The sequence below is a fragment of the Ceratotherium simum genome, chromosome 36 (genome assembly GCF_057802395.1).
Source record: "Ceratotherium simum simum isolate JZ-2026a chromosome 36, ASM5780239v1, whole genome shotgun sequence".
NCBI classification, from domain to species: Eukaryota; Metazoa; Chordata; class Mammalia; order Perissodactyla; family Rhinocerotidae; genus Ceratotherium; species Ceratotherium simum.
This window is the reverse complement of record NC_141935.1, coordinates 25,013,328-25,301,685: the sequence shown is the minus strand read 5'-3', so window position 1 is coordinate 25,301,685 and position 288,358 is coordinate 25,013,328. Positions and strand designations below refer to the sequence as shown.

General features: G+C 39.6%; 3 protein-coding genes across 3 annotated transcripts; 1 reads left to right on the top strand and 2 right to left on the bottom strand.

Moving 5' to 3' along the window:
- The first annotated feature begins 10,399 nt into the window (after positions 1-10,399).
- On the top strand, positions 10,400-52,386 carry SCCPDH (saccharopine dehydrogenase (putative)). Its single transcript, XM_004439570.3, has 12 exons — positions 10,400-10,641; positions 12,742-12,854; positions 21,958-22,038; positions 24,245-24,374; positions 26,987-27,036; positions 38,068-38,198; positions 38,873-38,990; positions 39,813-39,932; positions 40,026-40,082; positions 48,398-48,509; positions 50,631-50,712; positions 51,747-52,386. The coding sequence occupies exons 1-12, from the start codon at positions 10,452-10,454 to the stop codon at positions 51,850-51,852; spliced, it is 1,290 nt and encodes a 429-aa protein (XP_004439627.1). The 5' UTR covers positions 10,400-10,451; the 3' UTR covers positions 51,853-52,386.
- Positions 52,387-54,859: 2,473 nt separating this feature from the next.
- On the bottom strand, positions 54,860-108,318 carry LOC101399598 (Kinesin-like protein KIF28P). Its single transcript, XM_087424236.1, is given in 24 exon segments — positions 54,860-55,012; positions 59,651-59,694; positions 59,697-59,840; positions 60,129-60,276; positions 60,525-60,631; positions 60,880-61,037; positions 61,770-61,809; positions 61,812-61,897; positions 63,187-63,391; positions 63,394-63,457; positions 66,503-66,626; positions 68,201-68,255; positions 68,440-68,500; positions 69,055-69,176; positions 70,730-70,836; positions 72,950-73,017; positions 74,741-74,855; positions 77,521-77,672; positions 79,560-79,714; positions 79,717-79,783; positions 84,798-84,833; positions 89,172-89,375; positions 99,950-100,144; positions 108,245-108,318. Coding segments are annotated over 24 exon segments (2,679 nt in total). The 5' UTR covers positions 108,314-108,318.
- A 984-nt stretch (positions 108,319-109,302) lies between these two features.
- Positions 109,303-202,016, bottom strand: AHCTF1 (AT-hook containing transcription factor 1). Its single transcript, XM_004439569.3, has 36 exons — positions 201,679-202,016; positions 185,974-186,101; positions 183,891-184,144; positions 180,068-180,248; positions 174,895-175,102; positions 171,349-171,465; positions 165,970-166,054; positions 164,486-164,636; positions 162,984-163,116; positions 162,715-162,896; positions 162,239-162,300; positions 161,082-161,210; positions 155,078-155,168; positions 153,648-153,737; positions 151,546-151,686; positions 150,769-150,873; positions 149,739-149,832; positions 147,890-148,013; positions 147,676-147,732; positions 146,700-146,846; positions 145,935-146,122; positions 137,198-137,342; positions 136,989-137,120; positions 136,145-136,295; positions 135,546-135,696; positions 135,108-135,215; positions 131,741-131,936; positions 129,957-130,160; positions 128,830-129,244; positions 126,815-126,938; positions 124,765-124,862; positions 121,341-121,549; positions 117,744-119,574; positions 112,050-112,183; positions 110,912-110,994; positions 109,303-109,765 (listed from the first exon to the last, which is right to left on the bottom strand). The coding sequence occupies exons 2-36, from the start codon at positions 186,092-186,094 to the stop codon at positions 109,576-109,578; spliced, it is 6,831 nt and encodes a 2,276-aa protein (XP_004439626.2). The 5' UTR covers positions 186,095-186,101; positions 201,679-202,016; the 3' UTR covers positions 109,303-109,575.
- Between the last annotated feature and the right edge of the window lie 86,342 nt (positions 202,017-288,358).

The window sequence follows — 288,358 nt, the reverse complement described above, 5'->3', positions numbered from 1 at the left end:
TTTGTCCCAACATTTTGTATGCACATACCCACATCCTTTTCATCTTAAAGTATTTGTGCTCTCATATTGTTAGGAAAGTTGTTCTTTTCACTTAGAATATATCTTACAATTTTCCATGTCACTATACATAGACTTACCTCATTCTTTTATTTTTTAATTTTTTTTATTTTATTGAGGTCATAACAGTTTATAGCATTGTAAAATTTCAGTTGTACATTATTATCTGTCAGTCACCATATATATGTGCCCCTTTACGCCTTATGCCCACCCCCAACCCCTTTCCCCACTGGTAACCACTAATCTGTTCTCCTTATCCATGTGTTTGTTTATCTTCCACATATGAGTGAAATCAGATAGTGTTTGGCTTTCTTCGTCTGGCTTATTTTGCTTAAATAATACCCTCTAGTTCCATCCATGTTGTTGCAAATGGGAAGATTTTGTCTTTTTTATGGCTGAGTAGTATTCCATTGTATGTATATACCACGTCTTCTTTATCCAAGCATCAGTCGATGGACCTTGTGTTGCTTCCACATCTTGGCTATTGTGAATAATGCTGCAATCAACATAGGGGTGCATAAGTCTCTTTGAATTGTAGATTTCAAGTTCTTTGAATAAACACCCAGTAGTGGAATAGCTGGGTCATATGGTATTTCTTTTTTTTTTTTTTTTTAATTTTTAAAATTTTAAAAATTTTCTTGTGGTCATGTTGGTTTATAATATTGTATAAACTTCAGGTGTGCATCATTATACTTCTATTTCTGCATAGATTGCATCATTCATGTTCACCATGCAAATACTAATTACAATCCATCACCACACACATGTGCCTAATCATCCCTTTCACCCTCCTCACTCCCCCCTTCCCCTCTGGTAACCACCAATCCAATCTCTGTCTCTATGTGTTTGTTTGTTGTTGTTTTTATCTTCTATTTATAAGTGAGATCATACGGTATTTCACCTTCTCCCTCTGAGTTATTTCACTTGGCATAATACCCTCAATGTCCATCCATGTTGTCACAAATGGCTGGATTTCATCATTTCTTATGGCTGAGTAGTATTCCATTGTGTATATATACCACGTCTTCTTTATCCATTCATCCCTTGATGGGCACTTAGGTTGCATCCAAGTCTTGGCTATTGTGAATAACGCTGCAAAGAACACAGGGGTGCATGTATCTTTACGCATTGGTGTTTTCACTTTCTTTGGATAAATACCCAGCAGTGGAATAGCTGGATCGTATGGTAGTTCTATACTTAATTTTTTGAGGAATCTCCATACTGTTTTCCATAGTGGCTGCACCAGTTTGCATTCCTGCCAGCAGTATATGAGGGTTCTCATTTTCTCCATATCCTCTCCAACATTAGTTGTTTTTTGTCTTGATAATTATAGCCATTCTAACAGGTGTAAGGTGATATTGTAGTTTTGATTTGCATTTCCCTGATGATTAGTGATGTAGAACATCTTTTCATGTGCCTGTTGGCCATCTGTATACCTTCTTTGGAAAAATATCCTCTGCCTATTTTTTGATTGGGTTTTTTCTTTTTTTGTTGTTGAGTTGTATGAGTTCTTTTCATATTTTGGAGATTAATCCCTTGTCAGATATATGATTTGCAAATATTTTCTTCCAGTTAGTGGGTTGTCTTTTCATTTTATTCATGGTTTCCTTTGCCTTGTAGAAGCTCTTTAGTCTTATGAAGTTCCATTTTTTAATTTTTTCTTTCGTTTCCCCTGCCTGAGTAGACATGGTATTTGAAAAGATCCTTCTAATACCAATGTCAAAGAGTGTACTGCCTATATTTTCTTCTAGGAGTTTTCTGGTTTCACATCTTACCTTCAAGTCTTTAATCCATTTTGAGTTAATTTTTGTGTATGGCAGAAGATAATGGTCTACTTTCATTGTTTTGCATGTGGCTGTCCAGTTTTCCCAACACCATTTATTAAAGAAACTTTCCTTTCTCCATTCTATGTTCTTAGCTCCTTTGTTGAAGATTAGCTGTCAATAGATGTGTGGTTTTTTCCCTGGGCTTTCAATCCTGTTCCATTGATCTGTGTGTCTGTTTTTGTACCAGTACCATTCTGTTTTGATTACTTTAGCTTTCAGGGATTATGATGCCACCAGCTTTGTTCTTTTTTCTCAGGATTGCTTTAGCTATTCGAGGTCTTTTTTTGCCCTATATGAATATTACGATTATTTATTCTATTTCCATGAAGAATGTCATTGGGATTCTGATTGGGATTGCATTGAATCTGTAGATTGCTTTAGGTAGTATGACATTTTAACTATGTTTATTCTTCCAATCCACGAGCGTGGAATATCTTTCCATTTCTTTATGTCATCATCTATTTCTTTCAATAATGTCTTATAGTTTTCATTGTATAGGCCCCTCACTTCCTTGGTTAAATTTATTCCTAGATGTTTTATTCTTTTTGTTGTGATTGTAAGTGGGATTATATTCTTGAGTTCTCTTTCTGTTAGTTCATTGTTAGAGTATAGAAATGGCACTGATTTTGTACGTTGATTTTGTACACTGCAACTTTGCTGTAGTTGTTGATTATTTCTAAAAGTTTTCTGACGGATTCTTTAGGGTTTTCTATATGTCAAATCATGTCATCTGTACACAGTGAGAGTTTCACTTCTCCCTTTTACTTCTTTTCTTTTACTTCCTTTTACTTCCTTTCACTTCTTCCTTTCCTTCTGCCAATTTAGATAACTTTTATTTCTTTTTCTTGCCTAATTGCTCTGGCGCAAACCTCTAGTACTATGTTGAATAAGAGTGGAGAGAGTGGGCACCCTTGTCTTGTTCCTGTTCTCAGAGGGATGGCTTTCAGTTTTTCTCCATTGAGTATGATGTTGGCTGTGGGTTTGTCATATATGGCCTTTATTATGTTGAGGTACTTTCCTTCTACACCCATTTAATTCAGAGTTGTTTTTATCACAAATGGATGTTGGGTCTCATCAAATGCTTTCTCAGCGTCTATCATATGGTTTTTATTCCTCATTTTGTTAATGTGGTGTATCACATTGATTGATTTGTGGGTGTTGAATCATCCCTGCCTCCCTGGTATAAATCCCACTTGATCATGGTGTGTGATCCTTTTAGTGTGTTGCTGTATTAGGCTTGTCAATATTTTGTTGAGGATTTTTGCATCTATTTTCATCAGTGATGTTTGTCTGTAATTTTCCTTCTTTGTGTTGTTCTTGTGTGGCTTTGGGATCAGGGTGATGCGGGCCTCGTAAAACGTGTTTGGATGTGTTCCATCTTCTTCAGTTTTTTGGAATAGTTTGAGAAGGATAGGTACTAGATCTTCTATCAGTGTTTGTTAGAATTCTCCAGAAAAGTCATCTGGTCCTGGACTTTTATGTTTTGGGAGGTTTTTGATTACTGTTTCAATCTCTTTACTTGTGATTGGTCTATTCAGATTCTCTATTTCTTCTTGATTCAGTTTTGGGAGATTGTATGAGTCTAAGAATTTATCCATTTCTTCTAGATTGTCCAATTTGTTGGCATATAGTTTTTCATAGTATTCTCTTGTAATCCTTTGTATTTCTGTGGTATCTGTTGTAATTTCTCATCTTTTCTTTCCAATTTTATTTATTTGAGTCTTCTCTTTTTTCTTAGTGAGTCTGGCTAAGGGTTTGCCAATTTTATTTATCTTCTCAAAGAACCAGCTCTTACTTTAATTGATCCTGTCTACTGTTTTGTTTTGCTTTGCTTTCAATTTCATTTATTTTTGCTCTAATTTTTATTATTTCCCTCCTTCTGCTGACTTTGGGCTTTGTTTGTTGTTCTTTTTTTAGTTCTGTTAAGTGTAGTTTAAGATTGTTTATTTGAGATTTTTATTGTTTGTGAAGGCGGGCCTGTATTGCTATGAATTTCCCTCTTAGGACCACTTTTGCTGCCTCCCATGTGAGTTGGTATGGTGTATTTTCATTTTCATTTGTCTCCAGATTTTTTTTGATACTCCTTAATTTCTTCAATGATCCATTGGTTGTTCAGTGGCATGTTGTTTAGTTTCCACATGTTTGTCACTTTACCGGGTTATCTCTTACAGCTGATTTCTAGTTTCATAGCATTATGGTCAGAAAAGATGCTTGATATGATATCAATTTTCTTAAATTTATTGAGGCTTGCCTTGTTTCCTAACACATGGTCTATCTTTCAGAATGTTCCATGTGTACTTGAGAAGAACGTGTATTCTGTTGATTTTGGATGGAATGATCTATATATATCAAGTCCATCTGGTCTAGTTTTTCATTTAGTTCCACTATTTCCTTGTTGACTTTCTCTCTGGTTGATCTATCCATTGATGAAAGTGGGATGTTAAGGTCCCCTACTATTATTGTGTTGCTGTTAATTTCTCCTTTTAGGTCAATTTATAGTTGTTTTAGGTACTTTGGTGCTCCTGTGTTAGGTGCATATATATTTACAAGTGTTATGTCCTATTGGTGGAGTGTCCCTTTTATCATTATATACTGCCCACTCGGGGCCGGCCCTGTGGCTTAGCGGTTAAGTGTGCATGCTCCACTGCTGGCGGCCCGGGTTCGGATCCTGGGCATGCACCGATGCACCACTTCTCCGGCCATGCTGAGGCCACGTCCCACATACAGCAACTAGAAGGCTGTGTAACTATGACATACAACTATCTACTGGGGCTTTGGGGGAAAAAAATTTATACTGCCCCCTCTTTGTCTCCCATTGTCTTTTTTATCTTGAAGTCTACTTTGTCTGATATAAGTATGGCAACACCTGCTTTCTTTTGTTTGCCATTAGCTTGGAGTATCATCTTCCATAGCTTCACTCTAGCCTGTGTTTGTCTTTAGAGCTGAGATGGTTTCCTGGAGACAGCATGTTGTTGGGTTTTATTTTTTAATCCATCCTGCCACTCTGTGTCTTTTGATTGGAGAATTCAATCCATTTATATTTAGAGTGATTATTGATAAATGAGGGCTTAATGCTGCCCTTTATCAGTTGTTTTCTGGTTGTTCTGTATTTCCCTTATTTCTCATTTCATGTATTTTGGACTGCCAATTCAGTTTGGTGGCTCTCTATGATGATTTCTTAGTTTTCTCTTTATTTATCATTTGTATCTCTATTCTGACTTTTCGTTTAGTGGTTACCGTGAGGTTTGTATAAAAGATCTTGTAGATGAGATAGTCCATTTTCTGATAGCCTCTTATTTCCTTAGTCTAAGCAGGTTCAATTCCTTTCCTCTTCCCCTTCTATTATTGTTGTTGTCACAACTTATTCTGTTTTGTGTTGTGAGTCCGCGGTTAAAATGAAGTGATTATATTTATTTTTGATATTTTCCTCCCCTTTATCTTTAAAGTTATAATTCAATGTTTCCTAATCTGTTGTGATAGAGAGTTGCAATTTTCTGATTTTGTCTGCCTATTTATCTCCTTGCTCAAGGCTTTGTAAACTCTTTTTTTGTTTTTCAGGTATAAGGGCCTTCTTGATCATATCTTGTAGGGAGGAGGGTCTTGTGGCGATGAATTCCCTCAACTTTTGTTTATCTGGGAAAGCTTTTATTTCTCCATCATATCTGAAGGATATTTTTTCTGGATGTAGTAGCCTTGGCTGAAATTTTTTGTCTTTCAGAATTTTGAATATATCATTCCACTCTCTCCTATCCTGTAAGGTTTCTACTGAGAAATCCGCTGAAAGCCTAATAAGTGTTCCTTTGTAGGTTATTTTCTTCTGCCTTGCTGCCCTTAATATTTTTTCTTTGTCATTGACTTTTCCCAGTTTTACCTTTTTACATTGATGTAATTAGGAGTTCTATTAGCTTCATTTACACGTAATTCCAGCTCCTTCCCCAGGCTTGGAAAGTTCTCAGCTATTATTTCTTTGAACAAGCTCTCTGCTCCTTTCTCCCTCTCTTCTTCCTCTAGAATACCTATAATCCTTATGTTGCATTTCCTGATTGAGTTGGATATTTCTTGGAGAATTTCTTCATTTCTTTTCAGTCTTAGTTCTCTCTCCTCCTCCATCTGAAGCATTTCTATATTCCTATCCTCTGGATGGCTAATTCTATCCTCCATAATATCAGCTCTGTTATTTAAGGACTCCAGATTTTTCTTTATCTTTCACTGTTTTTCATCTCCAACATGTCTGATTGTTTTTTCTTTATAGTTTCAGTCTCTTTTGTGAAGAATTCCCTCTGTTCATTAATTTTGTTCCTGATTTCATTGAACTGTCTTTCTGAGTTCTCTTGTAACTCACTGAGGTATTTTATGATAGCTATTTTGAATTCTCTGTCATTCCGATTGTAGACTTCTGTGCCTTCAGGATTGATTTCCGGGTTTTGTCTTTTTCCTTCTGGTCTGGAGTATTAATATATTTCTTCATACTATTTGATGGGGTTTATTTGTGCTTTTGCATAGTGATAGTAACTGGTCGCAGATTTCACCTGCCACCACTGGGGCAGGGGTGGGAGCTGTGTATTCTGAGCTTGCTGTGATCCCTGGCAGCTGTGCCTGTCTGAGCCTGGACCACTCCTCGGGACCACGGTGGCCTTGTGGGCTCTCCCACTAAGTGGGAAAGCGAACACATGGAGGCTTAAGGCTGCTGCAGCCTGCTCCCACAGTCCTGCCAAGATGCACTCTTCCCTTCAGGGCCCCAGCGGTACTATAGGTGTTCACGGCAGCTGGGAAGTCGTTCGCCTAGGCACACAGATCCGTTGCTGTCTCCTGTCACACTAGCCGTTGTGCTTGGTGGGTGGGGCCCCCCCACTGGGCCCGAGCCTGAGCCACTCTCTGGGACCACGGTGGCACTGTGGGCTTTCCCACCAGATGGGAAAGTGATCACGTGGGGGCTCAGGGCTGCCATCACCTGTTCCCACAGTCGCACCAAGGTGTGCTCCCACCCTTGGGGCTGCAGCAGCACTCCATCAAGGAGAGCAGTTATATGAGTGTACCAGGCTGCCGGGGGCCAGAAAGTGCTCACCTATCTCCACCGCCTCCCCGGGGGTAGTCCATCCACCTTCGGATGTATAGCTGCGCGGGTCTCTCAGGCATCCTGATGTGCTGTGTGGGTGTCCTCCACTGATCAATGAATGACCATTTAGTTGTAGTTCAAAGGAGAAGAGACAAAGGGAACAGCTTACTCCACCATGTTGCTGACATCCTTATCCCATTCTTTTTTTTTGTGTGAGGAACATTAGCCCTGAGCTAACATCCGTTGTCAATCCTCCTCTTTTTTGCTGAGGAAGATTGGCCCTGAGCTAACATCCATGCCCATCTTCCTCTACTTTATATGGGACACTGCCACAGCATGGCTTGACAAGCGGTGCATCGGTCCGCACCTGGGATCTGAACCTGCAAACCCTGGGCTGCAGGAGTGGAGCGCACACACTTAACTCCTGCGCCACTGGGCTGGCTCCCTTACCTCATTCGTTTTAATGGCAGTTTCTATTGAATGGATGTGATACCATACTTTATTTAACACGTCCTCTAATGAAGAACGTTTCAGTTGTTTCTAGTTTTTTGTTATTACAAACAATGCTGCAATGAACATTGCATAAATATTTTCTTGCATAAATATTTTTGAAAACTTGTGCATATCTGAAAGGTTATTTTTTATTGATTGCTGCACTAGAACGTAAATTTCATGAGGGCAGGGGCTTTGGTTTGTTTACTGCAATATCTCCAATATTTTATTCCTACTGCCTAGAATATAGTAGGTGCTCAAGTATTGTTACTTGAATACTTAAATACTTAAAGTATTAATTAATACTTGAGCACCTACAATTTTATATCCACCAGATGGACAAAAATTACAAGTCTCACAATACCAAGTGTGGGCAAGGATGTGAAGCAACAGAGAATTCTCATATCCTGCTGACGGTATAAATTAGTGCATTTGCTTTTAAGAGCAATTTGATAACCTCTCAAATATGCATATTCTAGGACTAACCATTTTAATTTGTAGATATATACTAAGATATACTCTTGCACATGTGCTCAAGGAGACACGTACAAGAATTTCATGATAGCATACCTTGTATGGTATGGTACAAAAATTGTCCAAAAGCACTATATCATTTCATGTATTACTATTTCCCTCTACACAAATATACCACACATTATTTTTTGTTTTGAACAATTTGAGAATAAGCTGAAGACATCATGACCAAGTAAAAAGGTCATGCAAAGGATTAGCATTTATTTAAAAAAAAGTCAAAATAGGCAAAACAATACTATAATGTTTAGAAATCCATATATAGCAGAAATAGAAAGATAAGAACAGGAATGATAAACACCAAATTTAGGCAAGTGGCCACCTTGGGAACAGGGAAGGGAATGTGTTCATGGATGGGTGCCCAGAAGCCTCATTATCTGGAATAATTTTCTTAAACTGTGTGTGTGGTGGGTATATATTTGTTATTGGCTTTACCTTTTTTGTATAACTAATATATTCCATAATTTAAAAAGCATCCATCTATTCCTATTTTAATGAGTTCAAAAAATCAGGAGTGGATGTTGCATTGTATCAAGTAACTTTTCAGCATTTAGTAGAATACCACTTTACTTCAAAATCTGGCCCTGGTTTATGTATGTGGTACAAATGACACACCTAATAAATGCTTATTGGATGAATAAATGAATACTGTCCCTCTCTCAATCCTTATATCTAAGCCCTACTAATTGAAGTCGAGGCCAAGTTCCTCTTGAAGACTCCCTTTTCAGCGAACTATACCCATTACTGCACACAGAGAGATCTCTAGCATAGATTTGGGCAACATGTAACCTAGGACAAGTATCTTCTGTTGTTTCTTCTGCCCCAGAGATAGTTCCTCTACTCCTCTGCCGCATGTACTGCAATTAAACTATTTATCCCCCAATTAGGGAATCACTGTATTCCCAGGACCTATTTTAGGGCTTGACACAGAGTAGGCTCTCTGTAAATGCTTCCTGAACAGCATTAAACCAGATGACATATTTACATGCATTTGATACAAATGCATGTAAACGGGTTTTTAAATACATTATTTATTTTAGAATAGTTTTAGATTTACAGAAATTTGAGAGCATTCCCTCATACCCTTCACCAGTTTTCCCTATTGTTAACATCTTACACTACTTCAGAACATTTGTCACAACTAAGAAACCAATATTGGTACATCGTTATTACTACACTCCACACTTGATTCAGATTTCACTAGCTTTTCTCTGACGTCCTTTTTGTGTTTAAGGCTACCACGTTACATTTAGTTATCCTAGGCTCCCCCAAGTCTGTGACAGTTTCTCAGACTGTCCTTGTTTTCCATAACCTTGCCAGTTCTGAGGAGTACTGGTTGATTATTTCCTAGAATATTCATCATGGTTAGACTGAGGTTATGGGCTTTTGGGAGCAACACCACAGAGATGAAGCGTCATTCTTATGACATTACATCAAGGATACATACTATCAATATGACCTATCAGTGATGATGATAACCTTGATCATCTGGCCCAGGTAATGTTTACCAGGTTTCTCCACTGTAAAGTGATTCCCTTCCCCTCTCTTTCCATATTCTACTCCTTGGAAGCGAGTCACTAACCAAAGCCTATATTCAAAGGGGAGGGAGTTAAGCTCCTCTCCTGGAGGAGGTAGTAACTACACAAATTACTTGGAATTCCTCTGTACTGGGAAAGTTGTCTCTTCTCCCCCATTTATTTATTTACTTATTCAATCATTTATTTATATTAAAATGTTTTTGACTATATGAATAACACTGCTCTTTTGATTTCTTTCGTATGTTGAGGATTTCCTGAATCACCCTTCACTACCTCGCCGCTCAAATGGCAGGACAGCTCTGGGGGTTACTTTCCCACGGAGCTTCAACATTAACGCCGCGTCGCCGACCAGGAAGAGGGGTCCCGGAGGCGACAGGCGCCCGGACGGTGGAGTCAGCGGCTGGCGGCACCAGGCGCTGCAAAGCTGGGCCCCGGGGAGGGCTGAGGCGGCCCGTGGAGACCCCAGAGCCCGCGTTCACGCTCCACCTCCACCCGGCCCCGCCGACATCACTGGGCCAACAAGTGCTTCGAAAACGAAAAGAGTTCCCGGCGTGCGCAGTCCCCTCCGGTCATCAGGAGGTTTTCGCGGAATTTATTTGTGGGTGGAACAGGAATAAAGGGCTGCACCCCCGCCTCCTCCAGCCTCCGGGTGGGCGAGAACATGCGACGCCTCATGCGCTCAGAGCTGCGCGGGCCCAACGCCAGCGGGACCTGCAGCCCGAGGCCCGGCCACGCGCAGCGGCGCCGCCGAGGCCTCAGGAGGGGGCGGCGCAGGGCGCGGGCGCGGGGGCCTGGCCTTGCGCGGCGGCGCGCGCGGGGCTGCGGGAGCGCGGCGCGCAGGCGGCGGCGGCGACGCCGGAGGCGGTTGCTGCGCCGGTACTCGGTGGCTGCCTGAGGCGCAGGCGCCGTGGACTCCGCCCGCCCCGGGCCTCGGCTGGCTGTGCGCTCGTCATGGCGACCGAGCAGAGGCCCTACCATCTGGTGGTGTTCGGCGCGTCTGGCTTCACCGGCCAGTTCGTGAGCGAGGAGGTGGCCCGGGAGCAGGTGGACCCGGCGCGCAGCTCCCGCCTGGCCTGGGCCGTGGCGGGCCGTTGCCGGGAGAAGCTGCAGCGAGTGCTGGAGAGGGCTGCCTTGAAGCTGGGTAAAGGGGCGCGCAGGGCCGGGCGGGTGGGCTCGCCTGTCTCCTCCGGGGCTGCGCCCTGGGGCTCCCCGAGCCCGGCTCAGGACGGGAGCAGGACAGCGATGCTTCGCAGAGGGTGGGGCTTGCTTCCACTCCCTCAATTAAAAGACATTTAAAAAAAATTTCTTTCCCCTCTTTTGAATTTCTCCTTTATTTTGGGGAGTCCCCGGATAGCGAATAGTCAAGACATTGAGCGAAATAGTCAAGACATTTAGTTTGTCTTTTCTGTGCTGTCCCATGGTGGACCAGGGGTACCTGGTGGGGCTGGAGGTTTGCTGATATTCGACAGAAAATAGGTAAGAGAGGTGTATAAAGTAGATCCATAGAAAAGGAGCGCGTTGGTTGCTGCAAGATGGTGCTCGCCCCTTCGCCTTGTGTTTTGGAGGTGGGAGGGAAAGCCTGAGTTTTACTGATAAGGTTGTGGTGGCTTTTATCTTTTTTCACTCTTTTGCTTGTAAGAATTGCCCAGCAGGCTTACTTTGTATCTCACCCCCACCAAGTTTGGATTTCTGGTTGGGGTGTTGACTTATGCTTTCGGCATTCGTTCAGCATATTTTTGTGGAGTGGGCTTTTCTATGCCAGGTCCTGTTCTAAGTGCTGGGGATACAAATGTGGGGGAGAAACACACACACACACACACACACACACACACACACACACACGATACAGATGTGGGGGAGAAACACACAGGATACAGATGTGAGGGAGACACACAGGATACAGATCTGGGGGAGACACGCACACACAGGATACAGATGTGGGGGAGACACACACACAGGATACAGATGTGGCACACACACACACACACACACACACACACACACCCTACCCTCGTGGTGGAGGGAGACGTCTAATTGAGGACTCAGGAGCCTTTAAATTTGGCTATGAATTTTCCACCCTAGTCTCCCCTCATACAGACAAATAGCACCTGTTAGAGTTCTGGGTATTCTGCAGTCCTCTGTTGAATCTTCATCTCACTTCCTTATAATTCCACACAGAGCCCTGCTTATGGTGGGAGTATAGAATCTATTTTGTTTGTGGTTGTGTGTAGAAGATACCATGTAGGCTGGACTCTCCTACAGCTCTTCCTGCTGCCTGCCCCCAAAATACAGAATCTTTTTTTTTGTGTGTGAGGAAGATCGGCCCTGAGCTAACATCTGCCAATCCTCCTCTTTTTGCTGGGGAAGACTGGCCCTGGGCTAACATCCGTGCCCATCTTCCTCCACTTTATATGGGACGTCGCCACAGCATGGCCGGAGAAGCTGTGCACCAGTGCATGCCCGGGAGATTCAGGTCGCCAGCAGCGGAGTGCGCACACTTAACCGCTACCCCGCGAGGCCGGCCCCCAAAATACAGAATCTTGACCAGAAAGCTTTTTGGTCTTTCTTTCCTTTTCCAAAAGAAATAATTTCACTATTAAAATGTATTCTTCCATTTCGTTTTCCTGCTCAACAAGACTGTGCAGGTACAGCCCGGTTTTTGTAACGCCCTACCATTTGTAACACCCAGATCAGGTTATTCTGAGGAATACGCCTTGAGCCATCAAAACCAGCATTATTCTGTTGATTCACTTAATTCCAGATATTTCCTTATGAAGAGCTCGACTGTGGTTTTCACCTCAGTCCTGTTTTGTGACCATTATGTTGGTGTTAACTCCCTTCTAACCTCATAATTTTATCCTATGTAATTGTTTAATAGTTGATGAGAAATTATTTTTATAGTATAATTCTTGGCAGAGAGGAAGTCAGGATAATCATCTACTCAGTATTTAAACAATTGTAAAATTGTCATTTTACACAAGGTTATCATTTACAGCTTGCTTGTGATAGATTTTTTTTTAAAGGTTAGTAATGTGTTTTAGTAACCCTTAATATTAACCCTATTTCCCTCATAGCCTTTTCCTTTTTTAATTACATGGTTAAAAACAGTTTTATCTTTTGTTCGAGTGGGCGAGTTAGCCTTCAGTATATTTAGTGCCATCACTGATTATTACTGAAAAAAGATCTGAAAGATCTAATACTGTATCAGGATTTGCTTAAAAGTGTTTATTTCTTATTTTAGGAAGACCGACGCTACCATCTGAAGTTGGAACAATAATTTGTGATATCACTAATCCAGCCTCACTTGATGAAATGGCTAAACAGGCAACAGTTGTCCTCAACTGTGTAGGACCAGTGAGTAATCAGCCCTTCTTTGTATCAGAACAAGCAATCTATTCATTTCTAGCAGAATCTGGTATTTTATATTCCAGAGGGACATAAGGGCAGGGGACACAAGAGTTGGTTCAGGGCCTTAACCCCACTTGAGGATTTTCACTTCTTGTGTTCACTTCTTGGACATGGATATGACCAAGGTCCCTAGAGAGAGAGAGTGACAGGCACACTGTGATGCCATACTCAAGGAGGGTGCGCTAGTTTATTGGTTACAGCTATAATTGCCAAGCTTTTTTTTTTTCACTGTATGCCCCTTAAGTAAAAAATATTTGAGCATGTACCCCAAATGTGCTTTTTTTATTTATAAATTGTATTTACGTGTGAATATGTATGTTAAAAACATGTACAAAAATAGAGATTAAAAAAGGATTTGTTCATTTATTCGATAAATATTTATCGAATGTTTGTTATGTGTAAACTACATTAGTCTGGGTACCTGGGACATGATGGTGAATGAAACAGAAAATCCCTCGGGGAGCTTACAGTCGAGTAGGGGAGACAGAAAAGTAAGGTTATGATAGTGGGTAGTGGTAAGTGCTTTGAAGAAGAATAAAAGCAGGGTAAGGAGATAAAGAGATTGGCACATTAATCTCTCTTGGGTGGATGGTCAGGGAAGGTCTGTGAGGAATTGACATTTGTGTAGAGACCTGCGTGAAGTGAGGGAGTAAACCACGTGAGTATTTGAGGAAAAGGGTCTTCCAGGGAGGAGCAAATACAAGGGTCCCGAGAGGAGCAAGTGCTTGACAAGATGGAGGAATGAGAGAGAGGCCACTGGGGCCGGGCCGTGAGCAGGGCAGACAGGTGGGAAGTTAGATTGGCAAGGTACCTAGGAGCTAGGTCAAGGTCAGGGTCTGGATTTTCTTCTAAATATGAGAGTCATTGAATGGTTGGGAGCGAGGGCGTGATCTGATTTACAGTGTTGAAATTCTTCCACTTCTGAGAGGAAAAATAGATGCTAGGGGACCAACAGAGGAATGATCCGAGCAAGGCGAGCCCAGCGTGGGAGTGGTGGAGGAGGTGGGAAGTGGCGGGGTCAGAGCATCTTTGGAGAGGAGAACCGCCACTTGTGCTATTGTACTGGACGTGAAAGAGATGCTTTTGGCCTGTGTAACAGGGTGGGTGTGGGTGACATTTACTGACCTGAGGAAGCCGTCACAATGGGCAAAACTTGAAAACAAAGCATCTAGAAAATCGTCGATAATTTTTTAAAATGAAAGCAGAAACGTTTTCTGATTATCAAGTAAAAATGTATTTAAATTGTTCCTTATTTAGATTTTATCTCATTCTTTTTTTTTTTAAATTTATTTATTTATTTTCCCCCCAAAGCCCCAGTAGATAGTTGTATGTCATAGCTGCACATCCTTCTAGTTGCTGTATGTGGGACGCGGCCTCAGCATGGCTGGAGAAGTGGTGTGTCAGTGCGCGCCTGGGATCTGAACCCCGGGCCGCCAGCAGCGGAGCGCGCGCACTTAACCGCTAAGCCACGGGGCCCGGCCCTTATCTCATTCTTAACTAGCTTAGATTCTCTGGTTCCTTGCTTGAATCACTCTCTCGTATGCATCCTCAGCCAACTCCCTTGCCCTTCCCTCCTCAGTACTTGGGATAAACCCCAACCTTGGTCACTCCAGCTCCCTGCTTACTCTTCACCTGAACGTGAGTAATTCAGCGTGGCTGGAGAGAAATGCAGCCCCACGCTGACTGGTCCCACTTTAAATCTGTGGTCACAACCCTCCTGTGGGCCTCAGCACCTCCAGCAAGTCTGCTCCGCTTCCCTAGGCTGTGCTCTCTCCTGCTCTCTGAAGCAGCAGTTTTACAACTTCTTTTTCCTCATACTTTTAGCCTTCCGTCTTTTTTTGTCGTTCTTATCTGGTGATTTTATTTCTTTTCTCTTTTGCTTGACTGTGAAAATAGAAGCTGTCAGAAGAGAATTTCTTCACGTTCACGCCACCACGCTCTACCTGCCTACCTACCTGTCTTAGCCTGACTCTGTCTTACCTCTCATTATAAGGAAGAACTGCCCTGCTCCTGCTGGGCGCAGTATTCAAGGACTTTATGTTCAGTTACACCCGTTGTTGTTATCATCCGATTTTCTCTCTTTACTGGATTATTTCTATCAACATACAAATTTGTGATTATTATTATAAGATCTCCCGTCTTAAAAAAAACTTCCCTTAATTCCACATACTCTTTCAACCACTTCATTTTTTTGTGCCCCTTTTTAGCAGAACTCCTGGAAAGAGTTCTCTTTACTTACCATCTCCACTTCCTCACCTCCTACTCTAGCTTAAACTACTCCTGTCGGCTTTTATCCTACTTCAGTGAAACTACCCTGCCGTGTTCCCATCCTGTTCAAATCCAGTCATCGACTCCCAGTCCTCATCTTAATAAAGCTCTCAGCATTTGTTCCAGTTGATCACTTCTTCCTTTCTTCACTTGGCTTCTGGGTTCTTACCCTCTCCTGGTGTTCCTCTTCTCTACCGGCTTTGTCTCAGTCTCTTCTGTTGGATCTTTTCATCCTCCTATAAATGTGGGAGGCCTCAGAGCTCAAGCCTTAGAAACTCTTCTCTGTTTACAGTCTCTGGGCTAGTTTATTGTTATCATTAATTATTATTATTGTGGTAAAGTACACATAACGTAAAATTTGCCATTTTAGGCATTTTTAAGTGTATACTTTACTGGCATTAAATACATTCACAATGTTGTGTAACCATCATCATCTTATTTCCAGGACTTTTTCATCATGCCAAACAGAAACTAACTGGGCCAGTTTTTTTTATTTTTTTCTTTTTGGTGAGGAAGACTGGCCCTGAGCTAACATCCATTGTCAATCTTCCTCTTTTTGCTTGAGGAAGATTAGCCCTGAGCTAACATCTGTCCAGTCTTCCTCTATTTTGTATGTGGGACGCCTCCACAGCATGGCTTCATGAGCAGTGTGTAGGTCCATGCCCGGGATTCGAACCAGTGAACTCCAGGCTGCCAAAGCGGAGCATGCAAACTTGAACTTAACCACTACGCCACCAGGCTGGCCCCAAGGGCTAGTATTTTTTAAGCAGTGTGAAAACTAATTTAGTGGGTTGAGACTCAGCATTAAAAAGAAAAAACCAGATAGACCAGAATAGAAAATAGGGTAAATTACACGTAATATGTGTAAGTACTGTTTGTGAAATTTTGTTTCAGTTAGACATATTCGTGTGTGGAGCTGCTATGCAAAATGAATTTCTTAGCATGGGTTGTGGTCAAAAAAGGTTTGAAAGCCATGGTTTTTTTTTTGTGAGGAAGATCAGCCCTGTGCTAACATCTGGCAATCCTCCTCTTTTTTGTTGAGGAAACTGGCCCTGGGCTAACCTCCGTGCCCATCTTCCTCCACTTTATATGGGATGCTGCCACAGCATGGCTTGCCAAGCGGTGTGTCGGTGCGTGCCCGGGATCCGAACCAGCGAGCCCCGGGCCGCCGCAGTGGAGCGCGCACACTTAACTGCTTGCGCCACTGGGCCGGCCTCTAAAGCCGTGGTTTTAAATACCATCTGTATGCTGGTGATTTCTACGTTAATTTATTTCCATTGAGGACCTCACCCTTAAACTCCAGACTGGTAGATCTAGCTACCTTCTTTTGCTATTTCCACTTGGATGGTTCATAGGCATCTCAGTCTCTAGGTTTTTGCCCCCAAAACCTGCTCCACCCTAAGCTCTACTTGGATTGTCATTTTTCACTTTGTCATTCAGGTAACAGAACTTATACTTCCAGGAGTGGAAGTGTCAACTTTGTCACTCTGGGGTTATAACTTGTTTCTTTGCAGGTATTTTTTTACCTACTTGTCTATTCTGTGAGGGTTTATTTAGTTAAACCAGATAGTATCTGTAAAATTACTCAGGTGTGTGTAAACAAGCATTAGGTGGAAATGTACTGAAAATGACTGAATCAATGAGGGTGGCCCCCTCTGTGTTGTGGAACTCTCCCACACTGCCCTCGGGATGCTTTTTGTATCCTGCAACACACGACCACTTGACATGGCCCAGGGAACATGCTATAGTCAATCCATATATTAACTATTAATGAAACTTCATTTTTTTCTTTGTGTTCCTGTGAAAATTAGCATGGATAAAAGTGTTAATGTTTACTTCCACACTCAGGATTGTTTTATGTACTCCCTGAGGTAAGAACACCAACTTGGAAAACCATTGTGTTAGAACATGGAACATTGAGAGCAAGATTGCAGTTTTGACCTATAAGCTAATTGGCTTCACTGGGGAGAAATGTCTCCTCTGAGGTCAGGGATTGCTACTCTGATTCTGTCTGTTAATCCCTGAGGTCAGGGATTGCTGCTCTGATTCTGTCATAAAAGCTCAAGGGTACTAAATAGAGAAAAATTAAAAACATAGTAATATAGGGATGTTAGTGCAGAAGTCTCAACCTCAGATTAACCAAAGGAGAAGTGGGCCTGGTGTGACAGAATACAACATAAGGAATGGGGGACTGTGGCAAATAAAAAAATGCATAGTCTTTCCAGAAGGAGCTGTTATTATTTTAAAAAGCTCCTTAATGCTTTACTGCAGCTTTCCAATGCTTATAGATAAACGGAATAGCTGAAAAGGTGTAGCTCACTAGCTGAGGCATGAGAAGTTAACCTGAGGTACGAGGCTGAGCCTGGAGGAGTTGGGAGTTAGCCAGGGAGTCATGGGATGGGGGGAGGATGTTCCAGGTAGTAGTAGCAAAAACACATGGGTGTGAAGAAACAGCATGTTTGGGAGATCATAGAGTGTGTAGAACTGCTGGAACACGGGGATTAAGGGATGGTGGTGTGACATGATTCTTGAGGACTTTTTGTGACATGCTAAGAAGTTTGGGCTTTATACTATACGTACTATATGATATAGGCACTGGAGAGCTAGTGAAGGATTTTAAGAGATACGTGTATACGTATATATATGACGGAAGCAAAGGGGACAGATTTTTCTTTTAGAATAATAATTTGGTATTTCTTTGGAGATAGGGCTAGATTGGCTGCAGTGAAACCAGTTACTGTTTGTAATAAATTAGATGAGAGGTGACAAGGGTGTGAACTAAGATTTGTACATGGAGAGGGGAGGGGACTGATTTGAGATATTTTTAGGGAACTAATTTGATAAAACTTGGTGACTTCCAGGATAGATAAGAGTCAAAAAGAACTTCCAGGTTTCTCATCTGAGAATTGTGTGGAGAGTGATGCCATTAATAACAAAAAAGAGTGAATCTAACATTTACCGAGTGCTGTGTGTCTGGCGCTATGCTGAACTTTTCGTTTTATCTTATTGCGTCCTCACTACAACCCAATGAAGTAGGTGCTGTTATTCTCCATTTTTTTGATGAAGAAATTGAAGTTTAGAGAGGTAAAGTAACTTGCCCGGGGTCACACAGCTAGTGAGTGCAGAGCCTGGACTTAAATCAGGCCTAACTATAAAAGCCCATGCTCTAGACACGCGTGCTGTTCAGCCACTTCCACAGTTTTGTCGCAGAGTCATCCCTAGTTGCAGTAAATCGTAGCAGGTATGAGGAGGGGGACCCAAGCAGTCTGAGCTAGAGCCTGCACTTTTGAGCATTATGCTCTGCTGTCTTCTGTGCTAGGAAGTGGAGAGGAGAAACTGGTTTTGAGACAAAGATGATGAATTTGATTTTGAACATGTTGAAACTGGGGTGTCTGCTAGATATTCTTCAATTAAGATGGGAAATACAATATAGTGGAATTATTTTTTTTTTAAGTAATTGAGGAAATCAGGGTGAAGAGAAAATAGAAGAGGGAAAATGAAATCCAAGTGAAATTAGTTTTATGCATGAATCATGCCTCATATCCTGTGCTCTTGCTGGTTCTGAACTTTCTTTTTTTTTTTTAATTTTTTGTTTATTGCAGTAACATTGGTTTATGACATTGTAAAAATTTCAGGTGTACATCATTATACTTCTATTTCTGCATAGATTACATCATGTTCACCACCAAAATACTAATTACAACCCATCACCACACTCATGTGCCTAATCATCCCTTTCACCCTCCTTCCTCCCCTCTTCCCCTCTGGTAACCACCAATCCAATCTCTGTCCCTATGTGTTTGTTTATTGTTGTTATTATCTACTACTTAATGAAGGAAATCATACGGTATTTGATCCTCTCCCTCTGACTTATTTCACTTTGCATTATACCCTCAATGTCCATCCATGTTGTCACAAATGGCTGGATTTCATCGTTTGTTATGGCTGAGTAGTATTCCATTGTGTATATATACCACAGCTTCTTTATCGATTCGTCCCTTGATGGGCACTTAGGTTGCTTCCAAGTCTTGGCTATTGTGAATAACGCTGCAATGAACACAGGGGTGCATGTACCTTTACGAATTGGTGTTTTCAAGTTCTTTGGATAAATACCCAGCAGTGGAATAGCTGGATCATATGGTAGTTCTATCCTTGATTTTTTGAGGAATCTCCATACTGTTTTCCATAGGGGCTGCACCAGTTTGCACTCCCACCAGCAGTGTATGAGAATTCCCTTCTCTCCACGTCCTCTCCAACACATGTTGTTTCCTGTCTTGTTAATTACAGCCATTCTGACGGGCGTGAGGTGATATCTCATTGTAGTTTTGATTTGCATTTCCCTGATAGTTAGTGATTTTGAACATCTTTTCATGTGTCTGTTGGCCATCTGTATATCTTCTTTGGAGAAATGTCTGTTCAGGTCTTTTGCCTATTTTTTAATTGGGTTGGTAGTTTTTTTGTTGTTGAGATGCATGAGTTCTTTATATATTTTGGAGATTAAGCCCTTATCAGATGTATGGTTTGCAAATATCTTCTCCCAATTGTTAGGTTGTCTTTTCGTTTTATTGATGGTTTCCTTTGCTGTGCAGAAGCTTTTTAGTTTGATGTAGTCCCATTTGTTTATTTTTTCTATTGTTTCTCTTGCCCGGTCAGACATGGTGTTTGAAAAGATGTTGCTAAGACCGATGTCGAAGAGCGTACTGCCTATGTTTTCTTCTAGAAGTTTCACAGTTTCAGGTATTACATTCAAATCTTTAATCCATTTGGAGTTAATTTTTGTGTATGGTGTAAGGTAAGGGTCTACTTTCATTTTTTTGCATGTGGCTATCCAGTTTTCCCAACACCATTTGTTGAAGAGACTTTCTTTTCTCCATTGTATGTTCTTGGTTCCTTTGTCAAAGATTAGCTGTCCATAGATGTGTGGTTCTGAACTTTCTAACAGAAATAGAAAACTTATCAGTGAGCAGCTCTGGAGATAGATGTTGGAAGTCATCAGCATTCGTGTTGTAGTTGAAGTTAGGAGAGCAGATGAGATTTTCCAGGGAGAGTCTCCACCTCTAATGTACCTAAGAATCACTGGTAAGGCATATTTAACATGCACATTACTGGAGTCTACCCCAGAAAACCTGATTCAGGAGGGATTTGGGGTGGGACTGTGTAACCAGTGTGTTTAACAAGTGACCCAGGTGATTCTAACGCAGGTGGACTACTGGCCAACTTGAGAAACTTTGGGGTAGAATAACCAAGAGAAAGACCAAGGAAGTCTCTAAATGAGTTTCAAAGGGGATGTGTGTAAGTCTTAAGGATTACCCAGGATGATCCATTGGGTGCAGAAAGAAAAAGAGCTTTGACTTCTGTTTATTTTAATCTCAACTTGATTTCTATTTTGTGTATGTTTAAAGTGTATGTTATATTAGTGTAGTAGTCCATGTAAGCGATTTGTAAATAAATTCATATAGCTCGTAGATAATGAATCAGGGCATGAACTTGGATCTTGCTGCCTTGATTTGTTCCATTATACTGCACTGCCTCAGAAGTTAAGTGCTTCAGTAATTTTATGTGGTTGGTTAATGGCAAAGGAGGAACCAGAATTTAAATACACTTTTTTCAGTCCTGTGCTTCCAATGTCATTTGCTCTTCTTGAGAAGGGGAGGGGGCTGTGGAGTTAGATAAAGAAGACAGCCTACCTGACCTACTTGAAAAGGTCAATCCTTGCATTGCCCTGTCTTTTCTTTCAAGTGTCCCTTTACCTGTTTCTTGAAGGCTAGAAGGAAAAGACGATCTCCTTCGTCCATCTCATGCTGCTAGGAATGAGAAAAGCAGAGGAGTTTGTGCTATTCTTTACACGACCCTCACAAAGGGAAAAATTTGTCGCGCTTCCTTTGAATTAGGACTGATCCTGATGTATTAGCTATTGTACATTAAATTTTATATTTTAATTCCTTGAGTTTGAGCAACAAATTTGGGAGATCAAAAATCATACAGGCTCAGAATATTTACTCTGTCCTGTGTTAAACTTATCCCCTCCACACCTTCTCTTCTTTCTGTTTTTCTTTATTTTGGCTAATAGACCTGTTAGCTGTTGTTCCCCATGTCCAGCTAATCAGGAAGTCCAATCATTTCTGCCTGTTTAGTATATCTCATCCTTAGTTTATCCTTCCCCCTTCCTTAGTTTTGTCCTTCATTGTTTCTTACCTGCCACGAGTTTTGTCTTCCAGAACTGCAGGTGGCGTGATGTATCTGTACTATAAATCTTATACCACTGTCATGTTTAAAATCCTCCAGGAGAGCCTAGTAATCCAGAAAAGATAAAGTTCAATCTCAATAGCATGTCACTAGTGGTCCTTCCTGAGCTGGCCCAGGTGTTTGTTTCCAGACTCATTTCTTACGGCTCCCCTCTCAACTACCCTGTGCTTCAGGTATCCTGAACAGCCCCCTTTCTTACACCTTTATATATGCTTTTTCCTTTATCTGGATTTTTCTTTTTCCTTGAAAATCCTTACTGTTCTTCAGAGTTTAACTCAAATGTATCACTGTTTCTATAAAACTTCCCATTTTTGTCCTCAGTTAGAGGTAAGCACACACTCTGTAATTCTATCATGCCTTTACACTGTGAGAGGTGTTATATTGTAATTACGTTATTGTCTCAATTTATCTTTAGGCAACTTTATTAATACTTGATTTCTTAAAAACCAAGACTGTACCTCCAAAACTTAATGGTATTTCATTCATTTAGGCTTGCTAAGTAAGTGTAAACTGTTGGCTTTCTTTATTCCCGCAGTATCGATTTTATGGAGAACCTGTAGTAAAAGCATGTATTGAAAATGGAACTAGCTGTATTGACGTCTGTGGAGAACCTCAGGTATGTGAAGTGAAAAAGAAGAGAATTAACAACACAACTGTCTGTTAAATTTTTATCAGTATTACTAAATATGTAAATATTTAGTGCAATTTTGCAGACATATTTTAGAAGCTGATCACTCCTTCCTGCTGTTTAGAGATGGTATTCCATTGATGGCTTGAGGGAGAGCACAATGGTAAGGTCTTAGCTTCAGTTTTCTTGAATTTTTTTCTTCCTTATAACCCCATTTATTTCAAGTCCTCTGTATGTAGGATGTGCTGATTTTTATAGCTACTGCATGCTGTAAACGGAATTAATTAAAATAGTGTGCTATGAGTAATTCTCGGAATCTCATTTTTGTAACTTTTCATTATGAATTCCCCTTTTAAAATCAGGCACTTTTACAGCAGTACTGAAAAATGATTATAAAATCCCCTCAACCTAAAAATTTTAAATGTTCACATTTATTGAATGCTTACCACATGCCCAACAGTGTGCTAAGGAAGCATTTTATGTAACTTTTTCAACATTCCTATAAAGTAGGTATCATCCTCCTATTTTATAGATGAGGAAATTGAAGCTTAGGAATGTTAAGTAACTTGCTCAGAGTCACGCAACTACTACGTAGAAAAACTGAGACTTGAACTGAGGTTTGCCTGACTGTAGGAAGTGGTGTGTTAATATGCACTAAGCTATACTACCTCCTTTAAAACTGGTAACCTCATATGTCCGTCTTGTCTCTGCTGATTACCATCATCGTGTGCCAATATAGTATGTACTTAGAGTTTATCAATTGGTAATATATGTTGGAAAATACTGGGGAAGTGTAAATTACCAGAATTGATTCAAGAAGCGGTAGGAAACATGAATGAAACAAAAACCAATTCCTGTGTTATTTAAAGTATTCCGGAGCAAAGAAGATGGTGAAAAACTTGTAAGTTATCTTATAAACTACTGTAAAAGTGATATCAAAACCTAATAAAGATCTAGACTGTATAAAGAGCTCTTATAAGCCAATAATACAAATTCCAATAACCCAATTAAAAAATGGGCAAAGGGATGAGAAGAGACAAATCTGTGCAGAAGAATTCCAAATAATTCATGTAGCTACTCTGCGCTCAAGGAGGGGAGACATAACTCACCACTCCTTATGTGTGGGCTGCACATAGTCACTTCCTTCCAAAGAGTACAGTGTGGAAAGGAGGGGAAATCAATGATAACCTTACGGTGGAGAAACCTGATAACCACTGCGTCAGCCAGGTATTCAAGGTCAACATCAACAGTGATGTTGGTGGTATGTATTCTTGATATGATGTCATGAAATGGCACTTTACCCCTGTGGTCTTCCTCCCAAAAACCTATAATCCCAGTCTAGTCATGAGAAAAACACGAGATAAATTCCATCAGAGGGGCATTCTACGAAATACCTCACCAGTACTTCTCAAAACTAACAACATCATCAAAAACAGGGCAAGTCTGAGAAACTGTCGCAGCCCAGAGGAGCCTAAGGAGACATAACAACTAAATATAATGTGGTCTCCTGGGTGAGATCTTGGAACAGAAAAAGGACATTAGGTAAAAACCAAGAAAATCTGAGTAAAGTATGGCCTCTCGTTAATGATAATGTATCAATATTGGTTCATTCATTTTAACTAATGTTAATGTAAAAGTTGTAATATAATAGGGGAAACTGGCTGAGCGGTACTTGGGAACTCTTTGCTACTCAATTTTTCTATAACTCTAAGGCTATTCGGAAAAAAAAAGTAATTTTTAAAAATAGGCAAAGGATTTGAATAGACGTTCTTCCCCTCTCATATCCCTTCCTTTCCTACCATTTTCTTCCTATTTATATATGTGCACAGATATACGTCTGTAATGTTGTTCATCTGGGTAATGTGATTTGGGGTAACATTTTTTGCTTTGCTTATATTTTTCTATATTAATATTTCATAATAAGTATTACTTTTGCATTTAAAAGTCATTCTGAAAAATTAATAGTGTTAAGTCAGATCAGCATATCTGCCGCACCACCTGGCACATAGTAGATATACAGTCAATGTTTGCTAAATCAGTTAAAAACATTTTAACAGTTAATATTTTGCTACAGAGCCATATTGGTTAGTATTTTCAAAGTTTAATTACTTTGTCTTTAAATGTAAATCCTTTAATATTGGTCTAGATGTTTCTGTATAGCACTGATTCAGATCTTTTGTCCTGAATTTTTTAGTTTCTGGAACTAATGTATTGGAAGTATCATGAGAAAGCTGCAGAAAAAGGAGTTTATATCATTGGAAGCTGTGGCTTTGACTCCATTCCAGCAGATCTGGGAATAATATATACCAGAAATAAAATGAATGGTAATTATTGATCAATAAGCAATAATTGAATTTAACAATAGAAAGGCTTCATGTTTATAATTGTGATGAAATAAGATCTGGTTGGGAAAAGAAACCTAACTATAAATGGCTAATGTTAAAACGTGCTTTGTTTTTAATATACCTATACTTGTTATAAAATGCTATTGACACTAGCATTTTTGAGACTAGCATGTTTTTTGAGAGGTAGATAATACTAGAAGTGTTCTAAAGTGAGGAATTGTCCATTTTCTTAATTCAGTTATGGTTACAACTGTAAAATTTCTGGAAGAAAATTTTTGGCAGCCATTATAAATTCAAATTTGCTTTGTTTAGGAATTAACACATTTTAAAGTATAATTTATATAGATATTATAATTAAAGATTTTAATTTTTTAACCAACACAGCTAGAAAGTATTGAACAAAATTTTTGACATCTTTTTTACCCCATTTATAAAATGTCTGAGACAATAATTTAAGAATGGAAAAAGTCATCAATATTATGGTGAAATAATGGAAGTTACTAATGTCATACATGTTTAAAAAGTGTCCATTTAGAAAATGGCCTGAGATAACTCCAGTGCTGTGTAAACTGTTCTAGAGCTTAAAAAGATGGAAAGTGTTCCATTTTATATTAAAAAGTTAACTCTGAAACCAAAGCCCAACAAAGATAGGACACACACAAAAAGAAAAGCTACAAATTAGTAATAAAAAGAAAGTGCTAAGTACAATTTTAATAAATACCCAATGGCATTTTTTTTTTTTTTTTGTGAGGAAGATCAGCCCTGAGCTAACATCCGTGCCAATCCTCCTCTTTTTGCTGAGGAAGACCGGCCCTGAGCTAACATCTATTGCCAATCCTCCTCTTTTTTTTTTTCCCCTTTTCTCCCCAAAGCCCCAGTAGATAGTTGTATGTCACAGTTGCACGTCCCTCTAGTTGCTGTATGTGGGACGCCGCCGGAGAAGCGGTGCGTCGGTGCGCGCCCGGGGATCTGAACCCCAGACCACCAGTAGCGGAGCACACGCACTTAACCGCTAAGCCACGGGGCCGGCCCCCACAATGGCATTTTAAAAGAATAATATATCAAGACCAAGATTTATTAGGAAATTATATAATCTTCACATCAGAATATCAAAGGTGAAAAGCTATATTGCCCATCTCAATAAATGATTTGAAAATTCATGCCATTTACTGATTTTAAATTTTTAGAAATTGAGGATTAGAATACTTTCTTAATGTAATAAATGTCAGAAAGCAATGGCCAGCATCATACTTTATGATGAAACACTGAAACCATTCCCAATAAAGAGAAGACCAGGAATAGAACATCTTGAAAATACTTAGTCTTCCAACCCATGGACTTGGTATGTCTCTGTTTATTAAAAAATTCTTTTAAGTCTGTAAAGTTTAGATATTTTCTTCATAATACCCCTACATATTTCTTTTTGAGATTGTTCCTAAATATTTAATAGTTTTTGTTACTTTGGATAGGTTGTTTTTTTTCTTTTTAAGGGAGAAATATTACTTTAAGGTTTGTTTAAAAACTTTTTTTTCAGATACTGAAACCTAGGAGTCTGCATTTTAACAAGTACCCTTGCTGATTTTTGATGCAAATGGTCCACATCTTATTATATACTGTTTTAGGTGTTCTGTGTTCTTTCTGTGGATAAGGTTAGATCATAGAGCCATGTATCCAGGCCACGTTCTCTTAACAACCCTTAGAATCATCTCCAGTGTGTTATACTTTAATGATGTATTCTTGGTTTTTGTCAGTGGTCAGACATTTTTGTGGCTACAGTTCTCTTCTCCTGTAACATCCTTGTTGATGACGTGGTTATTCGTTATCTTAGTGTCAGCTTTCTAAGGTCCCATGTTTTGATTTTCTCTTGGAATTAAAACTAGGAACACTCTCTTAAAAAGTTGATATATTTCATTTTATCAGATTTTGAGAATTAGCCAGCCCATTATGTTTTTCTTTTGTCTTACTGCTCTTGAGCAACTCAAAGATTAAATACTTAACCATTATTCTTACATATTAGACCTCATGGTAATTATAAGTGATTTCTCCCCACTTTCTGGCTTTGGTTTTCTATTTTTACTTTATTATATTTTTATTTTGTTTTAAAAGCCTTATTTTAAGTATTTAAGCCATTGCAAAGGCCATTTTGATAGGTTTTATGTACATTCATTGTTAAGTCACTACTAATAAGTCTTAGTGAAAGCTGTCATATTGGAAAAGAGAATAATTCCCATAGATGTAATTTTGAGAACTGTGTTCTGATGGCCTTCCGGAATAAGCAAGCTAAATTGTTGCCTTGTTGGAAGAGATTTTTAGCGTTGTTAGTTTGAATATTAGAAAAGATTTTGCCGGTACTAGCAGTTACAATTTATGCTAAACTGCTCCTTCTTTCGGGCAGTTTCCCTGGTCTCAGCTGCTTTATAAGTCTGGTTACAATAATATAATGAAACTGTTATCAGTACAGATTTTCTGACTGTATCAGCTGTAGGCTTAGTAAAAGCAGTCCCTAAATGAATAAAAATAGTTTATTCTTACTTGTCTTGGCTAAATAGATTCTATTTGATTTTACTTTTACCATTTTCCTACTCTTTTAGGTACTTTGACTGCTGTGGAAAGTTTCCTGACTATACATTCAGGACCTGAGGTTAGTTTCTCTGTTTGTCAAGCATTTTCTAAGTTAATATTAAAAACACTTTGGAAATGATAGATGGCTCTTAAAAATGATTTAGATTAATTAAATTTTATATGTATTTGTAATTTTTAGTGTATGAAAGTCAGTATGTTTAATTTTAAAAAGTAAAGATACTAGATTGCTGAGAATTACTTTGACTTAAAATAGAATTTCTTTTTAAAACAACTGCATAATTCATTATATAAGAATGAATTACCATGATCCCAACACTCAAGTATCTATCATTGTTGTTCAATAAATGTTGTCAGCCAAGAAAATTATCACATAAATGTGAGTCAGTGCATTTTGATTATGTGCCTAACTTGAAATTAGGTGGTGTTGTGGCCATATAAGAAATGTATGATGGAAATGTAATCTTATGGAATTTATAGTCTATTTGGGAACATAAGATATTTGCATTTCTGGGAAAGAACCATGTTTTATGATAGTACTTTTATTTGCCAATAGTGTCTGACCCAATTCTGTGTCTATACTTGAGGCTTCATAAGTATTTGTTCTCTGTAAAAAGTATTCATTCAACAAATAGTGTGTAGTAGTGAAAGTATATATAGTAGTGCAAGATAGTGTGACATATAAATGAATAAGATGCAAATCCTGCCCTTAAAAATATAATCATTTAGCTTGGCAGGAGATAGAAAGTGTTTATTAAAGAGATCAAAGGAAAAACTGTAGGATTCTGAGAATGGAGAATGGAGGCCAGAGATCAAGAACTTTTTGGAGAAGCTGGGATATGGACTGAATTTTAAAGGTTGGTGCTGTGGAGATGGGGATAAGGGAGAGGAAATAGTATAGTAAAGGTGGAACTGTGGGGTGGTGTGGAGCATATTTAAGTAAGAGGAATGGTTCTGTTCATGTGGATTGTGGGTTCAGATTAATAAACACAAAGAACTATATAAAACATGCTAAAATTTGTGGTTACAGAGAATATCCACTAGAGTATCAGAATAAAGGGAAGCGATAGTGGGCCTGAATAATTTGGGATGCCTCATAGAGGCCTTACTAAGTTTAGCCTTGACAAGTGGATAGCATTTGGAAGGTCAGAGGTGGCAACGTGAGCAAAGGCTCAGAAACAAGAATGAAAGACATGCTTGGAATCCTGGTTAGCGTTTCTAACTCTGAGTTAGAAACCCAACTCAACGTGATTTAAACCAACAAAACAAAAAGGATTTTATTGATTCATATAACCAAATGTCTGCAAAGAAGAGTACGGCTGCATCTAGGTGCTCAAATGGTATTATCAGAGCTGTTCTTTTTATTCTCTTGCCTTTTTCTGCCTCTTTCTTTTCTTGGACGTTCCTCTGTGTAGGCTCTTGACATGGCAGGGAAGGTGCTGGCAGCCCCAGCTATACATTGTCCTTAAGGTTCATGATTTCCCAGGAACAGCTACCACAATTTATATGTCAAATGATAGGGAAGATTAGTCAGGTATTGGCTCATTTGGCCATTCTTTTTTTTTTTTTTTGCAAGGAGGACTAGCCCTGAGCTAACATCCGATGCCAGTCCTCCCCTTTTTTCTTGAGGAAGACTGGCCCTGGGCTAACATCCGTGCCCGTCTTCCTCCACTTTTATATGGGACGCCGCCACAGCATGGCTTAGCAAGCGGTGTGTCGCTGCGCGCCCGGGATCCAAACCTGCAAACCCTGGGCCGCCGCAGTGGAGCGCACGCACTTAACCGCTGCGCCACCGGGCCGGCCCCTCATTTGGCCATTCTTGAGCCTACCAATGTACCTGCAGTAATGGAGTAATCAGATTACCGAGGCCTGAGTCGTGAGCCTCTGGAGGGCAGATTATAGGGTCAAACCCATCTGAACAACATGGAACAAGTTCCAAATAGGAAAAACGGTTTTATAAACAGAAAATGGGGTAGAGGGTTGCAGGGAATTAGTGCAGGCCTGACAAAAGACAGATGTCCACTACAGGGAGACAGTGAGAAAATTGGTAGAGCTAGAAAAGACGTTCTTTTGAAAGAGCAGCAGGAGACACAATTGGAAAGACCAGATAGATCTAATGACGGTCTCTTCCCTTTACTAGAAGCAATAAAACAGCTACTGAGTGGATGGTTATTATAGAGTCAAGTCAAGAATCTTTCCTAGAGTGGTTAAGAGTACAGATGTTGAAACTAGATTGCCTGGGCTTGAGTTCTGGCTTTGCCACTTTTCAGTGATGTGACCTTGGCCAAGTTTACTTATCCTCTGTGTGCCTCATTTCCTTCATTCATAGGAGATAATAATAGTATCTACTTCATATGGTTGCTATGTGGATTAAATTAGTCAGTGAATATAAATCAGAACAGTGGTTGGCAATTAGTAATTGCTCAGTAGATGTTATTAAATGTTATTGTGTTGACTGAGGCAAAATCCACTGCAATTTACATAGCAGATACTTATTTGGGCAATTAGAATTGCAATTTGGGAGATACAGATTCTGGTAGAAACCCAAAATGTGCTCTGAGTAAGACAAAGGAGGCAAGGGTTTATAAAGGCAAAAAGAGATCAGTTACAGAGGTTGTTTTGCAAGATTTGTGATTGGTGCTGGCAACAGCTGTTACTCCTTGGCTCTATGTGATTGGTTGCTAAGGCCATTTCTAAGGCAAAAAGTTCTTATCTATGAGAGTAGGCATGCTTCTTGCAAGAAGGTCAGGGTGACAGCAGTGAAGCACCGTTCCGTTCCCTCTGGGTGGAGACGTGCATAAGCCCCACTTGCGTAACGGCCTCCCAGCTTCATTTTAGAAACCTCGCATATGTTACTTCATTTTGTTATTACTGTCCGCAGTTGTTATAAGGTCTTAAAGTTGGGGCTTAACTCAGAACAAGGAAGTTGAAGCATCCACAGTGATGCAGCTTCCTCTCCTATTCCCCTTAAAGCAAAATATAGAGCCTTAATTTCACAAAGATGGGAGAAGTCCCTTAATTCTGTATATCCCTTGGCACTAGATTGTTCTCCTGCCACTCCTTATCCTATTTTCTCCTTAAACTTTTTTATTTTACATAAAAAATTGAATCATTGACTATATGCTGGGCCATAAAGCAAGACTCAAAGAATTTCAGAGGATTGAAATCATTTACTCTAGAACAGTGCCATAGATCTTCCCAGTGATGAAAATGTTTATATGCTCTATAGTGGCTTCCCTACTGGATAGTGTAGCTCTAGAGCAGGGGTCAGCTCTAGAGCTAAGCTAAGAATGATGTTTTCATTTTTAAAGGGCTATAATAAAAAACAAGATATTCAGCAGAGACTATGTATGGCCTGCAAAGCCTGAAATATTTAGTTTGACCCTTTACAGAAGTAGAATGCCAACCACTGTTCTAGAGTATGTTTAAAAAAATTTTTTTTTAATTTGTTTTCCCCCCAAAGCCCCAGTAGATAGTTGTACGTCATAGCTGCACATCCTTCTAGTTGCTCTGTGTGGGACGCGGCCTCAGCATGGCCGGAGAAGCACTGCGTCGGTGCGCACCCGGGATCCGAACCCAGGCCGCCAGTAGCAGAGCACGCGCACTTAACCGCTAAGCCACGGGGCCGGCCCTAGATTATGTTTTAGACTATAATGCAATTATACTAGAAATCAATGAAGAGATAACAAGAAAATCTCTGTATATTTGGGTATTAAGAAATATATTCCAAATTTATGTCATCAACCCAGACCTCTTTCCCAAACTCTGGACTTAAGATATCCAGTTGCCTAATTGACATCTCCACTTGAATATTTGATAGACATCTCAAACTGTATTTGTCCATAACTGCCTCCTGCTTTTCCTTCCCGAATGTTCTCTAACCACAGCTTATTTTATCAATTTCAGTTGATAGTGATGTGTCCTTCCAAATGTTCAGGCCAAACAGTGGGGTCATTGCTGTCTTCTCTCTCTGAAACCTGTATCCAGTCTCTCAGGAAATCCTATTGATTCTGCCTTCAAAATATATCAGAATCTGACCACTTTTCACCACTTGTCTTGCTGCTACTCTACTCTTGCCGCCACCTATTCCCCTACAGTCTGTGCTCAACACAACAGCCAGGATGATCCTTTTCAGACGTAACTCAGATCATGTCCCTCCTTAGCTCAGAATTCTTCAGTGGCTTCCTGTTGCATTCAGAATGGAAGCCACAGTCCTTACAGCAGCGTGCAAGGTTATGAATGATCTGGCCCCAGTTACCTCTCCAGCCTCCTTCCCCACCCTTTGCCCCTTGTTCATTCTTCAGTTACACTGACCTCTGTGCTACTCCTGAACACACCAGCACACTTCTGCCTTAGGGCTTTTGTACTGGCTATATCCTTTGCCTGAAAATAGTTCTCAAAGATATTTGCATGACTAACTCCCTCACCTCCTTCAAGTCGTTTCTCAAGTATCACTTTCCTGATGAAGCCTACCCTGACCACCCTATTCAGAATTGTAAACTAATTCCTTTGCCTAGCACTCCCAGTTCATCTTACCTACTCTCCTTTTTCTTTTTTCCTAGTAGTTCTCACCTTCTAAATTCTGTATGTTTTTTATTGACTTTATCACCCTCTCTGGAATGTAAGTACCACAAAAAGATGGATCTTTCTCTGTTTAATTCACCGAGCACCTAGAACAGTGCTACTGACATAATAGCAGCTCAGTAAGTGTTTGTTGAATGAATTGAGTGAACAAGGTTAACTTTACCATGATACCAAAACCTTACAATGACAATTCAAAATGGAAAAATACAGTCCAGTTTCATAGAAACATAGATATAAAAATCCTAAACAAAATATTAGCAAGTTAAAAGCAGGAGTATATAAAAAAGAATACCTTTTGACCAAGTTGGTTTTAGAGAAGGAATGCAAGGTTTAACATTGTGTAATTGCTGTAATTCACTTCATTAACAGGTTAAAGGAGGAAAATCATATCTCAGTAAATAGAGAAAAAACTTAAAAAAAATTTTTTATTGGTGTCATAATAGTTTATAACATTGTGAAAGAGAAAAACTTTTGATAAAAGGTAGTATCCATTCACTGTTAAAACTTATAGCAAACTAGGAGAGGAAAGGAAGATTATCTTTTTTAAAAAAAGCTATAACAAATATGATAGCCAGTGTTTAACATGGAAAACTTTTGCTCTGAGCTCAGGAATAAGACTTGGGTGCCCACTATCATTACTTCAAGATCCTAGCCAGAGCAGTAAGTCAGGAAAAAAGAAAGAAACTATATAGATTAGAAAAGAAGAAACAAAACTATTTTTGCAGATAATATAATGTGACTGTAGAAAATTCAAAAGAATCTACAGGCAATATTATTAGAATTAATAAAAGAGTTTCATAAATTGCCGGAGAAATTCTTTTTCTTACCTAGTTGAATTGGCTAGACCCTCCAGCACAATGGTGAACAGAAGTGGCAAGAGCTGACATCCTTGCCTTGTTCCTGATCTTAGAAATATTTCAGACTTTTAACATTAAGTATGATATTAGCTGAGGGTTTTCATAGATACTCTTAATCTTCTATTCCTAGTTTGAGTGTTTTTAATGTAACAAATATTATGTTGTATTAAATACTTTTACTGTATCTATTGAGGTGATCATGGTTTTTGTTTTTTATTCTATTCTGTTCTTACAGTATATTACATGAGATTGATTTTCATATGTTGAACCAACCTTGCATTCCTGGGATAAATCCCACTTAGTCATAGTATATCCCTTTTTATGTATTGCTGGGTTTAGTTTGCTAGTATTTTGTTGATGATTGTTTTTGCATCTATATTTATAAGGAATATTGGTCTATAGTTTTCTGGTGATGTCTTTGTCTGGTTTTGGTATCAGGTTAATTAATACTGGCCATTTTGGGAAGAGTTTGTAAAGAATTGGTGTTAATTCTTTAAACATTTGGTAGAATTCATCAGTGAAGTCACCTGGGCCTGGGTTTTTCATTGTGGGAAGTTTTTTGATTACTAATTCAACCTCTTTACTTATAGGTTTATTAGGATTTTCTATTTCCTCTTAAGTCAGTTTTGGTAGTTTGTATCTGCCTTAGTTTCCTAGGACTGCTTGTAACAAAGTACTACAAACTGGGTTGCTTAAACAACAGAAGTTTATTGTTCTCACAGTTCTGGAGGCTAGAAGTCCCACATTAAGATGTCAGCAGGGTTGGTTCCTTCTGAGAGCTGTGAGGGAGAATAAGTTCCATGCTTCTCTCCAGCTTCTGATGGTTTGCTGGCAATCTTTGATGTTCCTTAGCTTGTAAATGCATCAGTCCAATCTCTGCCTTCGTCTTTGCGTGGTGTACTCCCTGTGTACATGTCCATGTCCAAATTTCTTTTTATAAGGACAACAGTCGTTTTGGATTAGGGGCCCACCTACTCTAGTATGACTTCATCTTAACTAATTACATCTACAACAACCCTATTTCCGAATAAGTTCACGTTCTGAGGTACTGGGGGTTAGGCCTTGAACATATAAATTTTGGGGGGACACAGTTCAATCCATAACAGTATCTTTCTAGGAATTTGTCCATTTCATCTAGGTTATCTAACTTATTGGCATACCATTGATAGTATTCCCTTATACTCCTTTGTATTTCTGTAAAGTTGGTATTAATGTCCCTTCTTTCATTCCTGATTTTAGTAATTTGAGGTTTTTTTTCCTGTCTCTCTCTATTGCTTTTTGGTCAGTCTAGCTAAAGGCTTGTCAATTTGCTTGATTTCCTCAAAGAACCAATTTTTGGTTTCATTGATTTTCTCTATTTTTTTCTATTCTCTGTCCATTTATTTCCACTCTAGTCTTTATTGTTGCTGGATACAAAATTAATGTGATGGCCGGCCCCGTGGCTTAGCAGTTAAGTGCGCGCGCTCCGCTGCTGGTGGCCCGGGTTCGGATCCCAGGCGCGCACCGATGCACCCCTTCTCTGGCCATGGTGGGGCCGCATCCCACATACAGCAACTAGAAGGGTGTGCAGCTATGACATACAGCTATCTACTGGGGCTTTGGGGGAAAAAATAAATAAATAAATAAAATTATTAAAAAAAATTTAATGTGAAAGTCAGTTGCATTTCTGTATACCAGCTACAGTTATAAAGTGATTTTTTTAAAAAAAAGAGACCATTTATAATGGCACAAAAAAATCAAGTACCTACAAATAAGTAATAGAAAATGTGCAAGATTTCTGTAAAGGAAACTATAAAATGTTAGTGAGAGACCTTGAAGAAGGCAAATAAATGGAAGAATCCACCATATTCATGGGTTGGAACACTCAATTTCGTTAAGATGTCAGTTTTCCTCAAATTGATGTATCATCCCGTATAATTCCAATCAGAATCTCAAACAGGGTTGGTTGGTTGGTTTGTTTTGTTCTGGTGTGCAACTTGATAAGCTAATTCTAAAATGTATATTGAAATGCAAAGGGCCGAGAATAGCCAAGACATTTTGTGAAGGAGAATCAGGTAGAAAGGCGCTCTTGGATATCAAGACTTATTATTAAGTCAATGTTGCATCGGCAGAGGGATATCAGTAGGCCAGAGGAACAGAATAAAGAGCTCAGGGTAGTTCGTACGTATATAAACACTTGTTTATGGTAAAGGGCTTTTCAGGAGATAATGTTGGGACAGTTGGGTATCTATATGGAGAAAAAGTGAAATTGGACTCATACTTTGCACTGTGTGTAACAGTCAAGTTTAGGTGGACTGTAGACCCAAATGCGAAAGGCAGAATAGTAAAGCTGTTAGAAGATGACATATGTCATGGCGTCAAGGTCAGGAATGGCTGCTTTTTTTCTCCCCCCAGAAATATACTTTATTTATTTATTTAATTTATTATTATTATTTTATTGAGGTCATAATAGTTTATAACATTGTGAAATTCAGTTGTACATTATTATTTGTTACCATACATATGTGCCCCTTTGCCCCTTATGCCCACCCCCAACCCCCTTCCCCTCTGGTAACCACTAATCTGTTCTCTTTGTCCATGTGTTTGTTTATCTTCCACACATGAGGGAAATCATGTGCTGTTTGTCTTTCTCTGTGTGGCTTATTTCGCTTAACATCATACCCTGGGTCCATCCATGTTGTTGCAAATGGGACAATTTTGTCTTTTTTTCTGGCTGAGTAGTGTTCCGTTGTGTATATATACCACATCTTTATCCATTCATCAGTTGATGGGAACTTGGGTTGCTTCCATGTCTTGGCTGTTGTGAATAATGCTGCAATGAATATAGGGGTGCATAAGTCTTTAAATTGTTGATTTCAAGGTCTTTGGGTAAATACCCGGTAGTGGGATACACCAGCAGTGTATGAGAGTTCCCTTTTCTCCAAATCCTCTCCAACATTTGTTGTTTTTTGTCTTGATAATTATAGCCATTCTGCCGGATGTAAGGTGATACCTCATTGTAGTTTTGATTTGCATTTCTCTAATGATTAGTGATGTTGAACATCTTTTCATGTGCCTATTGGCCATCTATGTATCCTCTTTGGAAAAATGTCTGTTCAGATCCTCTGCTCATTTTTTGATCGGGTTGTTTGTTTTTTTGTTGTTGAGTTGTATGAGTTCTTTATATATTTTGGAGATTAACCCCTTGTCGGATATATGATTTACAAATATTTTCTCCCAGTTGGTGGGTTGTCTTTTTGTTTTGTTCTTGGTTTCCTTTGCCTTGCAGAAGCTCTTTGGTCTGATGAAGTCCCATTTATTTATTTTTTCTTTTGTTTTTCTTGTCCGAGTAGACATGGTATTCAAAAAGATCCTTCTAAGACCAACGTCGAAGAGTGTACTGCCTATATTTTCTTCTAGGATTTTTCTGGTTTCACGTCTTACCTTCAAGTCTTTAATCCATTTTGAGTTAACTTTTGTTTGTGGCGAAAGATAATGGTCTACTTTTGTTGTTTTGCATGTGGCTGTCCAGTTTTCCCAACACCATTTATTGAAGAAAATTTCCTTTCTCCATTGTATGTTCCTGGCTCCTTTGTGGAAGATTAGCTGTCCATAGATGTGAGGTTTTATTTCTGGGCTTTCAATTCTGTTCAATTGGTCTGTGTGTCTGCTGTTGTACCAGTACTATGCTGTTTTGATTACTGTAGCTTTCTAGTATATTTTGAAGTCAGAGATTGTGATGCCTCCAGGTTGATTCTTTTTTCTCAGGATTGCTTTAGCTATTCGGGGTCTTTTGTTGCCCTATATGGATGTTAGGATTCTTTGTTCTATTTCCATGAAGAACGTCATTGGGATTCTGATTGGAATTGCATTGAATCTGTAGATTCCTTTGGATAGTATGACATTTTAACTATGTTTATTCTTCCAATCCATGAGCATGGAATATCTTTCCATTTCTTTATGTCATCACTGATTTCTTTCAGTGTCTTACAGTTTTCATTGTATAGATCATTCACCTCCTTGGTTAAATTTATTCCTAAATATCTTATTCTTTTTTGTTGCAATTGTAAATGGGATTATCTTCTTTAGTTCTCCTTCTGTTAGTTCGTTATTAGAGTATAGAAATGCAACTGATTTTTGTAAGTTGATTTTGTACCCTGCAACTTTGCTGTAGTTGTTGATTATTTCTAATAGTTTTCTGATGGATTCTTTAGGGTTTTCTATGTATAGAATCATGTCATCTGCAAACAGCAAGAATTTCACTTCATTCTTGCCATTTGGATGCCTTTTATTTCTTTTTCTTGCCTAATTGCCCTGGCCAAAACCTCCAGTACTATATTGAATAAGAGTGGTGACAGTGGGCACCCTTGTCTTGTTCCTGTTCTTGGAGAGATGGCTTTCAGTTTTTCCCTGTTGAGTATGATATTGGCTGTGGATTTGTCATATATGGCCTTTATTGTGTTGAGGTACTTTCCTTCTATACCCATTTTGAGAGTTTTTATCATAAACGGGTGCTGGATCTTATCAAATGCTTTCTCTGCATCTATTGAGATGATCATGTGATTTTTATTCCTCATTTTGTTACTGTGGTGTATCATATTGATTGATTTGTGGATGTTGAACCATCCCTGTGTATAATCCCTGGTATAAATCCCACTTGATCACGGTGTATGATCCTTTTAATGTGTTGCTGTATTTGGTTTACCGGTATTTTGTTGAGGATTTTTGCATCCATTTTCATCAGTGATATTGGCCTGTAGTTTTCCTTCTTTGTGTTGTCGTCATCTGGCTTTGGGATCAGGGTGATGCTGGCCTTGTAGGATGAGTTAGGAAGTGTTCCATCTTCCTCTATTTTTTGGAATAGTTTGAGAATAATAGGTATTAAATCTTCTTTTAATGTTGGGTAGAATTTTCCAGAGAAACCATCTGGTCCTGGACTTTTATGTTTTGGGAGGTTTTTGATTACTGTTTCAATCTCTTTACTTGTGATTGGTCTATTCAGAGTCTCTATTTCTTCTTGATTCAGTTTTGGGAGGTTGTATGAGTCTAAGAATGTATCCATTTCTTCTAGATTGTCCTATTTGTTGGCACATAGTTATTCATAGTATTCTCTTATAATCCTTTGTATTTCGGCACATAGTTATTCATAGTATTCTCTTATAATCCTTTGTATTTCTGTGGTATCTGTTGTAATTTCTCCTCTTTCATTTCTAATTTTATTTATTTGAGCCTTCTCTCTCTTTTTTTAGTAAGTCAATTTTGTTTATCTTCTCAAAGAACCAGCTCTTAGTTTCATTGATCCTTTCTACTGTTTTTTTGGTTTCTATTCTATTTATTTCTGTTCTGGGTTTTATTATTTCTCTCCTTCTGCTGACTTGGGGCTTTCTTTGTTGTTCTTTTTCTTGTTCTGTTAGGTGTAGTTTAAGACTGCTTATTTGAGATTTTTCTTGTTTGTGAATGTGGGCTTGTATTGCTATGACTTTCCCTCTTAGGACCGCTTTTGCTGCATCCCATGTGAGTTGGTATGGTGTATTTTCATTTTCACTTGGATGATGCCTTGCCTAAGTAGAGGTGAAATATTCTTTCTGTCAATTATCCGTTACTTGGTTTTACATTTTAGAAATTATCTCAAAGACATGTTTCTTTAACTCTTTCTTGAATTATTTTATTAGGGGTTGTGCATTCATGATGGTACCTGGAAGTCAGCAGTTTATGGTTTTGGAGATCAGAGTAATTTGAAAAAACTACGAAATCAGGCAAATCTGAAACCTGTCCCAATTGTTGGTCCAAAATTGAAAAGAAGGTATGTTAACTCAAAATCTATTCTTTGGTATATCTAGTCTAAGTATATTGTTGTTGATAATGGCTGTTAATAAAGTAAGTATGCTACTAAGAAAAGCCTGGAGACTATTTTGTAGTAAGTTCAGGATTGTTTCCAAAGATAAATAAAATATAATTAATATGTTACCCTAAGCTTAAGTACTTCATATATTATAATACATTTAGACCCTGCGAAAAAATGAATTTTATGATTCTTCACTGTCAATATCAAAATTAAATGTCAATTACATTTTATGCAATAAAACCACCATCTTAAAGTGTGATGATTTATATAGATTAATCATTCAATCTATTACTAGCGTTTATATATGAGAACTTTAAATTCAAGAGTTTGGCTGTTGACATGTGTGTTCTTTTTATCATTGTCTAGTGAAATTGATGGGGCAAAACCTCGTTAAACTATGTGTTAAGTGCCCATGGTGTGAGAAATACCACACTGTTCCACTTGTCACTTTTTTGGGGTGTAGGTGTAGAGAACAAAGAACAAATACTGAAATGAATTTTAATTAAGAGCAGATCTGCCATCTTCATCGTTACTCCTTCCTCAAGAAAAGTTAAAATTTTTATTCAGAAATTCACAAGTTAAAGTTGTGGTCACTGTAAATGGAGAAAGTGCAACATGGGTCTGTCTTGCAGGTGGCCAATTTCTTACTGCAGAGAACTCAACAGCTATTCCATTCCTTTTTTGGGAGCAGATATGTCTGTTGTGAAGCGGACTCAGCGTTACTTGCATGAAAACTTAGAGCAATCACCTGTAAGTGTATATAATTTATTTTTTAATAAAGAGTATTCTGTGTTTGTTACAGTTACCCTATCTGTTTAATGTAGGATTTTTATGTTTATAAAGCAAAAAAAGAAAGCTCAATAAGGCATGTTTCAGTTTCTGGGAGTATACAGGATCAGTAGTGTAGAGCATTTTGCATTTTATGGGGTGGTAATAGCCTCCCCCTATAATTCAAATCTGGGCTGCTGAATGCCTGTTTAATGAACACAACAGCGGCAAGTTCAGTACCGGAAATCCTGGTGTCATAAACACCCGACAATCTTATTTAGAGTTTCAGCTGCTGGAATACTCTTTCTATTGCTTGTGGAGATGTCTGGATTCTTCTTTCTTCTCTCCTTGCTACCTCTGGAGTACCATCCTACTCCTTTTGGTGTGGGAAGTAATTGCTCCCACTGGCGAGGCTTGAAAAGGAAACTATCTCAAGTTAAAAGACAAGAGAGTATTTTCTCATAGAAGAGGTTGTAAGTGGAGTCTACATTCTGTGATCTGTAATTGCTAAACTCGAGTATATTATTGTGCACTTTTTATATATGGATTGTGTGGACTTTTTTGTTCAAGTAGGGAAAGTTAATTACCATTTGCAACACTTTCTTTAAAAAATATGCTCCCAATGTCTGGTTTCTGAACAAGCTTTCAGAAGCTTGAATATATGAATATAACATATTCATAAAGTGGAAACTGCTTTTGTTTGATATTTATAACTATAGAGTAAGTTATAAGTAGCTAACATTTTTGTATTACTTGGTCTAAAAAAGTAGAGAGTAACATTCTGACTTTATATTCTTTGTCTAGGTTCAATATGCTGCTTATATAACTGTGGGAGGCATCACCTCTGTTATTAAGCTGATGTTTGCAGGACTTTTCTTTTTATTCTTTGTGAAGTTTGGCATTGGAAGGCAGCTTCTCATAAAAGTAAGTAATATTTTTATGAAATTAGATCTTCAGAAGTATTTTCCATAAGTTTGAAAAAATATCACTGAGGATTTGTTTCCTTTTTTCCTTTAGTTCCCATGGCTCTTCTCCTTTGGTTATTTTTCCAAACAAGGTCCAACACAAAAACAGGTAACCCTTTCTTTTGTTCCAGGTCTCTAAAATAATATTTTTCTTTATTTTGTTTTTACTTTTCCTCAGTGCAGTGACAATAACGGCTAAGACTTGATGGGGGCACTTACGATGTTTCAAACACTCTTTTATGTTCTTTACGTAAATTAGATGACTTAGTCTTTTCAAACGCCCCTTGAGGTAGGTATTATCTCCATTTTACAGATGAGGAAACTGAGGCACAGAGAGCCTAAGAAACTTGCCCAAGGTCCTTTAGTGAGTAAGTGGCCAAGCTGGGATGAGAACCCAGCCCTGTGCCTCCAGAAATTATATTCTCTTTACTTCCTAGAGATTTCTCATACTTTTACTCTTCCATTTTTCTCCTCCGTTATTTCCTCCTTTTGACCCCTACTTCCCCCTCCCAAGCTTCCCTTCCCCTTCCTCTTCCACATGCCCTGGATCCCTATGGTAGATAAATTGAATTACTGTCTGTCCAACATCCTCAACAGTATGACTGCTTCATTTTCTACCATTTGGCTTGCAGATGCCAACCCTGAGTCAGTCCTTGGGTCATTTAGCCTTCATCCCTTTTACACTAGGTACTACTGGGGGTAAATTCCACCACTGAGGAGAGTAGCACCACAAATTCGTGCTTCCCCCTCAGTGGAGCTTTAAACATCACTTGCTGATCCTTTTACTTTTCATTAGTCATCTCTCCATCTCCTCTCAGTGGCTTTTTTCAAAAACCCAGCTCTCTTCCCTGTCTGCCGTTATCACAAGTCCTGCTTTACCGATGGAATTGAGAACATCTGCTGTGTATCCCCTCAGATTCCTGTTCCCCACCTATTGTCACTGCTCGCATCTTCACCTTCTTTCTTCCTCTCTCAAAGAGGTATTCTCCCGTACAAACAAGACCGATCCCGCCACCTGTGCTCTTTAAAACTCAGGCATTCCTTGTGTGGCAGGCACAGGGCTAAGTGCTTTATGTTTCATTTAGTCCTCCAACAACCATCTAGGTCAATGTATTTTTATTATCCACTTTTTAAAGTTGAGGAAATAATGAGAGAGGGTGTTACTCGCCTCAGTTCACATAGCTAGAATGTGGTGGATCCTGGAGTCAACAGCCTGAGTCTTTACCACTACTGCTGCTTTTGATTAGATTCCCTCCTGACTTCATCAGTTGGTTATTCCTTTTCTCTCCTCTGAACTCTCCTCCTCCTCTCGACAGGTTCTTTCTCCTCATCCTATAAACATGCCAATGTCCTTTCCAACCTGAAGAACAGTCCTTGACCCTTCCTTCACCCTTCCTTGGCCCCTCGCTAAAGTCACCATTAGCCTATTCCTGCTAAGCGCGTGCGTGCTTTGAGTCCTTATTTAGTCTGTTCTCTCTTATATTATTGTCCTTCTAGAAATGTTCATTTGCCTCAGCTTCTGAGATCATTGCTCTTCTGAGTTTCTGCTCTGTTCCTTCTCTGCCTTTGCTATGTCCTCTCTGCTTTCTACTCCTTAACTGTTGGTCATCCCCGGGGTTCCATCCTTGGCCCACTTCTCACTCTCTCTCCCTAAGTGATCTCAGCAGTGCTCTTAACCGGCACACTTAGATCTCCAGATTTACATATCCAGCTATTTTACTAGAAGTCTTGACCCGTATATCCCTCAAGTACTTCAAATTTAACATGTCAAAATCTGAACTTCTTTCCCCCAGTGCTCTTCTTCCTTCTATATTTCCCACCCCAGTTAGTGGCTCTGTTATCTGCCCAGTCACAACGTAGGCATCATTCTAGGTTTTTCTCCAACTCTATCACAACTGCCTTGGTTCAGGCTCTTATCTCTCTCTCTCTCTTTTTTTTTCTAATTGTGGTAAAACACACATAACATAAAATGTATCATCTTAACCATTTTTAAGTGTTCAGTGGTATCAAGTACATTCATTATTGTTATGTAGCCATCACCACCATCCATTTCCAGGATTGTTTTCATCTTGCAAAACTGGAACTCCATACCCATTAGACAATAACTCTCCTGTCCCGTCTTCCTCCAGGTCCTGGCTAGCACTGTTCTTCCTTCTGTCTCTATGATTTTGACTGCTCTAAGTTCCTCATACAAGTGGAGTGATACAGTATTTGTCTTTTTATGACTGGCTAATTTCACTTTGTATATTGTCCTCAAGTTTCATCCATGTTGTAACAGGTGTCAGAATTTCCTTTGTTTTTAAGGCTGAATAATATTATTCTCTTGTGTGTGTGTGTGTGTGTGTGTGTGTGTGTACCACATTTGGCTTATCCATTCATTTGTCCATGGACACTTGGGTTACTTCCACCTTTTGGCTATGGTGAATAGTGCTGCTATGAACATGGGTGTGCAAATACCTCAAGACCCTACTCTCAGTTCTTTTGGGTGTATACCCAGAAGTGCAATTAGTGGATCCTATGGTAATTCTATTTTTAATTTTTTGAGGAACCTCCAAACTGTTTTCCACTGCAGCTGCACCTTTTTACGTTCCTACCAACTGTGCACAAGAGTTCCAGTTTCTCTGCATCCTTGCCAACACTTATTTCGTTTTTTTTCATAGTAGCCACCCTAATAGGGGTGAGGTGGTATCTCATTATGGTTTTCATTTGCATTTCCCTAGTGATTAGTGACGTTGAACGTCTTTTCATGTGCTTATTGGCCATTTGTATATCTTCTTTAGAGAAATGTCTATTCATGTCCTTCGCCCATTTTTGAATCGGGTTGTTTGTGTTTTTGTTGTTGAGTTTTAGGAGTTCTCTATATATTCTGAATATTAATACCTTATCAGATATGTGATTTGAAAATGTTTTCTTCCATTCTGTAGGTTGTCTTTTCACTCTGTTGATAGCGCAGGCCCTTATCTCTGGACTGAACTGTCCATAGCCGCCCTATGATTTCTTTCCAATCCAGCTTCCCACTGCTGTCCAAGAGATCTGTGACACAAATCTGACTGTTATCACCTTCTTTAAAATGCTTCCCTGACTAACTGCTTTGGCAGTGATTTTTTACCTGGGACTTTATATGTCAGGGAGCTTTTTCCAAATACATGTCCTGAGCCTGGCGTCTGGACATTCTGATTCAGTAGGTGTGGAGCAGGGCCTGGAAGTATGGAGCAATGGTTCTCAGCTTTGGGAGAGAGCCCAAAACTGATGACCAGAGATTTGGGTTTCATTGGTCTGGAATGTGTCCTGGGCATCAGGCTTTTTAAAAGCTCCCCAGTGACGCTAATGTGCTTCCAAGGTTGTGAATCACTGATGAGGAGGTAGGAAGGTTCCAGGTCAGATTTGGGTGATTTTTGTTCACACCCCCAGAGCACCACTGGCTGGAAGTCTATCTCTGGGAGGTGTGAGGCCCTTCATGATCTACTCTGGAATGGCAGATAGGTTTCATTTTTCGTGCTGTGATTAATTGGTAGTAGCAGCCTAGAGACTGTGTTGAAAATTGTCTAAAGCGGATTGTGCGCCTAACCCGAGAGGGTTAAGGTCCGGTAGCACGTGTGCCTCAAGCTGGGGAGGGGACAAGTGCTGGCCTGTGTGTCTGACCTTGTCCACACCTCTGACACGTTAGTGCCACCCCATTCCTCTTCACTCGTATGTTCTAGCCGTGTTAGACTGTAATCCACCATGCTACTGCATCCCTTCTTACCTTTTTTTTTTTCCCCCCGGAGCAGTCCTTAAATTTAAAAAACTGGGAACCACTGGTGTAGGTGTAGCGTGAGTTTGAAAAGAAGGAAGTACTTGCACTGGTCCTGATTCTAGTCCTGAAACTTGCTAATTGCGATATAGGTTCTTATCACTGCCCCAGACTTATCATGGCCAGAAGAATTGGTTACTCAGTCTAGCTGATTCACAAGAGTCTGAGGTATATAAACCAGAATACAGTTAATTAACTTAATCAGAACTATATCTATTAGGTAGATAGGATAAGTTCAGGACGGCATTGTCCTGCTTGCTTATTCTCTCCATTTAAGCAAATTACAGAAGACAAATTATTAACTTTTTTTTGGCTAACTAAGGAATCAGTCTCCACAAGAGACACTGCTGTCAGATGGACTACAGTTCAGGTGGCCTGGAAGATATCCTCTCCCTTTGACCATGTGTGGACAGGCAGGGCCAACAACTTCTCCCCCCTTCCCCCTTTCCTTTTCTCTCTTCCTTTCTTCTCTGCTCTTACCCTTCTCTCTCTTCCCTACTTCGGAGGCTGGCCAACACTAATTCTGGGACATTTAGTGTAGAGTGTACAGTCAGGCCTTGAAAGGCCTGGATGCCATTCTATTATTTTAAGAAAATCTCTGCTCAGGTCTCATGAGCTGACTTACAGTTTATAATTTAATGCTCAGACATTTGCTCAGGCATTTATAAGGCTACACGTCGTGGGATAAAGGAGAGAAATGGGAACAAGAAGCAGCATGCCTGAGAAGGCTGCCAAATATCACGGCACCCAGGAAATCTGCTTGGTTTCTTTTGTGAAACTTATGCAACTTGGCTTCCTCCCATTTTTCTTTGAAATTCATCTTCTTTGGTATTGACCTTTGACAGCATATGGCCTTGGACATACATGAGTAGCTGATTCTATTGCTGCTTTTAAGGAATAGTCACTTAATTTTGGTAATGTACTGAAAAGCCCATATCTTTCTCTTTTTCTTTCTTTTTTTTTAATTCAATTTATTTAAACTAAAAAAGAAACCAAAAACAGTTCACTCATTTCTCTCACTGCCCCAACCCCCACCTTTGGTAGCCACCAATCTGTTCTCTGTGTCTGTGAGCTTAGTTTATGTATATATGTGTATGTTTTTTTTTAGATTTCACATGTAAGGGAGAGCAAATAATATTTGTCCTTCTCTGACTTATTTCACTTAGCATAATACCCTGAAGGTCCATCCATGTTGTTGCAAATGGCAAGATTTCATTCTTTCTTTTTTATGGCTTAATAATATTTCATTGTATATATGTATACCACAATTTCTTTATCCATTCATCCATCAATGGACACTTATGTTGTTTCCATATCTTGGCTATCGTAAATAATGCTGCAGTGAACATGGTGCAGATGTTTTCGAATTAGTGTTTTCATTTTCTTTGGATAAATACCCAGAAGTGGAATTGCTGGACCATGTGATAGTTCTGTTTTTAATTTTTTGAGGAACCTCCATACTGTTTTCCATAGTAGCTATACCAATGTATGTTCCCAGCAATACTGCGTGAGGGTTCCCTTTTCTCCACATCCTTGCCAACACTTGTTATTTCTCATTTTTTTTATAATAGCCATTGTAACAAGTGTGAGGTGATATCTCATTGTGGTTTTGATTTGCCTTTCCCTTATTACTAATGATGTAGAGCATCTTTTCATATACCTATTGGCAATTTGCATGTCTTTGGAAAAATGTCTATTCAGATCTTCTGCCCATTTTTTAATCAGATTGGTTTTTAGCTGTTGAGTTGTATGGGTTCATTTTGGATAATAGCCCCTTATCAGATATATGATATACAACTATTTTCTCCCATTCAGTAGGTTGCCATTTCATTTTGTTCATGGTTTCCTTTGCTGTGCAGAAACTTTTTAGTTTTATGTAGTCCCACTTGTTTATTTTTGCTTTTGTTGTTTTTGCTTTTGGTGTCAGATTAAAAAAATCACCACCAAGACCTATGTCAAGGAGCCTACTGCCTATGTTTTCTTCTAGGAGTTTTATGGTTTCAGGTCTGATGGTCAAGTCCATTTTGAGTTAATTTTTGTGTATGGTGTAAGATAGTGGTCCAGTTTCATTCTTTTGCATGTGGCTGTCCAATTTTCCCAACACAATTTATTGAAGAGACTGTCCTTTCCCCATTTTATATTCTTGGCTCCTTTGTCATAAATTAATTGACTATATATGCATGAGTTATTTCCAGGCTCTCTATTCTGTTCCATTGATGTTTGTGTGTGTTTTTATGCCAATACCTTACTGTTTTAATTACTACAGCTTTGTAATATAGTTTGAAATCTGGGAGTGTGATGCTTCCGGCTTTGTTCTTTCTCAAGATGGCTTTGGCTATTTAGGTTCTTTTATGGTTCCATACAAATTTTAGAATTGTTTGTTCGGGGCCGGCCCCGTGGCTTAGCAGTTAAGTGCTTGCGCTCCGGTGCTGGCGGCCCGGGTTTGGATCCAGGGCGCACACCGACGCACTGCTTCTCCAAGGCCATGCTGAGGCTGCGTCCCACATACAGCAACTAGAAGGATGTGCAGCTATGACATACAACTATCTACTGGGGCTTTGGGGGGGAAAAATAAGTAAATAAAATCTTTAAAAAAAAAAAAAAAAAAGAATTGTTTGTTCTATGTCTGTGAAGAATGCCTTTGGAATTTTGATAGGGATTGCATTGAATCTGTTGATTGCTTTGGGTAGTATGGACATTTTAACAGTATTAATTCTTCCAATCCATGAGCACAGAATATCTTTCCATTTATTTGTGTCGTCTTTAACTTCTTTCATTAGTGTTTTATAGTTTTCAATATATAGGTCTTTCACCTTCTTGGCTAAATTTGTTCCTAGGCATTTTATTCTTTTCGATGCAATTGTAAATGAGATTGTTTTCTTAATTTCTCTTTCTCATAATTCACTATTAGTGTATAGAAATGCAACAGATTTTTGTGTATTGATTTTGTATCATGCAACTTTACTGAATTTGTTTATTAGTTCTAACAGTTTTTTGATGTACTCTTTAGGGTTTTCTGTATATAATATGTCATCTGCAAATAGTGACAGTTTTACTTCTTCCTTTCCAATTTGGATGCCTTTTTTCTTTTTCTTGCCTAATTGCTCTGGCTAGGACTTCTAATAGTATGTTGGATAAAAGTGGCAAAAGTGGCCATCCTTGTCTTGTTCCTGATCTTAGAGGAAAATCTTTCAGCTTTTCACCACTGAATTTAATGTTGGCTGTGGGCTTGTCATATATGGCCTTTGTTATGTTGAGGTATGTTCCTGCTTTACACGCTTTGTTGAGAGTTTTTATCATAATTGGATGTTGAATTTTGTCAAATGCTTTTTCTGCATCTGTTGAGATGATCATATGATTTTTATCCTTCGTTTTGTTAATGTGTTGTATCACATAGACTGATTTGTGGATGTTGAACCATCCCTGCATCCCTGGAATAAATGCCATTTGATCGTAGTGTATGATTCTTTTTTAATGTATTGTTGAATTCAATTTACAAATATTTTGTTGACAGTTTTTGCATCTATGTTCATCAAAGATAGTGGGCTGTAATTTTCTCTTCTTGTGGCAGCCTTGTCTGGTTTTGCCTTTAAATAACAGTTTCTCCTTTCTGGTACCTACCCTACTTTTCTGTGTAATAAATTTCTATTGTGTGTGTGCGTGTGCACGCACATTTCAAAACCATGCCCTCCTCCCCAGTAGATTTAATAATGCCCTCCTCTGAACAATCCTGTGTCTGTTAATCCATGTCTGTATTGTTATTAGATCTGCTTATATATATCTCTCCCCCACTGAACTGTAAGCTCCAGGAAAGGCAGGGACCGTATTTTATTGATGCCTCAGTGCCTGACTTAATAAATAATTTGTTGACCACGACTAAATTCTTTGTTACCTTATTTCTAAATCAGCGATTGTGCGAGATGCTTGGATAAGTCTTCTAGAATTTAATTTTTTGACTTGAATTTTTACATCTCTGAGTGGAGCACGTATATCTGTGCCCCAGGCACATATTGCCATTACTGGCTGACTATTTTTGTCTTGTCACCTCAAATAGATATCTAAAACCAGATTACCATATTCTGCCACCCTAAAATAAAAACTACCTCCAGCTTTTTCTCTGAAACTGCCTATTTTAATGGTGCTATTCTTCTTTAAGCCCCAACCTAAGAATCATCTTTACCTCATCCCTATTCCTCACCACCTCCCTCCCCCCAACATCACACCAGTCATCAAAACTTGCGTCTTCACACACACTGCATGATTTCACTCATATGTGGAAGATAAACCAACACACGGACAGATAGAACTGTTTGGTGGTTACCAGGGGCAAGGGGCGTGGGGGGTGGGCATAAAGGGTGGAGGGATGCATTTGTATGGTGAGTGACAAGCAATAATGTACAACAAAAATTTCACAATTAAAAAAAATAAAAATTAAAAAAAAAAACAAACTTGCATCTTCAAAGAATTAACTTTTGCTCCATGCTTAAAGGATGACAGGATATTCTGGCAGATAGAATTTGATGTTTTTATGTATTGAAAATGTCTCCTATGAAGTAGAATAGTGGGTTTTATTGTGTTCAGGGAGGAAATGACATATTTATTAAATAAGCCCTTTGTTTTGTTTTTCTCAGATTGATGCCTCATCATTTACAATGACATTCTTTGGTCAAGGATACAGCCAAGGCTTTGGTTCTGATAAGAACAAACCAAATATCAGAATTTGTACTCAGGTGAAAGGACCAGGTATTTCACATATGACCTAAGAATGCTTGAGAGTTTTACGTTGTCTTAAGCTATAAAGTGGTATGCTATTACAATATATTCTTTTTAAAGTTTAATTGTTTCAGAAATAGATTTGCACAAATTATTTAAGTAATAATGATAAATGATTCTGTCAAAAGAAGGATTGAGGGGCCAGCCCGGTGGCGCAAGCGGTTAAGTGCGCACGTTCCACTGCGGCGGCCCGGGGTTCGCCGGTTCGGATCCCGGGTGCGCACCAACGCACCGCTTGTTAAGCCATGCTGTGGTGGCGTCCCATATAAAGTAGAGGAAGATGGGCATGGATGTTAGCCCAGGGCCAGTCTTCCTCAGCAAAAAAGGGGAGGATTGGCATTGGATGTTAGCTCAGGGCTGGTCCTCCTCACAAAAAAAAAAAAAAAGGATTGAAATTATTGTTATAATCCAGTTTTATTAGTGTATCCCTCCCTCTGGTTTTCTTTTTCAGTATGATTCAGTAATTCTGAATGGCAAAATTTAATATTAATAAAACAAGGGGCTAGTTTTATGATGTTTATCTGTTTCATACTCAAAGGTCACTTTAAAGCAGTATAATTATAACGTGATTCAAAGCTGTGACCCAAGGTTTCTTTGGCATCTGTGATTCCCCTGACATTGTTTGTAAGATGTGTTTGCACATGTGCATTTTTGGGGCGTGGGTAAAAGCTTTTGATAGGTTGTTAAAAGGAACTGTCACTCAAAAAATGTTCAAGAACTTTTGCTGTAAATTTTACAGAACTGTACAGAGACCGTCCCACTTGTGAATTATAGTATAATTATAAGTTTAATTACCATCATCCCTGATAGATCACAGGGGTCTGTTTTGCAGTTTTAATCAAACCAGATGGTAAAGATATTTTTGCATCTTGCCTTCTTTTCAAATTCTCACCTGGAATTTTCAGATAAGTTGACTGTGTTTTTATTATTTGACAGAAATGTAAACATTAATGTCCCACTTGCTTATAGACTTCTTTTTAAAGTTACTTCTTAAAGTTAGACTTCTTTTAAAGTTACTCAGTTGTTTTTCTTTAAGAAACTGAGTCCTTTTTTTTTTTTTTTTGGTGAGGAAGATTAGCCCTAAGCTAACATCTGTTGCCAATCCTCCTCCTTTTTGCTGAGGAAGATCGGCCCTGAGCTAACATCTGCACCCATCTTCCTCCACTTTATATGGGAAGCCACCACAGCATGGCTCAACAAGTGGTGCGTCAGTCCACACCTGGGATCCGAACCTGCAAACCCCGGGCTGCTGAAGTGGAGAGCACAAACTTAACCACTATGCCACTAGGCCTGCCCCGAGTCTTTTTTTTTTTTAAGTGAAGTTTAGTGTATTAATAGAGAAACAAGAATCCAGGATCATCGGCTTTGGTTATTGTCAAGAGGCAGTGCAGTGTAGTGGGTAAGAGCATGGACTTGAGCCAGCTGCCTGGGTATGATTCTGGCCCAGCCACTGCCTAACTTTGTGAGTTTGGACAAATCGCTTAATCTCTCCATGCCTCAGTTTCCTTATCTGTAAAAGGGGGATAAAAATAGTACTAACCTTGGGGGCCGGCTCTGTGGCCAAGTGGTTAAGTTTGGCCGCTCCGCTTCAGTGGCCCGGGTTTGGTTCAAGGGCATGGACCTACACCACTTGTTGGCGGCTGTGCTGTGGTGGCGACTCACGTACAAAATAGAGGAAGATTGGCACAGATGTTAGCTCGGGGCTAATCTTCTTCAAGCAAAAAGAGGAAGATTAGCAACAGATGTTAGCTCAGGGTGAATCTTCCTCAAGTAAAAAGAGGAAGATTAGCAACAGATGTTAGCTCAGGGCAAATCTTCCTCAGCGGAAAAAAAAAATAGTACTAACCTCATATAATTGTTAGGAGAATTAAATGAATTTAATAGATTTAAAGCACTTAATACAGTTCCTAACACTTAATAAGTACTGTATAAATGTTAATTGTTATTTTTGTTATTAAGTGAACAGCGTATCTATTGAGAAAATTCTTTATACCTAGAGTTAGGTGTAAAATCTGCCATTTGATTTTTGGGTGTTGTTGAATGCATACTTCATGAGTGCTTTCTTTTCCTTTGATCCCTTGTTTTCTGCAGAGGCAGGCTACGTGGCTACGCCCATAGCCATGGTCCAGGCAGCCATGACTCTTCTCAGTGATGCCTCTGATCTTCCTAAGGCGTAAGTCTGGTTTTCTTCTAATTTGAAGATCTCTTTTTCATCTTTGTTTATATGGCACTGGGTCTGCACATGAGCATTTACAGTTTCTTTGATCCAAAGATGGGCTAAATTAAAATGATGAGAAGGACAGTTCCTCATTGGCCTCTGGGAACAATGCAGAGGTAAATGAGAGGAGACAGAGAAGTTTGAGAGCCGTGTAAGTTGACTTCAATTTCTTGAAAAAATAGCTCAAGTCCAGAGTCAACTACTCAGAAAAGGTCCCTACTGTTAAATAGTATTAACAGGAGCCTCTGATGAGTGCTGAACCGTACAGCTGACGGTGGGACCCTGACACCAAGAGTGATCTTATTTGTGGCATCCTGGCAGGATGATTGTCAAGTGGACTATCGTACTGGAGCCTTTAGCTGTTACCCTAAAAGTAGGCCAGCTTTACAAATGAGCATAGGCCTGCAGGCTTAGAAATAAATGAATTTAGGTATGACCTGAAACAATATTAAGTAATAACATAAAAGTTGTATAGAGCAAAGCATAGTTAAATTTTTTCAAGTACTTATATACCCTTTGAAAATATTTAGCATTTTATAAATGTTAGCCGTTACATTTAAAGAAACTTCTTTTTCATCCAGTTTGTCTTATTTATGCTTTATTAATAATTGATTACTTAAGTTTCTTTCACTCAGTTCTTTATTTAATCCTCCTGGATCTGAGGGATGTCTGTATAAACAGCAGCAGTTACTGGGGTTGATCACCCTGAGTGTGCTTCTTGAACACATCAGTATCATGGAAATAGACTCATGAGTTGCTGAACCAATCTAGATGGGTTTGCTGGGCCACTAATTTCCTCCTGGGTAAGGCTACTTGCTCATTTAGTTGATTTTCGGAATGGAACCAAAACTAGTCCATGATAAAATCAAGAATCAGGTTTTCATGAGCTCTGCAGTGATTTGATAGCTAATCTTCAGCAGATCATGTGAGCAGAGGGAAGGACTGGAGATGGGCTTTGTGCACTGTTTTATATTATTATTGTCTTACAGGGGCGGAGTCTTCACACCTGGAGCAGCTTTCTCCAGAACAAATTTGATTGACAGACTCAACCAACGTGGCATTGAATTTAGCATCCTTAGCAGCTCTGAAGTCTAAACATTTGCAGAATTAACCAGTCATAAAATGCATGAATTAACAGCTTTTTTATTTGATATTTGAAATTCTTCTATAATCCTATCTGACTGTATGTGGAAAAGATTGTCAAATCTAAAATATGTACACATTAAAAGCAGGAAATTGTACTAGCTTACCCTAAATTTCAAATCTTAGCTGATTTTGTGATTTTATTGCTTGTGAGAGAGAACTGGTATTTGACTGAGTTTTTCGTTGAAGAATTCATGGTCAATGTTTATCGGTGAGCTGGCAGCTCAGAGGGTGGGGTGGGAATCTCTATCTGTGTGGCTCACTGATTCCTTGATGAGGCTCCCAGACATGTCATGTCAGGCAGTAACCGCTGCTTTCCTTGCCGTGCTACTGAATGGGATCTCACTTTCCAGTGAGTTTCTCTATGTATTGGGGGGGCCTTTGCCAAATGAAACTGTACTTTTTGCTATTTTAGCCTAGTTTTTCGCCCATCTACACTGATTTTGGACTGATACTAAGTTGAATAATAAAGGATTGTCAATTGAATGGTGGTTTTGTGTTTGGGCCTGCCGAGGTTCTTGAGTAGTGGTAAAAATGAGCTTCCTGGTTGGTCTGACCTGTGTGCCACGAATGATTGGGCTTGTTTGTTTCCCTGGTTCTGTTTTAGTTTTAAGGATACAGCTGGTTATTTTGTATTGATTTACACTGCCTAAGCAGAATTTTTTTCTAATTTACTTTTTGTTATTTTAACTAGGTTTTCCACCGATGCCCTAAAATAAGGCAAAGGGCTTTTCCTTTTGTGATAAACATATAATAAACACATACACAGCGTTCTGTGCTGTTCATTATGTAAAGAGGACAACCACTACCTTTATGGAATTTCTACTCTACAATGAGAAGCATGACATAGATAGGACTATTATTCATGTGGGGAGCCCCTTCTGTGCTGCCTACAGAAGAAAGAGGGTCTTTAACTTGAAGAGGGAGACTCTTGGTGGTAGTCCTGTTCATCCTCACTTTGCTCCCTCTGCCCAGGGCTGGTCGGGATCTGGTCTCAGCTGTGCCCTAATTTGTGGGACCTTAGAAAAGTTTTTATCATCTCTAAAAACAAAGATGTTCAGGAGCAACAGATCTCATGACATGTGTATCAGAATCACGAAACAACGATAGGTTCCCCAGTGGACCCCAGCAGTGTGCATTTAGGAAGGCTGGAGGTTGGGGCCTAGAATCTGTGGTTTAGATCTGCATTTGGGGCCACTGGGTGAAGCTACGTGTTGTGTAAGCTTTCTTTACAGCTTTGCAGTGAACGCTGTGTTCTTTTCTGGCATTGACACTGATGTATGACAACCCGGGTGATCCTATCCTCCGGCTTGAGATACAAGTCTGTCTCATCCTGATTTTCTTTTTAACCCTCCAAGGCTCCACCTGCTCTCGTTTGCAGAAAGTATATTCCTCACTTGAGGCGAGTAATACACGATCTGCAAATCGTCCAGGAAGCTTGAGGCTCAGTCCAAGAGGTAGAAGCCGTTCCTGCTTCCCGTGGCCTCACTGCTGTCCTGCCTCACTGACGGAGGCTTCCCGCGATCCTGTGATGCTTTGCTGGCGCCTGTCCCTGCCACCACCACAGGGAGCTCCACACGTGGCCTCCGAGGTTACGGCTTATCTTGCGGTTCATGTGTGTATACTCAGTCAGGACCTGAGCTGCAGGCAAAACCCAAGCCTCTGTCATAAGCTGTTGGGCCCTGATATTAAGCTGAAACTACCAGCCCAGATCCACCACCTTCCCTGGGAGACTCCTTTCTGGAGCCCTGGATAGCTTCTCCTGCCGGGAGAGTGTCGGTGTCATGCCATTTGATTAGTCTAACTTTATATTTCAGAGGGCGAGGATTGGGGTTGTCAGCTCTAGGTCCTCCTTCCTGGTTTCTTACGCCCATCAGTCTAGCTGCTCCCTGGGCCCGTCCTGTATGTTAAGGCAGCAGCGTAGGTCTGCAGTCTCTAGAGTCGGCCTGCTGCCTACTCACAGTGGCCTGGACAGACCTTACTTATTTAACCTTTAAAGCCTCAAAATGGGGGAAATAATAGTGCCAAACACGTAGCATTATAGTGAGAATTAAATGAGCTAACAGACGTCTAGCACTTGGATTAGTGCCTGGCACACGGTAAGCACTCATTAAATCGCAATATTATTGCTACTATTGTTATTAGGAATCTCAGGCTACAAAATATTTCTTTATAGCTTTTCCCCGGAGCGCTCAGTGCCTGTCAGTCCTTACCTAAGTCCCATCAGTCAATTCTTGGTGGACTCAAGATCCCTTAGAGATTGACTAACCCCTGGCAGACCTCACCAGCACTCTTAATCTCTGCCGCCCCCGGCGCCTGTGCTGAACACGTCCCACAGTACAGGCACTAATGCTGCGTAGTGAATTGGATGTATTTCAAGTAAACTTGTGAAGACAGACTATAAGTGGAGGCAGAATATCAGATTTATTCAGAGCAAGGATACAAAATGAGGGGCATGAAATAACCATTATCTCTAGGTCTGACATCAAGAAATTTATCAAAAGAGATTTATTTGAAGTTTCAAACTGTTTACTTGTTAAAATATTAATGGCAAATGCTTATTGATTGATTCTGGGTGCCAGGCATGTTCTAAGTGCTTTATGTTCCTTTATATTCATTAACCATCTGCACTGAGTACTGTTATTTCCATATAACAGATAAGGAACGAGACGCCTAGAGAGGGCAAGTCATTTGCCCTAAACCACACGATTGATAAGAGATGGGTTTTACCCCAGGCGGTCCAATCCCAGAGCTCAGAGCACTAACCATTCACCTCCAGTATCTCCCATGTCACCTTCACCCTGGATATGGATTCATTTTTTACATGGTTTTAAAAATCAGATTGAAGGAGAGGAGGTTTGCTTAAAAATGGTAGAAGAAATAGGTTAAGTGGGAACTATAGCTGCACAAATAATCTTTACAACTCAAAACTCAAATGTTTTCGGTTGGTGTATCCTCGTTATTCGATGTGAGATAAACATTCTCTCTTTCTTTTAATTATAAGAGCAACATCATTTTTCAGTTTCCACAAGCTGGATTCAAGTAGGTCGCCGAAGTCTTTTAACATTCGTGACTGTTGTTGTACAAATGGCCGAAGCATTTGATCATCTTCCTAAAAAATGAAAGAAAAAAATGGTAGTAGTAGACTCACATGATTAGAGTAAAAGTATTATGTATACATGAGTGGAGTGCCTGCTGAGTTCTCCCTTTGGCCTAGAAAACTGCATTTGAAAGTTGCTAGCATGGGCCGGCCCCGTGGCTTAGCGGTTAAGTGCACGCTCCGCTGCTGGCGGCCCGGGTTTGGATCCCGGGCACGCACCAACGCACCGCTTCTCCGGCGATGCTGAGGCTGCGTCCCACATACAGCAACTAGAAGGATGTGCAACTATGACATACAACTATCTACTGGGGCTTTGGGGGGAAATAAAACAAATAAATAAAATCTTTAAAAAAAAAAAGAAAGTTGCTAGCAGAGGCAATAAGCCCCCTAGGAGCACGTTCGGTTTCAGAAAGGCTGCCATTAGTTACTGCCACTAGGGGAGATTGATGAGATAATCCAAATATTTCAGATTGGAATGGTATATATTCTTTTAATACTGTACAAGTTCTGAGGTTTGCAAAGGACCGTGTGGGGTGGGGATTCTGCCATTGGTAGGGCTGGGTGATGTCTCCTCTGCCTCATGGGAGCAGGTGCCCCTGGGAGGGGATTTACAGGGACGTCTGTGGGCCAGAGTGCCAGCTACCAGCGGTGGGGAGGATGGTGACGGTGCTGACAGATGGTGCTACCGGACACCAACACAGGTTCGTTCACTCGCTGCACAAGAGGGGAGCTGTTAACTGGATGCCAGCCTTGTGGCAAGGAAAGAGGTTTAATTTGGGTGACGTCAGCCGGGAGATGGGAGTAAGCACACAGCTCTGTCTCCCCGGCAGACGAAAGACAGGCAAGTGGTTTGAAAGGTTGGGAGGCATGTGACTACGTGCAGGGAGAGGGGTGGCGAGATAAGGGAGTCTGCAGGTGAGTGTCCTTGGTTATCTTCTTCCGTGATGGGTGGTGGGTTCCAGAGCCAGGAGGCCAAGGAGTTGGGGTCAGGGAAACTTCAGTGTCTTGATATTCTCTGGACATGAGTTTTCCTGCAGTCAACTTCAAGGACGGTGATTAGCCATGACTTCAGTGTGAGGCCACCAGGGTTTAGCATTTTGTAACTTGTGTGTGAGGGGGAAGTCAGTGCTCTAATCTCAACACCACTTTCAGGCATTGGTGAAGCTCAGGGATACCAGGGTTAAAGATACTCTATTTACATATGAACGTAACTAGAGAAGCGGGGAGAGAGGGTGGGTGCTTTTGGTTTTAACCCCATGTGTGCTGGGGTTAATGTAGGGGAACCCGTAACAGGGCCAGTATCAATGGGAGTGGGCAGAGGGTGGGTGGTGTGTCATGGCATCTCATTTTAGTTTCCATTTCCCTGATGAGTAGCGAAATGCCTACTCAGGTCCTTTGCCCCGTTTTTTCCAATGTGTTTTCCAACATGTTGTCTTTTTCTTATCTTAAAAGTAGTTTATATATTTTGGATACTAACCTTGGATGATAAATAATACAATTGATTCTCCCAGGGTATGGCTTATTTTAAACTTTGTTTATAGTGTCTTTCATCTAACCAGTTTTTCTTTCTTTTTTGTTGTGAGATATACATACAAAAGAGTACCCAAAATGTGTGTGTAGGTACAGTTAAGGTGAACACACCTGCTCAAGAAAGAACTCTGCCTGTCAAACCTCTCCTGGTTACCTCCTCGCCCCTCTCTCCGGAAGCAGCCAGTAGCCTGACTTGTGTGATGATCATTTTCTTGCCACCTAGAATGCAGCCCTAAACAGTATATTTCTCCTGTCTTTTGACCGTTTATGGAATCATACTGGATGGCGTCTTTTGTGACTTGAAGGTTTCAATCACCACTGTTGGTGGTAAAATTCAGCCTGTTGCACGTGGCTGTCGTTCATTTTCACAGCAGTGTAGTGTTCCACAGTATAGAAGGTGCCATAATTTACCTATCTTCTGTGGATGATCATTAGGATGTTTCCAGTTTGGGGCTACTATGGAAGATGGTGTTAAGAACAGCCAGTGCACATATGCCCGGGTTTCTGCAGAGTTTTTCAGCTGGTCCCTCATCTGAACCACAGAACAGAAAATGATTTGAGTGACTGTTTTCTCAGTTCTCTCAAGAATGGTGTATAACTCGAGTACCATTCTAGATAGATAGGGGAGAAATTAATTCATTACATACATTGGAAACCTAGTGAGGTGGTTCTCAAACTTCAGTTTAAGGCAGAATCCTTTGGAGGGCTTGTTAAAGCACAGATTACTGGGCCCCGCACCCAGAGATTCTGATTCAGTAGGTCTGAGATGGGGCCCTGGAATTTGCATTCCTAACAAGATCTCAGATGATGCTGAAGCTGCTAGTGGGGGGACCACACTTTGAGAACCTTGGCCTCGGCTCAATTCTCCGCAGAACCGGGTTACTCTGTGGAGAAGAGGAGTTGAATCGCAGGCTTCTAGGGTGGATGCATCTTCAACTTTTATTAGGTAAATGACAAACAATTTTTTAAGTGCTCATACCAATTTATACTCCTTCCAGCAGGGCATGAAAGTTTCTGTTGCTTTGTATCTTCACCAAAACCTGATATTTTCAGACTTTTTAATTTTTGCCAGTATGGTTGGTTTGTATAGTATTTCTTTGTGGTTTCAATTAGTGTTTCCCAAACTATTAATGAGGTTAAGCTCTTTTTCATATATTTATTGGCCTATTTGGTTTCCTCTTTTGTGAAGTTCCTGTTCAGGTCTTTTGACCATTTTTTTCTATTGGGTTAACTATCTCTGTTTTTCTTTTTGGTTTGTAGTCATTCTTTGTTTTGGATATTAGTTCATTATATGTTAAATGTGTTGCAAATAACTTTTCTCATCCCTTTTGATTTTATTTTGGTATCTAGACCAAAGTTTACAATTTTAATGTGGGTGAAGCTATCAATCTTTTTCTTTAAAGCTAGGGGTTTTTTTGTGTGTCATATTTAAGAAAATCTTTTCCACTGTGAGGTCATGAAGACAGTCTCCTAAAGTCTCTTCTATAAGCGTTAGGGTTTTACCTTTTACATGTAGGTCTTTAATTCTCACCTAAAATTGATTTCTGGGTATAGTTTTGGATAAGACTCCAATTTCATTTTTCCTCGTACATATTCTTAATTCTCCTAGCACCATTTATTGACGAATCCATCCTTGCCACACTCATCTGTGTTTCCACCTCGGTCTTATATCAAGTCTCTAGTCCTGAGTGAATCTACTTCTGGGCCTTCTGTTCTTTTCCTTTGATATCTTAGCTTATCTATATTTGGGCCAATACCTTACTGCCTAATACAATAGCATTAAAATCAGCCTTGATATCAGGTAGGGCAGGTCTTCCTAACTTGGTATTGGGTCTTGGTCTTGGCTATTCTTTGCTCTCACAATTCCATCTAAATTAAAGAATCATCTTGTTAGATTCCATTCCATTTGATTGGGATTACACTGAATCTCAGGAAACTGGACAGATTTACAGTAGCAAACCTTCCAAACCATGGAGACATGGCATGCTTCTCCATTTATTTAGATCATCTTTAACATCTCTCAAGTGTTAAAATTTTCTCCATGGAAGTCCATAGTTTTTTAGCTATAGGCCTAAGTACTTCTCATATTTGATGCAATTATAATTGTATCTTCTATAAAAAAATTTTTGTCTCGTTGCTGTTATAGTCAAATATAGTTAATTTTTAAATATTGATTTTGTATCCAGCAACTTTGTAATTCTTCTGGATTTTCTATTTACATAAACATGTCGTGTGAGCATAATACTAGAGGCAGCACAGTGTAGTGGGAGAGTACAGACTGCAGAGCAAGCCTAGCTGGTTGGAGCGGGGCCCTGCTCCTTACTAGTTGTGTATCTTTACGTAAGTTCCCTAACTTCTCTTGTGCCTTAGATCCATCAGCTGAAAAATAAGGCTAATAATAGTACCTTCCACATCGGGTTCTTATGAGAATTGAGTCAGTAAATGTAAAGCACTTAGTATTATGTAAATGTGTGCTATTATTGCTGTTGCTTTTGTTTCCTTTCCAGTCTTTATATCTTGTATGTCTTGCCTTACTGCACTGGCTAGTACCTAAAGTACAGTGTCAAACAGGAGTGACATCCCTGACTGGCATCCTTGACTTCTTCCTGAGGTGAAAGGGAAAGGTTTCAGTGATTCACCATAAGCATTATGCTTGCTGCGTGTGTGTTTAAGATTGCCTTCATCAGATTAAGAAATGTCCATTTTATTCCTACTCTGCTGAGTTTTTATCATGGTAGGATGCTGAATTTCATCACTTGCCTTTTCTGCATCTATTGAAGTAATCATGATTTTTCTCCTATAATATCTTAATGTGAAGAATTATATCCATGTGGTTTTATAACGATAAACCAGACTTGCATTTCTGGGATATTCTGTATATCATAAGGTGAATGAATGTCACTCCTGCCGTGGCTGTGGCTGCCTGGAACCAGGCAGATGTACGCTGAATAAAAAAGCAAGAGCAAAGGTGGATGGCGGCCGACAGAGCATAGACTCACACTGTTACTCCGTGTGCTCTTCTGCTTAAACACACGCGTCCCCAAGCTCAGGAAACGCAGTTATATCAAATACCTCAATTTAATGGAAATTTAATGGAATCCCAGGATTCTGGTTACTTACACGAGGTTTATAGTGTCTCAGTCTGAGAAACTGCCCCTTGCCTTGTTCATGCTTTGGTAGAACACCTTAAGAGCTTTGGCAAATTCTCTGTCATAGCTGGCTGGCTGGGTCTACATTTGATTAATCTCTTGGGCTGCTGGCAGTTGTGCTGTCATCCCGGTTACCTTCAGGGTATTGGAAGGCTTATGTGCTAAGATAGAAAGAAAAGATAACATTTATTTATCCACCTAGTTATTTATCCAGGTATTTATGTATTTATTTATCGTGCTGGCATTCTACTACATCAGCATTTATCAGGGACCAATTTTGACCCCTCCAAAGAAACCTTACAAGGCAGAAGGAAAAAAAGTTCTGCTCTTTTTTTTATGAAACAAGATATAGATTAACTCATTAAAAAATTCATTTCTTAGAAAGACAAATACACATCACAAATAAAGGAGTTTAGAGATAAACAACCAAGACTCAAGTGGCCTCTCACCTTGTTGACTAGAACCAGTTTTCTCAAGTGACCCTTTGAGAAGCACGTTTTCCTCTCTAAGGGCTCTGTTAATGTTTCTGAGCAGTTCTGTCTCCTGTTGTAACTTGAGCAGCTTCAGGTCAAGTTCTGATATCGGATTTGATGTAGCCTACAAAAAACATGTCCGTTTAGCCGTTGGCTGGGTTATTTGCATTTCCTTTGAGACTGGCAATTTTTACTCCCATGTGAAAACTAGGCGGGGGGGTGGTGTGGTGAGCAGGGCTCAAGCCCCTCGGGGTACACAGGAGTAAATAAGAAAACATCTGTTAAAGAGAAGGAACATGGATGATCCCCAAGCGGCTCTGAGATTTTCTAGTCATCTGTGACGTCTATTTAATGTCACATGAATGTACACACCTTGCCTGTATCCATCACAGTGGCAATTTTCATGGTGTCCACCATGATGTGGCCTTTACTTGTGACCATGAGGTCCGGCTGAGAGCAGCTCAGTTCGGCACAGCCTTCTGCAGAGCGGGGGAGACACCATCAAGGAAAGAAAGGGCTCAGTTGTCTAGCCCCAGTGTTGTGTGAGGAGATGTTAAGCCATGTAATCGCCCGTGGACTAGAACCCAGGGACCCAGGGGAAGACGGCTCCTGGCCACTGCTGTTAAGACCCTGACCACGTCCCTCCACCTCCTCTGCAGCCCTGGGTATACTGACATGATAGCTGGTTGAAGAATGCACCATGCAGAAGGGGTAGTAAAGATGGTACCTTGAAGACCCCCTAAGTCAACAATGAGTTGTAAGTAATTCAGGAACTCCTGAGATGCATTTAAGGCTGCAAATTGCACAGTATCTTCAATTTGGGGATTCACAATTTTCCATACAGGCTTAGTATATAAAGTGTTTGGAAGATCATAAATTCGGTACCTGAGAAAAGAACATAAAACATAATTTAAAACCAAAAAGGACGTGTTTGTAAAGAAAAGGATCAGATGAGCCAAAGCAAGTAGAGCCTGCATGGGGTAGTTGATAAAAGATGACCTATAATTGATTCTCATGATTGCTGCCCCCAACATCTCAGCTATTCAGCATGAGTCTCATCACTGCATAGGTAACATTAAATGTCTGGCAAAAAAGGAAAAGGATTTTGATAAATACTTTCTACCTAGATAATCTAAAATTGTTAATTTTCCACGTGAGGTGGTTGGTTGGGTTTTGTCTTTCAAAGTCTCCCTTTCTTTATTGCTCTCTCTCTTTATATCCTTTTAGCCTGATTAGTTTAAGCATATCTGGCGCTTCTGCCACATTGTAGTACAGTCCTTTTGTTCCCAACTCGAAAAAACCAAAAAACAACCATTCTACTTAGATAATACAGTTTTATTGGATATTCTTTTGGATAATTAAAATTCCTGACTCTGCTGCTTCGAGCACTTTGAAGGTCAGAACACATTGAGCACAGTCCAGTGACTGCAGGGGCACGCGGCTTCTCTCTCTATTCAACAGACGGGGGAAATAGTCATTTTGGGGTTGAGCAAGCATCGACACTTAAGAAAACTTCATGATAAACTCATTTTTAAAACTTGAAAGAAAGGCTCCCTCCTCTCAGGGCCCACAAGGTGGCTTGTTTATGCATAGCCGCTCTGCGGGGTGGGCTGGTACCCCATCTGAACCCCCTGCTCTGCATCTTCCTTTAGCCACCAAGGCATCGCACAATGCGAATCTGGAAATCCATCCTCTTGCCCAGCAGCTCCAAAGGGTCAATGACCACATCCTCCCCACCACATGCTCTACAAACAGAAGAGGGGGAACGTTGATCGCAGGTTAGCCTGGGCCCAAGCAAGTTAGGATTGGGATGTCAAAGGGGGTTACATAGACTCCTTAAGAGGGGGCTGAGTTCACTGAAGGAAGAGTAGTAATATAATCAGCTGTAGAATTCATTCATTCAAGAGACGCTCAACGAGGGCTCACCCTCTGCTGGTACTTCAAGGTAAGACATGAACCTCCTCAGGGAGCTCACAGCCTTCTCAAGGAGGACACGGGAATATAACAGCTTCAGGAAGTAAATGCACTCAGATGTGGGTGCTGAACTAGCATTAAAGATGGAGGTAGGGTCCCAGTGGGACAGAGGGGCTGCCCCCCGGGAAAAGCCAATTGACTCCCCAGAGGCAGTCTCTCAAGGGATCATCTTTCCTGGTAAATTCGTCATAGTCCAGAGTCAACCTCAGGCCTACAAGCTCAGAAACTGATTCGGACAGCTTTCCAACAGGGGCCGTCACTCACATCGACCAAACTCATAAAGACTGAAACCTGTAAACTAGAATGCCGCTTTGTTAACTTGCAGTGGGAAAGATAACCGTCAGGACCCTAGACGCCCGAGGTAGCCGGATGACCAGAACGCTGCCTGGGGTCCCGGTAAAGACAGTGAACCAATGGTCAGCTTGGTCTCTCGGTCACAGGACCTTGTGGTTCTCCTGCTCCCTTCTTGAGCCTATTTCCTCTTCAGAAAAACAAAAAGATTGCAGTCGGTGCCTCTGAGGACCCTGGCACCCAGACCAGACCCTTCCAGCCTCTGCTTAGAATTGCTAAGCGACTTCAGCTTTTGTAAAAACTGCCTGACCTGCCTATGGCCTACAGAGAGAAAACAGACGAGATAGCCTGAGACGAGGGTAACAGGTAACGGAGTAGAGGTAAAACAAAGCCTGTGCCCACAGAAAGATCAGATAACAGCATAGAAAGAGGCCAGACAACAAAGACACTCAGTCCCTGCCTTGAGAAAAGGAACAAAGAAATGATCAGAGCTTGTACCAAGGAGGGAGAAGGGGTCAGCTTTCTGCTTCTGGGTGTTGGGCCTCATCAGAAGGAATTTTTTAAATACTTCAGGTCAGCGGTTTTGGCTGCCATGGCAAAAATCAGATTTGATGAGGTCAAATCATGAATGCGTGAGCTCATTCATTTGTCTCACGAATGACCTCTTCAGGGTACCGGGTTGACCACCCCCTCCGGGAGAACTCAGGCTTGCTGTGAGTTTTCTATGTTTGACAGACCCGGAACTAGGCAGGGGGGAGAAGATACCCACTGTCCTGTCGGGGCGCAGGGGCTCATGCAGATACGCAGCACCGCCGCCTCCAGCCTGTCGCAGCTCACAAGCTCCACCTGCTCCTCGCACTCCACGCAGTGGGCGAGAGACTGGAGCCAGACGTGAGCCGAGCCCAGGCGGACGGCCTCGACAGGATCCCAGAAGGGGTCGTCTTCCTGAGCTACGTGGCTGTCTTCTCCATCCAGCGCTGGTACAGTTCCTCCGTTAGGAATTTCCTATTGATAAACTTGGCTTTTCACCAAATCCACACCTGGAAATACAAAGGTAGGTCACCAATATTTGATTCCATCTGCTGCTCTAACAAGTCGTTTCTGTGATTTTTCCCAGCATGCTCCCTCTGATGGGGTGAGTTTTAGGTACCCAAGACCACATAACTCTCTCATCAAACTTAGCTTTGGTAAGGGCCTTCAAGAGCACCATGTTCCTTCCTGGACCGATCACTTCAGCACTGCTTGAGTTGATGGAGCCCAGAAATGACTTAGAGGAGATGATGAAGGAGTTAGAAAACAGACCCTCCCAGGAGAAATGAAGGTTTAGGGCTCGTGGTACACAGAAGAATGGCCCTCAAAGATGTCCATGTCCCAGTCTCCGGAACCTGTGAATATGTTACTTTATATGGCAAAGGGGAATTAAGGCTGCAGACAGAATTAAGTTTGCTTATCACCAGACCTTAAAACAGGGAGATTACCTTGGATTATCTAGGTGGGCCAAATGTATGGGCCTGAAGTGTGGAAGAGGAAGCAGAAGAGGGTCAGAGAGATGCTGTGTGGCTGACCTTGGATATGAAGGAAGGGGCCATGACCCAAGGAATGTTGGTGGCCTCTAGAAGCTTGAGAAAGCAAAGAAACAGACCCTCCTTTGAGCCTCCAGAAAGCAAGACAGCCCAGGTGACCCCTTGCTTGTAGCCCAGTGAGATGCGTGATGGACCCTAACCTGCAGAACTCTAAGTGATAAACTTGTGTGCTCACACCCAGTGAGCAGACAATCTAGGACAAGACCCTGCCACTGGCGAGGGACAAGGCCTCTGCGTCAACACTGGCTACCAAGAGAAAGGACATGAGCATAAGCTGCAGTATGAGGGATTCAAGTTAGATAATTTCTTGACCAATAATGTCACATCAGAATTGGCTACCAGGTAAAACTAGCAACTCCTTCTCTGAGCAACTTAGCAAAAATAAAAAACTATTAAGTCATTCTCGCTCTGAGTGTTATGCATCTTCATAAAAAGGACCTCCTCTAGACACTAAAAAGACTTCATTCTTTTTCTGTTTGCACAAGTAAAGTGAAGAACACAGTGCCCCTTTCCAGGGCGTCGTCAAGGCGAAATGAGACCCTGGCTATGGTGCATATCGTGGGCAGCAGAGTACAAGAAGAACTCTAGTGGGTTTAAGAGACCTTTAGGCTAGGGACCTAAGATAGTGGGAATCAAGCTAATGAAATCACTGGATGGCTGACCGCAGGCCCTGTGACAGGTAGAACCAATGTCATCTGTGGCAGGTCAGCGAGGCTCTGCGGGGCAGCCTGGGATAGCTGTGCCGACCCTCCCCCCAGGATGCGCCTGCAGGGCAGGTGCAGAGACTGGCTGCAAGTGCTTGTCACCCGAGCCGACAGTTGCGCGGGCACTGCTGAAAAGTAACCGCAAGCTGTCGGCGTTTCCAGTTTAGAAAACCCTCCCCAGCCCTCACAAGGCCCTGCAGGCTCCCAGACTTGTCCTTGATGGGTGACTCTGTCACACAAAACTGCCCATGGGCGCGCTCTCCTCTCAAGAGCCGCAGCAACATTCACGCTCCACAGGGTCCGAGGGTGAACGTTTACAAGATCAGCCACCAAGAGTGCCATTCTGGTCTGTACCTGGAGCCCACTGCTGCTCACCACCAGTCTTTTCAACATCACACACAAGCACAAAACGTTCCCAGAAACCACCAGAAGCTACTGCCAGCCTTTCAGAGGGCTCCTGAGGAATGTGGGGCTTCATTTGAGGAAAGGTCACTGGTACTTTTGAAAGGTAAAAATAGACAACCTTAAAGATGACAGATCAGTAAGACTACTCTCTGCATGAGAAAAAAGAAAAATAGAAAAAAAAAATCCCCATAAAATTAATTGGTGCACAGTCCCTTAAAAGAGAACCAGCGTGGTTTACACAGGAGCAGTCCTGTCACCCAGTTATCCGGGACCATGACAGGGACATCGGGTTGAAGGAAAAGGACAGAACGTATACAGGCCCTCAGCTCTCCACACCACACGCTTAACAGTAAAATGTAAAAACCGTTCCTGTGTTCTATTTCTGGTAATGGCAGGCTGTGTTATTCAGGTAACCCTTCTGCTAACGTTAAAAAAGGCTGAATAAAATATTTTTCAGATCACCTTAAACTGTGCTTCTGTGTACATGCTTTCCTTATTTCTTCCTTGATTCCCCACTGAGTGCTGACTCTCCATCACGCTCTGGGAATCAGTGGGGACTAAACAGACCCATTGCCTCCCCCCAGGACTTGATAGACTAATGTGCTCACTACCTGTGAGAGACGCTTGAAGGAAAGGGCGGTGCTCCTGCAGCGTCTACGAGGCGGCCTCATTGACACTGGGGATTAGAGAAGGCCTCCTGGGAGGCGTGCTGTTTAAGGTGGGACTTCCAGTGTGGTAAGTTTTGTGAGGCAGAGAAGGCTGCTTCGAACAGAGCCTGGGGTGTTTTGAGCAACCAAGAGAGGGTCACTGTGACCAGGGAAGCGCGTGGAGGAGGCGGGGGACGGGGCAGCTCACGCAGGTGTCCTAAAAGGGAGTCACCAAGGATTTCCAGAAGGAAGTGGCCTAATCCAGTTTGCTTGTCTAAAAGGCTCTGTGTGGCCACAGTGTGGAGAATGGATTGGAGAGAGGATTGGGCTGCAGGGGGCTGGTAGGAGCCCCTGGGGTGGTGGGGAGGAGATGGAGAGAGCCCGATGTTTGCAGGAGCTGTGCAAGCCCTCTCAATGGCAGATTTTTTAAAAAGCTAAATGTCATAAAATGTTAGAGCTGGAAGGGATCTTTGTGATCATCTAGTTCCCCCATCTCTGTCTTATCAGGGAGGTCCAGAGAAGCCAAGTGACTTCCCAAGAACGCAAAGCAAGTTCATAGCAGATCTCCCAACTCCACAGCTGTGACCATGTCATTATCTTCATTCCATAGCAGAGGGACGCGAGGCGGTTAGCGCCCAGCCCACCCAGCCCTCGCCACAGCTTCGACGCCTGGGCCTCCTCACAAGGACCTCTCCCAGCTCTTGGGTGGGACTCAGGATATTCTGTGGCCAGGCAGGAAAGTTTACCAAATGCTGTAGCTTTGTCTTGGTCGTGATGGGCACCCCGTTAACGACAACCTTGCATTTGCTGTGTGGAGTGACTGTCACTTTACCATCCAAATTTGTGAAGGAAGTGTGTTTATCTGAAATTCTAAACGGACAAGAGTTTGTCTAAGTGAGCAAATAAATGAAGACTTTAGCGAACAGTTTAGATGGTCTTTCTCACTTGCACACTTCAGTAAGACCACAGCTGCTGACGATGGCAGGAAGCATCTGTGGCTCCCGTGTGCCGTGGCCACAGTGGGTGGAGATCGAGTAGCGGGTGCAGAAGGACCCTGCACACAGACTCCGGAGACAAGGCAATTATCTTATTAATCGAAGCAACACCAGCTGAGTGCCGGTAACTGCAAGGAGACGGGAGACACGGGGCTCATAGCTGGAGTCCTCAAAAACTCACAGACTGGTGGGACTGATGGAGGGGAAATGAAAAGAAAACAAAGAAGTTTCAGGAGAGATGCTTGGGTAGGTGATCTACTAATGAGCCTTACGCATTACAGGGAAGTCTAGATCTGTTTCTGGGTCTTCATTATACAAATGCAGACTTTATATGTCACAGGATTTGGGACTAGATGTCAGAGATGTCAAACTGGCTGCCCGCTAGACATCATCTGTGTGCCCTAAGTGACTGGCTTCCTAACTGTTCTAGAATGTTCTTGGACTCCTTGGCTGTCATGGAATGTTCTGGATGTTGAAACACATGTCCATCCATGTCCCTTGTTTGCTTGGGGCCCAGGGATCCTGTGGGAAAGGTTTTAACCTCAGCTCATCTGGAATTCCGCCACTTACAGACCTGTGTGTTGGACTAGGGGTCCCCACAGGAAGTGGCCTGAAAAGGGAGATGAGGGGAATCCCCAGGAAGAATCAGGGGAAGGGGCCTAGAGGCTGGCAGTGCAAGGTGAGGTGGTGCCAGCCCCTCAGTCAGCACAGTCCCTTCCCCTCCCCCTCCCACAACCCCACACACTTTGGCTCAGGAGGGCTGAGGTATGTCAGGGGGACTGTCTGTAAGAGCTGATGAAGCCCATTGGCTGGAAATAGTGGGCAATCAGGAAACAGTGGTTCTGGAAGGAGGAGAGAGAACCCTAGAGCAGTGGCCTCCCAAGGAGAGAGGCCACAGAGGTGAGACACAGCTCTAGTTTATGAAACCCACCAGAGGGTTGCACAGGAGCTCCTGGAGGGGCTCCTGAGGGAGTCCTTGGGGAGGGGATCACCTCCAGGTCTGGGCTTTCCATCAGGCCAGTTGGTGCTCCCAGCACAGAGATCTGGGGAGGCTTTTGGTTTGGTGGGGAGACCATGAAAGGCATGGGCTACCCCAGTGGGCCTGTGCTTTTAACTCTCTTCATTTCACGGGCAGATCTACTTATGTCTGCTTGTGAAGAATTATCATACAGAGTCTAGCAACTGACTTTCCCTTTTCTGCCAAGATCAGAGCCAACGAAACAAAGTGAGGGCAGCAGGAGGGACTTCAGCAAGAGGATGAAAGCCCTTCCCAAAGCTTTATTCCTTACGCATTAGAGGGGGTCGCTGAGAAAAGCCTGGTAATTTCTTGGTTGTCCAGCAGGATTTGTGGCCTGGCCTATTGATGACCAGAGGGATTTTGGAAATCTCCTCTGGACTGAGTGGGCACAATTCTCCAATGCTGGACGAAGATAGTTCATGTAAACTTACCCCAAACCTTGAAGCATGATGGCATTTGAAGCAGCCTGACCAGCATCACATGAACCTGAAAAGAATTAGGATAACTTCCTTTCAAAATCTTGCAGGATTTGATCTTAACAAGTGAGCATGTCTGATGTTTGGGAAGTGCCATTTCCTCTCCAATAGGATCATGTGAAGGGATTGTCCCACGGGAGTTTCAATCATAATGGTACTTAGACATCCCCCTGCTTTAGGGATAACCATTTTACTTTCTTCCTTTTCTTGTGGGATTCCTAACCTTTGGAAAGTTCCATCTTCCTCATAGGAATTCTGGAGGAAGAAATTGTTGAGTCTGGGCCTTAGGAGACATGCTCCCACCACTCCCAAAGAGTTCCAGCTCTGGCCCGTGACTTTGGGGGGAGTAAGGTCATGGTGGGGGTGTGGCATTGACGGGCGGCAGAGGGGGTATCTCCCTGACCCACGTAGAAAATTCACATCACAGCCCACCGAGGATCTGGTATTGGCAGTGAATGCCAGGATAGGTACCATGGTTCAGAGTTACAACATACTGGCCCCAGAAGACAACTCATATTCCTCAAATTCCCCCCAAACTCTAATTATCAGTGGCCTTGCCTTCTATCCTCGGCCTCACTCGTCAATATGCACCAAGGCCTCTCTGCCTCCTTTTCTTTCGTGCCCTGCCATTCTCTCCCCTAACTCTGCCAATAGTATCATTGTAAGTCATATGTCACATTTCACATACTACACATTCACTGAAAAACACTCCCCCCTGTCATGTACCAGACAGCAATGTGTGTCTGGGTAAGGCTCAAGGCTTCCCATCCGGGGCGCCGGCCTCCGCAGGTGGGGTCAGGGATGCTCACCTGGGCGATGGCCATGTATTGCTGCCGCCACTCTTTGCGAGCCTGCTCCAGCTGGTGCGCCCAGCTCATCGGATTAGCATGAGGCCCGAGCCCGTGCTCTGCCAGCAGACAGACTGGCTGCCCTGGAAGGAGGGAGATGTTTTAAGCAACAGGCCTGCAGTGTTACAGGTGAGGCACAGGATAACAACAGTCAGTCTCGACTCCGTTCTCAGTCAGAACTCGGGACTCAGCAGGAGTGGGGAATTGAACTGCACTTCGTGTGAGAAGTCTCTGGGTAAGTTCTACCAAGAGTAGTATCACCTTTTACTCCGTAAGGAACTACAGCAAGGAGGTCCTGTATAGGAGGAGGCACAAAGCTCAGTATCCTATTTTTTGTTCGTGTAGGCATGCGAGAGTGTTTCTTTTTTACACCGTCATTACAGGGAATTCCTATAAGGCCAGGGGATTCTGGAAGAATCAAAGATTTATCTTACATTGTTTTTCACATATTCTGTGTCTATGCTTATGAATAACGGGAATTAGACGCTATGTTTAGGTCAACATCCAGGACGTCCAATTTTTTTTTGTTTTTTTGAGGGAGATTGGCCCTTCGCTAACATCTGTTGCCAATCTTCCTCTTTTTCCTTCTTTCTCCCCAAAGCCCTAGTACATAGTTGTGTGTCATAGTTGTAGCTCTGCTATGTGGGACGCCGCCTCAGCATGGCTTGATGAGCGGTGAGCAGGTCTGCGCCCAGGATCCAAACCGGCGAACCCCGGGCAGCCGAAGCAGAATGCACACACCCAATCTCTCCCCACCAGGCCGGCCCCAGCACGTCCGATTTTTGATGTTACAGAGATTTCTGTCCCAGCAGAGCCATGCCTGGACCAGGTGAGGCACTGACTCAATTTAGGAAGGGCTTGGCTGAGGCTGATGCCTTAGTGAGTCAGACATGGGAACCTGGAGCTAGGGCAGGTGGGGCCGGCCTGCCCGCTGAGCCCGACATCCATTGAGGCAGCCTGGGTGTGTGTGTGTGTACCTTCCAACACTGCTGTTTCCATACTGAACACTTTTACCAATTTTACCTCAACGGTTTTATATTTTGCCTATTTTATCCACTCCATTCTAAAGTATTAATGGGCATAAAATCATGTATACCTTCATGCTGCCAAACTGAAGTCTGAAGCCTTAACTCAAAGCAGTGGTTCTCAATAATTGCACGGTAGAGCCGCTGGGGCCCTTAGGAAGGCCGGCTGCCCCAGGGGTGGATTAACTGTCTGGGTGGGGCCTTGTCACCAGGTGACTCTAATGCAGCCAGGGCTGAGCAGGGTCTCAGGAGACAGTGCTGCTGCTAAGGCTTCTTCAGCTGCAAGCATCACTTAGCTGCATGAGGCTCTCAGCAGAATCAACGTCAAATGGCCAAATCTGCTAAGGAAAGAGTAGTCTCGGTAGGAACAATGGCCTCAAAATAAAAAAGGCAATAAAATACAGGACTAAAATGGCCACTTTTAAAGGGCACGGCCAATATTTCTTCCAACCGCATGTAAATCTACATTTACCTTAAAGTGGTTTTTTTCCAAGGTCAGGGCTCCCCCCGATTCTAACCACGTGCTTACTGAGCTGCTGGTCACTCCTCCCCCGGCCCCCAGCCTTCTTGCTGCTGGCTTGGACTCAGCATTGACTCCTGCCTCGGTTTACCTGCCATGCTGGAGTTTCCCCATCCGAGCAGCAGTTTGTTCTCTGTCCTCGACTCTCTCATTAGCGTTGAGGTGTTGACCACGGCTTTGTTCCGGATATTCTTAGCCCTTTCATGTGCGAAGACGACACACACTCAGGCCCTGGACCTTTCTGCAGTGCAAGCAGCACCACCAGAGCACTGGGCAGAAACCGGGCCTGCTCCCATCTCACCCGGGCAGAGAGAGAGCCCTTCACCCCCACGTGCTTCGAGATCCCACCATGTCAGGTTCCAGCAAAGCAGCAAGACCAAAAGGGACTGCAGTGACTTCCACGGTTCACATAAACATGAGCAGCTCCTCCAGGGCCCACAGCCCAGCCCCTGACACGTCCGGGGCCCTGAACACACTTGGCGAATGGAAAAATCTGTCCAATCCCTTCTGCTGCTGCTCCAATAACTCTAACCCTGGAGGCTGTGAGCGACCGCTCTGCCCTGTGCACCAGGCTGCGAGGGTCTCGGAGCCTGTCTGGTTCACTCCCTTCTGGTGTGGCCAGAGAAAACATGGGATGCCCCCAAATATCGCATGGGACATACTGATGCTAAAACACTCCTGCTCTTCATCTGAAGTTCGCGTTAACTGGGCATCCTGTATTTCTATTTGCCAAATCTGGCCACCTTCCTCCTTTCATTTTACGCAGATGACATTGAGGAACAGAGTTTACAAGGCTTGCCCCAAGTCACACGGTCGGTGGCAGATCTGGGATTAGAGCCCAGGACTTCTGGGAACCATTTTCTCTTTCCTCCACATCACACAGTCTTCATCACACAGTCTCTCATCACACATAAAAACTGTTAGCCACAGATTTGCATCTGATAACCAGAGCAAAAGGGAACATTCTAAATATTACTAAAAACAAAATTCGACCTAAAGATCTAGGCTTGTGGTGCAGATGCTGGAAGAAAAGTTCTGATGGTGTAAAATGATACTGAGGCTGCACAGCAAAGGATGAGAATGCAAGTATTTGTCACTTAAATGCAAGGGGCTCCCTCCCTGAGAAGAGGGCAGGGGAAAGAACAGAAGGAGAGGCGATTGCTTGGTGGCATAATAACATCTATCATTTTTGAGCATCGACTATGTGCCAGGCCAAACTCGGCCAGGAAGGGTCCATGCACGATCTCATACGGTCTTCACCCCAACTCTGTGACTAGGTGTCAGCCCCGGCTATGGTGAGGTCTCTGGGGGTTAGGAGGTTCAGGTCACATAGCTGGTGGGGCCAGACTCTGTCTGAAGCACAGGCCCCAGACCGGACAGGGGACACACTAGCGTAGGCAGATGCTTCCATCTCACACGGAGTTCCGGCTGCCTGGAACGCAGGCTTGAGAATTCCAGGTCCTGTCTGCCCCCGAGGGGAGCGCTGCAGAGGTGGATTCTCAGTGTCTGCCCCGCCAACGGAAGGAGGAGCAGTGTGGCCTGTGGGAGAGTTTCCACCCCTGGTTAGAAGCTTCCTCTCTGCATACCCTCCCCTTTCTCAGAAGGGTCAGGAAAAACAGGCTCAGCACGAGCTCCAGAGGCCTGACTTGAAAAGCAGGAACGCGGCTTGGCCACAGCCTCCTGCCAGGCTAACGGCGTGGGCTTGTTTCCTGGGCCGGTCGGACAGGAAGGAACCTGGCAATGAGAGCCCCTCCCCGGGAGGAGAGACCTGGACCTTCAGGCCTATTCCTATAGTCCAAAGAGTGTAACCTGTTGTGTAGGGCCTGGAGAGATGAGAACCGACACAGGGAGAGCTGCAGGGCTGGTGCCTGGGTGCCAACCTCGGGGTTGCCTCTTACACGCTCATCTTCATCTGTCATCAGCACAAAAATCCTGTCACTAAGTTCTACCCGTGTCCCAAGAGATAAAAGGAGAAATTGGTGAATATCCAGGCTACTGGGCAGGAAAATTCAGGGAGACGGGTGGGTAACCACATCAGGATTGGCATCAATGCTTCCTCCCATGGATGTGAGCCCACGGCTCCTCCCCCACCCAGGACTGGAGTGACAGAATGACAGGCTCAGGAGGGCCCTGAGGCCCAGTTCTTTCTCCTCTTGTTTCCTCTCACTCCTCTCTCGCAAGTCATTTTGATCCACCTTCTCCTGGACCCCTTCCCCAAACGCCAACCCATCAAGTATAAGGGTCCTAGAAGAATTTGCCAGATTTAGAACTTTTTAGACCCACCATGGATAATAAGTATTCATAAACGTACCTTTCAGCGTATCTTAATGTTGATAAAGTTTCCTCATAGCAGATGTCGGCTGGACTTACAGCTGCTATCTGTAAAAAATATCCCTTTCAGATTTTGTTATTTATGTCGGGGCTTATTGTATGACATGTATGTTGATATCATACAGCAAACATTCATGGATCATCTTGTAATTTACAGCATTGTTCGAACTTTACAACTCAGACAGAAAACTGAGGCTTAGGGAAAAATGATATGCCCCCAAGGTCACCCAGATAATACCTGGCAGAGCTGGGACTCGAACCAGCCCTGACTGACTGGAACACCTGTGCTGCTGACCTGGGTATGACACTGCCCTCCGCACTGAGTCCCCAGCAGATCTACTCAGGGACTTAAGTGACAGTTGAATGTTGGCACTGCAGAGACCAATCAATTTGCTCATTACTGAGTAGCCACGTGCATGGTTTCAAGTCTGGCTATGGACTTTGGGTTAATTGTTCTAGAATTCAAATGAGAAAAGCTTTTTGATGAACTGGAGGTGGGCAGGGTCACTGAGGGTGAACAGGAGGGAACATAACTGTCCACGTGGTGGCACGTAATTCAGGGACCTGGAGGCGGTGATCCGGCGCATAAGAGCCTGGTGAATAATCCTTTATCTTTTTTTAGCTTTGCGGCTTTTAAAGCTTGTTCATTTCTATCACCTAATTTAATTAGCACAGCAATATTTCCCAGAGGATATGTTATCACCTCCACGGTAGGAATGGAGGAAATGAGGTTTTAAGGGAAGTGTGCTGAAACTGGGGTTGGAGCCACAGAGAATCTAGAGCTGGGATGTTGGCTTTGCGGATTCTCTTTTTCATTTGCCTCCTGAGATGATCAACGACCACCCTGCCAGCCTCCTACCCACCGTGTATTTTTTTGTTGAACATTGTAACGCCCCAGTCAGGGCCTCGTTTTGCAGACCGGAAGTCATCCTCTCCCCGGTGACTGCACACATCTGCTCAGACCCATTAGGTGTGATTTTGTTGTCTAACGTTCAGAGGGCATCTTACGGCTTCCTTTTATCCCAGGTTCTTGGGGGATGGCTCCTTGAGGCCCACAGGTACTGACAACCAGAAAAACTTTAAAATGGAATATTTAAAACTAGTCAGGCAGGATTAAATGATGAAGAGTAGGGACGTGTTTTCCTGCGCATTTTGGAGAGAGGTGCATACAGCAGTTCCCAGCGGTGGGCGTGTCTCTCCTAACCAGGACTGCAGACTGGAGGCCAGCGCGAGGCTGAAGGCAGAGTCCACCTGGTCCTGTCCCTTCCTGCACCAGAAGCTGAAGGGCAGAGAGCCCTGATTCAACAGATAGCACATCGTACCCACTGGACAAACACTCAACAGTAAGAGTCTGGAGTCTTTGCTGAGACGACGCCATCCAGAGACTCTCCCGGGAAACCCCTGCCTCGTGTGTAACGCAGGCAAAATGATTTCCAGTCTTGCCGTGAAATAACTGATGGTATAGAATAATATGATATTGTAAGTGTTATTTTCAAAATTGTTTTAGTTTTTTCCTGATAACAAAAGTAATATATGTTCCTTGTAGAGAACCTGAAAACTACAGAAAAGAAAAAATAAAAAATGAGAATTAGCCACATGGAAACTTTATTTGAACACTGTAGTGGAAAGAGCCGCAGGAGTAATGAGATAATAGGTAAGAATGTGCTACATAAAGGCAAAGGGCTGCATGAGGGGTATACTGAGAATAGTAATAATAACAACAACAATAACAGCTAGATCAGTCTAAAATGTTGTAAGAAAGTCCTTTTACCAAAGTGGTTCTTCTGTTCCCGCCCAGAGCTGACTGCAGCAGTTTGGTCAGAACAGAATCTCTGTAAGGAATGTGCAAGACTCTCTTCCCCAATGACCAATGACAGAAAACAGAAGAAGAGCATCCTTAATGAACTGAAAGAAAATGCCCATCTAGAATTATATACCCAGCAAAATTATCTTTCAAGAAGGAGGTGAAAGAAAGATATTTCAACCAAACAAAAACTGAGAGTTTGCCTTTAGAAGATGATCACTAAAGGAAATTCTAAAGAATATAATTCAACCAGAAGGAAATTGATCTTAGATAGCAGCTCTAGGTTTAAGGAAGAGCAAATAATTTAAAAAAGGGATAAATGTGGATGCACACTGTGTAAAATAGTAATAATAATGTCTTTTCGAGTTAAAGAATAGAATTAAAATACATATCAGCAATTATAGATGTAGGATGGAGATCCTTATATTATCCAGGAAGAGGATAAAGTATTTACTATATTTAATGACTTTGGCCAACTAAACAGATTAAAGAGCCAAGAAACAGTTAAGTGTATATTGAATTTCGGTATGTGACAGAGGTAGCATAGAAAATCGCTGGGAAGTGTAGGGACTATTCAACAAATGCAACTCGAAGAATTGGTAATCTATAAGGAAAAAATAGTGAAAAGGATGCCTACCTTACATTATACACAGAAATCAACTCCAGATGGATAGGAACTTAAGTGTAATGTAGGCAGACATCTTTGTGACTGTAATTTTCTTAAACAAGACCCAAAAAAATGCAAAATGTAAACCATAACAATAACTTCTGCTCATGAACAGGCACCTTAAAGAAAGTGAAAATCCAAGCTACCAACTAGGAGGAGATATTTATAACACATATATCTGAGAAAAGAGAGCTAAAAAATATGTAAAAAATGCCTACAAATCAATAAAAAAGACAATAACTCAATAGAATAATTGAGGAAAACCTAAGAATAGGTATTTTGAGAGGCAACATATAGCTAATAAACATACCATGCGATGCTCAAACTTAGCACTAACCAGGAATATCTAGACCATAATAAGATATATTTACACCCATTTAATTGGTAAATATCAAGAAATCTGACAATATCAAGCTGTAGAAAAGATGTGGATTAGTGAGATATCTTATAGGTTGCTGCTGGGAATGTAAATTTGTCCAACCATTTTAGAAAACAATTTGTCACCATCTTGAAAAATTAGGTATTCACACACTTTACATGTAACCCAACAATTTCAGTTCTTTGTCTATACTCAAAAGAAACTTTATTTTTTTTAGAATTTTATTTATTTATTTATTTTTTCCCCCAAAGCCCCAGTAGATAGTTGTATGTCATAGCCCACATCCTTCTAGTTGCTGTATGTGGGACCCGGCCTCAGCATGGCCAGAGAAGCGCTATGTCGGTACGCGCCCGGGATCTGAACCCAGGCCGCCAGCAGCGGAGCGCGCGCACTTAACCCGCTAAGCCACGGGGCCGGCCCAGAAACTTTAATATATTGCTACCCAGTGATTTGTACAAGAATGTTCATAGTAGCACTGTTTGTAATAGCGAGAAACAAAAACCTGTGAACAACCAAAATGCCAAACGACAGGAGAATGAATGAATAAATTGTGGCATTTGCCCACAATGAAATACTACATAATAACGACAAAGAAGTAACAACTACTACTGCAACAACATGGAGAAATCTCATAGACACAACGTGTAGTGAAAGAACAGAAAGTAAATTAGCTGTAGCCACACAAAACATCAAAAGATATTGTTAATAATGCTAAATCTAAAAGCAAATCCCAGCAGTTCTACTCTTGGATATGTACTTAAGAAGAATGAATAATGATCTTCACCAAAGCACATGTACGGGATGTTCACAGCAACTTTATTCATAGTAGTCAAAACCTGGAAACAAACTAAATGTCCATCAATAGGAGAATGGATAAATAAATTGTGACATCTTCCTACAATGGAACACTACACACCAATGAAAAAGAACTAATAACTGCTACACAAAACATATGGATTAGTCTCATAGACACAATCCTTAGTGAATGAAGCTAGATGCTAAAGACAATGACCTCATATAAATGATCGCATTTATATGAAAGTCAACACAATTAGGCAAAACTAGTCTTTGGTGACCGAGGTTAATTTCTTTTGGTGAGAGTAAAAGCCTAGGAACCGGTATGAGGGAAATTTCTGGGTTTTGGAAGTGTTCTATATCTTGATCTGGGTGGTAGTTACATCGATATCTACACGTATAGAAATTCATTGAGGTGAACATTTAAGATTTGTGCACTTTATGCAATTTATATCTTAATAGCTTTAAAAAAAGGGCAAGGTCTGGAAGACAGTATAATATTTTACTCTTTTTATATAGTTCTAAAATAAGTGCCACTAAATAATAATATTCACATGGGATAAAACAAGAAAGGATGAAAGAAAGAAAGGAGGGAGGGAAGGAAGAAAGGAGGAAGGGAGGAATGGACAGAGAGAGAAAGGATAAACATAAAATTCAAGATGGTGGTTACCTCCAAGGGGACCATTGAAGAGGAATACCAGCTATTTCCTGGGTTGGGTGGTGGTTTTATTAGTGTCTGGTATTTTATTAAAAAGCAATTAATTAGTTTAAAATAAAATATATGAGAGGACGGGGCATGAATCAATGATGACAGGGGGTCATAAACCAGGGGTTATGACTAATCTAATTTTTATCTATGATCATTTCATGGCACACATAAATACCTATCTGCTGATTATTTACTTGACAACATTTCCTAAATTGGTTGAACTTAAGTTAACTCGTGATCCTTCCCTCAGTCTGTCTCCTTCGGATCGTGAAGATTTCTGCCTTTCACTTCCTACTAAATCCACCAGATTAATACTGGATTGTTTGGTGAGCTCTCCGTCGAGGAAAATCTGTAGGAAAGCACTAGTCATGATCTTAGAGTGGTAGCAGGCTACAAAGGAAGTCAATCTAGTTTACCTTTTTTTTTTTTTTTTGGTGAGGGAGATTAGCCCTGAGCTAACATCTGTGCCCATCTTCCTCTACTTTATATGTGGGACGCTGCCACAGCATGGCTTGATAAGTGGTGCGTAGGTCCATGCCAGGATCCGAACCTGCAAACCCCGGGCCACTGAAGTGGAGCACGTGAACCCAACCACTACACCGCCAGGACGACCCCTAGTTTACCTTTTAAAATATTTTTTAAATTGTATTTCACACTCAAAAATATATAAAATTTACAAATTAAAATTCCATCCTCTTTACAATCATATTTTACAGTAATACATTACCGGGCCCAAATGTCTCAGTTGCCCCTTCCCTAGTCTGCAAAGCTATTTCCAATGATACACTAGATACCAATTATTGCTCTAGTATTTACATGGTCAATAAATATTTTAAATATAAAATACTGTGAAATCTGCAAAATAAATAACTGTTCGGGATGCTGTGGTCATGTAGAGGAAAGAACACGGATTTTAGAATGTTATTGATTCCCTTGCTTGTTACATTACTGAGAAAATGACAACTTTCAGAGTTTCTTCTCAGTTGTATCTTCTCAGTTGTAATCTTCTCAGTTGTAAAACAGAGATAATAGATAATATTGGGATATTATGAGGGTAAAAGAGAATAGACGTATTGGTTCTAACCATACCTGGCACACAATAACAAGTGTGAGTACTGTTACTGACACCAATAAACGGGGTAGGATTAGATCTCTACACTCATTTTTTTCCAGCTGATTTCTTCTCTTGCCTCTAAAATATCAAGTTAAAACAAATAGCACGGCAAATCATATGTAAAGTTTATGAATTTTACTAACATTGTAAAATCAAGTGAATAGCACTTAAAAGTTGACAAAGTTCTTTAAAATGCAGTATCTTATTTGAGCCTCCCGACATCCCTGTGAGGATAGCTATTCATCTCATTTTACAGAACAGGAAACTCAGACTCAGGAAGAGTAAGTTATTTCTCAAAGTCTCAGAGCTGGTCAGCAAACAGCCAGACATGATCTGATGTTTTCCCGCTGTTCCTGGCTACAGCAGGACAATCTTCATTTATTACTATTTTGTCTATTACTAGTGCTGTGGCTCAGAGGTGATAAAATTATAGCTGTCACGTTTACCTAGGCTTTGTGAATAACCATTTCTGAATCAAACTGGTGATGTTGTAGACATCACTGGCTGATACCTACCAAGGAGGATGGAGGAGAAAAGAGTGCTCTAGTTTATCAGAGATTCTAGTTAGTGGATAGTTACATGGATTACCTGGTTTCAAAGACTTTATCTTGGTACTTGCAAATATTGGAAAGGTACTTCAGTATCTGGTGGTCCCCTAGGGTCATGGATCTGAAAGCTGGTCATCATTCTATTGTTGATGCACAGAAGGGCTACTGAAAGAATTCTCCATGATAAACCACGGAGTCATGCTCAGCTCTCCACAATTTGATCAACTTGGGGTCAAAATTCATTCCTTAGAGCCTGGAATTTACTTGAGGGAAAGCAGCCTTTAGTTCCTTGGGCACTTCTGGGATCTGGTAGACCTTACTACCGCCCACCATTGGTCATGGGCTCACTTAGGCCAGGGTGAGGCATGGACGTAGGGGGAGGGAGGAAAAGAGCAAGCGCCTCACTTTCTCCTGCTTCTGACCCTAGAGTCTATGGTGGGAAGTAGCCACCCTAATCCACAGGTCAAATCTGAAAGGATTCCATCATCTGCACCAGCCCATTATGCTACTGGGCACCCTTCCCATGGACGGCCCTTGGCGGGAGATCGGGACGGTGCAGTCACTAGCACCTCACCTGCTGGAACTGGATGGTGATGACCACATGAGACCGGCTACTGCTGGCGTTCATGTTGGTGGGAGCTGTGGTCCTTATTTTTGTTCCTTGTTCCATCAGCCTTTCAATTTGTGCGTAGTTCTCGCAAGACACTGACTTCAGACCATCCACATAAAGCCCAGCTGTTGGTCTTCCCTTCCCTTTAGCCCTCCAGGTTTCTTGGTTCCAGACAGCAAATCTCTTACCTGTGGAAAAAAGAACAAATAACGTAAACTTCAGGAAGGCAGGGATTTTTGTCTATTTCACTGTTATGTCTCTGCCTAGAATATATTAAGTGCTCAATGAACATTTATTGGATGAATGAATAAAGTTAAATTTTTGTAGGTACTAGACAACCTCATAATCTAGCTAAGAGAGAATCAGGGAAACAGCAGGCAAGAAAATATGAAAACCTATTGTAATGAGTGAAATCAGAAGCACAATTTTTTGTTAGAAATTCATTTTTATTATTTTAAGTACGTACCTAAGGCATTCAACCAGACCATGAACTCCTTTAGGGAGGACCATGTGTTTTTACTGGTAAATCCTAACAACTCCTGACACATAGTAGGCACCCAGTGAATGCTTGTTGAGAGAACAGTGTAACTGGAGAGGGTGACACATAATGTTGAAGACACTGTGTGTAGGGTACCGGGGGAGCTGCTTTTGTGGTGTGATAAAACATTTTAGTAGGTAGCTACAGTCGTCTGACTTTAAACAGGTGCTTCTAAAGCTTTTGTGCTTGAGAACATTGTTCTCTTATTAACGTAAATATTCTCCTAGCAATCTTGTTAACGCTTTTATTTGGTTAGCAACTCCTTTATGGATAATATAAAAATAAATCATCCTAGCCTCTTTACGAATTATCCCAAATTTTGTATTACAAAGTAATGAAGTCTCACTTTCCTAAGAACAGTGATAAATGAAAATAAAAATAATTAGAAGTTAGCAACATTCAAAGTACCTAATGTAAGCAGAGGACTTTTTCCACCCAGGTGAAATGCCACCATCCTGAATCTCCACTTCCAAGGGAAACTTATTCAATCCAAACAGCATTTGCTACAGCCAAACCCAACAAGAGAATATGGATAATTCTTTGGATCTTATTAGTATTGGAGATGTGTGTGATATGACACTTAGACAATGGGCTCAGGTGAAAGCCCGTGTCGCGTCTCTCCACAAAAAGCCACTTCTGACAAAGCAAAGTAGGGTGATGCTATGGGAGCCTGGTGGAGCCAGAGGCCGGACAGGGGGTGGTGGGTGTTACATGGTGTAGAGGGATCTGGGCTGGGAATCAGGAGACCTGCATTCTTAGTCCTGGTTCTGCCTCCAACCTGGGAGCTTTGGAAAGTCTCCTACATTCCCACTTTTCTCCTCGTAATAGGAGGGGGATGGATTCAATGATCTCTGAGATCTCCCCCAGCGCGAGTATTCTGTGGCTTTAAGTCCTAGAGTCAAGGCAAGATCCCAGATTGAAGTTTGGGCACAATTAAGACAGTGGACAGAAGGGCCAGAGATAAGAAGACGTCAAGCAGAGACAACTCTGCCTTATCTAGGAAGCCTTTTCTATAACTTTCACTGAATCATATAAATTGTAGGAGGTGGCATCTCAGGCTGGAGATGTGGCTGAATAAAGCTTATTAGAAAAAAGGTAAGTATGTTTATTCGGATGGGATGGAATTGTGGGGGCCCAGAGTCAAGGGCAGATCCTGGCACCAGGACCTTCCAGGTTGTATCTGGAGATTAAATTGATGGTTCTCACAAGACCTTCATCACTCACCTAGGCTATTTTGACAATCTCCCATCTCTGCCTCTATTTGGTGCTCCTTCAAATCCAACATTTTAGAAATCTTCTAAACTCCCAGTCCGATATCTTATTTCCCTATTTAAAATCCTTCCTTGATCCTCCATTGCCTATGAGACAATGGCCCTTTACTTTTTGGCAATCTACGTTTAGCTTCATCTCCTGATGCTTCCTCCGTATCACCTCCCACCGTGTACCCAACTCTGGCTGCACAGGGCACTCTCTGTTCCCTTAAATGCCACGTACTTTCATATATTCCTGGACTTGTTAAATCCTGCTGCCTGAATGGCCCCTATTTGCATGGGCCCCACCCCTCAACCCTCCTACAGTCTCACCCAACTCATAAACATCTTTCAAGGCCCATTCTAACACCTCTGTTGACAAACAACAGACATCCCAGGCAGCATTAGTTTCTCCCTCTTCTATGGCTTTCTGTTCACCACTCCTGCAGCACATATAATATTTTATTACTGTCTGGAGTGGGTGTTATATCTTCCACCAAACTTCTCCAGGGCAGGAATCGCATCTTAGGTTTATTCATCCTCAGAGTTTAGTATGATGCCTGAAACACTAAAGGTATCTAATACACTTCACTTTAATTGGCCGTTGAAGTACCTAATGGAAAAATACCAGAGACTCATAGAATACAAGACATGAGAAGGTTCTTAGGATGTCTCGTGCTCTTATTTTAGAGATGAGGAAACAGAATTCCAGAGAGATTATTCTCATAAATAGGTATCAGTAGGGGGACCACAATGAGATGCTATTCCTCCCATTCTTCCCCACAAGAACTTGGTAATAAAGGAAATAAAGTTGTTCTCCTAAAGTTATTGGTGTGAAATAAAGGAGCCATACTGTCTTCCAACCTCATCAACTTGAAAGAAACAGAAACTTAATCAGTGACCTTAACACAATAACCCATTTGAATTTATCATCAACCTTCAATGGTAATAAATGATTCAGGGAAACATAAGAAACAAAATGGATATTTTCTCTCTGTAATGTAAAGAGAAAATCATGGACAGATTTATTCCCTTAATAATAGATATTTAGATGTGATTAAGTGCAAGACTTTGGTTAGCACTTGGAGTTACACAAAAACTATTAGGATGTGGTCTCTGCCCACAAGAAACTTACAATTATGAAATCAACAAAGAGTTGGCCATTGATGATTAAGCAGCTAGTAACTACGGGGGATCAGAATTGGCCACCTCAAAATATGTCTCTGCCTGAAAGACACTTTGACCCCCACCCCCACTAACTGACCAAAAGAGTTTGGGATGGGAGGCCTGCCTCCAGAACAGGCCATCACCACAGATATCTCTGGGTATCTGGGAGGGTTCTTGCTAAGCCCACTCTTAGTTCTGGTTACCCTTTGTAAGAGACATTTACATTTGTAAACGAAATCTCCATTTGTAAAAGTATCTTCTTCCCTGTACCAGGAAGAAGGGGGAGATGGCCTTACCTAGAAACTTATCAGAATGGAAGGCAGAAGGTGAGGACTTAAATCTGCCTGATAAACTTACCTATTGTTAACTGTGCTGTTTAGGCAATATGCTATCTGACTCCCACTAAGTTCCTATAGAAAACATCTCCCTGGAACCTGGGTCACCATGATAATGGGTGTTTGAGCTATTTTTTTTCAGGAATTGGAAACCCCTTGTCCACTTCAGGCCAGTTGACACCACCAACCCATCAACTGGGCCCACACAGACACATGTCCAATACGCGACTTTTTGACGTCAAGAGGCTAAAAACTCCACCCTCAGGTCATGCTAATGCCGCCATTCTGTGAACATGTGTCCCACGAAGAGGCAGAAAGCCTGACTACGCTTGTGCAGATCATCAATTACCTCATCTCTCCTCACCTCCAATCATTTCAGATCACTTGCCCCCTACCCCATGAATATCCCTGAGTCCCTATTTTCTGGAAGCAGATTTGAGATTCACTCTCCAGTTTCCACACTTGGCTGCCTTGTGGTTAATAAACCCTCTCTTTCTGCAATCTCAAAGCCTTGGTGTTTGGCTTTCTGGGCGGCAGGCAAAAATGGACCTGGTGCCATAATGATTACAGACACCTTCGTCAGTTTATCCATTCAGCAAACATTAGGGAGCACTCATGCTAAACCAAATCCTGCACTAAGTGCAACAAATAGAAAGGTGCTCACAAGGAAATCATTATCTGTTTGGGGCCTATAAATATGTAAATAAAATTTTACAGTATAATAAATGCAAAAGGAAAGGGCAGAATGAAAAAACATTTGCTGAATATCTAGTATTTGCTAGGCATTACATTACAAATTCAAAATTTAGTACATCTTATTGTGTTTCATTCACATCTTATTTTAAATTCTCTACTTTATAAATGAACAGACTGAGCTCTCGGATGGAGTGATTTTCCAAAGTCTCACAGCCAGTAGGTGAGAGAGCTGAGATTTGAAACCAGGCTCTTTCTATTTCTAGGAGAAGGCCAACTATGGCCTTGGGCCCAGGTCAGCCCGCCACCTGTTTTTGTATGATCCTTGAGGTAAGGATGTTTTCCACTTTTTTATTCTTTTGCAGGGAAAGATTCACCCTGAGCTAACACCTGTTGCCAATCTTCCTCTTTTTTTTTTTTTTTCCCTCCCCAAAACCCCAGGGCATGGTTGTGCATCCTAGTTGTAGGTGATTCTAGTTCTTCTATGTGAGCCTCCACCACAGCATGGCTGCCACCACAGTGTGGTTCCGTGACCAGGAAATGAACTCGGGCTGCTGAAGCAGTGAGCACCGAACTTTAACCACTAGACCATCAGGGCTGGCTCTTACATTTTTGAGTGACTGAAAAAAATTAAAAGAAAACTATTTCATGACACGTGATAATCATGTGAAATTCAAGTATCAGCGTCTTTAGGTAAAGTTTTATTGGTCCACAGACCGTTCACCCTCTTATGATCTGTGGCTGCTTTTGTGCTCCAGCAGCAGAGTTGTGTAGCTGCAACAGAGACCGTATGGCCCTCAAGCCTAAAATATTTACTTTATGGCCCTTTGAAGAGAAACCCTTTTACAACACCATTCTGGCTGAAGCCACCTGCCTCAGGATGTACAGAGGGGCTGACATTTGAGCTGGATTTTGAAGGTTACTGGTTTCTTTAAGGGCAGAGAAAGCAAGAAGGGTATTCTAGGCAGAGAAAGATAGATACATGAAAGAATGACGTGCTGGAAAGGAAGATTAGTTCTTTGGCTGAAGCATAGAGTGTGTGGAGATAGAGGAACATAAAATGAAACTGGACCTAGAATGAGGTAGTTAGGGCTGGACAGTCAAAGCCAGGCTAAAGGGTTTAGATTCATCTGTAGGACAAGTGAGGGGGAGCCCCTCATGTTTACTAAGCTGCAGAGGGTCACTCAGATTTGTGTGTCAGAAACATGATCACTGTTACCTGTTCATTGTAAATTTCCAGCATACTGAATGTAACCTGTACAGAAAAGAGCATAAAGTACATTAGATTCTCTTGAAACAGTTATCTTTGGAAAAAAGTAATATGGAAACAACATAAATGTCTAGCAAAGGAAAAGCTAATATTAAATATGATAAAGTTCTATTTCACATGCAATGTGAGATTCTCAAATAATTTTAATGATGTGGAGGAAGTTCTTAATACAAATTAAAAACATACAAAACTGTGTGTATGTGTTTCAGTCTCAGTTGGGAACAGAAGAAGGTGATTCTTCGTTTGCTCACTCTCCCATCTGAACATACGTAGAGAAAAGTACTGGTCTTTACCTTCCCGTGCTTTTGGAATATTGTTGGCCAAGCTTCCACCTCTTAAAAAAGGAGACTGGAGGAATCTGAATGACTCCAGTTTAGAGAAAAGGCTCTAGGATACAGATATTTTCCGCCACCATCCCCCACCCGTGAAAGAGCTGGCTTGTCTGTTAGTCACTCCCTGTGTGTCTTGTCAGTCAAACCTCACATCCGCAAGCTTCCACCTAGCTTCAGAGTGTCTTGTGTTTTAAAAACGAACAAATGGCCAAGGAGTAGCAGACAAGGAAAGTCTCCAATACGAAAGAGAGATCAAAACAAACAAGAGAAAAAAGGAACTCAGAGAAAACAGACAATGCGGAGAGTACAAGACAACATTTTTTAAAAGTCCTGTAATTAATAGCTTCAGAGAGATAAAGAATTATATCCGTGAAAAAACGGGGTGCTGTTAAAAAGGAACAACCAGAGAATAAGAGTGTTTGTAAATTAAACATATAAAAGATATTGAAATAAAAATGTACTAGAAAGATCATAAAACATAGTTGATGAGATCTTCCAGAATGCAGAATAAAAAGACCAAGAAATAGAAAACAAGAAGTAAAAGATAATAAAATTAGAACATTAGTACAAGAGGTCCAAAATATAATGAATAGGAGTTCCAGAAAGGGAAAATATAAAAAACAGAGGGAAGAACATTATAAAAGAAATAGAAATACAAAAGTTTCCAGAATTGAAGGACAGGAATTTCCAGATTGAAAAGCGTCCACTGATGGGTCCAGTATGATGAATGAAAAAAGGCTTACACTCAGGCACATCAGAACATCAGGGATAAAGAGAAGATCATAAAAGCTGAGAGAGAAACTGACCATCAAAAAAGGTAACACGCAAAGAATTGGGAATCAGAATGGCACCAGACTTCTCAGCTGCAACCTTGGAAGTTAAAAGGTAATGGGATAATGTTCTCAATATTCTCAGAGATCTGAATTCTATTCCAGATAAACTTCAGTCAAGTGTAGAGGTTAGAAAAGATATTTTCAGCTGTGCAAGGATGCAAACAATGTACACTTGATGCACATTTTTCTGAGGAAGTTGCAGCAAAAGGAGAGAGTAAACCAAGAAAGGGAATATATTGGATCTAGTAGTCCAAGGAGCCAACAAAGAAGAATGTTGAAATAAGGTTCCGGAATGATGGTTTTGCAGTAGACTTGGAGAAACACTGCTCCAGATTGTGGCAGGAGAATAGACAACTCCTGCTGAAGGAGACCCCCCAAAAAATAATGGAACTGATAAGTTTGAGTCTGTGGAAAATATTATTAATAGGCAAGTGATGGTTATTCAGAGTACTTAGAAAAACATAGATTTGTAGAAAACTAGACACACACACAAGAGGCAATTCAAAACTCGAAGAAAAAGTGTAGAAAGGATGTATGTATTACTTGGTTCAGCAGTGAACAATATTTGCACAGCTAAAATGTTAAACACTACTGATTTAACCAAATTGTATAATAATGCAGGGGGTGTGTGGGAAAAAGTATCGCAATGGGGGGTGTTAGCATGACAGAGTTAAATTTTCTTTTGCTGTGGTGGGAAGAGAGTAGATAATGTGTAAAATTTTTTTTCTAAAAAAAAAGATATGAGACCAGCCTGGCATAGTGGTTAAGTTCAGCATGCTCCACCTCGGCAGCCTGGGTTTGTGGGTTTGGATCCCAGGCGTGGACCTACACCACTCATCAAGCCATGCTGTGGTGATGACCCACATGCAAAATAGAGGAGAACTGGCACAGATGTTAGCTCAGGGCGAATTTCCTTATCCAAAAAAAAAAAAGATAAACCAACATTATTTTAAAATATGGAGATAGAGACTAGGGCAAACAGCTAAAGAGTTGAAGAAGGTCACCTGTGGAGAGTTATGGGGAAGTGTAGGAGGGACAAGCAGGAGACCAGTGGTTTCCATTATAAGCCTTTCAGTACCTTTTTTTTTTTTGATGAGGAAGATTGGCCCTGAGCAAACACCCGATGCCAATCCTCCTCGTTTTGCTGAGGAAGATTGGCCCTGGGCTATCATCCATGCCTATCGTCCTCTACTTTATATGGGACGCCACCACAGCATGGCTTGACAAGCGGTGCATCAGCGTGTGCCCAGGATCTGAACCTGCGAACCCTGGGCTGCCAAAGCGGAGTGCGTGCACTTAACCCCTACGTCACTGGGCTGGCCCCACCACATTTTTTTTGGTGAGGAAGATTAGCCCTGAGCTAACATCCATTGCCAATCCTCCTCTTTTTGCTGAGGAAGATTGGCCCTGGGCTAACATCCATGCCCATCTTCCTCTACTTTATATGTGGGACGCCTGCCACAGCATGGCCTGATAAGCAGTGCATAGGTCCACACCCAGGATCTGAATCTGTGAACAGTGGGCCACTGAAGTGGAGTGTGCGAACTTAACCACTATGCCACTGGGCTGGCCCCTCATTACCACGTTTTAAATAACTCTATTGAGATATGATTCACATACCATACATTTCACCCATTTAAAGTGTACAATCCAACGGTCTTTAGTATATTCACAGAGCTGTGTGACCGTCACAATTAAATTTAGAACATATTGTCTCCCCAAAAAAGAAACCCATTAGCAGTCACTCCCCATTCTCTACCTTCTCCACTCCTCTACCACCCATCCCAGCCCTAGGCAATCACTAATCTACTTTCTGTCTCTATAGATTTCCTATTCTGGTCATTTCACATAAATGGAATAAAAAAATATGTGGTCTTTTGTGTCTGGCTTCTTTTACTTAGCATAATGTTTTTAAGGTCCATCCATGTTGTAGCAGGTATCAGATGCTATGTTCCTTTTTATTGCCTAGTAATATTCCATTGTATGGATATACCACATTGTATTCATCCATTTATCAGTTGATGGACATTCAAGTTGTTCCCACTTTTTGGCCACTGTGAATATGTTGCTGTAGAATATTCATGTACCAGGGTTTGTGTGGCTATAGCCTTTCCTTTCTCTTGCGTATTTGAGTGTTTAAACTATACTTGTATTACTTTGAAAAAATTTTAATTAAAAAATTAGAAATATACTGAAATGTTAATAGTATTTAGTCCGGTGATGAGATTTTGAGTAATTTCTATTTTCTAACTTGAACACATTACTTTTAAAACCAGGAAAAAATTAAGATAAAAAAGATGATGCATTGTTGAATTTTCATAATACAAATTTAATCTCCTCTGCCATTTAAAGGAAGCAGAAACATAGACTATGCTTACAGGTATTTGTTGACATTTTACTGTGTTTTTTTGTTTTTGTTTTTTTTTGCTTGAGGAAGATTAGCCCTGAGCTAACATCTGTGCTAATCTTCCTCTATTTTTTTGTATGTGGGTCACCTCCACAGTGTGGCTGGTGAGTGGAGTAGGTCCAGCACCCAGGATCTGAACCCACAAAGCAGGGCTGCAGAAGTGGAACGCGTGGAACTTTAACCCCTGGGCCACGGGGTCGGGCCCTATTGTCATGTTTTAAAGCTAATTACATTAACGGTTACTCTCCATCTTGAAAGTGTCACCAACCTTCAATGAATCTAAAATTCAGCCTTGGGCCTTCTATGCTAGGGCAAGCGAGAAACTATGCTGAGACAACTAAGAAGCCAAATAACATTCTCTATTTAGAAAAAAAATCAGTGAATTAAGATGAGAACACACCCACAACCTTGGTAGAAGAGGGAAGAAAAGAAAGCCATAGACTTGAGTCAGCTAATGTTCTGTGTTACAAGCCTCAATACTAATCCCTTGTTAGTGTTAGCATTTAAGATGTCTGCTCCCATGCTACTCAACACACATTTTAAAAGTATTTCCTTGGCTTTGCCTCCACAGAACCAGAGAAAATTCAACGTTTTATTTAGCTGCAACTTGATTTTGTAATCATGTAAAGATTTTGGTATGGAAAATTAACATTATCCTAAAATAGAGATGCCTATAACTTCCATTTGGGGTGGGAGATTTCCAAAATGAAAAAAAAATTCCTTAAAGAAGGGATTCTAGAATAATATGTACCTGGTATTCTTGGTTTCTCTCTCGGTTCTCAATTGCTTGAAAGAGCTCTTCACACACATTTGGGATCATACCCTTGTTGGCACCAAACCCAATCATGGAATAGCTTTTTCCAGAGCCAGTCTGGCCATAGGCCAGGAGGGTGGCATTATAGCCTTGCCAAGCACTGTCCAGAATTCCCCGGCCAAGATCATGGAAAACATCTCTCTGGAAAGGAGATGGCAGGGATCATGTTCAGCTCAGGCTTTTCACAATACTCTTAAATCTAAAGTTCGGGTTTAATGAATTCCACCTTCATTATATCATGCGACTGACTTGAAATATAACTCAGATGCTGCCTTAGAACAAATGGAATAAAGCTGGAAACCAAAAAAAGCATTTGTCAATTTGGAATACACTGATCACCGTGGATCTTCAACTAGCTAGTATCCATCAATAATGAATTTATGTAATTTACAAACTGGCCAAAACCTGGGCTAAGTTTTTGAAATTCATAAATTAGACAAAAATTTCAAGGCATCGAGGAACAGAGACAGGTCAAAGCGTTTTCTCCTTTCTCTTTATTCTTTAATCCAAACAGTAACATCACAAAATTCCCACAGTAATTTTAGCCCTGTGCTGGTGAACATGTTACCGCACAAAGGGCACGATCGGCTCACTGCGAGACAAAAGCCAATCCTCAAGAGGCAAGATGGTGGCAGAGAAAAGGCAGTTTGTTACAGCCTGCTAGCAAGAGAGAAGATGGCTGACCAATGTCCAAAAGATCCATCTTAGGGGGGGCACAACATCTTACAGCAGTTATACAGGCCGGTGGGTTACAGGGGAGGGGGTAGGAATGTTGACCCTCTGGTGTTACAGACTGGGAGTCGCCACGCCAGATCTTTCAGTTTTCATTGATGATGGCTGTCAGCATAGACTCTCTGTTCGGGGGTCTTCACATTCCTAAGGAACTCAAAAGAACAAAGTTACCATCTTATCGCAGCTGGGAGGTACATGCACAAGCAGGGGTCGTAAAATCCACAGAGCAGTTAGATCTCCTGGAGGGTGCACATCCAGCTGGGTTAGGTAGGCAGAGGTCATTCAAAGTTACAATAGGGTTTCTTTTCTACAATATGGCTTCCCTCCTGTCAACCTTGTCTTGAGCTGGTATCAAATTCTTTTCTTTTTTCACAAGACCCAGTGGTTCTGAAGCATTTCTCCAACACACATATACATGTGCATCCTTTTTTTTTTTTTTTTTAAGTGGGAGACACAGATGCTTGTGCCCACAATTGCTTGAAAGAGAGGATGTTGTTTGCCTCTCTTGTTGTCTGGGCCACGGCCATAGCCAGCAATAATTCTCTTATTTCAAAGAGTACATTCCTCTCTACCCTCTAATATCAATAAAACAGTAAGTAAGCATTACACACTCCATTTGTTGCAATATATACATTTGTGTAATTTGTATCATTTTTATTTCTGCGAAAGATGCACATACCAACTTAATGTGATTTACATAAGGACAGTAGACAACCAGTTTTCTTAAATTATTCATTTCTCATGAGAAAAGAATAAAAAATTATTATATTGCAAAGGTTAGGGGAGCTTCAGGTCTAAAATGTGGAATTTAACCGGTGGTCTCCCAGAACACTGTGACCATGCTTTTACCAGAAAAATGTATTTATAGAATGAATATCTACTCTACCTTAGGAGCTATTAGCTTAGTAGAGCAATGAGTTTTGCTGTCTTTTCTTCTCTGTGATAACTGGAAATTTGGGAAAATGATTTTATTGTTAATTTTTATGGATTGAAAACTTTAAACAAGTAATACAGAATTTTATTGAATAAATCCTAGAAAATAGAATCATTCTATAAATTTTGTTGACTGTACAGTTTTTCTGTACAGTTTTCTATTGAAATATCTTTTGGGATCAGTTATTTGTATACTAGATAAGCCAAGACATCATAGAACGACATTTTTAATTTCTTCCTACTCACCATCCTATAACCGACTATATGAAATGTTTTCCTACACTATAGTATGTAATACAATCATTCTGCAGTGTGTTAATAGGTGGTCAACAAAAAATAGGCGGTTATCATCCGCTGGGGATGAGAGGGAAAGCTGTTGACAAAGTTAATCAGGTTTCTTTCCAGCACAATTCTTGCATTCTTTTAAAACTATCTTTTTATAAATTGAGATATAATTGGCATATAACATTGTATTAGTTTTAGGTGTACAACATAATGATTTGATATATGTATATATTGCAAATGATTCCCACAATAAGTTTAGTTAATATCCATCACCTTATATAGTTATAAATTATTTTTTCTTGTGATGAGAACTTTAAAGATCTACTCTCCTAGCAACTTTCAAAATATACAATATAATATGTTTAACTGTAGTCACCATGCTGTACTTTACATCCCCAGGACTTATTTATTTTATAACCGGAAGTTTGTACCTTTTGACCCCCTTCGCCCATTTCACCCACTCTCCATTCCCCACCTCTGGCAACCACAGTCTGTGCTCTGTATCTATGATCTGCTTTTTTTTTTTAAAAAAAATTGAAGTATAGTTGACATACAATATTATATTAGTTTCAGGTGTACAATCTCCTTTTTTTGTTTTTAGATTCCATATATAAATGAGATCATACAGTATTAGTCCTTCTCTATTTGACTTATTTCGAGAGGAAGATTAGACCTGAGCTAACATCCATGCTAATCCTCCTCCTTTTGCTGAGGAAGACCGGCCCTGAGCTAACATCTATTGCTAATCCTCCTCCTTTTTTTTTCCCCTTTTTCTCCCCAAAGCCCCAGTAGATAGTTGTACGTCATAGTTGCACACCCTTCTAGTTGCTGTATGTGGGACGCCGCCTCAGCATGGCCAGACAAACAGTGCGTCAGTGCACACCTGGGATCTGAACCCAGGCCGCCAGTAGCAGTGTGGACTTAACTGCTAAGCCATGGGGCCAGCCCCCAGGATTTTCTTCTTTTTTACAGCTGAACAATATTTTGTTGTATGTGTATACCACAATTTCTTTCTTTCTTTCTTTCTTTTTTTTGCTGGGAAAGATTCACCCTGAGCTAACATCTGTTGCCAATTTTCCTCTCTTTTTTTTTTTCTTTTCTCCCCAAAGCCGCAGTACATTGTTGTATATTCTGGTTGTAAGTCCTTGTAGTTCTTCTATGTGAGCCACTGCCACAGCATGGCTACCAACAGTTGAGTGGTATAGGTCCACACCCAGGAACTGAACCGGGGCCGCCAAAGTGGAGTGCACCGAACTTTAACCACTAGGCCGTCAGGGCTGGCCCTACATACCACAATTTCTTTACTCGTTCAGTCCTCAATGGACACTTAGATTGTTTCCATGTCTTGGCTACTGTAAATAATGCTGCAGTGAACACGGAGGTGCAGATATCTTTTCAACATATCGATTTGGTTTTCTTCAGAAAAATACCCAGAGGTGGAATTGCTGGATCACATGGTAGTTCTATTTTTAATTTTTTGAGGAACATTTATACTGTTTTCCATAGCGGCTGCACCAATTTATGTTGCCACCAACAGTGCACAAGGGTTTCCTTTTCTCCACATCCTCGCCAACACTTATCTCGTCTTTTTGATAACAGCCATTCTGACAATTGTGAGGTGATATCGTATAGTGGTTTTGATTTGCATTTCCCTGATGATTAGTGATGTTGAGCACCTTTTCATGTGCCTGTTGGCTACTTGTATGCTTTTTTTGGAAAAATGTCTATTCAGTTCCTCTGCCCATTTTTTAATTGGATTGTTTGGTATTTTTGCTATTGAGTTGTATGAGTTCTTTATATATTTTGGATACTAACCCCTTATCAGATATGTGCCTTGCAAATATTTTCTACCATTTCATAAGTTGCCTTTTCATTTTGTTGATGGTTTCCTTTACGTACAGAAGTTTTTTGGTTTGATGTAGTCCCACTTGTTTATTTTTGCTTTTGGTGTCAAATCCAAAAAATCGTTGCCAAGACTGATGTCTAAGAGCTTATCACCTATGTTTTCTTCTAGGAGCTTTACGGTTTCAGGTCTTATGTTCAAGTCTTTCATCCATTTTGAGTTAATTTTTGTGCGTGGTCTAAAGTAGGGGTCCAGGTTCATTCTTCTGCATGTGGCTGTCCAGTTTTCCCAACACCATTTATTGAACAGACTATCTTTTCCCAGTTGTATGTTTTTGGTTCTTTTGTTGTAAATTAATTGACCATACCTACTTGGGTTTATTTCTCAGCTCTCCAGTCTGTTCCATTGATCTATGTGTCCATTTTTATGCCAATACATTCTATTTTGATTATTATAGCTTTTTAATATAGTTTGAAATCAGAAATCAGCTTTGTTCTTCTTTCTCAAGATTGCTTTGGCTATTTGGTATCTTTTGTGGTTCCATACAAATTTTAGGACTTTTTCTTCTATTTCTGTGAAAAAATGCCACTGGAATTTTTTTTTTTTTTTTAAAGATTTTATTTATTCATTTTTTCCCCCCAAAGCCCCAGTAGATAGTTGTATGTTGTAGGTTCACATCCTTCTAGTTGCCGTACGCGGGACCCGGCCCCGGGCTGGACGGAGAAGTGGTGCGGCGCGCCCGGGATCCGAACCCGGGCCGCCAGCATCAGAGCGCGCGCACTTAACCGCTAAGCCACGGAGCCGGCCCGACCATTGGAATTTTGATAGAGATTGCATTGAATCTGTTGATTGCTTTAGGTAGTATGGACATTTTAACAATATTAATTCTTGCAAGCCATGAGCATGGAATATCTTTCCATTTACTTGTGTCATCTTCAGTTTCCTTCATCAATGTCATAGTTTTCAGTGTACAGATCTTTCATCTCCTTGGTTAAATTTATTCCTTGGTATTTTATTCTTTTTGAAAAATACTATCTTTATTGAAGTAAAATTAATATTCATTAAATTCATCCATCTAAAGCATACAGTTTCATGAGTTTTGACATATGTATTTGGCCATGTGATGACCACCACAATTAAGATTTTTAAAAAATTTTCATCATTTTGAGAAGTTCCCTTGTGCCACTTTGCACTCAGGCCCCTCCTCCACCTTCAGCCCCTGGCCACTAGTGATTTACTTCCTGTAACTATAGTTTTGTTTTTTCTTGAATTGCCATTTAAGTGGAATTGTACAGTGTGTAGTCTTTTGTATATGGATCCTTTCACTTAGTTCAGTGCTTTGAGATTCATCTGCGTTGTTGCATGTAATCATTAGTTCCTTTTATTGATGAATTGTATTCTATTTTATAAATATATCAAAATTTTATTATTCATTCACAACTTGATGGACATTGGAGTTTCTGGTTTGGGACTATTACATATGAAGTTGCCATAGACATTAGCATACAGGTGTTTGTGAGGACAGATATTTTTATTTCCCTTGGAATTGCTAGATTGTATAGTTAAGTGTATGCTTAAATTTTAAAGAAACTGCCTGTTTTCCAAAATAACTGAAACTTTTTGCTTTGCCATAAGCCCTGTATTAGAGTTCCAGGCATTCCACATACATGCCAACATTTGGTATTGTCAGTTTTTAATTTACATTTCTCTAATGACTAATGAAGTTGGACACTTTTTCATTGGTTTTAGGTAATTTATATATCTTCTTTGGTAAAGCCTCTGATCAAATCTTTTGCCATTTAAAAAATGGACTTTTTTCCCTTCTTTTTTATTCTAAAAATTTGGTATATATTTTGGATACTTTGTCAGATATATGTTTTGCAAATACTTTCTTTTTTTGTGGCTTGCCTTTTCGTTTTCTTACTGGTATCTCTCAAAGAGCAAAAGGTATTTTTTTTTTCACGAGTCTCATTTATCAAATATTTTCTTTTATAGTTTGTGTCCTATCTAAGATATCTCTGCCAAATCTGAGATCATGACAATTTTCTCCTATCCTTTCTTTTAGAGGTTTTATAATTTTACCTCTAACAGTTAGGTCTATGATCCATTTTGAGTTCATTTTGTATATGGTGGAGGAAAGGATAAACGTTCATATTTTTCCATATAGATATCCAATATCTCCAGCACCATTTGTTGAAAGACTTTATTTTTGAAGAACTTTGTCACCTGTATTAGTTTGCTAGGGCTTCTGTAACAAATTACCACAAACTGGGGGACTAAAAACAGCAGAAATGTATTCTCTCACAGTTACAGAGGCTAGAAGTCTAAAATCAAGGTGTTGGAAAGGCCATGCTCTCTCTGAAGGCTCTGGAGAGGAATCCTTCCTTGCCTCTTCCTAGCTTCTGGTGGCTTCCAGCAGCCCGGGGCGTTCCTTGGCTTATAGCTGTATCACCCCAATCTGTCTCCATTGTCACATGGCGTCTCCTGTGTGTCTGTGTGTCCAAATTTCCCTCTTCTTACAAGAATTGGATTTTGGGCCCGCTCTAATCCAGTATGGTCTCATCTTTAACTAATGACATCTGCAAATAGCCTATTTCCAAATAAAGTCACATTCTGAGGTTCTGGGTGGACATAAATTTGGGGGGAACTCTAGTCAACCCATTACCACACCTTTGTAAAAAAACAGTTGACAATATATCAGGATCTATTTCTGAACACTTTATTGTTTTCCATTGATCTATATCTTTATCTTATAGCCAATACTACACTGTCTTGATTACTGTAGCTCTACAGTGGGTTTTAAGTTCTTCAACTTTATTCTCTTTCAAAATAATTTTGGCTATTCTAAGTCCTTTACAATTCCATGTAAATTATCAAAATAGTGTATATTTCTACAATTTCTACAAAAAATTACTGCTAGGATTTTGATTGGGATTGCTTTGAATCTATTGATCAATTTGACTTCTTAATAATATAGAGTCTTCTGGTTCATTTAATTTGTCTTCCTTTCAGTAATGTTATAAAACTATAAGTGTACAGCTTTTGCACATTTTGTTAAATTTACCCTAAAGTGTTTCATGTTTTTGATGTTGTAAATATTTATTTTTTGTGCGTGAGGAAGATTAACCCTGAGCTAACATCGGTGACCACCTTCCTCTACTTTATATGGGACGCCGCTACAGCATGGCTTGATAAGCAGTGCATCGGTCCGCGCCCAGGACCCGAACCTGAGAACCCTGGGCTGCTGAAGCAGAGCGCATGAACTTAGCCGCTGCACCACCAGGCTGGCTCCATGTTGCAAATTTTTTTAAATTTCAATTTCCAATTGTTCACTGCTAGCATAGAGAAATACTATTAATTTTTGTATATTGACCTTGCCAAACACACTTATTAACTATAGCAGCTTTTTTTGTTTGTTTGTTTAGAGTTTTTTTACATAGAGAATCATGTTATCTGCAAATAGTTTTACTTCTTCCTTTTCAATCTCCATATGATTTATTTCCTATTAATTGCCTTTTTGTCCTGGCCAGGACCTGAAGTAAATATTGTATAGAAATGATGAAATTGGACCTTCTTGCCTTGTTCCCAATCTTAAGGGGAACACATTCAGTGTTTCACCATGAAATGTGATGTTACCTATGTATTTTAGGGAAGTTCTATTTCTAGGAAGCTCCCCCCTATTGTAAGTTTTCTGAGAGTTTTTATCATGATTGGGTGTCGAATTTTGTCAAATACTTTCTCTGCATGTGATCATATATTTTCTCCCTCCTGTATTCTGTTCATATGACGAATTACATTGATATTCAAATGTTAAACCAATCTTACATTCCCAGGAAAAGTCCACTTGATAGTGATTTTTAAAAAAAATATATTATTGGATTATATTTGATAAAATTTTGTTAATAATTTTGTTAATAATTTTTGTGCCTATGTTTGTGAAGGATATTGGTCTGTAGTGTTTTTGTAATATCTTTGGCTGGTTTTGGTATAATACTGGCCTCAAAAAATGTGTGTTTCTTCTTTTATCATCTGCAAGATTTTTTTTTTTTTTTGAAGAATTCTCATTATTTCTTTCCTTGGTAGAATTCACAGCAAACACATCTGGGCCTAGAGTTTTCTTTGTGAGAAGGTTTTTAACTATAAATTCAATTTCTTTAATAGATATAGGATTAATTGAGTTATCTATTTCTTTTTATGTGAACTTCAGTAGCTTATGTCCATTTTATCTACATTGTCAAATTTATTGGCATTAAGTTGTTCATAATATTCCATTATTATATGTATGTATGTATGTATGTATGTATGTATATATATATATTTTTTTTTTTTTGGTGAGGAAAATTAACCCTGAGCTAACATTTGTTGCCAATCCTCCTCTTTTTGCTGAGGAAGATTGGCCCTGGGCTAACATTTGTGCCCATCTTCCTCTACTTTATATGGGACGCCACCACAGTATGGCTTGACAAGCGGTGTATCAGTGCACTCCCAGGATCCAAACCTGCGAACCCCTGGCCACTGCAGCAGAGTGTGCACACTTAACCGCTATGCCACCAGCCTGGCCCCTTCTTATTATTTTTTTTAAGTCTATAAGATCTACAGTAATGTCTCTCTTTCATTTCTCATCTTGGTACTTTGTATCTTTTTTTCCTTGATCAGTTTGGCTAGAGGTTTATCAAATTTATTGATCTTTTCAAAGAACTAGCTTTTGGTTTCATTGTTTTTTCTCTATTTTACTGTTTTACATTAATTACTGCACATCTTTCTTATTTCTTCCTCTGCTTGCTTTGTGTTTAATTTGCTCTTCATTTTGTAAATTCTTAGGTGGAAGCCTAGAAGGTTAATTTGAGATTGTTCTTCTCTAACAAAATCATTTAATGCTATAAAATTTCCTCTAAGCCCTGCTTTAGCTGCATCCCTAACTTTTTGATAGATGTTTTGATTTTCATTCAGTTCAAAATATTTACTAATTTCCCTTGTGGTTTATTTCTTGATCTATGTGTTATTTATAATTTTATTTATTTATTTATTTATTTTCCCCAAAGCCCCAGTAGATAGTTGTATGTCATAGTTGCACATCCTTCTAGTTGCTGTATGTGGGACGTGGCCTCAGCATGGCCAGAGAAGCGGTGCGTAGGTGCGCACCCGGGATCCGAACCCGGGCCGCCAGCAGCGGAGTGCGCACACTTAACCACCAAGCCACGGGGCCAGCCCTATGTGTTATTTAGAAGTCTGTTATTTTCTAAATGTTTGTGGATTTTCATAATATCTTTCCGTCCCTTTTCTAGTTTAATTCCATTGTGGTCAGAGAACATACTTTGTATGATTTCAGTTATCTTACACATTGCTTTAGACTAGTTTTACGATTTGGAATATGGTCTATTGTAATGAAAGTTCCATGTTCATTTGAAAAGAATGTGTACTGCTGTGGTTAGGGGGCAGCTGAAGTGTTCTATAATATAATTGGCAATTAGGTTGATAGCGTTGCTCTGGTTTTTTATATTATTACTGATTTTTGGTTATTTGTTCTATCCATTACTCAGAGAGGAGTGATGAAATCACCAATCACAACTGTAGATTTTTCTATTTCTCCTTCAATTTCTGCTTCATGTACTTTGAAGTTCTTGCTATTATATGCATACCCATTTAGGATGGTATGTCTTCTTAATGAATTGATTACTTTCTTATTATGAAATATTCCTTGTTCTGAAGTTTCCTTTGTGTGATGTAAACATAGCCTCTGTAGTTTTCTTTTTCTTAGTGTTTACATGGCAGGTATCTATTTATTTATATTTAAATTGGGTTTCTGTAGACAGATAAAAGTTGGATCCTGCTTTTCCAATCAAGTCTGATACTCTCTGATGTTTAATTGGAATGTTTATTTACATTTGATATAATAAGCAATATGGCGGCATAAAATCTACCATCTTGCTATTTGTATTCTACTTATCTCCTCTTTGTTTTTATCCCCCTCTTTTCCTGCCATATTTTGGATAGTTTCATAATCCCATTTCCTCACAATTGACTTAGTTATACTCTGTTTGATAATTTTTTTATTGATTGCTCTAGGGCAGAGGTTCTGAAAGTGCATTCTAAGGTCCAGGAGATCCTTTCAGTGAGTTTGTGAGTCAAAAATATTGAGGGAGGGTATTTTTCGGGGTGGTTTAATAAAGGCTATAATCCTTGGGCTGAGTTTTTAAAGACAAGTAGGCAGACAAGAAGAACAGAGAGAAAATGTTGGGGGGAAATGAATAGAGCCTCACTGACCTGTGGGATAATCTCAAGCATACATGTATTGGAGTCACAGAAGGAATAAGGGGGGGACAAAAAAATTCTTGAAGAAATGACAGTTGAAATTTTTCCAAATTTGATGGAAACAATAAACACACAGATCCCAGGAGCCTAATGGGCTCTGTCCAGATTGAAATGACCACTTCTCCTTTGTACCCCATTGTATCTCATACACATTCTTATCACAGAACATGTAACATTTGACGGCACTTATTTGCCTGTCTCCCCATACCAGATTGTGAGCAACTTTAAGGTGGAATAGTGGCTGGCACATGATAAATACCCAATAAAACAAAAGTTCTCAAAAGCTGAGTGCCTCACAAGTTTTGCTTATTTTGCTTATCTCAGCAAGACAAAATATAATTGACTTGACTGACACTCCTTTTTCAAAATATGTGAGTACATTGGGAAATCAACTGATTTGAGTGTCTCAAAAATTATTTAGGCAACAGCTGCACTTTTGGACCTCATGTTTAGCATGAAAAAGGAATAAATTTACAATCAGACTTTAATATGGAAGCATATATTGTAGCATGATTGCATAAAAAAATTACTGTACTGTTATACTGTTAACACTTCATAAAAAAGAAAAGGAAAAAAAATTGCTTTGAAGTTGTGTTTTAAAGCAATTTACCTGGCCTGCAAATTTACTGCTAGGATCAGCTGAAATAAACACACCATCTTTATCCTTTTGAAATCCATTGTGAGACCAATAGGCCAGGTCAAAAGTAAATGTCTTCATATGTTCTGGATTCTTAGGGTCTTGTATAGTGGTGGTGGTCCTGGAATGCATGGAAATCACACATTTGCTCCCAGAATTCTTCTCTCTCTATTGTCAAATCACAAATTCAGAGTCAATCATTATAGTTTTTCTTTGTCATCCAATGGTTTTTCAAGTCTTTAAACCTTGTAAGAAATTAAGCCAGGAACCTACCATTCATTTCGTTCTCTAATTATGTTATGCTTAGCAGCTGTTATGACAACAGTTGCTCTTATACCCCCTCAGAATTTTTGAAAGGCTTGTCTCTAGTTGTATTAACTTTCTGAGAATAGCATATCTCACACCCAACTATACTAATAGCAACAACTACAGCAGCAGAGGCAGAGACATCCACTTCCAGCATGACAACATAAGGAGCTCCACTGTCCCACTCCCTGGAGAAACAGGTGAGAATTATTAATGAAAAAATGAAAATGAAGAAACAACCATTTAAAGCCTCTGGAAATGGTCCTAAGGGGAAATAGCCAATGAAGAAACATCTATTCAAGAAAATCTATCAAAATTTGGTAAGGAAGGAGAGTCTGTGGTATTCAAAGTGTGGGGGATCAGAATGGCCACCCCAAAGTATGTCTCTTTGCCTTGCTTTGATTATTTTTCAAGAACAAGAGACTCTGCAAGAAACTTTGGCCTTCCCCCAAGTGCCTAAAAGAATTTAAGATAGAAGGCCCGTCCCCAGGACGGCCATCACCATAGATAACTCTAGGTATCGATAGACTGGGAGGGTCCTTGCTAAGCCTGATCTTATCAAAGTTCTGTTTACCAAACATTCGCTTTTCCACCTCCATGTGAATTGCCTTCCTCCCCTTTGAAGTCCCAACCACCACCCCCAACATCCTCCTTTGTCTTTAGCTGAAAATGCTATTTAAGATGACACCTCAGCCAAAATGCTGAGTTAGTTTTTCTGGGTCTCTTCATGTATACATGTTATAAAGCTTTCATTGATTTTCTCCTGTTATTCTGTCTCATGTCAATTTAATAATTCATAGCCCAGCCAGAAGGACCTAGACTGGGTAAAGGAAATCTCTTCCTCTCCTACAGAAGCAAGACCATTCCCTCCCTCTCTCCTGCTGGCTCAGCAAGGTGGAGACTACTCGAGCCAAGAACACAGGGCTCCCGGTCTTCCCAGACCCCAGTCCGAGGGCTTTCTTCCTGGGAGAAGCAAGGTATCAGCATTTCTCATCTTGCCCCCATCTACCTGTTATTGATGCTAAGTCCTGGGAGAGTGTGGGTGAGAGGTGGGGATTCCTTCTACCCAGTTCTGACTCATGGAACGGAGGCTCGCTTTGGTTGCAGTATGCTGAGAATACTGGGGTGTTGATCACCTCAGTACTGAGGTGGTGGTTCCATGCCAGGAGATTCAAGCTGAGAGGATCTCAGGCAGCTGTTCCACATTCACCAAATGCTGGCTTTTTAGAGCAGGGATGTCACTCAGAGAGCAGCTTGCCATTGTCCCCACCCCCAAATCCAGAGCCCTGGTTTAGAGATCTCGCCTGAAGAGATAGCACCTAATCTCTTCCCAAAGGAACCAACTTCCTTTGCCCCCTTAGAGAAGTTCAATCCTAAGGGCACTCTCAAGAACAGAACAGAAGAGGCTGTGACAAAAGGCAATCGGGAGATTCAAGATACAGGTTAAGTTATAGGCCCTCTAGTTTGCAAGGGGGTGAGTGGGGAATAAGATAGCCAGGAGGAACCCACTCGGGGTGAGAAAAAATATCAAACACTGACCTCAGAAACCATTCCATTCAAAGGAACCAGAATTTGATTGAATTAGTTTGTAGAGCAATTTATGCCCCAGGACATTGTTGAAAACAGCAGAGCAATCAGCCAGCAATCGGTGGAGTTTAACAGCTTGGTGTGGTCAAGAGAGGAAGGGAGCCCTACCCAAACCACTGTTATCCCAGGCTGTCCAGGGCATAGCCAAAGCTGCACGACAGCAAAGGTGGGGGTGGGGCAGGGGATAGACGTCACTAAAATAATCCAGCCAGTCACTAAACAAATAAATTAGCAAATAACAATAATAAACTACAGAGGCGTGGGAGGACCAGTACCCAGATTTGCTACATTATCTAAAATGTCCAATTTCCAATAAAAAATTATGAGGCATGCAAAGAAACAGGAAAGTAAGACCCACACACTGGAAAAAAAGCAGGCAACAGAAACTGTCCATGAGAGTGACCAGATGCTGCAAAAAGACTTTAAAGGAACCATTATAAACATATTCACAGAATTAAAGGAAACTATGGTTAAAGAAGGAAAGATTATAAAGGAATACTACCAACAACTGAGTACCACCAAATTAGATGATTTAAATGAAATGGAAAGATTCTTAGAAAGACACAAACGACTCTGATTCAAGAAGAAATAGACAATCTGAATAGACTGATAACAAGAGATTGAAGTAGTAATAATAAAACAAAAAAAAACTACTCACAAAGAAAAGCCTGGATGGCTTGATTGCTGAATTCTTCCAAACACCTATAGAATTAATACCAATTCTTCATAAATTCTTCCAAAAAATAGAAGTAACACTCCCCAACTTATATTCATGAAGCCAGTATTACCCTGATACCAAATCCACATGCAGAGAGCACACAAAATGGAAGAACTTATGCTAAGGACTCATGAAAGGTACAAGAAAAAGGAGTTATGAGTGTAACGACAATGCCTTAAAGGAACACCCACAGACACACCCAGAGATAACCAGACAGGACAACTGAGGACCTGGATAAGATGTGGAAGCAGCATATAAGGGAGAGAGGAAGAAACACTGATGCCAGTGATCCATCCCAGAGAGAGGAGGACACGCTGCTGGTCGCCTTGCTGATTCCTGTGCCTCTCGCTCGCTCCCTTTGCCTGGACTGATTTCCTGTTCCAGACTCGCTGGACCGTGCCAAGGACTTCGTGCACTTTGGTTCGTAACCCTTTACACATTGAATGCTGACTTTGGTGTTAACATGACTTTATGATACTCATGATTTAATGTGTGACATTTGACTGAGTCTCTGTAAAGGAACGCCAGGCTGTTACCGCTCTTCCCGGGACCTCAGCCGCTAGAGGCGAAATCCTTTGAATTTACTCTAATAAATTCGAGCATTGTGGAAAGACACAAAAGTGAGCGGACAATCCATCAGTAACCACTCATTACAAGAGACAAACATCACAAGAAAATAAAACTACAGACCAATATCTTTTATGACTATAGATGGAAGAATCCTCAACAAATTATTAGCAAACTGAACCCAGCAACATATATATATATATAAAAAGTTATGCACCATGACCAAATGGGATTTATCCTAGGGATGCAAGGTTGATTCAACATCCCAAAACGATTGTATTAATCACGTTTTTTTGTTTTCTATATTATATGATGCTTTGACATTTTGGGGCCAGGAGAGCCTGCCCCTCCCAAGGCTAATGAATTCCTAGAGATGGTAAACAACCTGCCTTTCATGCAAACCAACCAATCCAAAGTCCATTTCCCAAACACCTCCTTTATTTAACTCACACACCAAGCCAATATTTTCCCTGCCCTACATTACCCCAGGGCCAAGTACCTGACAATGAGAGACTACCCCTACAGCCTAGAGCCCACTGCAATTACTCAAACTATCCAATCCTAAGATTGCTCAAACTCGCCTCCCATGCCTTGCCCATCCCTTCCTGCAGAAACTACAATCCGGCCGTGGGATATGCATCCTTTGCTCCTTCTGCCTTCTGACCGACACTTATATTTCCCCATGTGGCTCCCTTCTCTTGGGAATTTTAAGGCAGTTGTCTCTGTATCTGTCACCTTACTATATCTGATGAAAACAAATCTTGGGTACACTTTAAAATAATGATTTAACGTAACACATCAGATCAATAGAATAAAAAAAGTCACACATCATCTTAATAGATGCAGAAAATGCATTTGACAAAATCCAACACCCTTTCATGATAAAAACACACAACAAATAGGAACAGAATGGAACTTCAATAAAGGGCATCTATGAAAAATCCATGAGTAATAGTCATACTTACTAGTCAAGACTGAATGCTACCCGCTAAGATCAGGAAAAAGACAAGAATTTTTACTCTCGACACTTCTATTCAATATTATATTGGAGGTTCTAGCCAGAGCAATTAGGCAGGAAAAAGAAATGAAGGTCATCCAGATAGGAAAAGAAGTAAAATGATCTCTATTTGCAGATGACATGATCTTGTATACAGAAAATCCTAAGAACTCCCCCCAAAAACCATTAAAACTAATAAATAAGTTCAGTAAGGTTGCAAGATACAAGATGAACACACAGAAATCAACTGTATTTCTATACACTTTAAATGAACAATCTGAAAATGAAATTTAGAAAACAATTCCATTTCTAATAGCACCAAAAAGAAAAAAATACTTTAGGAATAAACTTAAAAAAAAGAAGCGAAAAACATATACTCGGAATACTACGAAACATTGTTGAAAGAAACTAAAGATCTAAAAATTGGAAAAACATCCCATGTTCATAGATTAGAAGACTTAGCATTGTTAGGATGGTAATACTCCCCAAACTGATATACAGATTCAATGCGATCTCTATCAGAATCCCACCTGACTTCTTTGTAGAAACTGACAAGCTGATTATAAAATTCATAGGGAATTGAAAGTCACCCAGAATAGACAAAACAATCTTGAAAAAAAGAAAAAAGTAGAATTCATACTTCTCAATTTCACAACTTAGGACAAACCAACAGTGATTAAGGCAGTGTGGTACTGACACAATGATAGACATACAGATTAATGTAATGGAATTGAGAGTCCAGAAATAAACTAAACCTCTATGGTCAACTGATTTCAATACAGCTGCCAAAATGGGGAAATAACAGCCTGTGCGAAAAATGATGCTGGGAAAACTCGACAGCCACGTGCAAAAGAATGAACTTGGATCCTTACCTCATATCATATACAAAAATTAACTCAAAACAGACCAAAGGCCTAAATGTAAGAGCTAAAACTATGAAAGAAAACATAAGAGTAAATCTTCACGACCTTGGACTGGACAAAAGACTCTTAGATATGACACCAGAAGCACAATTTTAAAAAAATTGGACTTCATCAAAATTTAAAACTTTTGTGCTTCAAAGGACACACCATCAAGAAAGAGAAAAGACAACCCACAGAATGGGAGAAAACTTGCAAATCCTGTATCTAATAAGGAATTGTATCCAGAATCTATCAAGACCAGCTCAATATAAAAAGATAAATAATCTAATTTAAAAATGAGCAAAGGATCTAGGACAGTTTTCCAAGGAAGATATACTAATGGGCAATAAGCACATTTGAGAAGACGCTTGACATCATCAGCCACCACGGAAATGCAAATCAAAACCACAGCGAGATACCACCTCACACCAACCAGAGTGACTAAAATCAAGTCAGAAAACAAGCACTGGCCAGGACCGGAAAAACGGAAACCCTCGTACGCTGCTGGTGGGAAGATAAAATGTGCAGCTGCTTTGAAAGCCTGGCAGTGCCTCAGATGATTAGACACAGGTACTACACGACTCTGCAATTCCACGCCTAGATGTATCACCAAGAGAAATGAAAACCTGTCCACAAAAAAATGTGTACGTGAATGTTCATAGCAGCATTTTTCATAATAGTCAACAGGTAGAAATAACCTAAATATCCACTAACTGAGGAACGGATAAACAAAATGTGGTATACCCATGCAATGGAATATTATCCAGCCATAAAGAAATTTTGATATATGCCACAACATGGACAGACCTTGAAAACATCATGTTAAGTGAAAGAAGCCAGTCACAAGACTATATATAATTCAATTTATATGAAATGTACAGAATAGGGAATATGTAGAGACAGAGATTAGATTAATGGTTGCTTAGAGCTGGGGAAGTAAGGATAACTAAAGGGCACAGAGATTCTTTTTTGAGGTGATGATAAATGTTCTAAAACTGTAGTGATGGTCATATATATCTGTGAATATACTAAAAATCCTTGAATTGTACACTTTAAATGAGTGAATTGTATAGTATGTGAATTATATCTAAATAAAAGCATTTAAAAGAGATAATGGTGAAAAAACTAGCAGCTAATATTAAAAGTACCTATTTGTCAGGCACTATGCACTGATTTACAGATTATTTCATATAGTTTTTGTAACAGCAATCCTGTGAGGAATCAATATCTCCATTTTACACATAAGGGAACCAAGGTTCAGAAAGCTTTATACCTTGCTCAAGGCTACACAGTGGGTAAGTGATAAAAGTCAAGTATTGAACCCAAGTTCATCCGACTTCAAAGGCTCCTGAGAATGTACTGCCTCTTACAGCAAAGTAAGTCTCACAATGTTGGTTCTCTGATCCCATAATGCAGATAAAGACTGGTTACGAAGTTAAAACCTTCTGCAGGGTCCAGGTCACCCAGGAGATACTACAGTCGTCCATGTATGACCCACAACCACTTACCCTTGAATTCACCTCTTGAATTCATCCTCTGTCCTCCTTGCTACTATTCTAATCTAAGCTAATCAACTTTGGTGGTGGACTTGAATCAAATGCAATGTTTTTTTTTTAGGGAGCCTAAAGGCTGTGTAAATAGGTAACTGTTTTAATGGCTACTTCTATATCATTATTAACTGTTTAAAACTTGCAGTTAGTTACTCCACCAATATTAAAGGCCAGTGAATAATACTTCTAGAATAAGTCAGTGTGTTGACGGGTTAGGTTATAAAATGATTTTTTTTTTTTTTTTTGGACAAACATTTAACTTACTGATCACAAGTTAACTCTTTGACATTTTTTGATCAGTCGCCTGAGAACCCATGCCACCTTAGAAGACTTAAATAGTGGCTACACTTACCGATATCTAGTTATACACATACAGTTATCTAATTATGTATCTGCCTGATTGCTGAAATTTTTTCTTCCATATAGATGAATGTTAAGGGACAGGACAGAACTGACACCAACTGAAAATGTGCAAAGCAATGTTGAATACTGACGGACGAAAGAAAATCAGCAAGTTGCACAAGTGGGAAGAAGAGCTCATAAAAGGTCATCCTTGCACCGTATCCCATCAAGATCAGTTACTGTCAAATAAGCCTTTGTATGTTGTTCTGTCTAGCGTACCCTTATCCAAATCTTAATTAGGCTTTTATGGTCATCTCAAATACTTTCATCTCCAGGAAGTCTTCAAGATCTGTCCAGGTAGAATTAACTATACTTGATCTTTCCCTGGGTGCCAGATTATTTACGTTACTACTATGGTACATACTGTCATACAGTCATGTGTCACTTAATGACTGGGACACATTCTGAGAAATGCATCCTTAGGCGATTTCGTCATTATGCAAACATCACAGAGTGCACTTACACAAACCTAGATGGTGTAGTCTACTGCACACCCAGGCTATACGGTGCTAATCTTACAGAACCACCATCGTATATGTGGTCCACTGTTGACCGAAATGGCATTATAGAGCGCATGACTAAATTATTTACTTACACAAGACTATAAACTGCTGGAAAACAAAGGATTTCCCTTTGTGTCCTCAGTCTCTAGTACAGCGTTTGACTCACAGTCAAAAGTTGGTCAAATGAGTCAAATGTTCAGAATTATCTTAAAATTTAACGAATGCATTAATAATCAAAGATAAATGATTGCTACAAGGTCTTAGAAGAGTATAATTCATATTTTATCCTAAATTGTAGCAACACAGTTTAATGATCAGTGTTTTTATAAAAAGTTATATAAATACATTTATACATAATTGCATTTAAAACATATAGAGTTCATCCACAATTGGCAATTTGCTTATGATCTATTGTTATTGAGGGAAAAAAGTACATTTATTAAAAATAGCACATCTATATTCACCAAATTGCATTGGTTTAAAAAATTATTAACTTGACAGTACATTTCTCGTCAATTTTTTTATTGTGCTACTTGCGCAAAGGAATGAAATTAAGTGTTTACTGAATTATGTTTAGATCTTTAAATTACTCATTTAACAAGTTCATTTAAATAAGTTTAATATTCCATAAATGACAAGCAGCTTAAATACAAGTTTGATAACTATCATTAAAAAGTTAATAAAATGGAAGTCATAGTTAACTTTTCAACAAGGCCATGTAACATTGATTACTAACCTCACTAAAAGGCCGCACTCGCACTGCCACTTTCACACTGTCGACACTTGGCATAGGCATTTTCATCATTTTCCCATTATTCGTATTGTTATTTGGTAGAAAAATAATGTAGAAAGCACACTGCTTACGCTCCACACTAAAACATTAAAAGCTTAGCCAATAAAAGCAGTTTGTTTCTAGATGATCAATTATTAATGGTCCATTCATTACATACTATCAATTACCTATTATAAATTATTTAACAACACTTATTTATTGATCAATTTTATAGCCTACATCAAGTATCATCACTTAATTGCACACAGTCGTACTGCAGAGAACAGAGTGTTTTACTTTTTTTTTTCTTTTCCTTTTTCCATGTCTATTCACACACTCTTTCCCTATCCTCAATAGTCTGTGCCTGAGGTCCTATGAGAATCTGTCAAAGTTTTAAAACCTGAATATTAAGGGATTTCTGTTATTCAGTAGCAAACTCCTTCACAGCAAGAATATTATAAAATTTGTTCAGACTTCTCATTCCATCAACATTAGGCACACACAAGGTGCACTGAATAGCCATGGAATAGATGTTTTACATTTCCCTCCCTTCTCAAACCCTTTTAAAAGAAGTTGCTAGTGAGCAGTGAACCGGTCAATCTAACGTCTCTGAATAATTAAGAGATCTTAAAGGTAATAGCCTTTAAGCTTGCTGAATAAGAAATGCCAACATTATATTTTAACCAACGCATCACTTGGAAAATTACTCATTTGAGGTAGAATACACAAAATTTGTGAAACTACAAAGAAGTGGCAAAATTACATGCCCATAATTCAATTTCAACATAGTAACAGCCAAAAAAACACACATTTTATGATTAGAAATCTTAATCACAGAAGCAAAGTGCATAAATTATAAAACAGCAACTTTAAAAAAAAAAAATCAACAGTTCAATCATCCTCATTTTAAAATTGGTCTAATACTTTTAACTGTAGAGAAAGAAAATGGGACCAATACCTACTAGCATATAAAATCATTATTAAAACAGAAATCCCCTCTCAAAAATCTAACAGACACAAACTACTGTGAAGTATACACTTTATTTAACATTCCAGTAGTAAGCCATATTTACATATTATATAAACGTATGAAGTCTTAATATAAAATAGAAAAAACGGCCTGGACTAAAAGAATCACACTCCATATGGAGTTACTTTACTTATTGAAGACCTTCTGTTATAAAAATTTACAATAATTTATATAAATTATTTTCTTCCAAATTAGATCATTTTTAATAATCCACACAATTCTGATGACTTTACAAATAGGTGTACATCAAAAACTTGAAAAAAAATTACAGCATTTTTCTGCGTAAAACTTGCTTTGGAAAGGAAGACAGTTTCTTTCTGCTCCTTCCAAGAGCTTTTCCTGTTACTTCTGCAGTTTTTCTTGGCTTGCTCTTTACTTCATCAATTGGGCTTGCCAAGGGAGAAATCAGCTTAATTTCTACTGGAGGAGGTGACCAACTTTCTTTTTCTGTGTTTCTGAAAAAAAAGATACAACTCAAGTGAGAACACATACACTATAATATAAAATATAATTGGCTTCCCAATATATTGAAAGAAGCCTTAGGATTACCCTTCCCTAGTGCTTTCATTTTAAAAAAGAGAAGAGAATTGGGACACGCAAAAACAATTACTGCTGAATTTTCTTTTTTTTTGTGTGTGGAAAGATCAGCCCTGAGCTAACATCCGACGCCAGTCCTTCTCTTTTTGCCGAGGAAGACTGGCCCTGGGCTAACATCCGTGCCCATCTTCCTCTACTTTATATGGGATGCTGCCACCAGCACGGCTTGACAAGTGGTACATCTGTGCGCCCAGGATCCGAACCTGTGAACCCCAAGTGCCGAAGCGGAGCACGCGCCCTTAACCGCTACGCCACCAGGCCGGCCCCTGCATTTTCTTTTAAATGTTTCATGTGGGTTTTCATAATCCACAAATACTGCTGGGTTACAAGGATGGGCCAAGCACCAGCAGTGAGTCCATGGAATGAGAGCCCAGTACACCCACCAAGTGTATAAGAAACGGCAACTCTCAAACAGCAGAAACTAGCAATTACGCATATATTTTCATAATATGAAGTAGTTTTCCACATACATACATACAAAGCCAATTTATATGTAAACAGTGTTAAAAGTCTCATTAAATTAGTTTTTAAAGTAAGATAAAATGGATTACTTTGTACTTTCATGAAATTCAACCATCTCTATATACAAATAAATCTGAAAGGGAGTAATTTCCCCCATGGATGAAGTTTTATTGCTATTAGTGAAGTAATTACAGGATTTTTAAGTTTACAATTATTTTTACTAATAGTTATCTATTTTGACTAATGAAAAGGTGAAACATCCCACCCCACCCACTCCTGCCAAAACAGAAAGATTCACTGGGTACTGAAGTACCTCCACACTACCACCTTTCTGTAAAGAAGACGAATGGGCTCTCAGGCTGTATAGAGAAATCCACCTTCCACGGTGAAATCTAACGATCACAAGGCGCCAGCACTTACAAATGCCCCTAAGAATTTCCCTTTTCTGATGAGCTTAATTTCTCTTTTTAAGTCAAGAGTCTTCTCAAATCTAATTTTAAGAAACAAAATGGATAAAAAGTACAGCATAGAAAAAGTCATACTTGCTTGCTTGTTTTGTGTTTGCAGTCCTGGTTCTTTTCACTTTTTGCTTTCCCACAGCTTCTATTGACTGAGCATCATCTTCCTACGGTTAAAATTTTAAAAAGATAAATCTTAAGTAATTAAACATTTAAAATCTAAATTGAAAAAGTTCTATCCTAAGCAAGGAATATAGCCAAACAGTGCTAATGAATTCAAAGTCAACAAGTCCCAAATGGGCTTCCTCTTTATCCCTCACACATTTAGTTCATCTCCAAGTCTTGTCAGTTTCATTTTGGAATGTTTCTATTGTCCACTGCCCTTTTGCTCCCACTGCCTCTGTCCAAATCCAGGCTCTCATCATCTCATAAAAATTAAGTCACTAGTGACTATTTTTTCCTCTCTAGAATTCACTTTGCATAGAAACTACTTAAAACATGCACATGGCTATTTGCTAGTTTGTGAACAGTCCCCCACACCCACGCCCATGCACTGTCATGCTTCTGTGCCTCTGCATTTGCTGTTTTCTCTTCCAGGAATACCTATCTCCTTTACCTTCTGTCTACAGGGTCATTTAGGTATAAATGATTCTTATCATGCTGTGAAATAATTATGTGCATTTTTGTCTCTTCAATTAAACTGAGCTCCTGAAAGACAAGGAATTTGCCTGAATTATTTTTGTGCCTTTGCCCTTGCACAGTAACTAGCTCATAGCAGATAATTCAAGAAATATTTATTAATTAATGTTGGTAAATATAAGGGTCTCACACTCACACTCAATTCCTGAACTATTTTAGGGTTATGTGCAATTAGGTGATGGAATCAACTCTGAAACACTGTCTCGCCAAGTGTGGCCTGAGGATGACACTCCAGGGGTTCAGGGACTTACATTTTAAATAAACACATCCAGATAATTCTGATGGGACACTAAAATTTAAAAACCTTTCCCCTAATAGGTAATTTAAACTGCAGCTGCCAGTAATACACCATCAGTAACATACCATAGATCTGTCTTAAAGGTGGGGTCCCCAAAAGTATAGATAAGGCGATTTTGGGCTTTTGGTATAAACACTGCTCATTTAAAAAAAGTCTATACAGGCAATACTGCTTTAAAAAAAAGCGTGTTTAAACATTAAGCAAATAAAATCATGAGTCTCTTACCAGTTCGTCTACAAGTCTGGATGTATTAGATGTCTTTTTCCGCCTGGTCCTTAAAGTAGGAGGTGAGAAGACAAATTGAGAAGATAAATCTGAAACTAATTCTTTCAGCTGTTCAGGAGCCTCTATTTTTTTAGCTGAAGAAAGGTAGGGAAAAAAAACAAACAAACATTGTATCTATATCTATTTATATATTTGTGTGTGTAAATATATATATATTTTTAAAAAAGCTTGGAACAAATGATACACGTTAGAAAGATGTAAACATCCCCAAACCTGGAAAACGCTGGTATCATAACATGGTACCCAAGTTAGGAGAGAGAAATGACAGGAAAAATCCCAACATCATTTGGGTAAACCAAATTTTTAGAAATATTGAATGCTTCAAACTAAATAATGCTACAATATAAAACTAGAACTTAAAAAGTAGATCCAAAACTGCATTATTGCACTAGTTTTAATCTTTACTGCTTCTCAAACATTCTGGGGAGGGAAAACATCAATCTCATATATAACCTGAGCTAGTCTTTTGCTTCATAATTCTTACTATTCCAGAGACAAGGTTTTTCCATTTTTTCTTCTCCCCAAAGTCCCAGTAGATAGTTGTCTGTCATAGTTGTGCATCATTCTAGTTGCTCTATGTGGGACGCCGCCTCAGCATGGCTTGATGAGTGGTGCATAGGTCTACGCCCAGGATGCGAATTGGCGAACCCTGGGCCAGCGAAGCGGGGCGCGCGAACCTAACTGCTACGCCACTGGGCCGGCACCCAGAGACAAGGTTTTTATTTACAAAGGTAATTTTATTTACAAGAAGAGACTCAAACCCTCTTTCCTTCCAGCTCATTCTGAGCTAGTTGTTCCAGTCAAGGGGAACAACTGAAAAGTCTACGTCATAAAGGAAAAAATAAGAGAAAGTAATATTATAGAAAAACAGGCTGATAGGAAGATACTTCATAAACATGGCTTAATTAAGAATTGGTTTAAAATATGTAATTAAAAATATTTATTACAGACTTGATCTCAGGTTTTTTTAAGACTCAGTAAATTAATGGCAATTAGCAATGTAATTATAGAAGTAGCATGGTGCAGCTGAACCAGTCTGCCAGAGATTAAATCCCAGCTTCTGAACTGAATTTACTAAAGCTCTGGGACCAAAGCCAAGTTACTTAAACCTCTCTGTGCCTCTGTTTCTACAAAATGGGATTAGTAATAGTACCTATAAAGTTACTGTGAAGATGAAAGGATTAGAACAATGTGTGACATATGGTAAGTGCTTTACAGATGTTGGCATTTGTTAGGATGTTATAATTTCAAGAATATAATTTACAAATCTTTGAAATAAAATTCTCAAATTATAGTTCAATATATTTGATATAGTTTCAATATATTTGAACTATCAATATAGTTCAATATATTTCACCTACCAGGACAATCAAGAGTTCTACAAGATGTCAAATCTTTTATATGATTCTTAACAAAAGAAAAAAAAAGGGTGAGGTCAGAAATAAAAGTCATCTCTGCTCTCAGCTAATAAGGGGCAAAAATGGTAACGGCTGGGGTTACTGGTGCTAACTTCCCCCTTTTGGCGTTAAAAAACAAATATATCTATATTCTTTCTATGAAAATGATACATTCTATTTTTCTCTTTCTAGGTTACTTGGAGCAATGGCTTCTTGGCTTTTCAAAGAGTAGCTCATACTCTTCACTTACAGTTTCCCCCTCCACTTCAAATGAATAAATAAGGAAATACAAAAATACACTATCGTGCAAAACATGTTCAGCCCCCACCTTTCCATATGCTTCTATTAGCAGACAAGACTTTATTATACTACTTTGTATGTCAACTCCTCAGCCATCTCTGTAAGCTTCCTGATGTTTTGATGAAGTTTTGATGGCCAGTGCTACCTAAGGCTTAAGGAGTTCAAAAGTCCTAGGTTCAAACCAAGTAATATACTGGTAAACAACTTTCTGGAAAAAAAACAAGCCGCTCTGATTTAAAGCATTTGCCAATTTCTGTGGTATAAACCTTCCCAACATGGCTGGACTGCAAAATGTCTGAATATTTAACAACTGGCTCTCGCCAGCTCACCCACTCAGGAGTCGGCTCCAGGACACTGCTATTTACTTATCACCTGGGTGATGTGGGTGCTCAGTCTCACTGAATTTCAACTTCCTCAGTGTGGAAAGAAGGAAGTAAGAGTACTTAGACTTCACTGGGCTGGACTGAGAATCAAATGAACTGATGAATGTATACCCCAGTATAGCCTTAGGCATATAGCTACTGATGAGTAATGGAAATCGGAGAAAATCCATTGAAATGTCAAGCTTCACATTCTTTTACCTACTAAAACACATCTAAATAAAATTCTAAGACACTTGTTTCTTTGACAGGTTTCAATTAAATAGAGCACCATCTCCAGCTTTCTAATCATATAATATTTCTGTTTCTACTATTCTCTGTACCTCCCACCCCTCACTAAAGGAGCTTTAAAAATACAACTTAAGGGGCTGGCCGGGTGGCATAGTGGTTGAGTTAGCATGCTCCACTTCGGTGGCCTGGGGTTTACAGGTTTGGATCCTGAGCAAGGACCTGTGCACCGCTTATCAAGCCATGCTGTGGCGGGCATTCCACATATAAAGTGGAGGAAGATGGGCACGGATGTTAGCCCAGGGCCAGTCTTCCCCAGCAAAAAGAGGATTGGTAACAGATGTTAGCTCAGGGCTAATATTCCTCTCATACACACACAAAAAAATCAACTTAAATAGGCACAAGGGACAGAAGGTATTATAAAGAGTGTAGAAACTATAATCTGAGGGCAAAAGAAGAAAGGAAACGAAACCATGGTGGTAATTGCTTTGCTAAAGTAGTGAAGAACCCTGTGGAGCAGGCATTACTATCTTTATTGTAAAGATGAGAAAACAAGATTCAGAAAGAGTCAATGACTTTCTGCCCAGCTAGTAAATCCCAGTCCCAAATTTCCCACTGCCTATAATCTCATCTCATACTAGAAGGTGTTTATTTTTCATACCAGAAAATCTGAAAACAATTCAAATACCCAACGGGAGAATGTTAAAGCAATCTGTGGCACAGAAGTGAGATGAAATACCACATATGGACTCTATCAATATATAAAAAACAAAAAATACAAACCCATGAACACTGAGATTTTGAAGAATATTTAAGAGTATCTGAAAATGCTCATAAAATAAGTGGGGGGGGGCGGACGATGACAGAATATATACATATACAAAAACCACAGTTTATTGGGTGTTTTAAAAAACAAGCTATAATACTCCAGAGTGATTCAGGCTTTAGCTTTTGGCTCAGTCTGCTCATTCTCTCTGTTGTGTGATAATTTCAACAAAGACCTAAAATAATTTTCATTAATTGGTTGTCTAAGATGAGCCAGGCACCAAGCTAAGTACTTTACCCAGACTAGCTTCTTTTACGGGTAGGGTAAGTAAAAACAAAAACACATATACAACTGGAAGGATATACAAGAAAATATGAACAGTGACTGCTGGTCCTCTAGATGGCTAGATCATATACTTTTATGTCTAATTTTGTATGGCAGGCATGTATTATTACAGAAAGAAGTTATAGTTAGTAGGTATACAGGTGACGACTATGTAAAGAGAGCAAAGATCAGAATTATTGAAGTGTTTGCTCTGCTATACCAAAATAACCCACAATTTTTGTGTTTACTATATTTCTCTAAGTCATGAGGAAACTATAAAAGAATTATGTTAATGATGTTCTTCTGCCACTCACTGCTGTATTTTTTTCATTTTAACTTTTATCTAATACAGCGGCTTAAAGTTGGCTAAAATCTCACACATTTTGTTATTTCATCTTCTTCCATGCAAAATATAGTTTAGGCACAACCACACTTTCCTAACACCATGAAGAAACTGAATTATACAGTACTACCAAAATCAAAGATTTAAAAAAACCAAAAAACAAAAAGCGGTGGGTGTGACGCAGGGAGGACCTCCTACAACTACAAATCCCTTTTAAGACAAATGATCAATTCTATGGCAAAGAGCCCTTTCCTGGACTCAGGCTAGACACACATAACAAGTGACTGCATAAATACAATATATTTAAAGAGGTTTTTGCATGGTGAATGTTAAAGACAGAAAATTTCTGGTTGCAGCTTTTTAAATGGTTTATCTTTCTTCTCCTGGCCTTCTTCAAGTCAGGAGGCAACTGTATAGGATGTTCACTAATGCATTTAAAAATACATGCAACAGGGGCGGGCCTTGTGACCTAGTGGTTAAGTTTGGCGTGCTCTGCTTTGGTGGTCCAGGTTTGGCTCCCAGACGAGGATCTACACCACATGTCAGCCATGCCGCAGTGGTGACCTGTGTACAAAATAGAGGTAGACTGGCCACAGATGTTAGCTCAAAAAGAAGAAGGTTGGCGACAGATGTTAGCTCAGGGGCGAATCTTCCTCACCAAAAATAAAAAAAAATAACATGCAACAGTTTTAAAAAGTTTAAATAAATAAAACACCTAAGTCACCTAAAGTCCCTGAGCTGCTTTGCTGAAATTCAAATCTTAAACTATAACTTAAGTAAACAACTACATTTTGTTTACCTAACCATTTTTATCACTTTTGCAAAGAACTACCCTAATGGGATCTATTCAGCTACACCAGTGTCTCAACCTTTTCTTCATTATTGCCTTTTGAGATTTTTTTTTTGAAAGAGTCACCCTGAGTTAATATCTATTGCCAATCTTCCTCTTTTTTTTCCTCCCCAAAGCACCAGTACGTGGTTGTATATCCTAGTTGTACGTTGTTCCAGTTCTTCTACGTGAGTTGCTGCCACAACACAGCAACTGAGACAGGTGGTGTGGTTCTAACACTGGGAAGTGAACTCGGGCCACCGAAGCGGTGAAAGTGCCAAACTTGAACCATTAGGCCATCAGGGCTGGCTCATTGAGACTTTTCTTAATTGCCTCCCTCACTGAAATTTTTTCCCCCAAGAAATCTTAACAGCACAGATACACTGTATATCTCTTTATGTACTTTACGTATATCTGTGCTTTATACATAAAAAGAGTAAGATAGTTTCACTCTTTTGGGAGAGACATTACTCCTGTTGAGAAGGTATGAGCTATACCAACCAAACAGTACAATCATTAGCTTGTCACTGGCAATGAGGGAGCGTGGCCATGCAGCCATGTCAGTCTAGGGGCAACAGGGACTATGGATTTAAACAATTTTGGTATCCTAATCAATAGAATTCTATTGCTGTTTCCCTTCAAAACAATTTGAGATTGTGGCTATCACCTGGGACATGTGCCAAACACGGTAGTACTTATATTAGAAATACTGATTCTACTTGGGGAGAAACCAAATTTAAGTTACTTATGATCTAAGGGCAGAATAAAGAGAAATGATACTACTCTAAAAAATTAAACCTATGTCAAGTGAATTATAAGATTTAAAAGTCATACTGAACCAGAAAATTCTTGAATCTAAAAATGAACTTAGAAATATAAAATCTTTAGATTTTACTATTATTGGTGTGCTCTTTTTTTTTGGAGGGGAGAGGAATTCCCTGTAACTACAAATTATTTTTAGGAAAAATAATTACTGCCTTAAATCAAATCATGGTTAAAACAACAGAATTTTAAGCTGATGACTGTGAATGAGATGAAACTTGTGCTTTGAATAGAAATAAAAGTACCTTTCTCTTTCCTTGGAACCTTTGACACAGGAGGAGAAAATAAAAAAGACTCATTTTTTGGTTCAGAAAGGTCTGCCAACAAGATGGCCTTGCTAGATCTAGTCCTTGTGCTACGGGAAGATTTAGTCAAAGCAGCTGTGGCAAGCAATTTTTCTTCTCGGTCAGTCGGTTCTTTGTGTGTTATTTCTTCATCCATGTGTTTTTCTGATATTGAGTGCAATGGATGTTTTTGGCTTTGATTTTCAGTCCTTTTTGTAGGTTTCTTCTTAGAGCTCATCACCGTAGCATGTTCCTCATTTGGCACTAAAATTGATTTTTCTAAAGCTGGTTTTCCAACACTAGTATTTTCACTTTTAGCTGGGGTATTTCTTGTAGATCTCCTTTGGATGCTAAGAACTTCTCTCTTCTTGGGACTTTTCGCTTCCTTAACAGCCTCAGATCCTACATCTTCAGAGAGATTAATTTTTCTTGGTCTACCACGTTTCCTAGGTGTAGCAGGCAGATCCAATTCTGCTTGAAGAGTCAACTGAGATGAATCAAGTTTAGAGTCTTCTATGACATCTGATGCACTAGCTTCTCTCTTTTTAACCCTTCTGCTACGCTGAATAGGCAGCTGCTGTTCAATGGACTTCCCATCTTGCTCATATCCTATTTTTTCAGAAGTTTCTAAATTAGCACTTCTCAATTTTCTGGTACTTCTGCTAGGACTTGCTACTTTACTAACTTTTAGATCACTTACAATTTCAACACTTTCCTGATTTTCTACAGATTTTTTAGTTCTTTTAGGAGTCCTTTTGGTAACAGATGAAGGTTTTTCTTTTCTAAAAGTTTCTTCAGCTGATGGTTCCAATAGCTGAGATGATTTTAACCTTCTTAATTCTCTACCTGGAGTAATCTGTAATTCCTGTTCCATAGAATTAATACTTTCTAACATGTCTTGATTAATTTCTTTTTTCCTCCTCCCTCTCCTAGGAGTAATAGAACTTTGAGGTATTTGCTGGTTCTGAGATATTCCTTTGACATCAGAACAGGCACTTTCAGAAGCCCCAGAAATTCCTTCTCTTTTCCTGGTTTTCTTCATAACTGAGAGCCCCAGCAGCTCAGGAGCAGCAGCATCTGCTGACTCTTCCTGTTGTGCTGATGTGACACTCAGGTTTCGGACACGTTGTCCTCTTGTGCGAGTTCTGGAGGAAATCATGTCATTAACCTGGCTGACATTTATAGTCACTGTACTTGTTTCCTGAACAGTCTTAAATGTAGATTTGACTAACTTGGTGGAACACATTACCTTCTGGCTTATTAAAGGTATGTTTTCATGAATGGACTGTTCCATCGTATCTGAAGTAATTTCTTTACTTCTTGTGTCTTTAATTACATCTAATAAATTTTCTGCAATTGCTACTTTAATTGGTTCAGGCACATATGGTAATGTCTCCACCTTTTGGGACTCTTGATCACTGATTATGATAGATGGTAAATTTGCAACACGTCCATGGTTATCATTTTCCCCACTGTACACATGTTTTTCCTCAGTTGCGGTGTTAGCTGCTTTAGCTAACACATTAGATGCCGCAGAATCACCTGTCTCTACTTCTCCTTCTTCACCTTCCAATATCAAGGTAAAGTTGCTCTGAGCCACAAACAGTTCCCCATCTACTTCGGCAATGTCACACTCAGAAGAGTCTTTATCAGGCAAGTCACAAAACTGCTGCTCAATGGTATCAAAATTATATTGAAGCTTAAGAGTTCCTGAGGGATACAATTCATTAAATGAAAGATTTCTAGCCTCTTGTCCTGAATCTTGAACTTCTAGCTTTTCATGTTCAATCACCTAAAATGAATTAAAGATAAGAGATTGGTAAAAAAATTTTAATGTATATATTTATTTTAACCTAAAGCATAAAGTTTTTAAATGACCATCTCACTCTTGGTATATGAATTGTTAAACATTAGCTACATATGATATGGCATATACTTATGGGTTTACTTTATAAAATATCCATTTAAGCAGACATTCTCACTCAGGCAAAATAACTAGACAGAAAGGATTCTGAGACCCTGAATGGAATTAAAGCAGAAATTCCACATTTCCCTGGCTAAAAAAGACAATTAACAAAATCTTGAAAATTATTATGATGCTAACAGTTGTGAGAAGAATTAAGGACTTAGTCTATTCTCATCCAAGAAAAAAAATTAACTGGAGAAAAAGAAACAATCCCCAAACTGTGTTTTAATGATAATCCCCAAATCACCTAACTAATCACACTTTTTCTAAACAGCATGATCCCCATAAGGTTGAAGAAGAATTCACCTACATAAGCTCCCTTGGGCTAGACTCAATCCTCTTCCCTTTGCTGGGGCTGCATAAACCATGAAATTCCTAAGGCTTTCAAGTTCAGTACCTCTCCTGCAAGGGTTTGGTGGAAGAAGGAATGGTCCTTGCATTTACCTTTTGGTAAGGGAAGGGGAGAAAAAGGAGGAGGTAGAAAGTAACAGAGAGATCTCCTGACCAAGAAGGTAGAACATTACCACCCACCTAGACATGACATTTTCCATCCCCCAAACATTCAGTGAGATGAAAGACTGGAAATACCCAGAAATGTGGACTCCCGCTTATACCATGCCCACAATTTTTATTAGCTTCCCAGCTGAAGGAATAGGGATTTTATCCATCTATTTCACAATGAGAATACCCATGAAAATGAATATGGATAACCATGACATTTTTATGAGTTAAGAAACTTCCCAAATACTATACAATCAAATTTCCATAAATAATTAGAAAAGCTGGTTTTTCTTCAGCTTAAATTCATTTATCATATAAAAGTTGCCTGCTGATAATAAAAGAGATTTGGTGGAATTTGTAAGAACCATAACTTATACTAAGTTCCAAAAAAAAAAAAATTCCTTTCTGGAGTATGAAGAAGTTAAACCCCAGCCAGTTGAATATCATTCTCCCAAAAGTACAGTCATGCGTCCCTTAACGACAGAGATATTTTCTGAGAAATGTGTCATTAGGGAATTTTGTCATTGTGTGAATGTCACAGAGTGTACTTATACAAAGCTAGATGGTGTAGCCTACTACACATCTAGGCTCTATGGCACTAATCTTATGGGACCACTATCGGATACGCGGTCTGGTCCGTCACTGACTGAAACATCGTCATGTGGCACATGACTGCATGCATGGCGGTGGGCGGAATCCTATTTAACTGTATTCAATTATTTTCAAATGTAAGCTCTGAATAGTTTCAATGCCATACTTGTCTCTGGAGTAGCCAGTATCTGTTTTCCTATGGCTAAAAGAACTTTCATCTGAACCAGATATAAACAAAAATTAAACTGTTAAAATTGTGACTTCTTTTAACACAGCCTTTTGGTTTTCATGAAAAACAACTTCTTACTTAAAGGATGTGTTCTTTTATAAATCCCAAAAAATATTTATACACTTATGTTTTCTCAAAGATTTTTATAAAGAGGTTTTTATATAGCCTCTTTATAAAAGTAAGTAATACTTTAGGTTTGAACTATGGCTTGAAACCTAACTAAACCACAATTGAAAGACTGACAAAGAAGTAAAAAATTAATTTTTTTTACATGAATTTCTTGAGTATCAGGAGGATCGTCAGAAATTGGAGGCTTTTCTTCTGGTAAGTCAACACTTGCTTTTAGTACGTCAACTTCTGTTTCGTGAGCTTCTTGTAAGTTCAGTGCTATTTCCTGGTGCAGCCTGTGTTCAGAGATCATAGGACTTGCTGAGACAACGAGCCCAGGGCTTCCACCATCACCAAGGACACCGGCCACAGCTGAAAGAAAAGTGGGAGTTCACCTTCCATGTTTTAAACCAAAAAAAATGACATATACACTATTTGGGGAGCAAACAGAAGGGAAAAGGCTATATTGCACTTGAGAACATTTCCTTGAAAAACCCTGATACTTGCCAAAAAGTTTCTAACACTTAAAGGGGAAAAGCCTACGAGGATTTACATATTAATCCTGTTTCTTCAGTATCCAATCACTCAGTTTAAATAATACATATTTGCTTTCCACAAAGACAAAACACACAGAAGACAAATTTTACATTTAAAAATGACAACATTGTTTTTTCTCAACTGGAATATAATTCTTTTTTTTTTTAATAGCGATACATTTTATTTATTTATTTATTTATTTTTTTAAATAATTTTATTTATTTATTTTTTCCCCCCAATGCCCCAGTAGATAGTTGTATGTCATAGCTGCACATCCCTCTACTTGCTGCACGTGGGCCGCGGCCTCAGCATGGCTGGAGAAGCGGTGCGTCGGTGCGTGCCCGGGATCCGAACCCGGGCCGCCAGCAGCGGAGCGCGTGCACCCAACTGCCAAGCCACGGGGCCGGCCCCATTTTATTTATTTTTTAATTTTTTATTTTTTTGAGGAAGATTGGCCCTGCACTAACATCTGTTGCCAATCTTCCTCTTTTTCTTTTTTCTCCCCAAAGCCCCAGTACATAGTTGTGTATCACAGTTGTAGAGTTGTAGCTCTTCTATGTGGGACGCTGCCCCAGCATGGCTTGATGAGTGGTGCGTCGGTTTGCGTCCAGGATCCGAACCGGCAAACCCCAGGCCGCTGAAGCAGAACTCATGAACTTAACCGCTTTGCCACCGGCCGGCCCCCTGGAATATAATTCTTGCTCTTATTGTGCAACTTCGATATGATAACTGCTTTGAGGAGCTCAGATGTTTCTTCTTTATCAAATTAATCTGAAAATTATGTTCACCAGGTGACTAGTGAAGAACCAGCTACCCCTGTTGAGCCATTATAGAATTACACGAGGGACATGCCATCTGGGCTTTGATCTGGCCATGAAAACAACTAGGTATCTCTTTCGGCAGAAAGCATCCAAACGGCCACAAACATACTCCACTACTTTACAAAACTGGGGGAGATGGGGGGGCCTCTTATTAAAAAAAAAAATCCTGGGGCCGGCCCGGTGGTGCAGGCGGTTAAGTGAGCATGCTCCGCTGCGGCGGCCCAGGGTTCGCTGGTTCGGATCCCAGGAGCGCACTGACGCACCGCTTGGCAAGCCATGCTCTGGCGGCGTCCCATATAGAGGAAGATGGGCATGGATGTTAGCCCAGGACCAGTCTTCCTCAGCAAAAAAAGAGGAGGATTGGCAGATGTTAGCTCAGGGCCGATCCTCCTCACAAAAAAGAAAAAACAAAGCAAAAAAATTCCTCTTTATCTTTCACCTTCCTCTTTGCCAAAATTTTATGTCATTAGCACTCACAAGCCATATTTGGATTTAGAGTTTGTGAATGACACAAAACCCAAAACACCTCAAGGAGGGGGAAAAAAAAGATCAATCTAATTTAATTAACAAAAATCAATAAAACAATTAAAAAAAAAGACCAACTAGGAAAAAAATTTTTCACACTTTTAACACATAATGAGGCTAATATCCCTAATATATATACAAAGACTGCTTATAAAATAACATGATAAAAGTTTTTCACCTGTCAGTTTGGCAAAGAGGAATGGGAAAATACACACTTTACCTTCCAATCATCAGTGAATGAAAGCAGTAAACAACCTTTACTGGAGAAAACAATAAAACATTAAAAATCTCTGTGTACTCCTTGATCTGGCACTCTACCCAACAGAAATATTGACATAGAATGTGCAAAGATATATACTTAAGAATATTCATTGCAGAAATGAAATAGCAAAACAAACAAAAATTGTGATCAGCCCAAATGTTCACCAATAAGCAATCAGATAAGCATACCACAGCACATCCACACTATGGAATACTATTACAGCCATAGAAAAGGACAGGATTAATCTATATTAACAACATGAGAAAATGTCTTAAATATATTGTTAAGTGAAAAAAAAAAGTTGTTTTGATAATAAATTTAATTGGTGATAATTTATAATAATAGCTAATATTTATTCAGCTTTTATTAACATTTACAGCTATTAATATTTTATAGATAAAGAAACTGAGGCTAACCCATAGTTTTATATGTAAGTGCAGAACTGGGTTATGGACCCAAGCAGTCTGGTTCAAGGCCCTGTACTCTTCAGTCACCATACTTATCTCCTCTGTCAACATATGGGGAAAAATACTCACAGAAAAAAAATTCAGGAAAAAGACCACGTAAATAGTCAATAATGGATCCTTAAAACGGGTAACTAGGTTATGGGAATTTTTACTTTCCATGTTAGACTATGTTCTCCTGATTATTTTACAATAAACATATATTACATTCTTAATCACGGGGGAAAACAGCAGGTCTATTCCAGCTGTCCTAAGCCCTGTTCCTAATGTGACAGGCAGAAGGGTGTAACAGTTAAGAGCATGGGCTCTAGAGGCAGATAGCACTGACACCATCACATAGCACTGTTATGTCCTCACGTGAAATGTTTAGACAAGCTCTGGGCAAAGGCATTCAAGGTGTCTGCTTTCTCCCAAATCAACTGTGAGCTCACTGAGGAAAACACATCTTCCTCATCTCTGTACAGCCAGGGTCTGAAAGGTGGCACTCAAAAAAAAGTTCATCAGATTAAAAAAATCATGAATTTCATACATCTGTTCATTTCCCTGGAGTAAATTTAGTCATTTGTGATTATTTTCTAATAATAAAAAGCCAATCTTGGCCTTAAGTTATCACAGATAGAATACAACTGCAAGTTGCCCTGTGTCCACAGGAGTCCCAGAAGATCAAAAAGCAGGTATGCAGTCCGGCTGGGGAGTGGCCGCTCACACTGCTCTTCTTTCACGTTCTGAAGGCAAGGATGTCCATAACAACCATTCTAAGACTTCCACTATTAGAACCACAGAGTTCCTTACAAGCAATTCACTGTTTTGATAGCTGATACACTGCCTTAGAATACTACTGTCGGCCAGGGAAGCTGACCAGAGAGGAAGAACTGAGATTTAAAAAAATCTTGATAATAGATTCCTTTGTTCTAAGAAAAGAATATTTTTTACTCAAAACACTAAATGAAATAATTCTAAAATCAAAATAATACATACCTTTGTTGTTACCTGCTCTAATTGTAGAGGTGCAAGTTTCAACAGATACTAGTCCTTCGTCTAAAACTGGTACCTTGGGCTTCAGGGTGAGGATTTTCCTTTAGAAACAGAAATATATACTTTAGTGTGTAAGAAGATAGCATCTGCTCTCACTTGCTTCAGCCCTACTCCCTCTCCTACTTGTCATTTGGTTGGTGAAAACCAAGGTTCAGTTAAATTAATACCATGCAAGTTCATTCTAAATAACACTATAACATTTACCAGTGAATTGAGAAACAAGTAATGCTATACTTGTTTTTTCCTATTTTCTATTATTTTACTTGGCAACAATGGCATGGCCTTAAACTACAAATAAAATGATTTTAAAATGTTGGTCAAGATAAATCATATTTATGCCAATTTTTAATTATCTATGGCCATATTCTTCAAATAGTCTAGCGAATATTATGGAATATTTCCTATATACTCAGTAGAATCATGTTCAATATTTTAATGCCAACTGGAAAGAATACGACAAACGACTCAGAATGGGAGACCAACAAGACCTGTGTTAATCCACTTGATGAAAATAAGTTCCTGAAATATGTTGACAGTGGTCCCTTCCTATTCTGAGCTGGCCTTTCCCCAAAACCCCACTAAAGTATGATTTTTAAAAATGGGACAAATAAAATTATAAAGTAAATCCAAGAAAAAGCACATATTTGGAATATATACACATTTATTTATAGATATATTTATAAGATTTATCTCACTCACAATATTTATAGTAAATAACTAAGAACCACAAACCAAATAAGTTTATATTTAAAAAGGAACCAGCTTGTTAAGATGGTGAACATTCACCTAGACTATTACTGATGACCACAAATTTTCTTGTCACGTTGACTGCTCTTTGTGATTGCTGCAATTATCCGTCAAACACATTGCAATAAACATTAGTTTGCATTAAAATGAAAAAAACATTAGAATCAAACAATAAAACAATCTGAAAAATCCTTTCATATTGTTTTCTCCCACTTTTTCCATGAAGGCCTGGCAACGATTCCAGCTAATCAGGATTTCTCTTCTCAGAAGTGAAGCATATGACTCAGTTCAATGTATGAGAGGTGACTATTATGACAGTGATTTTTGTGGGTGGTTTGTGATGTTACTCTCAGGACTTATAAAGGAATGAACCATTTACACTGTCTTAAATTATCACGGTTTATATAGGCTAATCATAGTAAATTACCCTTACTAATTCCTGATAACTGAAGCTGCAACGTTTTTTGTATCCTCTACAACGGTGTTATTCAAAGTGCTGATATGCAATGCGTCCAGTCTTGCAACGAGATAAAAAACTTGTGGCAGCAGGTGGATCAATTACTTCACTGATTAGTTCAGCCGACTTTCAACAAAGGAAGTGGTAGACTGACTTATATTCTAATACAAGCTGTTTATCTTGCTGCAGACCATAAACTGTATGGGAACTGGCATCAATCCATTAGACGACATTTTGAGTAGCAGTGCCCTACATCATCTAGTATATTGCCTAAATGTGCAAGCACTAAATGAAACCGACTAATTGGGAGCATAATAATTCAAACAGTCATTAAAAAACAAATAAAAACTTTGCTAGTCTTTTATCACCAACTGGTAGGGAACAAAACTGCCTCTGAGCCACCTCCCCTATGTTCCACCTTGGTGCCACAGAAGACTCATACCTGATCATCCTGAAACCACTAAAAGTGGGAGGGCATGGAGGAATGCATGGCTGTCGGTGACACTTTTGGTCTTCAAAAAAATAGAATCACCAGAATAGAAAAGAGTTCTGCCTCAATTTATCAGGTCTCTGTATATTCAGGAAATGTCTAGTATCATTCTAAGATTTCATGATAACTGCTAAATAACACACAATTGTACAAATGAACTTCTTTCATAACAGAAAATATTACCAAAATGGAAATGTCAAAGATCCAAATAAGAGCTAATCTAGGCATAGACTATTTTACTACTGGTTCACAGTTTCACTAAACTTTATTAATATTTGTAATTTTCTCTATAAACTTACCCTTCATGGATTGACGGTACACAAAGAGAAGTTTCAACTCCTTGAATGCGGCTTAAGTGATTTAATTCTGAAAGTGCCTCCTCTGCAACTAAGAGGTCCTTTGTTTCTGCATCTTCTAAAATGCCTACGAATCATACAGTTAAGAATATTCACAACTATTCAGGCTAAACATTGAGCGATTACTCAGTCTTGGACTACCACTTTTTAACAAGTTGTTGGGTCTGCTTTTTTGTACTTTTAGGTTTACTCCCCTGACATCAGACTGTCAACAACAGTTCCTTCTTCTAATTCTCTGAGCCTAGCTCAAGAGCCCCCCCTAATCTACCACTTCTCACTTTTGGCTTAACAGGCACTTCTACAAGTGTTTTACATATACCAACTCACTTAATCCTCAACATTCAAAGTGGTAGCACTATTATCCCCATTTTACAGATGAGAACACAGAAGCATACGGTTACACTGCTTATCCGAGATCACAAACCTACTAAGTAGCTAAGATTCAAATCCAGCCTGTTTCACTCCAGAATTTGTGCTATATAACCCCCCACAAAAACAATAAAAACTTCTATTTGAGACTGCCTAATCATTTTAGGAATAATCAATAAAGACACTGCCATAAACACCCTCATCTAATATTTACCATTCACATATTTTAGTGGAACATAGCACATCAAAAGGGTAATGTACACTTCTAGACATATGCTATTTATGAGGAGAGTTCTAAATTCTTAGAGCAATTAATAATGCTATGCTTATTAAATAAAGACATCATAGCCCAAACTTCACTGGACTCACATCTTAATAAACCTTAGTTTAGCTTAGGTAGAAAATATTTCCCCAAACAAACCACTATAACAGATTTTTATATAAGTATTTGGTTTTACAGATTTAAAGTTAGGAATCACCTTTAATTTTTTTGTGTGTGTGTTTGTGAGGAAGATTAGCCCTGAGCTAACAACCGATGCCAATCTGCCTCTTTTTGCTGAAGAACATGGGCTCTGGGCTAGCATCTGTGCCCATCTTCCTCTACTTTATATGGGACGCCGCCACAGCATGGCTTGACAAGCGGTGCATAGGTGCATGCCTGGGATCCGAACCTGTGAACCCCAGGCCGCCAAAGTGGAGCACGCACATTTAACGGCTGGGCCACCGGGCCGGCCCCAGGAGTCACCTTTAAATAAGCTTTTAGAACTGTGCAGGGGTAAGAAACATAAAAACAGACTAAGTTTTCTGACCCACCAATTCTAAGCCAAGTCTGTCCCCTTTCTGGCATTCTCCTGGTCCCTTTTATGTCCCCCAGCACAGCACTTATCAAACTAGGTTATAAGTGCTTCTTTGTTTATATAGTTCACTAGGCTCTAAATTACATGCGAGCAGGTGCCATGCCTACTTTACTCACTGTTTGATCCTCAACACCTAGCACACACACAGGAGGAACCCCACCCGCTGCACATACATTAGGGACTCAAAATGTTTTTGATGAACAATATCAATTGAATACAAAGAAAATAAATTCATGGGCCTTTGGACATTTATTTTGATTGTCCAGTTATTATTTCAGAGGTAAAGATGGAGAGTAGAAAGAAATCCCTGGTTTCTGAACAGCTTTCCAGAAAGTTGAGGCTACTGGATAAGTTAAACATTATTATAACAATCTAGTCTGTAAAGTTAGTATTATTTCTCATAGCTACAGGAACACCTTAAGTCAGACTGACATCTGACATTTCCTCCTTAAACATTACTGTTCTTTTCCAAATTCCATTTCCGAATAAAAAAAGAATACACGTAACTTCTCTTCACTTCAAATCTCATACCTACTTATAATAAATAGAACAATGTAAGTAAGCCATATGTGTAAGTGGAAAGAATAAAATGTGTGTTGTGTCTAGAACTTGGTTACTGTGATCATGTAACTATTTAACCCTGACGCTTTTCTTATGGTGGAAAAAATTCTATTGCAAATTTTATTGAGGAACATCATTGGCCATTTGGAATATTTGGAAATAAGTTCTTACCCAATTGTGTCTCCAGGTCTGGAGGAGTTACTTCTGATTCAAACACATCTTTATCACTGTCCTTCTCAGTTTGTTCAGTTAAATTAGTAATTAGTTCGGTGGAACAGCTCGCTGGCTTAGAGGCCATGAGAACATCTTCAAAGTCTTCCGGTGATGGTGCATCCTGATACTCCAAGGTAGTCTGGTCAGATCTGGTTGAAACATTGCTATTTTCTTTGCTCGTATCCAGGTTCTCCAAACTTTGTGAAGGTGTATCTTGTAACCTCACATCCATTTCTTGATGATCCTTTTCAGGGCTATCCAGGGAAAAAGATATTGTCTTATCTTTGTTCTTCGGCCATTCAGTTTCTGGTGGAACTTCACATTTATGGAAAGGTGTAGCTACAAATACTTTTGTTTTGCTGTCATCTGCAGCCTGTTAAGTAGAAGATTTTGAAAAAAACGTTTTACCAGTAAAAATCACAGTCCAGTCTAAGCTATCCCTCCCAATCATACCCACCCTTTCCATGTTCAGTATTTCTCCAAATTCTCTTCTCAATCAAAAGTCACTTATTCTAAATCCATTCTCATCAAAAGTCACTTATTCTAAATCCATTCTCTTCAGATACATGATTAAAACTTAATGGTTGTTAATGTTTCCCTAATTGGTAATAAGTTAGTATTTCCAAAAGACTAAAACATAGAATAGGCAAGATGACCAAGAATCATCAAATGGGTTCCTATTAACCCACACTGAAGCTCTGAAGACAAACCCTCCTAAATAGACAACCAATTAGGAACTTAATAAATTGAGAAGCAACACTATATAGGTTAAAAAACAAAGAAACATGAACTAAGAATTAGGAGGTCTTGATTCTAGTCCCATTTCTGCCACCAAACGGTTATCTGACTATAGGCAATCTACTTAGGGCTTCTGAGTCCTATTTTCTTCACCTGTAAATGATAGGTCTGGCTTAGCCAATGCCCTAAAGTTCTTTCTGAACTAATGTTTTCTGATTTCATTACTGTCTATAAGACTGTGTACAAAAATCTACTGTGATATTATTTAAATTGATTTATTTAACTTTCTACTTGTAGAAGCTAATATATTCTTAAGTCTTCTATGTTCCAACTATTATCAAACTTACTCCAGAAGTCCATTTTGTGGTCATGCCTTCTTCCATGAATGAAATTCTAGTTTCTTTAAGTCGTAAAGGAGGGGTAAGAGACCTTCCAGGTGACACAGAGGGAGATGCTAAAGGTGTTGTTCGAAGACCAGACCTTAGGATGGATTGAGGAGTGAACTCAGATAATCCAGAGGAAGTAACTGACATGGTCAAAGTTTTAGCTTTCTATGACAAAGAACAAATGGAATTCTACCATTAGTGTTTGTAAAAGGCATAAGGACATAAGGATAGACAGGGTGAACTGAGTCACAATGGTGACTATATTCTCCTCTCCAATAAACACATCAATAAAAAGTTTTATTACAGGTTACTGGAAAGAAAATGCAAAATTCTACTCAGAGCTTTCTATGTCTAAGGCTACAAAACATAAAAGTACATCTATAATCATTCCAAAGGCCTTGTTTATTCCCAAGTTTTTAAGTTTAACTTAAAAAATAAAGTGCTGAGATAAGGTAAATTATTTAACTATTGCTTAGAAAACTTTAGTTAGGTGAAAGACATGATACTGTGTGATGAACAGAACCTAGCTTAAATATAGCAAACTAATCTAAATTAATGAGACTGACTTTAAGAATGTTTTAGAAAAAATACAATTTCATCACATAAATCCAACAGTAACTGGATTACTTATAAGAATCCTTTGAAGATTTACTATAATGAATAAAAATAATTAGCACAGAAACTGGTAGAAATAATTCCTTCACTCAACTTTTCCTCTAAAGGAGTAGTAAAAAGATTACTGGATCCCATTAGATTATCGAATTCCATTAGATCCATTACAAGATTATATTGATTTTTTTTTCTAGATTCCTTTTGGTAGCAGGTACAAAATTATTCTCTGATTTAATTTCATTTGAACCTAGCCATAGAGAATATAAAATGTGATTGTTTCTGAATAGATAAAAATAAGTCAGAAATACTGCACTGGATATTAAATGTCAGGAACTTAATCTTTTCAACCTTCTTTTCAATTTTTTTTTATATAACTATTTTAGGACCAGAATTTATTGAAGTACCTTTTATTCAGCTTAAAAAATAAGAATTCCCTGCTTCACTGTAAATACTGGATATCTAAAAACAATTTTTTAAAAAAGGAAGAAACCTTCTGGGATTCAATCCAAAATACTGGACAAGGAGCTAGGGGATAACATACCTAAAAACATTTAGACAATGAGAAGGTAAAAGACCACTATTTATCAGTCATCATAGTTTCTCAGCTAATAATATAGCAGAAAGCGTGGAGGAAAAAGCAATTTAAAGACAGATATACTGATAGCAGTAAGGAGTAACTGTTTATAGTTTCACTGAAGAAGTCCGAATTAAAATAAATAAAAATAAACCTAAGAACTAAAAAGCATTTGATAAAAGAAAGAAATAACAGCAAAATGGTATCAGAAATGAAGTTAAAAGTAAAAGAAGCGAACCCAAGAACATGAAAGCACTTTTCAAAGGATAAAGGCACATTAATAGTACCACACAGAGCCTTGCAGTACTTTCAGGACAACAAAATAACTGTTAACCTTGAGTGCAACGCCAGTTAAGCACAAAGGGTAAATTTAGCAAATTCTGTTTACAAAGTTGTAAAAATACAGTAAGCATATTGGAAAGATAGCCTCAAGAATTTAAAAAAAAAAAAAGCTGTCAATTACCCAGAGATATCATTTATAAATTGCTTATTTTTCCCTGCTACTTGAAAAATAAGAACTTTCTAACTTCAATATGAATGCTAGACATGTAATACTCACCTTAACTACAAGAGGAGTTTCAAGTAAATGTAATTCTGAAGCCCTGGAGGTATTCTGCCGTGATCCTTTTAATTGTGAACTTACGGGCAATGAAGTGGATGCTAAGTACAAAGGAGATCTTGTAGGGGGGGTTTGCTGAATAAACTCCAAACATTGAGAAGGCTGGGGGACAGGATGAACAACCAAATCCAGCAGTCTGTAATCAGTATACATATGAATAGAAAAATCGTGGTTACTTATTTATTGAGTTATATTGAAGAAACAAAAGAATTTAGTATGCCTTTTAATTACTCAAACTTCTATATTCACTGGTAAATATGATAACCACATGAAAATTAAATAAAATTTAGTTAAGTACATTAATATAAAGCCATTAGTTCAAAAAATTAATTCAGTAGCAAAAAATAGTAGTAATATATAACAACTGATCCAAAAAAAAAAAGGAGTTCTAGTCCTCCTCCCTCCTCCCTTTTACCAATATTTACTGAGCCCCCACTATGTGTTAGACATTTATTTTCAAATGAAGATGAACTGCTAATGATTCGAAATACTAAAGAAAACAGGGCAATGTTTCCCCAGCAACCCATTTGCTACCATTCGTTTTCATCAACACGTAAAAATTCCTTCCACCTATATGTAATGAACAAAATGAATACTGGCTTATTTTACCTTTATGGTTCTGATCGCAATAAAGACTAGACTGATCAAGAAAAAAAAATGTTTATTTTTTTCAAATTAATAAGGTTAGTGACAAAATGGAATCTCAAGATTCTACTGAATGGTTTTCTATAATGTCCTGGACCCAGTTCATATCAAATAATAAAACTGATCTCACTGATGACTTGTATTAAGCATGTATAGTCCAAATAGCTTAAAAACTTAATTTACAGACAAATAATTTAAACTCAAAAGTAAAACTGTCAAGTTATGATTTCTGGTGGACCATTTGCAAAGGTCACTCCTTTATCAATTTCCTAATATATGGTCTCTTTTATGGTCATATTTTCTAGCAATAAAAGTAATACCTTTTCCCCAAAATGCCTATGTGGTTCAGCTGAGAATAACCAGAAAAGAGTAGCATGTTTTGGTGCCCATAAATAAAAACTCCCAGTTGCTGCCTTTGCCTTCCTTGTCATTCTATCTTTTCTGTTCAGATGAGATTTTCACAATTAGGAGTGGCAGACCAACACAGATCATAGCTGCTCTAAGACCCAACCTACTACCCAGTGAGGAAATATTTACCGGAATTATTTTCTTAATATAAGGTCTTCCTACTAGTTATTTTGTACTATGCACAGCTATGAGATTTCCACCAAACCAAAATATCCAATCCGTCTGCTACACATTTCTTTCTCTATTGTCTATTCTGATTCTTCTTCTACTTCTCTACCTCACTTGTACTTAAATTCTGTATTAGTAAACTGTATGCTCACTACTATATTGGGTTACCCCAAATAGATACTTTGTTAAATGCCTTGCATTGTGGTAACATTTATGTTTAAGGTGCCCATTTATGAATGACTGCTTCTCAAAAGCAGGGCCTAAGTAACAAATGGTGCCTACTGAGTAAAAGCAAAATTCTTATACCAGCAAGACTTAACATATTTAAGTTATACTCAAAAAAATTATCAAAATATTTTGTATCATGATATTTTCTGAAGAAATATTGAATTAGGTCTCAGGATTTTCTCAACAACTTTCTGACCGTGATCCAAATAAGTAATGCATTTTAGACCAAACACATACACAAAACATAAATTATATAAAACAGCACTTAGCCTTACTGTATGCAGTGCCCATTTCTATTATCTATTCTAGTCTATTTCATTAAAAATATGCTAGTCACAAGCCATTAAATTTACTTACTACCCACTAATGCAAACCAATTTTAAAAATACAGAATTAGGGAATGAAAATGATTTTTATAAAAGGTAAACATTCACACCTCAATCAGCTCTCTTCCATCTGAGTTAATACTGGCTTTAAAGGATTCTCATAATACTTCTTTAGGTCCTTAGGCCATTAATCAAGAGTCTTAAAAGTTTTATTATTGCTCCCTTCTTGAACCCCAGATCTATTAAACTACAAAGGGACCAAAAAAAGCGACTTGCAGGAAAAAAAAACGAGAACTATTGGTAGGAAAACAGAATGTCAGCAATAATGACTTCTATGTGAAACAATCTTATCATCTCATGAGGGTAATTAAAGGAAAACAACCTCAACTTAATTAAATAAAATCCAAAAAATAGAAAACCCTTTCAAGCTTTGAAAATATGTCCATTATGTAGACTATAAACAGCTTCGGCCCCCATTGTTGAAAAGTTATTAACTTACTCTGAGTACCTTATTCTTAGTATCATAAATTCAGACAATTTTATTCACATAAAATAATGTAATTTTATCCTTGATAAAATGTAAACAATCAAAAATTTGCAACAATCATGGGCATATTATTAAAGACAAAGAATCAACACATTAAGAGAGACATTTGTTTGTTCTCTGCTATTGATGATTATGAAACTCTTTTCAACTATCCAATGTTCTTAAATAAAATAAATACTTACAATCACAATTTCATCTTAGATGCGAACCTTCAACTTAACTATTTACTTTTCTAATACCATAGGTTAAGATGTAAAAGTATTACTGCATCTGAAGCCACTTAAGACATTTTAGTAGGTTCTGTTGCACAGGAGAAAGCTTCAATGAGCCAACCAAGATTAGTTAGGAATTATAAAAGCAATCTTCATTCAGGGATCAATCGATAAGGAGATTATATTAAAGAAAGTTAACAGCTTATTTGGTTCATGATTTTAACAAAACAGAGTTTGCTTCTTTTCTCTGAGCAGTCTGAAATCATTAAGCAAAATTCTAAGTAGACTATCAGCTGATACAAAATTTCCTAAAATTACTATACTACTGCCCAAATTATAAAAAAAATAAAAAGAATTAAAAACAGATTCAAGAATTTAAAACAATATTTGTAAAATTTTAAAGACACTTAAAAATTACAGTGTAAGGCCAGCCCCGTGGCTTAGCGGTTAAGTGCGCGCGCTCCGCTACTGGCGGCCCGGGTTCGGATCCGGGCATGCACCAATGCACCGCTCGTCCAGCCATGCTGAGGCGGCGTCCCACATACAGCAACTAGAAGGATGTGCAACTATGACATACAACTATCTACTGGGGCTTTGGGGGAAAAAAGGAGGAGGATTGGCAATAGATGTTAGCTCACAGTTGGTCTTCCTCAGCAAAAAGAGGAGGATTAGTGTGGATGTTAGCTCAGGGCTGATCTTTCTCACACACACACAAAAAAATTACAGTGTAATTATTGCCTAACATTGTGTCTAAAAATTTAATAAATTCTTACCTAGAAATTTTTTGCGATGCTTTTGAAGTTGGCGTTCCAACAAATGCCTCAGGCAGCTCTGGATCTGGGAGAGAATATACTATAGGAGATGGTTCTTCTATTTTAGAACTACAACAAAATAAAAATTTAACTTTTGATTATGTATCACAAGGAGCATTAAATTAAAAATACTGTAAGAAGGTGGGATTAATGGGAGAGGAGGGCTTTCATTTTTTACTTTGTACATTTCTGCTTATTTACAACTAACAATGAACACAATCACTTTTAAATTTAAAAACAAAAAACATTCTTCTTGTAAAAAAAGTAGCCAACATAAAAAGAGTTTTTCCTTTTTACATACACTGATAAATTCTAAGGTTGGATGGCTTATGAATGCTGCTGATGCCCAGGAAAGAATAATAAGCAGCACGAGCATAAAATGTGTTATGAAAAACGTACCTATTGTAGGCTGAGATGCTATGTTTAGGTTCACTGCTTGCCCACACCTCTCCAATTTTAGATAATACATTATTGATGAAAGTAGATCTTGTTAACACAGTCCCTGTTACAACTTGCTTTGGAACTGCTGATAATGGTTTGGGTCTACAAACTGTAAAATGAAGAATGCAGGATTTAATTTCATCTCTAACACTAGGATTTTAATAGAAGATTAACATGAAAGAGTGATTGGAAAACAGAGATCACAAGATACAAGCAGTTAAAATTATATTTGGTTTAGCAACATCTATGCAGAAATTTAACAATTGAGCTTTTAGGAGATAGTGAAAAACTTATTCTACACGTTCTCTAAAAGTTGGACGGGAGTCTTCGAATGAAATAAAAAGAGTTCTTTGATTCTGTATTTCATTATTAAGTAAGCTTTAAAAATTTCCAAGAAAGCTTTATATTTCTTGGAGTAGAGTGGCCAGTAAAAAAAGCACCATTGTGATGAATCAAAGCAAAAGTGAGCTAAATATAAGATAATGATGGTTTCAGAAGGTAATCATTCAAAATCTTTTCTAGCCCAATACTTTATGACATTTTCAATGAAAACTTACCTTCTCGAAGAACTGATGATGTTGACAAATGGTAAGGCTTAGCTCGCTCAATGGCTAATTTTCGCTGGACTCGAGGAAGAATTTTCCCATATTGGTCTAATATAGAATTTCGAGCCACTGATCTCTCCCGCAAACGAGGATCACGATCATTCTATTGAACATACCGTGATTGGTAAAAATTTAATCTTCAAAAATGTTAGGTGATATGTTTATATGTTTACCATTTAAAATATAATTGTGAATACCCAAGAATATCTTCCTCCTCCCTACATATCCCATTCTTCCCAACCAAAGACCTTATACATACACTAATTGCTTTATCAATCCTTACCTATCAATAAATTCCAAGTCTCTCCTATCCAGCCTTGATTCTTCACAACTAATAAAAACAAGTATCATTTACTAAGCATCTACATCTCTCAGACAACATGCTACTTCACATACACCTCTGTGCATCCTCAAAAAGAGATATCGTCATTTTATAGATGAGGAAACCAAGGCTCAGAATGTGTTCCAAGCACACAGAGCAAACTAAGAACCCGTCTGACTCCTGAAGTCGACACTCTTTGCACTATAACTCCCACTGCTATCCTCTAACTCTTCCTCTTGTTTTCAACAAGTGGTTAGTCTGACAAGACCTGTGGGCAGATACCTGAACAGAAATGGCACATAAAAAGAATCAGACAAGTAATAATATCCTGTTCTCAATTCTACTACAGAAGAAGAGAATTCTCCAAGCTCAAGATTATATAAATCCTAGTGGTTACCAAACTACAAGCTCTTACATAACAAAATCAACAGTTTTCCTTATTCTCTTGTCCCCCATAATAAAATAAGTTTATACCATAAGATTAATCTTCAGAGTTTGGTTCAGCTTCAAGGCAGGGATGTAATTGGCACGCTGCAAATGGTGAACTAAAAGAAATTCATGATTCTGAACACTGCCGCTGGACTGCAAAAATCTCACCAAACAATCCTACGAAGAACAAAATAGCTTTGTAAGCCACTAACTTATCCTCAATTTCTGACAAGTTTATATTGATAAGTCATTACCTGCTCAGTGTCTGTAAACGGTAACTTCAATAAATCCTCCATTAAGCCCATTTCTTGACAGACTTCATATGTGTGCTTTAGTAACTCCTCTATATTCAACCGAGTAGAATGCTGTCGCAGTAAACTCCAGGCCTCAACCACGCATCTGAAATGAATATTTATACAAGTTTAATTTTAGAAAAGCTATTTAAAATGTTCAGGGCCAGCCCCAGGAGCCTAGTGGTTAAGTTCAGCACACTCTGCTTCAGGAGCCTGAGTTCAGTTCCCAGGTGTGGACCTACACCACTCGTCTGTCAGTGGCCATGTTGTGGTGGGGGCTCACATACAAAAAGAGGAAGACTGGCAGCGGATGTTAGCTCAGGGCAAATCCTCCTCACCAAAATAAATAAATAAATAAATAAATAAATAAATAAATAAATAAATAAATAAATAAATAAATAAATAAATAAATAAATAAATAAATAAAATAAACAAAATGTTGAAAACAAGTAATCTATCTAAAGAATCTCAAAAATACTTTGTACATGTAATTTAAAAGTACTTTAAAATTATAGAATACTAATCCCTGCATAATGAAGTTTGCTAATGTCAACAAGAAGACAAGGCATCCTTAAGGACTGAATTTTATGCTGTTCTGTATCATTATCTAAATGTAAAATGATAGGAAAGCAAAGTAAATACACAGGAGTTCAAGAAGACAAAAAGCTAACGTGCTCTGGACAGAAAGGAAAGATTAGTGTGGTATGACAGAGAAAAGTCAGGCTCTTAAGGAAGTGACACTTAGCATGAGACGAGTGGAAAAGAAAATGAGCAAAGGCCTACAGATGTAAACAAGCATGCTGTGTTTATGGGAAGGTGAAGGGTTTAGCTTAGTAACAGAAGATTTTGGCTGATCTACAGCAAGATCTGATTGGAGAACTTGGGTCAAATTAGACAATTTTAGACACCCTGTGGGGGTGTTGGGGCATCCTTCTGCGGGCAATAAGGTCATTGTATGAAGCAGTGTTTCTCATGATATACTGTTAGGTAAAAAAAAAAAAAGCAAGCTTAAAACAGTATGAATAGCAATTATAATTTTAAAAAATTAACCAATAAAAAAACCTATAATGTTTATATATTTATTCAATCAGATAACAAAATGTCTTGAAAGATACACACTAAGATTGACAATAATTAATCTAGCAGTTGGAATTTCTGGAGGGGCTGATAACTTTCAAGGCAGAAAGGACTATAGAATAAAAAATGGCAAGTAGGGGCCAGCCCCGTGGCATAGCAGTTAAGTGCGCATGCTCTGCTGCTGGCGGCCCGGGGTTCAGATCCCAGGCGTGCACCAATACGCTGTTTGTCAGGCCATGCTCTGGCAGTGTTCCATATAAAGTGGAGGAAGATGGGCACAGATGTTAGCCCAGGGCCAGTCTTCCTCAGCAAAAAGAGGAGGATTGGCATGGATGTTAGCTCAGGGCTGATCTTCCTCACCAAAAAAAAAAAAAAAAAAAGGCAAGTAGATAGAAATATCAGGAAAATAATTTTCTTAAAATTACAGCAATTAGTATTCATAATATAAATGCATTTGAGGAAATTTTGGCAGCACTGTCCCAAACTTCCTGTAGATACAAAGTACCTCAGGGAAGCAAATGGCACCCACTGCTGGCAGGTCAGGGCCATCTGTTAATTTTATTGTTTTGGGACTAGAATATTTTAACATATGCCGCAGGACTTATAAGGGCCAAACAACTCAAATAAGTAAAACGTTTACGGGTATTCCCCTAAAAGTCTACATCTGAAATTGCCTTGCACGTCTCTTTCTACCAGGACAGGCATGACAGTGTGGTTGTTATAACCTGAGTGTCTTAGAGGGGTAATTTTTTTTCCTAAATCGAAAATCTGGTAACATTAGAATGAGCACAACATTTTATAGAAAGGAAAACAGATAATGAGGCTAAATGAACACCTCACCATTAATTTCAAAAACCATATAAAGAAATAGATGAAGCAGGTATAACAAAATCTTATAATTTTTTATTTATTTATTTTTCCCCCAAAGCCCCAGTAGATAGTTGTATGTCTGTCATAGCTGCACATCCTTCTAGTTGCTGCATGTGGGACACGGCCGGAGAAGCGGTGCGTCGGTGCGCGCCCGGGATCGAACCCAGGCCGCCAGTGGCGGAGCGCGCGCACTTAACCGCTAAGCCACCAGGCCGGCCCAATATAACAAAATCTTGATATCTATTTAATCTGATTTAGGATGCGTGTATGGAACCTTCATTGTACTATTCTATTTTTGTGTATACTGGAATCTTCTTTTAAATGTGCTCATACCAAAATAAATTTCAGATGGATCAAAAATTTAAATGATAAAAAAACCATAAAAGTGGTAGTAGAAACCATGAGAGAATTAAAAAAAAATATTGAAGTTAAAAAAAACACAAAAGTCATAAACAAAAATAAGTGATAATTCTGACTTCACAAAAATAATTTTCAGCATAGCAAAATCCATTCAAAGCAAAGTAAAAAGACAAAGATAAACCAAAGAGGAAAAAAATCTCAAAGGGTTAATATCCCTAATATATAAAGAGCTCTAACAAAGCAGTAAGAATAATCTCAACAATGCACAGAAAAACAATAGGCAGGCCATAAAGAAGAAATAGCTCTTTATGAAAAGATGCATTCTCTTATTATGATAGTGAGCCCAAATACATTAATATTACCATTTTCATCTACCAGATGGATAAACATCCAACTAAAGGGCATAGCATAAAGTAATGGGGGTTAAATTGGTATAAAACTCATGAAGGACAATATGCCATATCTATCAAAATTACAACTGCAAATATCTTTTCATCTAGTAATTCCACTTTTAGGATTTTCTCTTATAAATTTGCACTTGTGCAAAAAACATGTGGTTACTCATAGCAGTGTTTAAAACGGCAAAAGATTGAAAACAACCCAAATGTTTATTAAGGGAGCCAGTTAAATAAATACTGGTACATCCACACAATGAACTACTATGCAATAGTTAAAAACAAGGAAGCTTTTTATGTACTATTATGAAATGAACTCCAAACTAAATTAGTGAAAAAAGTACATAACAGAAAGATGTATAGTATGCTGTTTGTATTTTTAAAGCGGGGCCAGAGGGAGTGTTATGTGCATTTGCTTACATATGTCCAGAACATCTTAGGAAGGATATACTAGAAGTTATTAGCATAGAATGGGTACTGAGAGGAAGCTTAGGAGGCTGGGAATTCACTGCATCTTTTTATACCTTTTGTATGAATATCTTACTATTCAAAAAACAAAACAATTTTTGACCCTCCTCCTACAGCTCATGGATATATTTTTAAAAAGTTTTCCACTTTAAAGTATGATATCATTCCCAGTTGAGCAGATATACTAGTAGGGGTAACATGAATTTATTTATGACTCAGCAAATATTAATGTGGTAACAGTAGAGTATAATGAAAGCAGAAGACAAATGATAAAGTTTTTCCCCAGTCAATTTCCCCCATAGCAAGAGTCAGTTTCCCCCACAGTTACCTCCAATTTCAAGAAATAGCTGCTCCACTGTCAACACTTACACAAATTTTAAAATAAGTCCCCAAATTCCCACTATTCTCCTGCTTCCTATAGTAGAAAGTCGTGATGCTAGGAAGAGCAATAAGAAAATTATTTCAATTGATAAAAGGCTAGACTAGCGTGTTGTCAGTAGAAGTCATTTCAATAGGAATATACAGGGGTTCTAGGCAATACAGCAGAGAAGACAGCCTGAAAAGCATTCCTGTGCCAAACTCTCTAAAAATGCTAGACTGAATATAAACAATCTTTTGAAATGTATCACGGATACCACAATAAAAAAAGAAACTCCCGACAGGTAAACAAGAGACTACTGATTTCCAGCGACCGGAACGTAAGTGAAAAGATACCCATAAATAAGAGAATGCCGGCACAGCTACACTAACAGTTACTCACAATGAAGAAGGCTGCTCCATAATAATAAAAGGCTAAAGTCATAAAACAAGAACAATTTAGACTCTTATACACCTAATATTCAAAATACAAAAAGTTGGCAGTATTATGAGAAATGGACACACCCATCATAGAGGAGGCAAACGGCACATCTTTTTTAGTAACTTATTAAGCAGATTACCAAAAAAAAAATCATTAACGATTAAAAGATTAAAATCACACAATGAGCAAACTTGATCTTTTAGACAAATATATTTGAGACCTCATGTAATAAATGAGGAATACACTGACTACTTACCAGCGAATAAAAGAAATCAACTAAATTTTAAAGGACATTGATTACATTATGTGATCACAATGCAATTAAGTAAGAAACAACAAGGTAACTTTTTAAACCCTCATTTGTAAATGAAAACTCCTAAATAACTAACAGGAAGAGAAAAGAATCATAATGGGATTTTAAAAATACTCAGAAGATAATTAAAATTGTGGGATGATGCCAAAGCAATAGGCAGACCATTTAGATTTATATTTCTATATTAGTAATAAAGATGAAAGGCCGAAAATGAGAAATCACCCAGTTTGAGTTAAAAAGTACAGTGGAATAAACCCACAGAAAGTGGAAAGAATCAAGACATAACGATTACACCTACACAAAAGGGTTTTCCAGCTCTACCGTACTTTTATGATACTAAGACTGAACACTCAATGTAAACAGCTGAAAATCTAGCGCCTTTATTTACTTCTCACCTATCATTGTACTGTGCATCATGATTAACTTGTGAGTCACCTATCTGACCAGCCATATCTGTGATGGTACGTCCATAAACACAGCTCGTACGATTGGTAAGCTACCAGCAGGAAGGTGTTAGAGGAGGAGAAGGATGATCTCAAGAAAGAAGAGGCGGTAGAGGCTCGAGTCAGCAGTCAGGCTGGAAGGTATAATAAACGACGATAATGATAGTTGACTTTTAAAAAAATCATCAATCATCATCACCATTTACTAATGATTTACTACTTGCCAGCAACCATAATAGTGCTTGAACCATTTAACCCTAAAATTTTGCAAGGTGGGCATTATTAACTCCATTTTACCAAGGAGGAAACTCAGGCTCAAAGACGATAATTAAACTGCTTTTGATCGTATTTTAGAACATGGCAAAGTTTAGGTTTATATTCAAATCTGTTTGAGTCCAAAGACTGTGCGCTCTTAACATCTTTGCTACAAGCAGTGGCTATTCCAATATCATCACCGATATAAATGAAAGAACGACTCAAAAACCAAGCAACACCTCACTTATCTGGCATAAGGTGAGTTCAGAGAGGGGGTCAGTGTTCTGATAGTTGAAATAGCAAAACTTTTTTAGCCATTTTAACTATCATTATGTAATCACAGCACCTGGGCGTTGGAAAGACCACTGTGTAGCCTGACCTCTCACACTTTTAGTTCCAACTTCCCAAGCTCAGCCTTTTCCAATGGGTCAAGGACACTGTGGTTTATCACTCTGCTCGATTAGGGATGCAAGTATTTGGGGAAATTAGGTCATCATGTACTGAACATAAGACGTACCCTAGAACCTTACTCTCTTGAATAAGTCCCTGTAAATCAACTCGTTTTCTTGTCATTGACTTCTGATAAAAGCGGAGTGTAAAATATGCAGCAGCGTGACCTTCTAGGCAACGAAACACGGCTGCCTTTCTGCAAAATTATCAGTTCAAAAACTAAAACAGGGGGCCGGCCCGGTGGCGCAAGCGGTTAAGTGCACGTGCTCCGCTGCGGCGGCCCAGGGTTCGCTGGTTTGGATCCCGGGCGCGCACCGACGCACTGCTTGGCAAGCCATGCTGTGGCGGCGTCCCATATAAAGTGGAGGAAGATGGGCACAGATGTTAGCCCAGGGCCGTCTTCCTCAGCAAAAAAAGAGGAGGATTGGCGGATGTTAGCACAGGGCTGATCTCCTTACACACACACAAAAAAAAACTAAAACAGCTTTCTCCCACGTTGTTTTCTTACTTTCAATAAAAACCATCACCTTGAATATTACTCAGCCATAAAAAAGAATGAAATATTGCCATTTATGACAATACGGATGGACCTTGAGGGCATTATGCTAAGTGAAATAAGTCAGAGAAAGGCAAATACTACATGATCTTATTTATATGTGGAATCTAAAAATCAAAAACAAAAAAACCAATACCATAGTTACAGAGAACAGACTGGTGGTTGCCAGGGGCAGGGGGTGGGGGGAAAGGTGAAATGGGTGAAGGGAATCAAAAGGTACAACCTTACAGTTACAAAAGAAATAAGTCATGGGATGTAATGTACAGCATGGTAACTACAGTTAATAATACTGTATGGCATATTTGAAAGTTGCTAGGAGAATAAATCTTAAAAGTTCTCATCACAAGGGCTGGCCCAGTGGCGCAGTGGTTAAGTTCGTGCGCTCTGCTCTGGCGGTCTGGGGTCCATGGGTTCAGATCCTGGGCATGGACCTACACACTGCTCATCAAGCCATGCGGCAGCGGCTTCCCGTATATAAAGGAGAGAAGGATTGGCATAGATGTTAGCTTAGCAACAATCTGCTTCAGGCAAAAAGAGGAGGATTGGCAACAGATGTTAGCTCTGGGCCAATCTTCCTCACCAAAAAAAAAAAAAAGTTCTCATGACAAGAAAAAAAAATTCTGTTAACTATGTATGGTGACAAATGTTAACTAGACTGATTGTGGTGATCATTTTGCAATATATACAAATATTGAATCATGTTGTACACTTGAAACTCATATAATGTTGTATGTCAATTATACCTCAATTAAAAAACAAAAAACCCACATCACCTTCACTTGTCTTAACTGTGTCCTCTGACTCTTTAACAACATCCAAGTCTCTACTTATAGGACCAGTAATTATTTTAAACATTTATTGAATCTGAACACATGCTATCTCGCAAATGGCATTCTGAATGGCCCTTGGTTCTTATCTCTGCACTCACTGTATAGGACACTTAATGGTGTCAGTTTTCTGGGGACTGGATAATTGAAGCTTTACTGTACTTAAGAGAAATAAGGTATAAAATCACATTATATAACGTCTGTATTAGTGTAAACATTATTTCATAATGTTTGCTATGGCTAAGAGAGAGGAAATGAGAATACAGCAAATCAGAGAAACACGCTATGGATGAATCAAAGGACAATGGAATCAAAAAGAGAAAAAAATCAGCAACCTTTCAAAGGTGTTTTTTACCATGTTCCACCCTCTGCTCTTCTGCTGTAGCATTACTGATCAACTACCACCTCTAAAGTCACTAAAGAGTGAGCTTCTATGCAACTGAAAAAAATTTACAGGCTGCCTGCCTGCCCAGTACTAGGACTCTTAACCCATTCATTAAACATTTATCACTTGTAGCTTCTTTAAATTTCTTTTTGTTCTTATATTCATTCTAGATTTATTCAGCTAACCAAACACTTTTGCTAACCAAATTATTTCAACAAGTACTTTCTAATTCATTACTTTTGAGGACATTGTAAGATTCTACATGTCTAACCGACCTATTATTAAACTGCAGAACTTTCCTTCTGTCTGAAACCTGGAAATTCAAGTCTCTCCCCTCAGAAATACATTCTGCTTAACCAAAGAGAAACTTAACCTTCAGAGTGTTGACAGTGAAGTGCTGTTTGGTTCATAAATCACAATTTGGGGTGAGTAAAGTGACCAATTTCTAAAAACATAAAAATGACCAACCAACAGGATTGAAAAAAATCAATATGAGTTGTATATAATTTTATTTATTTATTTTTTCCCCCAAAGCCCCAGTAGATAGTTGTATGTCATAGCTGCACATCCCTCCAGTTGCTGTATGTGGGACGCGGCCATGAAGCGGTGCGTCGGTGCACGCCCGGGATCCGAACCCGGGCCGCCAGCAGCGGAGCGCGCACGCTTAACCGCTAAGCCACAGGGCCGGCCCGATGAGTTGTAGAAAATAAAGTTATAATCTAGTAAGAAATTTCAGCTCCAAGCAATTTCCCCAACTAATTTAGTTAACAAGAAAACCAATAACCAGACTACTATATTTCCAATCATGCCATTTATCTTGTCACAATACATATGACAAATACAATAATTACAGCAATATAAGTATTGCTATAATATAAATGGCAAATATATCATACTGATCAGAGAACACTAACATACTGCAAAGGGAAGAAAAAATATAAAGATATCACCTGCTCAAATCTGGTTAAAGTATTTATTAAGATACGAAACCTGACGCTTTCTTATTTGGACGATGCTTTAAGATTTTCTATGAGGACACAATGACAAAAATCAAATGCAAAGAATTGCAATACCCAAGCAACCAATATTAACAAAAATATCAGAGTACCATTATTGGAATACACTCTCAAGGAATATAATTTATAAACTCAACATGACTTCATTCTTCCTCTATATTTCTGGCTCCTTTTCAGCATACTCAAACCTCAATTGTCCATGCAGGAGACTATCAACATTGTCCATTAGCAACAGATATAATTTTAAACCTCAGTTTGGTTCCCCCTTCATGCAAAGGACTTCTTATTCATCTTATTCTAGATAAAAGGTGTTTTACATTTTTCCTAATGTTGAAAGATGAAGAATCATAAGGATATTATGTATTGCAACCAAAGCAAAACATCATATATTGCTACTTTTTCATCAATTGTTTTATTAACATATATGATCAAGAGGCTGACTGATCAAGAGGCTGACTCTAGTACTTTCAAAATATGTACTTACCTATTAAAAAGCAAAACAGTGAGGTGAAGGATAATATCACTACCACTGGACACTGTTGGCTTCATTGTCTGAATATATCTGAGGGCTTGTCGGTGCTCACCCTGACTCACGAAGGCCTGAATAATCTTTGAATGTTGCCATGACACAGGTTTTGCAGTAGCTGGGTGAAACAGAAGATCCAAACCACTCTGCAAAAATGACATGAAAATTGGTAAACACAAATATGATGCTTTGCATTTAGACAAAGTAGCTAACCTTTAAAAAGACAGGCAACACTTAAGTCACAAAAATCAAGATAAAACCAGTTTAAATATAAGCAGAAAAGATCTACTTTAATCCATGGTATATTTTCTTTTAAATAAAAGACTTATCAAAAGTCTCATACTTTTGAGACCTCGTTAAGCTATTATATAACATCTTTCCATTACCAATGTCATACATCAATGCCAAATTCTGCTTTCTACGATCCCCCCAACACACCAAACATATCTCTAACATAACCACCACCATATTTGCACTATTAGGAATTGTTTACTTGTTTGTTTCCTTCTTTAGATAGCAAACAACCCAGGGTTTGAACTGTTTTATCTTTGTATTCTTAATGCCTAAGATAGTGCTTGGTGAAGGTATTAATTAAACTGAGTCCTTAAATTACCTCTAGAAGTAGACTATATCTTTAATATCAAATTTAATCCAGTTATGTATTTTTTCTAAAATTCTAATAGTTTATAAAAGCTTACACCCTAAGTGAACTAGCCCACTTACCTCATAGTCATTATGATCTATCAGCCAAAACCCTTGAATAAGTTTAACCTGACCCCAAGAAATGGCAAAAGCAGTTGGAAATGATTCAATGGAAGTATCCGTTTTGTTTGGAAAAGAATACATAATATCAAGTAGCAAATAAATGGTCTTTAAAAAAGAAGATTAAGGACAATAAAGAAAAAGAAAAACTCCTATGTATATACACATTTGCAATAGGTAGCAATACAATGTAGCAAAACAGAGGCCTGAGAGACTTCTTTCAGTTCAGAAAGCCATTACCAACATCCAGCTACGGCTGTACAGCTTTATCAAGTGTGGGTACAGCGAGTACCAGAACCAATTTCATTCATTCTCAATAGCAAGTACCACCACAAAGGAGAGGGACTAAAGCAAAAATTCTTCATGAAGTCAGTAGCTTAGCAAATTGAACAACCAAAGCTATAGACAAAATTCCATTTATCCAGCAAAACCTGGCAGCTTAGGCAAATACATCATGTTATCTTAAAAGTTATAAATGGAACTATGCATTTTTAGACTAAGAAACCGATATTAGTACAAAAATCTTATTTCAAAGACCACAGGGCTCAAACACAATGCCTAAGTTAATATTAAGCTAACTTATAAGGTATTCATATTCACTCAGCACATAAGTTAACCTCAATGAGAATGATCACTTGCCAGCAATGTTTTAGAGCAGCTGTTCTTAACTTTGGGAGTGTCTTGGACACATTTAAGAATCTGATGAAAGCCATGGACCTTATCCCTAGAAAAATAAACATCAAACAAAATTTTGCATAGTTTCAGGTTAACCATAGACCATCTGAATCCAACCAACAGATCCTGGGTTAAGAACCTTTCCTTTTAGAAAAATTAAAATGTGAAACAGAGATTGGATTAGATGTGTAAGGTTCCTACTACTATGAAATTTTACTATTTTGGCAATACATGAATTATTTCATAAAATTTTAAAGGATACAACAGAATGTTTGCTTGCTTCAGTAACGTCGTCTAGTAGGTATATGTCTAGTAGTGCCTATAAAAGGGATAAAAAATTCAGGGCATTTTATATAGTCATTCATCCATGCTCCTTGTTTTTCCCAAGCCTATGCCAGGTGTGAAAAACACAGCTAAGCATGTCTCCCCCCCAACTTCGTAGACCCTTTAAGTGCATCATGTTACTGCAAACCTACATGTAGACTAGTAGGAGGATATTTTCCTGTGCCTCCTTCATCCCGTTTCCACAACTTCTCAACTCCATCTCCTAACTGAGAAACCATTCCATCAATCATCAAGCAATCAGGGTTCCACTTCCCTCTGCAATAAGGGCAACATTAAGGATTACTTAATATTAGTGTTAATTATTATTATCAAATCAATAAACACTAAACTCTTAAAAGTAACGATCCCAACTATCAAAGGGAGAAGAGAGTTGAGAACAGGATCAATTGAGCATCATGAGAACTCCAGACACCAACGAGAGTTAGTCAGATAAACTCTGAAGAAGCCTCAAGTTTGGTCATCAGCAAGCCAGTCAATGAAGGTCGGGTCCCAGGGGAGAATGTGGTCCAGCCAGCCAAATGCCTGAGGCTATTCTATTTTTCACTTGAGCAAATTACCAAAGAGCATGGCAGCCCAGTAGAGTAAAAATAACACTGCAGTTCAAAATCAAAGAGTTACAGTTTCCGTTTCATCAGCTGGACTAGTCTTTTAACCTCAGCGATTCCTTCAAAAATATATTATTGATGGGGCCAGACCGGTGGCACAGTGGTTAAGTGCGCGCGCTCTGCTTCCACGGCCCAGTGTTCACAGGTTCCGATCCCGGGTGTGGGCCTACACACCACTTATCACGCCATGCTGTGGTGGCATCCCACATATAAAGTAGAGGAAGATGGGCACGGATGTGAGCCCAGGGCCAATCTTCCTCAGCAAAAAGAGGAGGCTTGGCATGGATGTTAGCTCAGGGCTGATCTTCCTCACAAAAAAAACAAACAAATATATATGTATATAATTGAGTAACTACAAGGTGATAAGCAGATATCATCCTTGTCTGTTTCCTCATCTCATATTAACAGCAGCAGTTACTACTTACTGAGCTTTTCCTATGATCAGGCACTGCAAGAGGTGTCTTGCATATATTATTTTATTTGATCTTTATATTGACTTTATAATTTACATGACAAATAGGATAAGAAAGTTTAGCAAACCTGCTCAAGCACATACACTTAGGAAATAACAGATCTAGAATTTTAACCTAGGCCTAATAAATCTCCCAAGTCCACACTCACTACCCTAGATTAGTTATTCTAAAGCACTGGATCCCAAATCTTGCCATGCCTCAAAGTTACAGCTCGCACAGCCTTGTAAGTACTGATTTCCAGGTGATTCTGACACAACAAACTTGGAATCCATGTTTGTGAATCATTGCTTTAAAGGTTATATGCTGCTCTACAATTCTGTCATTCCAACTTGAGGAAAAAGGCTATTTAATTCCAAGGTAGGGCCAAGGCTCTAAACACTACTGTTTCTTCTTCTATTACTTCTCCTTCTTTATTTCAAAGGAACCAACTATGCTAATATTCATGTATTTAAAAAAAGAGAGATAAAGAAGGAAAAAAACAAACAAAAAGTAGTTGAAGTGCTGAAATGCAACTGTTAATGAAAAGAATGTAAAATAACTGGTGATGCATTTTATGCTTTTTCGATGAATAGTAGTTTCTAGTTTTTCTGAATGAGAATTCTCAGGAAAAGTACATGCTTAAATTTTAGAATCTCCTCTAATAAATCAATCATGATAATTAGTTTTATGTAGAAAACAATGAGTGGCTGTACATACTCAAGTTCTGCAATAAAAGTGTAACCACTGGGTCAAGGCAAACATCACAACCCAAACAGTAATTCTGATAACAGATTCCAATACTTTACTGAGAGTTCCACCCGTTTCATCCTTTTGTAACATGATGAATTCTGTTCCGAGAAAGCTCTGACTTCTTACAGAAGTAACTTCTAAAACGTTTTTCGAGGGTTCTGGATGTACTATACCTTGATGAACGCTCACACTTCTGTCGACGACTGGTGTAGTAGTTCTGAATTACAGGGTAGTTGTAGCATAACCTTGACAACTGCACAGCATCATCTAGATTTTTTTTTAAGAGTTGGAAAAAAAAAGCTAGTAATATTTCCAAAATATCCCAACAATACTTAAGGTTACATCCATTTATGTTTTACTCTAACTTTATAATATTGTTTAATTTTCGGGCTTCCTAAATTTAAGTAATAAAAGAATGCTACACATCCCTTTATTAACAGATGCACAAATGAGAAAACTGAGTCTCTCATGAAAATCTATAACAACAAGGATGCTGGCTTAAAACCCTGCAAAACCCTGCAAAAGCTATTTCAGAAGATGATTTTATTCCCTTAGGCACAAATAATAATTTGAAAGCAAGCAATGTTCACTATTCGTTCAAGTAAAAATTGAAGAGAGTTATGAAAGAATAAGATCAACAGCAATTATGCACAGTGGCAGACGCACTTCTAAATAAAATCCAATGTGTTTCCTGGAAATGCAAGAAGTTAGAGGCTTTACAAGTGTGTTCTAAACAAAACAGTGCAAGTCAAAATTTTCTAATTCATGGAATTGGCGTGACTCATTAGATGAAAGGCGGCTATTTAACTGATGGCAAATAATACCGGTTAACAACCATATTAAAATAACTCTTAAAGAGAAAAAGATCAGCAAATTAGACTATAAAACCCATAGTTCTATGGATCTAAATTACAGCTGGTGATATCATTGAACCCATTTTCAGAAGCCATCTTTTGTCAAATATGCTTTCCTTCTAAATTTTATTCAATCCAATAAATACGTATGGAACCTGTGTATCGGGCACAGGGTGAAGCACTGAAGATACAAAGTAAGGAAGAACGTAAGAAAAGAAGGTAAAGAGTCGAAGAAAATGTTAAGTGAGGTGGTAGAAGAAAGGAAACCTGAAACATTAAAACACAACAACAAATTATTAAGATTTAAAAATGATTCAATTAATATTTATAGATTAAGTAAGTATTTTACCTAAGCCTTCTGGTAACAGGCCAGAATGAGAGAACCAAAGAACCACTTGTGCATATTGACAGATGAGCTGGGTAACCATATACTTATTGCTTAAGTCCATAAGACCTATAAAGAAGATTTAAAAGTCAGTTAACTTTCAATTTATCAAACACAAATGAAAAATCAAGACACTCAACAGTTTTCAAAAACTAATCAATTACTTGGTGATTTTTAACAATACGCATTTTTGAACAAACTTAATTTGAACAAATAATCTCCATAATGCTAACAGAAATAACTCACTGACGAAAATAGACACTTTTTACATAAATATGCTTCCATCTTATAGCTACACTTTCATTAGCTAATGTCAGAAGTCAAATTTATACATTAACACAAACTAGTACAGTATCATTAATACAGGTTGTTCAAACCAGGCCTTTAAATAAAACTGTCTTGTTTAAATGACAAGAAAGAAAATTACTATGACTTCTGTAAATAAAAACTTAGACATAATTTAAAAATTTGAAATTCTGCTGTAAGTACACTACCTTAACAACCATAAGCTTAACCTCCAAATTTCCCAAGCTTATTTAAGCATGAGCTCATGGCCTATCTAACAACATTCTGTAGCTTTCCATACACACCCCCACTCTGCACCCCCCCCCCAAAAAACTAGCATTTGAGAAGTAATGGCCTCTGCACAATGACTTATCTAACACATAGAAATTTCTTCTTTCTTGAAGTCAAGAAGTAAAATTTAATAAAATATTCATTTATGTAAGACAAAGAGCACACCTCTCTCTGTGATCTCTTGGGCCTCTGTTGCAAAACAGCTTAAGACTGTATTAAGGTTGCTGAGAAGCAAATGGCAGTGCTGGATAGACTGTATAGTTTGTGAATCGATGAAACGACATGAACCATCAAATAATGGTGTACCTTTCAAGGATAAAATACAAGATTAGTTTCCACACAGTAAATATGAATTAAATAAAATCACAAATGCAAAATTTCTCAAATTGTATTAACTACAGAATTACTCAATATGTTACAAGATTTATAAAGACAAGCTTGAAATGGCAAATACTCTCAAAGAATCTAGAAGGGACAGACGCAAAGTATTTTTTTAAAAATTGTAGAATGAGGTAAGCAATATGTGAGGAAGGTGATATAGGTTCGACTTCAGATTCACTAGAAATCAGTTATATTCATTAAATGTTTCTCCTTCAAATACATGTTTTATGTCAGATCTTTTATGTACCATGATGTTTTGTGATGAACATTTTATAAAAAAATCTTTCTTCCACTTCGTCCTTAAAAGTGAGACACTAAAATTAAGACTCAGATAAAGACTTAATTACAGTAAAATTGCATGTTTGTTATAATTCATTGTAGACTCGGTTGTCCTTTCATTTCAAACTTAAGGTTGAGTTTACAAATTCATTTTTTGGGGAAAAAAGAGTATTTTAGTTGCAACAGGTTACACCTTTTAGATAAGATTTAACTACATTAGTATCCAACATGTAATTGGCCCAGAAAACAAATATCTTAATTCTAAATCCTTCCTAAAATCAAATTATTTCATTTACTTCCAATACATTTAAAATACTTATTATGCTTTGTATTTTAATTATTCTTTGTTTTTAAAAATAGTCTCCATTAACTAGCAATGAAGTTCAAGGCAGTAACAATGGCTGCCTTACCAAGTTCAACCCTGAAATACCACATTATGTTGAAAGCGTAATATAAAAGCATACAATTTATGAACTGAATTAATTTTTTTTATATAACATATAATCATCCCTGAAAACACTTTCCTCTAAAAAAAAATACATTTTTTACTGAGTCTGAATTTTCAGGTGTTCCAGACTTCAACTGTATTAATTAAATATTTAAAGTTATTTATTTCATGCTTATAGTTTCATGAGCATGCCCTAAAAATACTGTAGAACCTCACGTCTTCCTATCAAATTTTGTTAGTTTAAAAATCCTCTACCAAGAATAACTTTTTTAAAAGTTCCTTCAGGGCCGGCCCCGTGGCTTAGCGGTTAAGTGCGTGCGCTGCGATGCAGGCTGCCCGGGTTCGGATCCCGGGCGCACACAGACGCACTGCTTCTCCGGCCATGCTGAGGCCGCGTCCCACATACAACAACTAGAAGAATGTGCAACTATGACTTACAACTATCGCTTGGGGCTTTAGGGGAAAAATAAATAAATTAAAAAAAAAAATTAAAAAAAAAAAAAATTTAAAAGTTCCTTCATTCATTTATCATGACACAACGATAGAAATAACCAAAATATATACTTCTAAATAAACTTAAATTTTGCTTTCACGCACAGGGCAATCATATATTACCTTTAACATTATTTTTGCACTAATTTGGGCATAATGGGTTTTTCATATTCACCGGATACTTTAAAACTCCAAGTGTACAACAGACTAATAAACAAGACAGTCAAGAAGAAAAATGACTCGGCATCACTGATAATGACATCTATTAGTAGAAGACAGAGGTGATGAGATTTTTACCCTGCTATTCAGCTTCTTAATACTTATAAATATTTGAAATAGAAAATAAATAAGTAGAGGAGCTTCTGAGGTTAACTGGCATATTCTCCTTACACCATCAGCAGCATATTTTATAAATTAAACTCCTAAGATCAAAAGATGAGTAAAGTGTAATTATGAAACTTGCTATTACGGATATATCAACATGCTGCCAGTTTAACAATCCGTTACAAAATCTTGGTCAAAAAATAATTTTGTCACTCTAATGTAAAAACAAACAGTTTACTCCCGGGACTTCTTTAAATAGTTTACAACTTCAAAATGATTAAAAATTATTATTGTTATGTACTTAAAACATAAACCTATATTAGCTTTTTAATATAATACTTACACAGTCTGTCAAATTCCTCTTTTGTGAGAACCACTTTACTCCATGTCCATTCAAGAACAAAGTGCAAATTAGCAGCAGAATTTGGTTGTTCTTATTTGTAAAATGAAAGGAAAAAGTAAAGAATGATTATGAATTACAAACAAAGAACTCATAACTTTTCAGAGGGGAAACCTGCAGAAACCACTCTAACCAAAGAGCAACGTTAGCATCACCATTAATGGAGACAAACTGGTACCACGTCTCCTTCTCGGTGCATCGCCTGAAACAGGGAGCACATCAGTTTATGCAGTACTGCTCTGAGAAACGTAAAAACTGTATCTAACCAAGAGGAAAGATCAACAAACAAATGGAAAAGTAGTCTACAAAATAAGAAGCTTGTATTCTTTAAAAATGTCAATTTCTTGAACGACAAAGGCTTAGGAGTTATACAAGATTAAGAGAGAATCAAAAGACATGAAAACTAAATAGAAAGTATATTCTAGATTAGATTCTGGATTCCTTCTCCCTAAAAATGCTACAAAAAACTTTATTGGGACAATTAGTGATATTCCAATGAGGTCTGCAGAGTAGGTAACAGCATGCATCAATGTGACTTTCTTGATTTTTATAACTGCAAAGTGGTTTTGTAAGTGAATGTCTTTGTTTATAGAAGGAAATAATACTGAAATATTTATGAGTAAAGAAGCATGATGCCTTCAACCTATTCTCAAGTGGTTCAGAGCAAAAATAATGTGTGTATGTGGAGTGTGTGTTTGTAAAGAGTGAGAGTGATACACACAACTTGGATGAATCCAAGGAGAATTTTGCTGAGCGAAAAAGAGCCAATCTCACAAGGTTACGCACTGTATGATTTCGTTTATGAACGTGTTTGAAATGACAAAATTATAGAAATAGAAAATGGATTGGTGGTTGCCAGAGGTTAGGGATGGGGTGGGGGAAGGCAGGCGTGGCTATAAAAGGGCAACATGGGGATCCTGATAGTGATACTGTATCGAGTTTTGCCAGATCTTACCACTGGGGAGGAAATGTGGTAAAGGGTACACAGGATCTCTCCACATCTTACAACTGCATGTGAATCTACAATCATCTCAAAGTTTAACTAAAACCCCCCCAAAACAGTGAACTGATAATTTTAAAAATAAGGAAGTAATTTTTTAATTGTTAAAAATCATAGGGGCCTGCCCAGTGGCGTAGTGGTTAAGTTCACGCACTCTGCTTCGGTGGCCCGGGGTTCACGGGTTCGGATCCTGGGCACAGACCTATGTACCACTCATCAAGCCATGCTGTAGCAGGCGTCCCACATATAAAGTAGAGGAAGATGGGCACAGAAGTTAGCCCAGGGTCAATCTTCCTCAGCAAAAAGAGGAGGACTGGCAACAGATGTTAGCTTAGGGCTACTCTTCCTCACCAAAAAAAAGTCATAATCTTACCTTCTGTTATCCACCTTTTGATACAACCAGTCAAAAGTCCCAGGGAACTTGTCTGGATTGCTGCTGACAATATAGCTTCTAACTGTTCCTCCTAAACCATGCATTTAAAAAAAGAAGAAGAAGAAAAGGAAAGAAATGAATTGTAAAGAAAGGATATGTAATCACAGACTCAGAGGTAGCAAGTTCTAGTTCAGAATACAAAATTTTAAAGGCTTAAAAATCATTGTGACTCACTAGCATGGCTATAAACAAAAAGACAGATAATGAGCATCGGCGATGATGTGGAAAAACTGGAATCCTCATAGAATGCTGGCGGGAATGCAAAATGGTAAAGCCACTTTGGAAAATAGTTTGGTAGTTCTTAAATATAGAACTACCAGATGACGCAATTCCACACTTAGGTACACACACCCAAGAGAAACGAAAACACATGTCCACACAAAAACTATATATGAAGCGGCATTATTCATAATAGCCAAAAAAATGGAAACAACCCAAATGGCCCATAAAGTGAATGGACAAATAAAATGTGGTACACTCATACAGTGGAATATTATACAACCATAAAATGAGATGAAGTACTGATACATGCTACAATAAGACTGAAGCCTGAGGGCCGGCCCTGTGGCTTAGCGGTTAAGTGCGCGTGCTCCGCTACTGGTGGCCCAGGTTCGGATCCCGGGCGCTGACCGACACACCGCTTCTCCGGCCATGCTGAGGCCGCGTCCCACATACAGCAACTAGAAGGATGTGCACCTATGACATACAACTATCTACAGGGCCTTTGGGGAAAAAAAGGAGGAGGATTGGCAATAGATGTTAGCTCAGAGCCGGTCTTCCTCAGCAAAAAGAGGAGGATTGGCATGGATGATGTTAGCTCAGGGCTGATCTTCCTCACAAAAAAAAAAAAAAAAAAAGAAGACTGAAGCCTGAAAACATTATGCTAAGTCAAAGAAGCCAGTCACAAAGGACTATATATTATTTTATTCCTTTATAAGAAATGTGTAGAACAAGTAAATCTATGAAGACAGAAAGCAGATTAGTGTACCAAAGGCCGGGGGAAAGAGGGGAGCAAAAGGGAGTGACTGCTAATGGGTATGAGATTTTTTGGGGGATGATAAAAAAATATTCTAAAATTCAATGTGGTGATAGTTGCACAACTCCATGAATAGACTAAAAACCACTGAATTATACACTTTAGGTGAATTTTTTGGAATAAGAATTATATCTCAATAAAGCTGTTATTTAAAAAAACATTGTAAGTCTTGTTTAATATCAGAGAAATCTATGAAATTCATTTATTACAGCAGCAAAGATTTTTTAAAAAGGAATTATATGAATAGAGAGGAGTTAAACAGGAATAGAGGGAGATACAATATGATAAAGGTTCCCCCAAACTAAGAAAAGCACGATTCTAAATGGAGACTCAACTAAAGCAATTTATGTTAAAATTAAAGACAAAACAAAGATGTCTGCTAGTACCAATATTTTTCTATAGTTTGTAGAGGTTCTACCAAATGCAATGAGAAAATAAAGTAATAAACAAAAATGGATGGAAAAAAGCACCTATATTTGCTGATGATGTCATACCCTGAAATTCCAAGAGATTCTAATTTAGTTAAGCAGATATCAAAGGAATATACAAAAATCAATTGCATTTTTAGGTACTAGCAACAACCATCTAGAAATGAATATGGGAAAAATGTTCTACTCATAAAGAACAAAACTATACAATGCATAAAAACAAAGAAACCCATAATCATCATAAATATAAAAATCAAAAAAAAATCATAAACTCTTACTGATAGACATAAAACAATCTGAGTAAATGGAAAGACATACCATTTACACTTGGATGGGATGACTATAAAAATGTCAATTCTTCCCAAAATTAATATGTAAATATAACAAAATTCCAAAAAGAATTCCAATGGGAGTAACAGATAAAATCATCTTATAATTAATACAAAAGAATCAATGCCCATGAATTGCCAAAAAATTATAGAAAAAAAAGGATTGCATTACCAAATATCAAGGCAGTACATTAAAATGGCATAGAAATAGATAACTAGATTAATGGAACAAAATAAAAACCCAGTACATATGGACATATAAAATCAGATAAATGTGGTATTTCAGCAGCATGATAACAGGATATTCTGTGTTCTGTTTCATAAACAGTTTATTGCAGCTGCACTAATCATCTGAGAAAAAGAAAACTGAACCTTTACCTGATTTGATACACCAAGATGCATCAAAGCCTTTAATGTTAAAGAAACATTTAAGTGTTAGGAAGATTTCTTAAACCAGAGCTATAAAATGCATTTGATTATAAAACTATTAACTTGTATGTGGCAAAAGATAGTATAAAACAATCCAGAGGAAAACAACGGGAGAAATATCTATCCAATTTATGACAGAAAGGGTAGTATCTATATATTTTACAAAGAATTTCTATAAACAGAAAGACATCCCAGTAAGAGAAAAGGTGAAACCTTTAACTATGTAATTAATAGAAGAATAAATTTTGATCAGCCAATAAATACATGAAATTGCACATGTGATTATCATCCATTTCATGTATATGGAGGGATATATAAAGAGATACATGAAAGAAAAGTATACATATCGAAAAGTCCATATACCATGTATACAAACTAACAAGTTTGTAATTGTACACAATTACAAAGTGAACACTGATAAAACCATGACCCAGGTCCAGATTGAGAATATTCGCTAACACCCCAAAGTCTGCTCCTACCTGATCAAAAGCAAATCCCACCCACTCCTCCTATTCTCCATGGTAACCACTCTCTTGCCTTTTGAAGTAATCATTTTCTTGCTTTTTTGTTTTAGCTCTATGTATGCATCACTAAAGAATATAGCTTAATATGGCCTGTACTAGGAATGGAGTTAAAAAATATATATATATGGAAAAAATGGTCAACAAAATGTCAATATTTACCTTCTTCCATACACTTTAGCCAATTTTCTGAATTCAAAATAATCATGTATTTTTTTATGTAATTGGAAAAAAACAACATGGGTTAGATTACCAGGTTTAAAATAATCACAGAAAACATTAAAGGCTGTTTTATCAACATGGCTGAATTAGAGGTAATTTTTTCTCATTTCGTTTTTCTTTTTAAAATTTAGATATTATTGTTTTAACTAAATTTGATAATACGTAACTAGAAAAAAAATCAGTATTAAGTTTCCTAAAGTAAAAAAATTAAATGGAGCACTTAGAGTGCCCAAGTCCTTGAGCATGATGAGTAGTTCCCAGCCATCACTAATTTGGAACCTTTAGCAAGGAAAGGTAGTCAGTTTCAACCCCTGACCAAAGGGCTCTACAAGCAGGGCCACCAGGGCAAAAACTACCTGATGTCTTTTAATGAATCTAATTCAGAGCTACATTAAGACATTTTCAATCTTGTCACTTTCTACTTTCTTATTTTCTTTGGGGGGACGAAAATGGAAGACTACTAGCTTAAATGCATATGGTTGAAAATCAACAGCCCATAGTTAGATTATCCTGTTTTACCAAATGTAACCAATGTAACTCTCAATATTTTATTCCTGGGCCATTAAACAGAAGAACACATGTCTTCTGCACAATGTATTAACAATTAATTCTTCTAGAACTCACACAAAGTAGATGGGCTAGAAAGTCCACATTACTCACAATAAACACAAGAAATCTAATAAACTGCCTTATTAGAAAGCAGTTTATTTATTCTTTTGTAAAAAAAAAATACTGTTACTTGTGGATAAAGATATCACACACACCACAGCCATTTATCTCCTGCCCCCGTATCATCCCCAGACCTCACTAAATGATTGTAGAAAGTAAAGAAACGTATACACCAACAAGGACAAAGAAAAGAGAAGAGAAGCCATCATGGGATAAGACAACTCAACAAAATTTTTGAAAAGCAGTAATGAATAGAGGAAAGGTGACTAATTTAGCAGTGTGAAGGAAGCCATGTCCTGAAGTCCCCACTGAGGGGAACTATAGATAGGAACAGAGCCAGTTTGGCTCTCAGAATCCTATTAGGCTAAGTTGTTGGAGAAACCAAGTACAGAAGAAAGAGGGGAGAAAAGGGTGGTCAAGCATGGAGCTGAAAACAGGCAATGAGGTAACATTTAGTATATGGAACAGTCTCACCCTTCTGTTATCCTGCAGCAAAAAACTGCAGAGGCCAGCCTGACAGATAAACTGAATGGCCCTGGAAAAAATCTGGGGTTTCCCTAGTGAAATGGTGCACATCCAATCTATCATCCTAAAGTAAACAATACCTCTGGATGAAGGATACCCACACAAAAGAGAGTTTATAATCCGTAATTGACTCACTTTACATATAAACAGACAACTAAGGACCACCAAACATTTAAGGATATTTGATGCCACTGGCATCAAAAAGACTAAAATAATAAAAATGACTCAAGAGAAAATAGGGATAATGTAGGGAACTAAACAAAACTTTAAACATACATAGACAGAAGATATAAACATAAAATAGAACAGAACACCATGAAAAAAGAATGATCAAAGAATAAGAGCTCACAGAAATTTAAAATTAGGGCCAAACTTTTAAAAAATCTAATAGAAAGAAAGGAGAATGATGAAGAAATCTCCCAGAAAGTAGAACCAGAGGCAAAAAGAGACAAACAGTTGGAAAGTAAAGATAAGCTAAGAGAAGATCAATTCAGGACAGTTAACATTTGTCTAATGGGGTTCCACAAAGAACAAAAGCAAACTGAGAAGACAAAACTAAGATGGTGTGAATGACACTCTAGGTGAGGTTCTGTTTTTGTTTTTTTTTAAAAAGGCCACTTGGAAACTCTAGGGAAAAACCAAAGTTATGTAACAAAAAACATTAACATAGGTCACTACACGACTACGTACTGAATAATATTTACACAGGTACAATAATATAAAAGGAGAGGGGACTGGGAAAGGAAAAGAATCTCCTGATGATAACAGTATTGAATGAAATTAAGTATTAAATTCCAACTGAAGATGTTAAACCATTAAAAGGTATATTTACATTTCATCTGATATTTAAAAGACTCTTTTCCAGCAATTCATTATGTTATATATTTGTAATTATTTAAGTAACTTAATTCAAACACTACTCGTGGAGAAAAAGTTAACAAAACATTTTCTCTTTTTCCATGGGAAAATGACCTGGGGTTGGTTTACTTTCTTTTAGCATATTTTACTAGCAAATACTGAGTAAAAATAAATGTGAATTACAAGCTATCACCAGGCAACACTGTTTAAGAATGTTTTCTGATTGGTAAAATGTATTGGGACTAGGAAAACTGTGGGTGGACTAGAAATATCCATTGGGAAGTTAAGATTTTGGCTTCTGTGACTGAGTCTGACTCCCATAACTGTCTTGTTTTGTAGGAACTTGGAATATTCACTAATAGGCTTTCACAAGATACTGGTTTCTATAGAGCAGTGGTTCTCAAAACACTGCAACAGAATCACATCAAGGGCTTATTAAAACAGTTTGCTGGGCTCCACTCCTGGAGTTTCTGATTCAGTAGCTCTAAGGTAGGAACCAAGAACGTGCATTTCTAACAAGTCCCCAGTGAAGCTGATTCCAGGACCACTTTGTTACTATAGACCATGGGATTCACCTAAGTCAAAATGATTTCCACTCATGTGGTCTCATTCTCTTGCACCTATGCTGAAAAATGGCCCCTAGACTATTATAACAACTTCTACTCATGACATGCCTGATGCAGCCATGGTGTGTTTTCTGTCCTATTTCCTTTTATACAGCTAAGTGAACCTAGTGCCAAGTTACGGCCGGCCTACTGGGTCCTGAAAGTATGAATTTTAAGCCAAACCAAGACCACAGCTACTGATCATGCAGAATGGGCATTATACTACTTAACCTACTTTTGCAGAAATTATCTAATAGATTTTTATTATAATAGATGATAATGTATGATCCAAAAGAAACAATAGAGTTAAAAATCATCTCACCTGACTTAAACTGGAAGGTTGAATATCAATAAGTCTTGGTGACAGAAGGCCAGCCACAAGACATCGATTATAACCATCAGGAATGACTTCATTGAGGGATGATCCTGATTTCTTTAAAAAAGTTAAGGTCTGTAACAGATCAAAGAATAAGATATCAATCAATACTCAATTCAAATAATCAAATTTAAGAATAATTAATAAACTCATTACCCTACTTTACATTTAATATTTTGAATAAAACTAAAAAACACTGAATGGCAATTGTGAAAGACTACATTTTTGTACTTCTTGCAAGGAAAAGGGTTCACAGGTTCTTGAGCAAACCAATGCTTGCTAGTTATAAATACCACCACTGATATGGGTATTTTAGGGAACATATGTTTTTCTGAAAGGTAATCTTGTTTTATCAAATGTAATCTGTTTTATCAAATGTAACTCTCAATATTATTCTTGGGCCATTAAACAGAAAGAATAGATCTCTTCTGCACAATGTATTAACAATTCTTCTAGAACTCTCACAAAGTAGATGGGCTAAAAAGATGGCCTAGAAAGTCTAAAAAGGTCTAATAAGTAAGTCTAACAGACTTGGTGACAGCTCTTAATGAACTTGACACACACACACACAAAAAACCCCTTCAGTTTATTTCTCTTTGTCTAATGTGAAAGAGGTCTGATATGAAGTATAAATATGGCATTCATCCACATCTAGCTGATTATCAATTAAAAGGTCTGCCACTTCGTGTTTTCCTGGAAAAGTATTTTTCAACATATAGTTACCAGTCACTCTGTTCCAGGCACTGTGCCACTGTGCTAGGTACCTTCTTTGCATTACTGTATTTATTCATAAGCTTTCTGAGAAAGGGAGAATTAAGAGGATGGATAAATAGGGATGTGGTAAGGCACTGACCTACTTTGTTCTTATTCTTGGGCTTCACCTAGCTAACATCCACATAAAGCTGCTAAAAACACCCCAATACCTCCTCTGGTAGGCTGCCATCAGTAACTGATGCTACCAGCTGCCAATCTCATAAACCTAGTAGAAGCTACCATTTAAGCAGAAACAAGTTTATATGATTAACACTAAATAAAGTTTAAATCCATGATCTGACTTCAGTTCAATAAGAAACACTCCGTCCACACTGTTAGTTGTTACCTACCTCCTTCTGAAAGCCAGTACAAGTTATATGAACAACTCCTGAGTTTAACAAACAAGTGGCATCTAAAAAAAAGATCAAAAAAAGAAATTCACTTACATATTATATTTGAGATGGCATTAATAAAACAAAATTTATCCTAACAACAGATTGGTATCAAATTATCATGTATAATAAATTTTAAAATAATTTTTCCAAGTATTTATATCTTAATAAGATATCAAACCTTATCACAAATGTAGTAAACGTGAAATAATCTTTTCTAGCAAATTCAAAATAGTGATGATTTCGTTATAAAATAGGTGTTAAATTTCTCATGTACATAGATCAAATTAATTTCCTAAGTTATCCATATATTAACTAACAATGAGACAGGAACACATAATACTATATATATAGATAAACTACACACAGATAAACACACGTACATAGTCTTACATGTTATGTTTCTCAAAAGTTAATGTTAAGGAAATACATACCAAAATTATAAGTACTTGGGTTAAAAAACTGCTCAGGAGGTGGATAAGAAGGAGGAACTCCTCGACTTAAGCTTCTTTCATGTACTAATATGTCCAAGATGTAATGTGGAGAAGTCCTACTTACAACAGAGTCCAGTGACCACAATGCAAAATAAGAGCAATTATGTAGATATTCTCCTGATCTGAAAGAAAATTTTACAAAATTATTAAGTCACTAAACTGCTACACATACAAATACCCAAAAAAAAGAGAGAGAGAAAAAATCATACCTTAACGAATCTGGCATTTGTGCATGATACCAACGATTTATGTCGAAAAGCCCCAAATATATAGAAGGCTTTCCCTGTCCATATATATTCACCTGCCAGGTAAAGACTGAAACACTAGTGTCAGGAGACAAAGCTAAAAGAAAAGAAGATAATTTTTAAAAATACAATAAATAATCTCAAAGTAAAGTCCCCCAAATAAAATTACAGCAAGATTTTCTCATAAATTAAGAGGTTTAATTCATACTTCATTTGTCAAAACACATTTGTATCATTTGTTCTATGAGAAGAGATTCATTCACTTGTATCTTGACTGTTTTTCTATTTCAAGAATACTTTATTAAAAAGTATTCATCAGAAAAGTTATATCCTGGCTTGTTTTCAGTTAACACTTTGGCAACTTTGAAATACTGGAAGTAGAAAGGAGAAAATGATTTGAATGAATATTCTCCCAAGAACGATACATAACTGGTACCAGAGAATATCAATACCTAAAATGGATGCCTTTAGGCATTAGAGCTTAATCCTTTAGAGGAATTCTAGGTGAGAAGGACTAACCTGGCTATATGGTCAAGGGGAAAAAGGACAGGCACTTAAATGGTGGTGAGGGAACAGAAAGACAGGGACAAAGTAAGAGACGTCAACAGAAGCAAAGAGGAAAGTAAAAATCTGAGACATAACTAACGGGAAATATGAAAAGGAAGATGTGAAGATATGAGCGAGGAATAAGAGGGAGAGTTTGAAGAGTCCTGTTTTTGACAAGGTTAGTTGGATGTGAAAACTGGGTCACCAATGCTGATGTGAGGACTAGGACAGAGGACTTCTCTGGGATGGATGAGCTAACCATGAGAATGAATCCCCGTGAGAACATAAACACAACCAGGCCCCCAGTGAGCATTCCCAGAACTGAATAAACCTATCACATTACCACATTTAATCCTCACAACCAGCCTCTGGCAAAAGGTATAAGTGCATTATCCCACTCACAGATGGGGAAACAGAGGCTCAGAAAGTTAAATAATTTGTCAAAGGTCACAACTGGTGACAGAGCTGGGATTTGAATCCACGTTGCAGTCTAACATCTATACAATTTTTTACTATGCGAGGATGTTGACCAGGAAGAAGGGATGACACTAAAGGAGACAGAGAAAAAATTCAAGGCAACCAAGGCATATTTGACATATATGACTCAAAAAATACACAGACAGAAACATTATTCATAGACTATTCATACTAGTCAAAACTAGAGACCATTTTTGCTTGTCTGTTTTGAGAACCGGAGTAAAATACAGGGTCCCTTCATTTCTTTAATCTATTCAATTCTTGAGTTCCCCGGAGCAATTTGGAGAGCAAGAAATACCCAGTATCTTACACGACATGAATAAATTCCATAATTAGTATTCCAATTTTTTAACTGCCAAGAGTATAATGCTAGAAACTAATACCTATCATAAATCTTAAATCAAGCATTCACAGGATATATAATAAGAGTACTTTTAACCAACCTTCATTCACGCCTTCCTCCCTGTCACCATGAGATCGAAATTTCTCTATACTCTGGCATCCCAACAGTTTGGTATTACTAGTCTGTCCCCTCAAAGGAAACATGCCACCTGTGAGGTCCAGTGTATATCTTTCTTCACAGTACTCTAACCCCTGAAACATAAAATGCACACAAATCTATATCTTAATAGGATTCTAAGCAAAAAGTCATTCTAAAATTAAATGTTCTCCAAATTTAAAGATTTTTCACACAATACGAAGAAAATACAAAAAAGTTAAAGACTGAAGAAAACATATCAGTAAAAAGGGCTCTAAAATTTCATATAGCATAAACACAAATAAAAGGCTAAATTTAGTCTCTCAAAAATAATTACCAATAAGTCTTCTAAAGCTGATATCAAACATGGGAAGCTTCATGCACTACTGGTTGAGTGTAAACTGGACTAACTGTCAACATTATATATACATATACTCTAGGCCAGCAAACCTATTCCTGTGTTCTCACTGAAATTTTTGCTGTAGAATAGTTCTTAAATTTTCTGCTCATTGATCCCTTTAAGAATCTGACAAAAGCTACAAAAATTTCCTCAGTAAAATACCTAACCATAAAAATGCCACACATAATTAAGGGACTTCATGGATTCCCTAAAACCCATCCATATATCCTCAAACACTAGGTTAAGAAAGTCTGCTCTAGAGAAAGGAATGTGAGGGTTCACCAAATATGGCTATCAGTAGCACCCCACTATTTCCCCAAGAATTCAGCCAGAAAAACAGTCATTTTTTTTTTTTTTTTGGTGAGGAAGATCAGCCCTGAGCTAACATCCATGCCACTCCTCCTCTTTTTGCTGAGGAAGACTGGCCCTGAGCTAACATCTATTGCCAATCCTCCTGCTTTTTTTTCCCCAAAGCCCCAGTAGACAGTTGTATGTCATAGCTGCACATCCTTCTAGTTGCTTTATGTGGGACGCTGCCTCAGCATGGCCTAACAAGCGGTGCGTTGGCACGCACCCGGGATCCGAACCCGGGCCGCCAGTAGCGGAGCGCAGGCACTTAACCACAAAGCCACAGGGCCGGCCCCCAATAGTCATGTTTAAGGCTAGATGTATTTACCACATTTTACAATTCTAAGCGGCAAGACTGTTTATAAAGTCACCCAATGGCTTATTGCATGACGTTAGAGCAACAAAGTGGGGTTATTTTTCCCCACTTTGGGGGTAACTAATGGGGCTACCAATTAGGTCACAAGCTTGAGTCTTGTCCAATCGCCTCATTTTAGAGGAAAATGGTAGCTAGAGGAGTTAAGTGTTACCTTGGTAAAACAGCTAGTCTCCTGATCCCTAATCTAAATCTTTTCCCATTATATTATGAATATAGTATTAACTTGGATATAAAAATAACTTTTCAATATCTTAAAAAGAAGACTTAAAATAGGCAAACAATGAACAAAATGGTAATATGAACCCATATTACTATTACCATTTACCTCATATAAGATTTGTCCTGACGCCAAACACTTTCTATCACCAAAGGCCAGCTGAAGCAGATGCAAACTCAAAACATCCCCTTCACTGAAAGAAACAGAAATTAGCTGAGGAGAGACACTAAATATCATGTTAATACATTAAGTGACTCACTGTCCAAATAAATTTAGTTTGCATACAATATTGAGTGCTTGTGACAAAACTAAAGTCACTGTGAAAAACTATTTGGTTGTTCTCACAAAATGCAGTGCTTTGAAACAATAACTGATTTTTAATTTTTTATTGATTCTAATTAACTTAAGCTGATATTGTCTGCATACTTCAGTGACACCCTATGTGGCAAAGACTATAAGTGTTTGCCCAATATTCCTTCTCCCCTTCTTCAACAGATACGCTTTAGTTAGGCACTTGCCTGACTAAAATATTCTACATTTGCCAGCTTCCGGTGCAGCAGGCCCAAGTTCTGCCCAATATGATGTAAACAGAATTATCCCATGGCAACTACATAAAATCTTACTTAAGGGACAGCATGCCCTTTGTTCTTTCTTTCTGTCCTCTTCCTCAATCTTGTTAGGCTTCTACCTAAAATGAAGATGTTGCCTTGTACTATGAGGATGAGGGCTATACAATAAGGATGTAAAGCAAAGATACCAAATCAACACTACTCAGTACAGCATGCACTAAGTATTAAGAGCACAGATTTCAAAGCCATACTGTTTGAATTTTAATTTTTATTCTTACTAGCTTATCTTTCTTAAAACCTTTCTTTTACTTGGCTTCCTGCATACCACATTCTCCTAATGTTCCTCATACTACACTATCCTTAGTCCTCTGTTGGCTATTCTGCCCTCTTGTTCTCAATCTCCAATGATCTCCAAGTACAAAAGGGTTGTAAGGCTCAGTTCCCAGCTCTCTTCTTTTCTTTAACTATTCACATTCACTCTGAGGACAGTGGTTCTCAATCTTGGTTGCTTATTATCAGAATCACCAGAAGAGCTTTGAAAAATTACTAATGCTTAGGCCCTACCACCAGAAATTGATTTAGTTGGTCTGGGGTAGCCTGAACAAATTCAAACACTTACCTTATCCTGGCCTACACAGCCCTATATAAACACATTCTACTTTCTGGCCTTATCTATGACTGCTCTACACTGCATCCTTACTGGCTTTCTTGCTTTTCTCCTTGAGACATTTTACTAAGGCCTTTGCATTCCTTCTGTCAGACCTTCCCATGGCTCTCCCCCTTACCTGCCCCGACTGACTTCATTCAGATGTCCTTAACCATACTATCTAAAATAGCAGTACCCTACTCCACTACACTCTATTATCTCCTTTCCCAGCTTTATTTTTCTTACTTAATATCATTACCTGAAATTATACTAAATATATTTACTATCAGTCTTCCTCACTGAAAGATAAAATCTAGAAGAATAGAAATGTCTTATGCATTGCTACATTCTCTAGAACAACTACTAGCACACAGGAGATGCTCAACAATTCTGCTGAATGAATTTGCTACATGGACATGAAGCAAAGACAAATAGCCTCTAAAAGACCAAACATTAAACAAGATAAACTGCATATAACTAACATTAAAGAGAATACCAGTCAGTTTTTTCATTCTCTTTCCATATTACAAAACTAAACACAACTTTCATTATAACTGATAATCACTATGGCAACAATTGTTAAACTGTTGGTATAGAGTATAGTATAGAGTAACTATACCACCATATCCATGTAATTTTATTTTGTTCAAATGATCACTCTGTTCAAATGATCACTCTGATGGGGGAAAAAAAAGACCACACCACCTGTCTTTCTGATTTAGACTTATAATCTAAATTTATATTATTTTAATCTACTTTATAATACCAATAAGGTGCTGAGAGATTCAGTGACCAGGAGGATTACATCTTTGTAAAATAAGAGATTAGTCTAAGAACGATTTAAAGCAGGATTCCTGACCTGTGGTCCATGGGTAGACACAGGGCAGTCTGTGAGCTCCCATAAATTGTACACAAGATTATTTACACTTTTTATGTATGTGTATATATGTATTATTTACATATGTATTGTTTATACATGTGTATATATATTGTTTATATGTGTATATTTGTGTTATTTTTGTATATATGCATTGTTTATATACGTGTATATGTATTAATGACGTGTGCATATGCATCATTTATATATTGTTTATATGTATGTGCTTTAAATCATACACACACACACAAACACCAATATATATCATAGCCTTCATCAGACTCTCAAAGAAGTGCATGACCTAATTTAAGGGTCTTAATCAAAGACTACAAGTCCACAAAAACACCATTCACAAAAATATCTCACATCCACATCAATAATAATGACAAAGGCAAAGTAAATCATTTGGAATAAATAATCCAAATTACAAATTAAATTAAACCTGTCTTATTTAAAGAATAGAGTACTAGAAAGTGGTTTAAAAATCATTAGAGAATTATTCATATGCGTTAACTGAGTATTCTTCCCATATGTTAATTATCCAATGTGTTGTGGATAATAAAGATAAGTAAATACGGGGCATCACTATAAGAAAAACAGAAAACATTATTCTGCCCATAGTTTAAACTGTGATGCATTTGTGCTTAGAATTATACAGCTCTGAAAACTACCTCAAAAAAGGACTAAGGGAAGTGCATACAGTTTACAAGGATTTTAGAAAAAAATCAGAAGCAAAGTTCAGATAGCTTCGTGATTATAAAGACAGAGTGAGCATCACTTACAGAAAAGACTAAAAAGACTCAATTTCTATAAAATCCACAAAATCAAGAATAGCATGATAAAAATGAATATAGACTTATTCACCAAGTTCCAAAATAATTTAAGAGGGAACCCTCTTGACTTTAGTGTGGGAAATTTAGAAAAAGTAAAATAAAAAAAAGCCACACAAAGTATAAGAAATTTATAGAACTTATCATCCCAAGAAACAGTACTGGAAGGAAAAATAAATGAAATACAGCTAAAGGTCCTCCCTCATTTCCCACCACATAGAGCCTTCACAAGGCACATTCCTCAGGCTGCTGCTGGCCCACACTACACTTAGAGGGAAATACGGATTTGACTCAATAAGGCACATCCCAACAGCTGGCTCTGTATTTTCATTTCCCTCTTTATCCAGGATTGACAAATTTCAAAAATGGCAAATCAATTCTTCATTCACTCACTTACTCACTATAGTGTAAGGTAAGACAAAACCTCAAAGTGGGAACATCTAACACAAAAACCCAAACTGACCACAATTCAGGTACTTAGAATCTAACATAGGGTGAACTTGGGAAGAGAAAGTACTGGAAACAGTGAGTTATCAAGATCATGGCATTTGTACCACAAACTTAACTGTTTCACTGATCATCAAAAAAAGGACTAAACATGGGGCTGGCCTGGTGGCTTAGCGGTTAAGTGCGCGTGCTCCGCTGCTGGCGGCCCAGGTTCGGATACCGGGCGCGCACCGACGCACTGCTTCTCCGGCCATGCTGAGGCCGCATCCCACATACAGCAACTAGAAGGATGTGCAACTATGACATACAACTATCTACTGGGGCTTTGGGGGCAAAAAAGGAGGAGGACTGGCAATAGATGTTAGCTCAAAGCCCGTCCTTCTCAGCAAAGAGGAGGATTAGCATGGATGTTAGCTCAGGGCTGATCTTCCTCACAACAAAAAGAAAAAAAAAAAAAAAACAAGGACTAAACATTAAAAAAAAAATTAGAGAAAATCAATACTTATACTGTTCGAGCACTGGAAATGAACAAGATTAACCAGTTAGAAATTAAATTGAAAGGAAAGATTTCTCACTAGCTACAGCTCAAACAAAATTAGAGGTTATGACAGATGGAAAAATTAACCAAATTAATCTTGGGAATATAATGCATAAGGCAAGTAGAAGGACTAGAGAACACAGCAGGGATAAATAAAAATGAGAGAGGTAATCTCCAAAATATATAAAGAACACATAAACTCAACAACAAAAAAAACAAACAACCGGATCAAAAAATGGGCAGAGGATATGAACAGACATTTTTCCAAAGAAGATATACAGATGCCCAACAGGCACATGAAAAGATGTTCAACATCACTAATCATCAGGGAAATGCAAATCAAAACTACAATGACATATCACCTTACACCTATTAGAATGGCTATAATTACCAGGATAAAAAACAACAAATGTTGGAGAGGATGTGGAGGAAAAGGAATCTTCATACACTATTGGTAGGAATGCAAACTGGTGCAGCCACTATGGAAAACAGTATGCAGATTTCTCAAAAAACTAAAAATCAAAGTACCATATGATCCAGCTACACCTCTACTGCAGTATTTATCCAAAGAACTTGAAATCTATAATTCAAGGAGACTTATGCACACCTATGTTCACTGCAGCATTATGCACAACAACCAAGACGTGGAAGCAACCCAAGTGCCCATCAACTGATGAATGGATAAAGAAGATGTGGTATATATATACAATGGAATACTACTCAGCCATAAAATTGTCCCATTCACAACAGCATGGATGGAACTTGAGGGTGTTACGTGAGATAAGCCAGACAGAGAAAGACAAACACTGTATGATTTCACTCATATGTGGAAGATAAACACATGGACAAAGAGAACAGATTAGTGGTTACCAGAGGGGTAGGGGGTTGGGGGGGCGAGCGTAAGCGGTAAAGGGGCACATATATATGGTGACTGATAAATAATAATGTACAACTGAAATTTCATAATGTTATAAACTATTATGACACCAATAAAAAAAAGGGAGAGGCATACACAACAAACAGAAAAAAGGAATGAGATTATAAAAGAGAAAAAATATTCTAATGAGAGAACATAGATGGCCATAAAAATTGCCTAAGGTAGTAAGAGGTTCCCTCCTCATCTGTATTGGCTTGCTGTTTGAAATAACACTCAAACAAGTCAAACAAGCACAACTTCTTATTGACATCTCAGAATTACTCAAACTTGTAGAGACAATCATTTAACTTTTGTGTGTGGGTGTGAGGAAGACTGGCCCTGGGCTAACATCCGTGCCCATCTTCCTCTACTTTTTATGTGGGACGTCCGCCAGAGCATGGCTTGATAAGCAGTACGTAGGTCCGTACCCGGGATCCGAACCTGCGAACCCCAGGCTGCCAAAGTGGAGCATGCGGACTTAACCACTACACCACCAGGCTGGCCCCATCATTTAACTTTTAAAATCATTTCAACTACCTCTCACTAATTCACCAAATTATGTTACTTCACTAAAAAGAGACAACATAGTACAAAGTTTTCCAAAAGAAATTAACCACTGCTCCATTTGTGACAAATATTTTTAAAAAGCATGTTTTACACTTACCTATCTTGTGTAGACTGAACAGCCCACAAGTAACAGCAATTACGAGGATCATTCTCAGGTTCTTGAAAAGTAACAGCATATACAGGAACTCTTCCACCTTCCAATTGTGTGTAGTATCTATAACAGGCACAAAAATTAGCACACTTCACATTTTTAAGTTATAATTTCATGAAGAAGGAAGAAGGTGCCTCATCTAAGAATCTGGGTAAGAATACTGTTCGTAGGATCGTCTTATTTTCAAAAATGCACAGGGTACAAAACATCAAAACAATGGGCATGGCAGCCAACCCTCAAGTAGAACTGGAAAGGGTTAACATTACTATAGCACATGCACATATGTATGTATGAACTAGTCCTTCCAGTCATATAAATGTATACAATGTACTGCTCCCCAAAAAGAGGTATCCTAGAAAGAGCCAAAATACTGCCACAACACTCCATTTCTGCTGCTTAGGTTTAGAGTCAGTTTTCCCATTACTATGACAGAATGAGTTAGAATCTTGAGTTCCTATAAAGCCCTTAAAAAGCAAAATTAGCCAAGAGATGACAGTGCTAGAGAAAACACTGAAGCCAAATTCTCCAGGTACTCCTTTAGGTGCAATTCAAAGACATGAGCTGATAAAAAGATATCAGCCAAGATAGTTGAGATGAACTTCCATAGGGAGCTACTAGGCAACAGCATCATCACTTCATCACTGGTATGCTGCAGAAAAATTAGACTTCGACAAGTGCTAGGACAGGGCTGGTCCCGTGGCTTAGCGGTTAAGTGCGCGTGCTCCGCTGCTGGCAGCCCGGGTTCGGATCCCGGGCGCGCACCGTCACACCACTTCTTCCGCCATGCTGAGGCTGCGTCCCACATGCAGCAACTAGAAGGATGTGCAACTATGATATACAACTATCTACTGGGGCTTTGGGGGGAAAAAAATAAATAAATAAAATTATTAAAAAAAAAAAGTGCTATGACAGTGTTTACTTAAGAGACTTGTTAATACCCCACTTTAATATTATCAAAGAACCCAATAGCAAGAAATGGTCCTGATTTCAGATGAGGAAATCTTCTTGTTATTTTCCATCTCTCTCTTTTTTTCCTTCACTTCAAACTTGGCAAACATTTATTAACCAAACTCAGCCAAGTAGGTACCAATTTGTTGGCAGGACTAACTGAGCAGGAAGTTTGGAAGGGGGACAATTCTGTTGACTCATTTGCAAGATAAATTACTCAAAAAAATATTCCAGTATGCCTCCAAAAAAATGAATAAATATTAAATTGACAGCTTAAAAGACAAATAGGCATCTACTTAACTCTTAACAGAGATCAAATTAAAAATCTATAACGCCTATTTGCTACCTCCCTCAATAAAGTGCTATCTCCCTCAATCAACGGTTAATTCCTCAGCAATTTTAACACCATAAATACTAATAAAAAGTATCAATGTATTTGAAATTTTTGACAATATAAAAATTTTAAAACACAGTATTTTATATCTTTGATTTTAAAAAAGTCTTTTTCTGTCAACTGAGAAATACTACTAAACTACCACTTTACACATATGGTTACGAGAAAAAGTACTTCTAAAAGAATTCATACTATACAAATATGTACAGTCATGCACTGCATAACGGTCAATGACAGACTGCATATACAATGGTGGTCCCATGAGATTATAATGGAGCTGAAAAACTCCCATCACCTAGTGACGCAGCTGTTGTACTGTCATAGGTTTTCATTAAGAAAGAGGAATGTTGGGGCTGGCCTGGTGGCATCATGGTTAAGTTCACGCGTTCTGCTTCAGTGGCCCAGGGTTCACAGGTTCAGATCCCGGGCGCAGACCTATATACCACTCATCAAGACATACTGTGGCAGTGTCCCACATACAAAAAATAGAGGAAGATTGGCACAGATGTTTGCTCAGTGACAATCTTCCTCAAGCAAAAAGAGGAGGATTGGCAACAGATGTTAGCTCAGTGACAATCTTCCTCCCCCAATAAATAAATAAATGAAGAATATACAAATTTAAAAAAAAGAGAGAGAGAGAGAGAGGAATGTTCATGGTGCATTATCTACTCACAAGGAAATCTATGACGGAAAAAAAGAAACAAACCAAGCAAAGCACCATGGACATATTTCTGGAAAGAGTGACACCTCCTCAAGAAGAGCCTCAGGTAGGTCCTTCAGGAGCTATTCCAGAAGGCATCATTATCATAGGCAATGACAGCTCCGTGCATCTTACTGCCCCTGAAGACCTTCCACTGGGACAAGATGTGGACATGAAAGACAATGATATTTATGATCCTGAGCCTTGTAGGCCTAGGCTAATGTGTGTTTGTGTCTTAGTTTTTAACAAAAAGTTTAAAAAGTTAAAAAAAATTAAAAATTTTAAAAACAGACAAAAGCTTATAGAATAAGGATATAAAGAAAGAAAATACTTTTGTACACCTGTACAATGTGTTTGTGTTTTAAGCTAAACGTTAAAATAAATTAAAACGGTTGTATAGTAAAAAAAGTTACAGTAAGCTAAGGTTAATTTATTATTGAAGAAAGAAAATTTTTTTTTTTATAAATTTAGTGTAGCCTGTGTATATAGTGTTATCACGTCTACAGTGGTGACAGCAACGTCCTAGGCCTTCACACTCACTCATCACTCACTCACTCACTCACACAGAGCAACTTCCAGTCCTGCAAGCCCCATTCATGATAAGTGCCCTCTACAGGTGTACCATTTTTTATCTTTTATATTATATTTTTACTCTACCTTTTCCATATTTAGATACACAAATACTTTGCATTATATTACAACTGCCTACAGTATTCAGTACAGTATCATGCTGTCAAGTTTGTAGCCTAGGAGCAATGGACTATACCATATAGCCTAGGTGTGTAGTAGGCTATACCATCCAGCTTCGTGTAAGTACACTCTGTGATGTTCGCACGATGACAAAATCGCCTAATGATGCATTTTGCAAAATATATCCCCATCGTTAAGTAATGTGTGACTGTAGTTTATAGAGTCATGCTTTACTAGCAAATGGAACACCATAATAAATGAAATTCCTTTTATTTATTTATTTTTTGCTGAGGAAGATTGGCCCTGAGCTAACATCTGTTGCCAATCTTCCGCTTTTTTTTTTCTTTGCTTGAGGAGAATTAGCCCTGAGCTAACATCTGGGCCAATCTTCCTCTATTTTGTATGTGGGTCACCACCACAGCATGGGTGACAAGTGGTGTAGGTCCGCACCCAGGATCTGAACCCACGAACCCAGGCTGCCAAAGTGCAGTGTGCCAAACTTAACCACTACACCACACGGCCAGCTCTGATTCCTTTCAAATACAGACTGAAATCATCAACCTAAATTCATATGCTAAGTCATTCCTTTATTATATCAAGTTATGATTTAATGAAATGAAAAATTACTCATAGTCATTCAATCATTAATCCATCCTACCTTTTTCTCTTTATGCTAATTTTTAATTATTAATAATTGAGGACAAGTTATATTCAGGAAAAAACTACCAATAATCAAGAAAGAGAAAAAAGTTATACTTACTCTCTTTTCATGCTTTTCATATTCCAAAGTGCTAGATAGCCATCAGAAAAACCTACAGCAAGCTGATTTGTCCTGTTTATGTAACTAAGAGTTGAGACGGCTGTTCCTGATGGGCTTACTAACTGGAAACACAGATGGCGTCCTTCTCGCATCACACTTTCTCTCATGCGTGGTACTTCAGCTGGGATACCAGTTACAACTTCAAGGTCTAAAAAAATAAGACAAGCAAGATTAACAAACTATAAACAGCATAAAAGCAAATGTATCACCCATTATTCAAGCCACAACTGAAGACTACTGGGATCAACTAAAATAAGATTAGTGATAATAAAGCAAGCTGAACTATAAAATAGCCACACATATCTATTTAAATGCTTTAATTTTCAAAATACATTTGTGTAATTAAAAAAAAAAAAACACAAAACCAGAATCAAGATGAACAGACAATCCACCAGCTGGGATAAAATATTTGCAAAACATATATCTGACAAGAGGTTAATCTCCATAATATATAAAGAACTCACACAACTGAACAACAAAAAAACAAAGAACCCGATCAAAAAATGGGCAGAGGAAACAAACAGACACTTCTCCAAAGAAGATATACAGATGGCCAATAGGCACATGAAAAGATGTCCAACATCACTAATCATCAGGGAAATGCAAATCAAAACAACACTAAGATATCACCTCACGCCCGTTAGAATGGCTATAATCACCAAGACAAAAAACAACAAGTGTTGGAGAGGATGTGGAGAAACAGGAACCTTCATACACAGCTGGTGGGAATGTAAACTGGTGCAGCCTCTATGGAAAACAGTATGGAGATTCCTCAAAGAATTAAAAATAGAAATACCCTATGATCCAGCTATCCCACTACCGGGAATCTATCCAACAAACCTGAAATCAACAATCCAAAGAGGCTTATGCACCTACGTTCATTGCAGCATTATTCACTATAGCCAAGAAGTGGAGCCAACCCAAGTGTCCCTTGACTGATGATTGGATCAAGATGTGGTATATATATACAATGGAATACTACTCAGCCATAAAAAAAGACAAAATCGTCCCATTTGCAACAACATGAATGGGCCTGGCGGGTATTATGTTAAGTGAAATAAGCCAGAAAGAGAAAGACAAACACTGTATGATCTCACTCATATGTGGAATATAAACCAACACATGGACAGAGAAAATTGTATTGTGGTTACCAGGGGCAAAGGGGGTGGGGGGTGGGCACAAGGGGTGAAGGCAGACATATATATGGTGATGGACGAACAAAAATGTACAACCAAGAATTTCACAATGTTATAAACAATTAAAACATCAATAAAAAAATAAAAAAGCAAAGGAAAAAAAAAACACAGTACATATCTAATATTATCTAAAGTAGATTCTTTTTTTAAAAAAGGATTAAACAATTTCCTTAACAATCATAAATAAAGCTGATGGCTTCTTTACTCAAATTTAGAACTAACAACCTAACTATTCCCCTCGGAAAAATGGATGGATCCAGGACTGGGGCAGAAAATATATAAGATAAGCCTGGTACACGTTGTGCCAGAAATCTAGGAAGCTATCAGTCTAAAGGAGACGTGTCAGACTACATGAAGGGGCTCTCATTAGCAGAAACAGAACATTTTGAGCATCAAAAAACAATAACGAAAACAAATGAATGCAACACATTAAGTATATAAAACCTCATGAGGTTCTGCCCTCCTCATCTACAAAAGACTTCACTGAACCATTGGAAGTAACTGGGTACCAGCTTTATCTTGCCCTTGCTGTACAAATTCCATTTCAGGGTAAACATATAGCTCTAGTTAATGAGAAAATTCTTTAGAGTAACAGAATTTTTAAATAATTATTTTTGCAGCCTCTAACGAAATAAGGGCTGTAGGCAACAATCTCAAAGGATAAAACAATTTAAAGTAGGGGTTTTCAACCCTGGCTCTATTGACATTTTGGGTCAGACAATTCTTTGCTGTGGGGAGCTGTCTTGTACACTGTAGGATGTTAAGCAGCATCCCTGGCCTGCATCTACTAGATGCTAGTAGCATCATCTCCCTCCAACAGTTAACAATCAAAAATGTCCCTAGACTTTACCAAAAATCTCCTAGAGGGGAAAAATCACCCCCAGTTGAGAACCACTGGTACAAAGGTTGATAGGAAACTTTAAAACGGAAGGATCAGGCTATCATCATCTGAACCCACTGATCGCTAAATGTAAAATAAGACACTATGTGCCTCCTGATGTGATACAATATAAATATCCAGCACTTCTGAAGGATCCTTGCCAAATGTTACATCTGAATCTAATCAGAGCCAACCTACATTTGCAGAAAATACAAAATGTAAATGACACCACATGAAAACACACAGATAATTCCAAAATGTGGGGCACTCTACCAGATAACTAACTTCTTTAGCAAGCCAGTGATGCTAAAAATAAAAAGTGAAAAAGGAGAGGATAGAGGGGGGACAGCTCTACATTCAAGGAAACGTGAGACCTAACTGTCAAATGTAACATGTGGACCTTGTTTGGATCCAGATTCAAACAATCCAAATGCAAAAAGATGTTTTACGCAATTACAGCAACGTGATTATAGACTAGTTATTAGACTATACCAAAGAATTATTATTGTGTTAGGAGTTGTAACGGCATCATGATTATGTAGTAAAATAACCATTATTTGCCTTAAATTAATGCAGGGGAAAAGAAGGAAAGTGAGAAAAGGAAAAGAGAAATGAAAACAGACCCATATATGATAAATTTTGAAAACTAACTTGAATTTAGGTAACGAGCATGTGGGAATTCTTATATTCTTCTATCTACCTGAAGATGTCTGAAATGTTTAATAAAAAAGAAAAACATTCAGGCCCGTATATTGATGTAACTGTTGCGCAAGGGCAGGTTTCCTCAACGCTATTCTTAAAGGGGAAAAAACCTTATCACGTTGTACTTGAATGGTTACTCTCCTAATCCATTCTGTTTCTGAGGTTATTTTCTCAGAGAATAGCAAGTGATTAAATTTTGGCAAAATAAACAGTTCATACAATAGAATACTGTAAACTTATTTAAGAGAATAAGGTAGACTCTATATGCACTGACATGGAAAGATGTATAAGAAATACAGTTAAGCTTGGGAAAGTTACAAAACAGTATTTACAGTAGGATAAATATTAGGAACTTCAATTTCTATGTTATAGGTATTCCAGTGAAGTCTAAATAGTTGTAATTACAAATTACTTTCATAAACAAAAAAATAAATTTTGCATTAAACCCCAAAACTCAGATTTTTGTGTACTATAAAATTCAGTGGCTTCATAATTCTTATAATTGAGAAATGGTTCTGATCTCTGATCACAATCCAGTTTCACTATAAAATTATCCTTGCACTGAATTCAAGTACTGATTGTTGACTTCTGATATAAAGGATTTTTTTATTGAGGTAACATCAGTTTATAACATTATATAAATTTCAGGTGTACATCACTGTATTTCAACTTCTGTACAGACCACATCGTGTTCACCACCAAAACTCCAGTTTCCATCCATCACCAAATAAATGTTCCCCCTTTCACTCTCCCCCCATCCCATGAAATAAAGGATGTTTTGACTCTATTATTTTGATCTGAAGAGAGTTTTCATTATCAATACAAGCATAACATTTTTTTTTTTTACTTTATTTATTTTTCCCCCCAAAGCCCCAGTAGATAGTTGTACGTCATAGTTGCACATCATTCTAGTTGCTGTATGTGGGACGTGGCCTCAGCATGGTCGGAGAAGCAGTGCGTTGGTGCGCGCCCGGGATCCAAACCTGGGCCGCCAGTAGCAGAGCACATGCACTTAACCGCTAAGCCACAGGGCCGATCCCTCAATACAAGCATTTTAATTAGCCTTACACCTATAATGATATCATCAACAAAACACATTATGGAACAAAACTCCATCAAAACTATTTAATTCCTTTATCAATTTTCTCTAAAGAGCAGCTACAGAATTTCTTATATTCTACAAATTCACTTTTAGTTACTCTTATTTTTGAAATCAATTTTTTCATTTAAACTTCATGCAGGATTTTATTAATTAATCACGTCTTTATACCTATCAAATTTTAAGGTGTAGTTTTTATCACTGAGGATTTTTTTTCCTTAAGCGCATGTGTGGCCATTGTTTCTGTCAAATCAAAATTTTTCAGGTCATATTTTACAGACAAATTTTGTTCAGATGATTTGGTTCTTTAGTCAATTTCTAGTCATCAAATATAATTTTTACCATTTGTAGTTTTAATCTGTTTTATTACACTGACAATTTTTATTAGTTATGTTCACCATAAATTGAGATGAAATATTGATTGTTTGTATCTATTTTTTAGCTAATCCATAAATGAACAGATCTGCACTAATATTACAAGACTGTTTTAAAAACCAAGAAGGCTCTCAAGGGTAAATGGTCCTCTCCTGAAACTTGAAAAGTAATACACACATTTTTAAAAGTTTTTATGATAGCTCTCTTCCCTACATAAACCAATCAAATAAGAATCCCATAAATTAAAAAAACAAAAACACTGAAAGTACTCAGTAAAGAACAGATTTATAAATACAAGCATTAGTATTAAAGGGGAAAAACTGTCTCTCTTCCCTTTTTTTAAATTTTAAGTAGCATTAGTTCTATTTCAGGATGTTATTTCGTGAGGGAAAACTTTCCACTACTCTGTTATTTCCTATTAAATTACTTTATTTCTATCTTGGTCTTACCATAGGAACACAAACAGTATGCCGAAAACATTACGTTAGATCCTACACAGCTGGATAATTTGACACTGTCTGACAAGGATCAAGATTTTATATCTTTAGCCCTTCTTCTGGTATTTACTTAATAATAGATATTATTCAAGTGTACATCTGGAAGCAAAGAAATCAATATCCTTATCTCTTTCAAGACCTACTTTAGTATATAAACACTTCATCAACAAAATAGAATAACCAAAAGGCAAAAGGTATTCACAGCACCCAAAACAATAAAACAATAGGTCCAAACAACAAAAGAAACAAAGATACATAAAGAAGTTTCTACATAAAAAATTTTGACTATGTTTAAAAATCAATCCATTGCATCAGAATATTCAGGTGTTCAATTTCTGACTTCAAGCAAAGAATGACCAATTACCTGATGCCTCCACTTCATTCTGACTGCATGACAAGTCATCCAAACACAGGTCAATAAGAAGGATCTGTCCAACATCAGTTACCACAGCTGCCACACCAAAAAGCCATCGCAGACTTGGGTGTAAATGCTGAGTGCCTGCACTAGCTCCTCCATGGTTAATTATAGGTTCAATAGCTGTCACCTAGAAGGCGAAATATATGATTTGCTTTTTTTATACAAAGTGAGAAAATACAATTAAAAACACAACACACAAATTCTGAGGTTAAAGCAGGTTATTAGTTATAAACATTTTAGTTATAAAACATATAAACATATTCATTATAACATGTTTAAAGATTTATAATAAATAATATAATTTAATAGTTATAAAACAAAACATTTATAGATTTTTATAAATGAAAGATTAATAACACACAATATAATTATAATATAATAAATAATAAAGTTATAAAACGTTATAAACATGTTTAAGATTTAAAGATTTAAACATTTTCTAATATACAATGATAAACCTAACACTTGATACTTGTGAATCTGAATAACATAATGAAATCTTCAGACATAAGAGAAATAACACCATTATTTCAATATACAAAAAAATCATTTGGAATAATAATTGATATTTATTGAGAGCTTACTATATGTCAGGCATTGTGCTAAGTGGTTCATTTAATGTCCATAATAACCCTTTGATATTGGACTATATGTCATTATACCTATTCAAAGATGAAACACCTTGTGACTTAGAAAATTTAGCAGAGTTATTCAAGCCACACAATCATTAAGTGTAAAACTCAAACTTAGATTTTTCTCATTTTACAGCTCTTAACCAGCTACTCTGTGATTACATAGCCTCTTCTCTTAAGGAAGAGTAAAAATAAATCATTCCAGGGGCAGGCCCAGTGGCGTAGCAGTTAAGTTAATGCATTCCACTTTGGGGGCCTGAGGTTCGCCAGTTCGGATCCTGGGTGTGGACCTACTCACCGCTCATCAAGCCATGCTGAGGCAGCGTCCCACATAAAAGAGCTACAACTTTACAAGTGTGATACACAACTATGTATTGCAGCTTCAGTGAGAAAAAAGAAAGAGCAAGATTGGCAACATGTTAGCGCAGGGCTAATCTTCCTCAGGCAAAAAAAGAGGAAGATTAAAAAAAAAAAAAAGTCCTGCTTATGCCTTCAAGCCTGCAGAGGTCTCACCGTCTTTAAAGGGGTTGTATTATAAATGGACGTCACACGAAGCTTTGGCAGTGACTGCATCATTGACATTTAACAAGGACTGAAATTATTTAAAGAAAATCATACTGTAGCTACATTAATGGAGTTATATTTTCCCCCCTTCATCTCATGGGTCAAATTTTAGCTTTTTTTTTGCTGGGAAAGACTCGCCCTGAGCTAACATCTATTGCCAATCTTCCTTTTTTTTTGCCCCCTCCCCAAAGCCCCAGTACATAGTTGTATATTCTAGTTGTAAGTCCTTCTGGTTCTTCTATGTGAGCCACCGCCACAGCCCAGCTACTGACAGACAAGTGATGTGGTTCTGTACCCAGGAACCGAACCTGGGCCACCAAAGCAGTGAGAGCTCCGAACTTGAACCACTAGCCCATCAGGGCTGGCTCTCGTTAGGTCAACTTTTAAATGTCTGTACCTAATAGTCCATATTTTATTTTATACTTAGTTTTCCTTGTTTCCTATTAATTCACAAAAATTAATTAGGTATATGATAAGTATTTGGTGATTTCTACTATAATACTGATGAGTATCCTAGAAAGAAAAGAGGAAATTTGTTATCAATGGTTTATGTGTTAATATAAGATTAAAGTTTGTTTCAGGCTATAATTTATTATTACAGACAAAAGCCTGGCTCGGTCTATATTTCATTAGTACACAAAACATTCCATGGTGTTTCAAATTCTGAAAGGTGTAATTTTATGCATTGTCTTCCTTTTCTAAATTAAGGTAATAATGTCTATAAATACTAAAGCATATTCTCTTCAATTCCACCAGTGCTAGGTAAGGAATCTGTTTGCATTCCTCATACAATACTATATGAAGTAACTGATAATGCTACCTTAAGTAATTTTAAAATAAGGCAGTTAAAAGCAAACAAATTTAAAAAGAGATACTGTGCCTTAGCCAGAAAACAGCTAGCTGACTAAACTTCTTTTGAAGGTATCTATCACTACTCTTCCAATGTCTTCCTTCTCTTATAGTCCCTCTTCCATGTGATACCAACCATCCACACAACGAGCAACCAGGAACTCATCTAACTCTTGTTCCTTCCCAATTATTCTTATCCAAATGCTCAACAAGTCCTGTCCATGTTACCTCCTGAATATATTTTGGATCTGTCCCATCCTCTCCATTTCTACTGCCATTTCCTTGGTTCAGTTCATCATTATTTTACCTGATCCACCCCAATCTAATAAGAAGCTTTTTACACTAGAGTTCTGCTTTAAACTTAAAACGACTTCACCATAGACTTTAGGAGGCCCCTAATTGCAAACAAAGCCATTCACAATCTTAATCCCCACCATTTCTGGCCCCCACTTCCTCCTTCCTCTCTTGCCCAGCCATTCTAAATAAGCCTAGTTTCCCAAATGCTCCATACACACACTGTGACGTTTTACATGCTGGTCTCTGCCTGAAATGTCCAACCTTTTTGAGTAGAAATTATCCAGGTGTTCTCCATGTCCCAAGGGCTTGAATTTATCAAAGTACTTATTCTATTTATGCTCTAATCTTATTATCTGTCTTCTCCCACTAGATTACAAGCTTTTTGACTACAAACTTTCTGACAGCGTGGATCAAATTCAATTCATCTATTTACCCCCAAAGTCTAACACATAACTCGATTTATAGTAAGCAATCAATAAAGTGCTAAATTAATTTTGCCTTTATAAACATCACCCCTGGCAAGTACATGTAAGATATCAGGCTATAAACTACTTCAGACCCCCACATTAGCCCACTGGGTTAGCTTCCTCAACTGTAAAAACATATTATTTTGTCATTAGAGCTCCCTTTAAACTTTAAAAATTCTTTTCTATCACTATATACGTTACAAATGTATGCATATACACACGTATTTTTGTGTGTATGTAAGTGCATATTTTTTTCACATTATGTATAGGAGGAATTCTACTCTTTCATGATTTCATATTTATGTGTGTGTATATTTGTAAGTGTATATACATTTTCTCACCATGTACGGAAGAGCAGGAATAAACCTGCTGAAGAAACAACCTGAATTCAAAGTACTTCCATAATTACTACTGGGATAAGATGCCTGGCATATAAAAGGCATACATACATTAGAATTAATAAATGATAATTATAAATGAATCCACTCCTTAAATATATTACTCAAATCTTAAACAATAATGAATACATGTTTTCCATATTGCTTTTGAGACTATAGTCTCAAAAAAGAAAGAAAACAGAAAAAAATACCACAGTAATGAATATAATATTTTTATAAACTTTGTGTCCTCACAAAATCCAACTGGAGATAAGAACAAGACTCAGATGATACTTTTCATATAAAAGAATATTAGAACACTACATCATCACTATTTTTACTTTTCAATTTTCTAACCAAGAATAAAAAAGTTACATTTCAAATGTTACATTTATTTGATAATATAACATCTTTAACCTCTTTTTTATTTTGAACTTTTTAATAAAAAGTAACACACTTCCATAAAAGTAAACTAATTATAAATGTATAGCTCAACGAATTTTCACGAAGTGAACACACCCATGTAACCGACAGGTGGTTCAGTTTGAAAGCAGAATGTCCACATATCTTAAACAGTACCTACCCTTCCAGGAAGAACAACTGCTTTAACCACTCTTGATATACCGAGGTCATAAAGACAGAGAACACTCCCTTCTGCTTCTTCCAATCCGATTAACAATCCAGTTCTCTTCTGCCAAGAGAATTCTTTCACAGCTAGGACTACAGGAGGTTGTTCATTCACTCCACTGAATCTATATGCAGACAACCGCTCTCCTGTCAGCGAGTTTACTACTTCAAGTTGTGGACCACAAGCCAAGCAAGCAAGTCCATTTTTCCCTAGAAGAAAAAAACACAAAAATGTTGCTTATGTTAATATTGTATGTACACAACAAAACTAAACAGCAGTTGCTCTTTTACATATATGATACCTAGCTCATTATATAAAACTTTACATATTATCTCCAAATTGAAATCTAAGCATTTATAGAACAGAGTGGTCCTCAAATTAGTAAAATAAATTGAACAATTACTACCACAATAATAATAAAGTAACCATTCAGTAAAGGTACCATGCTATGTGCCTAAATACAGAATCTCATTTACTCCTTGTCACACCTCAATACAGAGATAAGGCAACTAAACTTTCATATAGTTAAATAACTTGCTCAAGGCTGCACAGCTACCAATACCAGAGCCAGAAGTGGATCCCAAGTCTGTCTAACTCCGAAACTCATACTTTTACTACATTATATCTTAAGAGTTAAACTAGGTGCTACAGGAATTATAAAATATAACATATGATTCTATCCCTGAAAAGTTCAAAATCTAACTAAGAAGATAAGACATAACTAGCATAACAACAGGAAATACCAGAAGCCCTTCTTGGCCCCTTACTAGTCATGTTTGGATTTTATTTGGCATGCAATGTAAAGTAGCTGGAGGGTTTTAAGCAGGACAGTGACAATCTGATTTATGTTTTTAAATGTTAGTCCAGCTGCTAAGCAGAGAATGGACAATAAGGGAGGAGCACAGAGTAGATGCAGGGAATGATATCCTATGCTTGGTTGGTGGCCATGAATACAGAAAAGTGGATTGACTGGAGACTTCTCTTCGAGGCAGAACTAAAAGGATTTGCTTGCTGATGAATAAGATATGGGGAGGTGAGTAAAACAGAAGAATCAAGAACAGACCCTGAATTTCCCCGTGAGCAGCTAGATGAATGGTGGTAACTTTTACTACTAAATATGTGATGTCTATCACACATCCAAGTAGATAGCTGGATATACTAGATCATAGCTGATGGAGGCTATATAGTTCAAGGAAATAGCATAGCACAGACGGGGACCCAGAACGCACGGGTTCAAAGGTTGTTTCTGCCACTTGTTACTGTGTAAATGGGATCAAGTTACTTAACCTATTTGATTCTCAGCTACATAGAACCGTGTCTACTTAGAGAAGTCTAATACTCACCTCAATGAAAAGCTGTTACAGTGCCTGGTGTATAGTAAGTATTGTTACTACTTTTAATATTCAAGAGAATAGCACTGTAAATAGCTAAATGACTGATATATGTTCTGCTATCTTCCTGCTAGGAAGGACAACTGTGAAATTCATTTTCAGAAAAGCCTTCTGTAATATCTTTCACTAGACTGAAATCCATAATTTAATGGCTCCTTTGGTATGGTTTTCTGCTCTATTATATAATCTAAACTATATATTAAGATCTTGTTCAGATTACTGGAATTAAGAAATAAGACTTTCTGAATATTTTGTATCACCTATGGCCCTACAATCAGATTTCTCTACTCATTAGGCTGTTTAGGTTCTAATCCAAGCTCACCACCAATAAAACTTACTGATTAGAAAGGAAAACCAGCTGTGTATTATTTCTACTTTCCAAATGTAGATCCTCAATACTAAAAGATATAAAATATATGGTATTTTAAAATGAACTACCACCCTCCCCAAGAGATTCACTGAAAATGTTTTCTAGAGTATGTACATGTTATTATATATATAGTTGTAGATGTTATATATTCATATAAGACCACTTTAACCAGGTTCTGCTTTTTTTTCTTCCACATTAAAGGAACTGCAATATATGCTTATTATTATTTATCTTACAAATCAGTCAAATTAGTAAGTTTTCAGCAACATTATTTTACCTCCGGCAAACCTTCCACGAAGCACAGATTCTAACGTTATTTCGTCTTCTCCAAGGGCTTGAACAGTGACTTCCGGGAACTGCAGAAGACCACTAGTCACTTGTGCTCTTAAGTCTCGCATACTTCCACTGTAAATATTTTTAAAAGATAACATTATTATGATATTTTATACTATAATACACTTGATTATCTCTAGCCAGAAGGAAAAAAAAAAGGCACCACACAATAGTAAATAAACTAAATAAGTAAATAAAATCTGATTATAAAATACATATTATTTGCTTCTGGGTTTGAGGTATTCTCTCCTAAGAAAATATTTCCCAAACAGCCTTAGGAGAGTAAAGATTCATTAAGCCAGATGCCCTAAGGATATTCATGATTCCCTAGATTCTTTGAAAACCGGTTCAATGCAATTAATCTTATTGCCTGACCTACTCTCAAAGAACACTTCACACACAAACAGGAAAAACTGACATATTTTAGAAAAATTACTGCTACAGTAAAAGGGGAGAAAGTCCATGAAAAATGTCCAAAACCACAGTAACCTCAGGAGTTGAGTTCAGCATATGTGTTTTAATTGCATAGAAAAAAAATCTAAAATTATCTTTCACTTCCAACATATAGAAGACTAGAGTCCCTGAATGACCCTCCCATTGTAAACAACCAAAAATGATGGTTAAAATATAAAAGTATCTTTTTGAATGATTACTGAGTCGGCAAAGCCAAAAGTGAAGACAGTAGGAGTTTTGGAAGACATGTAAGCTGGCTTGGGCCTTGAGGATTAGCTACCAACTCCACTCCTGGTGATCCTGATCTTGTTTTGAGCACTCTGAGGTCCACAGAGGCAGAAGATAAAGCTTAGGGCTAACAGAGCCAGTGCAAGCTAAGAAGAGCCTCCCCCTCACCTCATTAAACTCCACAGGGCTACATCATCAGCGTAGAGGTGAGTGAGAGAAACACCCACTGTGCAGGACAGGGAGCAATAAAGCTGTCCATTTTGACCATGGCTATGAGTCTCTACTCAGAAAAACAAAATTTCCCTTCACACAAATTAGTGGCCAGAATTCAGGCTATGTTATCTGATAATACTCAGGTGAAGAATTTAGAAAATGAGCTCAGTGAAAATAACATAACAAGGATATCATGATCAACAGCCAGTAGAATCAGTCTATCAGACTTCAGATATTGAAACGATCAGAAAACAGAAAATAAGTATGTTTAATATGTTTAAAGACATCAAAGATTTAGCTTGATAATGAGGAAGAAACTTTAAAAATTATAATGAAAAATGATCAAGTAGATTTGAAAAAAAAAATAATAGAACTTCTAGAATTAGAAACGAAATAAGCAAAATTCAGAACTCAATGGGAAAAAAACTCAATGGAGCAATGAGAATGTTGCAGCTACATAAAACAATATGGACATAGGTCAGAATATAATATTAAAAAATAAAAGCAGCAGAAAATACATGCAGAATGATTACATTTATATAAAGTTAAAAAGACTGCAAAACTAAACAAAATATTGCCTAAGGATACAAACATATGTAGCACAACTACGAATAAAACAAGGAAATAAACACAAAATCCACAATAGTAGCTACCTTTGAGAGAACGAAACCGAATTGGAATGGAGTGTATCACGATTCTGTACATTCTTTTGTACCCACTCAACAAATAATTCTTTTGTATCTACTTAATAGTCAATAAAAACAAACTTGAAAGATAAGTAAAACAGTACACCAGAAAGAGAGAGCCCAAAAACTTATCCAGAATGTAACACAGAGAGACAAAGAGATAAGTAGTTAAAAGGTATAGACAATAGAGAAGATCTAACATACGATCTAACATGTTTATTCAGAATCCTCCCAAAATATAACACTAATAGTAAAGAAGAGCCAACATTCTAAAAGATACTTCCCAGATTTATAGAGACACACCAATTCTCTGAAAACAGGAAGACCTGTGAATCCTAGGTAAAATAAATGAAAAGAAATGACTTTTCAACAACAACAGTGGAAGCCAAAAATCTGGAATATCTTCAAAATTCTAAGCAAAAACAGCTGTCAACAAATAATTATATATCACTGAAATTTCCTTAAGAACAAATATGAAACACATTTTTAGACGAATACAAACTGATTCTACCCCAAGCAGACCCTCCCTCAAAGGAAATTCTAAAGGATTACAGGTAGAAGAAGGCTTCAGGTAGAACAGTGATCAGATAGAAGGTCTGAGATAGAGCAAGAATGGTGTGTCAAAGAACTGGCAAAAAAAAAAAAGGAAAAATCTAAAATACGGACTACATAACAACAATAATAATAATGGTTAATATACGAGATTTAAATAAAGCATTCCTAGTCCTCTTATTGTCTGAGAACAAAGATACATTGGTTTATTTTAGACTCTGTTACATATCCACGTTGAAAATATATACAGGAAGAGGCATACATAAGAATGTATATATCAGTTTTCTTAATAGCAAAATATGAAAAATAACCAAACAAGAGAAAAAGGAATTTGCTTTATCAGATAGTAAAAACATACTATTACACTATAATAATTAAAACAATGTGACATAAGGCTAGTCATGGACAAATATATCAATGAAACAGATACTCTACACAGAGAACCACAAAAACTAAGTAGATGATAAAAAGCAAATCGGGATATTTCAAATCAGAGAGGAGGTATGGACTATTCAATTAACATTATCGATACAATTTGCTACTCATTTCTAGCAAAGAGTTACACATTGGTGGAGCAAAGAAGTTACACACATTACCCACGCACATACTACACATTCCTCCCCTAATATCTAGAAAAATAAATAAAACTGTGCGTGTGTGTGTGTGTGTGTATACATATCATGAAGCAATACAGAAGAAAGAAGGTAAGTTCAAAAAGTTCAGAGAATTCTAATACCCTTCAGTTTGAGGAGAAGTAAACTCAAGGAGTGAATGGATAACCCCGGAAAAACTCCAGGAAAATTCCAGGTCTAGAACCCTCTAATTACATACTATACCACAGGACCTCAGCTGAGGGCCAACTTCCAGGGCAATGTGCTACTTTCTTGGTAGAAAGGCACTAAAGTCCAAAGGAGTCTCCCTGGCAGGAGAGCAACCCCAGGGAGAAGTCATTTTACCAAGCACAAGGTTATAACTGTAACACTCAGCCCAAGCCATTCTCATAGAAGAAAATCAATACTATCAAACTGAAGGAGCCGGGCCCGTGGCTTAGTGGTTAAGTGTGCGCGCTCCGCTACTGGCAGCCCGGGTTCGGATCCGGGCGTGCACCAACGCACCGCTTCTCTGGCCATGCTGAGGCTGCGTCCCACATACAGCAACTAGAAGGATGTGTAACTATGACGTACAACTATCTACTGGGGCTTTGGAGAAAAAAAAAAAGGAGGAAGATCGGCAATGGATGTTAGCGCAGGGCAAATCTTTCCCTGCAAAAAAATATATATGTAAATATTCCTTTTAAAAAAAATAAAAATTATCATAAGTTCAATAATTCCTGTCCCTTAATTTCAGTTTTTCTTATAAAATTAATTTTCAAAAGAAAATCACATTTATAGTTTATTCCATTTCATAAAATTTGTCTCTGTATGATTTCTTCTATCTGATATCAGCATACAGATATGTCTGAAATAGTCACAAAACTTTAGTACTGCTTACTTTTTGTGTGATCCAAATTTCGGGTGTAGATTTGTTCCTTTTTTTATGCTTTTCAGTATGGATTGGATTTTTTAACACATTTTTTATTTTTATAAAATCAATAATAATTACCTAAAGAATTTTTTAAAAATAAAACAAAATCTAAAATAAAAATAAACTCTGAAAATACAGGAGATATTTATGCGATCTTAGGACGGGAAGAAGATGCAAATCAACCTAATATTCACTATCAAGAAAACACCATGTTAAATCATGATCCATTTTTGCCAATCACTGTTGAAGGTATAGGGAAACACACACGTGCATATATACTCTTGTGGGACCATAAACCTTAACAGCCTTTTTGGAGGATAATGTGCCAGATTATAATTTTACATGGACAAATCTTTTTTTTTTTTTTCTTTTGTAAGATTAGCCCTGAGCTAACATCTGTTGCCAATCCTCCTCTTTTTGCTGAGGAAGACTGGCCCTAGAGCTAACATCCGTGCCCATCTTCCTCTACTTTATATGGGACACCACCACAGCATGGCTTGACAAGCGGTGCATCTGTCTGTGCCTGGGATCCTAACCAGCAAACCTCGGGCCGCAGAAACGGAGCACACAAACTTAACCACTACGCCACTGGGTAGGCCCCTACATGGACAAATCTTTTGACCTGGCAATTCTAGAACTTTTTTCTCCTATAGGCAAAAGACTTACATCCTCTATCTCACTTACTCAGATTATCTGGAGAAAGAAATCTCTGTCACTCCATGACTTCAAATACTGTATAACAGCAACACCACAATTCCTTCCAAAACAACAGACATCGCCAACCACTCTCTACCTGGATTCCCCCCAAAGGCACCTCAAACTCAACATTTCCAAAATGAAACAATCACTCTTTCTCCTTCCTCTCTACAAATTTGACCCTTTTCTTCTATTTCCTCTCTTGGTTAATAACTCTAATGCCTACCCAGAAACTTTGAGCACTTAGCTAAAACAATTATTCTTCAAGAAACTTTCCTTGATCACTAGCTTTCCCCTCACTCTCTCATGTCTGAGTTAAGCTACAATTCTCCTATTCATTCCTGACAAATCTGGTACTTCCCCTAACATGGACGGCACTTATCACAATGTAGAATTGCCTCTTTGATTGAGAGTTCTTAGGGGACAAATATGTACCTTATTTATCATTTTAATCCCAGTGTTTCCACACTGTGGAGGAGGCACAAAATATTGGTTGAATACATGAATAAATGGTTTCCTTTTCCTTTTCCTTTTCCTCCCCTGACCATGCAATACAAGCGGTCACTAGAAACTGCCCACTTTAACAACAACAACAACAAAAATTTCTGCATCGTAGTCAATCATTTCTATTCCTAATCACTCAGCCTCTGTCAAAGCCTGACCTCTAACCAGACTAAGGGTCTTCTGATCTCCAGTTACTTGTTCGTTCTTATTCTTTACACCCAAATCTATAATTGGCAAGTAGTTAGGTACCCCCCCCCCAAGAAAAATTTATGTGAAAAAAATAAATTTGAAAAGGTCACTCAATAAGTTAACAAAACATGAGTTTTAATTTTCTGTTCAAGCTGTAAATGCTATTTTCTAGATGAAAATCTGATCAACTGCCTCAAAAAAACTTATCATGTCACCATAACTCAAAAAACTTTAAAGGTTATATTTGAGATTTCCTACCCATTAAAAGTGGAAGTTTGTTTTTTATTATCCAAAACAGATCCAAAAGTATAATCTAAAATAAAGTAATTAGATTATAATTACTATAATATATAATATATGGTCAATGGAAAGTAATGACCGTTAGCCTCCAATACGAAAACCTCTTATATTTATATAAGGGTCCTAGGCTCAAGTTTTAGTTGCTGAAAGCATTATATTTACAGAAATTGGTCATAATCCCTCTCCTCCTAAGTATCTTAGTACCAAAGAAATTTTTAGACAAATTTAGGTAGGAAAGGCCACAATCACATTGATATTGTTGTTTTCCCCTGATGGCCTTCTATAGCCTTGATAAAACCAGTGTAATGGTAAACTGAAGTTAACAGTTTTTCTATTAAACTTAAAACCAAACATTTCTCCAGAGCTAAAACCTTCAGAATTCTACGTGGTAGCTTTTCCCAAAGTGTATTCTGTGGAGTATTCATGAACATTAAGCAAAAAAGTTCTGTGATCACTGCAAGTCAATCAAGATCATCCCAATAGAATTTTTAAAAGAGTTTCACAAGGTGATTCTAAAGTTCATCTGAAAGAACAATGCACAACAATCAATTTTTTTTAATGAAATATAATAAATGTTCTATTTCTTAGGCTGGATGTGTTTTCTGTTGTTATGTTGTTTTTAATGTGATACAAAGATTATGATGTGGAAGTACTGGCTCAGTCACAGTATTTAAAAATAGAACTGTAATTTCCACTCCAGATATACCCTCCCACTTAAAAAAAACATGACAAATATATGAAACAAGGTGTTTAGACACTGGACAACAGGTAGCACAGGACAGCAGAAAGGAAAGGAGGGGCCGGCCCCGTGGCTTAGCGGTTAAGTGCGCGTGCTCCGATACTGGCGGCCCGGGTTCGGATCCCGGGCGCGCACCGACGCACCGCTTCTCCGGCCATGCTGAGGCCGCGTCCCACGTACAGCAACTGGAAGGATGTGCAACTATGACGTACAACTATCTACTGGGGCTTTGGGGGAAAAAAAAGGAGGAGGATTGGCATGGATGTTAGCTCAGGGCTGATCTTCCTCACAAAAAAAAAAAAAAAAAGAAAGAAAGGAAAGGAGAACAAGATGACCTCTAGTGCTGTCTCTCTAGCTTACTATGTATAGAGTTCCAGGACACAGAGCACGGAGAGGGAACCCAAATAGAGCCCAAGGGTCTCCTTGAGTTGAGGAGACAGTTGAGAATGCCACAAAGCCAAAGGTAGCTAGAATTCACAGGGCACAGTACTGCAGTACAAAGGCCATACAAAGAGCTCCAGAGATCTGCAGTGGGTTCCCCCGAATCTTCATATGATCAGTGTAAGCACATAAGGAAACCACCAGAGGCCGAGGAATGAATCCTTGGAAAAGTAGAGGAAAACAATTCCCAGAGCTTACACAGGCCAGGAATAGGTCCAGAGGGGAAAGATTTCATAATACACGGGGCACTTAGAGTACTCAAAAAGGTATTGATTACTTCAATAGTGGGAGAAAAATTAGCCCTTATCTAAAGGCTGTGCTGGGCCTGTCTACAAAAGCTCAAAAAGCAAGCGTCAAAAGAATCAAACTGTTTCCATATAACTTAGCCGCATCCCAAAACAAAGCTCAAGAATATGTAAGGGGAAAAAAAACCAACCAATAGAAACAGACTTGGAAATGACCCAGATGTCAGAATTACTAGATGAGGACATTAAATCTATTATTCTAGCTATAATCCCTATGAAGACAGAGGAAAGCATGAGCATGTTAAGGAAAGATTTGAAAGATATAAAAAAGAGGAAATCAAACTTCTGGAGATGAGAAATACACTGGATGGGATTAACAGATTAGACATAGAAAGTATTAGTGAACTTAAACACCCACAATAGAAACTACCTAAAATGAAGCACAAAGAGAAAAAAGGCTGGGGGCAGGGAGGGAAAGAACAGAGCATCAGTGAGCTATGGGATAAGCTTGTGCCCTAACATGTGTAACAGCATCTCCAAAAAGAGAGGACAGAAGTATTTGAAAAGCTAATGGCCAAAATTTTCCAAATTTAATGAAAACTATACACCCACAAATCCAAAAAGGTCAGCAAACCTAAAGCACCAAAAACATGAAGAAACTCCACCAAAATACATCATAATCAAGGGACAAAGAGAAAATCTTAAAAGTAGCACACTGCACAGAGGAACAAAGATAAGAATGACAGAAGACTTCTCATTGAAAACAACGCAAGCTGGAAGACAATGGAACAGATTTTAAGTTCTGAAAGGAAGAAAAGCTGTCCATCTAGAATTCTACATCCAGTGAAAATATCTTTTTAAAATGAAGACCTTTCAGACACACAAGAGCTGAAAAGACAATCACCAGCAGATCTGCACTACAAGAAATGTTAAAGGAATTCCTTCAGGCAGAAGGAAAACAATACCACATGGAAATCTGGATCTACACAAAAGAATACAGACTACCAAAAATGGTAAATATAAAATACTTTTTTTCTTATTCTTAGTCTCTTTAAAAGACAATTGTCGGGGCTGGGCCAGTGGTGTAGTGGTTGGGTTTGCGCGCTCTGCCTCAGCAGTCTCGGGGTCACAGGTTTGCATCCTGGGTGCGGACCTAGACAACGCTCATCAAGCCATGCTGTGACAGGCATCCCACGTATAAAGTAGAGGAAGATGGGCACGGATGTTAGCCCAGGGCCCATCCTCCTCAGCAAAAGAGGAGGATTGGTTTCAGATGTTAGCTCAGTGCTAATCTTCCTCACTAAAAAAAAAAAAAAGAAAAAGACAATTGTCTATTTGAAGCAAAAATGATACGAATATATTGAGGAGTTTATAAGATTTTTACAAGTAAAACAAATGACAATAGCACAAAGGCCTAGAGAAGAGAAATGGAAGCATACTATTACAAGGTCCTTACACTATACATTAAATGCTATACTGTTGTTTGAAGATAGACTGTAATAATTTAAAGATGTACACTGTAAACCTTAAAACAACCACTAAACACACACACACAGATATAGCTGATAAGCCAATGAAAGAGAGAAAATGTCATAATAAAGTCAATCCAAAAGATGGTATAAAAAGAAAGAAAAAGAAAGAATAAATGGAACAAATAAAAACATAGGAAGATAGTATATTTAAACCTAATCATACTACATCAATAGTCATATTAATGAAATAACTTTAACATTCCAATTAAAAAGTAGAGACTGTTAGATTGGATCAAAAAGCAAGACCAAGTTTAAACAAAAAGGTTGAAAGTAAAATAATGGAAGATACACCATGCTAACACTAATCCAAAAAAAAGCTGGAGCAGCTGTATTAATATCAAAGCAGAATTCGGAGCAAAGAATATTACCAGGGATAAAGAGAATCATTTCATAATGATAAAGGGGTCAATTCACCAAGCAAACATTAACAATCCTGAATATTTATGTATCAAGTAATAGAGCTTCAAAATATATGAAGCAAAATCCAAGAGAACTGAAAGGAGACACATACAGACTCACAATTGTAATTGCAGAGTTCAACACCTCTCTCTCCATAACTGATAGAACCAGACAGAAAAACAGTAAAGGTAAAGATGACCTAAACACAATTGGCTAACTTGACCTAATTGATATTTATAGAACATTCTACCCAAGAACAAAAGACTACATGTTCTTTTCAAAGGCATACAGCTGATTTACCAAGATAGACTATATTCTGAGCCATAAAAGAAGTCTCAAATTTAATAGGATTCAAATCATACAAAGTACATCCTCTGATCACACTGAAATTAAATTAGAAATCAATAAGAGAAAAACATCTTGGGCCGGCCCCGTGGCTTGGTGGTTAAGTGAGCGCGCTCCACTGCTGGTGACCCGGGTTCGGATCCCGGGCTCGCACCGACGCGCTGCTTCTCCGGCCATGCTGAGGCCGCGTCCCACATACAGCAACTAGAAGGATGTGCAGCTGTGACACACAACTATCTACTGGGGCTTTGGGGGGAAAAAATAAATAAATAAAATCTTTAAAAAAAAAAAAAAAGAAAAACATCTGGAAAATTTACAAATATTTGGACTCTAAACAACACACTTCTAAATGACCCATGGATCAAAGAAGAGATCAAAAGAGAAATGAGAGTATTTTGAACAGAATGAAAATGAAAACATGACATATCAAAATTTGTGTGATGCAGCTTAAGTGGTGCTTAGAGGGAAATTAATAGCATTAAATACCTGGAAGACCTCATATCAATAACCTAAGCTTCCACCTTAAGAAACTAGAAAACGAAGAGCAAATTAAACCCAGCATGAGCAGAAGAAAGGAACAAAAGCGCCAAAATTAATGAAATAGAAAAGAGAAAAACTAAAGGAAAAAAAAAATCAATGACATCAAAAGCTGGTTCTCTGAGAAGATCAAAACACACGGTATTGATATAGAGAAACAGATCCATGAAAGCAAGAGACCAGAAACTGAACTATTTCACTTATGACAAAGGTAACATTTCAAATCATTGTGAAAATTACAAACTTTTAATGTCCTGAGACAATTTAGCTATCCCTTCTGGAAATCTGGAAAAAAAAAAATAAGACCTCTTCCTCAGTATGATACAGAAATAGGAAATTAAAGATGGATAAAAGATCTAAGGGCACCCCACCCCCACCCCCAAAAGAGTGGTGGGAGAGGAAGGTATAATCTATGAAGCAACTTCTATGTACTGGGCAGTAATCAGACTAAATCTCCAGGTAAAAGTGACACCGCATCTGTCATATGTTTCAGGTACCCCACCACATCTATATCACTGGACTATCATTCTGAGAAGCACAGCACACAATGTTACTTTTTGAGGAAAACATTGCTTCAATGGCTACCCCCATAAGATAATAACGTTGGAGTTGAAAATTGACACATGGAAGTAAAAACTTTTTCTGGGGAAAAGAAAATCACGGTCTAGAAAGAAAAAACTGAAAGGAGAAGAATCATAATCTAAGAGGGTGAGAGACAGTCATTCGACTTTTCACTAAATCCCAAAATATGAGAACTTTTAAATCATAAAAGAGAAACAAAGAGGGGGAAAAACAATAAAAACAAAATTTACAAAAATCCACAATTAATCTAAAATAAAAGGAAGTAGAATGTTTTGTGAAACATTTATAATCTTGAATTTAGCAGTGAGTGGGTTATCATTAATATTCTTTCTTATCTTATGCCAAAGTAAATTCAACAAATAAATATTTACTGCAATTAATCCATCAGAAACAGAACTCGGATCAGTATGGACCGTGGATGAACCCATGTTTCCAGGTTTCCAAGTGTTAAAAGACTCCAAGTACCCCATAGCTCTGGTCTATGGCCCAGGTATTTCCACAAAAGGTTAACATGGTTAACAATGTTAAGTTAGTGCTATCCTTAGAAACTTAGAAATTAAATTTAAAGACAACAGAACTGAAATCTTGAAGCTGCTCAACTTCCTTGGTGATCCTCCAGTCTTACTGCCCACATTCAATGGATAAACAGTTTATCAATTCTGAGTCCATTTCTTAATTCATTCAACCAATACTAAATGCTTACTACATGCTAAAATGCTAGATGCACAAAAACGAAATGCTGAATCCATAGCTTCCTCTCTACCCTCAGTACATTAGCCCCCTCCTAAGTGTTCCTCTACCTTCATCTCACTGCCTCCCCTTTTCATTAAATAGTTGCTTAGGATTAGGGTAAAATTATAACTCACTTCTTGGTCCTGAAAGTTAATCAGACTTGGCTTCTACATAGCCAAAGGAATTTACCCCTTTAGTTCCACTGGAATTAGAGCAGTGTTCTCAAACTTGCATAATATATATTGATGCCTATTTCAAGAGGAAAAAGAATTTCTCAAAGCCCTAAGTGTCTGAGAAATAGCAAGTTGAAAAATAATCACAGGTTCCATCCAGAATAAAGAAAAGACACAAACACTGAATCAGAAATGGTTTTAAGTCCAGGTTCCACCACTTACTAGTACTGTAATGCTATATCTCTATATTCTGTCTTCCTTCTCGTCTCACACCCAAGCTTCTAGAAAAGGAGAATACTTACCTCTCCGACTCTTAGCTTATCACAGTGCCTGGCACAAAGGAGTTCAAAAAAATGTTCAATGAAGGAAACAAAAAGTTTTCTAAATTTAGAAATTAGCCTTTGAATCTATATGGCAAAAGCTGGCTTCAAGACCTTTCAAATCCCAAATTTACAGTGCAAATTTTAACCTTCTAAGCACATTGAGGAGAATTTCTAAAAATCATATTAGAAAGAACATCTCATATAAAGACATATATGTTCACAAGCGCATTAACCAGCTATGTTCAATATTGTACAAAATTAAGTAGAGTCCCGGCCTTTATGACATGCCAGCATTGGCAACCTCTAAAAAGTAATTTACAAAGTTTCAACTCCTTCCCAAGGTCTAGAGGCAGAGCAGGAACACTCTGGTGGCTGTTAATGAAAATATTGTTCATTTTCTTGATAAAGCACAGAGAGATTATGTCACTCCCCTTCTCAAAAACCTTCAATGACTCCCTACCGCATACGAAAACTGACACCCTCAGCCACAGGGAATCAAGGTCCGCCACAATCTGGCAGACCCAGACTATCTTTACAGCCTTGTCTCCCAAAATCACTGCTTTCATCAGCTTGCGATTGCCTGGCACTTTCATTCTTTTCTTTATGCTGTTCCCTCCTCCATCCCCATCTGCCAAAGCCCCACCTATCACTCAAGGACTAGATTCCCAGTGTGGTCTGGGTAGACTCATCCTTTCCTATTTAATCTCATTCCTGAGCTCACTCCTTTCCATCTTTATGTTAGCAATCCTAAATATGATTTTTGAAATTTATTACTTGTGTTTGCCTGTCTTCTCCACTATACTATGAATTCCTAAAAGGCAAAAATCATATCTTACTCCTGTGAATGCCCGAGGGTCACCATGCCTTGCAAGTAACAGGTCCTAAACATGTGGCGAATTAGGATAGCAAGATACTAGCAGGGACGGGAACAGACACACTAAACAATAAAAGCAATTTTTTTTTTTTAATATTCGTGAACCTTTTATTCCTTTTTTTTTTTGTGAGGAAGCTCAGCCCTGAGCTAACGTCCATGCTAATCCTCCTCTTTTTGCTGAGGAAGACTGGCTCTGAGCTAACATCTGTGCCTATCTTCCTCCACTTTATGTGGGATGCCGCCACAGCATGGCTTGACAAGCGGTGCCTCGGTGCACGCCTAGGATCCGAACCCGGGCCACCAGCGGCGGAGTGCGCGCACTTAACCGCTAAGCCATGGGGCCGACCCCTAAAATCAATTTTTAAAAACTCAATATTCTTAAAATTCAACAAGAAAACAAATAACCCAATTAAATGGCCAAAGACCTTAACAGACACCTCACTAAAGAAGATACATAGATGGCAAACAAGAACATGAAAAGATACTCCATATCGTATGTCATCAGAGAAATGCAGATTAAAACAATGAGATACCACTACACACCTATGAGGGTGACCAATATCTACAACACTGACAACACCAAATGCTGGTGAGGATGTGGAGCAACAGGAACTCTCACTCATTGCTGGTAGGAATGCAAAATGGTGCAGCCACTTTGGAAGACAGTTTACAGCTTCTCACAAAACTAAACATACTCTTACCATACGATCCAGCAATCACACTTCTTGGTATTTTTACCCAAAGGAGCTGAAAACTTATGTCCACACAAAAACCTACACATGGATGTTTATAATAGCTTTACCCATAATTGTCAAAACATGGAAGCAACCAAGAGGTCCTTCAGTAGGTGAATGAACAAATAAACAGTGGTACATCCAGACAATGGAACATTACCCAGTGCTAAAAGGAAGTGAGCTAACAAGCCATGAAAAGACGTGGAGAAAACTTAAATGCATATTACTAAGCGAAAGAAACGAATCTGAAAAGGCTAGATACTGCACGATTCCAATTATGACATTGTGGAAAAGGCAAAACTTTGGAGACAGTAAAAAGATCAGTGGTGGCCAGGTGTTAGCAGAGAAGAAGGGATGAACAGGCAGACCACAGAGGATTTCTAGGGCAATGAAACTACTCTGAATGATACTATCTATAATGGATACATGCCACTACACATCTGTCCAAACCCATAGAATGTACCACACCAGGATTGAACCTTAATGTAAACTATGGACTCTGGGTGATAATGATGTGTCAGTGTAGGTTCATCAATTGTAAATGTTCCACTCCGGTGGGGGATATTGATAATGCCAGAGGTTGCGCCTGAGTGGGTGCAGGAAAGAGGTATACTGGAAGCATCTGTACCTTCTACTCAATTTTACTGTGAACCTAACACTGCTCTAAAAAAATAAAGCCCATCAAAAACAAAAAACTCAATATTGGGTCCAACTTATTTTTAAGTATACTCTCTTTCAGCATTAAGAAACAAAGCAAAATTCGCAAAATTACTAGGGAAGATCTTAAGACAGAATACCATAAATCAGTTCTGTGTGAAATACACACACACATCCTCAAAAGCAGCTGAATTCCACTACAGAAAATAAATCTCTAACCTAGTTGTTCAATAATTATATTGCAACATATACTGAGCAAACATTTCTACAAAAACATTTTGTATGCATTTTTACTTTTTTCTTTTTGACTCGTAAAAAGACTAAGAGTTATGATTTAAATGTAAAGCACATCAGTGGACCCAGAAACTTTCAGCCTTTTAGCAGTTGTTCTTTCAAACTTAATTCAAACATTTATTAAATGCCAACCGCTTTTTAAACATTGTGTTGGGAAGGGAATGGGAAGGCAGAAAGATGACCTACTTCGTGACCTCAACGAGTTTACATTCTAGAAGAGGAGATACACAGACAACCATCAGAATATCAGACATAAATAAAGGCTACAATAGAGGTATACATGCTGTGAGATCCCAGGGAGGCAGTGGGATAAAGGAAAATGAAAAACTGCACAGAAAACAGGGCATTTAAGGTAAGGAGGATCTGACATTTGAGAACTTGATAAAGGCAGAGATGGCACTCCAGGCTGAAGGACTTGAGCACAGGAACATCAAAGTACATCTTCAAGAAAATGGTCCCAGGATTGAGGATGATTCCAGAACAGATGAAGCATAAACCTGTCAAGAGTTGAGGCTGGACAGCAGGACATACTGGTGGAGACTGTTAACCTAACCTAGGGAAGTTACACTTCATTCTGAAGAAAAAATGAGCAGTTCCTGAAAATTTTCACGCTAAGAAGAGAAGGAAAGAAAGTTTTGTTTCCTCTCAAATCAAGATGTATCCATCCCAAAAGTGCAGTATAAGAATTAAAAAGAAAAAATTTTAATAATTATTGCTCTTTTGCGAATTGGCGACACTTTGATACTAGGTTATCGAAAAATTAGGATCAAAAATTAGACTACGGAGAGAATGCAGACTTGCCACAGCGCTTAAGACACTTAGAGCATCCCTCAAGCATGAACTTGAGCTGGGCATGTCATCCCTGCTCAAATCCTCCAAAATAAGGAAACCTACCCTAATTTCTTCTCTCCTTTTCACAGACCCCATCAGTGAAAGCTCACGAAAGAAGATTCTCAGAATCTACCGGCTCTTTAGAATATTGAGAATAAACTGAAATTTTCGAGTTCCCAAAAGATCTAGATTTTATCCTAAAGGACTCGGGTTCTTCCAGATATTTCTCAAACTGCCTATCTGAAATAAGATGATAACAGCTAGTAGGAACCTCGCTGGCTTTGAGAACAAATTAACCTACCACCCTCCACCCCCAAAAGCAGTCCACCAGTAACAAAAGTCATCGTCTTCGAGTTTCCAGGCGGGACTAGAAAGGCACACGAATCCCCACTTCGAGACGTACTGTTATTTTAAATCTCCCCGATCTGACCAATTCGCTGCGCTTTTCAAATCACGAGTCCAACTTCTTCCCCGCCCTGGACTCACCCCGGCCAGGCGCAGAAGCATGTGGAGCACAGGCTCCCCGAGGGCCGACGCGAAGCCCCCGCAGGGGCTCCGAGGGAAAGGCCCGCCAAGGTCTCCACCGCATCGGGGAGCACCTGGAGCGGCCGAGCGCCCGGCTGCCGGCGCGGGAGGCGCGGGGGGTGGACCCCGCGGGCCCGCGCCGCCGCCATGTGCCGCCGCTGCGCTCCGCCGACAAGGAGGTTATATAACGCACCCGCGGAGCCCCCGAGCGCGCCGTACCCGCCACCGCTCGCGGGCAGGGCGGGCCCGAGCCCGGCCTAGGCCCCGCGCGGTGCGAGGAGCCGGGAGGCCGCTGCGCGCCCAGGCCGCGCCGGCCCAGGCCCTCCTTCCCTTCCCCCTACCTGGCAAGGGCGGGTGACGGAGCCGCCGCGGCCGCCGGGTGCAGGGGGCGCGAGCTCCTCCCGCGCGGGCCCGTCACAGCATCTCCCGGGAGACACGGCCGCCACAGGCAGGGCGCGCTCTCCTCCGCCCCGCGGAAGCTGCTCTCCGCGCCGGCCTCCGCCCGCGACCTCCCGGCCACCTCGGACGCACACCCCCGAGGGCGCTCAGCGACTAGGACGCGACAGCCGCCCGCACCGCGGTTCCGGGTCCTCCCCCGCCGCCACTCGGCCTCCTCCGCTCGGACAGCGCCGACCCCGCTCTGCGCATTACCCTGGGCCGACACCGAGTCCCACACGCCCGGAGGGGAGGGGAGGGCAGGGGAGGGCGGAGAGGGAGGGGAATGGGAAAGGAGATCGCGGCGCCGTGACCTCAGTTCTCGCGAGTGTTCCGGCCTCGGGCGCCGGCTCGCGGGAATTTCAAACTCGCGGTGAAAGAAGGTGGGGGGAGGGAAAGGGAGGGAAGGGAAGCGGGGTTGGGAAGGAGCGATCATTTACATAAAATAGGATCGCCCCGCCTCCAATGAGCTGAGGGGGAGAAAGACTACAAGTCCTACAATGCCTTGCGCCTTCGTCCCCTCCGGCGGCCGGGCTCATGGGCGCGGCGTGGAGTCGGGAGTGGTAGTTTTTACCCGAGGTCGCGCCGGGGGGAACCCGCCGGCCTCCAGGTCCCGCGGGGTGACTGGTGGTGGGAGAGTCGCCACGTTATCGTCTGGCCCCGCTTGTTGGGGGGCCAAGTGATAATCTTTGCCCCCATGGCAGCCACGTTCGCCCTCGGTGTTTTTCGTTCTCTCTGCTCCGACTTTTCGTGCCGGAAGTGGGCGCCAGACTTCTGGGGGAAACGCTTTTTTCTCCCTCCGGTATATTTTTTAATATCCGAGCGTGCTTTCGTGGCCACAGGTGCTCACGCGGCCTAGTCTAATTTTTTTCGTCAAAATTTTACCCCAAATCAGTGTTGCCTTTTTGGTCACGCTGGGGTTTCATTGTGAAATTCCTTGTATTTGTTGTTAGTATCTTTGAAGCTAGTCCCACCACCAAACACTTTTGCAACAAGTAGATGTGGAATATGTCCGGAATAGTAAATACCAAATACAGGTGAAAGGATTATAACGTGAGGTAAAGGGAGGATTCTAGCAGGCCGCTTTTTTATCAGGAAAGTTCATCCTTTTCTGTTACTCTTTCCCATATGTTTTTTGAGATATGCTGCCTTTTAAAAATGTAATTTCCTTTTGTTCTATAATTTTTGTTTCTTTATTGACAGCAGCCTCTAAACGTATCAAATTTGTTTGCAAAAGGTACTGGGCTAAGTTGTGGCAGAGAAGGAGTTAAAAGAGGTTTTTGGTCGTTCGTCTTGATCATTTTAAATAGACCTCTTCAAACAGAGGCCACCCCCCTGTCAGATTTATGTCCTTGCCTTGTGCCCCATTCTACACTTGCTTACTTTAGCACCACTATATGCTTGATTCATGAGTACTGTACTTGCTGGTAGTCTGAAGATATGAGTTCTCAACTCAAGTATGCTGTTAGTGAGCTGTGTGACATTAGGAAAATCGAATGACTTCTCTGGGCTTCAGTTATCAGATCTGTAGAGCAAGGAAGATTGGATTAGAGGATTGACTGATTCATTAGACAGACATTTGTTAACTCTGCTCTAAGGGTTGTGAAATTCAACCTGCCAGATGTAAAATTCAAAAATCTATCCCATCATACTTATTGTCCAGTTTAATCAACTTTCCAAGTGATCTTTCAGATTTTAACCTTTCCTTCCATCATTACCATCAGGATGGTCTCTGTATGATTGTCTATAATCTGTCCTATTTTATTTCTCTACATAGTTTCTGTGAATCTTTTCTTCACTTTCCTCCAAACAAATTTTTGCCTTTCAGTGTCTCCCAGCCTCTTCTCCCGTTTTCCAAATCTTAATATCCCTTAAGGTCTAGCTCAAGCCTCTTTTCTCTCCCAAATCTTCCCTTCAGCTTCAGCCCACATTAATCACCAAGAACTTGCACTGAAAGTATGAGGTCTGTATTATTTTCCGCCTGTTTCCCTTTTTGCCTCTGACTCCCTCCATCCACCCACCACTCCCATCTCCCAGCTACACTGAGAGCACAGACTGTATCTTACACTCTTTTTAATGCTTCCCTCATAACTGCTAGTTTTTTGTTTTAATTGCTTTGTAAACTGAATTTCCATTTTAAAGCTCTCATTCAACCCCTTTTCCTCTTTTCAGTCATTTAAAGAAGCATTTGCCAAATTATGTTACTTAGTTTCAAGAGACATTAATAAGTGTTAAATGGAAAAACATCTGGATTTGGTAGTCAAATGAGTTTGGGGAAAAGGTGATTAAATAAAAGTAAACATTTCTTTTATGTAATACTTCACTGCCTTTAACTGCCTTTAACTTGCTTGGCATTTCCCAAAGTTAGTTGACCATGGAATGAAGCCATTTATACTTGTAGAACATCTTGCCTCATTAGTGTTCCACAGAATGGACTTTGGTAAACAAGGCTTCAAAGCTTTCCCTTACTGGAGGAAGCATTGTGTAGGGGAAAAAAAATATCTTTGCCGGTCTTTTGGAGCCCGGCAAACTGGGGTTTTAATCCTTTCACTACTTTCTAGCAAGGTGACTTTAATGGAATTACTTCACTCTCTGAGCCTGTTTTCTCATCTAAGAAGAAAAGATAATGTTACTTACTTCCCTGGTAGAGCTGTTGCAAAGACTCAAGGGAAGTATTTGCTCAGCTCAGAACTTCAGGCCGTTTCTACCTATATGATTCTTGGTTATTTTGATAAAAGGCCTAGAAAATGATAATGACTAGTATGGAACCTCATGCTTCCATTTGGAATGTTTTATTCAAGAGTGATATTTCAATCCCAATCCAGCATCCTGGGAGCGATTGATGACAGCCATCCGATTTTAGAGGATTTAGAACCTCATTGAAGTGTTCTGAATTAGATCTCATTTGTTTTGCACAGTGATAGGAAAAAACCTTCATAGTTTAACAAGAACCAAAAAAAAAAAAAAAAACAAACTCAGCTTGTTTATCTCAAATAGAGACAATGCCTCTGCCCTAACAGCTACATTTTCATCGTTTTTGTAGAAATTATTGGTTATAGCAAGCAGTACCCAACCTTGATTTCTCCAATTGACAATAAGCTTGGTGAGTGAGGAGTCATATTTTTCTTGTTCCCCACTGTATTTCCAGTGATGGCAGAGTCGTCAGCATATAAATAAGTGCTAAAAAAATTGTTTAGTGAATGAGTATATATGCTTGATTTCACCATTCAAAGCAAAATGTACAATATTAGATTAAAAGGGACCCTAGAGATATTCTAGGCCAAACATCTCATTTTATGGATGGGGAAACAGATTGTCAAATGATTGCCACAAATATTTTGGGATTGATTTTATTTGTTTGGTTTAAAAAAATAGACATTAAATCAAATCTATAGTTTTTAAAGAAAAGTACTATAAATATTTTTCTATCATTAAAATATAGTCTTTATGTACTTGAAAATTGTTTTTTATGAATGGTACCAAAAAAAGCCACAGATTTTATTTCTTTCTCTGAACACTGGTAATATTTGTCATGAACATGGTACCACAGTTAATCTCTTCTTAAAAATTGTTTCCTGAAATCAAAAATACAAAGAGATCTATGCACCTCTATGTTCATTGCAGCATTATTCACAATAGCCAAGACATGGAAGCAAGTGCCCATCAACTGATGAATGGATAAAGAAGATGTGGTATATATATATATATATATATATATATATATATATATATATATATATACACAGTGGAATACTACTCAGCCATAAAAAAAGACAAAATTGTCCCATTTGCAACAACATGGATGGACCTTGAGGGTATTAAGTTAAGCAAAATAAGCCAGACAGAGAAAGACAAACACCGCATGATTTCACTCATATGTGGAAGATAAACAAACACATGGATAAAGAGAACAGATTAGTGGTTACCAGAGGCACAGGGGGTGGGGAGGGCTGGGTGAAAGGGGTAAAGAGGCTCATACGTATGGTGATGGATAAAAACTAGACTATTGGTGGTGAGCATGATGCAGTCTATATAGAAACTGATATATAATAATATACACCTGAAATTACACAGTAAACCAATACAACCTCAATAAAAGTGGGGGAAAAAATTGTTTCCCCTTCTTTCTTCCTTTCTTTCACATCCTCCTCTTCCAAAGTTACTTTTTTTGTGTGTGTGTGAGGAAGATTGGCCCTGAGCTAACATCTGCCAATCCTCCTCTTTTTTTGCTGAGGAAGACGGGCCCTGGGCTAACATCCATGGCCATCTTCCTCCACTTTATATGAGACGCTGCCACAGCATGGCTTGACAAGTGGTGCGTCAGTGCCCGCCCGGGTACCGAACGGCGAACCCCAGGCCGCTGCAGCGGAGCGCGCGCACTTAACCACTTGCACCACCTGGCCGGCCCCCCAAAGTTACATTTTAAAATCCGTGTATTTTAACTAAAACTATCACAGTTATGATTTCTTTGTTCTTGGACCCCCAAAGAACACCATTAATGATGGGTTTTGAAATTCTGTAGATAGCTATAGGCAATGTACTCACACATCATTGCATTTTTTTATTTTCAATCTTTACTTCCTCAAGACTCATGCTTGCCTTAGAGCGTTGTTATGCTAGATTCTGGAGGGCACGTAATAGTTATACGCTTCTTTCAGTCAATGGTGTTGCAAGGATTGCTCATGAGTCACAATCTCTCACTTGCCTGAAGCTCACTGCCTCTAAGGAAGCCAGGTAAGAAAAGTTAGTTATGCCCAGCTGGAAACTGATAGAAACAAGAACAGTCAAGTCCGATACTCCATTGAGGGAATAGGTCACCCGTTTTAACAAATATTTTGTTCCTAGTTTATTTTATTTATTTATTTATTTTGTGACGAAGATCATCCCTGAGCTAACATCCATGCCAATCCTCCTCTTTTTGCTGAGGAAGATTGGCCCTGGGCTAACATCCGTGCCCATCTTCCTCCACTTTATATGGGACGCTGCCACAGCATGGCTTGACAAGCAGTGTGTGGGTCCGCGCCCGGGATCTGAAGCTGTGAACCCCGGGCCACCAAAGCTGAGCGTGCACACTTAACTGCTGTGCCACCAGGCCAGTCCCTGTGCCTAGCTTATTAGATGGCTTCTAAGCCTTATTTTTTCCTGTGAATTTACTTTGATCCCATTGAGCTTGCATGTCCTATATTCACCGTGACATTTGCAAGACGCTTTAAGTTTTCAAAGCACTTTAAATTGTTAGTCAAAACAGTATCCCTACATGGTTTAAATTGTAAACTGAGGGATTTTTTTCCTTTTGCCTTTTCCGATCTTTATTTCTTCTTGGGTCTTCTGTATGGTTTTTAAAATAAACTTCAGGTAGATTTGTTGGATTCGATTAAAGTATAGGAGATGTGGTATCAATTTTTGACCAGGAAATGTATGGAAAATTGAAACAAGATGTTCACGAGGTGGAGAGCCAGCAATGGAATGTCCAGAATAAAGTTTGGCATACCCTAGAGCATTTTTCTCCTGAAAATAAGTTTAAGTGTAGAAGATCTTTAGGGTTTAGAAGTGAATTATTTATTAGCAGGCCACATAATTCCTGTTTAGTGAAGAAAACAATACAGAACTTTAATGAAACCAAAATTACACCCTTAAGATCCTAAATCACAATTCTCAGATAGTATTTTTCAGTATAGTTTTATTTTGTTTCAGTTCCCTATCATTCATTCATTGGTGTGTTCATCCGTCAAATATGCATCGAACGTTTTCAGTGGGCTAGTCATTACTCAAGGCACTGGGGATACAAAGCTCGGTAAGACCGATATCTGCGTCCCTCAACAATGTAATCAGGACAACATAATTAAATGAAAAATTTCTTTTTGTTTGAAGTATTTTTATAAAAGCTCCTTTAAAATCAAAGAGAGCTACAACTATTTCTTAAGTATCTTATTGATAATTGTAATGAACCCTCAGTGTCCTGGTCAGTCTCAGGAATATTCTAGTTCCACGTTCTGGTTTTGGTCAAGCCATTTCTTCACTAAAATTGGTTGGGTCACAGACTCCTTTCCCATCAGTTGTACAAAAGGCACTTTTAAAAAAATTTTATTGAGGTCATGTTGGCTTTTATCAGTGTGTAAATTTCAGGTGTACATTATTATATTTCAGTTTCAAAAGGGATTTTAAAGATTTTATTTATTTTACTTTTCCCCCCAAAGCCCCAGTGGATAGTTGTATGTTGTAGCTGCACATCCTTCTAGTTGCTGTATGCGGGACTCGGCCTCAGGATGAACGGAGAAGTGGTGCCTCGATGCGCACCCGGGATCCGAACCCGGGCCACCAGCATCGCAGAGCGCGCACTTAACCACCAAGCCACAGGGCCGGCCCATCAAAAGGGATTTTAAAGAAGGCCTGCCTCTTTTATGTTTGAAGTATTTTTGAATGGCAGCTCTATAATCTCTCAGATTTCTTTTGTTCTTATGATTCTGCATTCTCTTATTTTAAAAAAAAGTCTAATTTTTAAGTTAGGTAACTATCCTTCATTACCTTTGTCAGATTATGGACGTGAAAGTTTAATACACTTGGCAAATTTCAGTTATTAAATATAATACAGTGCTTTGGTCAAAAGAGTGAGTAACAAAACACATCCTTGCAACACATGTTCCCACAGCACTTATGTTTTTGTGTCATAGCGAGGTTCACCCTTCTCTGGGTGAATGACACCGCATTCAGTTATGCAATCTTTTAATCGTATGTCAGACAAACATAGGTTGCCTCATCAATGGAGCAGCTCTTGGAAAATAGACACTTGATAAATCTTTAGTAAATAAGGCTGGGGAGATATATACTCAGCAGGGTAGAAAGTGGAAACCTTAACCTCCAAAAAACGAGGGTGACGAGTGACACACTAGAATCACAGTGTAAGAATTATTGTCTTCCTGGGGTATGGTCTCAAAGATTAGAAAAGAACATCAAAGTCTTTCAGTTTGAAAATCATGAAGATTTCAAAGAGTAAAATACAGTCCCGTGAATACTATAAGACTTAGATGGAGTCATGTTGCAGAAACATTAAAGGATGAAGCGATGTGTGAAAAACAACTTTGGCAGACTTGGGTATAATTCCAGCTGATTTGGAAACCATTTGCTATAGAGAATAAATCGCAATAAACCATTCAATGACAGTTGCAGGCGGAGTGCTTAAGAACCAGTGCCTTTGTTAATGTTATTTAACTAGAATATTTCTTGCCTTTGCTATTTTTGCTAACATACTTCAAATCTGCATATTGTCAGCCTCCTGGAGAAGAGATCCAAACCAGTAGCTCCCAACTTCATGTCAGCCTTCAACCGTCCCCAGTCCATCAGAGGCCACAGGCCGGGAATGGCCTGAGTGAGCCACACTCCATTCTAGAGCAGCCTCAACACAGAGGCAATTGGGTCAACCCCCGCAGCGTGTGGTTTAAAGTAGCATTCCCCTGAGAGTTTCCTTGAATACATGAAGCACTTTGGGAAGCAGCGTGTTGAAACATAAAAAGCACTGAATTCGGAGGGAGAAGATGTAAACATGAGTCCTGATCTCTGACACTACCCTTTGCTATCTGCACATCCATGGATAAAGACCTTACACTGTCCAAGCCTCAGTCTCCCCATCTGTTGTGAGGATTACGTGTGAAAACATGTAGTAAACTTTGAACTTCTACCAAATATTTGCTATTGCCAACACTTTGTTGAACATCAGATGACTTACTTGAGTTGCATAAGTAAGAATAATATGTGATAGTATGGAATATATTTCTCCATTGTTTTGGATGAATTGTTCCACATAAATATCAGGCTATATCCCATTACTGTATTAAGATTTTTCTGGGGCCAGCCCAGTGGTGTAGTGGTTAAGTTTACACACTCCACTTCAGCAGCCCAGGGTTCATGGGTTTGGATCCCGGGCGTGGACCTACACACTGCTCATCAAGCCATGCTGTGGTGGTGTCCCATGTGCAAAGTGGAGGAGGATGGGCATGGATGTTAGCTCAGGGCTAATCTTCCTCAGCAAAAAGAGGAAGATTGGCAAAGGATGTCAGATCAGGGCGGATCTTCCTCACCAAGAAAAAAAAGATTTTTCTTTTAAGTCGCTGATCATTGATTTATTTTTTTGAGGAAGATTGGCTCTGAGCTAACATCTATTGCCAATCTTCCTCCTTTTTTCCTTTTTTTTCCCCCAAAGCCCCAGTAGATAGTTGTACATCATAGTTGTTCATCCTTCTAGTTGCTCTATGTGGGATGCTGCATCAGCATTACTTGGTGAGTGGTGCGTAGATCTGCACCCAGGATCTGAACTAGCAAACCCTGGGCCACTGGAGCGCACAAATTTAACCTCCATGCCACCAGGCTGGCCTCTGATCACTGATTTTTTAATGTTAACCTACCTAATATACAATTTCATAATAAGTCATAGACTATCAGAGTCAGTGGGCCCTTAGAAATTACCTAATCCAGATTGTTTCAATAAGATTTTTGCTCAAAGTCGTATTTAGTTTTGGCAAACCTAGACAGACAACCCTCAGGGCTCCTAAATCCCTGTCTTTCGTTTTCTTTGACTAGAAGAAAGTAAATTACCCTTTATGACACAAATGTAAACAAATAAAATCTATTCTCCTGCCCACTTTAAAACATCAACATGGATAATTAAATAGGAAACAAAACACAGTTGAGATATGAAAGAGAAACAAAACATTTCCAGCTTAATGAACCAGAAAACAACAACAACAACAACAACAACCTTACACCATAATTGCTGCTATTATCTAGTGTGTTGGCAGCAAGTTAATAGAAGGGGCACTCCAGACAAAGGAAGTAATAAACGATGTTGCTATTTGCACATAGTTGAGAAGCCTGTTGCCTTGAAGTAAGAAAGGGTTCAAGGATTTGTTATAGGATTTATCTTTATAAAAAGATGCTTTTTGTAAGCTATCTTCCTGGCTACACTGTAAGCTTTGTTAGGGCAGAGACAACGTCTTTGTCATCTTTTTTCCACAACACTCAGTGAAGTACCTAGCATCTAGTAGGTAGTCACTTTTTTTTAAATGAATGAATGAATGAATACACTTTCTCTTCTATTCATGGAGTTAGAAGAAGACAGGAAAAAAAAATAAAGAGGTATCTGTCAATAAAAACAAACAGGGGGGAATCTCCCTTTAATATCTATTAGAAATGGATTCTGTGATAGATGTGTTCTAATTTACAACTCACATTGAGCAGGTGGATTGGCCCTGGTAGAGATCCATCTCCAGACAGGCATCTGAGCACCGGATTCAAGCAGAGGCAGAACCTCTGCCAGAATCTCTTCACATCAGCTCACAGCTTTCACTGAGTGGCTCCTTGGATGTGGTTTGTTACGAGGTTCTTGAGAGTTTCTGATTGAAGAGTTGTTTCAATTAGAGAAGTCTTCCTGTCTACTGCCATTTCACATTCTTAGTGCCCTGAGAAGTTTTAGACAACAGAGAGATGACAGAAATCTAAAGCTATGCAATAATTCCATCAACATGGGTATTTTTAGCTTTTTTTTTTTTTGCAGCTCATTGTCTTTCTCCTAAAAGAGTGAGCAATGAAAATGCTAAGCCCTCCCCACCTGATGACAGTCCGGGCCGTCATCCTCATGTCACTGCATTCAAGCCTTTTGACTCTCCTGACACCCCCTCCCCAGCCTAAGTTTTTTCTCAGTGACCATCCTGATTGTTTCCCGGGCCCACCTGTTGCTACGTGATAGTCTCCGTCTACCCCGTGACATTTCCCCTCCGTCTCCTTACAACACGGTTTTACTTTCATTCTCTTCCAAAGCTTGTTCTTGCCTTTTGTCACTTTTCTGAATTACGTAGTTCCTATTATTCCTCAATTCTTATACCATCAGATTCCTTCCTTACTTTTAGCTTTCTGAAAAGTTTTCTTACCCTCTCGGACTTTTTACTTACTTCCTGACATTTTATATAGCCAAGCATTGTGCTTGTTTTTGAAGGTTGTAAGGAAGGGTGATGAGAGAAACGGCATCGGGCTGGCAGCCCCTGCAGACCATCGCAGGGTGGCAGCACCGTGAACCTGGCTCTAGTCTTGGCCTTGGAGGTCCAGAAACTTGGCACGCCAAGACTCCTAGAGCTCATCAGTCTCAAGGAGACTGACTTGTAGGAACCACATTCATAAGAAGTTTATATATAAACCCAAATCCTAATTTATTCACTTACAGCAGTGGATATTTCCTTGCCTTGACTAGGATCTCTGTAACTCCTATTCAGAGCAATCCGTTTTCTGATAGGGAGTTACCTGGAAACTCAATAATCAAAAGATGATTGAGCAAACATAAAATCAAAGTTTAAAGTGGGGGGGATTGTTTTGAGAGAATTTCATCCAGGCCTGGGAAGCCTGATGACTCACAACAGAGGACAGAGTGTACTAGATAAACACAGCCAACTCCTTGTCCCATACTTCCTTTCCCACACTAGGTTCCCCATCGCCAAGCTGAGTAAATGTCAATCCAGACAGGGCCCAGTACGACAGATTGGGTTTTCGCTGATGAAACTACAGACAAAGCTGTCTCCCTGAGATTGTTTCTAGGTCACCGTGAGTGGTGTATAGGGTGTTTCCACACTTCTCAACCACACATTTATTCACACAATCTCTTGAGTCACTCTCACTGAGGGTCAAGTCTATCCATGCTATGTGTGGATTTCATCTGTTTGATTTTCAGAGGGCAATCTTATTTCTCTTACTTTAATTTCTCGGGGGATATCTTGCTGTCACCTCCCTGAATTATTATGTACAAATATCACACTCTTCTATAATTCTAACAGAACATCTACAATAGCCATCAATTTCCTACTATAACATATATACTGTGAAATTATGGCAAGGAATGGGAGAGAGAAAACACTGTGAAAGGGGCACATTTTGCAGAGTTGTTTGCTGAGGCCATCACCTCATTCCTTGAACACTGGGGAGACAGTGTGGTATTGGGAAAGAGCACAGTCTGACCTGGGTTAGAATCCTGTCTCTACCACTCACTACCTACGAGACCAGGAGTGATTTCCTTGACCTTTCTAAGCCAGTGCTACTCCAAGTGTGGTCTTCAAACTGGACAGGTCTTCAAGGAGATAAGGAGCTGGTACCAGAACGTAAAATCTTCTATGTCACTAAGCACCTGACTTTTTCTTTCAAAGGAAAACTTTCTCAATGAAGGAAGCAGTGCATTGATTTACATTCTGGCCCAGACTCCTTTGCAATAAAATTGGGAAATAACACCAACTTCATAGGGCTGCTATGATAAGAATGAAATTAATGGTGACTCAGGTAAAGTGCCTGGCATACTAGGTGTACAATAACTAGTTGTTTGCTGTTATTTTTCTCAGTCTGAGTTGCACAATTTAGCACTAACGGCAAACTTTTCCCACAAGTATAAAACCAGCAACAGTCTCACAGAAGGCAAGAGAGACAAGGTGCTGAGGGTTTTATACCTCTTTACCCTGAAGACCCCAAGCCTTACCTTTCTAGGCATCTATTTCCTCATCTGTAAGTTGAGATAATAATAGTGCCTACCTCATAGAGTTGTTATGTGAACTAAATTATGTACCTTACATAAAACACCTACAACAGAGTCAAACACATAGTGGGTGTCCAATAAATATTAGTTTTCTTCCTTCATTTTCACCAGCTTTGAGGACACTTCCAAGAATGTTCACATAATATTTAGAGAAACAGCAACCATACGCAAAAGTTTTCTAAAGGTAACAGCAACTCCAGAACTCAAGAACTCCAGAAAATAGGTAAAGATGGGAGTAATGAAGCAGAAGAAACTTGCTGGTAAAAAGAAAATGGGAATACCATATTATGGTATTTTCCTTAAATTAATTCTGTGAGAAGCAAGTAAATTTGAACTCCGACTCAATCCCGTCGTGTCTGAAGCAGTGAGACTAGTGTCTCCTGAAGACTCCTCTCTCTTGAACCATGCACCTTCCTTCCTGACTGAACTGAATGTTATTCTGACATGGTCCCCAAAGTGACCAATTCTCCCACCTCCTCAAAGGTCCCACACCTCCTCATGCCTTCTTGCCATTGAGTTTGTGGTCAGTGTGATTTTTGATATCCTTTCCACATTGCAAACAAATGGAAAAGACTAATTACTACTCTGTTATATAATACAACCATCAATTACATAATAACCATTGTGTATGTGTCTGTTAATATAAATGTAAAAAAGGTACATTTTATAACAGTTAAATGTATAGGAAATCTAAGCAATTCAGCTTTAGAATTTATTGCTTAAGTGATATTTCTTTATCTCATGCCACAAGAAGAGATGGTATCTATCTATTTATTTATTTGTTTGTTTGCTGGGAAAGGTTTGCTCTGAGCTAACATCTGTTGCCAATCTTCCTCTTTTTTTTCTCCCCAAAGCCCCCGTGCATGGTTGTAATCCTAGTTGTAAATCCTTCTAGTTCTTCTGTGTGAGCTGCTGCCACAGCATGGCTACTGACAGAGGAGCGATGTGGTTCCCCGCCTGGGAACCGAACCTGGGCTGCTGAAGCGGTGAGAGTGCTGAACTTTAACCACTAGGCCATCAGGGCTGGCTCAAAATGTTTTAGTTTTTAAGTGGCTGTTCCCCATTTTACAAAAAAAAAAAAGATCTTATCGTACTAAAGTTATAGACTAGGTTTCAGTTACTGGAAGCCAAACGAGTGAATGAACTGTTGACCTAACTCAACATGAAAGGCTCTTTGCATTAAGAGGAGAGTATGACTCATCACTTTTATCCAATCACCCTCTGCTTTTGCTTAATTTTATTATTTGGGATCTTTTAGGAGAAAGACAAAATTGGTGATTGCTTATAATCAAGGACAATGTTTGAGTATACTGTATAACTAGAATGGGCTCTTGAAGGCTTTAAAAATAATGACTGGAGAGATTTATATGTGCCACCCTTTGTAATTATACATAATCCTTTTAAAATAATGCTTCCAATATAGAAACAAATGAAAGTTACAGGGATTTGCAAAAGTTATCAACATTTTATTGTTCACATGGCTGTCACCTCCCAGTTGACTAGCTTTGGGCAAGTAATTTAACCCCTCCATGCCTCAGATTCCTCACTTGCAAAATGCAAACAGATAGTAGTTTTATCCTGTAAGGTTATTGTGAAAATTAAATGGTAAATATGTATAAAACACTTTAAAACTTGGCACCTCGCAAATGCTCAAGAATTCTTAGTTATTCTTACGATCACTTCAGTTTTAAGAAGATTAAGAAGATGCCCCTGGTTTCTTCAAACCCACATTCCCTTGTTTACTACCAAACAACATATAGTTAGTAACAAAACAAGAGTTTGGTCTAATCATCCTCCTCTTATAGAACGTGTGTAATTCATATTATTAGCACACAAGATTGAGGTTCTTTTGCCCAATGTGCATAAACAGACAATTTATTACAGCATCAGCCTTTGGAAAAAGAGATCAGCTTTATTCTGCAAGATCGACCTGCAGGGAGACAGGGGATGTGTGCCCTCAGATCTGTCTCCCTGATCCAGGATTTGGGGTGAAATTTAAGAGGTTACGGAGAATAGGCTGGCACGCAGAAACGCTAGAGGGACAGGTTTTGATTGCTGGGCTCCAAGCATTTATGGTAAGGTTTTAAACATTTATGATGAAGTTCTAAACTTTTATGATAGGGTTCTAAACATTTATGATGAGGTGGGGAAGGAATTTTAACACTGTATCTTCCTGAATGAAGGACCCCTCACTTCTGATAAGAATCCAACTTTCAAGTTCCAGTTGTGTCCCAGTCCTGTCATGGTCCTTTGGTTCCAGATCTTTGGTTCCATGGTCATTTCAGGTCAAGATTTCTTCTGCACATGCTCTGGCTATGGGACTTTGTATACTTTCTGAAAGACAATTCTTAATCACTCTGTTGATAAGAGATGGGGTCAGTTGAACTGGTCCTGGAGGACCCACAGTTACACTTATAAGAAGAGAAGAGACACAGAGACATAGAAGGAAGATGCCCATGTGAAGATGGAGGCAGAGATTGGAGCAACGCTGCCACAAGCTGAGGAATAGGGGCTACCAGAAGCTAGAAGAGACAAAGAAGGATCTCCCCTAAAGTCTTTGGAAGAAGCATCAATGGCCCTGCTGCCACCTTGATTTTGGAGTTCTAGCCTCCGGAACAGTGAGAGAATAAGCTACCCAGTTTGTGGTAATTTGTTACAGCAGCTCTAGGAAACTAATACAGGCTCCTAGACCAGAAACTGGAACTGAGAGGCAAGTCTCAGGTCAACCACAGAGAAGCACTGGTCCTTAGCTGCAAGGATCCAAGTTGTCTACAAAACTAGCTCCTATGTGGAGGATCCTTCCTGTGGAGACTGTTGGGACTTGGTAAGCAAGGTGCTTGCGAAGTTGAGCCAGCCCTTTGGGACTAGAAAGGGATAGAATGAGGTCCATAGGCCTCAGCAGAGTGGATTTCCCAGACCACCCCACCTAAAGTGCACCCTCTCCTCCCTGACTCTTTATCCTCTTACCCTGCTTTTTCTTCATAGCACCAGCTGACATATTTTTCTTTATTTGTTTACCCTCTAGCTTCTCAAGTACAGCCTCCACCACTCGAGTGGAAGGTCCATGAGAGTAAGGACCACAGGTGAAATTTTTAAAATTTTCTTTTGTGTCCCCTGTATTTTGCAAGTCATATTTGCATTTTTAATCAGACAAAGGGTATTAAAAACTACAAGCTTTCTCTAAAGTTTTGTTCACTATTTATGTCTCTAGTACATATTAAATACTCAGTGAATAGTTGTTGAATGAATGATTGATGAATGAATAAGTGGTTTTATGGTTCTTTTATTCTCTATGTTTAATTCACTTTTTCCCCCTTGGTATTCAGAAACTTCTTTTTGGAAATCATTGCCTTTCTCTGCCATGCTGAAGAAAACCTAGGAAAAGGATCTGACCAGGCCTGGGCCATTCTTTAGAAGGGGCGTGTCCCCAGCACCATTCTCCAAGGGTTCCCAGTAGCCGAGTTTTATCACATTCCTAGAATCTTGGTTCAATACTAGGTTTGCTCTACTGTACTAAATGTTTCCTTATCTTATGCTCAAACCTCAGGCTCCCTTGGGAGACAGGCATAAGAGGACATTGGCAGATTTCAGCATATTTAACTGGGTTAGTGGGAAATTGCTAGCTATTGTTTTATTCATTGATGAGTTCTGGAAGGTCATCAAAATTGTAAATTTGGATCTGGATGCTGACTGTTTATTTTAAGAAAACCTACAGAATATCCTCCATAATAAAAACAAAGAAACCTAAAACTCAGGGGAAGTGTAGCACATGGGCCTTGGCTAAGACCCAATGGAGTTCCAAGAGGATAGCCATTCAGGATTATCATAAATCCTGAAGTCCTCCATGTTGCCATCTTTAGAACAACTGTTCCTAAATACAGGGACACTAGACATGAATGAACAAATGACTTCAATTTGTCCTCAGCTGGACAGACCCCCTTGCCAGTCAGGCCAGCCCTAAAGTAACAGAAGGAGCTTGTCCTGAATTTCCCTGAGAGCCAACAGCACTAGGAACTTTTAAACCAGTAGAATACAATGCCCAAGTATTCGTGCACACTCCCCAACCACGTTGCCCAACTGCTTAAAGCCAAGGACAGAAACAGGCGATGCCTGTCAGCTGTTCCAGGGGAAAGGCTCCAATGATCTAAGTTTCAGCTTTGCTTAAGTTCAGCCCACATTGCTGGGGAAGATCCACCACGCTTCCTGTGGCATGAGACTGATCTCCAGACTGGCATTCACCGTGACACAAAGGTTATCTACTGCTTCAGCTCTCACAGCACAGCCAAGACAATCCACATAACTGGAAGATGAAGAACAAAGACTAGGATAACACGAGGTTCTGATTGTCTTATCTAATGTGCAGGATTTTGAAATCGGGCTTCTACATACGGAAACTATGAGTGTCTAGAGCCTTCAGTTTCACGCAAATTCCTCTAAAATGGTCACTGATGAGATCATCTGTAAAAATGTGGAATTGGATGAGGATTGGATGACCTCTATGGCCCCTCCAGCTCTCACCTCTGCAAATTTCACTATCTCTGTGTTCTAATATGCGTTTCTTGTTTATTAAGTATTTAGCAAAATAATAACGGAGAAAGTCTGTATTATGTAACAAAATGCATATACATAATTTTATTTAATTAGAAGCAGAAGAATCTCTTTATACAGTGCTTCGATATACTTTAAACTCCAAAATGGTCATTCCGGTCAGTACTGCTGATCTCCTGATTGAGATTGCCAAAGACCTATACAGAATGGAAATAATTTAATTTTAATCCAAATCCATTTTATTTTGTATAAAGGAGACTTTTTTTTTTAAAGATTTGCTTCAGTCCTTTAACTTAAAATGATAATCTCCTATATTTTCTATTATCTGCCTAGAATGTAAGCTCCATGAGAGCACTGCTGTGTCTTCTGGTACAGTGTCCAGCACACAATAGCTGTCCAATAAGTATCAACTGAGGTGAATTAATGCGATGCTCACAGCAGCTCCATGGGTAGACATACATCGCCTCCCTAAGCCCATATTTGACAGTCATGGGTACCAAGACTCAGGAGCCAGGTCAGGAAACTAGCCAAAGTCACCCAGGTGACAAATGTTAACATTGTATCATTTTTTTAAAAAATATTTTTTTATTTTTTATTTTTTTGTGAGGAAGATTGGCCCTGAGCTAACATCTGCCAATCCTCCTCTTTTTTTTTTTTTCCTGAGGAAGACTGGCCTTGGGCTAACATCTATGCCCATCTTCCTCCACTTTATATGGGACGCCACCACAGCATGGCTTGACAAGTGGTGCGTGGGTGCGCCACCGGGATCCGAATCGGCAAACCCTGGCTGCTGCAGCGAGGCGCGCACTTAACCACTTGCGCCACCGGGCTGGCCCCCATTGTATCTTGATTTAAAGAAGAAAAGGTATAAAAGATGGTCATGAAATAATAGGAAGAAATTTTAATATAGAATGGGTATTAGATAATATTTTGAAGCTATTATTTTCTTGATAATGGTGTTGTGATTACATACGATAATGTCCTTATTCTTAGGAGATGTATATTGCAATAGTAATAGTTAGAGGCAGTATCATGATATCTGAAATTAATTTTCTATTGGTTTAGTAAGAAAAAAAGAGATAAAGCAAATATTGCAAAATGTTAATTTTACTGAATCTATGTGGGAAGTAAATGGGTGTTCTTTGTATTACTCTTTCAAATTTTTCATTAGAAGTTGAGGGGGAAAGGCAATGGAAGAAACCACAGGGGAAAACAGTGTATGTGACTATATGAAAACTTTAATCCTCTCTAATTGTGGTTAATTTGGGTGGTAGGACTATATTGGACTATTTTCTTTTTATATTTTTCTAAATTTTCCACATGAGCAGATATTATATTTACTCTAAAATATATTAAAATTTAAATCATGCAGCAACTATGAGATGAATCTCCAATACCTTTCTAGAAGCATAGTGTGGCAGATTGTGTTTTCCAAAGACGGCTGTACCTATATATTTATCCCATCCTACGTGCTTTCCTTACAATGAGACTGACACTTCTCCCACAGAGAGGTGGGATCTACGTTCCTTCCTTTGAATCTGCACAGGGACATGTGAATGCCCCAAGCATTGGAGTTTGGCAGAAAGTCACAAAATATGTGACTTTGAAGCCTAGGTCATAAAAAGGATACAATCTCCATCTCTTTCTCCCTCTCTCTTGGGATACTTGCCCTTAGAACTCAGCCACCATGTTGTGAGGAATCTCAGCCCACATGAGGGGCGGTCTAGTGTGGATATTCTGGCTGACAGCCCCAGCCAGCCCCCAGCCATGAGCAAACATCATCTCTGTCATATCATGTGAGTGGATGGTCCTTCAGATGACTCCAGCCCCCAGCCTTTGATTCTTCCAGTTGATACCCCAAACATTGTGGGTCAGAAACCAGCCATCCATTCTGTGCCTGGTCTGAATTTTTGACCACAGGAACAGTGAGAGATAATACATGATATAATGCATGATTATTATGCTTGTTATCATTCACCATGTTTTGGAGTAATTTGTCATACAGCCATAGTAACGCATAGTAACACATAGGGACAGTGAAATCCTCTGAGGTGGAAAGTGAATTTGTTATTAATTTAGAAAATCGAGTGTCACTCATGGGAGAGAAGAATTGAAATGCATTGTAAGTTATCATCAATCTCCCCAGCCATAAGCTAATCAGATATAGTTTGTCTTCAGAAAGAAGCATTTAAATGTTGAAAATGAATGTCTGGTTACCCAAGAGAAGCCCCAAAAGGGCATTTTTAGAACCTGGACTACCAAGGTTGTCCCTTTTGCTTACAATGTGACACATCTCTGCCCCAATACCATAGGAAGGTAGAGGCTAGATGCTCGTAGTTCTCTCTCTAAGGACGGTTGTGAAGACAGGTGGCAGAAGTGGGGTGTTTTCCTGGGCAGTAAAAACACGCCAGTGTTTCTGATCCATCGGCTCTATGGCGAATCACAGTTTTCATAGCTATGATGAGATATTTTGGTAGATTGTTGTCCTCATGAAACAAAACATGTCACCTCAAGCCTATCCCTGTATGTATATCAAATTATGTATTTCACAAATGTGCTCTTTGCTTCAAACTGAGATGCATTGAAAAGCCCAGTTTGGAACAGTCCTAGTCTTTCTTTCATGAGAACAAAAGTTCAAGAAGTTTCATGAAGAACTTATAGTTGTTTGCTTTTCCTGTCAAATTTCACACATTTTGCCATGTCATTATCTAAGGAAACTTTATCATATTGCAATACTTCCTCATTTCTGTTCAGAGAAATTGTAAACATATCAGCAAAAAGGGAAACATAGTTTATCTGAAACACTAATATATTTAGAGAGTGCACAACATTGCCACCCTAAAATTTCCCAGTGACCCAGGTACACTTTGCTGAACTCAAGAAAGGTGCTATGATTGCTATTTTGTAAAAGTTATCTCTATCTATCTAGCATCTATTATCTATCTATCCATCCATCCATCCATCTATCTGTTTATCAATCTATCCATCCATCCATCCATTTATCTATCCATCTATACATCCATCTATCTATCTATCATCTTTCTATCTATGTATCTATCGAATTTTTTGGAGTGGCCTCAGCTTTCTCCAATGCCATTTGTCATATATATAAAAGCAGACAAGTTGGTGCTCAACAGTAGTGTAGAATATTACCCATGTTTCACACATATATAAAAGCCCCAGAGAACAATGTATTTCCATTCAGAGTGATAAGGCTATACAAAATCTGCTTGGCCACACAGGACAAGTTCTTTTCTTCATTTCTGTCCACTAGTTCAGGTTAGTTCTCGATAGTTAAAGAAAGCTATCTATCTTCCAAAGAACAGCACAAGCGGCTGCAAAAGAAAAGGATCTGTGAAGATCTTTTGAACTCAAGTGTTTTTATTTCATTTATCATTTTTAAAATATTCGTTGTGAAGGTTAGCATCCTGACTTGATTCACTTATTGAAACTCATTGTAGGGTCAGTTAATGACCATGGGAAGTTATCTACTTCAAAACCATGGGATAAAACTCTGTTTACAGAGTATATACTTACCCCAAGATTGCCATCTTTAGCAGTATCATTAAAAAAGAAATTATAGAAGTGTCATTCTTCTAATTATATATAATACCTTATTAAAAGTTATATATGCATTAAAAGCTACCTCCAACTGCACCAGCCTATAATCTGTTTATTCCAGTCATCTGGCAATCTTGTGTTGCTACCTATTGTTTTATGTGCATGTAGGTACTTAATAAAGCTTTTTAAGTGAATGAAGGCAAATATTCTGCCTGCTTATGGTGCATGCCTTTAAATCCTAACCCCCATTATTGCCACTCTCTACCACCTCCATTCCATAAAATGGAGGGCCATGGCTATACAAGCTGCTTGGGTTCAAGTGAGTTGTTTTAACAGCTCTCTCCATACTCACAGGCAGGTTCTGCTTCTCTTTTCCAGACCCTCAGGGTATCTTTCCAGGATGCTTCCCTTCTACCCTACTGAATTGACTTACTCCCCCTTGCTAACTCTACTTAAAGTCCCTTTGCTTCAGATGCAATATTCACCCATCACCTGGTCCCTCTGTTAGGGGAAAGATGCTTCAGACACTCTTCTTGGGCGCTATCCCTGGGCTCCTCGTCCTGCAGCCTCCCTCATTGCTCCACCCAGTCCCAGCCGGGGTGCAAAATTCAGACAGCTTGGACTTGGTGGTAAAGGTGATCTGACTACTTTGGCCGTGGACTCCGAGGTTGACCAGGCTGGTTAGCAAAGTGTCTTCTTCACCACTCCCCTCACCACTCAATTAAGGAAAAAGATCACTCAGGAAGGCAGAGACATAAGGTAGCACCTCAGGGACACATGAGCTTAGTTCAGTGTCTAGCACTGTGCTTTGCATAAACATTTGTTGTTATGGCAGATTTTGGTGATGATGATCTCTGCTGCCTGTACCTTTAGAACCTTAGACAAATCTACACTCCTCTTTAGGGAACCCCACGTGTAATTTCCTTCTCCAGTTACTTCATAGGGCTGTCAAGGTGGGGCAAGAAGCCACAAAGCCCTGTCTAACAAATTAAAGCAATGTTTATATTATAGGCTTGGTCTTTCATAATAGAAGAGAGGCTGCTGACTAATGGTGCTCAGGTCAGACTTCCTGCCCCCAGTGGGGTGTCCACATATGGTGAATACAGGTGAATGGCTTGGGCTTTCTGCCCGTCATCAATGGGCCCTGGTGACCCAGTAACAGGAAGATGACTGGTGAGGCTGCATGATTGCTTTCCATCTGTATTCAGTAAATGGCATCACATTCTTCAAGTCACCCAAGCTAGAAATCTGGTTGTCATCCTAGACTCCTCCTCTGCCTCATACGTCACATCAATTTGTTTACCAAGTCCTGAAGATTTCACTTCGTACATACCATTTGAATCCATCCCCTTTCCTTTCAATGCCGCTGGCCACTGACTTAATTCAGATCCTCATCCTTCATCATCAGAGCTATTGAAATTAGAACCAACTGGTTTCCTTTTGTCTGGCCTCACCACTTCTAAACCAATGTTTTCTACCGGAGTGATCTTTCTAAATTACTAATATGATCAGATTTCACAGCCCTCCACACCCAGCTTAAAACCTTTCAATGACACCCCAGTGCTTGAGGCTGAAGTTCAAACACCTCAACATGGCAAACCAGCCCCTGCCTCCGGGCCACCTTCCCACATGCCCTTCATTCCAGCTATATCCATCTCATTTATATACATCCACCCGATCATATCACACTTTTTCCCCCTTCACCGCCTTTCTATGCCATTCCCTCATCCTGAAATGGTTATCCTTCACTAATTACCTCCCCCTACCACTGCCTCAGCGTTCATTTATTCATGAAATGTTTACTGAGGTTTCCTATGTGCCAGATACTATTGTAGGTGCTAAGCATCAATGAATAATACAGACAAAACTTCCTGACTTGTAGAATTTACATTCTAGTGGTGGTGATGGTGGTGGTGGGAGGGGACAGACAATGGACAAAATAAATAAGTAAATTATTTATTTTGCTACTGTGGAGAAATATTAGGCAGGGAAAAAGGATGGGGAGTGCCAGAGCAGGTGTGGAGGTCACTGTAATTTTAAATGGAGTGGTTGGGAAAGGCCTCGTTGAGAAGGGGAATTTGAGCAAAGACTTAAGGAAGTGAAGGGGCAAGCCATGTGAGTATTTGGGGGAAAAGTATTAAGGGAAAAGTGAAGAGCAAGGGCAAAGACCCTGAGGCAGGGGCATGCCTCAAATGTGGGCGGAACTGGAAGGAGGTCAAGTGTGATCTGAGGAGAATGAAGGGAGAGGAGAATAAAAGAGACCTGTAAACCATTGCAAAGCTTCACTCTAAGTGAGATGAGGAGCTACCGGAGGGTTTGAACAAGGGAGCTACATATTAAAAGAATCATGCAGTAGCTGGGCTGAGAATAGATTGTAGCAGACGAGGGAGGAAACAGGAGACCTATTAGGAGATTGCTGCAAAAATCCAAGCAAGAAATGCTACTGGTTTGGACCAGGGTGGTAGCAGAGGAGGTGATGAGACATGGTTGAATTCTGGATATAGCTTAAAGGTAGGTCTGACAGGATTTGCCGATGGATTGGATGTGGGATAAGAGAGAAAGACAGGTGACAAGGACGTCATCCAGGTTTTTAGTCTGAGCAACTCTAAGGATGGAGCTGCCATTAACTGAGATAGGGGAGACTTGGAGGAGCAGATTTGGGGGAAGATCAGGAGTTCTGAATTGGATTTATAAAGTTGGAGATACTTTAAGTCTCAACTTGAGCATCTTCTCCTGATAGCCTTCCCAGTTCTCTACTGTCACCTAGAAAATGCACTTTGGTTCCCCCATAACTTGGTTTCTATTGTTATCCTAGCCCTTAGGGCACAAAGCAGCCCTTTTAACACAGATGTTTTAGATTAAGATGTATTAACTCAGACTAAAAAACAAAGCAATAACTTCTGTTCTGGCAGTAAAGGAGTAATTGAAATGGAACTTACCATTCTGGCATAAACAACTAGAAAACTGGACCAAATATATAAAACAACTGTATTCAGATATTGGGACAATAGCCCATCTAGACTGTGATCCCTGAGATGAGGGAAACAAATAAGGTGAGCCCTACAATCACCCAGCTTTCTGCCTGAAGGCAATTTCTAAACTGCTCTGCAGGGAATGGGAACCCAAGGAGAACCCAGAAGATCTTGCTGAATTGAAGAGACAAAGATTGGAGTGTGTGTGTGTTGGGGTGGGGGTTGGGGGTGGGGCTAAGGCAATTTGCACTTTGTGGGGCAGAATATTGAAGAAGAAGCAGCTTTGTAAAGAAAGCACTTCAGAAATCTGCATAGGGGTTCCCTTGAGACTTTGTGTGGATACTAATCTGGGGATGTTTAGGGCAAACCCCCCCAAGGCCTGGCAAAGAACAATCAATGGGAATCTATAAGCCATACAATTCCCAAAGCTGACACGGGGCCGGGAGATCTGAATTCCTACTACACAGAGTAGGGAGCCCTTGATGAACACTTGGGGTACTGACTAAAGACCTCAGAAGGATTGTGCTTTAGTAGGAGGGCTAGATTAGCCCTATAGAAAGACCTGAAACAAAGCTGTAATTCAAAAAGATCAACCTCATCTGCAAGTAAGTTAACTGCCCAACAAAACAGACTTTACTCTCTTTAAAGGAAGACAATAAAATTCTATCACTCAACAACATGACATTTACAATGTCAAATTTAAAATAGCACCAAAACCCATGAAATATTTAGGGATATATCTAATGTATGTTGGAACTGGCTCACATGACAGCTGATTCTGTCATCTCCTCTGAACTCCACATTAGTGACATCACGTTGATAGCTTGAAGCTGATCATGGTGTAAGTATTTACATCACAAAAACTGGCAAATAGTACAAATTATGGCTTTATGGCCTCCTTCTCCCCTAAGAGTTGGCTCACCAGCACATATGTTTTTATAAATTTAACAAAATATGAGATGACCTCTATGACAAAACATTGTTGAGAGAAATTAAAGACGACCTAACTAAACAGAGATATAATTTGTTCTTGGATTAGGAAACAACATTAAGAGGTCAATTCTCTCCAAATTACTCTAGTGTCAATGAAATCCTAATTAAAATCCCAACAGACAGGCTGATACTAAAATTTATGAGGAAATGCAAAGTCCTAGAATTAACCAAAAGTGGAAAAAGGAGAGTGACATCAGCGTCATGGCAGAGTGAGCTTTCCTGTAAACTCTTCCCCCGATCAGATACAACAAAAGGAACAGTCACAGACCAACAACGGACTCCTAGACAGAGAAAAGCAAGATCGGAAAGATCCACATTGCGCACATCTGAGAGTGGAACGTGCTGGGCCCCTGGAGGAAGTGAGGAGAGAGGACTCAGAACTGCTGCAGCGGTACCATCAACATCTGAGCACCCCAGGAGAGCAGATAACTAGGGGCAAGTGAGAAGCCCCCCACACCAGGGACCCAGTGGGCAAAAGAGAGAGTCCCCGCCCTCCCCGCAAGCCGGAAACTGCAGCTCAGCCGACCAGACCAGACCAAGTGGCCAGTGGATTGCAGCAAACAGCTGGGACAGAGCACAGGGGGCTCAGATTACACAGCCCTTAACGCCCACACAGTGGTGGCGGGTGGAAATTGCAACCAGATATTTCTAGGATGAGGAAAAACAAAGCCAATACAGGAACTACAACACAAAGGTACATGAAATCACCAGACCAGAAGGAAAATGACAAGCACCAGAAACCAACTCTGAAGACACAGAAATCCATAACCTAAATGACAGAGATTTCAAAATAGCTATCATAAAAAAATTCAACGAAATATGAGATAACACAAACAATTCAATGAGATTAGGAGTTTCTTCACAAAAGAGATTGAAATCATAAAGAAAAACCAATCAGTACTGATGGAGATGAAGAACACAATGGAGGAGACACAGGAGAATCTGGAATCCTTAAAGAACAGAGCTGACAATATGGAGGAAAGAATTAGCATTATAGAGGAAAGGAAGACAGATATGCTCCAGATGGAAGAGGAGAGAGAACTAAGACTAAAAAGAAATGGAGAAAGTCTCCATGGGCTGGCCCTGTGGCTTAGCAGTTAAGTGCGCGTGCTCCCCTACTGGAGGCCCAGGTTCGGATCCCGGGCACGCACTGACACACAGCTTCTCCGGCCATGCTGAGGCCATGTCACACATACAGCAACTAGAAGGATGTGCAACTATGACATACATCTACTGGGGCTTTGGGGAAATCAAAAAAGGAGGAGGATTGGCAATAGATGTTAGCTCAGAAATGGTCTTCCTCAGCAAAAAGAGGAGCATTAGCACGGATGTTAGCTCAGGGCTGATCTTCCCCACAAAAAAAAAAACATAAAAAATAGAAAGTCTCCGAGAAACATCTGACTCTATTAGGAAATGTAACATAAGAATTATAGGTATTCCTGAGGGAGAAGAGAGGGAAAGAGGAACAGAGAGCCTATTCAAGGAAATAATAGATGAGAACTTCCCAAACCTGGGGAAGGAGCAGGAAATAGCAGTAAGTGAAGCCAATAGGTCACCTAAATACGTCAACAGGCAAAGGCCACTCCACGACATGTAGTGGTAAGGCTGGCCAAAGTCAATAACAAAGAAACAATATTAAGGGCAGCTAGACAAAAACAAAAAATAACGTACAAAGGAAGTCCCATCAGGTTCTCAGCAGATTTCTCAACAGAAAATTTACAGGCTAGGAGAGACTGGAATGATATATTCAAAATACTGAAAGACAAAAACTTTCAGCCAAGAATACTCTATCCAGCAAAAATATCCTTCAAATATGATGGAGAAATAGTAACTTTCCCAGATAAACAAAAGCTAAGGGAGTTCATGACCACAAGACCCCCACTACAAGAAATACTCAAGAAGGCCCTCAGGCCTGAAAAAAAGAAAAGAAAGGGAATACAAAGCTTGGAGCAAGGAGAAAAATAGGTAGATAAAATCAGAAAAATAGTAGATCTTTACTGGAATAGATTAGCAACCACTTAAATACCAAAATCAAAGATCAAAGGAAGGAATTCACCAAAAATAAATATAACCTCATCACTGTAAACACACACCCACAACACAAGATAGAATAAGGTATAACAAGAACGACTTAGAAGGGGAAGAGGAAAGTTGAATTGAATTGACTTAGTATAAGGAAATAAGAGGCCATCAGATAATGGACTATATCATACACAAGATTTTTTATACAAACTTCAAGGTAACCACTAAACAAATAATCAAAACAAAATCACATATGATAAACAAAGAGAAAACTAGAAAAGTCATAAGACAGAACAACCAAACTGAATTGACAGTCTGAAACAAATGGGACAAGAAACAAAGGAAATGCAAAAGAACCAGAAAATAAGTGACAAAACAGCAACATGAAGCCCTCATATATCAATAATTACTCTAAATGTAAATGGATTGAACTCTCCAATCAACAGATACAGAGTGGCAGGATGTATTAAAAAGCAAGACCCTACAATATGCTGCCTCCAGGAAACACATCTCAGCTCTAAAGACAAGCACAGGCTCAGAGTGAAAGGATGGAAGACAATACTCCAAGCTAATGGCAAACAAAAGAAAGCAGGTGTTGCCATACTCATATCAGACAAAGTAGACTTAAAGATAAAACAGGTTAAGAGAGACAAAGAAGGGAAATATATAATGATAAAAGGGATGCTCCACCAAGAAGACATATCACTTATAAATATATATGCACTCAACATAGGAGCACAAATGTACATAAAGCAACTATTAACAAACCTAAAATGAGACATTAACAACAACACAATAATAGTAGGGGATCTTAACACGCCACTTACATCAATGGATAGATCATCCAGACAAAAAGTCAATAAAGAAATAGTGGACATAAATGAAAAACTGGATGAAATGGACCTAGTAGACATAGACAGAGCACTCCATCCAAAAACAGATGACTACACATTCTTCTCAAGCATGCATGGAACATTCTCAAGGATATACCATATGTTGGGAAACAAAGCAAGCCGCAATAAATTTAAGAAGATTGAAATCATAACAAGCATCTTTTCAGACCATAATGTTATGAAACTGGAAATCAACCACGAAAAAAAAAACTGGGAAAGTGACAAAAATGTGGAGATTAAACAACATGCTATCAACAACCAATGGATCATAGATGAAGTTAAAGGAGAAATCAAAAACTATCTGGAAACAAATAAAAATGAAAATATGCCATACCAAATCATATGAGATGCAGCAAAAGCGGTCCTGAGGGGGAAACTCGTAGCAATACAAGCCAACCTTAACAAATAAGAAAAAGCCCAAATAAGCAACCTTAAATTACACCTAACAGAACTAGAAAAAGAAGAAAAAACAAAGCCCAAAGTCAGCAGAAGGAGAGAAATAATAAAAATCAGAGCAGAAATAAATGAAATTGAGACCAAAAGAACAGTAGAAAGGATTAATGAAACAAAGAGTTGGTTCTTTGAGAAGATAAACAAAATTGACAAACCCTTAGCGAGACTTACTAAGAAAAAAAGAGAAAGGCCTCAAGTAAATAAAATTAGAAATGAAAGAGGAGAAATTACAAGGGATACCACGGAAATACCAAGGATTATAAGAGAATACTATGAGAAATTATGTGCCAACAAATTGGACAATCTGGAAGAAATGGATAAATTCTTAGACTCATACAACCTCCCAAAACTGAACCAACAAGAAACGGAAAATCTGAACAGACCAATCACAAGTAAAGAGATTGAAATAGTAATCAAAAACCTCCCAAAAAATGAAAGTCCAGGACCAGATGGCTTCTCCGGTGAATTTTACCAAACATTCAAAGAAGATTTAATACCCATCCTTCTCAAACTATTCCAAAAAATAGAGGAAAATGGAACACTTCCTAACTCATTCTACGAGACCAACATCACCCTTATACCAAAGCCAGACAAAGACAATACAAAGAAGGAAAATTACAGGCCAATATTGCTGATGAACATAGATGCAAAAATCCTCAACAAAATATTGGCAAACTGAATACAGCAATACATTAAAACGATTATACACCATGATCAAGTGGGATTTATACCAGGGACGCAGGGATGGTTCAACATCCGTAAATCAATCAACGTGATACACCACATCAACAAAACAAAGAACAAAAACCACATGGTCATCTCAATAGATGCAGAGAAGGCATTTGACAAGATACAACATCCATTTATGATAAAAACTCTCAACAAAATGGGAATAGAAGGAAAGTACCTCAACATCATAAAGGCTATTTATGACAAACCCACAGCTAACGTCATACTCAACGTGGAAAGACTGAAAGCCATTCCTCTGAGAACAGGAACGAGGCAGGGCTGCCCACTCTCACCACTCCTATTCAACATAGTACTGGGGTTTTGGCCAGAGCAATTAGGCAAGAAAAAGGAATAAAAGGAATCCAAATAGGCAACGAAGAAGTGAAACTCTCACTATTTGCAGATGACATGATTTTGTATCTAGGAAACCCTAAAGAATCCATTGGAAAACTATTAGAAATAATCAACAACTACAGTAAAGTTGCAGGGTACAAAATCAATCTACAAAAATCAGTTGCATTTCTGTATGCTAATAACTAACTAACAGAAAGAGAGCTCAAGAAGATAATACCATTTACAATTGCATCAAAAAGAATAAAATATCTAGGAATAAATCTTACCAAGGAGGTGAAAGACCTATACAATGAAAACTACAAGACATTATTGAAAGAAATCGATGATGACATAAAGAAATGGAAAGACATCCCATGCACATGGATTGGAAGAATAAACATAGTTAAAACGTCTATATTACCTAAAGCAATCTACAGATTCAATGCAATTCCAATCAAAATCCCAATGACATTCTTCACGGAAATAGAAAAAAGAATACTAAAATTCATATGGGGCAACAAAAGACCCCAAATAGCTAAAGCAATCCTAAGAAAAAAGAACAAAGCTGGAGGCATCACAATCCCTGACTTCAAAACATACTACAAAGCAATAGTAATCAAAACAGCAGGGTACTGGTAAAAAACAGACACACAGATCAACGGAACAGAATTGAAAGCCCAGAAATAAAACCACACACATACGGACAGCTAATTTTCGACAAAGGAGCTAAGAACATACAATGGAGAAAGGAAAGTCTCTTCAATAAATGGTGTTGGGAAAACTGGACAGCCACATGCAAAAGAATGAAAGTGGACCATCTGCTATCGCCATTCACAAAAATTAACTCAAAATGGACCAAAGACCTGCAGGTGAGACCTGCAACGATAAAATTCATAGAAGAAAATATAGGCAACACACTATTTGACATTGGTCATAAAGAAATCTTTTTGGATGACATGCCTACCCAGACTAGGGAAACTACAGGAAAAATAAGTAAGTGGGACTTTATCAGATTAAAGAGCTTCTACAAGACAAATGAAACCAGAATCAAGATGAACAGACAACCCACCAGCTGGGAGAGAATATTTGCAAAACATATATCTGACAAGGGGTTAATCTCCATAATATATAAAGAACTCACACAACTGAACAACAAAAAAACAAACAACCAGATCGAAAAATGGGCAGAGGAAATGAACAGACACTTCTCCAAAGAAGATATACAGATGGCCAATAGGCACATGAAAAGATGTTCAACATCACTAATCATCAGAGAAATGCAAATCAAAACAACACTAAGATATCACCTCACGCCTATTAGAATGGGTATAATCACCAAGACAAAAAACAACAAATGTTGGAGAGGATGTGGAGAAACAGGAATCCTCATACACAGCTGGTGGGAATGCAAACTGGTGCAGCCTCTATGGAAAACAGTATGGCGATTCCTCAAAGAATTAAAAATAGAAATACCCTATGATCCAGCCATCCCACTACTGGGAATCTATCCAACAAACCTGAAATCAACAATCCAAAGAGGCTTATGCACCCATGTTCATTGCAGCATTATTCACTATAGCTAAGCAGTGGAAGCAACCCAAGTGTCCCTCGACTGATGATTGGATCAAGAAGATGTGGTATATATATACAATGGAATACTACTCAGCCATAAAAAAAGACAAAATCGTCCCATTTGCAACAACATGGAAGGGCCTGGAGGGTATTATGTTAAGTGAAGTAAGCCAGAAAGAGAAAGACAAACACTGTATGCTCTCACTCATATGTGGAATATAAACCAACACATGGACAGAGAAAACTGTATTGTGGTTATCAGGGGCAATGGGGGTAGGGGGTGGGCACAAGGGCTGAAGGGAGACATTATATGGTGATGAACAAACAAAAATGTACAACCAAAAATTTCACAATGTTATAAACTATTAAAACATCAATAAAAAAAGTGGAAAAAGAAGAAATAAGTTGGAGGACTTACATGAATTTAATATTTACTATAAAGCTATATTCATTAAGACAGTGTGGTATTGGTATGATAAGATATACACATCAATGGAACAGAATAGAGTCTAGAAATTCACCAGATATATATAGCCAATTGATTTTCTTGGCATTAGACATTCTATGGGTACTTTATTGAGACTCTATAATGGTTGTTTGGGGCGTTTGTTAATACTCATGTAAAAAAATTCTAAGCAAAAGTTATAACGACTATGTTTCATGGCATAGAAATTTGGACTTCAGTTATCCATTTGTCCTGAGCTGGAGTAGACTCAGAACTATTTTCTAAAATAACATGTGCTTTGCCTATGAACATTCCCTTGGCCTTTCTTTGTGCACTGGACTTTTCTTCAGTCAAGTGGCCTACCTCTAATTAAAGCATGAGGGTATGTTCTTAATCAGCAACAAAAAGTGACTCTGATTCACGCAAACAATATTTATTGAACAGCTACTGTATGCCGGGCACTTCAGATACTAGTTGGGAGTATAACCTCCAAGACTGCATATCAGAAGTTTGGTTGCAAGAATAATATTTAGGAGTGATGTTCTGAAAAATATGTAGTCAGGTCATTTCCCTACTTAATCTAAAGTTGTTCTTTCAATTAAGCCAGCCTCTCACATTGATACCTGCCTGGACCTCACAGTTGTGCCCCTTCACATTGACCCATGTGCTAGCACTGTGTTCTATGGCCTAAGCCAAGTAGTGTTAGAAGAAATAATCATGGTTTAGTTAGGGTCATTGGGTTGCATGGAACATAGACCCACTGAAATTTCCTCAAAACTAGATTAAAATAATATTAGGCTCTTCGGCTGACCCTGGGTTATTATGAGGTCAAGCTGTGGGCTAAAGTTCCCATCTTTATTTTTATGGCTATGATGACAATAAACTCTGATTATTTGAGTTAATCCAAGTGAACATCTGTTATCTGCAGCTGAAAGAGCCTATATAAGCTATGTAGTTTTACAATAAAAATACATCACAAAGCGAGCCCAGGGGGTTCCCCTACTATTCTGCCTGGATTAGATTCCGTCATCAGCTCTAGGTCCCAGGATCTCTTTTTCTTAGTAATTTTATCCAGTGCTAGGGCCCAGCCATTTTTCCTTCCCACCGAAATCCAACTCATATCAAACTACCTGCCTGATATCTCCGCTTGGATATCTAATGGGCGTATTAAAATGCAATGTGATAAAAAATGGAACTCTTGATTCCCCTCTCTTAATTCACTCCCCCAAGCCTTCTTATCTCTGTAAATGACATCATCATCCAATTCTTCCACAAAGCCAGGTGCGTTCTTCATTCCTCCCTTTCCTGCATGCTCCACATCCCATCTATAGGGAAGTCCTGTGAGTTCTGCATCTCCAATCTGGCCAGTTCTCTTCGTCTCTAACACTCCAGTTCAGTCCACCCCCATGTTTCATTTGAGCCACTGCTAGAGCCTCCTAATTGATCTTCTTGATTCTGCCCCTGCCCTTCTCTTTCTACACGGTAGCCAAAATGATATTCACAAAAGAGAAATCTGACCATATCAAGCTCCTACTTAAAACCAACCAGTGACTTCCCAGTGCTCTTCAAATAAAACCAAATTCCTATTTTTGTGGCCTACATGGTTTGTGCTGGTTATTTGGTTATTGTCTTTCAGTTCCAAACCCACCCTCTATTCTAACTTTGTTTGCTGGATTTGGGACTCTAAAAACTGTATTTCTGTTTTTGACAGTTTCTTTTAATGCCCTGTCAATAGGGAGCTACAGCGAGACTATAAGGCTAGAGGAGGAAGACGGGACTTATTCCTTGCTGAATAAGAAGCTCTGTTTGCTTTCTATCCCAAGGACATCACCCTAGCTTCACTTCTTCATTCCATCAGTGACAGCTCCCTCCCACAGCAATAGTTGAGTCCAGTTCACAGTTTTTCCAATCACACAGAACCAGCCTCATCATGACCAAAAGAAATACCAGTACCAGCTGGCTGATGCCTCCTTCTCAGATTTCCGGGTCCAGGCCGTAGGGGCCCCTCTTGTGAGCTTAGAGACATGCACACGAGCCCAGCAGCACCCCTCCTCAGAGGTCAGAGTTTCAGCTCTGCGGGGTCCCTCCTCCAAGCTACAGGTTTTAATAATACCAACCTCTTCCCTTTGCTCGCTCAGCTCCAGGGATGTTAGCTGCTTCCTGAACTTGCTCCCTTCATGTTACCTTACTGTACACTTTTTGCCTTTTCAGTTACCTAGTTAACCATTCTTTACATTAAATTCTCTGTTACAATAACTGGTGTGATTTCTCTCTCCCGACTAGACCCTGATCATTATAAGGTCCTACGTCATCTGCCTCCAAGTAATTTACCAATCTCATCTCACATAACTCTCCCCCGCAATCAGTTCTTCAGCTGCACCAGCCTAATTTCTGTTATTAGACAGCTCTTTCCTGTCTCCTGGGCTTGAAGTATTCTTAAATACTCTGCCTGGAATGCTCTCTTCCTGGAATTTAATGAGGCTCATTTATGATTGCATCTTCATCATCAGGTAGAGCTCAAATGCCACAGACATTTGAGAGACAACTTCCCCGATGACTCTTTCTAGAGCAGGCTTGCTCATCCTCCCCCATCTTATCACCTGTTTCTTTCTTTACCACACTTAACAAGCTGTAATTATCTTGTTTTTGTTCATTTGTTTGTTTACTTGTTTATCGTCCGTCTTCTCCGCTAGAATGTAACTTCTATTTGTTCAAGGTCCTTGGCCGTACTTAGTGTGTTTTCTGGCACACAGTTGGTGCTCAATAAACACGTTGAATTAATGAATGAATGGAGTTTCAGTTGGGAAGAGAGAGATGTGCATGAGGAACAGGGTCCACCTGCTTCTGCAACGCACTGGACCAGGCGCTGGATGACCTGGTGCCGCAGAGATGCCTCAAGGGATCAGACATCTGATGATCCGGCCCTGTCCTCGGTGACAGACAGAAGATCCAATGGTATGTCGTTGGGGAGCTGAGATGTCCTTGGTCCTTGGCTCTCCAGTCTTCTTTTCATTTGGTGCCTCCTAATCTTTCTCAGGTGACTATACTTTCACATCCTCCCAATTCCACCCGCCAGGACTCATTTTCTGAGCTGAGCAAACACCAAGACATAAGTGACAGTGACATTCTATAGTGTTAACTATTCTAAAGGCATTTGCTTTTTACCCGGCAAAAAACCCTAAGCCCAGGAAGCTTTAGAGCAGGGGTTCTAAGTTTTTGTAACTTTTGAATATTTTGTGGTGAATGCATTCATTATTTTAAAAATGACTATAAAAATTTAAAAGGCTGATTTTGGTGGGAAAGCAATTAAAACAATGATGGAAATCATTACACATGCTGGAAATAGCTAATGTTTGTCCTCAAACAAATGTTTATTGGATGTGAGCAGGTCTGTTACATGTTCAGTTCTACAGGAATACAAATGACGAAAGCCCTTGTACAAAATGCTGGAGATATATCTTAAAGGTTTTTGTCTAAAAGTCTACGGAGGGAATGTAGAGTTTTAAAATTATAAATTGAGAATGAAAATAAAACAAATTCCATTGACACAAATGCAGATAGAAATTTGCAGGTCTTTGGAACTATTGTTCTGAATACAGCTTATTATAGATTCTTTTATCAAGAGAAGAAGCTGGAGTTTGATTTTCCCTTGGCAGCTTTTTCAAGCAAGTTGGTAAGAGACCATCAACGTCATCATCATTGTCTCCTGCTCAAACCCCTGCCAAACCTTCCCCCTACCCAGTCCCTTGCAAAATCACCCAACATTAAAATCAAGTTCTTAACACATTGCTCAGGTAAAGAGGGATAACTAGAAATTGAGGAAAGAAAGAAGTCACTTTAGAATAATGAGGAACTCCACATGAAATAGCAGAATAGCCCTGTATCTGAGGAACTGCCTCTGCAGCGACCATGTAGGAGAGGCATGGACCCTCAAAGAGGAAGGGGATAGACACCTAACCCCAACCCTATTTTATTTTGAATCCTGTGATGAATTGAGAAGGTTTCAACTGAGATCTACTAGCAGGAAAGAACACTGAGGTCCCAGAGGGAAACCCATCTGAGGGAAAGAGGAGTCTGGACAACTGACCTGTGGCAATTGGCAATTGCAAGTGGGCAGAAAGAGAACTAGAAAATACAGTCAGTGCACTGGGTCCTTTGTGCTGGGCTGGGTGCTGGGGATAACAAAGGGGATAGAGTCAGTGGCTCGGAGGCAGAAGCAGACAAATTTTGGGTGAAGTAATCAATATGAGCCTCTCCAAAGGCTGAGATCTAAACGATGAGGCAAAGAGTAGGGGAAAGAGAATGCAAAGCTGAGGGAACAGAAGTTTCAAAGGCCCTGAGGCATTAAAGGCTTTAGTGTGGTTGAGGAGATGAATGAAGGTCAGTTGGTAGAATACAGAGAGGGAGGAGGGCACAGATTGGAAAAATGGGCAGAGGCTACCTCACACAAGCCTCTAAGCCCATGGTTAGAGGTTTGCTCCTTGTTGTAAGAGCAATGGAAGCCCTGAAGTTTTTAAGCAAGCGTGTGACTTGATTATTAGATCACTCTGGGGGCCGGCCCCATGGTGTAGCTGTTATGTGCGTGCGCTCCGCTAGGCCCGGGTTCAGATCCCGGGCGAGCCCTGATGCATCGCTTGTCAGGCCATGCTGTGGCGGCGTCCCATATAAAGTGGAGGAAGATGGGCACGGATGTTAGCCCAGGGCCAGTCTTCCTCAGCAAAAAGAGGAGGATTGGCATGGATGTTAGCTCAGGGCTGATCTTCCTCACAAAAAAAAAAAAAAGAGAGAGATGAGATAACTTTGATTGCTCTAAAGAGAATGGGTTAGAGAGAAGATAGGAGCTGGGAGGCCTGTTAGCCATGGAATAGCTTGGTAAAAGCTTCTTGGGAAATCTGAAGGGGGATGGCCCAGAGAGGAAAGTACTGGATTTCTGCCATTAACATCAAGTTGGGGCTCAGGAAATTCATCAAAAAATAAAAGAGATATATCCAGTAGGTCATACTGGTTACTTGTTGTAGACTGGTGTTTCTAGTCATGGTCTAACCAGGGTGGTTGAATCACTGAAGACTTACAGGGACATTTCTTTCTCTATAAAGGACTTCTTTAGAGTGAAGAAAATTATTTCCTCCAAATGACAAATGGCAGTTGAGTATTTTAGAGTCAAGATCCAGAATTTGTATGTGAGCCAGATGGGAGCAAAAAGAGGATGACCCAGGACTGGCATGGGTATGACTTGCTCCAAATACAAGCGCGACACTGCTGCCCTCTCTCCCCGGGATTCTAGTCCCACCTGCCATCATGCTCCTGCTCCTCATGCTCCTCTTCCCACAGCTCTGCCCTCTCCTTCCCTTCTCACTACCCCATCCTCTCACTCTGACACAAACCACATATACAGAGCCAATCATGGAGGGAAACCATTTGCCATCCAAGACAACTGGTTGGTAAATAATGCGAAACGTTGTACAGCCAGCCATATTCACTGAGTGATCGTGTGTGGATAACACTATTGTGGGGCGGGACTGAATGGACACAGTCTTTTCTTGGCCCCAGATGAATGCAGAGCCTGCCCTTATGTTTCCCAGCATTTCCTACAACCCCTCCAGTTTTTAAAACCAGGAACTCAAACGTCATCCTTGACAATTCCCCCTGCACCCCTTTTCCCCCATAAATGCCATCACCGAATCTTGCCAATGTCACCACCTAAAGAGCTCCCAAATCTGCCCGCCTCTCTCCCCTGCCACTCCCTCCACCCCACCAAGCTCTCCCTTCTGTTCTCTGCGTTCTACAAGGCCCCGCCCCAGCTTACCCGAGGGGCCCTTTCAAATCCGTTTTCTACATTGCAACCAGAGAAATCTTCCAAACGCAGACTGATCATGTCACTTTACCCCTCTCCCATGAGCGAAAACCTTTCAATGCTTCCTTTTGTCTTAGGATGAAGACCAGATTCCTTCAAAAGCCAAGCTGGGCTGCTCTGGTCCCCTTCCATCCCTGCAGCCTCAGTTAGTGCCACCAGCCTTTGGTGTCTGGACTCCAATCTCTCTGGCCTTCTCTTCATCTCTTACATCCTCCACATTCTCTCCTGAGAGTAAAAGGGCCTTTGTGTGTGTGTACCCTCGGCCTAGACCACTTTTCTCACCCCAGCTTATACTTTCTCACCCCAGCTTATACTTTCTCACCCCAGCTTATACTTTCGTTTTTGAATCGCAGCTCAACCTCACTTCCTCCAGGAAGCTTTCCCTGACCTCCTGACTGGGTCTGATCTCTCAGAGCGCATACCTCTCTCCTGCCTGAGGCTTTTCACAGTCACAACCCTACATCTCTTTGCGTAATTACTGGGTTAACATCGTCTTCCTGGCACAAGGGCCCAGCTTCTCCCTTCTGCCTGCCTTGCTCGCTATAACTCGTCTGCCCGGGAAGCAGAAGGGAGACACGTTAGACTGTAGGGCTCAGAGTGAGAGGGAGAGAGAGGAGGATGACAGCAAAGGGGTGCCTGAGATAGGGTAGTGAGTGCTTGTGATTTATTGAGGGGCTGTTTTCAGGAAGAACCTGGAAGGGAGGAAGGGAAGCAAGATAGGTATGGGGAAAGGACACGCCAAGCAAGGATGTGGTCTTGAATAAGGTCTAACTCAGGTGAGGGATGGGGTCTCAGGTGAGGGATGGGGTCTCAGGTATGATCTAACTCGGGTGAGAGATGGGGTCTCAGGTGAGGGATGGGGCTCAGGTGAGGGATGGGGTCTCAGGTATGATCTAACTCGGGTGAGAGATGGGGTCTCAGGTGAGGGATGGGGTCTCAGGTATGATCTAACTCAGGTGAGGGATGGGGTCTCAGGTGAGGGATGGGGTCTCAGGTATGATCTAACTCAGGTGAGGGATGGGGTCTCAGGTGAGGGATGGGGTCTCAGGTGAGGTCCAACTCAGGTGAAGGGTAGTCTCAGGTAAAGGCTGACGGAGGAGGGCTCTGGAACACAACCTGCCCTGAGGTCAGGGGACCAGCTTTTGTACCCTTACATCAGTCAGTCAGGGGCTGGAGCTGCCCCCTCTTCCTGGGGAAAAGGGTTCATACCTTCCCAGCAGGACAACTCCTGCCAGCCGATGGCCATTCTCCTGAGAGGGAGGAAAGGGAGCAGCTGGGAGGTGTTAGCAGCCAGCACCCAGGAGCTAGGATGGGGATCTGGGCGCGTACTGCAGCATCTACTGCAGAGTAACAGTTAAAGATTTCTTCTTTTTTTATATACCTATATATATATTTTTTTTGGCGAGGAAGATTAGCCCTGAGCTAAATCTGTTGCTGATCCTCCTCCTTTTTCTGAGGAAGAGTGGCCCTGGGCTAACATCTGTGCCCATCTTCCTCTACTTTATATGTGGGACACCTGCCACAGCATGGCTTGAAAAGCGGTGCACAGGTCTACGACCGGGATCTGAACCTGCGAACCTGAGGCCGCTGAAGCGGGGCACGCAAACTTAACCCACTACGCCACCAGGCCAGCCCAAGATTTCTTCTCTTAAAAATGGGTATGGAAGAATTCAGATGATAAAAGAAAAGTTAAAGAATGAGAATAAGTGCAGATAGAGGGGAGTCCTACTGGACATCTTTTCTTTCTTTTTTTTTTTAGACTCAGTCAAATAGAAGCACCACCCTAGGGTCAGAATTGGGAGTTAGAGAAACAAAGAAGCAAGGGGTCCTCCCTGGTTGTGACAAGATTACGGCCACATCCACCTCCAGTGTCACAAGTGTCAGCTGTGGTGGCCATGGTTTCCATTGTCCAGTGTGGGCAGTGTCAGCTGTGCAAGCAGTGGTGTCCTCCCCTAACCCCTTCTGCAGTGCACTGGGTCATTGCTTCTGTTCCTCTCTCTTCCAGGTCCAACTTTCCAGTCCTTTTAGCTGTTCTCTGAGCTTCTCAGTATCTTTTCAGTGTATTTGTCTTCCACTCTAATCTACTAGAATTGGCTTCTGTTGCTTACAGCTAAGAACCCTGAAGCACACCTCTCAGGGCCCTGCTGCCTGACCCCCAAACCCCCTGTCCTCACCGACTACAGAGGATCGGATGGGTCTGATGCCAGCAGCCTAGTTCCTGACTCTGTCACCAGGCTGTGGCTACAGGGGAGGATTCCATAGCCTGCTGGAGCTCCAAGGGCAGGCAGGGAGAGAGGGAAGGGTGGGGTTCTGTCTTTAGATGAAAGCATTTGTGGATTCAGGACATGGGGAGATTTTGTGTGGCAAGCCTTAGTCTGACAGAGCAGGCTTCCAACATGACCTAGGGCCGCCAGGGTAGAGATGGACACGGCCCATCCATACCCTCTGAGGAGGCGGTGTGACCCACAAGCCCTCCCCACTCCATCTCTCATGGAGGAGTGTGTCATCACCCACCACCCCAGCTCCCTGTAAGGGCAGCCATCTCCTCAAAGACTCATACTTTTTGTTCCATTTCAGACTCCCGTCCCCAGCACTGCCAAGTACCCACCGCCTCTGCCATAGTCCCAGCTTATCTTGACGTATGGAGAATGATTTCTCCAGCAGAGGAGGGGGCCTCCCCTGTGCCTATTTTTCTCTGAATCTGGCAGCAGTAGGAGTCAGATATCCCTTTTAGAAAGGGACATTTTTCTCAGTCATCTGCCTGGTGACAGACATCCTGCATTGTGGCACCGCTTCTGACATCTGTGCCTGGGGCAATCTGAGGATCATTGACATTCTCCAGTCCCCAGCGTCCCAGGGATATGTGTTCTCTGGGCTTCCTCTCAGACCTTCCTTGCTTATGTGGCCCTGGCTCGTTCCTACTGGTAAGAGATACCTTCAGCAAGATAGTGTACTTAATTCTCCCAGCCAACCTCTACCCTCACTGACTAGTCCCCACCTGTTTAGCCCCCATGGACCATTATGGACTACATTTCAGGCATTCCTAGCTGCTCCTTTCTTAGCGGCTACTATCCAAGCCTTTGAACTATTGGCCACCACCTGTGGTTGGCCAAATGGAAGTTATGAACCAGATGATACTGTGTCGCGGTTGCAAGCAACAAAAGCCAACTTCAGCCAATCCAACAAAAGGAGCCATTTGTTCAAGGAATCTCAGGTAGCTCATAGAGTAGACAGGAGGCTGGAGACCCAGTCTTGAAATGGGACAGGAACCAACGGTGACTGGTCAACTGTTTCACCTGAGAGGTACCGAGGAGATGGGTGAGCTCCAGGTGTTCATTTCTGATGATGCATTGCTCTGTTCAAGATTCACAGTCTCAGGAGAGAGTCTGAGTGGCCTGGCCTGGATCACATCCCCACCTCCTGGCTGTGGGGAAAAGTCCCTTGATTTACTGTCCTACCCACAGTGCACACAGGGAGAGAGGCTTAACTCCACAAACAAAAACTGGGGTGCTATTTCCAATAAAGGGGAAACGGATGCTGGGCAATTAGAAAAACAAATGGTCACTACAAAGACCTCTGCTGCTGTATGTTTTACCAAGCATGTGGCTAATCGACCACCTCTACACTGTAGAAACCACAAAGGGGGAACTCTCCCACACCCCCGACATAGCCTGCTCCGTAATTGGATGGCTTTGCCCTCAGCAGCCTTCACATCGGCTTCCGCTGATGCTGGAAACTGGTCAGCCCCTGAGCGCAGGACAGGCTGCCCAGACGCGCCTCCAGGGGGCGCACAACCTCCTGGAGAACAGGAACTCAGTCAAGGTTGTGGAATGAGTGAATCCAACCAGTCAGAGCCCCAGGGTAGGATACTAAAGTGGGTGACTATGACTCTCCCCCCTGTGTAAATACAGCATCATTCACTCTGAGACCTGGGGAAAGTGTGTGGGGGCTTCACATAGGTCATCAGTCCAGTGGCCTTCTGACTTGAACAGTCTCTCTCTGCTACCTTTCCCTACTCTCTGCTCCATTCATCCCCCTGTGCCATTAGCCTTCTCTCCCCCCACCAGTGACCCACCCTGGGGACCATCCACCCAGGACGGAACAATGTTGAGCCTTCCAGGAAGGCTCAGAGGGAGAGGCCACTGAGGTTCAAACATCCTACCGAGTGGCAGGGGAAATCCTGGCCCTGTTTTACTCCTGCTGTGAGAGTATACTTCTGTACTCACCGAGTAAACCAAATTGTTCCCTCTTCCACTTAAGAAGTCCACGGCCCATTCAAATTAATTCCACAAATATTTACTCAGCATTTACTATATGCCAGGCATCGTGTGAGGCATTGGTGATTCAACATTGAGTTTACAGGCTTGGGGGGAAGGAGACATTAATCAACTGAATGCACACATATGTAATTAAACTGTGATGTTTGCCACGAGGGAGAAGCCCAGGAAAGTTTAGTGTAGATAGCAGAAGGACCTGTTATCTGCAGGTCAGGGAAGGTTTTCCTGAAGAAGCTCTGTTTGAGCTGCCTTCTGAAGGGTGAATGGAATTACATAGATAGAGGGGGGAGATAAGGAAGACTCTGCTTGACAGAGGGACAGAGAAACAAAGTCCTAAAGGCAGGAAAGAGCTCGTCTTGTTGGGATAATTGAAAGAAGATCTGTGTGCTGCTGCGAGAAAGAGAAGAGGGGCACTAGACGACATGGCTGCTGGACCACGTGGGGCCTGGGTTGTGGTAGGGAGCTTGGTCTTAATCTTAAAAGCAATCGTGAAATGCTAAATGATTTCAAGCAGTCTGCTACGGATTGAGGGAAATGCACTGAGGGAAAGAAAGAGAATACATAGGGAGGAGGCTAGGCAAAAGGGTGACTCAGGTCAGGAGAGAGGGAAGTGGAAGTGGACAGAACTGGATGGATCTAAGGAGTATTTTGGACCTGGAATTGAGAGGACTTGATAATGGATTGGCGGTGGAGAGTGTTCCCAGGATTCTGGCTTCCACACTTCTCTCACCGCATTTACAACAAATTACCTGTTACTGTCGTCTTCCGTCCTAAACTGTAGCCTCATCAGGGTCGGGGACGTCGTCTTACACCTCCTACAGCTAGGTGCACAATGAATGCTTGGAGAAGGACGGAGCTTCCTCTTCCGCGACTGGCAGTGCGGCAGTTCTTAAGCCTCCCGGAAGGTGGCAGCACGCGAAAACTAGCCGGTCACTTTTTCCGTGACCTGAACTCATTTCCTGCACCCTGCGACTTGGACTCTCTTTGGCGGTTTTTCCTACGTTCCGAATTCCCAGAAAAGAGCTCTTTCCCCAGCCTTTCTGAGCTGCCCCAGTGGAGGGTGTGACTTACCCAGAGAACTTTTCATGTGGGGGCCAAAGCCTGAATTGACTCAGTAACTCTGTGGCTGGGGCCTCTATTTTCAGCTGTTGTGGTTTTGCACAGGCTTCTGCTGTCACCGTTCCCGCCTATCCCAGAGCACTCAGGCCAAGCTGATCTGGCCAAGCAGGACATTTCTTCTCTCTTCCTGTGGCTCCAGCCTGGGCATCAAAGACGGAGGGGGTCCAAGAGGGCCCTTCTCAGTTCTGTCAGGGGGAGACGGGAGAAGCCCAGCGAATGTCTCCCCCAGAGTCAGAAGGTGGGTTTGATCCAGGGAAGAGGGGTTAGAATGGGTATGGCCAGAGAAGAGAAGACTGGTTCTGAAAGGCTGGTGGGAACAGGCTCAAAATACCCCTGGATGATGTAAGTGAAAGGACTAACTTATCAAGTAAATATCACCCTCTGGGTAAGGAAAGAGATGGTCGGGGCTGCATGGCAGGGTGAGGGAGGCTGCTGACGCAGATGAAAGGTACAAGGAACACAGACCTAGTGAGGGACACAGTAAGATGAAGGTCACTTTAGGGAACACATTGCCGGGAGGAGCACAAGTCAGAATCCAGACTCGCCCAATGCCGGGGGCTGGTTTCTGTTGACGAGAGTAGAGGTCTGTGGCCGTATGTGACAGCACATCCAGGACTTCCTCTCCCATTGTTCAGATCCTTTGTCACTGACAGAGCCCTGTAGGAGGGTTTTACTCTGTAGGACACATCACAAAAACCCCCGTCCCCATTAGCACTCTCCTCTGCCAGATGCTCACATCTGACTCCTCTAACCTCCTGTGTTCCCCACCCTTTCTGTTTATACTCCTTACCTCTCGGGACTTCTTGATCTTTAGAGAGCAGAAAGAACTAGTGCTTCCCAATTTCAGGAACCTCAGTCTCCCCTGACCTCATGCATATCTCCCTCAACCTCTGACTGATTTGCTGAAGTGTCATAATTTCATTTCATAGCTTTATTAATATTATTTTTATTATTATATGTTAGTGTATATTATATATTTTATTATTAATATTATTTTTTATCTTAATGCTTTAGTCAGTTCCATTCAACAAATAAGTGATGAGGAATGGCCCGTCCATCACTTAATTCAAACATATGTACTTGGCAAATGGCCCATCCATCACTTGGCGAATGGCCCATCCATCACTTAATTCAAACATACGTACTCTGGGAGGATAACGCATTTATCTTTTATCAGTCATTTGCTCCTTAATTTTGAATGCTGGTGCTCATGGGTCACCCCTAGCTGGTTTTGTATAACAGTTCCATACTTTGGTACCCTGGCCAGGACTGCCTGATAGACTCACCTCAGAGTCTATTGGCAAATGTTCCAGCCTTATCTCTGGTCACTCATACGTCACGTGCTCCAGCCACCTTGAATAACCTGCAGTTCCCTGATGCATCATTCTATACCACACACCTGCATCTTTGCTTGTTGCCTCCACTACTTGAGATATTTCTTGACTCGTTTTCATCTGGCCAATTTTTAGCCATTAATTAGGATTCAAGTTAGTTGTCATCTCCTCCAGGAAGTCTTCCTTGACTGTCCAGACAGGCACTTAGTATGCGCCAAGCTCTGTGCTAGACACTGGGGATCCAAAGATAAATAAATCACAGCCCAGAGCCTAAAAGTGCTTACAGTCTAGGGGAGAGGGCAATGTGGTGAGTGCGATGGTAGAGGTAAGTGCAGGGTACTGTGGGAGCGTTGGGAGGGGCGCCCAGCCCAGTTCAAGGGTGGAAGGGACCCAAAGAAGGTGACACTTCAACAGAGTTAGGCAAGAGAGGAAGCTGGAGACGGGGAGGATGGTGCAGATCAAGAATTCCTGGAGAGAGGAATTGTAATTGTGACACATTAGGGCAACTGCTAGTCATTCAACACGAGCTCAAAAGACAAAGCCAGGAAGTGATAAGAGATAAGGCTTGAACGAGAAGATCACGACACCAGATGATAAAGGGCCAGGCTACAGAATTTGTCATGTTTAGGACTATGGGCTTTATCCTGAAAACACTGGAGAGCCCCATGAAGGATTTTAAACAGAGGAAGATGGGATCAAATCTGCATGTTAAAGAGCTAACTGGCTGGAGTGAGAAGAATAAACCAGAGGGAGCAAGGGAGGAGGCAGGGACTCCCATGGGTGTTCAGATGGGAGATGACCCAGACCTGAACTGAGATGATGGTGTTGGTGATACCGGCTCAAGACAAGGTTGACATAAGGGAAGACATGTTGTGGAAAAGAAACCCCATTGTAACTTTGAATGACCTCTGACTAACTAACCAAGCTGGATATACACCCTCCAGGAGATCTAACTGCTATGTTGATTTTACGACCCCTGCCTATGCATATAGCTCCCAGCTGCGATAAGATGATAACTTTGTTCTTTTGAGTTCCTTAGGAATGTGATGACCCTCAACAGAGAATCTACTCTAATAGCTATCATCAATGAAAACCAAAAGATCTGAAGTGGTGACTCTCAGTCTGTAACACTAGAATGTCAACATTCCTAAACCCCTCCCCTATAACCCACCGGCACATATGACTGTTGTAAGATTTTGTGCCCTTTGAAGATGGTTCTTTCAGACATGAGTCAGCCGTCTTCCCCTTGGTAGCAAGCTGTAATAAAAAGTCCTTTCTTTCCTACCACCTTGTCTCTTGACTATTGGCATGTCTTGTGGCGAGCAGAAGGCCCCACATTGGGCGGTAACATTGGGACTAGGTGGGGAGAAGTGGGACGATTCAGGAGATATCAAGGAGCTAGAATTGCTGGAACTGACAAGAAAGCCATGCAGGTCTCCAGCTTTGGCACTCGGAGGAATGATGGTGGTGTTTGCCAAGATTGGGAACACAAGGAGGGATCAAGTTTGGGGGAAAACATTCATTTTGTGCAAGTTGAGTTCAAGGTTCTCTGGGATATTCAGATGGAGATGTCCAGTAAGCAGTTGGCTATGCGAGTCTAGGGCTGATAAAAGCCATTTGAATCTCACACCCAGTAAGATGGCTAACATCAAAAAACTAGAAAATAACAAGTGTGGGAGAGGATGTGGAGAAATCGGAATCCTTGTGCACTGTTGGTGGGAATGCAAAACGATGCAGCTACCATGGAAAACAGCATGGTAATTCCTCAAAAAATTAAAAATAGAACTATCATATGATCTAGTAATTCCACTTCTGGGTATAAATCCCAAAGAATTGAAAGCAAAGTCTTGAAGAGGTATTTGTACACCCATGTTCATAGCAGCATTATTCACAATAGCCAAGAGGGGGAAGCAACACAAACATTCATTGACGAATGGGTAAACAAAATGTGGTATATACATACAATGGAATATCATTCAGCTTTAAAAAGGAAGGAAATTCTGACACATGCTACATCATGGATGAACCTTGAGGACATTATGCTCAGTGAAATAAGGCAGTCACAAAAGGACAAATATTGTATGATTCCACTTATATGATGTACCTAGAGTGGTCAAAAATCACAGAGACAGAAAGAAGAATGGTGGTTGCCAGGAACTGGGGAGGGGGGAATGGGGAGTTATTGTTTAATAGCTGCCGAGTTTCAGTTTTGCAAGATGAAAAAGAGTTCTGGAGATGGACAGTGGTGATGGTTGCACAACAATGTGAACATACTTAATACTACCGAACTGTACGCTTAAAAATGGTTATGATAAAAAAGAACCAAAAAATGGTTATGATGGTATATTTATGTTATGTATATTTTACCACAATTTTTTTAAAAGCCATTTGAGCCACAGAGAGCAATTTGGGAATCCTCAGACTATATAGATGGCAACTGAAGCCATGATCTCACCTAGAAGGAGAATAGAGAGGGAACTATCCGCTGCAGGATTGGCAGAGAAAAAGGAAGATGCAAAGAAGCCTGAGAAGTAGCAGCCAGAAACATGGGAGGGAAAACAGGAAAGAGTGGTGTGTGGATGTGGAGGGAGTGGGGCAGGTCTCAGGGTTGGAAGCTGCAGAGACGCCGAGAATGAGAAGGACTAAAAGCAATCCCGTATTTAGCAACAAAGTGAGCGTTTGTGACCTAGGTGAAGGCAGCTTCGGGGAGAAGTGGGAATAGAACCCAGATTGCAGTGGGGTGTGGAGTATGTGGGCTGAGGCAGTAGAGCAAAGGGCAGTGTCCTGGAATTTTGGCTACAAAGGGCGACGGGTGAGGGAGAAAAGGTGGTAACAGAGACAGATACTGCAGTTGTCATAAATTGATGACAAGATCATTGGCTTTGCAACTGCCTCCAATTTCATGCTCACTCAGCATCCTTCTGCATATATCCGGATTCTAATGCCCACATGAACATCTGGCCCACCAGACGGAGTCACTCTGACTTCAGAAATTGGCATTCCAGTTGCTACACCTTCCTCTCAAGAATTTGGTTAGCTGAAGGAAGCTTGTGGACTCCAAACAACTCTGAGGAGATTAAGGTTTTGGACGTGCAAAGCGTGGGATATTGGATTGCTTGGAGGTCCCCATGTTTCCAAGCTGCATCTCCCTTCTATGTCTTTCTTAGGCTGTCCTCTCTGCCTGAAATGCTATCCCGCTGACACACACAACTTGGTTTTATTCCCACGCATCCTCCTTTGAGAATCAAAGTTTAGGCTTCCCTCCAGAAAGCCTTTGCACACCCCTCCCTCCAGCTGCAGGCTGGGTTACGGGCCCCTCCTCTGTGCATCCTTCACAGGGATCCTGTGCTCAGGAGGGTGATTGCCACATTGTCCGGTGGTCATTTGCTTGTTTCTCCCACTGAGCTGTGAACAACCAGAGAGCTTCTTGTTTTTGCAGCCCCTGCTTCCAGCACGTCGTAGGCGCTCAGTAAGTGTTTATAGAAATGATGAATGAATGGCAAATAAAGATTACATTGAAATTGCCTAGTGAATCACGGGACAGGAAAGCCATTCTTAGAAAGCAGTATTTATTGAATATTTGCTGGGCACACCCCAGGTATGATGGGTATACAAAAAGATGGACTCTGTCCTTAAAGAGCATGGGCATGGGAGTTGGTTTATCAAATCTTTCACATTTGAAAGAGGAATGGTGGTTATATTTGGCCTCTGTGCTCTCAAAATTATTTGTTCATACTTGAGGCTGGCACATCATGCACAATAAATCTTTGTTGAAGAGATGAATGAGCCTTTATTATAGAACTTAAAATACGATTTTCTAGTTTTTATGTGTGATTTTCTCCTCTAGATTGTGAGCTCCAGGAATTTAGGGACTGTGTCTCAATCATGTTTGTTAAGAAAATCTAGCACAGAGCTTTGCACATAGTAGGTATCAAAAATGCTTCTTGGCTGAAAGGATGAATTTCTAATTGAGATGAGAGCAAGGCACACACGTACATACACGTATTCTACACTCTCTTTTTTTCTCCCCAGTGTTATTTTTTCCATAGGAAACCAGGTGAAAAATCCATTTCTTGTTATTGGTTTTTAATGGGCCTGAATGCTTCTACAGGCATCCTCAGCAGTTTGCTCCGGCAGCAGCCAACAGGCTTCTATTGCATTGACAGAGGTTCTCAAGGATCCGGGAAGAAGCACAACCAGTGTGCGTGTGTGTTGGGGGTGGTGGTGATGGGGGTTGGCGCACCTGGTCCTCATAAAGCCTGTGACTGTGATGGCACATAGCATTTCTCTGGGGGGTGGGGACACCAGTTGATAGAGACCTGCCTGTGTGCAGAGACGTGCTGTCACAATGGAGCTGTGCGCCTGGAGAGCGGGGATGCAGGAAGGCTAGTTGAGGCTGCCCATCTGAGATGCCTGCTTAACTTCATTAAATCCTCCGATGTGTATATTTGATTTACCCAATAGGCACACAAAAGGGAGGTACCCAGCGGGTATCTAGTTTAAGGTTCCCCTCCTCTGGCCCTCTTCTACAGCCAAAAGAACTTCCCAGCCCCCTCCATCTTTGTCTGTGTGGAGGGGAAGTGGGTTTGTCTCAGCAAGGATGAGGTTCTCAGGTGGGGTGAAGCGGGGAGGATGAGTATTTTCATGTTTTTTTTTCCTTTTCTGATGGAACGAGGTTATCAAAGAACAGAAGGCAGGTTGAGTGCTACAGGTGATTTCATTTTGGAGATTCTAAATGTTGCCAGAGGGGCTGCCATGGTGGCTGCAAAACTGGCTGGATCAAAGATGACAGCCCCTCTCACCTGCTCCTTGTCCGGCTAGCACCGCGTGGCTTTGTTCTCTTTGGCGACCAGCTCTACAGCCTGGACACCTCCATCCTTTCCCCACCCTGGGGACGCGCTCTAGTGGCTCATGAACCTTACTTCAGCATGTGTTCTAACTGCCTCCCGGCTTTGATGGGTGACACCAAGCAACAGTCCAAGATCATCCAGGCAGGGGAGTGTCCTTGGTGATGGTTCTCTCTTCTAGGGCTTCCTGGGTTCAGCTCCAACTCCATCAACAGGGATGGGAAAGCCTTACCCATTAATGATCTGTAGCCTGATTTCTCTTGGACTGGCCTGATTTCTTTCCTGCTCTCTTCAGGTGGTGATTGTCCAAAAGCACGTTGTATTTATTCCCAAGGAAAAGAGCTGGCTTCCTCTTCAGCTCTTTTTCTGCTCTTCATTATTTGTAAATTCCAACTCTCCAGCCTCCAGCTAGGCAAATTTACAAGTTATTATTAGTAGCTATGTGGAAATCTCATAGTCAAAATGTTTTCTGATAAAAGACTGAGGACATTCTTTGTTAAAAAATATTTCAGAAATACTTAGCTTGTTTCTCCCTGTTCTAATGGCCTTCCTCTGTTCTCCCGCCCTCTCCAGCTCATTGCCATATGCAGTCATTTCACAGCTTTAAAACACTGCCTTTTAATTTGACACAATGTTAACAGTTATTAATTCTAGGTGGTGGGAATATGGGTTTTAGTTAAAGTGTTATTTAGACTTTTCGGTAAATTTTATATTTATCACAAGAAAGAAAACCCCTAAAATAAATTGCTTTCCATCCTCTTTCCTGAGGTTATGTTGGTGATTCGGTCGCTATCTCAGTTCCCGTGCTGTTAGCAGGACCACACTGTTTCCTTTGAGCACAACAAGATCTCGGTGTTCCAGGCCAGTGTTTCTCCCACCTAACAACCACGGCTTGCCAACCATTCTTGCTAGACCTGGAAGTGAACCACTGATCCTAAAGATTAAAAAACAAAATAAGGAGCTATAGCGTCCCCAGAGACCTCTCTGCTTAACTCTACCATGGGTTACCAGCTTTGCTCCCGTGGCTTTTGCTGCAGTTCCCAGGGAGAATAACCAGGCTCGGGAGGTGGACAGACCCTCTAAAGCCGCTGGGGTGGTCTGCACCAAGCTGACACATTGCTTGACCCTGGAGGGAGCTGAAGGTGCAGGACGAAAGCGTCGATTCCAGAGCTTCAGGTTTTAGCTAGGCTTGGTCGCACCCTCATTTGCCGTCTGTTAGCCAACAAGCTGCATCCCTGTGTGCTCCTTCAGTGTCTCCACTCGGAACAGCGGTTCCTACGCTTCAGTGTGCGTCAGAATCACCCAGAGAACTTGTTAAAACACAGATTTCTGTACGCACCCCCAGAGTTTCTGATTCAGTAGGATTGGGATGGGGCCTGAGAATTTGCCTTTCTAACAGATTCCTAGGTGATGCTGATGCTGTGGCTGGGGACAACACTTACAGAACCTCTGATTTAGAAGATATTGTCACCGACTAGGTGCCTCGAGAAACTCAAAGGTGGGTTTGGAAGCAGTTAACTGTTTTTCCATGTTGTTTCTTTTCCTTTTGTATGTTAAAGAGATGTAAATACCAGCCATCCTGAAACTGACCAAGCCTCACCACAAGAGCTGTCTATGCCCATGACCTTTGTCTTATTTTTAATGCAAAGATCTCTCCAGGAGGAGCTTAGTCCTTATTATGTGGAAGCATGTTCTCCAACTGAGCCTGTGCAAGCGAATACCGGCCTCTCTCTTTTGAATATTCATTCCCCAACAGAAATAAAAGTTCCTGCCTCCCTCCGTTTGGGGACGCCATGACTTTGGAAATGATTCCTCATGGCCTCCTATTTGCTGCAAATACACTTTACTTTGTGAGACAACTTCCGTTGGTGTAGAGTCTTATTTAACTCACCAGGAGGTGAGTCCACTTGGTTTGGTAACAATATGGCTAGTGGTTTTATCTTATCTGTGTGCTGGGGTGAAAATAAATGTCAAGAGAGGAAGAGATGTGGTAGTTTTGTACAGTTCTGTGCTTCTAGGTATGCTTAGAACTTAGCAGCACACCGTTTCCACTACTCTGGGCTCCAAAAGTTGGAGAGGAGTGCTGTTTGGGAAGGGACGCATCAACGGGGAGCTCAACCCAGAAGGTAATTTCTCTGGTCTTGTGATGAGCCCTGCCCACTGCCCTGATTGGGAGTCACCTTGCAATTTGCATTCCTAGGTGGTTGTAAGTTTATTAACGATGTTTCTCAAAATTTCACAGCATAACTGGTGTTTGAGGCCATGTTTCAAGGTATCCTAATTCTACCTATCCATCTTGCTAGCTGTTCCCATGGCATTTTGTCCCCCACAAGCTGGTTGAGTATCTGGTTGTCACCTGTCTATGCCAGCCTCCCACTCCCATGGAGGACCCCTCTCTGGGGATTCTGGAGCAAACCTTGATGCACTGTGGATCATCTAGCTGTGTCTCAGGAGTTCTTGGCGTTCTGGCTGTCTTCTGATGCGATTTAGAGTTGAGTTATTGGTGACACTAATGGAACTGCTCAGGAAGCGGAAAAATCCCTGATCTGTGTGCCTTGTGTGTTTGGAGAAAGGGGACAGCATGGAAAGTGGGGAGGGGCAGTCTCTGTTTTCATTGCTCAGTAAATTTCCAAAAAGAAAATCTCTGCTTTCTACATTTAGCACTGAGAGGAAAATTCCCAAGTGAACTGTAATAATCTAAAATCTCGACCTGCAGGAAAGGAGGGCAGAGGGTTGGTAATATGTTATCATTTTCTTATACAGCAATAAAATGTGATTTTTGCTATGCGATTTATTTTTAGAGCAGTGGATAGTCTCCACACAGGGTTATGGTTTAATTTTTTATGCTCCTCTCTGTAAGACAATAATTCATTATACATATACTGTAGTGTACAAATCTTTCTGTTACTACTAAATTCTCATATATATAAAAGTTTAAGCAACATCTATGTTAATAGTTCTCTGTTACCTTGCACACTTTGGGGAGTGTTTTAGGCATCTTTTGTTCTTCTTGAGGCTTACACAATCTTTTTTTTTGCTGAGGAAGATTTGCCCTGAGCTAACATCTGTGCCAGTCTTCCTCTATTTTGTATGTGGGTTGCAGCCACAACACGGCCACCAATGAGTGGTGTAGGTCTGCACCTGGGAACCGAAAGCAGGCCTCCAAAGTGGAGCATGCTGAACTTAACCGCTAGGCCACGGGCCCAGCCCCTATACAATCTTTCTTCAGATAGTCAAATTAGAGACTTCATGACTTTCTCCCTACCAGGGATCTTAGACCTGGGGTCATTTTTCATAAACTATAGGGACCATTTGGTGACTTACCTGGAGAGACAGAGTAATACATTATAACTATTTGGCATGAAAAAATTTTAAGAGTAGTCAGGGGTCCCTGGACTAGGTTACACATGTGTTTTAACACACCTCGCCATTAGATGGTAGTATAGTAATAGACATAATGTGGGGGCAGAGGCATAGTCTCTTTCTTCACTCATTTAAATAAGCTCAGAGAGGTCTAAGTTGGTCTAGCAGAACTATCAGATCCTTGTCAGCCCCAACAGGGTAGACGTGGGCCTGGAACCTCTGTTCTAAGTAAAACTCCGTGGAAAGTCAGACGGGGGCCGAAGCTGTAAACAGAACTTACTTTTGGTTGCAAGAAGCCCTGTTACCTCCAGATCTGGGATAATTATCATTTAAGCCCAAGCATGCTTGGATGGGGCTGGAGGTGTTGTTCTGGGACTCCTTAGCACAGCTTTTAGCTTTACTACTTTTCTGAACTTGGATGTTAAAATATATAATTTATCTCTACTCCTTAATAGAGCTGCCATTTACCCAACATTCACATCAAATGCATTTCTCTAAAGTAGAATTTAGTTTCCCCTTCCTCATGTCTATACTCTCCTAAGTTGGTATTTAAAAAACAAGCAAGGCTAGTGTTTGGCAACTTCTCTCTCACGTAATTTGTGACATGGAGAGAAAGAAATGGCTCTTGTCTGGTTCTGTCCCTCTTCAGTTTCAAGAGTCTACTGCCCTTTGACATGGTGTCTTCCTGTTTTCTGAAGTGAGTCATAAGGTGTCATCATCAGGGAATCTGTGCCCCAAGAGGACAAAAGAAAACCAGGTCAAGGGGACTTACATGGAAATTTAAACATTTTTAAGAGTGGCAAGTTTGGCTTAATTTCTAACATAATTGAAAGACTCTATAACAGTATTAGAAAGTTAATGGGGCTACACGTGGCTGGTAGAAAAAGGAAAAAATCCAATTAGACCTGGTTTCAGGAAAGGTAATGAGTCCAAGAGGAAAGAAACCTGGAGAAATAGAGAAAACAGAGTGGATTTGATTTGTAAAGCTTTTCCTGTCTTAGGATTCAAGGTGACAGACAGATTCCCAAATGGGCCTCAGAGGTCGTAGATTCGCAGAAGCAATTCCCCTGTGTGGTGCTGTTTCCTCACCCCCAGCACATCGATGCTCCTTTAGGGACCTGGCGTTGCCAATGTCTCATTCACTGCCACAGGCTGTTCCACTGTTTAGGTACAGGCTTTCCTCCATTCCCCTACCATCTCCGAGGAACACCATAATTGTCACTGTCAGGAACTGGTCCTCCATGCCCTGAGCCTGGGGCGCTCATCAACCCTGGCCTCATTTCCAAGTCTGGCCCATCCTCACTACCATGAGGAATGATGTCAAGCCAGATGAGCAAAAACCTAGACTGCCACCTTGCTGGGGGCGGACAGCAAAGGCCCTCCTGGCCTTGCCAGCTCCTAGGAGGGCTTCCACCATCCCAGATGGCTACTGAAGCCCCCTCTGTTTCCTCCTCGTGTGGTGGCCTTCACTATCCTAGATTCTGCTGCCTTCAAAGACCAGAAGATTGAGCACAGCTCTGGGGCCACGGAGGCCACACTGCTTGCGGTGTGGGAGTGCACCTTCCCTCTTTCTGGGCCCTGGGAAAGACCTCCAGGGCCCTGGGAAAGACCTCCAAGAGCTAAGACTGCTCCAGGCTTGAAAATGGGGCAACCCTGCCTCGGTGGGCCACCCTTGAACCATCCCAGCCTGCATTTCCACTCTGAGGAATACGGACCCACTCCTCTCCTCCATCTGTTAGTAAATTACTTCTAGAAAACAGGTGCTTCCTCAGGCCCTGAGAACTCTATCGTCCTTCCCTTCAGCACATCTGGGCTGGCCATGCACAAGGATATTCCTAAGTGAAGTGAAAGCTTCATTCTTCTGCCCTTCTACTCTTTGTCATGGCTCTAACTGGAAGCCTTATCTTCCAGCCCTGTCATGAGAGGTCTCCAGATATAGAAAATATATGACAGTAAGATTTATTACATTTATAGTTGCATACAGTGGTTTGATAGTAAATGTTTGGGTGGGAAAGGGGGGTAAGCTCTAACCTGCAGCATTTGCTAATTTCCCTGTGTACATACTCTCTCCATGGCTGACCTCAAGCTGTCAATGTGAAGTCACCAAACTTGGGAGTTGGGAAAAGATGGGCACCAACAGCTTTCGTGAGCGGACACAGGCAGACTCCTGCACATCATTGACAGCATGCGTTACCAGCACTTCTGATCTGATCTTGTCCAAATCCCAATACTACTTCTGTGAGGTCAAGAGGGCAGATGTTCTTATTCCCATTTTATTTTATTTTATTTTTTTTCTTGCTGAAGAAGATTCGCCCTGAGCTAACATCTGTGCCAATCTTCCTCTATTTTTTAGTATGCAGGCTGCCAGCACAGCATGGCCACTAACAGAGCAGTGTAGGTCCAAGCCCAGGAACCAATCCCGGGCTGCCGAAGCGGAGCACACGGAGCCCAACCACTAGGCCACCAAGGCTGGCCCCTGTTATTCCCATTTTATAGATGACAGCTCTCAGGTCCCCATACAGGTGGCTGGTTGAATAGTATATTCATTTGAGGCACATGTGTTGTAACATAGACCATATGCAGATTTTTAAACGAAATATCTAAAAATTGGTTTTTACAGCCCTTAGAAACCCTCATCCATGAAGAGATATAGAAGGATCAGGAAAATGGAGAGAGGGGAATTTGTGAGGAAAGTTATGGCTGGACTGCCCTCCCTAGGAGGGGTGGGGCTGAGGAGTGTTACCTCCTTTGCATCACATCTTGCAAGAGAAGAACCACTCTGAGACCTGGATATGGAGAACTCCCAAAGAAGTGACAGGAGCCTTGGCAGTGGGAACAGGCAGAGGAAGAGAACATAGGGCTTCATTTAAGAAAGAACTCTACTCCCACAGAGAGCAGGGACCAACCAATGTGGGCCTCATGATGGAGAGAGCAGCCCGGGAGATTTTCTAAATTTGATCCAAGAGTTGGCCTGAGGAGGCGTGGGGATGAGGGGGTCATAAGAGGGAGAATTTGTGTGGGAGGAGTGGACAGCAGGAGGATGGCATCAGGGTGCCTAAATGAGACTAAAGCAAAAGAACAGACCCAGGAAAGAGAGTCCCTTTAACCATCTGCAGGTCCTTAGAGAGCCTGATAAGAACCGTGCCAGCCCTGACCGCTGCTCCTGTCTGCTGGCTGGGCATGGGACGTGCTGGGAAACTCCCCCTTGGAATGAACATTACAATGTGAATATTCTGGATACTTGGCCCAGACACCTATTTGCTGAACCAAGACTGTGTTTTATGGTTTAAACGTCCGTCCCTAGAATGATCTAATACCTCAGAGCGAGCAGAAAAATTCTGGAGTCCACAGGGTTTAACCTAACTGCAGGAAAGAGCTTTCTTCACGGAATAAATTTTGAAGGAGCAGTGGGTGACAAAAATAAAGTTGCTTTTGGATCACATCCGCTGAGTGGTGCTGGTCCAGTGTGTGGGTTTGGTGGTTAATGGTGAGCAGCAGGCCTCTATGACCAGCCTAATCTGGAGGGTTCTCTGGGGCGGGCCCTGTGGTAGGAGAGCCATCTGGGAGGAGTGGGGCCAGCCCCAGCCGACTTCATGGGAGGGGTTGCTTCAAGGACTCTGAATTGTGGTCAAGTCTGAATTTAAAAATGCATCTTTTAACAAGACGATATATTTGCAGACAGTTATTGCCTGAGTCAAACTTCCATGGGACAGATTCCCACTCCCATTTGTAGTCTGTGCGAAATCTCCCAGCCCAGTCCATGACTCACAAAGGGTGGGAATTGCTCCCCCACCGCCACCCCCAGTCTCCTTGAGAAGCCAACACTAAAATCTATCACACAAACCAAATTTCATCCTGTTACGGTTCAGAGACTCAGAGTGAGATATAGCCGTACTTGCAGGCAGATACTGGTTCCAGTTTGGAGAATTTGACCCCAGGGACATGTGTCCAGCTCATTAGGGAAAGAGTCTTGATAAAAGATGTTCATAGAAAGCCGAATTGACATGCAACATCCTTATACATTCTGCCAGGTTCGTAGCTCCAGAAATCCTTGATCCTGTGTCTTGTCTGCAGCACAGTCCAAGAGCCAGGATTTTTGCCACTCTCCAGGCAGTGCGCTGTTTGCACAGTGTGTGCGTGCGTGCATGTTTGTGTGTGTGTGGCTGTTCTGTGAGCTGCCACCCCCGCCGCCACCTCGGGCTGCAGCTGGTGTTGATGGCGCAGAAGCGCTGAGTCACTGGCTGTTTAGCGGCCCTGACATCACGTTCCATTGTCCTTTCTTCCTTTCTAGGCTTTTCAGGGCTCTTTCAGTATTTTTGTTTTGTGTTGTTTTTGCCTCGGGCCTATCGCCTTTAGGAAATCGGGGTGTAAAAACCAAGAGGCAACTGTGGCTTCTGAACAAAGCCGTCCAGAGGGAGAGCCGGTTCCCAAGGGTTGCTGAGAACCCTCAGCACCCCCGATCCGCGCTGGGGAGGTGCCCCGGGCGCTGGGCAGCCCCAGCGGGAACAGGGTGCCCGGGGTGGGCCCTGGCTCATTTTTCTGCAGCTCCCTGTGCTGTGCTGCTTTGAACTGGAGCCCATGAGTTTAACAATCTCTTTATACATTCTGAACCCAACGTTCCTAATGCCCTGTTTTAGCACAAGTGTAACAGGTGGTGCTAATTATCTGTGTGACATAAATTCTTGGAGAGCTAGCCTCTGGAGAGTGCTATACAAATTTGTTTAAATGACTATTTTGACCCAACAAGCTTGTCCCTTTATTAAAAAATTTTTTTTGGTTGTAAAAATACCTATTTATCATGGAAAAATTGAGGAGAAAAAAACAGAAAAGCATAAAGGGTGAAATAGAAATTATCCATAATCCATTACCCAGGAATGATCACTGTTAACATTTTGATGTATAATTTTCCAATTTTTTTCTATACATCAGTTGATATGAAGATACATTTTACATAATTGGGCCCGCGGGGTATATTTTATTTAAACGGAAAAATATTCTGTGAATATGCTTACGTCATTAAACCACATTCTAGAAGTGCTACAGATTAGTGCAGTATGAGCAAAGCAAAGTATAGCAAATGGGCTATATCTTTATTTGCTGTCTCTTCATTTCTGTTTCTAGGATCTTTCTCTTGCCCAGATAGCCTCATCCATAGGTCCTATCTCTTCTTCCCTCTTCTGCAAGGTCTTTAAAGCATTTTCTCAGGTAACCATCCCACCATCGCCCCTTCTTTTGCCTTCTGAGAGCCCGTAATGTGCATCTCTCTAGGTCAGCCCCCTCTCAACGTGGGGGACGCATCAGAATCACCTGGAGGGCTCGAAAGAGAGTTCTGGGCATCACCCCCCGAGTTTCAGGTGCAGTAGGGCTGGCTGGGGGGTAGGGTACGTTCCCAGCTAATGCGGCCTTTGTTGGTTCACTTTTGAGATCACTGGTACGGGGGAATGGAGGAACAATCTGATTATTCCAAGCCCTCTCCCAACGTTCTTGGCTACTTGTCCTTCTTCCTTAGAGCATTTATCTTGTCTCTAAGCCCTTGCTTTAAACCTATGCCGTCTCCTCAGGGTGTCACCCATGCACGCAGAGGACAGAAACACTTTCTTAATGGAGATTGGAACCAAAGGGTTTGAAGAGGCCCCCCAGCACCCCTAAGAGAGGAAGCCAGAGTGATTCGTCCTTCACTGTCACTATATCTCATTCTCCTATAGAGCGGGCTCAAAAGGAAGTGCACAGATGCCCAGACTATTTGTTAAAGGAAATGACACATTATCCTCTTCCCAACATCTGGTAATTCCTGAAAGACGGTCAGGCCCTGATAATATGGTTGGCTCACTAGAAGCCTGTGTCTTCTTTCCCCAGGGAGGTGGGGGCGAACCAAGGAGGACAGAGTCTATTTTTGGTGTCAGCCCAAGGGGACGCCTTGAGGAGTGGGAGAGGGGTCACCAGCACTGCTGTTCTGTTCTGTGAGCCAGGAATGCACACTTCCTTCCTGTCCAGCCCTGAGCAACAGTCTCTTTCTTAAGTCTCAGATCTTCCACGGAGAGCTGAAAAGATTTAACAGTGCCATCACAGGCCAGAATGGCTTGACATGAGGGCAGATGGACTGACGACATAGGCAGAGGCGATTGGGTGTTGAAGTCGCTGCAAAGGAGAGCAGAGCTATGTCAGGTTGAGTGGTTATCACAATGTGCGATGGTGACTCAGAGGGACGGCTGGCATCTGGCTGCCCCTTGGCTGGGAAACGCATGTATTTTTTTCAGCCCTAAGGCATCCTCTGAAAGCAAAATGCAACATGTAGAAAGAGTAGGAGAGGTGTGCGTGGGGTGCCTAGCTTCCCCAGGTTAATTGACCTCACACAGGTGAGGAGAAACAAAGCCTTGAAACTCAGTTGGAGATCCAAGAGGTGGATGCCTTGGGCCTGATTCCTATTCAGCATCTGGACCAACAGAGCAACCTTAAGGGGAGGTCCAAGAGAAGCAAGTCTTGTTCTCATTACATTAGCCCAGGCCTGGGGAGTGGGTGGAGGCGTTGGGGAGGGCACCTCTGCCTTAGGGTCTAAGGGCACTTGTTGTGCCAGGTCTTTGTTTTGTCCCAGCTGGGGCACTCTGGGGAAAGCATCCTGGGAATTCGGCCTGCAAACAGAAAGGGCATTTCCTTGTGTGGGTTTCCTGTTTAGGTCTGCGTAGAAACCCAAAGGATCGCTTGGCCTCATAAATCCTCTAGACGTTCCTGATGTAGATGCTCTGGCTAGATGCCATGGGAAAATCGCACAAAAATAGAAGAAGGGAGGAAAGCACATTCCCTCTCAGGATTCTGGGTGGGTTTCAGGCTTCATGCTTTTGGATCTGTAAATAGAGGGGGTTGGGCCAGAGGAGATAATCATTAAGGTCCCTTCCAGCTTTGCTATTCTCAGATTCCGTTTCCCTCCCAAGGGTCACCCGGAGCTCGCGCTGTCCAGCTCAGTAAGGGAGGGGTCTGCTGAGCAGCTTTCCAAACAGAAGCACAATGCAAGTTTCAGGCAAAAAATCAGGAAGTTGCCCTAGAATTTCTTTTAGGCTCCTTCACAGAGAAAAGGTACTTGTTGAACTCTGGTAATTCCCAGACTTTCCTAGACACTTAGTTTATTCCAAAAATGACAGACACCAGGTTCAGGAGTATTGTGGGAGTCTTGTGGCTGGGTTTTGGCATAAAGCAAGTTCACAGGAACGCCCCCATGGTGGTAAATAAGGTGTGTGTTAGGAGATATCACCCATTTCAAGATTCTTTTTTACTTCCTGTTTCCCTCAATTTCTGCATACGTCAAATGAACATTCAAACCTGTTGGTTTAACGGAAGAAGCCATTTTTTCATATTTATTCTGTGGCAGATTCCCCTTGGAGTCTGCCCAAACATTAGGTTAGCTGGGAAAGTGATGGGGCAAGGACAGGATTTCTTCCAGAAGTTTCCTGTGAGGACATTCTCATTGTCTGAAATTATACTTTTTGTGTTCTTCTATTTTCTAATTTGTCCTTGTTTGTATCACTTAAAAAATTTGTCATATGGAACTGTCGCTTTTTAGGGGACAGGTACTAAAATGATGTTGAGTAACATTAAGTTAATCTCCTTAGCCTGGCAATTCGTCGTTCTAAGTTAATTGGATTTTCTACTTAAATGTGGATAAACCCATTTATGCTGCAACATTTCTCAAGACAAGGTTGCTCTCTTCTCAGTTCTCTCGGGTACGAACTCCCAGGCATAAACCTCATTCACTCAAAGATATTCCTACATCTTCGTAAATAACTCAGCAAAGGAAAATGACTTCCATGGTCCTATTCTGTTATTTCATTTTCAAATTTTGCTTCTAAGTATCAGAGATATAGTCTCCTTTTCCCCTGCTGGCTCTGAAGTGGGTCTTCTCTAATGAAGGGGGAGGAAGGTAAAATGACGCAGAGTTCTAAGCTTTCTGGGTCAGTGCTCCTCAGAACGCTAGTCCTGGGAAAGGTGTTTTCAAAGGGGAGTTCTGTGTCAAATGTGTTGGAAAATGCTACTGTCCTCAACAGGCACACTGTACTCTAATGCGTTAAAACTCTGAAAATTCATGCAGTAAAGTCATGTGTTCAGCTTTAACTCAGGCTTCCTCAACTTATCTGATCAAGAACATCTCTTTTTAGGGGGCCAGCCCCGTGGCCTATTGGTTAAGTTCAGTGCTCTCTGCTTTGGTGGCCCAGGTTCGCAGGTTCGAATCCCAGGCATGGACCTACACCACTCATCAGCCATGCTGTGGCAGCATCCCACATACAAAGTAGAGGAAGATTGGCACAGATGTTAGCCCAGGGCGAATCTTCCTCAGCAAAAAAAAAATTAAGAATATCTTTTTTTATATGATATCTTTTGCAACTGTTAGCAAATGGAGGAATAACTGTTCCATGGGACACATTTTGAGAAATGTTCCTTTCAGCCAAAAGATAGAGTTCACTGTCTTTTATTTAGCACTATATATATATGTGTGTGTGTGTGTGTAAATATATATACTATATATTAGCATGTAATGGAAATGTTTCTGCTCTTTTCAGAATTTTAATAGGCAATAGACTAGGATGAACATAGCTATGAAAAGATTTTCATGAAAAAAAATGTTAGAAAGAAACACACCAAAATTTCACCTGTGGCTATTGGTGGATGATAGAATGACAAGTAATTTTTTTCTTCTATTTTTGTTTTCCCCATATCTTCCACAATGAACATGAATTATTTCTATATTTAGGGTGAAAAGCAAAATAAACTTTATTTTTTAAAAAGAATCAACATACAAGTTTCTTGTCTTTTCATTTGTGCTTCAGTGAATACATCCACCTCCTGCAGAGAAGCCATCAGATGATCCTCCCACTTCTAGTCATTTATCCTAGTTTTCTCGGGGTTCCATAGTACTTGTCTTCTAAGGTCCTCCATGTCTGTCCTTGGAGTATGGACAACTCCTTCAGATCTAAGAGAGGGTAAAGCAATTCACACACGGTGCGAGGGTCCACCTGAGAGAAGGAAATGGCCCAATCAAACCCGCCACACTAAGTTGTTACTAGATCACGTGTCCATGAAGGAAAGGTTGGCATACCAGTCGGAATTCTTGCTTGCAACCAAAGAAAATCTCTCCTAGTTGACGTGAGTGGAAGATGAATTTACTGGAAGAGTGTTGTGCAGCTCACAGAATCAGTGGGAAGACTAGAGAGCCAGGCAATGAAAATGAATAAAAATCAAGGGAGGCGGGAACAGCCAAGATCTTGCCACAGGGATAGTCTGCCTAGGGCGCTGCCACTGGCGCTGTCAGGGCTGGATATTTGTCATAATGCTGCTGGGCTCTGAACATTCATTGGACATCCATTGCTATGCTTGCTGGCACTCAAATCCACCACAGCTACTGCAAATGATGTCTGACCCCCTATAGGCTTCAGGTCCTGGATGACATGATGAGGCCTCTGATGGGCTGAGCCCAGGTGATGTGTTGGTTTCCTAGTTACTAGGGCAAAGATAGAACTCTCTGTCCTCTTTGGCTTCTAAAGTAGGAAGTGGAATCCTGCCTTCCCTCTATTCTGGGGTCCCCCCAAATGGGAAGGATGTTTAAAGGCTGGGCAGCCAGAATGACAAATATGTATAACATTTAAATATTCTGTCAAAGGGCTGCCAGGACCTTGGAGAGGCAGGGGCAAATCAGGGCCAGCCATGTTCAGAAGTGAACTCACCCTCCAGGGGCTGCATTTTGAATGGTTTTCTTGCAGCCTAGATTCCTAAGATGGCAAAGCTTTCACCAGATTTCTTGATCAGTTGATAGAAAATTCTGCCCCTCAGAATAACTGACTTCTCCTAATAAAACTCACACTAAATAACAAAATAAGAATCACCATTTTTCAGAGGAACCAGGAGGCAAATGTAGACTGTCCATCTGACTAGAGGACTAGAGTTTGTTGCTTACTGTCTGTCAGCCACACGGATTGACTGTCGGGCACTGACCGAGAGAGAGGAAGGAATAACAAAGCAGGAGAAGGATTTTTTCTCCGAAGAACTTACAGTTTAGGGAAGCTGACTAAATAGATTGAAAGGCCCTGTAAATACAGGGAACGAGAAAGGAATGGAAAGTGTAAACACGGATCTATTATTGACTTCCTTATTCGGGAAAATATCTTTCTGCTTGCAAATGTCTAAATGTTGGAGTTGAGTCCAGATATGAAAAGATGAGGTCCAAGGAGAGAGTCAGTGCTGCTGTGGCTGCTGTCAAATTCTTAGACACCAGGCACAGGCCCAAAACTGGACCGTGTAGGAGAAAACCGATGGGGTTGACCACTTTAGAGTTTGGAGTCTTAAGAGTGGAACTAGAAATCAGTGATTAAAAAATGAGAAAAATTCCTTTGTTTTGGAACTCACTTGGATATGCTCACCTCAGAGTAGGTAGATGTCATTTGAGAAATTCAGAAAGTTGACCTTATGTAATATCTATATTATTATAATTATCTTTTTTGTCGGGAGGAAGCTTGGCCATGAGCTAACATCCATTGCCAATCTTCCTCAGTAAAAAGAGGAAGATTGGCTTTGAGCTAACATATGTGCCCATCTTCCTCCATTTTGTATATGGGATGCCTGCCACAGCATGGCTTGACGAGTGGTGTGTAGGTCCGTGCCTGGGATCCAAACCTGCGAACCCTAGGCCACTGAAGTGGAGGGTGTGAACTTAACCACTACACCACCAGGCCAGCCCCCTTATTATAATTTTCTACAATGAGTTGCTCCTCTTTTGCTTCTAGATGTCAGGACACTTGAACAACTTCCATTGTTGACTGGGGCCTTTTGAGGATTGTCAATATATTCATAGGCAAGGGGTTTCCAAGATCATGTAATCAGATTCTTCCTTAGGATGGGGACCAGGAATATGCATCCCAGAAATGCAAACAAGAAAACAAACCAAGTACATTTCTCTGGATAGAATGCGTTCTTGCACTTTGGCACTGAGATTTTCATCTTCCTAGGAGTGCGTGCTAGAAGACCAGCTCTCTAGGAATGTGACAAAGTGCTACCCCTTAGATAGCGTAGCTATGTGCAGGTACTCAATCACCTGGATCAGAATCCCATCTAGAACTGAATTTCACTGATATACATAAGATTTAGTGGTCAATATGCAAGAACATCTAATGGGTCATGAAAACTGAAGAAATGATTAAGAATTCAAGGAGTCTCTTGGAATCGAAGGCCCATCCATTCCTAGGAAGGTGGAGATAAGCCACATGGCACCCTTTCTGTAACGCCAGCATTGTTCCAAGGAAACCTTCGAAGGAAAAAGATCACAAAAGGGTAGACAGAGGGATTAGAATGCAGACAGTGTGGGATGGTGGAGGGGATGTTCCACTTCTCCCTTCACTATAGAGGCTGTTGGGAACAGTGCTGGGTAGAATAGATAGGAATTTCTAGTATCCAATGTAGGGACAGTGTCATTTCACCTTTGGCTGTGTCCTTGGCTGACTGGACAATGAACAGTAAACATAACATCTCAAGGAAGAGCCTGATATGGCAAAACTGCTATAGACCAGATGACTTGTGTTTAATCCTAGCTCTGCACCTCTTACTAGCTGTGTGACTTTGGAGAAATTACCTAACCTTTCTGTGCCTCAGTTTTATCATTCGTAAAAGGGAGAGAAGAATATGACCTGCCTCATAGGATTCTCATGAGTATTAAATATGTTAATTCATGTCAAGTGCTTAGAACTGTGCCTGGCACATAGTATTGTAATCAAGTAATTGCGTGATAAGCGTTAGGCTTCAATATTATTATAGTCAGTTAGCATGTGCCAGAACGAGAGTGACATCTTTAATCTACAAAGCTTGTGTGGGACATTCAGGTAAACTTTCATTTAAGTTAAGCTCAGAAAATGCCACAGCCATTTACTTTAATGTGACAGCAGTTCATCAAGTGTCTCTCTAGTAGAAATGGTTAACTTGCATCTATAATGTTAACAGATTGCTAGTGCCAAAATCTTATTAGTAGCAAATGCACTGTTCCGTTAAAACCTTTCCTAAGCAGCAGAGCAACATGGTTGAAATGCAGCTGTCCTGGGTCTTACTATGAAGATCCTTGAAAATGGAATTCTCAAGACGGAGGATACCATGGTTTCTTGTAGTGTTTCTTAAACTTGGGTCCGTTAGAATTTTTTTCCTTTATGAGGCGTCAGAGTATTAATAAAATTTGAGGAATGTTGGTGTCATGGAAAGGACATGGCCTTTGAAATCAGACAGATCCATGTTCAAATTCTGTCTCTACTGTTTACTCGCTGGGAGACCTTGGACTAGTTACTTGGGCTCTCTGAGCCTCACTTATCTCATCTATAAAATTGTGACAGTAGCTACCCACAGTCTTGGTATGAAGAGTGTGTGTAAATTATTTAACACACAGTAGGGGCTCAGTAAAAGTTATCTCCCATCCTTTTGCCCATTTTTCTTCTCCCCTAAAGAAAGAAGAGAGTAGTTATTCTGCCCTCTTGAAGGAAAGCAAAGAGAAAGTCAATTGAGATATTTAATGGCTTTGTACTAGAGACCCAGTGATTCAGACGGTGAATGGTGTGGTAGGCTGAACTCTCCTCGCCCCCGTGGAAAAAAGATAGTCATGTCTTAATCCCTGGAACCTATGTGGCAAAAAAGGACTTTACGGATGTGATTAAGGTAAGGATCTTGAGATGGGGAGGTTATCCTGAATTATCCAGGTAGTCCCTAAATGCAATCATGAGTGTCCTCATAAGAGGGGAGAGGGAGATTTGACAACAATCAGAAGAGGAGGAGGCAATGCAACCAGGGAAGCAGAGATCCGAGTTATGTGGCCATAAGCCAACCAATGCCAGCAGCCACCAGAAGCTGGAAGAAGGACAGGGAATGGATTCTCCCCCAGAGCCTCAGGAGGGAGTGCTGCCCTGCCATCACCTTGATTTCAGCTTGGTGAAACTCATACCAGACTTCCAGTCTCCAGAACTGTTTGTGGTACCAAGTTTGTGGTAATTTGTCCCAGCAGCAATGGGAAACTAACACAGATGGTTGGCATGACTCTGTACGGATAGATAACTTGGAGACAGGATGGGAATGGACTTTGCTCAATGGCAGAAGTGTACGAGCTCCCAAGTAGACATTTCCATTCTGTTGTCTAGTCCTTGACTGCAAGGCCAACAGACACGTAGAAGAGAAAACCCTTTTTACTAATGTAGAATGTTTCACACAGTGGGTAGAGATCTTTAGTGGGCTGTGAACAGTGTTTATTAAAAAAGTGAACTGGGATAAAATAAAAAGCCTGACACAATGCTCTTGTCACCGTAAACCATGTGCTTCCCCACACCTTCCTATGAGTGGCCGTTGCTCGTGGTCTTTCCTGCAGTCTCCTTCCTCCTCCTGTCACTCTTGGTGAGATGCCCTGTTGCGTGTCCCCATGGCGCCTCATGCATTCCTTTGTTACAGTCCTCATACCTTGCAGCACGTATTGCTCATTCATTCAGCAAGTATGTTTTGAGTCCTCCTGTGTGTCAGGCACTGTGCTGGGTGCTGATCTTATCAGGGTGCTTGTCTGTCTCCTCACTGGACAGCTGTTTCTCTGAGGAATAGTGTTTTAACTCTGTATCTCCAGTACCTCACGCGGTACCTGGCACGTTAAGAGGCACACGATATGGCTGTGAACTGTGGTTTTAGTGTTTAGAGTTATTCTTTTAAACAGTTTTAAATGGTGGTTGGGGGCAGGTCATCTGGTATGGTCCTGCTAGGTGTGGGACAGGGCATTGCTCTGTGGGGATAGGCCCCACAGGCCTGGACTTTTTAAAAGCATGGCCATAGAAATCCTTCATTTGGGCTTTCACATTTTGGTAGCCCCTCCGCAGAACTGGACACATTTTCTCTCCTCCTCAGGTCACCCCTTGCCACAGCATCCTGACTCTTTCTAGAGGGGGAATCACTTGACTGATAAAGAAATGGAAGGAGTGTTTTGTGAACCTTGGAGGTGGTCCTGACTGCAGGACTAGCCGGGGAAGACAGCCTAAGATAAACTTCAGTCATACAGGAATTTTTAAAAGAAGAAGATGCCTTACCTTCCCAACTTATGCTCTTCTGCTAGTTTATTGTAGCATCATCACGTCCTTAAAACATCAAACATGAGAGCCAAATTATATTCAGCAGTGTCTTAGGCAACAACCACACACGTGAAGTATAGACAATGATATCATTGCTGACTCAATATAATTACACCCTTGCACATAACCCTTATCTTTCTTTCTAGGCATTCAAAGCACATGGTAGACATTATCTGGTTGTTTTTCCCAACACTTTCCAGGTAGGTGGGGAACAGGTATCATTATTGTCTTCATCTCATGTATATATTGACAGCTTTCCTGGAAACAATTTGCCCAAAGCCCCATTGGCAAAAGAGCAACTGAAAAGAAACTGACTGGAGTTTTAAGTTAAAAAACAGACTTCCTGTTGAGGTAACTTCAAGTCACAATATTGGGATATTTCCAATTTCAGGCTTTCCTGAAGCAAGAGGGTGTGCAGGGTTAGTTATTTCCCTTTATTTTTGGGTGTATAGGAGGGAATGGGGTAGCAGATAATTTAATTAAATCAATTCAACTGTTGATAATTTTAAGTGTTCAGCATCTACAGGGAGCTTCAGTATTTATTTTCTTTCCATGATGCCAGTGGCACCACCAAGCACAGCTCAATAAAGTGGGACCAGCAACAAAATCTCGAACACGAATGTGATTCTATAGCAGTTTTTTCCTGTTAGAGGCAATTCTATGACAGTGATGAAAATGTTTAGAGTTGTAAAGGTCTGAGCTGGAGTACCAGCTCTGACAGTAACTTGCTGGGTCTCTTAATATCTCTGGGTCTCATTTTTTTGTGGTCTGCAAAATGGGCACAATACTTACTTTAACTCATGGCTATGAGGCTGAAAGGAGATCATATATGTAAAGTGCTTTATAAATAGTAAAATGCTATAGAAAAACAAGGTATTATGAAGGTTGACCACTAAAATTATAAGCCTTGATGCAGGTTATATTTTCTTCCAATAGAGTCTATTTCCAATGGGTCATCAGTGCAAAGAGCATGCCTTTCAATCTGTGAATTATTTTCTCCCTGGAAAATCAGGAGAAAAGAAAATGAAGAATGGAAAGGAGGCCTGAGGCTACAGGTACATCAAAATTTAAAGAATGTGTCAAGTATGAACTCGAGTCAATGTGGTGGAATTCAAGTACATATACGCTGTAGAGGGCAGGAAGCTTGGAAAATAAAGGTTTCCTATGCCTTCCGGAATGTGGACCCTTTGTTCAGGATCTACAAGGTAAAGAATTCCAAGGTAAAGAATTGTAGCCAGAACTTAGTTGTGGGTAGGCCAGATTCCACCGTGTAATGTTATTGCTTCTTCAACCAAGATACGTGCATACTTTAACCCAAGTGCAGACCCACAAGATTTGAACTCCTAACCTTTAAAATATAAGGCAGATACTTTGGGCACCAGGCAGCCCAGTTCTTGTTTACCAGGACTGGGAGTTCTTATCAGACAGAGCCCTATTTATTCCATGCCCCTAGCAGAATCACACTGAGAAACCCAAAGGAATATCCATTTCAAAATAGTGTCAGTGGCCCCGAAAGGATTCTGGAGCTCTGAATCAGCCTCTTACCTCATGGCAAGATTTATAGGCTTGGAGAGTTCAACGAAAATCAGATTGGAATGTATGGCCTTCTATTTTTCTATAATGACACGTTGTGAGGAGAAGGAGGGCAATTTTCTTGGACATTCCTCTAAAGCCAATGCACTTGCACTGGGTGTTTGGGTTTACAAAACTATCTGAAACAGACCCAGGGTCCACTGCCCTCTCTGTGTGCCAGGACTCCGGCTCACATAGGCCACTTGTCCAAGGACTGTAATTAAAATCAATAATCATTCCTTTCCCTCAACACATGTTGGCCTCTTTTCAAAGCAGGCAGAAAGTAGACTTAGTACCTCATCTTTTCTCTGAAGTAATTTAATGATAACATAAGAAAAATGATTCTCTAAAATATAATCTTAGACTTCGGCTCCACCTACAAGTTGAAGGAATTTTGTAAGGAACCAAGAAAAAAAAAAAGGAAAGAAATGTCTGTTCCTCACATGTGACCATGAAAAATCCATATACTGTGACCCGAAGAGGAAAAATAAACATAGTCCATGAAATTCTGTGGCAAAAAGGAATGAAAATGTTCTTAGAAAAAAAAAAAAAAACACTGAACTGTATTCTCTGCAGGTTTAAAGGCAACTTTTGCCAAAATCTGCTTTCTGGAAACTTTTCTCTAGACCTGGCTCCCACCAACAGGCTTGGTGGCAGGAGAAGGGCTTGGAAGACTGTAGTTTGGAATGTGTAAATGTTAAAATCAGACATTGTTCCCTTTTCTTTATAACAACAACAAGCCTTTGGTTTTGGCTGATTACGTGCTGGGGTCTCCGGTACTGTCTTGTATCTTTTCTTGCTACAAGTCAGAACTGTTGAGGGGATCTTAACATTTCAGTTCATTTTAGTTTTGACTACCACTTTTCCCTTTCTCACAATGCCCTTGAGAAGCTAATAGGCGCTATTTCCATGCTGAAACGAAGAAACGACTGAGTGAGTATGAAATGACTTGTGGAAGGCCACACAGCAAGTTGGAAGAAGATTCTGGATTGAAACTTGGAATTTCCATGTCCTCCCCAGGTCTGTAAACCTGGTCCACTAAGCTAAGTTTTTCTAAGACATTGAGGCCCACAGACGCATGCTGATTCACAGGCATGAGGTGAGACTTCGGACTGGGAGTCAGCTCTCTGCAGAGTGGCTACATATGGAATACTTTAATAAAATAATTATCACTTGGTGGGGCAGAGTTATAATTTAAAATGGTTTTTATCATGGATTATTTCAATTTATAACATATTGTAATTCAGATAGAACGAGCCTAATATTCAGCCTAATCACATCTATGAAAAGATTTGCTAAACAAATATAAAATATATTATAGGAACTATGTCTCATGTCATATATCATATGTCACATATTTAAGAACAAGTCACAGGAAACAATAGAATCAATGATTGTTGAATCATGGGGAACTATGTTTTCAAGCACCACTATACAATAATCATTGATCCTGTTATTTCCTGTGTCTTGTTCTTAAGTGTGATATATGACATGAGACACAGTAGTAGTCTCACAGCGGAGACATAGGTAGTCTGTGTAACCGACCGTATTACTCAGCAGCTGCTGCAGCTGAAAAAGTTGTTCTCAGGAAAAGGGCACATGCTGAAGTAATTTTTACTGGATCTTGGAGGCAAGCAGGTCTCTTTATGTTTCAGTGGCGTGTAGAACCATTCAGGTGGAAATTGGGAATATGCATCGCTAGAACCAGAGAGCATGCTGAAGAGTCTATTTAAGGAGCAGTGGTGGACTGAGAGACCAAGATTTCCCTGCAATTACTATAAAATGCTTCCTGATACAGGAAGATTTACTGATAGAGGAGGGCATGGGGTGTGGGAAGTGTGGGACACAGAAAAGGATCAGCAGATGACAATAAACCAGGGGCAATGGAAGGATCAGGAAGGACCAGGGCAGAGATATTTCTGTTGGTCATACTTAAAACGAAAACCAGAGCCACACTGTATATTATTTATAGCTTGTTGCATGCATATATTTATCTAAGTTAACTGTTTATAGTTGTTTTATGATGTTGGTGTTGTTTATACTATTTCTGTTGACTAAATCAGATTAAAATAATCTCTTCTTGTGTTATTAAAGATTGATATTAAGCATTTTAGTTGAATATGGCAGATTAAATGTATACATTAGCCTTCATTCCTTTCTAAACTGTTCTAAAATGTAAGTAAAGGAATTTGGGGCAAAAAAAGGCGTAAACCACAAGGATAAAGAGAATAGGACGGGAGAAAACAAAATCAAAAGTTTGGGTGCTGGAAAGTAACTGGTCAAATGATGGCTACTTAGGAGATCTGAAAATGCCAAATTTTATAACGGTAATTGGGATGCTGAGAAAGCAGCCTAATTTACACGGAAGAACCCCCGAAAGGCTTAGGAATTGGTGACTGGAGGTTCTTCTTGAAATGAGGTTGAAGTTAAGCTACAATCAGCAGATTGGACCAAAGTCTATTTAAAAAGCAGTTAGGAGGATGAGTGGATAGATAAAATGTGGTATATCCATGCAATGGAATATTATTCAGCAATAAAAAGAAATGAAGTTCTGACTCATACTACAACAGAGAAGAAACTTGAAACATTATGTGAAGTGAAAGAAGCCAGTCACAAAGGACCACGTATTGTATGATTCCATTTATATGAAATTCCTAGAATAGGCAAATCCATAGAAATAGAAAGTAGATTAATGGTTGCATAGGTCTAGTGGGAGGTAAGAATGGAGAGTTTCTGCTAATTGGTATGGGTTTTCTTCCGGAGGTAATAAAAACGTTCTAAAATTGATTGTGGTGATGGATGCACAACTCTGTGAATATACTAAAGACCATTAAATATTACACTTTAAACAGGTGAAATAGTATGGAACGTGAATTATATTTTAATAAAGCTGTTTTTTAAAAAAAGCGGTTAGGTGTCCATATTATCTCTCCCACCCAGGAAAATGTTCTCTGAACTAGGCAGCACCAGACATAGTTCAGGGTGGGCTACCATACTAAAACCAGAGATTTTAAGTGAAATTTTCCTTGCTGAGTGTTGGTACATGTATCACTTCTTCCCTTAATCAGCTCCTGGTCTGCTGGCAGCCAGGCTTAGGCCTTTTCAAGCAGAAAATTGGAAGTCTCCTCTGGAGAATCTGTCCAGCCCTTGAGAAAAGATCTAATGACCCTGACATGGGTGAGGGTAGGGAGTTATCGCTAATGAAATGGCCTGGCCAGATCGCTGTACAGTGATACCCATTGTTATTAAGCCCCACTCATGTGTAGAGATCCCAATCTGTTTCTTATCATGCTTTTCTTAAATATAAGTGAACATCCAGAGGTCCCTGGACATTTGAGGAAAGCCTCTAATATGAAAGATAGAAAACGAATAAACAGCAAAAACAACTTGGATGAAACAGAGATGATGAGAGCAGAAGAATATTTCAAAAGAAAAGCTATAATTAATATCCTCAGAGTGATAAGGGAAGATATTAAACTCGTGAATTAAGAACAGGATCCTATTAAAAAAATAAAGAAGAATGAAAGAAACATTTAGGGAAGTTTCCCAGAACATAGGATATAAGTTTCAAATAGGAAAGGCCCACTGAGTGCCTAATACATTGAAGGGAAATACACTCCCAGCAAGGCACATCAACATGAAATTTCAGAAGACTGGAGACAAGGAAAAGATGCTACAAGAGGGAAAAAAACAGGTAATATACAAAGAATCAGGAATCAGGGTAACATCCCACTTCTCAACAGTCTCACTGGAAGCCAGAAAACAGTGGAACAACATCTTCAAAATTCTGAGGGCAAATAATCTAAAACCTAGAAGGTTATCGCTCGACAAATTCTCAGTTAAGTGTGAGGGTAGGTTAAAGATATTTTCAGACATGTGGGTGCTTCCCAATTTTTTCACGAAAAAGGGGAGTAAATCAAAAGAGGAAGACATGGGATCCATAAGACAGAAAATCCAGCCTGGAGGAAGCTCCAGGAATCCTCAGGATGATGGTAAAGAGAGAACCCAAGACGACAGCTTAGAGGGGAACCAATCAGATTGCAGTGGGTCTGAAGTTTCCAGGAAGGCTTCTCCAAGAAGATAAAATTAATGGAATACCTAATGTGATTAACTCTACTGAGGAGACATTTGCACAACTGGAGAAGAATTTGGAGATGATTCAGTCACACGTACATAAAAAAGTAAACAAATTTGAAAAAACAAACAAGACTATTATTAATTCCATGGGAAATAAAATGTTCAGGAAAGAAAAAGACAACACAGTATACTACATGGCTTAGCTGTTAATCACGCCATGCAGTCAAAGTAGTATAAACACTGAATATCTAACCAAAATTATATTCTAACTATATTGTAGGATGGGGGCTCAGGAGAGAGTGGATATGAGATGCAGGTAGAGGACTGTGATGGTAACAGAACACTAAATCATCATCTTCCAACATGGGAAGTTAATAGATGATGGCTAGCACTGAAAAATCAAGAAGCAGCAACATAAGCCTACTTTTATTTTATTATTATTATTATTGTTTTTTTTGTTTTTTTTTTTTTTTTGCTGAGGAAGATTTGTCCTGAGCGAACATCTTTGCCAGTCTTCCTCTACTTTGTATGTGGGTCGCTGCCACAGCATGGCTGCTAATGAGTGGTAGTAGGTCTGTGCCCTGGAACCAAACCTGGGCCACTGAAGCAGAGCGTGCCACACTTAACCACTATGCCACGGGGCTGGCCCCATCATAAGCGTATTTTTAGAAATGTGGAAGTAATTGCTAAAAGAATCAGTTGAAAGGTTGCCACTAAGGTGTGGGAAACAAAGGTGGGTTCAGGAAAATGCTGATTTTCATAGTAAGTCTTATAGATTACTTGATTTTTTCAAAATTACGTGCAAGCATCATAAAAAAAATTAAAACTCAACACTAAGAAAATGAACAAGTGGATTAAAAAAAGGGCCAATGACCTTAAAAGACACCCTACCAAAGAAGATATACAGATGGCCAATAAGCATATGAAAAGATGCTCCACATCATATGTCATCAGGGAAATGCAAATGAAAACAACAATGACATACCACTACACACCTGTTAGAATGGCAAAAATCTGGACACGGACAAGACCAAATGCTGGTGATGATGTGGAGCAACAGGAACTCTCATTCACTGCTGGTGGAAGTGCAAAATGGTGCAGCCACTTTGGAAGGTAGTTTGGCAGCTTCTCACAAAACTAAACATACTCTTACTGTAGGATCCAGCAATCACGCTCTGTGGTATTCACCCAAAGGAGCTGAAAATTTATGTCCACATAAAAACCTGCACACAGATGTTTATAGCAGCTTTATTCATAATTGCCAAAACTTGGAAGCAATCAAGATGTCCTTAAGGGAATGGATAAATAAACAGGTACATCTAGACAATGGACTATTATTTAGTGCTAAAAAGAAATAGGCTACAAAGCCATGAAAAGACACGGAAGAAATTTAAATGCATATTATTAAGTGAAAGAAGTCAACCTGAAAAGGCTATACATTGCATGATTCCAACTCTATGCTAATTCTGAAAAAGGCAAAACTATGGAGACGGTAAAAATATCAATGGTGGCCAGGGGTTTGGGGAAGGAGCACAGAGGACTTTTAGGGCAGTGAAACTATTCTGTATGACAATATAATGGTGGATGCATGTCATTATACATTTGTCCAAACCCATAGAACATGCAACACCAAGAGTAAACCCTAATGTAAACTATGGACTTTGGGTGATAATGATATATCTGTGTAGGTTTATCAATTGTAACTAATGTTCCACTCTGGTGGGGAATGTTGTGTGTGTGTGGGGATATATGGGAAACCTCTGTAACTTTTGCTCGATTTTGCTATGAATCTAAAATTGCTCTAACAAATAAAGTCCACTTAAAAAAAATAAATAAATAAAAGAGAAAAAGGAGGTGTATACAGCCCCTGCTCTAATGGAATATATTTACTAGTATGTCTTACTCCTGAAAAGAAGAAATAAAAAGTCCATAAATACTTTTAAAACATTTGTTTAAAGTTGATTCTAGAACTTGATGTTCTGGGTGCCAGAAGATCAGAAGGGCAGTCTCCTTCCAGAACGGTGCCAAATACAACCTGTTCCTATCCACACAGTGAAGTGCCCTTCATCCACACATCAACTGAGATTAGGGATGGTTTTGAGAGCATTGAAACTATACACAGTTGCCGCTTGGTATCCCCCTGTGATTGGTTCCAGAACCCCCGCAGATACCAAAATCGCAGATGCTAAAGTCCCTTGGTCAGCCCTCCGTATCCACTCGTGCAGAACCTGCGGATAGGGAGGATCGACTATAGAACAAAACAGAGTCTTTGCACCAGAAGGGTCTTAAAAGAAGTCAAGTACAAACCCACTCTTCTGCAAATGAAAATACTGGGGCTCAGAGAAGTTAAGTAAGTTAAAGTTGGAGTAAATTCAGTGGTAGATTGTGTTTTCAATGCATTATCTCACAAATACTCTAAGAAGTATGTGATATAGAGTCCTTGCTTGACAGATGAAGAAATGAAAGGCTAAGACATTTACTCAAGTTCCCACAGCGCGTTACATCAACTCTCACTCCAGAGCATGAGGTCTAACCTCCATGCTGGACTTCCTCCTCAGCACTTGTCTTTATAAACATGAATCTACTTGGTGGGAGCATTACTTGGTCATTTGTTTTGAATTTTAATCACACTCAGGGAAGTTCATCTTTTTCCTTGGTTTGTTTTCTAGGCTTCCTTTACAGGATAAATTATTCCAACTTTATATTGCTATCAGAGCACTGTCATCAAAGGAACTGTGAATTTTTTGCCATTTGCAGAATTCTAAAAGCTTCAGTGTCAACAGCTACTGTAATCTCCCTTTTCTACATGTCCAAAATGTATAACCTGGGAAGGTTTATCTGAAAATCTGACGTTTTCATTCATTCACGTGTTTATTACTTTTTTCAACAAATAATCACTGAGCACTGACTATGGGCTAGGCCTTGTTACACAATGAGCATAACAGATATGGTCCTTGCAGTCATGGAACCTAAAGTCTTGTGGGGGAAATAGACATGAAATAAGCAAACAGATAAATAATTAGAATTATAAGGATCCGAGACAAGAAAGAGTTTCTGTGTTAAGAACCTAAAACAACTTGTGTGTCCAGAGAGTAGTAAATGAGGAGGAGAGTGGTAAGAAATGAAGTCACAGAATTCAACTGAAATCTGATCATGCAGGTTCTTGTAGGCCACGGAAGGATGTTCTATTTTCTATTAAATGCAACAGGGAGCCAATGAAGGTTTTAAAGCATGTTTAAAAGATCTCTCTGGCCACTGTGGGGAGCACAAGAAGGAGAAGAGAAGAGGACAGGATAGTACTTAGGAGCTCAGTTGCTGTCTACCATTCAAGAGAGAGATGGTGGGAGCTTGGAGATGGAGAGATAAGGACGAATTGAGAAATATTTTGAAAGCGGAATCAGTAGCATTTGGTAATGGGTTGGCTATTATGAGCAAAGATGAGGGAGTTTGGAAAGATGACTCCTAGATTTGTGGCTTTAGCAAATGAACAGATGGTAGTTCCATTTATTTAGATAAGGAAGATGGAGGAGGAGGATCGATGGTTCAATTTTGGACAAGTTAAGTTGGAGTTGCCTCTGAGATATGTGAGTAGGCAGTTGGATATGCAAGGCTGCAGCTCAGAAAAAAGGTCTGGGCTGGAGATAAAAATACGAGAGTTAACAGCATTTTGGTGATATTTAAAGCTATGGGACTGGATGAGATCACCCAGGGAATGAAATAGAGAGAGAAAAGAGCAACAGGCTCCAGGAGGAGTGCTGAGTGTCTCTAGTAATAGAGGCAGAGGAGAGGAGGAAGAGCTGGCAGGGTGACTTAGATTAGCCTGAGCATAGGTGGGAGAAGGGCACAGCATGGTTGACAGAAAGGCCGAGGGGAGAGTGTTTCAATAATGGTACAAGCAACTGTGCTGAATGATGAGAGGTCAAGTTGAGGCCTGGAAAGTATTGGATTTGGCATTATAGCAGTAGAGTGCTGAAGCTTAGTCCTATCCTTCTGGAAAACCTATTCTGGGCATCTTCTCCCAATTCTGTGTTTGGCAATGATACATTGGTAGTTTGAAATCAGCCACAGCGGGAGTATTTACACCATGGAAGTTGGCAAACACTACAAATTGGTTTTTTTTCTTGGAGAGCCAATTGTTAAACACGTACCAGCATGCCACTGGCAACGTGACTCAATTGGGTGGGCAAAATGGGTGAGGGGGGTCACTGTATGGTGATGGATGGTAATTAGACTTGTGGTGGTGATCACTTACCAATTATAATGTTGTACACCTGAAACTTGCATAATGTTGTATAGCAATTTTACCTCAATAAAAAACAAAAAAGAAGAGGAAAAGGGTCTTCTCTGCTCTCTCTGGGCCCCTCAGAAAGTTTTCAGAACAGTTTTCATGGAAACGAATTCTCTTCAAAGCAACCAGCTGAGTGCCTGAACTTCCTTTGAAGTGGGCGGTTACCTTTCCCACAAGATTCTAAAGTCTCAGCCTTTTAGTCACTAACCTTCGCAAATTTGATGCAGACCAACAGGAAAAAATTCAGTGTGGTCATATGAAGAATTTCTTCCAATGCTGAGATGCTATAATTCTGAGTTGGCTGTAAGAAATTCCAGGAAGCACAAGCAGTAAACCACGTTTCATTTACTCCTGGGTTTATTTACTTGGTGAAAATAATCATTAGAAGATTCCAGAATTCAGGGACTAAGAGATGACATTTTCCCCATCTTGCTTTTTCACTTTAAAAAAAATGCTTGCTATTCTATGAAAATGTAGATGAGAAAATTAATTGGAAGGTGGAGAGTTTGATATTTTCAATATCATGACAACTGAATTAGATCACTTGATAATCAAGCTAGTTATTAATCACGTATTAAGATAAAATATTTAAAGAACTCTGCTTTTGATATTATTGTGGTTGTGACATGTAGTCACAGACTAAATCCTATTCTCATCTAAAGTGAACTAGATTGAACTGAATGCATTGCAGAGTCTTCAATTTACTAAAGAAGTTGGCGTGCAAACCTAGTCCAGTCAGCTCTGAAAGTTTCTTCATTGACACTCCTTACTCCAAAGTAACAGCAATGATAAAAGAAATTTATCGAGCTTAAAAACTAAATAAACACTTCTGTGGCCCAGAATTGGGACAGAAATACGAAGCTGCGAGCTAAGCGGAAGCCACAAGCTTACTGGCTCTAGGTCTGGATCCAGGCAATATCAGCTAGAGTTTTGCTCTTCCAGAGTAAATTAAAATAAAAGAGTTCCATGCCGAGATGGGAGACGGAGCCAGGCTCACTGCTTGAAGCCAGAGGCAGAGGCAGGCTCCTTCTTCTCATGGAAGGAGGCTGAAATAGAAGCTATTCCTGCCTGGGGCTACAGCTTTTAGCATACTGTGGACTTAGGGGAGAGGGAGGATACAGATATAACCTTGTACTAGGAAAGGGAACAGTCCATTGCCTAGATTGGTGCCTGGATCTGTGTTGCCCTCAACATCACAGTGGGCTGGATCTCTACAGCTCCATGAATAGATCTGGGTCTGAACTGGGGTCCAGGGAGCCAAGTACAGAGTGAAGGCAATCACAAAACCACTAGACAGGAAGGGGAAAGCACACTGGGAGGAGAGGGAAGAAAAGCAAGAGAGACAGAGGGAAGGCAAGCCTGGTCTCAAAACGAGCTCCTCAACCAAAATCCAATGCTAAGAAAGACAGCCAACAAAACAAAAAATAGGAACATAAATTTATTCCTGTTAAAACTAATTTTACGGAACCATCTCAGAAAAGGTCTAACGTGTTTAGAATGCTCAAAGAGATACGTGAAGGAATAACTTCCATTAAAAAAAAGGGCCAGACGTTATGAGAAATATGGCAGTATAAATCAAATCAGAATGTGTGGTTACTGAAAAGAACAACTAGGAATCTTGGAAATGAAAAATAGAGTCATTAAAATAAGAATCTAATAGATGAGATAAGCTCTAGACTGGAAAGAGCTAAAGAGAAAATTAGCAAATTGAAGAGGATACTGAGGATTTCACTCAGGAAATAGGAGAGAGAAACAAGAGATAAAAAAATGTGAGAGAGGGCCGGCCCCGTGGCTTAGTGGTTAAGTGCGCGCGCTCCACTGCTGGGTGGCCTGGGTTCGGATCCCGGGCACGCACCGACGCACCGCTTCTCCAGCCATGCTGAGGCCGCGTCCCACATACAGCAACTAGAAGGATGTGCAACTACGACATAGAACTATCTACTGGGGCTTTGGGGAAAAATAAATAAATAAATAATTAATTAAAAAAAAAAAAATGTGAGAGAGCACTGAGTTCCAGAAGATGAGGTTGGAAGGAATGGTGGAGAAGAAATTTTGAAGAGGTAATAGCTAAGAATGTTCCACAGTTAAAGAATGATCTGAGTTCTGAGACTGAAGTGTCACATAGAGTGCCAAGCAGGATAAACATACATCCACACATCTTAGTGAAACTGTGTACCTTGAAGATAAATAGAAATCTTAAAAGCTATTACAGAAAAAAGACAAATTGAATGAAAAACTTTAGGCCAATCAATTTGAAAACTTAGATAACATGACTATTGTTCTTTGAATTATATATTAGTAGTTTAATGCAAAAATTGAAGGCCCCATTTGACATGTGAGTTCTTATAACAGTCTTTCACTTTGAATTGATCCGGACTAGATGTTAAACTCTATCTTCTGGAGTTCCTGTTTTAGAAAAGAAAAATAAAGCAAAAGGAAAAAAGAACATGCAATTAAATCATGGATTTTGTTAAACAAATCTAGTTCCACTCACTTAATTATGGTACCTAACAGTTAACCTTACCTAGTTAATTTCATATACTAATGACAGTCGTCTGTAGCAATAGATCACCGTAGAAAAAGTGACATCGGCCTGGATTTAAGAGCTCCTGCACAAATATGGGCAAGGATTTCAGCCATATACGTAATACACAATTTACATGTATTTTTAAAGCAAATTCTGTAAATCTTGGAGAGAGTAGCACTTCAATCTATTTTAAAAACTTGGATGGATAGATGATCACATAACATCTCTATTTATAATAGCTGTCTCTTCCCTTGGCTTATATTGGACCCTATTTTCAGAGTTGTAGATGAAGAACAAGGGACTGAAAAATGTGTCCTTGGCCAGTAGGGAGCTGTGGAGTTAGAAAAACAATTTCTAAGAACTTTTCATTTTAACCATTAAATAAATATTTCGTATATTTGTACTCACAAAGCATATATTTTTACCTACTCTAATCTTTCTGGGTGGATATAAAAATATGTGTATAGAAAACTGATAATGGAACTACTGACAGGTGCTTTGGCGCAGCTGTAAAACAGAAATATTTCTCTCTATATATTCATATCCAGTCCAGAGATAGAGATCTACAAACCTGCTGAGCTAGGATTTCACTGATGCACTATTTTCTGTCTGCTTCTTAACAAGGGACTCCACATTCCACATTTGATCTACATTTTATTTTAACTACCACATTCTTGGGCTTTGCTCTTTTCATGTCAGCTTAACCCTTTAACAGCCTCTCCAATGGTGATTTCTCAGCTTCAGACTCTGACTTGCTTTTTTTCACCCCTCAGAGATGTCCTGTAATTTTATTTATTGTTTCTTGAAGTGTGGCTCTCATTCATATATTTCACGAATGACAGCCTTTTCCCAAAGGGCTCTAAATTAGTAGAGTCATTCTCCAGCTCCACTTAAAAACCGTATTTAAATGCAAATACAATTGCTTCCACTCTTTCTGCTTTGCTTCTCCTATTTGATCTAAACTATCAAGACATTACCAAATGAAACCACGAAAGACCCCAAATAGCCAAAGCAATCCTGAGACAGAACAAAGCTGCAACCATCACATTTCCTGTTTTCAAACTTTCCTGTATACAAAGCTATAGCAATCAAAATGGCATAGAACTGGCATAAAAATGGACACATAGACCAATGGAACAGAATGAAGAGCCCAGAAATAAACTCTCGCGTATACGGTCAACTATTTGACAAGGGAACCAAGGATACTCAATGGGGAAAGAATAGTCTCTTCAATAAATGGTGTTGGAAAACTGGATAGCCACATGCAGAAGAATGAAATTGGAATGCTCTCTTACACCATTTACAAAAATTAACTCAAAATGGACTAAAGACTTAACCATAAGACTTGAAACTATAAAACTCCCAGAAGAAAGCATAGGGGAAAAGCTCCTTGACATTGGTCTCGGCAACAATTTTTTGGATGTGACGCCAAAAGCACAAGTAATAAAAGCAAAAATTAATGTGGGACTATATAAAACTAAAATTTTATGCACAGCAAAGGAAACAAGCAACAAAATGAAAAGGCAACCTATGAGATGGGAGAAAATATTTGCAAATCATATATCTGATAAAGGGTTAATATCCAAAATTTATAAAGAACTTATACCACACAGTAACAAAAAACCCAAACAATCTGATTTAAAAATGGGCAGAGTAAATGAATACACATTTTTCCAAAGAAGACATACAGATGGCCAACAAGAACATGAGAATGTATTTGACATCACTAGTTGCCAGGGAAATGCAAATCAAAACCACAATGAGCTATCATGTCACACCTGTTAGAATGCTTATCATCAAAAAGACAAGAGATAACAAGTATTGATGAGGCTGCAGAGAAAAAAGATCCCTTTTGCACTGTTGGTGAGAATGTAAATTGGTACAGTCACTATGGAAAATAGTATGGAGGCTCCTCAAAAAATTAAAAATAGAACTACCGTATGATCCAGCAATTCCCCTTCTGGATACGTATCCAAAGAAAATGAAAACAGGATCTTGAGGAGATATCTGCATTCCCATGTTTATTGCAGCATTATTCACAATAGCCAAGATATGGACACAACCTAAGTGTCTGTCAGCAGATGAATGGATAAAGAAGATGTGGTGTGTGTGTGTGTATATATATATATATATATATATATATATGTGTGTGTGTGTGTGTGTGTGTATGTATATACGAATATACACAATGGAATATTATTCAGCCAGGAGAAAGAGGGAACTCTTGCCATTTGTGACAACATGAGCAGAACTTGAGGGCATTATGCTAAGTGAAACAAGTCATTCAGAGAAAGACAAATACTGCATCTCACTTATGCGTGGAATCTAAAAAAGCCGAACTCGTAGAAGCAGAGAGTGGAATGGTGGTTACCAGGGGCTGGGGAGTGCGAAATGGGGAGCTGTTGGTCAAAGAGTACAAACTTCCATTTATAAGATGAATAAGTTCTGGGGATCTAATGTATAGCATGGTAATTATAGTTAATAATACTGCACTACACACTTGAAAGTTGCTAAGAGAGTAGATCCTAAATGTTCTCACCACAAGAAAGAAATGGTAATTATGTGACGTGATGGAGGTGTTAGCTAACGCTGGGATGGTAATTATTTTGTAATATATAAGTATATCAAATCAACATGTTTTACACCTTAAACTTACACAATATTACCTGTCAATAAAGCTGGGGGGAAAAAAGACATTACCAAAATCTAGCTTTTGTTTTCGTGATGGTGGCTTCTCATTTTTGAAAACAAAATTTTGGGGATTGTCTTAGAATTATGTAATGCCCAGGGACAAGTTATGAGAGAGTTGTGTTGTGGTTGCACTTCAGTATTAATTAGACTATTCAATTTCCTGCACACACACCCATCTGTCTCTATACCTTTGCTTGCATTGGTCACTCCATTTGGAAATTGATTTCTCCTTTGCTCCTCTTAATCAATTGATAAAGAAACTGAGGTCTGGAGCTTGACTTACCCAAAGTCACACAGTTAGTTAGGGCATCACTGAGCCCTCTGGACTCTCGGTTCCCAGAGATTTTTCCACCGCATCCCACTGCCTATTCAAGGTTCAGCTCAAACAAGGCCTTATTTCAGAAGCTTTCTTGAAACCTTCAAATAGAAGTCATCTATCCCTTCTCTGGACCCCTACATGCTTTAATTGTACCCCTCTTAGAACGCTTATCACTTTTTATTTTGTATTATGGTTATTTGTGTACATATCTTTTCTCCCTTCAGGGAGCTCCCTGAGGACTGGAATCTGCTTTATTCATTTTCGTGTCTCTCATATCATCTAGCCTTGTATTAGTAGGTGCTCAGTGTACATTTGTTAAATTAAACTCCCTTTAGATTTGGGCATCTTGTGGCCACAGAAAGCGTATGGAAACCAGCTGCAGCAACATGCAAATTGGCTTAGGGAAACCTTTCAAGCTCTGCTTTCCTGCCTCTCCCTTCACACCTCCATCGTTCTGGACCTGCACTGTCCAAGAGAGCTTCCTGTAACGATGGAAATGTTTTACATCTGAACTGTCCAATATGGTGCCACCAGCCACAAATGACCATTGAGCATTTGAATGTGATAAAACTAAGGACCTGAATTTTTAATTTTATTTACTTTTGATTGATTTATATTTAAATAGACACATATGACTAGTGGCTACCATATTGGAGAGCATGGTTCTAGACTATCTTGCCATTCCATTTTGATAAATTTACTTGTCTTGTCCCTTTGAACTTGATTACACAACTGCCTGCTTAGTGAGAAATGGCATTGTTGTCCTCCAGGCTCCAAGCTTCAAGATTCCACACTTGACATTCCTCCTTCCCCACTTTCCTCCCCAGGAGAAAGATGAAACTCATAAAGGTTTTCCTAAGCACCCAATGTTCACTGACTTCCCTTGCCTCAGATTCTGACCATGTCTGCAAAGTATAGATATAATACTTAGATGATAAGTTATGTAATTTGTTGCTGTTTTGAATCTTAGCATTTCCTAAATAGATTATAAACTTATCATGTGCAAGGACCATGCATTCCATATCTTCTGGATCCTCTCTGGTGCCTATTATGGTGCCAGTTATATTGCAAATGTTCTATGAATATTGATCAACTGATTGACTGAAGGTAACAAAAAGGGATCTAGTATGAGCCAGTGAGGACAGTGTCTGAGACATGGGGGGGGGGGCATGTCAGTATCTTAAGACTTAGCACCCTAAAAACTAACGGACTTTTAGAAATTATTTCTCTTATTTCCCACCATCATTTTGCAAACATCCTCCAGTATTATTTTCCAGTCATCTAAAGAACTCAGTTCAAAACTTTTTCTGAATATCTATGTAGCAAAAACTATGTTATCCATTTTGAATGTATTCCTTCCTAATACTCTTCTATTAAAGGAACTTTCTAACCACATGTCTGAGTTTCATTGTAGAGAATTTACTGGGAAATTGAGAGGTTGCTAGATGCCCAAAACAGCACATTTGGTGGAACCAGGATTAGAATTTGGCTTTCTGTTTGTTCAAAACCTCCCCTAGAAGGTTGGCTCTTGAACGTGTACAATGCTATCCTTCTTTGGTGGATGGAGGAAATCGAGGCAAAGGCCTTAGTGTGGTGCCCAAGTCTACGAAACTACTTTGGTTCACCTTTCCCTCTTCCTTAAGCAACCAAATGACACTTTAGCAAGACCAGGCTTCTGCAGGAATCTAGTTTATGGCAAAATTCCTGCTGACCACACCCTGTGCGAGACCACAGTGAGTCTTTAAGGGGCGCTGGCAAGAAGATTTAGTAAATTAATGATAGCTGCAAACTTAGATGTCCCAACCCTGGAATTCTCTCTCCTGCAGAGCTGTGCTGTCTGCCTGCCTACGCTCCAACCACTAGCTCATGGTGCCCACAATATGAAAGGAAAATAAGGAGCCAGAAGGGAGTTGTCCTTCTGGGACAAGAATTTCAGCTGGCAAGAGTTAATCACATTTTTCCAGCTATTTTGACATGTGTTATATAAGGGAACCAATTCCAAGACAAAACAAAAAATAAAATGCTTCTGACTACAGAAGTGCAAATATAGAGTCAATTAGATCTGATTTTTCCTTTTCCTTTTTATTTACATAGGATGGATTTGTTTTAGCAATTTTTTTTTTACTTCCATGAAGCCACAAATCTAGTATGTTATTCCCCTTACTATCTATTGCTCATTTTTATTTCTGTTAATTTCCGTACATTTAAAATATGTTTTCAATTTGCTGAAAATACTTGTGAATCATATGCACACATGCGTATGTACAATAAATTACTTTTATAGGACCAATCAAATCTGGCATTCTTCTGTAGCTTGCAGTGGTTCAAATTTTCAAGGTCTTAGCCCTGTTTTGAGCTGCAACTTGATACTCACAAAATAGGTGGGTCAAAGGTAAAGGTTTTGTTTACAGGCCTTTGACCAGGTATATCTAGATTTAGCCCTGAGTAATATAGAAGAAATAACTTCTATCTCATCCCCATTTATATAAAAATTAATGAAGAAAAGGCACTTGGTAGTCTGTACTTACACTGCCCGGTGTAGAAATAACAAAGGTGACATTGACCTGGTGATTGTTGATGATGTGGTTATGATGTAAAAATACCATCAAAATGCTAATGAATCCCAGATTATACTTCCATTTCTGACTTCTCTCCTGAGCTCCAGGGTCATACATATCATTTCCACTTGACTGTCTCACAGTCTTCTCAAACTTAACATGTCTGAAAAAGAACTCTTGATTCCACACCTCCCAGAAACTTGCTATTCCCCTAGTCAACCCAATTTCAGTTAACGACATCATCATCCACCTGGTTGGTCATTCTGAAAGTTTTGACAAATGTTTACAGTTCTGTAAACACTACCACAATTAAGGCTGGTCATTCTGAGAGTTTTGATAGATGTATACAGTTGTGTAAACACCACCACCATTAGGACACAGAATAGTTCCACTGTCCTAAAATATACCCCTGTACTACTTAGTAGTCAATCCTTCCTCCTACCTCCAGCCCCTGGCAATCACTGATCTATTTTCTGTCCTTAGAGTTTTGACTTTTCCAGAATGTTATGTAAACAGAATCACTCAATATGTAGTCCTTCTGGCTGTTTCACTTATAATAATGTATTTGAGATTCATTCATGTTGGAGTGTGTTTCAATAGTTCATTCCTTTTTATTCCTGAGTGGTATTCCACAGTATGGATGCCCCATAGTTTGTATATCCACTCACCTACTCGAGGACATTTAGGTGGTTTCCAGTTTCTGGTGATTATAAATAGAACTGCTATGAACATTCATATACGTGCTTTTGAGTGAACACAAATTTTCATTTCTCTTTGGGTAAATACTCAGGAGTGGCATTGCTAAATTGTATGGTAAGTATATGTTTAACTTTATAAGAAACTGCCAAACTGTTTTCCAGGGTGGTTGTACCATTTTTACATTCCCACCAGCAACAGATGAGGGATCCAGTTTCTCCCTAATCTCACCAGCATTTGTATTGACTTTATTTTTTGTTTTACCTGGTGTAAGAGATGTATAATGATATCTATTGTGGGTTTAATTTGCATTTTCTTAATGGCTAATGATGTTAAACATCTTTTTGTGTGCTTATTTGCAATCCATATACCCTCCTTGGTGAAGAGTCTAAGTCTTGCTATTTTCTAGTTGGATTATTTTTTTCCTAACTGTTGGGTTTAGAAAGTTTTTTTTTAAATAGTCTGGATATAAGTCTTTTGTTGGCTATGTGCTTCGCAAATATTTTGTCCCAGTCTATCCCTTGTCCCTTTTTTTTAATACTATATTTTTTAGAGAAGTTTTAGGTTTACGGCAAAATTGAGCAGAAGGTACAGAGATTTTCCATATACTCCCTGACCCACCCCGCCTACATGCATAGCCTCCCCCACTATCAACATCCCCCACCAGAGTGGAACATTTGTTACAATTGATAAGCATCACTGTCATGTTGTTATCACCTAGAGTCCATAGTTTGCATTATGGTTCACTCTTGGTATTATACATTCTATGGGTTTTGACAAATGTATAATGATATGTATCCACAATTATTTTATCATACAGAATAGTTTCACTGCCCTAAAAATCTTCTGCGCTCTTCCTATTCATCCCTCCTCTCCCCTAACCACTGGCCACTGCTGATCTTTTTACCGTCTCCATAGTTTTGCCTTTTCCAGAATTATCATATAGTTGGAATCATACAGGATGTAACCTTTTCAGAACGGCTTATTTCACTTAGTAATGTGCATTTAAGATTCTTCCATGTCTTTTTGTGGATTGATAGCTCATTTCTTTTTAGTGCTGAATAGTAGTCCATGGTCTGGATATACCACTGTTTACTTATCCATTCACCTACTACAGGATATCTTGGTTGCTTCCAAGTTTTGGCAATTATGAATAAAGCTGCTTGTAAACATCTATGTGCATTCTTTTGTGTGGACATAAGTTTTCAACTCCTTTGGGTAAATACGAAGGAGCGTGATTGCTGGATCATATGGTAAGAGTATGTTTAGTTTTGTAAGAAGTTGCCAAACTGTCTTCCAAAGTGGCTGTACCATTTTGCATTCCCACCAGCAATGAGTGAGAGTTCCTGTTGCTCCATATCCTCATCAGCATTTGGTGTTGTCAGCGTTCCAGATTTTGGCCATTCTAAGAAGTGCGTAGTGGTATGTTATTGTTGTTTTCATTTGCATTTCCCTGATGACATACGATGTGGAGCATCTTTTCATATGCTTATTTGCCATTGGTATATCTTTGGTTAAAGTCTTTGGCCCATTTTTTAATGGGGTGGTTTGTTTTCTTATGGTTGTTTTAAGAGTTTGTTGTATTTTTTGGATAGCAGTCCTTTATCAGATGTGCCTTTTGCAAATATTTTCTCCCAGTCTGTGGCTCATCTTTTCATTCACTTGACATTGTCTTTCGCAGAGCAGAAGTTTTAATTTTAATGAAGTCCAGCTTATCAATTCTTTCTTTCATGGATCATGCCTTTGGTGTTGTATGTAAAAAGTCATTGCCATACCCAAGGTCATCTAGGTTTTCTCCTATGTTATCCTTATAACTTTGTATTTTACTTTTAGATCTGTGATCCATTTTGAGTTAATTTTTGTGAAGAGTATAAAGTCTGTGCCTAGATTCGTTTTTTTGCATGTGTATGCCTCATTGTTCCAGGACCACTTGTTGAAAAGACTATTCTCTGCTGTATTTCCTTTGCTCCTTTGTCAAAGATCAGTTGACTATATATATGTAGGTCCCTTTCTAGGCTTTCTATTCTGTTCCATTGATCTATTTGTCTATTCTTTCATCAATACCACACTGTCTTCATTACTGAAGCTTTATAGTAAGTCTTGAAGTCAGGTAGCGTCAGTCCTCCAACTTTGTTCTTCTCCTTCAATATTGTGTTGGCTATTCTGAGAATTTTGTCTCTCCATATAAACTTTAGAGTCAGTTTGTTGATATCCACAAAATAACTTGGTGAGATTTTGATTGGGATTACATTGCATCTATAGATCAAGTTGGGAAGAACTGATATCTTGACAATGTTAAGTCTTCCTATCCATGAACATGGAATCTCTCTCCACTTATTTAGTTCTTCTTTGATATCTTTCATCGGAGTTTCATTGTTTTTCTTACATAGATCTTGTACATATTTTGTTAGATTTATTCCTAAGTACTTATTTTTGGGGGTGCTAAAGTAAATGGTATTGTGTTTTTAATTTCAAATTCCACTTGTTCATGGCTGGTTTATAGGAAAGTGATCAACTTTTGTATATTAACCTTATATCCTGCAAACTTGCCATAATCACCTACTAGTTCCAGGAGGTTTTTTTGTTGATTCTTTGGATTTTCTACATATACCATCATGTCACCTGCAAACAAAGATAGTTTTATGTCTTCCCTCCCAAATGATATACATTTTATTTTATTTTCTTGTCTTATTGCATTAGCTAGGACTTCTAGTATCATGTTGACAAGGAGTGGTGAGAGGGGACATCCTTGCCTTGTTCTTGATCTTAATGGAAAAGCTTTGAACTTCTCACTATAAATATTATGTTAGCTGTAGGTTATTTATAGATATTCTTTATCAAGTTGAGAAAGTTCTCTTCTATTCCTAGA

Bases quoted from the DNA above. Each gene is read 5' to 3' on its own strand.
- SCCPDH (XM_004439570.3), top strand. From the start codon at position 10,452: ATGGCGACCGAGCAGAGGCCCTACCATCTGGTGGTGTTCGGCGCGTCT. The intron at 22,039-24,244 runs GTATGTGAAGTG...TGAATTTTTTAG, and splicing joins ACGTCTGTGGAGAACCTCAG to TTTCTGGAACTAATGTATTG. The intron at 40,083-48,397 runs GTAACCCTTTCT...TGTTTTTCTCAG, and splicing joins AAGGTCCAACACAAAAACAG to ATTGATGCCTCATCATTTAC.
- AHCTF1 (XM_004439569.3), bottom strand. From the start codon at position 186,094: ATGCGAGACTTAAGAGCACAAGTGACTAGTGGTCTTCTGCAGTTCCCG. The intron at 171,466-174,894 runs GTAAGTATAACT...TGCCTGTTATAG, and splicing joins ATGAAAAGCATGAAAAGAGA to ATACTACACACAATTGGAAG. The intron at 121,550-124,764 runs GTATGTATTATT...CTTTTCTTTCAG, and splicing joins TAGAGCAGGTAACAACAAAG to CTGTGGCCGGTGTCCTTGGT.